Here is a 249,060-nt window from a genome sequence, read left to right as displayed (position 1 = left end):
CTCTGCATAAAAATCCTAGACTCCTTTCATAGCCTCCCATTTAAGTACTAACCAGAACTGATCCTGCCTAGCTTCTGAGATCTGACAATATCAGGCAAAGATGGACTATCCAGGTTAGGTTAGCCCTATAAATTAAGTTGGTATAATTATCCCCATTGTATGGATGGTCATATCACCCAATAAAGGTTTAACAAATTAAAGGTGGATGGATGGATGGATGGATGGATGATAGATAAACTCCCACTCATTCAGGAAACCCTTCCAGGGTCATCAAGAAACCCTGGTTGAGAAAGCCTCCTCTATAACTTCTGTTTCTCATAAGCTTTATGATATATCATAGAATCCATCTTGCAAAATTGTCATTTCCTTCAGGGGAGCTGGAGATCAATTGTAATTCTGGAAGAACTCCACGGCCCACTCCGAGATTTGAACCCTGGCTCGTCATGTCCTTGTCAAGACCGTCCAGTTGAGAACTGTGGCTGAGGAGCCCTGTGATGTGCTCCCAACTCCCATTGCTGCCATCCTCCCCAACTGCTGGGACTTGACCCTGGCAAGACGCTGAGCATCCTGCCAAGGAAAAAAAACAACCACCCCAGTGCACTCTATCATCCACATGTCTGAAACGGGCCTTATATAACACATGAAGAATAAACCAACCAATTAACAAAGGGCTGCATGAAATCACCCCCGGGAGGGGGAGGGAACCAAGCGGGGAAACGCAAGAGGAGGCTATTAATTACCCGTTTGCAAAAGGTAAAGGGTGGTGGTGGGGAGGAAATCTCTCTTACACATACGCCCACGCAGGAACACTCAAAACACTCTCACAAAACACCAGCCCACATGCGCTGACACATGCGAGCACAGAGGCCCAGCCACGGTCACACTCCTGACTCCACAGGAGGGGGAGCATTCATTAATGTGCGGTTGTGGCAATAAACAGAAAAGAAGGCCACTGACTTGCTTGGCAATGTTTGCTCACGTGTTCTGATTAAAGCTTGCTTTAACGAAAGAGCTCTGCGAGCAACAATGGAGGCTATGTAAGGAGCAGCCTTTGCTCCTCCTGATTTTAGGTGTGGGATTGATTTTGAAAGCTTTGTGTGCTTTCGATCCGTCCTTCCAAGGGCTTGCTAGTTGGGTCCACGGCAAGGAAGGTTCTGGCGGTCACCTTGTGACAGAGCTCCACGTGGCCCCGACACAGCACTATGCAGGCTTCCTTGTGAGGAAGGGCCATGTGATTCCAGGCAGGAAGCAAATGAGTTCTATTCTGAGATCCAGATAGAAGCGTCTGCGCCTAGCCCACAATGTCCCTGAATTGCCACTGCCAGAAACACAAAAGCTGAATGTTAATTTGAAGGCCCCAAATCGTTTCTCGATAATGATAACCTCTTTCTTCGGTAAACAAGACCCTCGCCAAGGCCCTTTTGATGGACTCCGCTGCTTTAGCATCACCGAGAGCTAACAGCAAAGTGATCTGAGAGCTCGGTGAGTTCAGATTTCCTTTCTGGTAAGCTGGGTAAACTCTTTAGTAGGCTCAAGCCTACTTCATGGAGTTGTCCTAAAGATGAAATAGAAGAGAGGCCAATTTATGCTCTCTGTCTTAATAAAATATTCTAGACTGTCTCTCCAGAGAACCTGTAGCACACCAAATTTTAAGAAAGACGAAAATCATAAAGCAGAATAAACATCATTGTTTATCATCTCCATATGGCGTGGTTTGCTAACAGTTGTAATCCAGCATTTTGTTATACGTATTTTGCAAACCGCCTTGAGTTCCAGTGGAAAAGGCAGATGGAAAATGAAGTCAATAAATCAATCTACATGAGAATTATTTTTTTTAAATCACGCTTATGCTCCAACTGCTAAAAGAGCATATTGCATAAGCAAGTTTTCAATAATGGTTTTTAAATCCACTTCCCAATCACATCAAAGCCGTTCTTTTCTGTGCAATAACAAACATACTTCTTCCCTAGCACTTGTGGTCACCATCTGTCATTTAATAAGTATTTTCTCTGACTCATTAGTGGGTTTCTAACATCACCATAAAACACGGCCATTTTATTCATGGTATTCAGTTTTCTCTCTGCTTACCAGGACCTTAAAAAATATCAGCACAGATGGTGGGTAAAGATAAAACAAGACTTATTAAGGAGTGCTGGTGATTTCCTGCAGTGATTCATTGGCGTTTTCATTAACAGTTTCTAGGAGTTGTACTCTGCAAGATTCACTTTCCATAGTTATGTCTAGTCACCTCATTCTACCCATCCTGCTTTTTTACTCTCTGAAGGAGTCTCAAGGTAGCTTACAGTTGCTTTCCCTTTCCTCTCCCCCCAACAGACACCCAGTGAGGTAGGTGAGGCTCAGAGAGCTCTGAGGGAACTGTGACTGGCCCAAGGTCACCCAGCAGGCTGCATGTGGAGGAGGATTGGGGAATCAAAACCGGTTCTCCAGATTAGAAGTGGCTCTCTTAACCACTACACCAAGCTGGCTCCTGTTAGAATTAGCAGAAGCCTGCTCTCACAGCAACAATGCATCAAAATAGCATCTCCATCCGGCCACCTTGATGTGTCTCTAAAGAACTTGGTTGACTTTAGGGTTTGGAATAAAACAACCTCTGGTTTGATGCAATTCCCCCCACCTGCCTCTACTGACGTGACTTTCAATCACTGACACAGGTAGTTTGGTTTCTCCTTGTGTTTTTGTAAACCACATTGAATTCCAGAGAATTGATTGGCTGTTTTGACAAAGAATTATCATTGGCTGTATTTGGTTGTGTGACACAGTCTACTGATGTAACAGAATTGATTTTTGCTATATATTCCCTGTCATAAGGAGTTCATAGTCTGAGGAAGAGTGCTTGCACTCGAAAGCTCACCCCCTGAATAAATCTTTGTTGGTCTTAAAGGTGCTACTGGACTCTGATTTTATTATGACTTTCAACAATGGCACAATGTTTGCATTCAAAAGAACAGCCTAGAAATAGTCTTTGATCCAGGGGAGATTCAGCAGCAGACTAGGAGGCGCTGGAAAGCTAGAGCCAATGGGAGAGAGCACACAGGGGCACCCAGAGCAGGTTCCCTGGCCTCCCGATGCAGAGATAAGCGGATGGGTACGTGTGGATGTGAGAGGTTGAGTGCCTTGCTCTCTGGGATTAGCACCCTGCCTTTTTCTTCGCTTTTGGACTGATCCGATGCAGTAAACAAGAGAGAAAATATAGAAACCATGTGATGGATTGTTCCATAGCCTCGCCTTGCTGCAGAGGTTGCTTCAACAGTTCTGGCTTTCCTGAGGCTTGGCGGGGAAATGTCAAAGAGGAGATAAGCGAGCTAAAAGAAGTCTATCTCTCCGGCTGCTGTGTTCTATCCTTAGTTTGACAGATAAACTTCACAGTATATTTTTAAACATGAAAAGTTTTTGTTTTTTTTAAATAAGGCTAGGTATGATCACGGCTTCTGTATCCAGAGATCCAAAGAGTCAATGTGGAATGGCCTTTTATGCACTGGTGGTTTCCTTTGCTTTTGCCCTGAATTCCCCTTGAGTGTATTTTTCTCTTCTTCACTCATTTTCACTTTGCAGGACTGTCAGGCTTTCTTTTTCCTTTTGCATAGGCTTTGCTCCCTTCAGAGCTCAGTTTGTTTTCTGTTCACTGTATCTTAGTTTTCAAGAGTACTGGTTTTTCCCTCTTTCTTGGCTCCCAAGGACCGTTTATGCACTGGAAGTTTCATGCCAGGCTGCAGGTTGGAGTTTTAGTTGTGGCAGGTTGCCCCATCTCTTCCTGCACTCACACGGGGGAGCATTTGGCCTGGTGCACCTCATCTGCCCTCGATTTGTGCTCCTGCACAAGAGCTGGGGCAGTGAAGTTCCCAGTGCATAAATGGTCAAGGTGAAGGCAATTCTCAAGGCTCTCCCTGCATGCACAGCTTAATTTTGATTAGCATTGAGCTGAAGCTGGTATCTTTTTAGTTTGCATCCTGTTTGCATCTTGTTCCTGGACTCTGCACATTTCTTCCTTCTCCAATTTTTCTCCTCCAAATTGCAGAGTATATCTCTGCGTACAAATGAGAAGAATGTATTGCCAAGTTTTTTTCCTTTTTCCTTTTTTGTGCTGCTGGTTGGTCTCTGCACATTGGTCATATTGTTACTTATTTTGCACCATCGGCCTTGCCCTTGTCTTTTTATATCTCGGGAAAGGAAAGCGGATGGAGACATTTTGTTTATTTATTATTTATTATTTAGATTTATTGGCCACCCTTCCCTAACATTGGCTTGGAGCAGCTAACACCAATAAAATACATATAGATTCCACAGTTGTTCTAAAAATTCTTCAGCGAAAAGCCCATCTACAGAAGGAACCATTTCAAAATGGTTAGACAATTTAATGGGTTTAAACTAAAAGTACAACAATATAGGCAAGATATCAGGAAAAAATTTTTTCACAATCAGAGTAGTTCAGCAGTGGAATAGGCTGCCTAAGGAGGTGGTGAGCTCCCCCTCACTGGCAGTCTTCAAGCAAAGGCTGGATACACACTTTTCTTGGATGCTTTAGGATGCTTTGTGCTGATCCTGCATTGAGCAGGGAGTTGGACTAGATGGCCTGTATGGCCCCTTCCAGCTCTATGATTCTATGATTCTAAAAGCTGCCTGTGGAGAAGGTGGCTGGAACGGATCGTGACCAATGGACATATAAACTGAAGGCATTTTCTCTTTGAGGATGGTGGTCTTGGATGCATCATCTCCGATTTTGCCAGGATTAAGGCTGAGAGGTCCATTGCCTGCCAAGGTCCTTTTGCATAGCAATCTTGGCTGCCATTCCTTCAGTCTTCTACATCCTGCCTGATTGCCTGCAAAGCTTTTCCAGCCTCCATCCATCACGAGACCATTCGGCTGTCCAGTTTACGGGCAGCTCCTGACAGTTGTTTCTGTTTACTCGAAGGGATTCCCTTAGGAATGACAAGACGCAGCAAGAGAACGGGAGCCAGGGCTTAAAATAAAACTCTCTTTAAAGCATCGCTATGAAGACAGCTTTCTCTCCTTGCCCTGCTCAGACAAGACAGCAAGTTTCGCGAAGGTGGAATAGGAGTCTGTCGGGTCCTATCTCAAACTCTGGCCCCTCTACTTGTTCCGTGTAGGGAACTATTTTTTAGCATCCAAAGTGAAAAGATGTCTTTCTATACTTTTCACTGTTCTGGCATATTTGTACCCCACTTGGACCAGAGTACACAATGCTGGCAGGGACTCATGGGCATTGTAGTCCATGGACATCTGGAGAGCCACAGTTTGGCCACCCCTGCTGACATCTGAAGTGGAGATCAGCTGCCCTTCTAAGGCAGCTCCAATTCTCACCTGGAGGTTGGTAACCGTGTTCCTTGAATGGGTTCATCTCCCCCCCCCCCCTTCCATGCCATCTAATCATAAATATTCTTTCCCTTTTTCACAGTGTCGATATCTTTAGCTTGATGTTAAATCCCATTTGGGATTTAAATCAATCTGCGGAAATTATTTGGCTTTTCGCCTGCTGAACGGATGCCAAGAAAACACTCTCCTTGATTGGGTTTTCCTTTTTGCCCGCGTGGGTGTAAAGAACATGTCATGAGAACTCCCCCTCCCCACCCCAAAAGTAAGCTGCCTCCAAGTTCTGATGAATGTCAGCTGGTGCATTCTGGGCTAGAGTACCAATAAGGATACAGCTAAAGAAGGTCCTCCTGCTTGTTGCCACCCTTCCCCCAGCAGCTAGTGGTCCCAGCGAGGGACATCAAATCAAATGTATTTAAGACAGCACTGCGGCCAGACAAAACAGATAGCAAAGAACACCCGTAATTCTGAGGGATCCCACTTGGGGACTGGCACTCCCAGTTCCCTCCCTATTAGTATTGCTAGTTTCCAGAGATTTCCCAGAATTAAAACCCAGCTCCAGGCTACAGAGATCAGTCATCTCCCCTCCCCCTGGAGGAAATGGTGGATTTGGAAGATGGGCTCTATAGCATTACATCTCCACCGAGCTCCACCCTCTTCAGGCTCCACTTCCATGTATTCAGGGATAGCCCAAGCCAGAGTTGGTGCCCCCCTCCCACAGTCCCTATTCTGATCGATCGAAGCTTCACAGGAAAGACAAGCAAGCATTGACAGTAGGCTGACTCATCGAGTCTCTAGCAAAGCTTTCCACCCCTTCTCAAGGCAGTCATCCTTTGAGCCTGGAGAGGGTCTTTGTCATTTCAAGATTTCCCCCTTCAGCAGCGGCAGGCGTCTCATCCCGCCCCTCACTGCCTGGCAGATGACTGCGCTTTGGGATGACACAAAATGAGGGTAAATTGCCCCCGTTTTGCGGTGCTCCGATTGACAGTCACAATTGTCTCACCTGTGTCTTGTGGCAGGCCCAGGTGTGAATCAGACGGAAACTGAAAGGGAAATGTTCTTGTCTGAATGAGCCAGGGTACATTGGAAGCGCGACGTCACAGGGGGATGAATCACTGGAGCCCTCGGAGGAATAAATTGTCGAGATCATCGAACCTGCAAATGGGCTGGAGGCAGAGATGCTGTTCTCCTTGGAAATAGCTGATCTATAGCTGATGAGGTCATGTCCTGCCTGTGTAACAAGCTAGAACAGCTTAGCAAAAGAATGGACAAAATGAAAAGGGGGGGGGGAACAGGGACATTAGAAAAGCCCTGCAGGATCAGACCAAAGCTCTGTCGACTTCAGCAGGTTGTTTGTGCCGGTGGCTGGCCAGGTGCTTCCAGGAAGCCACAAACAGGCCACAAAGACTCCCCCCCCCCATCGTTCTAGAATCTGCCCGGTATCCTGTCCGTAAACATGGAGGCATTTAAAAACATTCAGGCAAAGTAACCCTGCAATATTAACACGATGCATTAATTGAGGTCCTTCCCTGCCCAGAATCCCACCCCTCCTGGCCCCACCCCCAAAGTCTCCAGGTATTTTGCAACCCAGAGATGGCAACTGTGACCCATGGGCTCCACATCTGGGCTCCCTATCATCAGGTTGTTGGGACAAGAGACATTCAGAGGTGGTTTGCCATTGTCTGCCTAAGTGTAAATCTTTCTTGGTGGTCTCCCATCCAAGTTCTAACCCAGGCCGACCCTGCTTAGCTTCTGAAATGGGATGTCCCGGGCTAGCCTGGCACATTCAAGTTTAGGGCCAAGTATTAAGAACCAATGGGTCAAGTCTCACAAAGCAAACTTTCCTGTGTCTGCAGGAAGAAATTCTCCATCCATCCAAGGGGCTTCTGGTTTGCAATCAAAGCACCAGTCGCTTGATGCTGAGTGACTCCAGTGCAACTTAGGGACTGCAGCAGATGTCATAATTTCCAGTCTACATGCAGCTTGGGAACTGTGTTCATCAGAAATGAAGCCTGCTATCTGCTGTCGCTCACACAAACAGAAAAAAGGCACTCCGCTCATTGAGGATATTTCTGTTTCTGTTTGCTTCCAGCCAATAGCAAAAGCCCCGCACAGCCAAATTTGTTTTGCTGTTGTGGTTTGTTTTGCTTATTATGGTTATTATTAACTCCCATTAGAGGCATAATTGATCTTTGTTTTCCACGTTTGTTTCCAACATCGCGTAGAAAAGTGAAGAATGTAAAACAGATTGAGGTCTGGCTCGTGCATTGTCCTGATACAAAACTGGTGCTAAAAATATCCGGCTGCGTCCTTCCTCCAGTTTGTTTCCATTCCGAGGTTGCCTTCTGCTCCCTCTCTCTGTGCATCTGGCCCTCCTGGAAGGTAAATGAAAGGCAAGGAGAGCAAAAAACCTCCGACACAAGGCCTTTGAAGCCCCCAGCATGGCAGATCTCGGTGGAGTGCCAGATGCTCGGGAAAGAAAAGGATGGCCAGAGTTTCTCTGAGCATCCGAGGTAGAGTTCATCCTTTACAGATGGGCAGGCAGAAGACGAGAGGCTGTAGATCAGGGTTCCTCAAAGCTTCTGAACCTGCAGGCATTCTTGGACTCCTGACACTAGGTGCAGCTGCAGAATGGCTGCCACAAAATGGCTGCTGCAAGAGGCGGAGCTAGCCAAAAAATGGCTCCCATCGCTCACTTTCAGTCACAAGGCAACTTAAAAAAAAAACCTGCTGTAGATAACTGAAGATGCCGCCACTGAACTGAGGCACGCACAACCTGTGATCCACCATGTTCCTGCAGACTGGGAGTCAGGCATTGTGGTCTGCCAGAGGGCTGCATTAGTATTTGCACTCCCAGGCAGACGAGTGAAAGAAAGAAGTTTACCAGATGTAATATATGTGGCTGGCCGACCGCCTTCATTTGGCCAGCCACATCTTATGACGCAAGAAGCTGTTGTCTGCTGTGCCAGTGCAAAAGAAATATCCAGAACCACAGAATATTATCCACATAATACATTCATTAGGCCCAGCCAAATGACACCCAGCAGGGGGCTGGCTTTCGAGCTCCCCAGAACTCTCCTTGAGGTTGGATGTAAGAGTCGGAAAAGGAAGATGCTTCAGGGCATGGGGGAAAATCCTGGTTCATTCTGATGTGTCGTGCCATAGATGTGAGATGCCGAGCTAATACCAGCATCCACTGCCACCTGACTTTATATGCCAAGAGGGCATAAAATTCCAACCCTAAAATTGCATGAAAACACATGGAGGCTTGGAGAAAGGGAAGAGTTTTTTCCCTTTCCTGGTTTATTGGCATTAGGAACGGCTACATTACACCTGTCATTTCACTAAGTGCAGCTGATCCTGCAGGATTCTAGTTCTTTTAGCACAGCCTTTTTGAACCTTTTTGACTGTGGAGGAGCCCCCGAAATCAATTTTCAGGCTTTGAGGACCCTTGGAATTGATGTCAGTTGGTCATGCCTCCATGTCATGCCCCCTGGGTGTGACATGTCAGCGAATATCCCCATTCACACTCTTCACCATCCTTTTGCTGGATTTCTGGTCCCACTGGTGGACTTCCTGATGGCACCTGAATTCCGGTCACGGTGTGCCACAGAATGTTGGACTGGATAGGCCACCGTCCTGTTCCAACATGGCTTCTTTAATGTTCTTATGTGAATGCAGCTGCACTTAATAACTTTACCCTAAAGGAGGAGGATATTCGACGTCTGTGTCTTTGGTTTCATAATTTATTTACTGGACTTCCCCCCTTAATTACAGAATTAAAGATTTCGGGGGAGGGGGGGAGCCATTTACCTGCATCCTGTGGGATTTGCACATGCCGTTTAGAAATCACGTAATTACATCCACCATATAGATTGAATAGAGTGTATTAAAGGCTATAATTATAGGACCTTTTATTTTCTGTAGCCAGTTTGCAGAGGTCTATACATTCACCTACCACCAGGTTCCAGTCTTAAGTGCTTAACCAAAGAGGTTTTGCATTAACAACTACTGTGTTAAACCTTAGCTTTGGTGGTGGAAAGTCCCACAATCACAGCCATCTTATGGCAAGGGACTAATAAAGTTGATGTGCCATTGCTTGCCTCTGCTTAGAACTGTGGCCTTCCTCAGTGGTCTCCCATGCAAGTGCTAGAGAGCCAGCGTGGTGTAGTGGTTATGAGACTCTAATCTGGAGAACCCGGTTTGACTCCCCACTCCTCCTCCACATGCAACCATTTGGGGGACCTTTGTTCTTGCAGAGCAGTTCTCTTAGAGCTCTTTCAGCCCCACCTACCTCCCAGGATGTTTGCAAGCTGCTTTGGGACTTGTTTGGGTAGTGAAAGGCACGGTATAAATATTTATTTATAATTAAACTTATTTTCCACCCCATTATCTGAGACTCAGGGAGAATTACGTCATAAGCAGCTTTCAATGCACTTCAAAGCATCATAAATACACTTTAGAAGCAGATTTTCCTGTTCTGCAAAAGCACATTGAAAGTGCATTATCCAGTGTGTCAGAGATAGTCAGAGATGGGTTGTTGCCTGCCTTTGCATAGTGAACTAAGGGTTGATTGGAGGTCTTCCATCCACTTCATTCATTCATTCATTCATTCATTCATTCATTCATTCATTCATTCATTCATTCATTCATTCATTCGATTTATATACCACCCTCACTGTCTGTCATGCAGGAAGCTGGATTTGTGGTGGTGCATTTTAACCTCCTTGCTCTTTCCCGTCAACAGCAGGGTTTAACCCAAAGCTCTTTTCCAATATTTAGCCTGCTGTTTCAGCAATGAAGTTCTATATATTTAGGAAATTACTGGGGTGGGGATTAAGCCTGCTTTGAAGTATATGTTTTGTCACATATTGTACAGCCTAAAAAAGAGAGAAATAGAGATGCACGCACACCTATAACCACATGAAAACTGAACAAAGGGAAAGAGGGAACAGGGGAAGCAGCAGCAGGAAGCCAATGTGACACCACAGTTCTACCTCTGGCCGGACCTCCTTTGAAAACTGTCCCACTTGAGAAAGTATTTTGTGCTAGAGGCACCCGCACTGTAAATCTACTTGTTCGTCCATCAGAGTCTTCCTTTCCCCAGCTTCCATCCCTGTTCCCAGCCCGCCAGCAATCTTAATTTTTTAAAAAACTTTATTTAAAGGCAATGCACTAACAGTAGTCCGTAGCAATCTGGTCATTTTCCTTTTGAAAAGAAAATGGGATGCTGCTGTCCACCTGAAATTGACAGAGAGGGATTTCCTTGCAGAGGCCTGTGAAATTGACTAGCAAGCTTCTTTCTTTCTTTCTTTCTTTCTTTCTTTCTTTCTTTCTTTCTTTCTTTCTTTCTTTCTTTCTTTCTTTCTTTCTTTCTTTCTTTCTTTCTTTCTTTCTTTCTTTCTTTCTTCCCTTCCCTTCCCTTCCCTTCCCTTCCCTTCCCTTCCCTTCTCCTTCTCCTTCTCCTTCTCCTTCTCCTTCTCCTTCTCCTTCTCCTTCTCCTTCTCCTTCTCCTTCCTTCCTTCCTTCCTTCCTTCCTTCCTTCCTTCCTTCCTTCCTTCCTTCCTCCATCCAGGAGTGCTGCTAGGGCTCCATAAATGTCAGGAGGTGGCTAATGAAATCCGGCGACATGCACCGCTTGAGCCACTGTAACAACAGGGCTATGGCTTGCATTGATGTGTCCCTCCTTGGCCCAATATGCCTGACAGCTGTTCCGCCCGTGACGTCGGTGGCCGGACTCGTGAGCACAATGAAGCCAATTGAGTGGCAGATGGCATCTTTGCATTATTCTCCAATCCAAAGGCCCCAGGGGCTTGAGTCCACGTCAGGCGCGGCCTGCTCTTGCAGCAGAAAGGGGGAGGGGGGAGTGTCAGACCAATGAGGCCTGGCGTGGTTGGCTCATGGAAGCAGCATCCTTGTTCCTGGAATCATCCTTTTGCCAAAATGCTAAACTAGGCGTCTGCGCAACTGCCGTGCGGCTGTTCGGTTTACTTGGTGGCGGGAAGCGCTATTAAGTCAAGGCCAAGGATCAATGGGACATCTGCTGGGCTCCCTGTCCGAGCCCTTTGATTTACACCTGCATGGTTGTCCCCTGCCTTTTAGATATAGAAGATGCTTGGGTCGAACAAGCACCATTTGTTTTAATGAACGTGAGTGGATTTTAGATCATTTATGCTGTCTATAGCAGGGGTAGTCAAACTGCGGCCCTCCAGATGTCCATGGACTACAATTCCCAGGAGCCCCCTGCCAGCATTCGCTGGCAGGGGGCTCCTGGGAATTGTAGTCCATGGACATCTGGAGGGCCGCAGTTTGACTACCCCTGGTCTATAGGTTGTGTATTCTAAAGTTGTGAGCTGTGAGGATTGGCAGCATAAATGAACTAAATAATAATAATAATAATAATAATAATAATAATAATAATAATAATAATATTGCAGCTTATTTATGGCAACCCTTAGGGTTTTCAAGGCAAGAAGCAGTCAGAGCTGGTTTGCCATTGCCTGCCTCTATCTCCCAAGCAAATACAAAGTGCCGGCTGGTCAACGCCGTTGTCTTCCCCATAACCACCTATGGATATGAAAGCTGGACCCTGAAGATGGAAGACAGGAGGAGAATAGATGCTTTCGAATGATGGTGGTGGAGATGAATGCTGCGAATACGATGGACAGCCAAAGTCACCAGCGAGATAGTTTTGGAGAGGATCAAACCAACTATGTAATTGGAAGGGAAGATATTACGGCTAAAGCTCACTTACTTTGGACACATCATGTGATCAAACTCGCTGGAAAGATCATTAATGCTCGGCATGGTCAGCGGCAAAAGGAAACGTGGTCGCCAAAAGATCCGCTGGCTCGACACGATCAAAGCCATGAACCAACTAAAAGAAGCAGTCAGAGACAGGGGCGTATGGCAAAGACTTTCCTATAGAATCGACTAGGGTCGGACACAACTGAACGGATGACATCATCATCATCATCATCTCCCAAGCAATCCCATGTCAGCCACCATGATGGAAGAGCGGCAGGGCATATGAGCCACGAAAAGTGTTAGAAGTCAGAAGAGTCCAAGTCACCCGCTGAGTCTTTGCAGGGAGGGGGTGGAGACAGCAGTAAATAGCTCATTCAGAGCGGCTTTGTTAGCTCTCTGTTCAGCCAGAATTGCTTACGTCTGATTAGCAGCAAATTTCATTTTCCAGCCCAGTTGCAGTCACATTTAATCGCCGCAGCCGACGCACGCAATCGTGTTCAGAGCTGTTCGCCTGCCCTAAACCTTCATTCCCATCTCTTCCCTCCTGCAAAGCCCCCAAATAAGCAGCAGTCAGAGCACAGGGCTGTTGCCGATCCCAACATGTGCTTTATAACTGGCTTAAAAAACAAGACAAAACAGGGAATGAGAGAGTTGTTTAGCTGCAAAGCCCCACTGCAAGTCAGCTCTGGTTGAATGGAGGCTGATTTCAAAGGACGTAACTCAGGGAAATTATTCAGCTTGACCATTACAATGGTGATTGGCTCTATTTTTAGCCGAGGCGTCTTTCATTTGAGGAGAAAAGGGAGGCAGGATACAGTTGGCAGATTGCAAGCCAGCGTGTAAAAGGTTTTAAAAGTGTCAGGACACTGCGAAAGGAGCTTTGCTGCATTTTCTGGTTTCAGGCCCAACCCACAATGGAAGTCCCCTCAAAGTCTTGGTTGGGTTGCAGCCCAGGGTTTGTACAAATATATCACTTGAAGAAGAAGAAGAGTTGGTTCTTATATGCCGCTTTTCCCTCCCCAAAGGAGGCTCAAAGCGGCTTACAGTCGCCTTCCCATGTCTCTCCCCACAACAGACACCCTGTGGGGTGGGTGAGGCTGAGAGAGCGCTGATATCACTGCCCGGTCAGAACAGTTTTATCAGTGCTGTGGCGAGCCCAAGGTCACCCAGCTGGTTGCATGTGGGGGAGCGCAGGATCGAACCCGGCATGCCAGATTAGAAGTCCGCTCTCCTAACCACTACACCAAACTGGCTCTCAACTTGGGGAGTAGAGGCATAAGAGGAGGTGATGCAACTCAGTGGCAGAAAATCTGCTTTGCGTGCAAGGGATCCCAGGTTCAGTTCCCGGCATGATTGTGCCCTCCCTCAGGGGCAAAAGATCCCCTCTGTTTTTCTTTTCCTTCTGTGACTGAGCTTTTCCTAGTTGTCTGTTTTCTCCTTCTCTGAGGAATTCCCACCCTGTCATAGTATAATATTTTGGTTGTTTGCTCAGGCCAGGAAAGGAATGGGAGCTTCCTTTAATGTACACAAATTAAATGGCACTGAAGAAGTTTATATATTCCAAAATTCTATTTCACATAGAGGAGAAGGCTCAGGTGAAATCTAGAGTGAAACTTCTAAGGTAACTCAATATAGATAATTCTGAGGTAAAATCAGTACATGCATAGACTTTAGTAATTATATTTCAGGCTGAGGGTTTCTTAAATTGTTTGCTGTTATTTAAAATCTTTATGTTGACAGACTTTTGTTCCAGTGTTGTACCCAAACACTTCAGTACACTTTCTTTGAGTAATCTCTGACTCTTTTGGTTTCCAGAAAGCTGGTACAGTCTTTCCAGTACCCAATCTCCTTCTTTTGAAACACCACCAGCTGGGTGATGTTCAGCTTCTCATAGCACTGATAGAGCTGTTCTGACTGAGCAGTAATATCAGGGCTCTCTCAGCTTCATTTACATCACAGGGTGTCTGTTGTGGGGAGAGGAAAGAGAAGGTGATTGTAAGCTGCTTTGATACTCCTCTGGGATCTCTGCACTCTTCAGAGTTAACTCCCTGTTTGACTGGGTAAGGAATTTTCTTCTCTCTCTAAATGATCTATCCACTTCTCTTGGCCTGAGTGGGAATCTCCGTTTAACTACCCACTCATCCTTGCCAACATTCCCCATTTGTCCCACCTGTATTAAACTACTCTGAATGACAGTTGAATTCTGAAATTGTCAATACTGGACTTTTCTCAGCTAGGGCTGAAATCAGACTCAATCCTCCTCAGCATCCAATTCAGAACTCTTTCTCTGCTCAGCTTATTATTATTATTATTATTATTATTATTATTATTATTTATTATTTATTATTTATTATTTATTATTTATTATTTATTATTTATTATTTATTATTTATTATTTATTATTTATTATTTACTATTTACTATTTACTATTTATTATTTACTATTTACTATTTACTATTTACTATTTATTATTTACTATTTACTATTTATTAATCATTAATCATTAATCATTAATCATTATTATTGAATTTATATACTGCCCTCGTGTAATTTGATAACTCCCATATTTTGATGCTAACCAGTCAGATCTCTTGGAATAGCCTGTCACTCAAAGATCTCCAGCTCTGGGAAGAAATAATCCTTCCCAGTCTTTTATCTGTTTACACCATCCTTCTAAGCTTTTAAAAGTGCAGTATGTCACACCCAGCATCTCCAGTCAAAAGGATTAGGTAACAGATGATGTGAAAGAGCTCTGCCTGAGACCCTGGACAGCTGCTGCCAGTCAGAGATGGCAATACTGACCTTGACAGACCAACGACTGACTCTTAAGGCAGTTTTGTTTGTTCAACAGCTCCATGAACCAATTCACGCTTTCCATTTTGTAGATGTACAAAAAAAAAAAAGCCTCCCATTTCTTTATGCTATGTATATTTCTGATTCAATGCCCTGTTAAGGAAGGGCCTGAATCTAAAATGTTTTCCATCCATTTGGTATTTCAAAACAAAACAAAGTGGCAATTAGCCATTAAACAAATGACCTCAAGATAGAGTACAGCCCTTAACAGAGAAGAAATGTAAGCATAACATGTATTTTAAAACGTTTTTCCATTCTCAGAATGGCTGTAACACCTTATATAAGACAAATATTTGCTCTGGGCTCCCCCCAGCATGGAAAAATTTAAGCTGAATCCTTCAGAATTATTAACTTTTGTTTCCTTTTGCCCTGCCTGGACCACACAAGTGCTTTGGATAAGTAAAAGCTTCTTGCTTAGAGGGTCTCTCCCAAACTGCTTTGGGGCACGTCGGACGTCAGACAAGATAGTCTAGACACGTGGATGTGTAAAGAGCAGTCAAATTCCACCCAGTTTTTGGCAACCTCATAGGACTTTCAAGGCAAGAAACTAACAGGTTTTGCCTACCTCCATGCAACAGCTCTGGTATTCCTAAATGGTCTCCCATTCAAAAACTGACCATGACTGACCCTGCTTAGCTTCTGAGATCTGATAAGATTAGGCCTGCCTGGGCCATCAACCAGGCCAAAGATGGTCATAGGGGGACACACTTTTCTAGAGCGGATGTTACAGAATCTGGACTTTATTGGGAGAATTTTTTGAGTTGATCAACTCTCAAATGAGCCCCAGTGAAAAAGCTAACATGTAAAGGTGGAATTGGCTTTGTAACTCATAGCAGAATCCTTCTCCCTTTTGTGTTTTTTTTACTGTCATAGTGTTTTGTAGGCTACCAAAAAAGACCAACTGTAACATGAACTCTATTGCATTAACAAATATTCACATATATTATAGGGTCTATAGGCCAAAACAGCTCCTTTCTGAAAGGTACTTTCTGACAGTCAGGGGGATGTTTGAAGGTTAGGTGCGACCCGGACAAAGATGCTGCTACAATTGTTTTGTCACAAGCAAAATGCACACAGACGTCACATAAGCTAAATTTCTAAAAGCCACCCAGTTGGCACACTTCTGAATTTCTGCTGTGTGCAGAAGCATGAGAGCCATGTTGAAATGCAGCAGTATCCTTCCACATTTTATGATCAGGAGGACAAAAGTGGCCGGGCTTGAGTAATTGTGTCCCCTCTTGAGAAGTCAATGCTTCTTTAGATTTTTTTCATGAAGAACTAACAGAAAATACTGAAAAAGCAGGTGAGCCACGAAGGTCTAAAATGAGGTCAACAGCTACACTTGAAGGATTCATTTGGCGGAGGAGATGCAGGACGGGGTCTAAGTTGGACAACCTCTCTGCTCTCCTTTGAGAAAATCAATGTGGCTGTCGTGCCCTTGTGCCTTGGCTGAGTAGTCTTTTTACGGAAATGAGCCTCCTCCTGGAAAATCTTTGAAAGCCTCACGACTCACAGCTGGTATTTGGGAAGTGTGCCACAATGAGTGAGCCCGGGCACAGGCACTTGACAAATGAACCTGAACGGTAACCGGGAAGGAGTAACGCCTACGTGAATGCCTTGGCAGAGAACGAGGCAAGCAGCTTGAACTAAACGATTTGGGCATCTGGATTATCACAGCCATGTTAAAAGCCTGCCAAGGAGCCGGTCTTTTGCTTATCCATCCACAAAAACGATGCTCAGTCAGGTAACTGGTGTCTCGCTCAGAAAATTAGCAGCAGTCGTTGTGTCCCCGTTGTCTGAGGGGTGATAGGCAAACTCCTGCCCCTGGATTCCAACAGAATTCCTAGAGAATTGTCACATCATTTCCAGGGAGGACCAGAAGTGACCAGAAGTTGTTTATTTAAATATTATTATCCTGCCTTTCTGCCCAACGGGAACCCAAAACAGCTCCTGTATTTTATCCTTTCCATGAGAACCTTGTGAAGTTCATGGAACCAAAACAGAGTGGCTGGTCACCTAGCAAGGTTCCACGGTGAAGTGGGGAGTCAAATACGGGTTTCCCAGACCGTAGTTTGACACTGAGCGACTACGACCCTCTTTCCTAAGACCCATCCCTTTCAGTTCAGCTCAATTCTCCCTCGTGGGGTTATCGAGAGAAAAAAATGGAGACGAGAGAACTATGTTTACTGCTGAGGACAATGGAGGGAATAACAAATGCACTAGATAGAGGTAGTGAGCCTGGGGTGCAGTTTAAAGGATGCCTTAAAGGGTGTGGGTGGGGAGAGAGAAGTTCAGGAAAACATTGCCCTCTTCAGCCTAGGGATGGGCGTCCCCTCTAGCCTTGGTTTTCCCTGCTTCCCCCTTGCCCCTCCCCCTGGCTAAAAAATTAGCTTGGACACAACTGGAAATGTTGTAACCCCAAGCCCCGGAAGACTGGCTTTTTCCTTTCCACCGATTTTTTGAACAGTTTGGAACTGTGTTTAAGGCACCTGGTGTGGTTTTTATCTGGGAGCTGACTTCTTTGTGATGCAGGAAACCTGACATATGTGTCCCCATGAAAGGATTTTAACAGATTTTAACATCAGTATTCTAGTGTTTCCTTTCTTTTGCATACAGTTATAGATTACTGTCTAATCTGTGCAACAGATATTGAAAATGCTCAGCCTAACACCCAGTTAAAGTCAGAACATCTGAGCACAGAAGCTGCATCAGCACTTTATGTCCTCGGCACATACTGATAAGGACCTGAAGTTCTGGATCACAGAAAAGCTGCAAGCGCACTCTTCACAACAAATCTGATTTCTGACAAAAAGGGAATCCTTCTGGATCATCATGTTGAATACTCTGGTGCCTAGAGGTTTGAATGAAGAAACTGGTTGGCCAGGCATCTGCTTTACCTGGCGGCTTTTGGGACTGAGGAGTACAATTTGGCTGATGTAATTTTTCCTATCCCAGGTGTTGCTGATTACCTTTGTGTCATCATTTTTCACTCTTTCCGCTGTTGTGTCACCTTTTCCCCACCTTCTATCTTTTCTGTTTAGTCAGAGGTGTGGATGACCATAGCACTGATTATTTTCATACTGTACCCATTTGAGCTTTAGGGAATATTGTGGATAGGGCCTAAGCAGGTAAATATAGCCCGATTCAGTTACTGGCTGTTAATTACAAAATTTAGGAGACTTTTAAATTTACAGTTGTTTAGTTAGAGTCTTCATGGATGTTTTAAATCCACGGGCATATGAAATACTGCACTTTTTAACAAGTTGCCCATATTGCAAATTAAGGATATATATATATCACCACTTAGTCCACGAATGAACGTTTCAGTGTGAGCAAGGTAGTTATCTCATTTTCATACCTTTTCTTAAAATATTTATATTTTGAAATATAAAAATATATTATCAAACTTTGGTTACTTTAACAGACATATAGATAATTATTTTACCCCCTTTCATTTTAGGTCTGTTTTGTATATTATGGATTTTAGGTGTATTCTGCTTATAATGAGTTTTATAAACAAACAAACAAATTGGTTTAATGTATGGAGTGTTCTGTCTGAATTTGACCACTGAGGAATAATCGGTACCTTTTAACCTGTATTTATATGTTTGGACATTTGTCTATACACTTGGCACAGGAACATATGCAGAACCACATGAACGTGGTTTTTAAATGATATTTTAACACTTTTGAATATATAATTAAATGATATTCTTTACATTAGCACTGCACACTTAGTTATATACTATTTTCATTTTTTGTCTCAGCCTTTTAGGTTACCTTTTCAGCCTACTGCCCTGACAAAGTCCCATACCTATTCTAAAAGGAAAAATAAAAGAGGAAAATTGGACAGTTTCCTTGGAGTTTTATCAGATAAAACGGTGTTGCTGTTTTTTCTTTTTTTAAAGCAGGCGCTTAATATATTAAAATGGATGATCTACCACGTCTTGATGTCATACAGCCTCAAGCCTTGTGGGCTAAGAAGAATTGTGTCTTATTGTCGTTATTCCTCGTAAAAACCCTCACTTCAGCACATCACTAATCTGAATTATGTCAGCAATGAATTCATAGTCCCGCTCCAGAGAAAACGGTCTGCCCACTGCCTGTTAAGGAAAGAGACGGAAAAACCCCACAAAGAAAAAACGGCATCCATACAAATTTGATAATGAAATGCTTATTATCAGACTAAGCCTAGCAGCAAAGCAGTGTACCCTTGCTTTAATGAATGACACATCCATAGAACTGTGTAGCTTTGGGCTAAACAATGAGGGAAAGGGAAAAGTTCTGAATTTGCATTCTCACCCTATGTACTTCATCCTATAGGTTGGAGCACTGATCTATGCTGCTCAACTACGAACCTTTAAGCCAAGCTTTCTCAACCAGAGTTTTGTGAGTACAACCAAACCCCGCTCACACAACAAAGAGCTGTTGGAAGAGTGTTTAATTTAGTACGGCCTGATGTTCCCTGAAGTCTTGACTGAGTAGAGACTTAAAAGGTTAGATTGATCTGCTGAATGCAGAGAGGCTGTTTTGTTGTTGTTTTTTTAAACTTGAAGGGAGGGTGAGATTGAATCATCCAAACTGCTGCCATGCGATTTTACTGGCTATTGTGTCGCTACTAGAACGAGGTGTACTTTGGGAATGTTACGCTCCGGCTATGGGCTGTAACCAAGGGAACTAGGCAGAGCGGCAATCAAGCAGATTTGCAGGGCAAGCCCAGAAATTAATCATCAATAAAGAACAAAGCATCATCAATGTGACCTCAGCTCAGAGGAAGGAGTTTGACACCAGCCGTTGAGCCAGCAGGGAACAAATGGCACGAAATGGGGCCCTCCTGGAGAGCATACAATTTCAATAAGATACATGATTTGACCCTTAGGCAGAAGGGTCCTTCTTCCCCCTCAACCAAGGTATGGGTGAGCTAATTTAGTTCTGTTTTTTTCCCCCTCTGGTTTGGATGTTTGTTATGCCAATAAGGGTGTTTTGAGTCTTGGATGAGCTCAGGTAGGGGTGCCAACTCTCAAGTGGTAGCTCAGGGGATCTCCTGGGATTACAACTGGTTACTTCACCTGAAGAAAATGGCTACTTGGGAAGGTGGATTCTATGTCATTGTATCCCCATTTAAGTCCCTCTTCCCCCCAAGCACCAACCTTCTCAGGTTCCCCCCCTCAAATGCCAGATAGTTCCCAACTTAGAACTGGCAAACCTAGTGAGTTGAATACCTCTTATTGAAGGATCTTCCTTTATTTCAAATAGGATCTGCGTCCCCCACTCATAAGATCCTCTACTGGAAAGAACTAATAACATGTCCCCTCGTATGATACAAAGAGGCTCTTCCAGCCTTCTGTTTTCAATATTCATTTGGTGTCCCAATCCACAGTGTTTTACATAAAGACTACTCATGTACAATAAGCGTGAGCAAGGACATCTGCGTGCTCACCTGCTGAGTAGACTGTTGCCATTGAGCTGGGTCTCCTGGAAGGCAGAAATAAGCAGAAAAGGGCAAATCATAGGGTAAAAGTGACCTTTAATAAAAGCTTGATCTAAAAGTGGTGGTGGTGGTAAGTGCGGTCAAGTTGACACCAGCCCAAACTGTGGCTCTCCAGATGTCCATGGACTACAATCCCATGAGCTCATGGGAATTGCAGTCCATGAACATCTGGAGAGCCACAGCTTGGCCATCCCTATAGGTTTTCCAGGGAAGAGATAAACAGGTGTCTTTGAACTTGCCTGTCCTTGTGCAGCAAGCCTGGATTTCCTTGGTGGTTTCACCAACCAGATTCTAATCAGGGCCAACCGTGCTTCATTCCCAAGAACTGACAAGATCAGGCCATCCTGGGCCAGTTATTTAGTCTGGATAGAAGAGTGCTTTTCAGTGTAAACTGGTTTTGTTGCTCACTGAAATCTCCTAATGTGCTGCTTCCTTCACTGCACCCCAACGTGTTAAATCAGCCAGTGGCTGAGAATAAAGAGTTTCGCATCTGGCTACACAGTATTTAAATTTATGCATTTATACCCCACTTTTCTCTACAAAGGGAGACCAAAGTGACTTACAACAATGTTGTCTCTTACGATTGCCAGCTCTGGGTTGGGAAATACCGGGAGACTTTGGGGGTGGGCAGGATTTGGGGCAGGGAGGGGCCTCAGTGGAATATAATGGAATGGAGTTTACCCTCCAAGGCAGCCTTTTGCTCCATGGAACTGATCTCTGTTGCTTGGAGATGTTACAATTCCAGGGGCTCCCTATAATGTCTCCTCCACTATTTTATCCCCACAACCTCCCTGTTGGGTAGGCCAGCTCAAGAGAGAGCAACTGCCCCACGGTCACCCAGCAGGCTTCCACAGCAGAGCAGGGACTCAGGCTCCACAGGAAAGATGCACTATAAGTGGGAAAAACCTGGATCCATAATTATTACAAGACTAGTCTGCACAACCAAATGTCCTGTTAACTCTCTCTTATAGATTCGTCATGCGTTCTTTGTTTACAGAGCTCTGCAAATGGCAACTCCATTTCACACAGTAGTTTTAATATGTTCTGGACTAATTGCTGTAGGTGTGAAGCCTTCCATTCTTAGCTATCTAACTGTAAAGTTAGCATCGTTACTATTCTTGTTCAGAACCAGCACTGTGTGTCAGATATTCCCACACTAGACTAATATTTAGTAAGGTCATGGGGTTGGCTAGCCCTTATCTAACACATTCTCTGGAAACTTGGCAGAGCTATGTTTTGAAAAGGCCTCTGATACGTACAGCTGGTTACTGTTGTCAGGGTCCCTTCTCCCTTTTTTTTTCTGTGCAGTTTAGGCTAAAAGAAGAGAACAGTAATCAAGACCTGTATATAAACATGCACCTTTGCCAATGCAGCCTCTAATTTGGAGAACCAGCTTAGATTCCTTCCTCCTCCTCCATAGGCAGCCAGCTGGGTGACCTTGAGCCAGTCACGGTCCTCTCAGAGCTCTCAGCCCCACCTACCTTACAAGGTGTCTGTTGCGGCAAGAGGAAGGGTAGGTAATTGTAAGCCGCTTTGAGACTCTTTCTGGTAGTAAAAAGCAGAGTACAAAAAAAAAATCTTCAGTTTCTGCATTGCTACCCACTTTTCCCCTGAAGGGAAGCTTTCAGACAATGTTTAAAAGGAGTGGGGAAAGGGGCAGTCTGGCCTAAAAAGGAAAGCATTTCAGAAGTCCCAGTTTAGCTTGGGGAAGCAAAGGAGCCCCTTCACACAGCTAGCCCGTTGCTAAGCGACAAGGTCTACAAAGAAAGCTCAGTCTTGCAGAGGTAATGCCATATTAAGGTACCATATGGCCTGTCAGCCAACAGATATACCAACTCAAAGGTGGTTTAGAACTACAGAAAGAAAACAGGGAACACCTAGAAGGAAACTAGTGCGAAAGAAGTACCAAAAATGCCACACTGTGGCTACAAAACCAAGGCAAAAAACCTGTTCGAAAATGCCCGGTCTCTCAGCCCAGCCTACCTCATGGGGATAAATAGAGGAGGGAACAATGTAGTAAGCTACTTTGGATACTCCTTGGAGAGAATGTGGTGTCTAATTAACTAAACAGACACATACATTTAGATATCATATAGCCAGATGCTAAACTTATTCCCAGCCAACTGTCTATTTTGGTGGTTGTAGTGCAGAGAAGGAAGCACTTGGAGGTTGCCTAACAACTGCTGCCAGACATCCATTTTGTCATTTCCAGAGACAAGGGGGCAGAGGACATCCTAAGCAGCTGACTCACATCCACCAGGTGAATCCTAAACTCCTTGTGCACACCTCAGTTTTCGCCAGCCAGGTTGATAAATGTACATAGATGTGTGCTGGCACAAAGATGAGCACATAGTTTTTAAGTCAGTTAATTCAGAGAAGGATAGAGATCGCTACAGAAAGTCACAGGGGAGTCACGGTGTCCTTTGTACTCTATTATCTTCGGTGTCCGTGGACTGCTGATTGCCTTTCTATCTGCCTCGATTTGAAGCGCCAGTGTCAACGCTCCCAACCAAAATAAACTCCCCTGACCAACAAACGGGCTGAGATACTTTACGGACTTAGGGAAAGAGCTTTTAATAGCACCCTTTGATTTTAGATATATAAACGACTTGCTATTTTCGGCAGAGAGAGACTTTTGTGATCCTTGGCCTACAGACCGTTTTCACACACATCAGCTCTGTCACAGTTACTTCAGTCAAGAATGTGTTTACTGTAGCGTGGCAAACATCAGTCGTTCCAGACCATTTCAATAGGCAGGGGATGCAGTAGAAGAAGAAGAGGAACCCTACCCCCCGGCCTCTTCCCTGTTACCTCCGTCCTTTTGTTACTTTTAGAGGGAGAAAAGTGAAGTGGGAGGCTTCGGTTCTCTTCACCCCAGCGGTGTGAGGAAAGGAAGGAGACAGTTTGGTTCCCCTTGACCAAGTGCTCCATGTTTGTTAAAGAACAGACCTCACTGCCTCTTTTGACCATGAACTGATGGATCTATATTGACAAATATATGAAGATGCTTCACCCTTTTGCTTGCTTTGGTCCTCAGCTCCACTGAAATGAGATGCTAACTGGTGCCCCCCATTTCAAGGGCACGGCTGTCTTGTAGCTTGCTTACAGGGGCCACCACTCCCATTAGGACTCTATACAGCAGCTCAGACCCTTCCAGATGTTTCCCTCCATCAGGGAAGTAAAAACCGATACCCCAAAAATCTTGTTGCTCTTTAACATATTACTGGGCTTCAATCTAACTGTTCTGCCACAGACCCAACATAAGAGAAAACACCATAGTATCGCTGGCAAATACTATATAACAACAAAGAAGTCAAAAGTTCATTAAAAAGTTGTTTTCTCTTATTCAGCTTTGTCACAGCATCTTATTTCTGAAAAAAATACAAAATACCAAAAAAACCAGAACTGTCATAATATAAAGAGCAACCCCCCCCCCCCACACACACACACACAGGGGAGGGTAGTATATAAATGTGATATTTTTTTTAAAATAATCTATTCAAAATGCTTATCGGCAGAGACAAAGGTTTGTCAGCTATATGATGGTGTTTCATCTCAGAGCCAGCATGGTGTAGTGGCTAAGAGTGGCAGCTTCTAATCTGGCAAGCCAGGTTTGATTCCCTGCTCCTCCACAGGCAGCCAGCTGGGTGACCTTGGGCTAGTCCTGATAGTGCTGTCCTCACAGAGCAGTAACATCAGGGCTCTCTCAGCTCCACCTGTCTCACTGGGTGCCTGTTGTGGGAAGAAGAAGGGAAGGCAATTGTAAGCTGCTTTGTGCCTCCTCCGGGCAGTGAAAAACAACAACTCTTTTATATTGGTATTGAAGCCAATTCCTGTGGTGCCTATATTTAGTCACCTCTACTGCATATCCAGATAACTAACCTCTGAAATGAATTACACAGACCTTTAAGAGGTGTGGGGTTTCTCCATCGGTGTTAACAAGCCGTTCCTGGAAAAATTCTTTCTTTCCAGAACTGCCCCCAACCGTGGGAAGCCTGTCTGTCTTAATTCTGGTCACCCTGCCTATTTGTGTTTGAAGAGCATCTGCAGCACAAGAGCTGTCTGGCAAGAGACAGGCAGATCCGTAACTAGCTCTGGCAGGCCGCTGGGTTCAGCCTGAAGAGTTTGGAGTCACTGGGATAACATATGCACCTGTTAGCTGTCACGGAGTGTGCTGGAACCTCTCTTGCAAGCCAGATCACATGGCTTCCCCCTCAATCCTTGAACAAAGGAGAATTCCTCATCCGAGAAGCAGCATCAATAGATTTCCCAACCAAATGCTGCTACGGAGCTGATTACCAGGAAATTTTTGCCTTGGAGAAATGCTGCTTTCTGCCAGCATGTATAACTTGCTTGAGAAAGCTGACCTCTGGGGATTTAGCTGCCAGTGTTGTTATGGTGCAAAGAGAGCTCTCACCTACAAAAAGCTCCTACTAGAAGCAAAGCCTCTTTTAAAAAGTCTTCCAGGTGCCATCAGTCTCTTGTCTATGGTTCGTTTGCAAGCACTTGACAATTATTGCATTTTCCCGTCCAACGGGAAGGTGGGTCAGCCCACCGGGAAAGAGGACATTTTCCTGAGCACAGGCCAAGACGAGGTTGATCACAGTCACTGGTGCCAAGAAAAAGGGAGAAAACAATGTACTTATGAGCTTCTGGAACATAATGAGGCAACCTTGGTCCGGAAGGCCACATTTCACTTTTACATCAATAACAGAGCTGCCTAAAAAGTGAGCCACAAAGGAGCCACAGGAGGGGCAGATTCAGACCGGGGCCACGCTACTGGAGAGAGGGGGAGTTTCCAAAAATCAGCTTGCAGGGCCCAATGACCGCTCTGTTTGGGCTCCAAATGTGGTTGTGGAAATTCCGGGAGATTTGGGGGTGGAGCCTGGTGAGGGCGGTATTTGTGGAGGGGAGGGTAGCTTATCAGGGGGTAATGCCATGTTCTCTGGAGATCCATTTTAATTCCAGGAGAACTCCTAGCCCCACCTGGTGGCTCGCCATCCTCTTTGCTTTCCCACATGCCAACCCAGGCTGGATGTTCGGTCCCACAACTTGCGATGTGAAACTGAGCTTACTAGAATAGTGATCATGAGGATGAAGACACTGAAGGACTGTCTGTGAAGGGCTTGAAATATTTGCAAGTGTTGTGGTAAAGCATGATTGTGATTGCCCAAGAGGAAAGCCTGATCTCCCCCCCCCCAAAAAAAAACACACACACACACACACAAAACAAAACAAAACCCCAACAACAACACTCTGGAAAACAGTTTGGATTCAGCCAAAGGGAAAATGCATGGTTGAGTCACGGACCTAATGAATGTGAAACATCCCATTTGAATAATTTGGGAGAAAAGCAAAGAAAACTGTCCAAGCATGAGTCAGTTCTCCTTCTCATCTGAGAAGCCCTCAAGGAACATGCACAATATGGTCTGCTTTCACCCAATATCCAGATGGCGGGAAGAAGGGGAACAAGGACTGAAAACTCCACTGCACATTGGCCCTTTCTCTCCCATCCACGTCACGCAGGGTAGTTGGCACAAGGCCATGTGCAAGAGAGCAGGCATGCTTTCATGGGGGGGGGAGGGGGGCGGAAATCAAGAGCTGTATTTACAGAATGCTTAGCTCGCATGCAGATGGGCATTAAATCTGCCCCAGGCCCTTTCATGTAAAATTTCCTCTGCGGAAGCCACTCAAGACAGCTCATGTGGTGCAATGCAATCTGTCTTGGTGCTCAGCCTTCAAAAATATCCCAGGTTCGGATATCTGTGGGAGACCTCGTTCTCGGTCTTTTTGCTATTTAAAGTGAGGCTGGTAGTCGGAAGAACAAGAAGCTTCTCTGTGACTGGTGCATTCAGAGGAAGTTTGCTCACTGGAGCTTTTGTCCATCCATTTTTAATTGTTTGGGGTCCTCGTATGCAGTTTGCTGGATGGGCTGGTTCGATCCCATTTGTCCACGATGTGTCTTTCTGCACCAAAGTATGCCCTGCTCTGAACGGATCCTTATGAGCTGGAATCTCTTTGTTAGATGGGGCGCCAATTCTATATTTAGGCACCCCCACCCTTTCGCCAGCAATGGATGCATCTGGTCAGACAAACAAGGGCTTACTGTGCTCAAAAATAAATTATAATGCGACCTGTCAGCAAATACGAGATGACGGCGGCACTGAAAGAGGGCAATGAACACTCCTGGCTCATTTATGATTTACGCTCGAGGAGCGGAATGGAAATGACCTGGGCGGAAAAGGGGACGGAAATACCCATTCCTCCGAGTTTCCAACCAAACAGAAACGCAAGCTTTGTTTACATCAATGACGTGTCGGATTACTGGTTAAGTGGAAAGTCCGGACGAAGGGCTCGGGGAGCCACAAAACTGGAAACAGACGCAGGGAGAAAGAACAAGGCCGGGGCCGTATCAATTCATGTGGACACAGCACAATCCCCCCAGTGCAGGCTTGGTAACGTGATGAGGGGAGAGGAGCCGATCTGCTTCAGTGGAGCTTCCTGCTCCCCATCCAAAGGGCTAACTGCACTTGCTTCCTCTGTAGAAGCGATTATTGTTATTGTTGTTGTTGTTATTGTTATTTGGATTTATTACCCACCAGCTTTTGCAGCTGGATTTCCCCATGCAGAACAGGATAATCTACTACAAAAGTGCATTGAAAGTGCATTATCCAATGTGTGCAGAATTAGTCCTGTTCTCCTAAGTGAGATCTTGCTGCTCTTGACAGTTCTTGCCTGCCATCCCATCCTGTTGGACTGTGTGAACATACTTAGCTCAACCCTGAGAATTTTCACTCATTGCTGTGATGCCTGGAACTGAGGACCTTGAGGTGGCACCCTCTGTTGACCTGCACACCAATCCTTTTTGGGGAGGTTGTTTTCTTAAAAGCTTTGACTCCATATCTATCGCTACCTGCTTGCGATAGATTTCTTTGGGTTATCCTTATATTTTGGGGGCCAACCATGGTGGCCCCCCTTTCAAGGACAAAGGTGAGCTATATATCTTTGAAGCATGTATCAGTCCACTTATGCAGGAGAACAAGCCCAGATTTAAGGCCCAGATTTTATTCCTTTTCTTTGGCATTTCTAATTCTCTCTGGACTTGAGTATATAGCACTCCAGGGCCTTTTCCTGCCGTTTAAGAAGCTGAAAATGGTTCAATGGGATGGAAATGAAAGCCACTAATTTGGACGGGGTGTTATTTCTGACCTCTCTTTCAAACACAATTTCCCTTCTCTTCCCCCCTCCCCCTTCCATCGGCAGGATGAATAAAAGATGAGGAAGCCGGCTGTAGACGCCTGAAGTATTTATTACTAGCAGGCGACGAAAATGGCAAGGGAATGTTTATAGAAGCCTCTGGTGGAGAAACCACTTAAAAATTTATTATATTCACTAACTGGTCTAAAAAAAGGAAGTGAAGGTGAGCCATCCTCCCAGCCTCGCCTGGAACATGACCCTTGGGGCGATATTAAGGTCATTTTTAAGACAGGGCCTTCCCGTCATACATGGAGGCAGAAGAACAAAGCTACCACCTGCTGAGATGGGCCTACACAGAGCTTGTGACCTACCAGCTGTGTATGTGGGCGGTGAGATGCCTGACAACCCCCTCCATTTCTGCAGCCCCACACAAGCGGTAAGAGCAGGAGGTTTGTAGCCCAGTTGTGAGCTTGTCAACGCAGAGGTACATCCATTTGGGGTCGCATAAGATTGCAGCTTCGGACACAATCTGCATGTGGCTTCAGTCCATTCCACTTTCCTTCCAGTGTTGTCTTCCATTGACCTAACGCAGCTACCCAGGATGCAGTCTCCAAGGGGAGACCCCCACGAGAACCAAAAGCATCTTTTTATTATTTTTGCTGGCTGGTTGGCCACCTCCATACTGGCCTCTCCTCGTTGCTCTATCGATCCCCCTTCGTGTATGCCTTTAGCGTATTTACACCTTGCTTTTCTCCCCACCAATGGGATCCAACGTGGTCTACGTCAACTTCAATAACTTTCAGAGCAAAATCGGCCTCCACGCATGAGCCGCCAAGAGGACATGGGGCCTCTGAAATCTTTGAAAATTTGGGGGCTTCCTCATGTCTGTCCCAGAGGACGCACCATCTAACTGAACAAAAACGGTTCTCTCTGATACGTTGAAGGTCTAACTCATTGTTCTGAGTTAGATGGAGCGTGCCCAAGGTCGCAGCAACTTCTGCTAGCTGAGAGACAAAACCGCAATCATCCAAAGCAGTAATTTTCTCCAGGAGAATAAACCTCTGTTGTCTGGGAATCGATCATATTTCCAGAAGATCTCCAAGCCTCTTACTTTTTACAGTGTGCTCAGGGCCCTGCCTGGAGATCGGCTACCCTAGGCAGGCCCACACTGTAAAAAGTAAGAAGTAAAACCTAAGGGACAGTGAGGTCCTAGGTAGGGTTGCCAAACTCCACCTTGAGATCTCCTGCTAGTACCGTTGACGGTCCTGAAACAAACAGTACAAAAAACTGCTCTTTGCGATGGGTTAAAACGCACACACAAAGGAAATGCTGAAACAAAATCTGTAACGAAGGCTGTGTGCCTAAAATAAAGCAAAATATTTTTAAACAGGCAGCGCAGAGAACGTTGTGTTCCTTCGACAGACCTTATGTTCTCTATCTGCCAGTGAAAACTTCCCCTAATGGCTATTCCAGCTCTGAGCAAGGCCTAAAACCCTGGATGGGATATGACGGGGTAACAGCCAGCTGCTAGTCTCTGGAATTCTGTGGAGCGTTTTCTTCCTCGAGGCTTAAGAGAGGCCTAGCTTACTGTCCTTTGAGTACCCAGAGGGTTGACCAGCTCCAGGTTGGGAAATAATGGAGTGTTTGGGGAGGGAAGGGACTTCAAGAGGTATAGCCCCATAGAGTCCACCTTTTCTCCAGGAGAACCACTCTGTGGCCTCAAGATCAGTTGTGTAAGCCCCAAGGGGGACGCTGCCCATTGGGCCATGCGCCAATAAAAATACAATCGGAGAGGGAAAGCAGGTGGAACTTTATTGAAATAAAAGTGACCCCTGCAAAGACAGCTAGGGGATCTGCCCAAGACACCATCGCTTTCATAGTGTGTAATAAACCACTTTCAAGCGTGCACAATGCAATTTGTGATTATACCACCTCTGCCCGTTGGCCATGCATAGGACCATCTGCTACGAGTGCATTTCTGCATACCTTACCTGAGTACAAGCCCATCTCATCACAGAGACAGGAAAAATCACTGGCCACTATCTTAAGAAAACAGTGGATAGCATCAGGGTTAATTCGCCCACATTAGGCAAGAATAGATAATAGATGGATAATAATGTAATGTCATTTTTACTATGTGAGCCCCCACAGGAGGAGCCCTGGACCTGTTGTTGCCAATCTCCATGAGATGCCTGGAGATTTCCCAGAATTATAGCTGATCTACAGAGATTAGTTCCCCTGGAGAAAAATTGGACCTTTGGAAGGTGCAGTTTATGGTGTCATAACCTGCTGGTACGTCTGCTTTTCCAAAGCCATACCTTTCCCCAGGATGCACCCCCAAATCTCCAGGAAACCCTCAGCCTGGAGTTGGCAACCTTTCCCCTAAATCAAAAAATAATCTCCAAGTTTAAGAATAAGCAAAGTGTGACTCAGCCCCATTTGGCATCCCGGTTTCTCATTCATCCTGCCTTTGTGTGAACCTGCCTTATGAAAAAAGAAAAGAAACACTGCCCTCTTGTGGCTAGATTATTGTAAGGCAGCCTTTGCAGAAAACCAGTTCTTGCAGAGCTGAATTCTCTTGGGCATTTTGACAAATTGGGGCATGAACCCACTCCTCGGAGCAGAATAGCAAAGACAATGCCATCTGGCGTCTTCTATTTGGTCATCATACCGAAGAGGCAGTGGGGCACAGTGGTCAGAGTACTGGGCCTATTCTGCACACAATAGATAATGCACTTTCAATACACTTTGGAAGTAGATTTTCCTGTTCCGCACAGGAAAATCCAGCTGCCAAAGCACATTGAAAGTGCATTATCCTATGTGTGCGGAATGGGCCCTGGACCGAAACCAGAGAGAGCCAGGTTCCAACACCCAATGAAGCTCACTGGGGAACTTTAACCCAAGGAGCTGGACTCTCATCCTTGTTCACTTCACAGGGCTGCTGAGGGGATGAGACGGTGGGGAGAGACACACATGGCCCATGCTTCTTGGAGCAAAGACAAAATAAAAACATGCCATTAAGGCAGAAATAGAGACCAAGCCACTGAAAATGGAAAAAGCTCCTAAGCTTTTCATTTTCTTTTAAAAACTGGCACAGTGGTGGAAAATGCCATCCAGTCACAGCTGATTCATGGCTGCCCTGGAGCATTTTCATGGCAGGAAATATTCCGAGGTGGTTTGCCCTTGCCTGCCTCCAGGTACCAACCCTGGATGTGCTCTGTGGTCTCCCATCCAAGTACCGACCAGGACCGACCCTGCTTACAGGTGGAAATTTGAGAAGGTCAGGCTAGCCTGGCCCATTCAGGTCTGGGCACAAGCAGGCATAATAGGCCTCACTTTGGATATTTGCGGTGGGTGGGTGGCTCTTCCAAATTCGGACTGAAATAACTTTGTGCAACCCAGAGATGCAAGGTTCCAAAGCACCTTGATAAGACAATCCGTTTCTATGGGAGGAGCGTGGTGAGAACTGGTGGTGGTTTTGCATTACTTGCTTGACTTTCAAGACAGCCAGAGCAGGTAGGAAGCAAATATTCCAGCAGGTATTAAAGCTGCATCCTGTCCATCCGCCCCCGTATGAAATCACAGTTCTCTTACAGTTCTCTTGGCCCCACCTATTTCACAAGGTGTTTGTTGTGGGGAGAGGAAGAGCAGACAACTGTAAGCTGCTTTGAGACTCCTTCTGGTAGAGAAAAGTAGTATAGAAGAACCAACTCTTTTTCTTCAGTAATATCAGGGCTCTCTCAGCCTCACCTCCCTCACAGGGTGTCTGTTGTGGGGAGAAGAAAGGGAAGGCGATTGTAAGACGCTTCTGGTAGAGAAAAGTGGCATATAAGCACCGACTCTTCTTCTTTTACTTGTGGAGGGACTTCCATCTCTGCAAGTCTCCATGGTATGCCCCCATGGCTGCCATTTTCTTGGGGGTGGGGGCTGGATCTCAGTTGTAATTCTGAGAGAACTCCAGCCCCCACCTGGAAGTTGGCAACTCTGGTTTTAGGATCAGATCACAGGCAGGTTGAAAATAACTGACCTGTAAAATGCAAGCCTTTGGTGCAACCTAAAAATATTTTGATGGGCAGCCTCTTCAAGGGAGCCATAAGCAAAGTAATGTGACAGAGAAAAACCCTTGTGCTACAAGGCTGGGGGCCCCAACGGCTGTGATAGAAGACGGCCGCCTGGCTGAATCCAATTGTCTAGGACAGGGGTAGTCAACCTGTGGTCCTCCAGATGTTCATGAACTACAATTCCCATGAGCCCCTGCCAGCAAACGCTGGCAGGGGCTCATGGGAATTGTAGTCCATGGACATCTGGAGGACCACAGGTTGACTACCCCTGGTCTAGGATTCTGCTCAGCAACCAGAACACACCCAAGCCAGAAGTGATCCACAGCAGATATTCAGTTAGGTAGGGGGAGGAGGGAGTCTGTTGATTTGTTTGAACAGCATCCCAAGATGGCCGTCGGCTTTAGCTTAATTTCATTCAGAAATCAAATTCCGGGGATTACAGACAAATCTTCCAGGATTACTGAATTTACTCTCACTCGGTATTTCAACGTTTTCCAGAAAAATAACCATGCCGGCTGGGGTATGAAGAATTGCACAACTGGTTCCACATACTGAAGGGGAACTTCAGGCTTGCTGCATGGCAAACCACAACCGCAGCCAAGGGGACTTCCAAAAGATTACTGTACCCCGACAAGAGTCCCAGCTGTGCATACAGAAGCATTAGCTCAGCGGGGCAGGACAGGTTTTGCTGGAAGAACACCCAAAGTTCAAGCCTTGGCGTCTCCCATTAAATTTTCTCAATTAGCAGGTACTGTGGAGACCCATTTTGTCCTGTAAACCTACTGCCAGAGACAATAACAAGGTAGTAGGACCCGTGGTCCAACTCAGTATAACCCTGAAAAGAAAAAGGGAGAGAGTAAAATCTGTCTGTGCACCCTGAGGGCTTTTGGCAGACCAAATTTATTTAACTTTTTTCAAAAGCATGGCTTTCAGCTTAATCTGGCCTTTCATACGCCTCTATTCTTGAACCATTGTAAGAAGAGGACACCGGTTCTGAGTCTGCTGTTGTACAAGGGAGGCACAAAATACTGAGCAAAGCAGTCAAATGGATTTTGCAACACATCTGGCATATCCCATGTTAGGTCTTTATTTCTAAACAGAAGCTATTTACAAGGAAGTTAGAAAAAGCAGAACATAAACAGTGCCTTTGAGCACAGATATTTAACAATATATTCTCTTCGGGAAAGAATGCCATCCCATTTATTGTTCCCAACAAAGTAGCCTAATAATATGCCCAGAGAATTTCTGAATGGGAATGAAGTCCGCAAACAAGGGAAGAGGTTTTCCCCTGATAGCAGATATTGATTTACTGAAATAGCCACATTAGTATTGCTAAACCAGTTCAATATGTTAACCGCTGCTCTTTATTATAAAGTATTGTTACACTAAGACACACACACCCATGCCCCAAAAAAGTCATTTCCAGCAACCAAATGTAGCCCGGCCACTGGAAACAGCTTTTAAATAGCAGCACTGAAGACTTCGGCAGATTCTGCCTGCTCAGCACCAGGCGTGTCATTTGGGAGAGGGGGAAGGAGAATACAAATGCATCTCACAAGACAAGCAGCGAAGGAGAGGTGTCTAGACGCTGCCTCAGAGCAGCCTTGTTTCTGCCTTACATCTGAACAGCTGCTACCTAGAAGGGGTGGTGCACACAGCCAATGGGACCATTTCTATATCGGTTAAGCGCTTAGTGCTTGCTTTCAAAGTTCCCTTCTGCTAGAGAACAATACTAATTACCGTGCTCGCTAATCAATCAGGCACCCAGTGGCTGGCAATTAAAGTGCTGGTTTTAAGGAGAAAAACACAAGCACAAACCTTTTAAAACGGCAATTACCCAATTATCAAGCACAACGCAACCATAATTAACGCTAAAGATGCTTTGGAGATGTTGCATGTCATCCGTGCCGCAGACTCAGAAACGTTCCCCTCGTGCTGCTTCTATGTCTTCTGAATACAAATCAGAAGCCCTCCTTAAACTACTTGAGGAATCCACAATGGGGTGCTCATGGGTGCCACTGGCACACACCGATCACTTTCTTGGCACCCATGAAGTGTTTTTCCTTTTGCCCAGCTAGGCTTCTGATGGGCCATTTGGTTGCGTAGAATGTTTTCATAAAATGTTTTGGCAGCTTCTGCCAGCACAGCCCTTCGCTATTCGACTGAAGGTAAATGGTAGCAGCCATTTTGTGGCTCACTCCACTTTCCGTGGCAGCCATTTTGTGGGCATGCCAACCACTCTACGTCAGCATTACGAAGGTGAAATTAACCAGAATCAGGGTTATTAAAAATGACACTGTTTCCTATACTTCATGGTGGTTTGGCATAATCCTTGGGACCCCAAAACAATAATTAAAAAAACCATCACCCTAAATAAACATTCAGACCCAATAATATTTGCAGTATAATGTATGTACAATTCCATGCATAGGATTCTTTTTTAAAGTGTTGGTGGACAGACAAGCATCCCATCCCAGTTAATATATTTTGACACTGAGTCATAATGTAAGACTATTTATAGGCCTTAAGAGTCTCAATCGTTGCTGCGTGGCTGGCCTTTCATTTTCCTTCCTTCTTCTTGACCACTTCCCCCCCCACCCCCGAGACAACTAAGCCTGTAAGGATGGACCTTTATCGTACAGATTTCACATCAGCATCAAACTCATCCGTCGTTGCAGCTTCATGCCTTGCCCAATCTTGCCCGTCATGACTTGTTTTAACCCCACCAGGCTTTATTCCTGCAACCGTATTATCAGACGCGACCTTCAAACCCATCCCAAACTTGGACTGAATGGAAAATTCCCAGTGGTTGGCTGGGCATTTTCCATTGTAGGGTAGCTGTACTTTTCCCTGTGGCAGACTGAAATGCTAATCACGAGTGTCTTTTATGTTGTTAGCGATGGCTTTGAAGTAGGGCTGCAACTTTTATCTAGACAAAACACTCACTTGATATGAAGTGTGCTGCTAAGGACTCAGCAAAGGAGACAGTCATGACAAAAGCCCTAATAAGCTCCGTCAGTGAACAGCAATGCCTGCACCTTCCAGGCTGTATTTCCATACATACCATGGGCAAAAAACCCCACACTAGCAAGGATAAAGCATTACGTTTTTTTTACTTTTGGCACGAGCCAATGGCAGAAAATTGCCACTGGGCACGACTTCCAAATCCCCCCCCCCCACAGTCATGAACATTTGCTGGCAGGGGCTCATGGGATTTGTAGTCCATGGACATCTGGAGGGCCGCAGTTTGACTACCCCTGTTCTTTGTGGTCTCCCATCCAGGTACTAACCCTGCTCAGCTTCTGAGATCTGGCAAGATCTGGCCAGCCTGGGCTATCTAGGATGGAGGGTACAGAACAAATCCTAATTTGTAATGTCCTAACATGGGCAGCCTTGTGATCATCTGGGGGAAACGACATTCGCCTGGGAGATCCAGGTCAGGGCAAACCAACCAACCAACCTCTGGGTTGCTATTATCTCTGAGGGAGAAACGATCTGCCAAAGTTCCTGGCAAGCACAACTTGGCTAAAAAAAAACCCTTTGAAGCATTTTTTTTCTGTTCTTTTTAATGGCAAGATTCCATAGGCTTGAGAAGTTTTGAGGCACAGAGCCAGCGCCAGGCATAAATACGGCACAGCACAGGTAGTATCTGAAATCCCAGCTGGGTGGCATGAAGGTGTTCAAGCAGCCATTGAGTTCAGTGCCCTAACAGCTTCACAGTCAGAACGAAAAGAAAGCTAGCTCGTTTTCAGGCTTTAAACAGGCTACAGGAGAAAGTAGAAACCCATCGCATTTTCCTTTGAAATGGCTGTTTGGCATAAGAAAGCTTCCCTGGGGGAATCAACAGAAGAGCGAATCATCAGACATGCTACTGGAATGACACATCTGGGGTCATGGCACCCCCTCTCTGACTCGGCCCCCTTTCTGTGCACCTCTCAATGCAACGGGCGCAAGAATAGTTTGGTACTTGGTACTTTAAGACTAACTCAATGGGCAGTCTTTTGATGTACAACTTCTTACGAGCTCAGGCTTCAAATGAAAAGTGCTGCCAGTCACTCTGGACAAGACTGGGCTACTTTCGTTCAGCAACAATCCACCTCCGGTCCACACAGAGAGTATCTGCCACCAATTTCCACAGGGAAATCACAGCCAACTGCATCTTTGCCTCTCAATCTCTTTGTCACAAAACTGCTCCTCTCCCGTTCCCACCCCTGGGATGTCTGACGATGTTTTAGTCTAATAAATAATAATAAAAAAATTTAAACACTGATCCTTGCTTAGAAATCAGGCCACTGGAGATGTCAAGGGGAGTTCAACGCAGTGGCATTTCTAGGCATTTTTGCTAACGGCAAAAGAAAAATGCCTTCATGGTCTGCAGAATTAGCACAAGGAAGAGCCAGCAACCAGGCAGGTCTCTTATTTATCCTCTCGGTAGTAGCTGTCAACCGTGTCGGAGTTAAAATGGACCACGGTGACCGTGATGTCATCCCGATACATGCGAGCCAGGTCATCGGGAAGGGTCAACATGGCTCCCAGCTTCTCCGGATCGACCTCTCCATATTCGTTGTTCCCAAGGGCGTGTCGGATGAGGTGGGTGGCCACGTTCTCATCATAGGAGCGGATGCGCTTGGCTTTCCTGCGCAGCAGCAGGTTCTGCATGTAGCCCAGCTTGGCCGGCTTCTTAAAAGACAGCTGCATTCGATGCACGTTGGTTGCGAGGCGGTGCTCGGCCACGAGCCTGACTGCCTCTTCGTTGCTCAGCATGTCCCACAGGCCGTCCGAGGCAAGGACTAAAAATTTGTCCTGCCGCCTTATTTTGTGGTAGGTGACTTCTGGCTCCGCGGTTAAATAGGGAGGGGTGTGGTAGTTGGGAGGCACGAACTCATAAATGTTTAGTGCTTCCGCGAGGCCCCCATTTCCCAGCACGCTCTGTTGCAGCTCCTGGCTCCATTTGAACTGGACGTCACCAAAGGCCCGAGAAGGCATTAAGACGCCCAGCAGCCTGTCGTTCACGAAGAGGGTGCCGCCTTCGGATTTTGGGTGCTCCCTTCTTAGCCTCAGGACTTCCAGGTTGTTGAAGGCGTTGTGATCGCGCGTAAGAGGGAGGGCGGCCCACGAGCCGTCTTCATCCTGGACGCCGAGGACAGCCCTGCAGTCTCCGGTGTTGGCCACGTGCAAATGGACATTATCGATGTGTGCCACGCATGCCGTCGAGCCAGAAAAAGCCACCTGCAGGGCAATGTTCCTCATTAGCTCATTCTCCAAGGGCGCCTGGACCTCCAGCGAGAGGTCTGAGTCCAACCGTTTAAAGGCGTAGACCAAGGCTTCTTCCGTCGTGAAGCCTGATTCCATGTCCAGTAGGGCCTGCCAATAGACCCTGAGTTGTTCCAAGTACAAAGAAGCTACCTCTTGAAAGAACCTATCGTTCGGGTGCTTGTACCACTGCAGGATTGGCAGAACGGGCTTCATGGACTCCATGGCAGATTCCATTTCCTCCAGCCGCTGTCGAGGAAGGAGACAAATGGCTATATAAAAAAACAGCCTCTCGCTGACCGCCTGGGAGCAGGCATAGCCTGCGTGGCCGTCAAAGACCCCGAACATCATCCCCCGGGTCTGCAAGAACGCGGCTGTGCTTCGGCGGTCCTCGCTCGGGGCGTTGGCGGCCAACTGGTTACTCTCGAATTTCAGCACTGCACTGGGGTTTCTGCCATCAAATTCGGGTATGGTATGGGACAACTCACTTGCCCTTAATAGGTCATCTATCTGCGATGGCGTCAGGTGGAAGGAGAAGTCTTCCTCTTCTGTGGAGGTGTGCCTGAAAGCCTTGCTCAAGGTGAAAATGTCAACCGTGCCGCCGGCGGTGTTTGGCCATACAGAGGGGGAGAGACTTTTGGGAAACAAACTCTTCCGTGTAGCTTTCTTCTGGCTTGAAATGTACCTGGAATTCAAATGCCCTTTTCCGTGCAAAGCACAGATGCTGCTTCTGGCAGAGTTTATAATTCGGGAAGAGACGGGAACGGACATTGTAAGGATGTTTTGGAAACCTACGGGTTAAAAAAAAAGGTGTGGAATTAGCAGCCAAACAACAATTGTTCTTGTAATCCTTGGAACACAGGAGAGATATTAAACATTACGACATGGTTGGTGTGCTGTTGAGAAAACAGGCATTTTCCCATTATTTTTCTCCGACTTTTTAAAATGTTACGTCATGCAACTGCTATCAAGTCAAACCAACTTATGGCGACTCCAGCAAGAGGCTTTCAGGAACAGTGAGAAGCAGAGGTGGTTTGCTATCCCTTTCCTCTGCAAAGTCTTCCTTGGTCATCTCCTATCCAAGTACTGACCACACCAAGATCAGACAAAACTGGGCTAAACTAAGCTGCCTTCCCTCCCTATTTAACTTCGTGATGGGACTGGGAAATGCCATCTGTAGGGTTTTCAAGGCAAGAGATGTTCAGAGGGGGTTTGCTACTACCTGCCCTGTGTAGCAACCCTGGACTTCCTTGGAGGTCTCCTATCCAAAGGTGACCTTGGTGGTCTCCCATCTAAAGAGAGCCAGCTCGGCGTAATGGTTAAGAGGTTGGAAGCTGAACAGTGTTTACTGGACCTCTGTTCTTCTCCTGCTCTGAAAATCTCCTAAGGGGTCGCTGTGATTTGGTTGCAAATTGATGGCACTTTATTATCATGGCTATTTATTATGGATGGTCTGGCAACACACCAGCATTGCAAGAAATCTGCCCAATTAAATTTGTTGTTCTATTATCATGCATCCCTGATAACGATACCGCAACAATTTTATTCTCTCTGTCTCTCATGCAGATTCAGGCTGAATTCTTAATACAGAGACACTGAATTGATTTCACAAGCCCCAGGAAGGACATATGCTTTCAGATTTCAGCCATGAATTCCAGTCTAGGTCAGTCACGGAATGGTTTCTGGAGGGAGACAAAGATCTACGTTGACTCTCTTCAGGAATAGCTTCTGAAGTATTTAGTAGAATGAGGTCGCTCTAATCTTGACTGGCATTCTGTGACATTCTGTGCTCGCATGGGTTGGTGGCACCATTAAAACTCCTGCCACCTCTTCAACCTACTGAAATGGTCTCCCTCTTCAACTGTTCTTTTAAAGAGAACAAACGTAAACTTCCTTTGACATTCCTTAGAATGTCCGCTGTGCTGCAACTATTCAAATGCTTCCTTTTAAAAAATATTTTGAGGTTGGCGCTTTGTGAACATTTACCCATCTTGCTACGTGTGTGCCTAAAAACTCAAACTCTGGAGAGTGTACAGTGATTTTTCACTTGTGCTCACCAAAAAGGGAACATGAAAATAATTCATGCTTTCATTGCCATATACTTGTGTTTACTAAAAAAATGAACGTAAAAATAATTCATGTTTTTATCACTGTTTGCATTCCATCAGTTCAACGCAGGCTGGCAAGGCTTGTAATTCTGCAAGCCGGAACACACTGCGCCAAATCTGGGGAAGTGAAGGGGCAACTCACAACCATCCATCCATTCATTGTTCCTTCTCCGGCTCTCAGCAACGAGGCTGTTAGAAAGAGTGCCACACAAGAATCTAGGAGACCCAGGTTTGAATCCCTACCCTGCCATGGCTTGCTGGGTGACCTTGGGCTAGTCATACGTTCTCAGTCTAGCCTACCTCACAAGGTTGTTGTGAGGATAAAACGCAAGATAGGAGAATGATGTAAGCTGCTTTAGGTCCCCATTGGGGAGAAAGGCAGGGTACACACAAAGTAAACAAAAATGAAGTACACATACCTCCGGTTCAACAGCTTACAGCTTGTTCAGATTTTATATAAACTATTTATACAATTTTCAAAAGTGATCTCTTTTCAAATAGGCAAACCTACCTATTTTCATTCTTCTCTTGTGCCACGTTTTAAACACGTTTTAAACACTGCTGCAGTCTTTCCACTGAAATCTGTGGGACAACTCCAGCTATAAACCCCAGCCCTAAACATCCCTACAAGCATTTCCAGGGACTTCAATGTTTATGGAAGGTTGGTCTCCATACAAAAAGAGTTTACACAGGTATGAGAAAATTGTTTTTTCCAAATGTGCACTTACGGTCTAGTTACTGGAAACTTCTTGGTAATGGCTGCGCATTTGCCGAAAGCAGACCAGTTCTTAAATCTGCAAGATGGTGAAAAGAAAAAGTTTCCAGATAAATGACCAGTATATCCCACATGCCATTCACTAGGCAAACATTTCCAAATAATTTGCTAATCAAGCACAAGAAGTTGTACAATGGAGCTATTTTTATATTTCTTCTCAATGGAATTATTCTTGTATTTCTTCTTTGCTTAATCCCACCAGTTCAAAGCAGCTCATGTGGAATTGACACATCAAAATGCAGTTATCAGTAAAAAGTGCAATTAAACAGCTCCTCTCAAGATGAAAGCACCATTTCACTGGCTAGTTTTCATCAATAAAGTAGTTTATTGATGCGTAACAGCATGTAAACCTATTGTAATTTCAATCCATAATTCAAATTGTTTTCTCCATGTCTTGAAGTAACTGAAGGCAAAGTGATAATTCTGCACAAGCAAGGATTTTCAGCCCCTAACTTACTTTTCGCTGTTTTCTCCAGAGCAGCAAGATCAGATTCTGAATCGGCCCTTTGCCTCTCCTGCACGGCATGAACAGAGAAGAATGAAACGTTGCAGCAGTGGCTTTAGCGAAGGTGGAGTTAAGTCAACAGACGGTGTCTCTGAGCCAGGGGACAAGGTCTTCGTGAGCCCTGGAGCACAGCCAATCTCTTTTATCTCCTTTCAAGATTTACAGTGCAGTCCTAAGATGAATTACCCCTGGATAAACTCATTTATTTCAGGTATATAACTTTTCTTTAGGATAGCACCATTAACCCAAAATTACAAATCTGCATGCAAGTCTTACTGATGGAACCTGCCACTTTGCCTGAAGGTAGGTGTCATTAACAGTGCTTTTCACACCAGACGGTAACCTTTCCCTGTTTTCCTTTTGTGCTTCCGCCAGCTGTCTGTTTTATTTGTGCTAAGAAAGGCTGTTGCATTTTGTGTGTTATATGACTAACTAGCTTTTTCACTGCTCCCTTCCCCTGCATTTTCACCCCCACGGTCTCTTCCCTCCCTCTTTTCCACCTGCTGCCAAGATGGTTTCCTTCTGTTTGCAGAAACCAATCAAACCAAGTGATGAGAGTGATCTCAATTGAAATACTTTTAACTTGCTTTTCTCACAAGTTCTGAAAATAGTTTGCCTCCTGAGTCACCTCGAGAAGGTCACTGGAGAGATAGCACATAACATTTTCTGAACATACAACTATTTAAGTTACCTTGTTAACAGTCCATGATCCTGCTCTTTATTTTGGTATGCCACCAATCCTTCTTGAAAACCTAATACAAATCAAAATAGCTTTTTAAAGGGGAAGATAAAATGTAGCATTTATCAAATACAGTCAAATTGAAGCTGTCAAGCAGCAGACCTAAGCAGCACACGGTGAGGGTTTTTGCATGCTCAAAATAACTCCCAAGTTTGCAGGAAAATTTGCCACTGTGATCCATGTAATGGCCATCTCCAGACTAGACTTTTGTAACTTGATCTACACTGGGCTGCACTTGAAGATGATCCAGAATCTCCAACTGGTCCAGAACGCAGCAGCTTGAGATCTTACTATTAGTGGAGATTCAGTGAGGTTCAGTGGAGAGCAGAGATTACACCAGTGCTCTCCCAGCTGCACTAACTCTACATTGGAGACTGAATCAAATTCAAGGTTCTGACTTTAACATTTAAAGCTCTTAATGGTCTGGGACTCTTATATCTATGGGACTGCCTCTTCTGCTATTCCCCCCAAACAGCACTTTCAAAAGACCATTAGTCCCCCCCCAATTCTTGTTCCCTAATGAATGCTTTGCGCCCCCAGCCCACAAGTTTTTTGAGATTCCCCAATTTGGTGTCAATCTAAAACAACCCCAGTTGTTAATCCCTCAAAAATAAGAAGCTTTTCCATTCCTCTAACACCATGCAAATGAATACAAGACTGCATTTTGCCAAAGCCCTCCTTCCCCCATCTGCCTCAGCAGAGTATGCTTTGTGTCATATGATCAGCAGGGGGTCAGCCGAGGTAACATTAATTTAGAACTTGATAAAGCACAGCTGCCTGGGAGCAAATCCCTTTGTTGACTTTTTCTCAAGACGCTACTGCTAAAGAGCTGCCGGAAAGCTTGGCAGAGCCAGAAATGCCAGCCACGGTTTGCAAAAGGAAACGGGCAGGAGAAGGGAAAAGAAGAATTAAAAGGACAACACACGAGAGAATCCAACATTTACAGCAGGAACACAACTGACATCTAGTCAGCTGCTGCCACATTACAAAAATACAGATGGGTGTTGTATACCCATATAAAGAGCATAGAAACTGACCTATCAAGACTGCAGCTTACAAATGGAATAATCAGCAACCAAGAGGAACAATTTAGATCAGGAGTTGTCAATCTTTTCTTTAATGACACAGCCCCTTCTGAATAATGAGCAATATTCTGAGTTACTCCCCCCCATGCCTGGCACATTACCAAGTTTTGTTCTGTACTACATGTAGAACATGGGTTAGGAAGCATGCCAGAACTGGCGCTATCGGCTAGGTGGCATTAAGAAGAAAATTGTATGAAATAAACGTTTTGGAGAGGAGGAAGTTTGGAGCAGAACTTTTCTCAGTCTTTTCCTGGGTTTCCTACAGAATGCACGAGTTACTGGTACTTCATGAGCTACATGTCATAGCCCCCCACGCTTAAGATTTACCTGCTTCTGTTGAATTGTATCTAGGCGGTTTCCATAGAAATAGATACAATTCAACGCCTGAGTCACCAGGGAAAGTGGTATATAAATAAATATAAGAAAATGATAAATAAAATAAAAAATCTATTTCCTAACTTAAAACAGCAGGGTGGTCTCTCCTCTCTCTCCCCCCCCCGCAAGGAAAAGGCACGCGCGATACATTCCGCACACCTCGCAGAATGCGCTTTCTGCGCACTATATAGACCGCAGCACCCCCTGCTGGAAGCGCGGACCGAGCGGCTCAGCCCCGCCCCCAGGCCGCGACGCCATTGGCCACGGAGAGAGGCGTGAGGAAGACGCCGCGGCCGGGAGTGGGCGGAGCCGCGGCCTCTGCCGAGCATGCCGGCGGAGCGATCTCCCAAGGAGGGGCGCGTGGTGAAACCCTCTGGTCAAATCTCCGCCGGCGCCGAGGCTCAGTGGCCGCCGCCTTACTCGTCTAGCAAGCCCCGCTGGCCTGGCTGCGGCTGACTCCCGAGAAAGGCGCCCAGCATGGGCCGCGCCACACCTTCCCCTTAGAAATCCCTGCGCCGGCGCCCGTTTTCCTCCCCCGTTGCCGCCTCGGCTTACCCTCCGCTCCCCACGGCCGAGCCTCTCGCCGCCAGTCCTGGCCTGTTAGCCTGTCAGCCTTCCCGCCGCCCTCGCTTCACCTCGCCCTTCCCGCGGCTCCGCCTCGGGGGCCGGCGCTGGGCCGGACTCGGGTCTTTCCCGGCCGCCCGGAAGCCTGTGGGCCGCGGCGAGGAAAGCGGCTTTCGCTAAGGCGGCTTCTCTGGCTGCATCCGCGCAGGGCTGGCGTTGCCTTTCGTCGGCCGCCTGCCTCTCTCGCTGCGGCGCCAGGAGAAATCGACGTGGGAACACACAAGAGGATTTGAGTCCAAAGGGACCTTTTAGACCAGGGGTAGTCAAACTGCGGCCCTCCAGATGTCCATGGACTACAATTCCCAGGAGCCCCTGACAGCAAACGCTCATGGGAATTGTAGTCCATGGACATCTGGAGGGCCGCAGTTTGACTACCCCTGTTTTAGACCGACAAAGGTTTACTCAAGGTGTGAGCTCTCGTGGGTGTGCACGCCTCCTCAGACTATGGAGCAAAATCACAAGAGTACAGATATAAGGAGAGATGCTACTAATTTGCTCTGTACTCTTATGATTTTTGATTTGTTGTCTGAGGAAGTGTGCTTGCCCAGGAAAGCTCACACCTTGAATAAAACTTCGTTGGTCTTAAAGATGCCATTGGACTCAAATCTTGTTGTATTGCATCATTAAATTACTTTTCACAACTGGGAAAGTGTCTGCCATTAATCACTAACTTTACATTTTTACTGCCACAATGTTTTTGTAAAGGACAATGGAACCCATAGGATTGATTGGCTTTTCTAGCAATGAATTATCGTGCTGCATACTTGGACTTACGGTGCTGTTTACTAATTTGCTGCTAATTTATTTTCTACTTATATCTACTCTTATGATCCCTGTTCCATGGTCTGAGGAAGTGTGCATGCCCACAAAAGCTCACGCCTTGAATAACTCTTGTGTTGGTCTTAAAGGTGCCACTGGACCAACAAGGCTACCCATTTGAATCTCTACATACATGCAATAAAAGTAGGGACCGTCCATTAACAGTGCACTGCATTTACAGCAAAACCATGAGCAACAAAGTTTAATTATTTAGTTATGCTTGGCTTTTTTCTCTCCAATGGGCAGTTCACAGTGTCATCTCTCACAATAGAAAAGAGTCCAGGAGCACCTTACAGCCTAACAAAATTTGTGATGGGGGGAGTTGTGTGCGGCGCTGTCCAAATTGGCTGTTCCAGGCCGATGCAGCCAGTGCCACGCCCCCCCCCTTACTTACTACCTAGGAAATTTCCACAGAAATGTCTTTTTCCATTATATAATTCATCCAGATTAAGCCCAGTGTCCCGGGAATGAACTGCCAGAAGATCATTTATCCTTGTGTTTAGCCTCAAGTGACAGCACAGCTAGCTATAAAAAGCGCCTGTGATCCCAGCACAGAAACCGTGTATCGGGAAGCAATGATAGAAGAGCGATTCAGAGGAGGCATAACAGGATTATTTGTGTGTGTGAGTCAAAGCAGGGCCTCAGTACTACAAACAGAAATGTCTTGCATGAGTGAAAAAGCAATATCTGCACCAGCTTTGTCGTTTCTGCTCAAGGAAGAGCTGTGTGACGTGAAACAGGACAGAATTTTGAGTTAAACTCTGCAAACACATTTCTTAATCTGTTTTACCTATCCAGTACGTAGGGAAACTCACTCTGTTTAACAAAGGGCCGCAAAGTGGAGAAAACACCTGAGAAAAGTCCCAACCCTGAATAACCCCCCCCCCAAAAAAAAACCTGTGCTTAGCATCTTTTAGAATCAATATTTGCCCTGCTCCCTGGCCATCAGAAACACATTAAAAAGTTCTTGATAACCTTGCTAAACTCTAAAAGAAAGTTCATACCTATATGCTCCACTGTACACAGAAAATGCTGATGTTTCGAAAGAAGTGCTATTTGTTCTGCTCCAGCTGACCCTGAAAAGTTTTGCTCAGACAGTCAGTAAGAGAGGCTGCAAATTTTGGAGAAATGGGGTACAGTTCACTGGAAGAGAAGCAGTGGCTTGGCTTAAACCAAATCATAATTTAAGGCAAAGCAAGTATATTTTCAGCGACTCTTCCTTTGCCATTTCCTTCCCCCCCAGGAAAAGCCAGCTCTACAACTCTGAGGATCTCTAACAGAATTTTCAGTGACAAGTCCCAGGATTCTCTGAGGAAAACTATGCCCTTTGTTTGGTACAAAGTCATTATAACTAGTGTAGATTGGCATTTTTTTAGTGTCATGGTGTTTGTTTGTTCATTCGTTTTCTCTTTCTTTCAGCTGAGAAAGACCAACACAATTACTCTTCTAGAATTAAAGTTAGCGCAACTGTCAGCATGCACTCCAAATAATAGCCTGATTTAGAACATTTCACAATGTGAGTATTGGCAGATTTTCAGGAATGTGAAAGAGGCCTTGTGGATCACATTGACATTGTTGTGTGTTTCTCCCCTGATTTTTTTTTAGAGAGGATTAAACATTTCAAGACAGTAGAAAAGAGTAGGAATCCAATAGTACCTTAAAGATATCTGAAAAAGTGAGCTATGACTCTCAACACCTTTAGCCCTGCCACAAATTTGGTTAATTTGGTGTAGTAGTTTGATTCCCCACTCCTCCCCCACATGCAATCCGCTGGGTGACCTTGGGCTTGCCACAGTACTGACAAAGCTGTTCTGACCCAGCAGTAATCTCAGGGCTGTCTCAGCCTCACCCGCCTCACAGGGTGTCTGTTGTGGGGAGAGGAAAGGGAAGGTGATTGTAAGCCGCTTTGAGACTCCTTTGGGTATTCAACCTCATGCATTATGGGTAGGAAAAAGAAAATTTCCATTTGATTTCTTAAATGTCAAATACTGTGGTAGTGTCATTATCATAGTACTGGTTTACAGGCTGGGCCCTGTGTACACCATATTGGTTCTGTGTTAAGAAGCCCGGGGTCCTTAGGGCCTAAGTTGATCAGAAGCGAAGAGGACACATAAAACCTTTCACATTCATAAATATATTTTGGTAAATGGCATAAACAACTCCTGTATCTTTGATGACCCAATTACCAGCCTACGGTGGTAAGTGAACGTGTACAGAAATATTTCCAGCTGTGCAGGAGTTACAGCCAGTGCAATGTGCTTTTAAATAAATGCATGGATGTACTTTCTGTTCAGGCTGGGCCAAACAGATTGGCTCAAAATTCCAGGTGTGGCCAAACATCCTCTGGTTTTATCAGAGCAAACTCTAGCCTTTGAGCCCACAACATAAGCAGTACCCAGCACGTTCTGTAGCCTCAGCACATGCAAACACACTTCAAAGAGAGTAAATAGAGAAGGTATACAAAAAGTTAATTGAAAAGCCACTGGTCAGAACAGGTCTTTCGGTATGTTTGTACTGAACACACAGAAATTATGTTTGGGCCCTAGGTGGTTGGCATGTATTTATATTTTTATCCTTTTCCCATCTCTCCAGATCTGATATTCAGTCTTCATTTCAACCATGCAAGTTCCTTTTGGTCATATTCATGTTTCCCAACCATCATTTACAATAGGTTTGTGCCTTTCTTTCTCTTTCTGTTAGCCACACCTGATGCCAGCTGCACATGCAGTTTAGATATTCTTGGATTCTGGCGTTTGGCTAGGGACAATACCTACAGGCCCCAAATGAATGCCCAATTACTATTTGGATCTGCAGTCTATTTTACTGGGAACTTTGCTGCCCTAGCTCACGTGCAGGAGCACAAACCCGGGACGGACAAGGTGCACTGGGCCAAATACTCCTCTGTGTGGGAGCAGGAAGAGGTGGGGCAACCTGCCTTGCCTCAAACTCCAAGCCGCAGCACGGTGTGAAGCCTCCAGTGCGGAAATGGCAATAATGAATCCAGGCCTTCAGAGCCTGATATTGAGCTGTGAAATCTGAATGTCCCTTATTGACCGTTTATGCACTGGGAACTTCACTGCCACAGCTCCCATGCAGGAGCACAAATCAGGAGCAGATGAGGCACACTGGGCCAAATGCTCCTCCGTGTGGGTGCAGGAAGAGGTGGAGCAACCTGCCACAACTAAAACTCCAGCCTGCAGCCCGGCATGAAACCTCCAGTGCATAAACGGTCATTAGGAATAAACTTCTTCTTTGCCTTGATTGGATGGTTTGCCCTGCTCTGAATAGCCCAGACTAGCCCAATTTCATTCGATCTTGGAAGCGATGCATGGTTACTATGGGAATAGGAGACCAGCAAGGGAGTTTAGGGCTGCATTGCAAAGACATGCAATGGCAAATTAGCTCTTGCCCTGAAAATCCTACAGGGTCACCATAAGTCAATTGCCACTGGACAGGGGGAAAAGGAAGTTCTGCGTGGAGCCTGTGGGTGGTGTATCATGCAGACACAATTCAGATAGCATGCAGACATGAAGACATATCCAGTTTATGTCCAGTTCAAGTTATTAAACACTAATTTCACAACCATTCGGAGGCCAATGGTCGTGAAGACTGCTACATCTGTGTCTGCTCAGAGCCTTTGACAAATATTGGGAAAGAAGTTTAAAAGTTAAATTATTATTTTGTGGTGTTATTATTCAGCCTGAAGAAAATCATTCATTTTCATTGATATTTTGGGGAAATGACATAAATACAGTTAGGGGGGGGGACAGTGCATTTTAATCAGGGTAAAAATGAAATAGACAGGGAAATCCACAGAATTAGACATGGGTTGGCTTGATTCTCCACTTCAAAAGGGACTGGAGAGGAGAGAAGTTCTTCGTTTTTCCAGACTGCAAAGAAACTTGACCTCAGGAAACAAGCAGAGGGAAGGGCAGCTGGAACACCCATTGCCACCCACCAAATCACTCACCTGTCAAATATACAGGTTTTTAGCTAATCGGGATTTCACAGATTGAGCAAGAGCTGACTGCAGTTGGAGCAACATTAAAAAGGGACCGGCCTCCAAGGTAGTATGTCTGGAAATGCAAGTCCAGATATACAGGGAATGTTTACAATATGAGATCAGCTAGGAAGTGAAAGCTGGCTGCAATAACTTTGGTTCCGCTCCAGGATGACCTTGAATGCCTTCAGAGGGTGTTGCTGAAAACTCTCACCAGAAACATGTGATATGGGACCTGACCTTATCGTGCAACCAACCACTCTGGCTTGTCTTGCCACATTCCCTTGCCTATCTCCTCAACCTCTCTGTCACTGCAAAAGTCTCCTTGCTGTACTTTGTCATTTGCACCTGCCTACAGATCATCCACACCTAGCATGGGTCTCACATGATGCTGGTACTACAGAGAGATTGTGCCCAGCTCCTTTTTGAAACTACTGGTTGTCTCTCCGGGGTTCCACGATGGAAATATCCCAAATCTTTTTTTGGGGGGTGGGGGGGGATATCAAGAATTACAAGACTACCCTTACAGTTGTTGTCAAATCCAGCAACATTTTAAAGGCTCCGATCTGATGGTGCATGCTAGTCCTACCTCATCATATTTCAGAAGCTAAGCATCGTCAGTTCTGGTAAACACTCGGATGGGAGTCCAACAAGAAAATCCAGAGTTGAAAATCCCTATGGGGTAGCCATAAGTTGGCTGGGACTTCAGGGTGCTTTCCATGCCTCCCTCCCCAGCACCTTAAAGACCAACAAGATATCCACGGTATAAGACAAACTCTCTTCGTCTACTGGACCTGAATGTTGCTCTGCTACCGCAGACCAGCACAGCAACCCACTTGAGATGGGCCTAGCTGTGATTGTGTTGCCAGTTGGAGCACAATGAGCAAAAAGAGCCCTTTGAAATGGCTTCCATTCTGATCAAGATTTTTCCAGGCAGCAAGGCTGCTTCTCAAGGACCGTTTATGCACTGGGCACGTCACTGCCCCAGCTCTCATGCAGGAACACAAATAGGGAGCAGATTAGGTGCACTGGGCCAAATGCTCCCCCGTGTGGATGCAGGAAGAGGTGGGGCAACCTGCCACAACTAAAACCCCAGCCTGTAGCTCAGCATGAAACCTCCAGTGCATAAACGGTCAAGGAGGGAACAGAAGCAGAGCCAACAAGAAGTAACCAAGTGAATCGAGGCCACTAGGTGGCATTTGCAGACTAATTGTTTTGAAGTAGCGTTGTTTCGAGGGAGTATTGAAATGGCTTTGTTCGGAACAGATCATAATGTAGAGATGCCAGAAAAGCCCTGTTGGATAACACCAACAGTCTAGCCAGTCCTACTTCCTGTTTCATACAGTGGCAATCTAGCCCCTGCGGGGCCGAAGGCCAAAAAAGAGGGCAATGACCTTGGACTTGGTTCTGAGTGGGACTCCGGTCCCAGTGAGAGATGCAGAGGTTGTTGCATCAACTGGGAATAGGGACCACACTGTTATTAAGCTCAGCCTTCATGTCAACAGAAAGTTCCCCCTGAAGTCCAAACCCATAACATTTGATTTCAAAAGAGGGAGCCTTACAAAAACGAGGGATGTACTTAAAAGGAAGCTGAAAGGGAAGCACCAGGGAGTTCTTATTTAACTTGTACAGTTGTTTTTAAAACCTCTCTGTGTTTGTAATTTGTATCATTTTTCAAGTTTCTGTCTTGGATCTTTGTTTTTGTTAGTGGACTTCCGTTTTTGTGTCCTTCCGGTTTGATGAACCACCTTGGGTCTAAGAAGAAAAGGCAAGATGCACATCTTTTAAACAGAGAAATAGCTTTATTGCATTGTTTTATATTATTCATTTGTCATTCTTTTATTCATTCATTGATGCATTAATTCTAATTATTGTGTTCATTTATAATGATAGTTTAGAGCACACCTTCTCCCAAAATGTGGATATGAAGCAACTTACATCACTCCCTCTTCCGTTTTACCTTCCCAACAACCCTGTGAGGTAGGTTAGGCTAAGTCTGTGTGACTGGCCCAAGGTCATGCAATGAGCTTCCACAGCAGAGTGGGGGTTCAAACCTGGGTCTCCCCAATCCTAGCCTGATACTCCAACCATTAGAATTTCTGCGACCAAACAGTGGTTTTGAAACAGCATTGTTAGGATTCCCCAGCAGCTCAATTAGACAAAAATTCCCCAGTGAGTGTATTGGTAATGGAGTTTACATGAACCAGTATTGCCAGGTCTGAGTTGGAAAACACTGGGAGCCTTTGGGGTGGAGAGAGGAATGGTCAGGATTTGGGGTGCAAAGGGACCTCAGTGTTGTATAATGCTATGGATTCCACCCTCCAAAGCAGCCGTTTTCTCCAGGGAAACTGATCTCTTTAGTCTGGAGAGGACCTGTAATTCCAGGGGATCCCCAGGTCCCACCTGGATAATGGCATCCCTAACATGAACACACAAAGCTACCTTATACCGAATCAGGCCCTTGGGCCATCTCATATTGTCTAATCAGACTGGCACTGACTTTCCTGGATCTCACCTACTATCTTGTCCTTTTACCAGGAGATCAAACCTGGGACCCTTTGCATGCCTAGCAGATGCTCTGTCCATGAGCCATACCCCCTCCCTTGTTCACCGTTATGTTTCTTCCTCTTCTGTACCAAATTGAAAGCTACAGTCTAGGAGATGTTCTCAGAACCCAGCAAGTTCAGAATGGAACTGCCCAGTTGCATCAACACTTCTCCAGAACGCAGATGGAATTCAAGGAAAGAGGAACACTACTCCTCCCACGCCTTTGCTCATTCTTTCTGCAGAAAAATTAGGCAAGAACAGAATGGTATGACTGGGTCCATGCTCTAGATTCAGAGGAAGCTCAGCTAGGGCAGATACAGAGTTTGGGTCTCTCTCCGGGAAAAGGTTCAAAGTCAATTGTATAAGCAGTTTTAATCACCAAGAAGCAAGGACAATGCAGCCCAGCCAGACGCAATGAGCCGTGCTATGACTTGGTCAAGTAAAACCTCCTTTCCTTTTATAGCTACAGCGGTGGACGATGTGCAGGACTGTGAAAAGATTACTTTCACTGACTCATTCATTTTAATTAGAGAAACTGCAGGGCCTTCCATTCCCAAGTTACTTTCCACTTTCCATTGGTCTGTCTCATCGGATTGCTTATTGCATCTCTTATTGTTCTTGCCCCAGGGTCGCCCAGGTTTACACCAGTATAAATGGCTCCCTGGTGGCTCTGAATATTAGAAGCCAGGGTCATCCGCTGAAGCTGATGGGTAGGATATTTACGACAGCTAAAAACAAGGCCTCATTGGCCAAGCTCTATGTGGAAAGCCTAAGGGACTTAGGAATGTTCAGGCTGGAGAAGAGAAGGCTGAGAGGGGACATGATTGCTCTCTGTAAGTATTTGAAAAGTTGTCACTTAGAGGAGGGCAGGGAGTGGTTCCTGTTGGCAGCAGAGGATAGGACCTGCAGTAATAGGTTTAAACGAAGTGTATAACAATACTGGCTAGATATCAGAACACAAATTTCACAGAGTAACTCAGTGGAATTGGCTGCCTAAGGAGGTGGTGAGCTCCCCCTCCCTGGCAGTCTTCAAGCAGCAGCTGGACAGATACTTCTCATGGATGCTTGAGGCTGATCCTGCATTGAGCAGGGGGTTGGACTAGATTGCCTGTAAGGCCACTTGCAGCTCTATGTTTCTATGTTCCGCTTTACACAGTACATAACTAAACTGTGGAACTCACTGCCACAGCAGCAGCCAAGTTACAAAGGGAGTAGACAAATTCATGCAGGATGGTGCTATCAGTTAATACCAGCTAATAGTTATGATGGCTAGCCAACCCCTCCAGCACCAGGAGCAGTATGCCTCATTATATCAGTGGTTGGGGATTATATCAACCGTCATAGTCTCCCTGGAGGTAGCTGGCTGGAAGGTTGGACTAGATGTGCCTTTGATATGATCCAGCATGGCTAATTCTCATGTCCTCCCTTTACAAAAGTATGTGGGTCTCTTTCTCCTTCCCATATCTGAATCTGCCAAGGCCTATGCTATGAGGCCAGTAGAACGGCTGCTGTCGGAAACACCTAGTTATCCAGCAGGGCAGTCTGAGGCCGAGTTACACCCTTCAAAATCCACTGAAGTCAATCAACTTAAAAGGATGTTTAGGGCTGCGCAGCAAACCGTCTGGTTATGCAGTCCTGTACACACAGATTTAGGAATATGCTATATTGAACAGGGTGGGACGTGATTTCCAAGTAACTACGCATGGAGTTAGGTAGTAAGAATCTTGCCAGCCACACAATTTGACGTGCACAATTTGCAACATTTGCAATATGGTGGCCGCATTTGTTTACTCCCAGGGTTCAGAAGAAGAACTTCTGTTCAGAGCTTGGCTGGCTGGAAAGGTTGCTGCAGGAAGCTGTTGTTGTGACTCCCAGAGACCCTGCTAAAGGCAGCTTTTAGCTTCTGAGACCTCAACAATGCCTTTAAAAAAAGCTTCTTTCTGCCACCATGAGAGCTAGAAACTTTCCTGTAAGAAATGAAAGCTGAGGTTCTCTGGAAGACAAATGCTTTGCCTTGCAAGAGAGCATGGGTTAGCATGAGCACTGCATCTACCGCTCTGTAACTGGTGTCCTCATTTAATTGGCCCTTGGATCAAATGCTTTTAATGCCTAGTGGCCCCTTTGATCTGGAGAGCTAATCTGAAGCCCAATTATCCAGTTCTTGCAGGTACCAAAGCACTTTGGATTGTTTGAAGTCCACTCGCCGGGCTTCAGACCTTGAAAGACGCACGTACGACTCTCCCCTTAAGAGGCTGTGGGGGGCGAAAGTTATTCACCATGTGGATCTTTTCATCCTCCTCTGCGGTAAACAGAAGGGTTCGGAATTTCCCCATCTGTGAAGTCAGGCACAGTAGCATTATTGCTCTGGAAAAGCATCACAGACAACGGCCAGTTATTTGCAACGAGCAGATGGGCTCAAAGGAATTCCCTTTTCGGCATGGTGACCAGCCTCCCCAGGTTGAAATTTACTTGGTGTGGTGATCCATCCAGGGCTGGCCCAAGGGTTATTTGGCACCCTAGCCACACAATGCCCTGGGCACCCATCTAGTTCAACATCTTAATTATCTACAGTGGCTCTTATTGCAAACATCAAACAAAGGGATACAAGTCTCCGGGTTTACCTGTTTTTCAGATATCCTAATGGCGTCCTTCAGGACTATCCAAGTCACACTCTCACTAAGGGGAGGTGTTGTCAAGGATCCAGGATATGTCCAGTAATCTAGACAAGAAGGCAGAAGACTTCTTGGGCTGAAGCACTTAAATTGAGTCTTTGTTCCCTAAAGAAGAGATGAACAGGGATTAGGATGGGGGTGGGGGAGTAATGCAAACAGTACATTCAAAACTTCCTGGATTCTTCTTGTGTAGCCCAAACCAGAACGGTTGATCAGAATTGCTGGCTGAAATTGAGAAGCTCACAGCCCAAGTTTCACTGAAATTGACAAGCTTAAAGCTTATGGTGAACTTCAGTCACCATAACAGGGGCTGGCTGCCCTACTAACAATGTCATAGAATCATAGAGTTGGAAGGGGCCATACAGACCATCCACTCCCTTTGTAACTTGGCTGCTGCTGTGGCAGTGAGTTCCCCAGTTTAGTTATGTACTGTGTAAAGAGGAACATAGAAACATAGAGCTGCAAGTGGCCTTACAGGCAATCTAGTCCAACCCCCTGCTCTACGCAGGATCAGCCCTAAGCATCCTAAAGCATCCAAGAAAAGTGTGCATCCAGCCCTTGCTTGAAGACTGCCAGTGAGGGGGAGCTCACCACCTCCTTAGGCAGCCTATTCCACTGCTGAACTACTCTGACTGTGAAATTTTTTTCCTGATATCTAGCCTATATCGTTGTACTTGAAGTTTAAACCCATTACTGTGTGTCCTCTCCTCTGCAGCCAACAGAAACAGCATCCTGCCCTCCTCCAAGTGACAACCTTTCAAATACTTAAAGAGGGCTATCATGTCCCCTCTCAACCTCCTTTTCTCCAGGCTGAACATTCCCAAGTCCCTCAACCTATCTTCATAGGGCTTGGTCCCTTGGCCCCAGATCATCTTCGTCGCTCTCCTCTGTACCCTTTCAATGTCTGAAGGTAGAAATAAAAAAAGATGACTTTTTAAAAGTTTCAATGCAAGACTTACTTTATATTTAACCATGTACAAGGCATCAGTTAATCTGCTCAGACCGGTATGCTCTTTGCCAATCTAGGAATTTAAAATGACAAAAGGAGATGTATAAGAACATAGATTTTTTTGAGACGATGACCGTTGCAGCGGATTGGAGGTCAGTTTGTGCCCCCAAGGCGAACAGTAAAAGTACATAGCTACAGTTTACTCAAATATTTTGGTTTCATAGCTGGCTTGGGTAGCACAGGTGCCATGAGGCAAAGTTAGGATCCAAAAGGCTGCCGGTTCAAATCTCATCTCAGCCAGTTTTGGTGCCAGTTCACCAGGGGGTCAAAACAGGGCCACCAAATAGGATTGTCAAGGCAAGGGACAGAGGTGGTTTGATGTTGCCTGCTTCTGCACAGCGATCCCAGACATCCCTGGTGGTCTCCCCTCCAAATGCTAACCAGGACGGACTCTGCTTAGCTTCTGAGACCTTCTGAGATCAGGCTAGCCTGGGATGTCCAATGCAGGAAGTTCCCTTCTATAGCACATCCCCAGCCTACCTTCCAAGACTGTATTGGAGATTCCTGTGATGATGCAGACATGAAGCACTAAAAGGGCTATTTATATGCTTCGTTTTGTTAGGCATCCTATTTTCCCACAAATCCCACTTCCCAAACATGTACTTTGGATCTTAAGCAGTGGGCAATGTAACACCTCTCCATGCAGAAGTGACTACTCCTGTGGGTCTTACCTCTAAGAAAACGCCAACCACTGCTAAGCCATCCGGAGCCTCCACCGCCTCTCCAAAAGTTCTGTATTTCCCGGCGTTCCAGTGAACTAAGTGGAGCTGGTAAAGTGAGTTATACATCATTACTGTAAATGTTGCCTGACAAGGGCAAAGCTGATTACATTCTATAAGCAATAAAGGCAGCCAACGCTTGGCTCTGCGGAGAACTGTAAAGCTGCCAAACTTTCTGGGAAGCCGATGAAGCTCCGGAGGTCATTGCTCTGTTGAAACCGTTGGCAATGATATTAAACACAAAGGAAAACTCCTGTTTCAGACCCAGGCTCATCAACCCATCGTGGCAGAATTCAGTAGGGGTTTTGGACCAAAGCCTTGGGTCCATTCTGGAACAGCATGAAGGATGAGACCACTTCCTACAGAGTGGATTCATCACAGCATTCTTTAAAAAGGTAAAGGTATCCCCTGTGCAAGGACCGGGTCATGTCTGACCCTTGGGGTGACGCCCTCTAGCGTTTTCATGGCAGACTCAATACAGGGTGGTTTGCCAGTGCCTTCCCCAGTCATTACCGTTTACCCCCCAGCAAGCTGGGTATTTGCCCAGCAGGCCACCTGACTGGATGGGCAGATTAAAAAGCATCCTGTTCAACAGAGCTTCTGCCCAAAATGTCAGAGTTACTATTCTAGTTATATATAACCTGGCTCCCTGACATTATTGTATTTGGCAGCCATTTTTAATTGACTCCTGTGACAGCCATTTTGTGGCTGTTCCTACCATTCCGTGTCAGAATTCCAAAGGTGCTTGTAGGTTCAGAAAGGCTGGGGATCCCAGGATGAGTGAGTAATATATATTGGGGGGGGGGAGACTTTATTATTAACACTACATTATTTGATGTTAGTGCTGCAACTGATACACCTGAGCAATAGGGTGTCCTGCATAGTGCAGGGGGTTGGACTAGATGACCCATGAGGTCCCTTCCAACTATTATTCTGATTCTATGATTCAACCTGAAAAGTCCTTGTATAACATTCTTATTTAATAAATGACAATACTGGGAATACATCCCCAATAGAACAGTGTTATAAATACCCCCCATAGAGCTGTTTCACCCAGTATTGTTTCTAGAATGGAGTCACACTGTTATAGGACATATTAACATCCATGTAACAGCCAGCACCTGAATTTGGTCTTTTATTTCTTCCTCCTATTATAAGCACTGCAATCAGGGCTTATTTTTGAGATTTTCCTTTTGTACAGTGTTCAACCACCTGGAGGTGCTGCATCAATATACACAAACAAATCCATGCCATGCATCACCTTTGTACAACTACCAAGAAAAGTAAGCCGTCTCTTATGCTATAAGTGGTATTTTCAATGAGAGATTGCAACCCTATGGTTTCCTTTGTGACCACAGTGCAGAGGTTTAATCTATAAACACTCATAAGAGGTCAAAGGGCTGTGACTCACTTCGCAAGGAAAAGATCTGCCGTCAACGGTATGCTCTGATCCACAGCCCCGGCTTTTCCCCCAGTGAAAATGGAACTGTTTCAGTCTGTAAGGGTCTTCCAGGGGGCCTCCACTAATCACTGTGAGCAGGGAGAAAAGCAAAGGGTTAGTGTGAAATGGGGTGTTTGTTGTGGGGAGAGGAATGGGAAGGTGACTGCAAGCCGCTTTGAGCCTCCTTCGGGTAGTGAAAAGCGGCATATAAGAACCAACTCTTCTTCTTCTTCTTCATTGGCTGCTTGAAACATTCTAATGAATCACAATTGAGGACCCAGGAGCCAGGTCCTGGCATGAGCTCAAATGCATGAACTCTATTGCTTGGGCAAATATCCACATACATAACAGACACCTTTGAGCAGCAGTGTTGCTAAACTTTAGGGAGGAGGGCTTCATTCTGTTTATTTTTATTATATATTTTATATTTCTAGGCCACCCCCCCTCTAGCAGTAGACTTGGGGAATCCATGTCCCTGAAATCCTGTTGGATGCTAGGCATTCACAGAACTGTTCCTACTCACTACAAATCTTTGCAAGTTAGGCTGGTCTTAAGTGATCAAGCGGCTGCAACTCAACACCATACCTGATAATGCTCTAGTGATATCAGGAATGCCTCACCAACGTTTCTCAAGCTGTCACTGGAGACTGTAACCGTAGCCTTGAAGGTATCTTTCCACATTACGCTCTGTCAAGGGGGAACCTGTAGCAACGTGATGCCAGGGTTTGGGCATGGATCAAGGCAAGGTAGGATCTCCCCCCCTCCCACTGAAGGGGTCAATGTTATGATACAGGCAAAGCTTTCCAATTCTCTCTTGTGCCTCCTACTTTCTCAGAGGTCTGCCTGTTTCGAATTCAACTCTCTTCGCAAGTCAGTAGAAGAGATGGAGCAATAGCATACATATTAGACAAGCAGTTGGCACAATTTGTTTATATTTTGTGACAGTGTTGGACGATGCATTGGTCTAGGTGCTAGGGAGAGCCAGGTTTGAATCCTCACTCTGCCATGGATGTTTGCGGGGTGACCTGCGATCTCTCTCTCTTTCTCTCTCTCTCTCAGCCTAATGCATACTACAGGACTGTTGTGAAGATAAAATGAAGCACAGGAGAAGCACAGGCAATAAATTAATAAATAAGATGTCCTTGAATAGACAGTGTCATTTTAAAAGCTTTCTTCAGCTTGAAGGGCAAGAGCCAAGGGGGCATGTAGTTCTTAGCCTGGGGCCTTGCATGAACCGTTAGGAGAAGGAGGGTCTAAGAGAAGGAAGAAGAGACCTGAACTGGATTAGAGCTGGATTTTGTGTGTAATCTATGCAGTATTTGCTGCCTGACTGCTTTGAAAATGCCCTCAGTTTATGCCCCTTTGCTGAGTTCAAAAACCAGCAAGGCACAAAAGAAAAGTACCCTTGGGGGGGGGGGGAAGTGTGATAGTAACTGGCAACGCTTACCAGCCTTGTCGTCAATGTCCTTGAAGTCCACCGTGACTGAATGCCCATTGTTGGAGAGCGAGAGAGAGGTGCACAATTCATACGAAACGCGGAGTGGCTTCAAACAAGGGTCAAAAACGGCTTGCTTGGAGTCAATGTCAATTGGGGATTGACGGTTTCCTTGGGCAATGGGGAAGGACGTGTGCCACTCAGAGGGTCCTAGGAAAGAAAGAAAACCACCATTACTTCACTCACATATTCAGAACCACTGAAAAAACGTTTTTTGTTTGTTCCCATAAGTCTTTTGACTGTTGCCTCACTGTTAGGGGGGACAGTCATCTTTACACTGCTCTGCGGTATAAATAATTGGTTAAGGCTAAGGGGGGGGGGCCAAGTCCGGGATAGAAATCAGGGGATTGGCCCCGTGGCCTTGGACTGACAACAGAGGGGAGATCAAGGGATGACGTTTGGCCCCACATAAAGGGGATGCTCCACTCAGCCACTCGACCTGCCATGCAGCCCAGTGGCCAATCATAGTGAGGCCCTAGCGGAATGGCAGGATACCTGGCACAGTCCCATGCAATGAACAGCGGGAAACCACAACCCATTGGCTGCTTCCAGCCACCCAGGAACCACTTCTGACCCAGCATCCCCAGGTGTCCAGGTGAGTGGTGGCCACGTTTAGACTCCACCGCTGTTTAACCACCATGCCAAACTGGCTACAGATCTGGATCAGCTACAAAACTGGAGACTCTTTCAGCACAATAATGCTGGGTGTGTTATTGGAGATGATGACGATGATGCAGACATTTTTTTCTTTTAGGTGGTTTATTTCCTCTCTTACATTGTGTCTTTTATATTAGGACTGGCGGAGACTCTAAGGGAGTCTTGAGCAGTGTCCAGGCTCTTTCAGAGAGAGAAAGAATCCATGTTTGCAAAATCAGGTGCTGCAAAATCAGCTATGTTCTTTCCCTGATGCATTTACCCAGCGCTCAGTGTTTTGCCACTGAGGAGAAAACATTATCCCTTTCCCATTCTTCCCTATTAGTCATTGGCACCAAAAGCTCTGTAGCTTGCTGCCGCAAAGTGTGATGTGCAGCTAGTGTATAGGGCTTGTCAGATGCCTACTGAAAAGTTAACACATCTACAGCATTTTGAGAATCTTAGAAATGTTTTCATAACTTCCCCCTACTTTTGACCATCCTCCCATTGCACTGCTCAGTTGCAGGACTGCTCATACAAAAATAATTGGTGAAGACAGCAAGGTTCTCTGTCCCTCTCTTACAATTAATTGGTGTCCCTTTTTATTGTGTTTATTTTATTTGTATGTGTTGCTGCCCCCTCGGGTTCAGTTCTGGGGTATGGCACTTCCTTCCTGGTGCAAGACTCATTAAAAAGTCTGTCTCCCTTCAGCACGTGTGGGAGTGCATTAAGAGAAAAGGACGTTATTATTGGGAAAGGCCTTTCAAGGGGGCAAAGGTCACCTAGGTCACCAAGAAAATGCATCACTTCTTGCATTTCAGATGAAATGGCAAAAGTATCCTGAGTTGTGTTTGGTAGGCCATGCGGGGAAGGAAGGCAATGAAATTGGTGCAAGTTCCAAGCAATAATTCTAGACTTGCTTATATTGGCTAACCAGTTACCTGCCTGTTGGATTTATATGGCACGCTATCTCCAGGGGGTTTCTAAACAGATTAAGCAGAAGGGAAGAGAAAGGGAGGAGATGGAGGTGGAGGGGGGGGGGGTTGCAGAAAACCTACCGTCCTTCTGCCCGTATCCCCAGCACTTATGGCCGGTCATGATGCAGCCTGCTTCTTTCTCCTTAGCTGCCAGCTCTTTAATCCAAGCACAGCAGCTTACCTGACTTTATAATAGCAACCTTGTGGGACAGTGCCAGTCTCTTAAAGTGGCAGAAGCAATTCCCATTCCTATCCGGTTTGCACTGTCAGAAATGCTAGCTGAGTCCCATGGTAGATGGAGATTTGTGCATTTCCTTGCTGTAGCGATTAGAGTCCCTTTGATCCTCTATAAGTATCATAGCAAGGATTGTTTTGCTACATTTGCTTGTTTAGATATTTCTACCCCACCTTTAGGGTCGCCGAGGCACAGGTAAGGCTTAGTTTGTGATGATTCAGTGCATGTGATTACGGTGCCAGAGCTTTGAGTGAAATCTTGTTCAGGAACACCCTTACTGTGTATGTAGGCCTTACTTTTGAGAAGGACCTTGAGGGAACAAAGATGCTCACCCAAGAGCACAATTTGAAAATCACGTACTCTCAAAATCCCCTGAGTTTTTTGCATCTCCTGTTTCCAGGTATATTCCAGCTCCTGCTGCTTATCTCTTCCTCCTAGCCATAGGCTGGCTCAAACACTAGCCAGATGGTCTACCTTATCATCTGCAATCTTAGAGGGTAAATTTAAGAAGATACATAGAGAGGAGAGTCTTTGTCCCTGCAAGTCATGGGAGATACAAACCATCAATCATGTTTTCTTGAGGTGTCCCTTTTATATCTCTGCCAAAAGATTATCAGTCCTCTTCTGCAGGAGTCTATTTTTTATTCAGAAGCAGCTTGGCTCAGGAAATTTCTCTTTGGGATTAACCCCCAACTCACTAAAATGGCTGTGAAGTTCCGTGCAATTGCCATTAAACTATGTCAATTATATACAAAATCTTAAATGCTTTTAGACAAATTTAACTATTTTCTATTAATGTTATTAATTTTCATTAAATATTATTCTTCAATCAAGTAATTGATTTCCCCCCCTTGATAGCTGTTTTGTCCCCCCTTTTTACTACTTGAAGGAGTCTCAAGGTAGTTTACAATTCCTCCCCACAGAACAGACAGCCTGTGAAGTAGGTGAGGCTGAGAGAGCTCTGAGAGAACTGACTGGTCCAAGGTATGCCTAAATTTGGCCTTTCAAGATAAAATAGGAAGAGCTGTAGTTTGCTACTAGTAAAGTATATTTTAATTGCACAGATGAAAAACTTATGATTAATCGCAGAAAGAGTTTCCGATGGTCAAACAGCATTTGCTGGCAGGGGCTCATGGGAATTGTAGTCCATGGACATCTGGAGGACCACAGGTTGATTACCCCTGCCCTAGAAGACGAAATGCTCTCTGCTCAGGAACACTCTCTGCTCATGTTTCTGAAACAGAATCTTATCCTTGTACAGTCTCTCCCCTTAGGTTACACTGGAATTATTGATAGATACTCTCAAGGCCATGGTTAAGTTATTGATTCAGGGCTTGAAAGAAAAGTATTAAGTAACAAATCCATTTCTTGACTGCAAGCCTAATATTCTTGAAAGCATATATAAACAAGAACAAAAAGGATGCACTCTATCTTGAGCATATATTCCACTGGGTTTTCTTTCAACGCATTGGCCTTTGGTCTTTCCAACCAGTGGATTCAACTTTAACCTTGAGAAACCTGCATGGAACTCGCTAAGCTGCAACCGAGTGACATCATCAGTCAGGACAGGATGGGGGGAGGTCAGGGTGATGACCTCATATAGGTATCAAGGGCCGGGACCAAGATGTCCCACAATGAGAAACAAGCCAAGGGTGAGAAACAACCATCCTGGGGGAAGGCGATGCATTCCTGAGAGGGGTAACCTAACTGTCCAGCTGTGCCTCCCCAGCATATCTGAACACGGGCACAGGAATTGGGGCAACCAACCTCTCCCTGTGCAGGTGCATCACCAGCATCTCATAGTGTTTCCTGGCCATGTCTCTAATCCTTCCCTAGCCCTAACGCTCCCTCTAAGGGAGCCCTAACTCGAATCTACCCTGGTGCAAACAGTTCCCAGAAAGCTACATTGTCTAACAGAGAAACTGGCACAGTGGTCTGTTGGTCTGAAGCAGCAGAACAAAACAAAACCTGAGTCCAGTTTTTAAGTCCAACATTCATGGCGTGAGCTTTCGAGCGCATGCATCGTCCTGAGACAAAATAGAACAAGGATCATAAGAGTGTAGCTTGAAGGCAAGAGTAAATTAGTAGCAAATGAGCAAACTGTGCCATAACATCCAAATGATGTCTGAGAAAGTGTGCATGCACCGGAGAGCCTTGAGTAACTCTTTGCTGGTCTCAAAGGTGCCACTGGACTCACATTTTATTTTGCTCCTTCAGACCAACCGCTTGAAGCAGCAGAACAAAGCTGGGAGTCCAGGGGCACCTCTCAGACCAACGAAGTTCAGTCCTGGAGGAAACGTTTCCATGGAAACCGACACCCCGCAGTCAACGCTGCCGGCTTGAAAGACGTCCCCCACACTCGGACACCGTAGATATTGGGGATATTTCAAAGCCGAAGCTCAAAATCCCCTCCGCGTGGCTGGCTGCGCAGGCGCAATGGGCGCCGGCTCGGCGCTCGAGCTCCCCCTTCAGGATAAAGTGGGGAAGCGCAGGGGAAGGAGGGCATCATGGCGGCGGCGGCGGCCGGGCAGCAGGGCAGAGTCAGCCTGAAGGAACAGCGCTACGACCGGCAGCTCAGGTCGGCCTGGAGGGCGAGGGGGACGGGACGTGGCTGGGGGCTGGCGAGCAGGGAAATGTCCCCCGTGCTTTCCCGGGGGGGGGGGCTGCAGAGGCGGTGCCTGGCCCAGGCGGGGGGCTTGGCGGTTGCCTAGTGACGCCGCGGCCTCGCGGGGGCTCCTGGGACCTTCCTCGGCCCCCGGGCCTGGAGCCCTGCTGTTCCTTTGCACGCGCATTTCTGCGCCTAATAAACCCGCTGGCTTCTGTGGACTTGGCAGGAATGCGCCTTGGCCCGTTTTGGAGATGCAGAGGCCCGACGGTGGGCGTTGCAAGGCGATCATAAGACCCACAGGACCTTTTTATGTGTTTCCCTGTGAATTCGACCCTTCCATCCCTTCGAGAGCATTGGGAAAGAGCACCTTCTAGAATAAGGTGACCCGATTGTCCCACTTTTGGAGGGACATCTGGGGGTACCTGGCAAATTGTACTTATGTTGAAATTTTAAAAATATATAGGTAAAGGTAAAGGTGCAAGCACAGGGTCATGTCTGACCCTTGGAGTGATTCCCCCTAGCGTTTTCATGGCAGACTCAATACGGGGTGGTTTTCCAGTGCCTTCCCCAGTCATGACCGTTTACCCCCCAGCAAGCTGAACTGGACCTCTGTGTTTGTCTTGCAGATTATGGGGTGACCATGGACAAGAAGCTTTAGAACTTGCTCATGTTTGTTTGATCTGTGGAACTGCCACAGGACAAGAGATTCTCAAAAACCTAGTATTGCCAGGTATAAATATAAAGCAAAGCTTAAAAAAATTATGTAGTCTAGGAATTGAAATTTGATATAAGTACCACATTTGCTTTCCTCTTCAAGGAGTCGGATCATTTACAGTTGTCGATGGGAGTCAAGTGACAGGTGAAGATGTCGGAAATAGGTGTGTGTTTCGATGCAAGTTTGTAGTATTTTCATCAGCATGAAAATGATTAATTGCTGGTTAGATCCCAAACCATGGGAGTGGATTCAACAGGAGTCTTTTGGATTCTATTTTTTGGGCATATAAGTATTTAGCATATAGTGAATAAATAAAATCTTAAAATATAAAGAACCTGAAACTAATTAAAATGAGAGAAATGAATCTGTTATCCAGGTATTGTAATATTATTATTTAATGGGAAATAAAAGGTTTTTTCTCAAAATATATTGCTAGATTTCATTACTGGAATTTTTTTCAACTTAAATTAAATTTTAAATGAATGGCTTCTGTTTATACTTTTCAGCTTTTTCCTGCAAAGAAGCAATATTGGCCAGGTAAAGTCATTTTAAATGCAACTATTGAAAAACTGATTTTGCAGGACCATCTGACACAATACATGTTTTCTTTTTGTGATAAAGAACTGTGTATTTAACACAGGAAATCTGCTTGCAGATTTTGTAAGGATGATTGGAAGTCCCATGCAAATTCATGGGAAGACTTCATTCTAATTAATTCATTCCAAATTCAGAACTCACATGCATATGTGCAGGTTATCCTCTGGATCATTGGCCTTTTTTTTCTTATAATGTCAGAAACCAGAAAGAAATGAAGAAGCAGGAGGCATACTATACATTTTCTGAATTGTCATCACTTTTCACCACTTCCCACTGGCAGCAGAATCACTTTTGCTCTTTGTCTTTATTGCTCAACATTCTATGACAAATTAGCAGATCATCCAGTAGCCTAAGCTTTCAGATTGTCCAGAAGTAGTCCTGACCTGGATAGCACAGACACCTCTCATCAGTTGTTGGAAGCTAAGCAGGGTCAGCCTTGGCTAGTATTTGGATGGGAGACCTCAAAGACAATAAAGGCAGGCAATAGCAAACCACTTCCGAGCTTCCCTTGCCTGGCTGCCAGACAATTCCACAGATATAGGATCTCCTGACTATACCACACACACATCATACAATAAAGAATAAACAAATAAGTCACTGTCAGCCTTTTTTAAAAAGTCCTGTGACTTCATATCTCTCTGACCACATCAAAAGGATCTAAAACAGTGTTGACACGAAAGCCCCAAGGTTGGAATTCAAACATACTGCCTAGTTCTGTGCATAGGATTGCTACTGTAGATTTCTAACAAATCTGATTTTTTGTGTGTTTAACAGAATCGAGCCCAGTGCACCACAGAACTATTGCAAGAACTGAACAGTGATGTCTCAGGAAACTTTGTGGAAGAGGTTGGTGCCAGTCTTGTTCTGACTTGTTATTGTATTAAAGGAGTATAAAAGAATGGGTGATTCATGTATCTTTGTTAGTGACATGAAACAGGAGGATTGTAAATGTAGGAAAATTATTATTTATTTAATCATTTAATTTATATATCGCCCCTCACTGTGATGTCTTGGGGTGGTATACATGGAACAGTAGAACAAGAAAGCACGTAGAAAGCTCTGTCAGAACAGCTGTATCAGGACTGTGACTAGCCCAAGATCACCCAGCTGGCTGCATGCGGAGAAGTGGGGAATTATTACATTAGGCTCGCCAGGTTAGAAGCCACTGCTCTTAACCACTGCACCAAACTGTCTCTAAGCAGAAAATAATCTTGACCCATTCATTCTAATTTTTATTTTTTGTTTGTTTGCTGTGCAATCAAATATGTGTATCTTTTGCATTTCTTAAGAATCCAGATAAGCTTCTAGACAACGATCCTTCATTTTTCTGTCGGTTTACCGTCGTGATTGCAACTCAACTTCCAGAAAAGTAAGCAAGAGTTGAGCTGATACTTTTCATTGTCTGAAACTCTAGTTTGGTTTTGGGTGTTAATTCTTAATGCTTTCAACCCATGTATAGCTCTATATCTGTTCAGTGGAAAACATACATCTGCTTTGAAATTGCCTAGATAAAAGCTGAAGGGTGAGTTTGCCAGAAAGTGGTGGAAAACAGGGCTGCCTCGTCTCTTCTGCTAGGATTCACCCTTGTTTACTATGCCGGAAATGTAATAATTACGAGAAAGTTAAGCCGTACACATCCACGCATCACTTCACTTCTTTAAATTCTCTCGTGCATCAAACATTCAACAGAAATGTATGCTGCATTCTGCTATTAAGAATGCAGCCTTGCAGGTTTTTGAAACACTTGTTTTAGAACAGCCTTTCTCAACTTTTTTACTGTTGAGAAACCCATGAAATATTCTTCAGGCTTTGAGAAACCCCAGATGTGATTGGAAAGCTTAGCTGTGTACATGTCCACTTGTGGTCCCTCCCCTTCCCACCTCCTACAGGCCCATCAGTGGCCACTTTGGGAGGAGGTGGGTGGTTGCCTCTCACTCATTTAGGAAACCCTTCCAGGACCATCAAGAAACCCCAGGGTATCACAAAACCCTGGTTGAGAAAGCCTGTTTTAGAAAATGGAAGACTGAATCCCACAATGCCATCTGCATGCAGAAGAGTTTTGTCCTTTTTTTAAATTAGAGCATTGCACTAAAAAGTGAAAATGTAAAAGTTCTCCCACTTGGCACTCGAGTCAGTGGAAGTGTGAGAGCTGCTGTAGAACCTTCTGGTTATCGTGCAGCTCAAGTGTCAGCAGCCATTTGCCATCTGTCCTGGTTCCAACACATTCTCTCTCTTTTTTTTTTACAGTACGCTACTCCGGCTATCTGATGTTCTATGGAATTACAACATCCCATTGTTAGTTTGTAGGACTTATGGATTAGTAGGTTACATGCGAATAGTTATCAAGGAACATCAAGGTAAGAGATTAGCAAGAGATTGAAGGTTTCACCTGCTCTTAAGAAGCTCTTAAAACATTGAGCCTGCTTATAGGTTCACATGATGCATGCTTAGTTTTGATGAGGTGTACATGTGCCTGTATGTCTGCAGTTATTGGTGATGTCTTTTCTGTTTTTTTTCGTTTTTCAGGCTTTTGTATTGTATTTAAAGGATTTTTATGCCTGTTTTTAAGGGGTTTTGTGGGGGTTTTAGTCAAACATTGTAACTTGCCTCGAGCTCTTTGGAGAGAGGTGGGCAGTAAATTTAAATTTAAATATGATGATGATGATATCGATGTCAGCAAAATATTTCAGGAACAGATATGACATGGTAAGAACTAAAATACAACAGCCAAGATAGGATTAGCTTGGAAGATACAAGAGATCCTCTAGTTTCAAACTGTCCCTTATTGTGCGTTTTCTTAAAGACTTTTATAATGTTTATTGTTGTCACTTGAAATAAATGGTGTTGCTAGATTCAAGTGGGTTGTGTTATGTGACCAGAAAGCTGCACTGGTATACAGGTTCAAATAAAATCATTTCTTTGTAGTGTGTTCTCAGGTTTCTGAACTACAAAAATGGCTCAAAGCAGTTCACAGCACTTGACATACAATACAAAAAGGGTTTTGAGGGGAGGGTTCTCACCTGGATTTGGATCTAGGTACCATGGAAGCCTGACTGTGGCTTCCCTTTCCTCCGATGACTTCCACAGCAGCCATTAATATCTGGGGTGGGAGGAGGTGTTAATGCCTTTAACTAAAATGGAAAGGAAAGCTAAGGTTCTCGTAATGTTTTAACAGTGATAGAGTCTCATCCTGATAACGCCTTGGATGATTTGAGACTGGATAACCTGTTCCCAGAACTGCAGGAGCATATCCATTCTTACGATCTGGATCACATGGAAAAAAAGGTCAGTATGAGCTCTGACCACTGCCTTCCAAAAACAAAGTGTAAACATAGAAACATTCCATAGGCTTCACCACTATAGATCCTCATTTATTATATTTAAGGATTTCCTATGGTTGCTAGAGAAACCCAGTGTGCTTGTTCCCTGTAAATAATGTGTGAACTGTTCTTAAAAAAAAAAATTGCAGGGCAGATTCTTCGTGAAAGCTTCCTTTTCAACATGCTTCCTTGTATAGACATGGCAGACAGTCCAAGAAGGACTGGCTAATTGGAAAAATAGCTAAAAGAATCTGAGCATTATTGGCATTTCCAAAACCAGACCAGAATCAGCAGTCTTCAGCATTAACTGGGAGAATTGCATACAGACCCAGAGCCAAACAGTGAATTCATGTGAGATACCCATGACTGAATCTCTCAGTGTTTCCTTGTGTTTGCAGGACCACAGTCATACTCCATGGATTGTGATTGTCGCTAAATATCTAGAGAAATGGTATAACGAGGTAGGTAAAATTGTGACATTATTGCAATGTATTTTTTAATGGTTGCATCCCTCTGAAGAGAATGGGCCTTTACACACTTGCAGGACAAAGACTGCAGCTGGTAACGTGGTGGAAGAGTGCTGGGTAGATATGTGATGGACTGTGGTTTCTCCTCAAAGCTCACCCACATTAATTCCCAATAAGTGGGAAAGCTGTTTAGAATCTTCCTCCTTAGTGGTGCTTCTGTAAAAAAAATGCAGTGAGTTTTAAAAATGTGACCCTGCCATCTGGTAGAGTGGTACAGCCCATTCTACCTCCTCAGAAGGCCCAAGCTGGTTTAAATTTCATTGGGCTTGATGAAATGTATAGCACTTAACTGAGTTAGGTTGTTTCCCCAAAAGTAAACAAACACCATCTGTAGGTTTGAAAGGGATGACAGTTTGGCCTTATGCAGTGGGCCATAGGTTAATCTCTCAGGCACTGAATCTTGCAAGGTTCAGTTGAACCTCTCTCTCTCCACACAGGTGCACTAGCAGGTCTGCAGCAGCATGGGGGGTTGGGCAGTCTGTTTTCCTCCCTGAGCCCCCTCAAGAGACCTCCTTTTCCTTTGGGCTGCTCAGGTTACTCCTGGTTGGAGTGTAAGGAAATTGCATAGTGCAGGAAATGAGAGGGTCTGGATGGAGCCTAGGGGATATTCTTCGAAATTGCTCCTTTATGCAGGAACCCATATTCTTGTATTCGAATGGGGACAGGACTGGTTCTGCCCCACATTTTTGTCTTGTGCCCTTTGTCTGTCCTGTTTTGTCATCTCTGTTTAGTGATTTTAGGAAGCGTTCTCTTATCCTTGTTATTGGCCCAGTCCAAATTTCTGTTACTAGCGACTGTGCATTTGTGTTCAAGTATGTATCTTGCTGCTTGGTCTTCTTCAGGTAGCTTCTAATGACTGACTGTGTGTAGGTTTCAATTGGATCAAATAATAAGTTTCCCCCCCACCTTTCCCCCCCTTCAATTTAGAATGGTGGTCAGATACCCAGGAACTACAAAGAAAAGGAAGCATTCCGAGAGATGATTAGGCAAGGTAAGTGTGAAGGGGTTGCTTTTGACAGTGTATTGAAAGTTGCTGGTTTGTGTGGGATTTTCTGGTATTTTGGGTTTCCGTCTTTAAGTTTATATAGTGTAGGTGTCTACACTATATACATATGTTCATTTTAACATAAACTGCTTGGTCAAGAGGGGACTTGGTCGAGAGGAGGCGGTATATAAATCAAAACATAAATAAAAGCAGCATTCCTGGAATGAAGTTTAGCAAATCTGACATTTTAACGTGGAAGGAAATAAGGTAGAGTAAACAACATCTGTATTAAAATCCGATTGCTTCAGTTAGTAATCTGTTTCCTGTTAGGTATCTTGAAGAATGACAACGGAGTCCAAGAAGATGAAGAAAACTTTGAAGAAGCCATTAAAAATGTGAACACAGCTGTTGTTCCTACAAAGGTAGAGAAGAATCTCTTCCCCCTGATATTCTAGCAGCAGAAATACTGAACAAAACTCTTCTTGGGAAGATTGTCGGTGTGAGTTATTCCTGCGGTTTTATTGCAGATTCCAGTTTGTATCGAAGACATCTTGAATGACGACTCCTGCACCAGTCTCTCACAGCAGGTGATACATGCTTGCCTGGTTCTCCTCCAGCCTCCTTTTTCTGAGTAGGAAAAGTCCATCTGTTTGCATGTATTTTTTAATTTCTCCTCTTCCCTTTTTTTTCAGACACCATCTTTTTGGATTTTGGCCCGAGCTCTCAAAGAATTTGTGGCAAAAGAAGGTCAAGGAAACTTACCTGTCAGGGGTACAATTCCTGATATGATAGCTGATTCTGGTAAATTTATCAAATTGCAAAATGTGTAAGTGCTCTTTACACCTGTTTGGCTTTATGTTAGTGTTGGTAAAAGGCTTTCTGACGGTAAGGGAATTTTTTTTACAGGTGGATTCTGGTGCCTACACTGTGTGTAGGTTCATGCAGGTGACCCCTTTGAGGCTTTTCCCATCTGTTTGATATGACTGTTAACAAATCATTTCTAAAGTGCATTCTACAGAGTCACACCATTGGCCTTTCAGAGTCAGTCTTACCTACTCTGACTGGCAGCAGCTCTCCAGGTTCTGAAGTGGAGGCCTGTCGTATAACCTCCAGCCTGATTGGATGTGTCAGGGTGGAAGCTGGAACTTAAAGCCCCTCCTTTGCGTGCAGAATCACTGAACCTGCCAAGGGGCTGACTGGGGACAGAACCCAGAAAAAGATTTATACCCCAAGGCCAACAGCATATTGTTTGCTTAGAGTCACCGATTATTAAAACAGTTCTTTGAAGACCTTTCCATTTAAAGGGATTTGTGCTGGGGCACACTGACATGGCACAGCACAATGCACACTGGGGCTCTGAAATTGATCACGCAGAGCCAGTCAGACTGGCATAACTGGCACAACAGTTGGAGGTGGGAGGGACACAACTCTGTTAACACATAAAGTCTTTGGTGTTCCTTACAACAAACCTGTGACAGTAGGTTAGGCTGAGACACAATGACCGATCCATTGTCGTTCAGTATCCTGTCCCTTCCGTAACACCCTTCCTCTGTGCTTGAAGCCGGGTGAACACAGCTGTCTCTCTGGAATTGAGCATGAAATGTTTTTTTGGTTTCCTGATGCTTGTGTTACTGATGATATGTATTCAAGCTGGTAGAAGAGTACGGATTGCAGAGTAGTTTATTACATTTTTTATAAGAAATTGTTCTGATTTGTAGGCATATAAAGTAGTAAGGACATAGTTTGGGCCAAGTTTGTGGGTAAGAGGACTGTTAGCTGTTCCATGTGCCACTGCTAAAAAGCGTAACACTGCTGTGACTCTCCATATCCAAAGTGAGAATGAGCCACTGATTCTTAGAAAGTAGTGAAGGTAGTTATAAAGAACTTTTTCACCTTCCCTTTAAGGTACCGTGAGAAAGCAAAGAAAGATGCTGAAGCTGTGGGTAACTATGCTGCTAAGATGTTACAGTCAATAGGCAAGGTGAGCTCAGTGAAACCTTATTTATTTATTTTATTTATTTTTATTTATTTTATTTTATATAATTATGAGTTGAATCTCCCTGCCCTTTATTTACACAAAATAACAATTCCTGGGTAACAGTCCAATCCAAAGTGCCCTTCCTGTTTAACATCCCTGGGAATCAACAGGCCTTTTAACACTACAACTGTAATAATAATTTTATATTTTTATATTTTTAGCTCGCCCTGCACAATCCTCCTCCCTTTTTATTGTTACGACACACCTGAGACAGTAGTTAAGCTGAGACTCAATGACTGGTCCATTGTCATTCAGTATGAATTATGGGAAGTTGAGCTTTGAATCTCAGTCTTCCCAGGCACGGTTGGCCACTCTGCTGCAGCACAATGGCTCTTCCTCAGCAGCTTATTGCTTGCTGTTTATACCTGTTTGTGCTAATGCCAAATGAGACAGCAATGTCTGGACAACAACATTTTACTTTTGTCAGAAAGGTTACCACCTGATAGTTGCGTTTAATGATACTTTTATTTCATAGGCACCAGAATCCATTTCTCAGAGAGAATTGAAGTTACTTTGTAAGTATGCTGCATTGATACTTATTTTATATCTGTTCTAATTGATCGCCACTCCCAGACCATGGTGGCTTGTGGCGGTTTACAGTAAAATCATAAAACCCATATAAAACCCCACATAAAATACAGATACAATACTGGCAGCAAAAATCCAATCTGCATGCTCCCTCCTCCACCTGTCCATGTCCAACAGCACCCCTGCACCCCCCCTGGGGGGGGTAACTCCTGCCCAGATGTCCAGCATATTAGTTTTGTGTGCCTTTAGTAAATGTTAGTATGTATTCCAGCTTGCTTTGTAGACGCATACCCTGATGTAGGAGTTTCTTTCTAGCATGGGAAGTTCTGTGTACATGCAGTGTGTATTCTAAAAGCCTTGACCAGCTCTGCACTGTCCTGTTGTCAGCTATGATGCTGCCTTTCCAGCCTGTGATCAAAGCTGCTGGCATCATTCTTGTGAATGAAGGAAATTTCTCACCTAAAATTCCATGCATCAAACTTTGATGCAACGTGCCTCTTTTTCCCCTGAAGGGTGGAGACCAGTAGTAAATCCTACAGATTTCACAGGGAGTTGGAGTATTGAGCTGATAAGATAAAAACAAACAAACAAGAACTGGCCCTTAGAACGTTGATCTGTAAATCTGGAAAATGGAGTTAGTGACCGATGTGGGGGATTTCTTTATAAACCTGAAGGAATGGCAGTAGATTCACCTGTATTATAATAATTCATCTCTAAGAAACTAATCAAGTTTGTTTTGAAAACTGATACCTGTGTTATATGTCTGTGTGTCCCCACCTTTAGGCAGTAATTCAGCATTTCTTCGAGTAGTGCGGTGCCGGTCCCTTTCTGAAGAGTACAGTGTGCATACTTCAAACAAAGATGAGATAAGTAAGATGAGTTCACTTCACTAGCTGTATGTTTCTTTGATTGCAGCTTATTTGCCCATGTTGATATGAAAATAAAGGCCTACTCAGGTCAGGAAGAATAAAAAAGAAGCATAGAGCATTTTGTAGTTGCTTTCCTTATTTCTGCTATTATGTGAAGAATAGAATGAGTATTTTAGCTGCAGGGATTGAGCCAGACCTGTATTAATTTATAGCTTTCTGTAGGGATTCTGCAATAGTTGACATTGTGAATGGTTTCAGGATAGACCAACTTTAACCATAAATAGATGCTGCTGCAGTAGAAGTTCTAGAATTATTACACCGAGAAAACAACGTGGTTTGTGAATAATCTCAAAATATAGTTCCACTAATTTTTAGACTTCCTCTTGCAGCAGGAGATCTGAGGGAGTTGTATGTCTTTCTGCCCATTCTCTCCACAGTCCTTCTTTGTCCTTCCCCTTCTCTACCTGCTGTAGAACATACCTTTCTAGGGGTGCTGCATGGCAGGTCAGAGGAGGGGACAGGTAAAATGACTGTGGAAGGCTGACATCCCAGTTAAGAAGTAGCAGCTCTAAGTAATTATTATAGAACACATACAAAGCTGCCTCATACTGAATCTGTCCATTGATCCTTCATGGCCAGTATTGTCTGCTAAGACTGGCAGCAGCTTTCCAGGGTCTCACACAAAGGTCTTTCACATCGCCTACTACCTAGTCCTTTTAACTGGAGATTCCAGGGGTTGATCCTGGTACTTTCTGTGTGCCAAGCAGACACTGTGCCACTGAGTCATGGCTCAGGACAATAAGGTAACAATATTACCCTGGGTTCCACTTGATGTGAAGCTAATAAACTTGCAGTTTTCTTAGATGCAAAGTTCAAAGTTTTGGTTTGACTATACATAGCAAAATAGCAAAAATGCATTGTTAAAGCAGGCTGAATTGGTACTGATGCAGTGTTTTTCCTCAAATTGTTAAACATATTACAAATGGACCTTTTCCCTCCCTTAAGTTTCTCACATGGACAATCCAGATAGTGAGATGGTGCTTTACTTAATGTTACGTGCTGTGGATAGATTTTTTAAACACCACGGAAGATACCCAGGTGAGCTTATATTTTAATAATACTCAGTGTGCTGTACCATGTTCAGGGGGGGGGGTAGCCATTTAGTTTGTGTAGCACAAGCAACAAAGAGCCTTGTGGCACTTCAAAGACTCTTCAATTCACTGCTGAATAAGATTTAAAGCTCACATAAGCGGAAGCTACAATAAATCTGTCCTATTTTAAGAGACCACAAGATTGCCTTTTGTTTTTCTTCTCCACTGCATAAAAAAAAAACACTTTAATGCCAGCAAATTATTTGAGTGTGATATACAGGGGTTTGGACTAGATGACCCATGAGATCCCTTCCAGCTCTATTATTTTATGATTCTACATTTATTTAGCAATAATTATAGGAGGTAACAGTCTATATGTTGAATAATATTCAATGTTAAAAGTTTGTGCAAATCTTGTTTCTGCTTTTAAGCAAGAGGGAGGTAAGAGTTGTTATATGTCTGTATGTTTGACGTATTAAATTGTAAGGGTGTAATTGAGTTTGGTAGTAAAACTTCCAAATTGACCTTTTCTCTTGCAAGAGTATACTTTGGGTTTTTTTTGTTGTTGTTTTTACTGAAATGTTAGCTTTAACTACAGTTAATTTTTCTTCTCAGGGGTTTATAACTACCAAGTGGAAGATGATATTGGAAAACTGAAAAGTTGTCTCAATAGTTTTCTTCAAGAATATGGGTTACCTGTAACAGTGAAGGATGATTATATCCATGAGTTGTGAGTATTATATAAAAGGAAAAATACCTCTCTCCTCAGACTTATTTGTTACCTTTTATGACACTTTTCTTACCATGCATGGAGATGCAAAGCGGCTTAGCAGACAAAACATGAAACCAAAAAACCAACTTCACAAGTTGTATCGACATCATGTCCTCATCTCCTTCATAACCATAGCACAGGGGTAGTCAGACTGCGGCCCTCCAGATGTCCATGGACTACAATTCCCATGAGTCCCTGCCAGCAAATGCTGGCAGGGGCTCATGGGAATTGTAGTCCACAGACATCTGGAGGGCCGCAGTTTGACTACCCCTGCCATAGCATATTGCTTCAACAGCCTGCCTAAATAAGACAACCATAGAACTGGGCTGTGGTAGAACCATATGATTTTTTTCCTGCTCCAAAGAAGGACAGTATAACACATACAAGTAGGATCAATAAAACTGGATTTCAAAATTTAAGAACGATAATAAAAACAGCACAATACATCCAGTAAACACTGAAAAGGAGAAAAGGGGCTAAAACTTTTCAGACAAGTTAAAATGACAACCTATTCTGTTTGGGGAAAACTGTTCTCCCTGAACCATTTTGGCTGCAGCAGAAGACGCTGGGAGGACCTGAAATGGCACGCAGGTTTGCCCTGACGTATGAAGTTTGACGACTGCTCTTTCTCTTGTACAGTTGTCGCTATGGAGCTGCTGAGCCACATACCATTGCTGCGTTTTTGGGAGGTAAGAATCTTGTTGATCTACTGAGTGGATTGTTATTTTCACTATAATAAAGTAAGGAGATTAATATAGTTGTGGGTACTGTCTTTTTTACTGGTGTGATTTGATCATGAATGAATGAGTGCATGTTTCTGCTGTATAAACATAATGCCTTGTAGAATTAGGGCTACACGAAATACATATCTGGAACTAACATGTATACATGCATCTGCAAGGTATCTGCAAACCCAAAGAATTTCTGAAGCAGTTTCCAGTGTGTACATATTATTCAAACAGGAAATTATATATTTTACCATATGATGGTGAGATGTTTCATGAAGATTTTTTCATTAACTTCAGTTGAAGGATCAGCTTTGTGCAAAGGAGCTGCTTGGGGATGGAACAGCTTTCTTCACCTTTCCCCTTGCTGCTTCCTGAAATGGCAAAGCTGGTGGTTGGGGAACATTCTCAGACAAAAAGGGAGCAAAAGGATGGTGGTGAATCAAGCAGCATTTCCCATTCCCCTTCTTCTGCAAATACAGCTCCATCATCATATATTATAACTCCATTAATCCTGGATTTTTTATTTACTTCATTTATACCCCACTTTTCTCCACAGTGGGGAACCCAAGGCAGCTTTCCTCATTCTCCCCTTCTCCATTTTATCTTTGACAAACCCCTGTCTGATAGGTCAGGCTGAGAAAGAAAATCACTGGCTGGAGGTCACTTGAAAAGTTTCCATGGCAGTGTGATGATGCAGACCTGGGTCTCCCAGATCCTAGTCTGGCAGTCTAACTACTTCATGCTGGCTTTGGGATACTATGTTGGCCACTGATAAGACAGCAGTATAGCCAGGCAGGAACAGTATCAGTTACATTATTAAAATTTCAGCTGCTTCAAAAAATTTGTTCCATTTCTCTCTGTTTTTACAGGAGCTGCTGCGCAGGAGATTGTGAAAATCATTACGAAACAATTTGTAATTTTTAACAACACCTACATTTATAATGGCATGTCACAGACTTCAGCAACGTTCAAGCTGTAGCCTTAATGCATTGTGTGAAGATGCAATTACATTTTGTTCTGTCAAGTAATGCTTGTTGGATGTTTGCTGCCAACTTTGTTTCCCCCCCCCTTTATCATTAAAATATATTTTTAAATTGCACTAAGGACCATATCTTGAATTTTAATAAAATGGTCTGTTAACGTGGAAGACATTGTAAATGATAAGAGCAGTTTTGTCATTGTCAACATTTTCATATTCTAAGTAGAAGCACTTCTTGTTCTGCTCTTTTAGATGCTGGAGCTGGTTCTTAGCATGGACCATTTTTTCTGGCCTCATCACTCAGGGAAGTGTTTCTAAAGTCCTTTTTCAAATGAATTCCCAATTTCAAGCAATGTGTAGCAAATAATATGCGACATTCTCTTCAATTAGCAATAGCCGTTGGACAAGTGTGAAAAAGTATTAATGAGAGTGCACAGATATATTAATTCACCAAGCAGCTTGGAGTATTATTAATAAACATGCTCTTCAATGATGATTTAAAGATTTAAATGTCTGATATGAAGCCTCAGATACGGACTTTTAACTGTCATCACATTTGAAACATGCTCTGAGCGTACTCAGTAATACAGCCTTTTCAAGCCTTGGTTTGGTCATCTTGAACATTATGGCTCGGTTCTTGTGTGTTTTGTATCAAGAGTATAGTTAATGCTGTATTAGTCCTACAAACCCTCTGTGTTGTAGTTAAGAGTGTAGAGTGGAGCTGTCCCAGTGTCAGGTGTAGACTGGGATGGTTGCTGTTTCAATGGGTATTCCCTTTTGTTAGAGGAGGCTTTCTCAAGCAGTGTTTCGTGAAATGATGGGGTTTCTTGACACCACTGGAAGGGTTTCCTGAATGGATGGGAGTTAAATAATTTTAAATATATATATATATATATATATAATTTTAATCTGCTAAACATTTATCATTGGTATGATCATATATGGTCGTGTCAACCCCCTCTCAAAATGGCCAATGATGGGCCTTGAAGGGATGGGAAGGGGAGTGGCTCCAGGTGGGCGTATACACAGCTATGCTTCCCAACCATTTTCTGCTCCATCGTGCCACTTATGGGGTTTCTCAAAGCCTGAATGTTTCAGGGGTTTCTCAAGGGTAAAAAAAGCTATGAAAGACTGTGTTAGAGTGACATTATGCATGCATTATTGCTGTGGGATGACTGCAGCAGTCAGCAATTTTCATTAGTGAAACAACCACATAATTAATCAAGCTTTTTGTGTCCCCTCCCCTTGAATAATACACAGTCAGTAAATCACTTGCCTATAGTAGCAGTCCTAATAGACTAAACTAGGCCAGTCTTGTCAGAGCTTGAAAGCTAAGCAGCGTTGACTACGGAAGCCACCATGAACAACTGGGGCTGCTATGATGAGGTCAGAATCATATTGGTGAGGTGAGCCTGATCAGAATTGGGCCAGTCGGTAACAGCCTTGCATACCTCACAGGGTTATTATGAACAACGTTTGAATTCAGTGGTACCTTTAAGATCAACAAAGTTTTATACTGGGTGCAAGCTTTTGTGTGCACGTACCTTTCAGATTCAGATTATGAGAATGATTTGTGTTATTTATAGTCTGCCTGCCTCAATGTTATGTAAATCCATGCAAAGGATGAGACATCTAATAAGCAATGTAACAGAAATGGGAAGTACAGAAATTTCAAACAGCTGTCGTCTCAACAAAGCATAAGTATTACATGAGGTGTTACTATAAAACATGGTGTTACAGTGCCTTTCCCTAGCCAATCTGATGACCTAACCCCATTTCCTTTATGAAAATGCCCTGGTGACCATTTCTGTTTACATAATTTGTAAAATGCCAGCAGCCTTCTTGATCTACAAATGCATAAATAAATGTTGATTCTGAGGGGACCCCTTTGCAGACTGCATTAGAGTAGTCTAGTCTGGATGGGACCATGGCATAGATCCAAGTGGCCAGCTGGGTACGTAACCTGCCCTGAGCTCTTTAGAGGGAGGGTGGGATGTGTCTAGTGCATTTCTGGACTACTCTTCTCAATGAAGTTGCAGCTGGCTTCCAGTTCCTTATCAACTTAGCCTCCAAAAATGAGGATGCTTTAAAAGCTATGCAACCCCAAATAATCTTTGGACCAGCTTATGTGACACACAGACATCCCATTCGGTGGCCTCTCCCCTCCCTGCAAGGGTCATAAGACTGGCCTAAAGTCACCAGTCGAGCTTCATTCGAACCCAGCTCTTCCGAGACTGCGAGGGTAATCGCTTTTATAAATCAAAACGACACTCAGCTCTCGGAAGCCGGTTCCTAAATGGGGCAAAGGGCACAAGGGACGTGAGAGAACTCACAACCAGTCAGTTTTTGAGACCCCCCCCCCCCCCCGTTCTCCTTTGCACGGGAGAACCGCGCGGCACAATTTGCATTCATTTGTTCCTCGTTCTTGAAAGGATTCTGGGCGTTGCCGTTTGCTACGTGCATTGCGGGGGCGGGCGGAGACCTGTGGCCCTCCAGCTGCCCATGGACTACAATTCCCATGAGCCCCTGCCAGCAGAATGCTGGCAGGGGCTCGTGGGAATTGTAGTCCATGGGCAGCTGGAGGGCCACAGTTCTGCCCATCCCTGTTAGCTCTATAAAATCTGTCGTTAGGATAAAGCCGTTGAACGGCGATGGGGCGGGGCGAGCGATCAATGCCGCCACCTCAGCCGAGAAAACGCTGCAAAGACCCTGGAAGGGAGGGAGGGAGGGGGGGGGTCAACGGGAGAGGGGCCCCGCCGGCCTCCCCTTCGCCACTGGGCTAAACAAGCCCCCCTCTTCTCTCCAACGCTCCTTCTTTTGGGCGGGAAAATGGCCGGCCGGTGACGCCGCCTGAGGCGCAACCGGGCCCCCGCCTCAGGAATGCGGAGGCGGCGGTGAGAGGCTCCCTTCTGCGGCCGAAGGAGGCTTTCCTCCACGAACATCCGTGGATAGACCCCCTTGGGGGGATTTCTCCATCCTGAAATCACTGTAATCGATCTGTTCATAGTGTCAGCTGTTTTTATCCAGCAGAAATTTATAATGCTCTAGGTCAGTGGTTCTCAACCTTCCTAATGCTGGCCCATGAGACCCTTTAATACAGTTCCTTATGTTGTGGTGACCCCCAGCCATAAAATCATGCAAGGGTTCTTTCACAGAAATTAAACCGAAACTGACCAATGGCATGGAGATGCATTGTTCGTGATTGTATAGAAATTGGCTTTTCCCATGGTTTCACGGTTCAGTTCCACAGTTCAGTCCCACCATGCTCCAGACACAAACGCTTTATCTCGATCTACCCCACAAGGCTGTTGTGTGGATAGCAGCCCCCCCCCCCCGTCAAGCTACTTGCCCTGCCATGACCCCCGTGAAAGGGTCGTTCGACCCCCAGGTTGAGAACCACTGCTCTAGGTCCAATGCTGTCTGGGTGTCGTACATCTAAGGATAGATTCAAGTGGGTCGCTGCCTTGGTCTAAAGCAAAACAAAATTTGAGTCCAATTGCACCTTCAAAACCAACAAGATTTATTCAAGGCGTGAGCTTTCGAGTGCATACACTCGAAAGCTTCAGGTCTTGAATAAATCTTGTTGGTCTTAAAGGTGCTATTGGACTCTAGTTTTGTAATATATCTCCTAAGGCAGCCAACCTCCAAGTGGGATGGGAAATGTCCCAGGATTACACCTGCTCTTTACATGAAAAATCTGTGTCCCCTAGAAAAAGGATATTTGGGAGGGTGGACAGCATGGTGTTATACTCCCTCCCCTTGCTACCAATCTCCAGGAATTTCCCAAGCAGCAATTGGCAACCCAGCTACATTGTTTTCTCTTTCATTAAGATGGTGTTAGGTAGCTTAAGAACAAAATTTGAGTCCAGTAGCATCTTAGAAAACCAACAGAGTTTTCCAAGGTATAAGGATTTGTGAGTCAAAGTTCACATAAGCTGATACCCTACGGGGGGAGAATATCATTGAATTGTGTTCTCTTCCGTTTTTATTTTCACAACAACCCTTTGAGGTGGTGAAAGCTAAGAGAGTGACTGGCCAAATTAGTTTGATGAAGGAGTTTTGAATCTGTATCTCCCCAGGCTTAGTTCCATGCTTTACCTCTACACTGCAGAGGGTGAAATTACTATGAAAACCAGCTTTTACTAAATATGTTTTTCTTACATTTATTCTTTAAACTTTTGCTTCAATAATGAAAATGATACCTCCTTTTTGCAAAGATTACGATAGTGCAGTCAAGTTGCAAAATGGAAAACACCAGGAGCAGACAATGCGGTAAGGCTGATAAAATTCTTTGCAAATGCCTATATGTTTACTCTTTGTTCCCTCAGTCTGATCTTCTAACAAGAGCTGGGACAGACATCTCTTTCTGAAGAGAGATGTCTAATTTTCATAGTACTAAATATTGGGGATCACGCCTCAGGAGCAATTGATGCTATGGTTTTGCCAAGGCTTAATTTTGTTAATTTTCATTGGGAAAACAAGGCTGTAGAAGGCCATAACTGGAGAGAACCATTGTTTGAGTAGCATGTTGTCACTGTAGGCTATTTTGGGAGCCACAGATACTGAAAAGTGGGAAATAAACAAACATAGATACTAATAATGTTTGATAAAATTGTTATTTAAAAGCCTATTGTATTCTACTGTATATTTATAATTTATAATACAGTGGTTATAGATTCAACTATGCCAATCTTACATCTCCCATGCTGCGGATTTGAAGCCCTGACCTTTGACTTCCCCAATGCTCGTTCTTTGTCCCTCAGTAGCAGCATTTCAGGAGACATTTTGGCCATCAGGGGCAAGAGGAAGCAAGAAAGGTCAGCTTCACTGAGGGAAATATCCTGTCAGTGGAAATGTTTGTTGGGATCCAAAGCCCAGTATTTTCAAAACATGTCGATCTCTCAACTGCAGTAGGATGCTAATAGGTATTAATTAACTAGCCATTTAAAGAGACATAGGCCACCATTTTTATTTTATCTTTTTCCAAGATAGGGGAATATACATCATCATCTCCTTCATTTTATCTTCACAACAGCCCTTTTAGGTACATAAGGCAATATCTGGGAAAGCCCTTGGCTTCTATGCTCTATTCTAACCCTCCATAGTAATTGGTTGGTCATTTTGTGAGACCGGATGTTGATGGATCGCTGGTCCAAACTACTGGAGTTTGTCTTCAAGCTTTATGGAAGAGTAGGGATTTGACTAAGTGTTCCCCCAGATCCTAGTCCATCACTACAGTCTGCTGGCTGAATAAAAAATAAAATTATGTATAATTCTGAAATCTGTTTACTTTATCCTTACAGAGATGAAAACAGACCTGAATTTACTTCTTGAATGTCTTAAGTATCAGATGGACCAGCCCGCTTCTCAAAAGGAAGCCTTGGTTACTATTTATTCAGTTTGCCAACAAAACAGTATGATAAAGTTTTGTTTTACAGTCTTAGTTGTTGCTTCTTGTTTGTGTTTACAATTCATTTATTGTTAATGCAAGGCCTTGTTTATTCTTTTTGCAACAGGTGATGCAATTGATTATTTTCGAGAAATAGGTGGCCTGATGTTTGTAAATAACCTGATAAAGTCAAGTGTGCACAGCATAGTAAAGGAATCTGCCTTATTTACATTAGGGGGCTTAGCTGAGAACAGTGGTAAGTTATAAATATTCTAATACTATTATACCATAAAATCTTTAAGCAGCGATGGCTGCAGTCCTAAGCATGCTTACTAGATAGCCAGTCTCATTGAATTCAGTGGGGTTTACTTCTGAGAATACATAACTTGATTTTCTTAATATGCATCTTTTTGCAAAAAGACCAGTCATTTTATTGTATATAGCAGTTTACAACATACTTGGTTCAAGAATCTTTTCAGTTAGAGCCATGTTGTTACCTGAGGATTCCATGTCAGAGGGAATATTTTAAAAATAATTAAAAAACTATTTTTCTAGCCAGCTTTTCCCGATTGGCTCAGTATGGGTAACAACAGCAAAATGTAATTAACTCATTATCCGTGGCATGTGATACACAGTGATTGTTCAGGAATGTACGATGACAACAACTCAATATTTTCAGTTTCACCAGAAATGCATGAAAGGAGATGCTATACTGCTTCCTGACTTATAGGCTACTACTTATAGGTTTCTGGCATATCCCTTCTTTAACCACTTTCTGAGTTTGTTCGGATTTTTTTTAAGCTTTCATACCTCAGCTCAAATCATATACATGCAATTCTGCAGGCTTTGTTCAGAGATTGTTATATATATTTTAATCCTCATTACAAGCAATTGTATTTATAATGAAAGGTCTGGAAATTTAATATATTATTTACCCTGTATTTCTTTTTTAAGTTAATGTCAAGTCTGTATATTAGATTTTAAAAAGAAAATAGCAATTAGAAGGCTTTGTTGCATTAATGTAATAAAACCCAATATATATTGTTCAAAGGAATATTTGTGTTGTTTCAGTGTTCTGTCAAGAGATTCTGTGTACTTCTGGATTATTTGAAGACCTTAGCAGGTTTCTAACTCAGAAGAATTCCAGCGTGAATTTAAAAAGAATGTCGGTTTATGTCTTATTGGTACTTGTTTCAAATAACAGTAAGTCTTTCCCCCTACTTGTGCATAAATTACAGGTATTTACAAACAAACACAATTTAAATCACAACAGTTGCTACCTAAACTCTTAAGGTACAATCCTAAACATGTTTACTCTTAAGTAAATCTCATTGAGTTGAATGGGATTACAATTTTAAATGTTTTTAGGCCAGATTCATGTTGGTCTGAAGCAGCAGAACAAAGTTTGAGTCCAGTGACACCTTTAAAACCAGTAAAGTTTTATTCAAGGTATAAACTTTCATGTGCATGTACACTTGAATAAAATTGTTGATCTTAAAGGTGCCACTAGACTCAAACTTTGTGTTGCTAATATGTCAAGAGAACATAGCCTGTTTCATGTTCTCTACTTTTTAGACATGCATTTAAGATACTGTATACTTGGCTTCCGCTCTCTTTAAAATACACAGTCAGGATCATACAGAGGAATGTTCCTACTACATAATGTGTAAATGGTCCAAAAATTTCACAATTTGCTATCTAAAATATTTGAAATGCTTTGTTTTTTAACAAATTTGTTCCACACCGATATATGGTCATTTTACAGAGAGCGGGCAAACATATGTCAGAGAATCTGGTTGCCTTGATGTTCTGTTACAATTATTCAGGTAAGCAAACAAGCTAAGCAATTGCAGTTAAACTTGTACAATAATGCTTTAGAATGCCATTTTTACAATATTTGTCTTTCCCAATAGAACGATTCTTCCATTGTCTGAGCTGAACCTGTCGGATAATGGTATTAACCAGTGCTATCAACTCTGGTCTTCGGTATGCAGTACTCTCTGTGCATGTGTTAATAATCCCCAGAATGGTAATGCCACGTGCTTAATATTGGCTTTCATTAATGACAGAAAATATGAAAGAGACACCAGTTTTCAATTGAGATTTGTCATATTGTTTCATCACCTCCAGAGGACAATCAGAAAAGCTGCAGTTTGGTTTTTCCATATGCAAAAGACTACCTGCAACACTCCATAAAACCTGAGATAGTTCGCCCAATTTGTTCATTTATTGGGCTTACCATTGCCAATAATTGTAAGTCTTCACCTGTACAATTACATTATGTTTCATGGAACCAAGTTTTATTTAGTAAGACTGAAAAGGTCAAGTCCTTCAGTTTGGGATGGGATAACTTCTGTTGTCTCCAGTGTTCTTCATCTCCTGTAACTGAAGCATAGAAAAGCAGTGCCCTACCTTTGTGATGCTATCAGATTTTAGAAGTCATAATGAAATTGGGTACTGCTGGAAGGAGTGCCAAAGAATATGTGAATATGTAATGCTACCTTTTAGAAACGTCAGAACATCGGACCATTTAGATAGCTTTTGAGTAATCTAAGTGGCAGCTGTTCACAGAATGGTCTTTCCCAAACTTGTTACTTGAGATCCTTTAACTGAGACATCCATAACTACACTGGGAAGCTTCTACATTCACCGCTCTGAGACGTTGCAGTGAGGGGCGGTATATAAATCAGATGAATAAATAAATAAATTTAGCTGTTCTGTTATAATCATGGCATTTAGGGGTGAGCCTCTGGCTTTTTGATGGTTCACAGAAAGTTATACTACAATATCAAGTATCAGGTAAAAGTATTTCACTGGCACTACTAGTGCTAGGAGGCCACTTCAAGAGAAGACCTTGGCCTCTATGGCCTGTTGTTGTCCCCCCAATCCCCAGAGTAATTTTTTGGTTTTTATTCTCCTCCCCCCCCCCCAAAAAAAAAAGTGTTAAGAGAATGACAAAGTAATTTCCCTAGGAGTATCTTAGAAAATATATTTGACTGAGATGATGCCTTTAAGTTGCTGGCTTTAGGGAACTAAGGAGTGTGTCTGGTAACTCACATGTATTTATTTTTCTTCAAGTAAGATTACAGCAGTTTTTTGTTTCGATTGGCGGGTTAACCGTGTTGGATGAACTTCTTGCCAAACTGATATACAATTCATCAGGGAATTCTTCAAGCACGAAACTTGCAGTTGTGGTGACAAGGACCCTGGATGCCTGTATTGCTGATAATTGTAAGTGAACAGACCCAAATATCGTTAAATGCCCTACTAGTAAGTGTGAATATTATACATAACGTGCTGTCAGGTCACTTCCAATTTATGGCAACGCTATAAATTAATGACCTCCAAAACAATAACCTTGCTCAGGTCTTAAAACTGAGGGCCTTGGCTTCCTTTACTGAATCAATATTTATGCCATTAAGAGTAATCTGTATCTGTACTGACTCAATTTATCTCATGTTTGGTTTTCTACTTTTTCTGCTTCCTTCAACTTTTCCCAGAGTTATTGCCTTTCCCAGTAACTCTTGTGTTCTCAGAATGTGACCAAAATACAATTTTAGCTTCTAGAGAGTACAGGCTTGATTTGATCTAGAACTGACTTATTTGTCTTTTTGGTAGTCCATGGTATTCATAAAACTGTCATATATTTTTTCAAGTAAAGATAAACCCAGCAGTAGAATATATACATCCCTGTAAATGAAGGTACTCCCAGGTCATTAATTGATCGTGTAGTGAAGATTTGCTTTGGTTCTTTGGAACGTTTCCACACTGGGAACTTTGCTGCTCCAGCTCCCATGTGGGAGCACAAATCTGGGGCGGACGAGGTGCACCAGACCAAATGTTCCCCTGTGCAGGAGCAGGAAAAGGCAGGGCAAGCTGCCCTAGCTCAAACTCCAGCCTGCAACCTGGCACGGAGCCTCCACTGCAGAAATGGTCTTTCTTTCTCTTTTACCACTGCAAATTTCATTTGTATGACAGATTTTTGTAAGGACAGTTATAACATCTCCTAATTCCACCCCTTTTTGCATTTACGTTCTCCCCACATATTGTTAGAATTGAGCTTAATTGGAAGCAAATATTAACGTGTAGCTTCTTGTGGTATCTCACTGTGTTTCATGCTTAATGGGCTTTCTTTTCTCTCTCTAAATTATTTTCTATCACAAAGATGCAATTGGAGCTGCTGTGGCAAGATATAACATTGTGCCCAATCTACTGATGCTGCTTTCTTACAACAAGATGAATTCAGGAGAAAAATTCAGTATTATACTTACCCTTGGACACTGCACAGATAACTGTGGTAGGACTTACATTTATTTTATGTCCTTTAATTTCCCCCCTTTAAATTGAGCATATTAAATGCTGTATTCAGCTGCAAATTGGATAGGAATCTTGGTGTACAGCTGTTCCATCTTAACCATAAAAAAAATCTACTAAAGTTCCTGTTGCTGGCTGTGAACTTGTGAACCATAATTAGTTTTAATAATCTCTTATCTGAATGCGCAAAACAGGACATTTGAGGCTCTAAATAAAGGTCTATCCACAAGCCCAGGAAAAGACTTGTACACATCTCTTCCCTTCTCAAACATAAAGTGATTAAATGACACTTAGCAAAGGTAGCACGAGACTTTGAGAATGGGATTTGGCTGCTGACAAAATATACCTTGACAGTTATTTCTAATAAAAAGTCAATCCTTTGATGAACTCACCAGTTTTCTAAGGTCAAGTGAAGGAGGTCGTATTAGAGCATGCTACTGAATCTGTGTGAAGTGTTTAGATATGATTGACTGAAGCTGAAAGTGAGGATTGCAAAATTACTGTATTGTATTGCTTTTTCTTTCCCAAGCTTTAGTTATTTACATTATTTGTAGTTCGCCTCTCTCATTGAGAGTCAAGGTAGCTTACACAATGAAAATAAGTGCAATCAATAAAATAAAGCATCTAATAAACTAAGTGATTATAGAAATGTGGCAAAACGCATAAGTATTAAACATGATATGTTTAAATAAGGAAGAAAAGGTATTACATAAGGAAAAGAGCAATGTGGTTAGAATAAGACATATAGCAATACATTAATACATGCAATACATAATACATACTATGCAGAGTAATATAGTCTACAGCCTCTATTAAAACATCTTGCTGAACCTTTACATTATAACATCGCCCTAATATTTTATATAAATGTCCTCCAGAACAATTCTGTTTTGTGTAGTTTGTGGACTGCCAGAAGTGTGGGAGTCTTCCTGACCTCTTCAGGCAGGCCATAATGGTGTGAAGTACTTTTAATTAATATTACAGTCTGAACAGATGTTTTATTGGCACTAATGGTATTATGTTTTAGAGGAGAATCAGTATGTTCTGGTTAAGAACAACGGACTTCCACTTATGATTCAGGCCCTAACTGAATCACAGGATGAAGAACTAAGCAAGGCTGCCACCTTTGTGCTTCAAAACTGCAAACATATCAGTAAGATTGCTGTTTAAATTGTTTTAAAAATATTTTTAGGGCAGACTTGTACATATCTCTTACCCAGTGGCTTGTGATGACTAAGAACTGCCTTCAGTTGACCAGGCTGGGGAAGATTTTGAGGACTGGAAGGTTGTTGGCTCTTTCTCTCTCTGAGGCTGGGCCTCATCTTCTCCTAGCAAAGTGACATGATTTGCTGCTGCTCAAGTGCAAGATGAGCTCCAGTGACTTCTTGCACCTGGATGGCAGCATGAGAGGACAGGTATGGCTTTGTCACCTCTAGACTGGACCCAATGGCACTGTGCTTCAGGTAGTGGAGTACCCAGGGCCTAGGTATTTCCATTTGCCATTTCCTGAAAATACACCCACTGACAAATGTATTTACTCACAGATTATTATTCGTGTGTAAATCTAACATAACTAATCATAGTGAGTGGCTGTTAAAAGAAATAAGCGATGACAAATGGCTATGACAGGGGCAGGGAACATTCATTCATTCATTCATTCATTCATTCATTCATTCATTCATTCATTCATTCATTCATTCATTCATTCATTCATTCATTCATTCATTCAATATATCGCCCTCCCCTGAGGCTCAGGGCGGTTTACATCAAACATTAAATAACTGTACATCAAACTCACTTTTACATATTGAATAGAAACAAATGACAAAAATGCTAATGATAATAGTAACAGTGATATAATAATTTAACAGGATGATAATCCAACAGGGTCATGGTTACCCAAGTCAGGAGCGTGGAATGGGTGGGTCAGGGGGCCAAGAAGGCCAGAGGGGGGGACAAGTCTAATACTTGGCAGCTGACTTTGCTTCTGGCTTTTCTGGCCAGAAATCATATGAAGAGAGAACACATAGGAACCACATTTCAGAAGAATCATCTTTTGATAATAAAAAGAAACTAGGCCAAAATTTCCATGGAATGACAGTGTGCCTTTTTTAAGAGGTCTTCTTTATTTTATAATTGACAACACACAGTTCTCTGTTATTACTAATCCAAATTATAATTTTTAAATTCTTTTTCAAAAAGCTGAGAAGCTGTCAGTGAAACTAAATGAGGATTCATCAAATGTGAAGGCTGCAAGACATTTAGAGGAAAACCCACAGCGCCGAGAGGGGATTATTGAAGACTACAGAGTGAAAGCAAAACAGATTTTATGTCGCATCGAACAGCTTGAAAATGAACTTCAAGAGGTTTCTCATTTGTTTATTTGAAAGTGTAGCGACTGGATAATTCTGTGAAAATCTGAGGAAAAGGGTGGGATTGTGTACAAGAGAATCCTATATGAATTACAAAAGGGGGAATTGTACCCAGGGAAGCGGTGTTTATCTTGTCAGCTGGGTTGCTGCAGCCTTTATATCTCCACTTCCCTAACGCTGGGCATCCAGCTTATGCCATCTGCATTTACTACTCCAATGTGTTGTTGAATGGTAGTCAAAACATTTCTGCTGGTTTAATTAGAGTCAGTGTGGGTTTATAGGAGGACATATCTCTTAATGATTCGCCTAGTTATTATGGGATGTGAATTAACAAAAGAAACAACTGAAGTAATGAATGAATGAAGTAATGAATGAATGAATGGTGTGATATACCTACAATGACAAACCATGCCAGGGTCTCAAGGAAAGAACCCCACCTACCTGCAAGAATTACCCCCAAAAATGTTCGATCATAGTTTCACTGTGATCTTTCCTTGTACTCAGTGTTTGTCGTGATTTAATTCCCAATAATCACTCCAGTAAACTCCTTTAAAAACTCACCCATTTTTATCATAAAGAGTTGAGACATCAGAGGGAGACGCCCTTCTGTCTGCTGCAAATTGTGTCACTTTCTTGAACTGTGGATTTTTTCATAGCTGGAAAATATCTTTTAGGTTCAGCTGTTTTTATGCCACTGTTTTGTTGTATTGTATTTCAACTGGAATAGCATTTCCAAGCTTGTTATACTGAAGGAGTTTCTGTTGTTTTCAGCACGAGGGAAAAAATCAGCAAAGGAATACACATGAAGTGTTTTGTAATAAGTTCTGTGAGGAACACCAAAATGAAAAGCACAAGCCGTACCAGGATGACAACTTCAGAAAACAGCTGTACAGTGCAGAACAAAGCCACAGTAATTCTAGACATTTAAATGTGAGTGGAATAAACAAGATTGGAGCATATAGACCACACTCATTAACGCTGCAGAAATCCTTTGTATTTTATTTATTTGTATTGTTCTCTCAATTAGTTTACCAGGGGATTCTTGACAGTTTTATGTTTCAGTCCTAATACGTGTACTTCACTACAATTGGAACATGTAATGGTAGTATGTGGGTGCTACAATTTTTTTAACCCACTATATTTACCCTGCCCTGGATGGCCCAGGCTAGCCCTATCTTGGGAGCCAAGCAGGGTCAGCCCTGGTTAGTGCTTGGATGGAATTCCACCAAAGAAGTCCAGGGTTGCTACACAGAGGCAGGCAATGGCAACCCTCTCAACCCTGCTTTTGCCTTGAAAACCCTATGGGGTTACCATAAATTGGCTATGACTTGATGGTACTTCCCACCACCATATTTGCCCTGTCAGTCACTATTTCCTCATCAACTTAAATGCAATCTTGCTGCCACTTCTGTATTAATCTGTAGAGTAATTTTACAGTGCCATCTGTCCAACCACATTAAAAATAATCACACATTTTTCTTATCTTAGGGCATTAGGTTCATTGCCCTTCCCTTTTGTAGCCAATCTTTAACAAGAGCTTGTGAACATTATACTTCCGTCCTTAATCACAAAGTATACAAGACAGTTACAACCAGGTTTGAAACTGGACCAAGTTGGAAGCAAACATTTCACATGTCGGCTCTGTTTAACTCAAATGATGAAGTGTATCCTAATCCAGCCTTCTTAGTCTTTTAGTGTCCTGTTTATTTTGGCCTAGCCTTTCTAATCCTTCAATAAAAGTGTTTTTTATTTGTGTGTTTTGTTGGTCGTTTAATTGATTTCTTTTTAAATACAGGACAACATGAGAAGGCAGATATTTACTGATGGTTATATCAACATTTCTCCAGAAGATGTTATGCAGACTACATCAAATTTTAGAATAAATGCTGGTGACCAAAGATCTAGTAGAGACATGAGATGTACAAAGATGAGCCAACCACTGCTGAATTTGGTGTCTGATCAGTTGATTGCAACTAAAGTTATAAACTTGTCCTCCAAGAATGAACAGTTAAAGCCTGTCAGTTCGAATCCAATCAACACTTCACTCATTCAAAGTGAACACCGTAATCATCTTCACTCCGATGATAAAATGGAAACAGCCAGCACTAAAGGAGTCCATATTACAAATAAAAGCACTGCTTTTCAGTTTGGTAAATCTGATGTCCAAAAAAGGTACTGTTCTATCGATTTTCAACATAAAATTACTACTTTTTAATGGTAATTTTTAAATTGGATTTATCACATGGCATGTTAATAAACTATTAACTAGAAATCAGTAAGCTTTTTGTTACATTTTGGGGCACACAGTTGGTTGCAGTTTTGGAGAATAAGCTAGGCACATTCTGGGGAGGAATGGCAAAATTTTTCAAAGCTGCAGTTGTAAATGAGAAAGGGATATAGAATCTCATGTTTCATTGGGCTGCTTCATAATGCATGCAGTGCACACAGCTGCTGCTGGCACTTCATTCCTACAGCAAGCAGATAAAGGGTGAACAACATGCCCATACCTTTAAACATCAGTGTACATGTATCACAGAGCCCTGGTCTAATGATTCCCAGAGGAGTTTGTTTAAGGATAAAGGTTAATATTTATGCCCCACCTTTCCTTGAACTTAGATGGTTAAAAAAATGCATCTTTATTTTCACTAACCTCTAATTGAAATTTAGCATTTCCTTCATTTAGGGATGTATGCAACATCTCAGTAATGTTAGCGGTAGCTGTGACTTGTCACCAACAGAAATCATAGATAATTTCATATCACATCACAGTTGTTGCAGAGGTCTTGAAATATGGTTTACACTCATCCCTACATCAAAAGGGCTTGTAGACTTCACCAGACTGCCACAGTGGTTCATAGCACAAAAAAGGTTAAGAATTCCTGTCTTATTGGTTCAATTCATGTTTGCAATAGGAAACACCGTTGCAATTGAAATCACACCAGTTTAAACACAGGGAAGTTTCAAAGGCAGTTTGGGAGACGGCTGGATTCTACTGTCCAAAGAAAAAAAAGAGAAATTGCATGGATGATTTGATCCTTCAGAATTTTGCCATGAACTCTAAGCGGGCTAACTTTCTATCATGAATAGAGAGGAAATGAAAACCTAGCTTCTCGTTCCTAAACTGTTTTATGGCCTCTGGGCAGTTCCAATATGGGAGCTATGCAGGGTCAGCCACAAAAACTTCCTACATTTCAGTTTCAACACCCACCCACCCACTCACCCACAGCTAATCCTTTCTCCCACAATGCAATATGGGAAATGATGTTTGTTGAGTATGAAAGAACCAGACTTTACTTTTTAAATCTTTGTTTTAACTTTTAAAATCTTCCTTTTATCATTTCAGTGAATGTTTGTTCAAGCAACCAGATTTCATAGTTAAAAATGTGAGACAGCAAGTACCAAATACAGGTACAGGTAACCTAAAATACAAGTTCTTAATGCTTGGAGTGTTATTAGAAATAAAATTACTTAGGTATACTGGGCTTTGGAGTGAAAATAAAAGGGCCTATAGTGTGCAATCACGCCTTTCTGGCTTCTCTCTTTCTTCTGAGCCCCCTTGTAATCCCAACAAACTGCTTGTATATGCTACAAGACCTTCCAAAGCAGGAAGCAATGTGGTACAAAGAAAGGCAAGACGACCAGTAACCTCTATTCCTGCTTTCTGCTTGTTCTCTAGACATTGTGCTGCTCCAGGGTAACTGATGTGCCTTTGGACAATCACAATGTTACATAGAATATTCAGTTAAAAATTTTATTTTCTTAAATTTAATCTATTCTGACTTTTTAGAGAATAAGCTATTTAGAGTATAAACATACATTGTATATTTGAAATATAAGCAATGCAATGCACTTAGAAAGGTGTAATTCTGCTTAGAACAGTGCATACGGACTCCACATTTACATTAAATATAAAGATGAGCCCTATTTTGCTGCATCATTGTATTAAGGACTAAATGATGTACTTCAGAGCCTAGCCATAGTTTATAATTAAGTTTATTTTAGAGCATAATGTACAAGCTACTTTTTGTTATCTTTATATATATATTTATTTTGGTTTCTGTATCTAGAAAAGTACATTTGCAATATATATAAAATATAAAACAAAGCTGAATATTCCATATATTTCATACGATTCCTGTCATCTCCTTTTAGAACCATTTAAATTGAGTTCAAGCATAGCAACTTCAGGGATGAACCATGTTCTGAACAATTCTGTGGACTCTAAAGTATCAGAATTAAGGTGCTCAGGTACTGGGACATTTTTGCTCTTCTTTTTTTATTTATTTATGTCATTTATACCCCAGCTTTCACCCTAGACCCAAAGCCACTTACCTCAGTCTCTTCTCCTCTCCTCTATTTGATCTTCCCAACAACCTTGTGATCAGGCTAAGAGCGTGTGACTCACCTAAGGTCACCCAGTGAACTTCCATGGCAGAATGGGGATTTGAACCTGGGGCTTGATGATTCTGGTCTGACTTTCTCTACAAGACCACCCTGACTGTCACTATTATAATCCACTGTTTTGAAAAAGATATCCAAAAGAAACAAAGAAATTAGAAATTCTTGTCCTATTATAAAGCATGGACACAAATACATATGTACTTATCTTTGTCTACTGCCTTAGAAGCACCATATGAGCACAAGCACACACAGAACTAGGGCCTTGTGATTTTTTTCATGCTTTGTATCCTGGTTTTGAAATAGAAGCAGTCCTGTTCCTTTTAATTATTATCAAATGAGAGTGGCAAGAATTGTGAACACAAATAATAAACTTTAGTTGTTATATTAAAATTCTGTCTTTTAATTAGCAATTTAACACTAGGTTCCCTGAGGGGTTCTGAGTGATTTGTAGGATTTGCAGCTGGATAAAGTTGGAAAAGAAAAACAGAAGAGAAGTAGAAACAGCCTAAGGTACTTTGTTGAATGCCATTGTTACATTTACTTAAAATTTCTACAATATGCTATTTTTCCAGGTTGCATAACAACAGGACATTTGCTAAACAGCCGTAATTTCTGCAAGATTTTGCAGTCTTGTCAACATCTATGCGACCAGCACAAAGTTATTCTACACACTGAAATGAAATACAAAAGGGATCGAAAAAGATCTATCATCACCAGCACGGATTGTTCTGTGGACTATAATGGTAATTCTGAGAAAACACAGAAGAATAAAGCTGAAGTTAAGCCTTCAAAAAGTAAGTGCTTCCAATACGTCTAGTAAAAATCAGTGGGTCTTGAAAGTGTAGAAATTTGCCGGAATATTATAACCTTTTACAGATGCTGCCTGTGACATCTCTCCTCAAGTAAACACCACCTCAGGGACAGATTTTCAGAAAGTTATATTAGTTGTCCAGCTTTGCACAAAATGTCATACATATGGATTCACAGAAATGAAGAATAGTGCATATCTTTGTAAATGAAACTGTCAGCTTCACCCAGGGTCGTAGAGCTGGAGGCTTGTTTCTTTATTTTGGGTCCTAGAGTTCATTCTGAATTTTTGCATGAATAAGATAGTGATGACTTTGACAGCTTTGCCATCTACAGGGAGTACTGTACTAAAATAAATAATTATGTTGAAGAAAAAGCAGTATAAAAGTGCCAATAAGGGCAGAACACAGTTATAATGGCAACCTCCTGTTCTCTAAGCAACAATTACTAGAAATGCTGGTGAGAGTTTGCAAGATAAAATAAAATAAACAGGTATCCTTCCAATACCTATCGAGATTGGCCTGTAAATGCTATCCAGTCACTTTTTCCTTAGCTGGATTCTTGTGGTTTTGGAACCTAGGAAAAGAGGTTAGGAAGTGATTAGAGTTGCCTTTGTAGGTGATGTAAGTAGAGGAAAGGTGAAGATTCTCATCCAGCTCATCAATCCAGCCATGGAGATGCCCCCTTGCCTGACAGAGGAACAGAGAGTTTCCTCATATTTCCTGCCCTCTGTTTACGGGAAGTAAGCAAATAATGTATTAATCAAAGCAGCTGATCTTCAAGCAAAACATGATTCACTGTTGGAGGAGCAAGCAGAAATACAGCAGAAATACAACCTTGAAGATGAAGGCCTAGGCGAAAACCATATCTATTCATTGGATGAAGATGAGGTATGTTTGCATTCTAAACTCCATGAAGTCTGTTCCATTTTCCACTCTTAATATCTTAGTACAGTGCCTAACTGTCAGCATTTTATACTGTTAAATCATCTTCAAGTGGGGCATTGAGCAACAATAACATTCACAATTGTTATAGGATAGTGGCTTCTCTATTTACATCTGCTGACTTGCTTGTGAAAAGACTACCCAAAATGTGGCTTTGCAGGAGTATCGGTTTTAAATAGTCTAATAGTGTGGTGCTTCATATCCTGGGAAGAGAGAACTCTCAGCTTCTGAAGATATTCAGGGCCTCATCCTGCCAGACTTAAGCACAGTTAAATCTACTTGATGTCAACAGGAGAGACTAAGGCTAAGGTCAATAGTACTTTGAAGCAGGGGTAGTCAACCTGTAGTCCTCCAGATGTTCATGGACTACAATTCCCATGAGCCCCTTCCTCAGATACAACATCATGGAATGGAAGTATTTGCCTATAAAGTATTTACAGGCAAAACTTTGCCACTGGACTCAAAATTTGTTCCATAGTTATATGTTAGGATGAGAGTGATTGGCTCAAGGTTGCTCAGTACACTGTCATGGAAGAGCGGGAATATGAACATGGGTCTCCCGGATCCTAGTCTTACATTTTTGTCATGTCTTATGCATGTCAAGATTGCACTTTACCTCTCAAAGCACATGACTTGTTTTAATTAATATTGCAGGATACTGAAATTTGTTTAGCAGATATATCTGCAACAGCTTTTAAAAAAAGCAAACGGAGAACCAGGAAAGATTTTACATCAGAAGAAATAAACTATCTTTTGGATGGTGTCCAAAAAAAGGGGCATCATTGGAATTCAATTTTATGGGCCTACCCATTTCAGAAGGGACGGACAAATGTTGATCTTGCTAAGAAATACTGCAAGTTACAGGTACTGCTACTACAGATTAACTTTCTGCTAGTTTTCTATACAGTGGATCATAGGACTATATAGTGGTCCACTTACAGGACCATCCTGGTGTTCTGTATGCCAAGGGAATAGGAAAATTTAATATTGTACAACTATACTGGAATTTAAGAATGATCTCTTAATTAAAAAAAAATTATACCATTTCTAAAAGAGTTCACAAAGTTTAAAACAAACAGTCTCAAAACTTTAAAAAGAGAATAAAACAGTGCAGCAGAAGAAATCTTATTAATTCCCAAAGGCATGCTGAAACAAAACTGTTTTGTATTGGCCTTCAAGAAGAGAACAGGGAGGGGCTGGAACTCATTTCCCAAGGTAGAGACTCCCATTCTGCACCAGCTGCAGTTTCTGGTCCTCTTGTAAGATCACTCTGTTGCAGAGAGTGCAGCAGCAAAGCAACTGAAACAGATGACAGTGACTAATTCTGTTTATCTTCCAGAAATGAGTGAAACGGGCAAAGTCGATAAAAAGCCGCAGCCAATCACATAGGGATCCAAGTGTATAGGAAAGCTGTTTTTTGGGGGGAGGGAGGGGGCAGGGGAAAGTGCAGCCTTATGCAGAATAGATATTAACTGGTCCACTTACAGGACCATCCTGGTGTAGCTGTGCAGAGTAAAGCATTGTGAGTCAGCCAAATCTGTCAACTCTATCTGAATCGAGTTACATTTATTCTTCTTCATCCAGACTATTAGTGCCTTCAGGCATGCATTCAAGAATGCCACCATATCACCTGATTTTATGAAAAAGAATCTGCTAACCAGCCGAGTTAGCACCTGTTTAGCACCACTTTAGCGCACGGTTAGCACCAAGTTATCGCTGGGTTAGCTCCATTTAGTGCTGGGCTAGTGCTGGGTTAGCTCCAATTTAGCACCGGATTAACACCACTTTAGCTCCGGGTTTGCACCACTTTAGTGTCAAGTTAGCCCCACTTTAGCACTGGGTTAGGGCTGGGTTAGCGCCGAGCTAGTGGCAAGTTAGCAACACTTTAGCACCAGGTTAGCACCTCAGAAAATGGGTCACACTGGTCATGGCCAGAAGGGCAGCAGCATCCTGAGGATTGTCCCTCCCTGCAGAGCAGCAATTATTTAAAACTAAAACTTGGAGCATGGACCAGAGATACCCAGATGAGCATTCTGACTTTGAAAAGCTACAGTTTGAAAATAAACTCGCTTTAATGCCCAAGTGGACCATTAAGGCCTTGCTCAGTAAACATCTAGTACTAAAAGATGCAATCTTGGTATCACTTTCATCTGCGGCAGTCACATTTCTAAGTGCACACTGATGGTTCATTTAGTCTCTTATTCCCATGGGAAAAATACTAGATTTCTAGGTGCCGCATACAGCATGGCTGGCCGTTAACCTCCTCCCTCTTTTGACTGCTGGAACATGAGCATCCCAGGCAAATAATGCATATTTTTTGGCACGCATGTAAACAAGGTAAGGTACCTCTGGTCTAGACTAAGTAGGCATTTGTAAGAACTAGCCACTAATGACAAATTTACAGAGTATCTGGGATCATGAGTGACAACAGTATAGTATTTCTGTGTTTTAGTATGCTGAATTTTTCTTGACATTGCCTTTCATTCTTTCTCTCTTTTTCAGAGGAGTAAACAGAATAAAAACATCTGACATCTTTACACTACTTTGATTTCTGTGGGATAAATTGATTAAAGCCTTGTTATAAAAATTAATCATTCTTTGGACTTTTTTTCAGGGATTTGGTGGATTCTACTGTCTTACTGGGTTTTCTTCATTTTGTTTTCTCAATGCAATATTATCATTGAGATATGGTTTCCCCCCTAATCTCCTACTTTAGCAAAGCAGTCTTTAATTTATTTGATTTATTAAGCACATTCATATGCTGACCTTGGACACAAATAGGGCCATGAAGCTTAGTGCAGGGGTGTGACTCCCCAGATGTCTATGGACTACAACTACTATGAGCCTCCGCCATGAGCCCTGCTAATAGCTTCCAGATATACTGGGACAATGTAGCATGATTCCTATCTCAATGAACTCTTTTCTGGCCTTGGTTCCACAGGTCTGGCTTGGCCCTGGTTACTCAGGGGTACAGGACCTCTGGGCCCACCCCCTGTGTTTAAGTACCTGCAACAGGGAGGGCCAGATCTCACTCAGTAGGCAGAAATGTACCCTCTCTGCGTGTTGTGCTATCATCACACAGGCCGAATCCTCTGGCAATCCTATGCGGAGCTCCTCCAGGCAACTGCATGGCCAAAACCCCTTTTCAGCCCCTTCTCGTGTCGCAGTAGATGGTGGGGTGGGGTAGGTGGGGGGAAAGTATTGTAGTTCAGACGGCCTTCTGTGTGTTCAGCTTCTGAGCGTTGCTTTTCCCATGACGCCGCTTGTGCAAGCCCTTTTGCTCGTGCCACTTTCTGCTCCAGTTGCGGCCAAGGGCACGACGCCGAACTGGTTCCGCAGCTCAGCTCTCCTTCCACCGCGCCGCGTCTCACTTCCCACTACGGGGCGTCGCCAATAAAAACAGGCAATGCTCGCTCTCGCCGCTAGGGGCCCCTCTTCCGCACAAATCCTGGGCGGCGGCCCTGAAAATCTTGAACTCATCGTCCGGAATAGGGAGCCGGCTGATTAGGTGTCCGCGGCGACGCCTGATTGGAAAGGACGCCTCGCACTCTTGGCACACCGAATTTCCGCCTCGGAGAGGCCGTTGTGCTGCGACCGAAACGGACGCTGGATTGAGCAAGAAGCAGCGGCTGGGTTTTGGAAGGAGAAAAATGACTTTCGTTGGAGCGCCTGCTCCCCGGCAGAGCCAAGGGCGCGCGGGGTCCTCGGCCGAGCCGGTGGGGAAAAGGCGGGGTCCTTTTGGCGGGGCCTGGGCGGATGAGGTCACTCTTTGTGGCGGCGGCTGTTGGCAAGATGGCGCCGGTGCTGGCGGAGAAGAAGCTGCTGGGGCCGGACGGGCCCGCGCCTGCCGAGTTCCCCAGCGAGGAGGAGGAAGGCCAGAGCCTCTGGTGAGCCACCGCGCCGGCCCCCCGTGCAGCCGCGCCAGCATGGAGCCCCGGCGTCGCTGCCTCTCGAGGGGGCTGTGGGGCCAGCCATTGTCGGGGGGGGGGGGGGGCAGCAGGCGAGAGGCGCCCAGGCCGCCTGCAGAAGCCCCTGCGTGGTGGTGGGGGGAGTCGGGCCGGGCTCAGCCGCCTTCGGCCCCGGGCGGGGTTCAGGGAGCCGGCAGGCGAGGGATGGAGGGATGGGCTCTCCCGTCCTCCTTGCATCGCTCTTCCCCTTGCAGGGAGGGACGCGTCCTGCGGGCAGCCGCAGAGGCGGGATCCGCTTTGCCCGAGGGCGAGCATCCCCTTTCCTCTCTTCCCCTGAATGGAAGCCCCGGGGTATCGCAAGAAGCGCTCGTCCCCTCTGCTCCAGGGCCCTGGTTTTTAAAAACGCGATGCGCTCATTTGAGAGGCAGTGTCGTGGCAGGCTGCAGCCCGGAAGGCATCCTCCTGGGGGTCTCACTGGGAGTGGGGGCGCTTAAGATTGCACCTGCAGTGTTAGAGTAGGATTTGGGAGACCCAGTTTCAAATCGCCACACTGGGCGGTGAAGCACCCTGAGAAACCTTGGCCCTTTGATGCTCTCACAGTCATAACTCCTGCACAGGAATGTGATGTTAAAAAGGAAGGAAGCACAATATGCACCATCTGTGCCTGTTGGAGGGCGGGTGGTAATGCAAAAAATATGCTAAGAACACAATATTGATCTGTAGAGAAATTACGTTTTGAAAATGAACTGGAAGAATAAGGGGGTGGGGCTGTGGTTCAGGAGGAGGGTGCCCATCTTGCATGCTGAAGGCCCCAGGCTCAAGTAACAAGTGATGTGGAAGATGTCAGAGTGAGACCCTAGGCAGCCACTGCCTCTCTGAGGAGGCAGGACTCACCTTAATAGGCTGATGGTGTGACTCAGAATATGACAGTCTCATAGGTACAGGGTAGAGCTTTTGCTTTGCATGCGGGCGAGCCCTGGCATCTTCAGCTGAAATGATCAGGGAGTAGATACTGTGAAAGCTCTCCACTTGAGAAGAGTCGCCAGTCAGTCGGAGTAGACAGTACTGATCTTGATAGCCAATACTGATCTTGATAGCCGTGTGGCAGCCTTCTGTTGAAAGGGAGGGGCCGTGGCTCTGTGGTAGAGCATCTGTTTTGCAGGCATGCAGACTTAAGCTTCGATCTCCAGCTAAAATAACCAGGAAGCAGTGATGGGAAAGACCCTTGGTGAGCTGCTGCCGATCAGAATGTGATTTCCGTGATGGAAGGTTAGAGCAAAAAATAAGGTTGTCAGCAGGAAACGGATCAATTGTGAGTGCCTGAGGGTTTCAAATGATGGTAGTCTGGGAAACTAGGATAAGATGTATAAAAATCCTCGGTAACATTTCCTCTGGTCATGCTTCTCGGTTCAATTCAAGCAAATGTTCAGCTGCGGGTAGAATTGCTGCTGCTGCTGCTGTTCTGCCCAGCAATGGTATGCCTGTGTGAAATCTGAAGCGCTGTCCTTATCCTGTCTCCTGAAACTGAGAGATCTGTCATTGTCAGGAGTGTTGTGTGACTAGATGTGAGGAGCTGGGTCCTATTGTAAAAGTGAGGTTTTCCTCTTAGTGGAAACATGCTTTCAACCGATTGACGTTTAATGTGTTCTTTTGACTTAGCATTCCTTGCACCTGAACTGTTCTGAGGTTTCTTCCTCTCTTGCATCACAAGATGGGATAAAGTTGCAGGGGGTGGGGAGCAGGAATTGACTCTGAATTTGCATCACAGCAGTTTCTACACTGCTTGGGTTGTCCCTTTTGCGCTCCTCTTGTTTGCCGCTCTCATCACAGAAATATTTTTTGTGCTAAGTGATTAAACTTATCTTGTGAGCCTTTAGACTGCATCATGGTTGTCCACAATAATTACACAGGGAGGCATAGAAGGCTATTTCCAGAATTGAAGCTACTCATACCTCATCTGTGGGAAAGGGGTGGGGAGTGGATTTGTCTGTACAGAAAGTCAACACTAGCGCATCTCCCCTTTTGACATTACTTTCTCCGGGGGGGGGGGGAGTGTCTGAAGCCACTGCCCATGGCCTGGTTATCTCTAGGGAAAGTTTTATTGCTGTGGGCCAGGTGACATTGCAGCTCTCAGAACTACCTCCTGGGAGAAACCGTGTCTGACCACTAAAGACAAAGATAATTTGGGTATTCCTTATCAGCAATGATCATTGGTTTTATGCATATATATGGATCCTGAGTCAGAGTTGCAAATATTATTTTCCTGCTTCTAAACACAACATTTGAGTCCTTAGGTGCATTGGGTCTGCATTTGGCCATATAACTTGATAATGGATCTTTCAGTGCAATTTCTGTGTTCTAGAAGGTCCAGAATTTATGTCAAAGGCATCCAATTTTCAGAGGAATTAAGCAAGAAGAAATTAAAAGCTAATACGGCTTTCAAATGGTTAGGAATTTGTCTTTCACACAAAAATGCCTGTATGTGTCTTCCAACGTAAATTGGTTTACCATTAGTAATATGTCCAAAAACCTGTGAACAAGCTGCAAATCCCCTTTAGAATGGCTGGATATTGTTTTTCTTTAATACTGTTTTAAAAAACTGTTCAAAGCCATAGTTCTCACCCATTTAGCAAGGTGGTATGATGTGACGTTGAGAATCAAATCTTGCATTTCGAAGAATTTATTTCTGGCTTTCTGGTACTATACTTTTAAGTGTTAAGCTAGGTGCCTGTCCGAGTAGAATAGTTCTGAATGTGTACCAGTGCCATCTCAGCAAAGTAGTGCAGAAGAATTTAACAATGAAAATATCATCTTTCCTCACGGTAGCAGAATTTTGCGGAGGATCCGGTTTCCCAAAACACCTTCTAGGCAATAGAATGTCTACAGTCCTGCAGAGGCTTTTAAAATCCACCTAATTTAAGCTTCTGAGGTTTCTAAATGGAATGCAAAGCACTGGCTGGCCCTGTTCCAGCACTGGTGGTGCTCCTAACCATAGAAAGCCCAAAAACAGGGTGCGTTGATTTAAATCAAGCCTCCGGTGTTGTAATTCATGCCGCTTTAAAACAAGTATGCATAGTAAGTGCTTGCTATAAAAAAACAAATTTGATTGCAAGTGAACGTTGTTATCTAATTGGGAACTTTGTATCTTACAGTTTTACCTGCCTTGCAGCTGCTTAGATAAGCAGAGGGTAAGGAGGATAGTAAAATCAATGGATTTCTATTTGGCTCTCTGTAGACATTTGGAGGCAGACTATCACTTGTGTTAAAGACTTGAGTTCTTAGGACTTTGCAGAAAGAGCTGGTAGCTGTTGGGCAAAGTGGTGTTACTTCGTGAGATGAAAAGTAAATACGATTCTTGTTTGGCTAGGAGAGTCATTCCTATTCAGAGCATGATGGCTGAGCCGCAGATAGTTTTATAGGGCATTAAACTAAAGTATAAGAGGGTGGGGCCAGCAGCAGATCCTGCTGAGGTATATGGGAGGGTGTGTGCTTGGCTCTTCACACATCTTTGATGACTTGTCAGTCAGTTAGGGATGTACCATAATATGACTGTGATCTGAGTAGTGTCATATTCCCCCCTGCTGTGCTTTCATCTCATTTCAGTCCAGTAGAGTGAGCATAGGTATTAAGACTTTCATATTTGGATGTCACTGTAAAGCAGATTATTTTTAGTGAGCCTGAAATATTAAGAGGTAAACAGCTCAATTTGAAGTCAAATTTGGCTGTATGTAAGTTCTTTTTATACAGAAAAGGCATTTAGCTATTGCTTGGTTTCACCTTTTTTATACTTTGTCTCAGTCAAGTTAATAAGAATTTTTTTTTTCGTTTAGGTTTTCAATACTGAGTGAAGTTTCTACTCGATCGAGGTCTAAACTACCATCTGGCAAAAATATTCTTGTTTTCGGTAAGTATTAGTGAGTAGTAAGGAGATAGGAAAACTAAGATCTTGGGATGCTTTTCTTTTTTTATTGGAAAGCTTTCAAGTGATAGACCAGTCATATAACTTGCAAGAACCCATTGTGGATTCATGTTATAGCCTATTAACCTGGCTTTTGTTTTGGTAACCTATATCTTAAGCCTAACTTACTTCCATAAACGTATGTGGTCATTAAATGTTTTCAAAAGTAAGTTGAACGAGTGCCCTGCAAAGTAATTTTTTTATAAATGAGAATACGGCATTCTTTTTGTGGAGTAAAATGGAAGGTTAATCAGTTTTACTTTGAGTAACATTGGTTTTGACGCTGAAAATTGTGACTCAGAGATATTTATAATGAGGCTGCTGCTTTATTTTGCTGCCCTTTAAAAATGACAGAACAAATTAGATACTTTTCCAGCATCCACAGAAGATCATTTAAACCCTGCGTTGAAAGACGGGTCTGTTTCATGCCAGAGGTATGTTTTCTGATTATTATTTGCCCTGCAAATTTATTGGCAGGTGACGATGGTTCAGGCAAAACCACACTAATGACTAAAATTCAAGGAGCTGAACATGGCAAGAAGGGAAGAGGGCTGGAATACCTATACCTGAACATTCATGATGAGGACCGAGATGGTAAAGAATTTGTTTTTAATTGTATTACGTTTGTTGTGATTAAGCAGGCTGCCTCTGCCTAGCTTCATAGATGATGCTGAAGTCTCCTGTTTTTATGCTGTTTTTTCTTCTTATGAAGTTTGCCTTTTCCCGTCTAATGGGGAAGGGTGGCTAACAATGATTGGCTGGCCAGGTTTACCCAGTGAGATTTCTGGGCCAGCAGGGATTTGAACATTGGTCACACTGGCTCTTATGCCTGCCCATGTTATGCTTTTTGATCCTCTGTACGGTTTAACTGGAAGGAAGTCCAGTTGTATTCAGTGGGGCTTACTCCTAGGTATGGATCAGTCACAATTGGATGACTCTTTTCCCTACGTATGGATAAATGACTGCAGTTAGCAAGAGAGAGATTGTAGACCAGGGCTGGCCAAACTGGCTCTCCAGATGTCCATGGACTACAGCTACCATGAACCCCTGCCAGCATGGCCAAATGTTTGGCCACCTCTGGTGTAAACTGACTAATCTTTTCCTTGTCCTTACTTCCCTCAGTGTCACTAATTATGTCATCTATTGCTCTCACTTCTTTTCCCCCACCCCAACTCTACTGGTGCTCATGGTGATATTTGTAGGGTTCCCACCTCCTGTCATCTTCTCACTACATTCTGGTGAGGTGGAGTAGGCTGGGAGGGAGATTTAAACAGGGGATGCTAGTGGTCATAGAAAAGACTGGTGTTTCACTTGTGGTTTTTGCTGATGCTTCTTTGCTGTCCATTTATTTATTTATTTTTAGATTTATATACCAGCACTCACAAATTGTCTCATAGTGATTTACAATATAAAACAATAAAAATACCATACAAGCCCCTAAAATGCACTTAATACATTAAAATATGGCAATATTACCAGAGTTCTAAGCTCCCATCCTCTGTTCAGCATACGAGTCAAAAAACAAATCAGTTCTTAACCTCTGTGTAGCAAATTAGGCTGAAATGTTTCCTGTAGATGTAAAGTCTACTGGAATGTTTTGTTGCTTATTATAGAAATACATCCCTGCTGTTTTGAGCTTATAAGGCATGAGTATTAATCATAGTCCATGTGGAACATATGATGATTTTAGTTTTCTTTGTCCTGCTGATGGCTGGTTGAACTTTGGAGAAAAGGTAGCAAGCATGCGGAAAAGGATCTGCTAATACGAAGATACATTCCTTTTTCTTTTTTTAGATCAGACCCGCTGCAATGTCTGGATTCTTGATGGGGACTTGTACCATAAAGGGCTCCTAAAGTTTGCTGTTTCACCCGAATCGTTGCAAGAGACCCTGGTAATCTTTGTGGCGGACATGTCGAGACCATGGACTATTATGGAATCTTTACAAAAATGGGCCAGCGTCTTGCGAGAACATATTGATAAGTTGAAACTCCCCCCTGAAGAGATGAGAGAGATGGAACAGCAATGTAAGTACGGTGGTGAGGAAACTGTTGCCCCAGTGCTAGCAAAAACCCACTTTGCGGCCTGTGTGCGATTGTGCCTGGGAGGGATCGAGAAGATCAGAAAAGCAAGTCTTGATAAAGTAGACCAGCTTGTCCAGGAAGTGTAGCCAACTTTTCAATAAAACTTTAATGTGTTGTTACCTTAATAGAGGATTGGTTATTTAATGAGGAAGGATACTTTCCCATATATTTTCTTTATTTTATTTATTTATTTAGATTTGTATACCGCCCATTCCTTTGCAGCTCTGGGCGGTTTACACTGAACATTATATATTCTGTATGTGAGCAGATTAGATACATAGCGTCTCATTATGGCAGGATGTCTCTTGTTTCAAACTTAAGCAAATCGGTAACATTAACCGAACCCATATTTTGGGTAAGACAAAATATGACGGCTGGAGATACAGATTCTGAGCCAGTATGATGTAGTGGTTAAGAGAGCTGGGCATGGATCTGGGAGGCCTCAATTCGAATACCTGCTCTGCCCTGGAAACTCACAGAGTGATCTTGGCCAGGTATATATGGTTAGCCTTGTCTCACTTGCAGGTCTGCCTGGGAATAAAGTGGAAGAGAGAACTATGTAAGCTTTGTTGGTTCGGCATTGTGGAGACAGGTGGGATATAAATGAGGAAAATAAATGAATGCTTCAGTGGGCGAGGGATTTGTGGACAATACAAAATTTGGCATCCTTTTCTTTAAAAAAAAAGATCTGCTCCTTATTTTTGCACTAAGAGGACTGTGGACTTAGAAATGCATAGAAACTTTGGAGAGAGTATAGATATGTATTCATGGTCAAACAAATAAAATTTATCGTGGCAGGAAGACACTCTGGCTTCTTTCCAGTGTAAGAAGAGAATAACGTTGGTTGTTGCGAGACGGATCCGTGGAAGGTCTTGGGCTCCTGATGTCTTGGGAGTTGAAGATGTTTTGTTTTGACACCAACCACAGTAGTCATGTTTCTTTGCCCACAAATCTGGATTAAGCCAAGTTGCACATGTCAGCCCGAGGGCATCAAAGACTCATTCTCAAAATGTCACCTAAGAGCTGCTGAATGCAGCACCCGAGGGCTGTGCCAGGACCTGGACTAATTATTTACTTGGCTTGCAAAAAGTCTTCAGAAGCTGATGTTGCTAAGTGAATCTTGGAGATCTGTGGCAAGTGACCAAACCATAGCAGAGTTTGTGTTTGACATTCCTTTCCTGGCAAAGGCTCATTTGCTTATTGGCTGTGGTTCTAGCTGTTCTGTGTTTTCTATGGGGAAGGTGTTATCCCCTTCGTTCTGCCCACTGGCAAGTGCATATTCAGTTCCTTGTTATGTCTGACCTGCTGCTGGGACCACAGGAATCATTCCAGCCTTCCTTAACTTTTTTTACCGTTGGGAAGCCCCTGAAATATTCGTCAGGCTTCAAGAAACCCCAGAAAGTATATAAAAATTAACTCCCACCCATTCACACAACCCTTGGGTTTCACGAAACCCCGGTTGAGAAAGTTTGGCTTAGGGAATAGGGCCTTTGACCCTAAAAAAACCCTTTCAGAGGGCAGGGGAACTATATAGAACAATGTCCAATGCAGCATAGGAAGTGGAAAAGGGGGGTGGGTGGGAAAAGCTGGGGAAACCTTGTAGGCAGAAGGTACTTCTGCATGGCTTGCTAATACAGCCTTGCATTCATTACACTATTGACTTATTTTGAACTGTTGGGAAGAGAATTTTAACATTGCGCAGTGCACTAATTTATTCTGTTCTATTCATGAAATGTTTAAATAGTTTGTCAGTGCCCTTTGCTAAATGCTTTCTGGGTACATAACAGCTTGCTTCCTGGTATTTCTTGTGCTTCGTTGGAGGCAGCTCTTGCTACGTTTGACGTTAAATATTAGTGTAGCGCGCTAGTCTTTCCTGCAGAAAAACGGTCCGAAGCAGAGAATAAACCTACCAATACACAATCCTCAAGAAAAAACACAAGGGAATATACATTTGAGTTACGGTTTAGCCAACACTGAAAACAAATAACAGCGTTGTTTGACTTGAGCAAATATGAGGAACACCCTCTCCAGTTGTGTACCTGGTATTGATGAAGCAGGATGGTTATTCGGGCAATATCAGGCATTGCAGAGAAACTGGATAAAGGTGGGCCAGAATTGCCAGGGACATCTGATACGAGTGATGGCATTTTTAAGTAACTGATCTCTCCTTTGTGAGTGTCAGGCATACTTTCTTTAAAAACAGGCACTGGAAATAGACAGGCCATGGTACCTAAAGCCAGAGGCACTGAAATCAAGGGCAGATGGTGGAATATATGAAACCAATCCCTTTTTGCAGCATTAACTGCTAGTGTGGATTTCAAGGACAAAACATACAGAGTTCATCAGAAGAGCTTAAAAGTCATAAGCTATTTGTCAGTAGGTGTTCAACAGGTACTCTCTTGCGGCCTGGCATGGTCAGTGATCACATGAAGAAACTGAATAGTCTTTATAAAAACATCAGCAAACTGAACCGTGTTGACATAAAACTTTTGATCCAGCATTTGCATGAGGAGGGATTGTGCCTCAGTGGAAGAGCCTTCTTTGCATGCTGAAGGTCCCAAATTCAACACCAGCATCTCCAGCCAAAAGGACCAGATAGCAATTGATACGAAAGACCTCTGCCCGAAACTATGGAGAGTCTCTGGCAGTCTGAGTAGGCCATCGTGGGCCTTGCTGGCTCAGTGATCTAACTGGATGAGACAGCTTCATATTAGTAAATGGTAGTTCAGCTGAGGAGGTGATGGTGCCTAAGTGCATGTTCCCCTGCTGAGGCTCCTGGTATCTTCTGTCTCACCAGAATGTTCTTATCTCTAAAAGCTGACTTGCTCTTTGCTGTGGCTTTCCTGAAAGAGCCATGCTTTTGTGCTCCACCACCAGTGAGCACCACTGGGGAAAAACAATCACTTCTTTCTCTCCCTGATTCTTGACACTTCCCTCTTTTGCCATTAAATCCAATCTGGCAGGAGCAGCCTGCTGCTTTGAACACCTCGGGCATCAGCTCTTCTGTGGGGCTAAATTTAAAGTTAGGACAAAATACTTAATGACTTCCACAGCTCTATCATGTGGCTTTATCATGCCCACAAAGAGAATGTCCCATTCAGTGGCTAAGAACGCTCCCTTTCTTCTCCTGAGAAGTCTTGTTTCTGCTGGGAGGGGGGGATTGCGTCATTCCATACTTGCCGCGTGAGAGAAAGGACGAAAACTCAGTGCCTGCCTCTGGGCTTGGGCAAAATAGCCTTCCTATTTCTGCGACGGGGGAGTCCGAAGCATTTCAGGCAGCTCTCGTGGTGTCTGCGCGTGTGTACCAAAATGGGGACTGTGAAGTCAATGGCCGGAAAATGCCAGGAAGGCACAGCATCACCGGCGATGTCAAGGCCTGTCCCCCCCCCCCCGACCTCCAGCAGCCTCTTAGATTAACACAAGTTTACTGCAAGAGAAGCTTGCGGCAGGGGCTGCATGCTTTGCTGTCTCTAGGAGACTCCTTTCAGTAATGTCCTTTTAAATGGCCAAAGGGTTGCTGCCATTTGGGGGCTGGAACAATTTCTGGAACAATTGACACCAGGGGTAGTCAAACTGCGGCCCTCCAGATGTCCATGGACTACAATTCCCATGAGCCCCTGCCAGCGAATGATTTACACTGTTGCTGATCTAGTTGGGACAGCAGGGAAATTATTCATTAATTGGGGGGGGGGCAAGGAGACAGGAAAGCAGCTTTTTAGGTTGCTGCCTTCAAGACAAGCCTGTTTGGTTAGCCTTAGCTTTGGCTGCATCCACAGCTAGTATGGAGAAGGAACCTGGGAAATAGCTGATAAATCCACAGCAGATGTTTGGGGAGGGGTGATGAGGAGGCTGCTGGATTACTGCTAAATACTGGTAGTTTCCCAAGAGGGAAGTAGTAATGTGTGTTTTGTGTAGGCAGTCTAGCTATCCTGTAAAATTGCGTTCCCCGTAATGTAGGCACATACACAGAACATCCTCGAGGTTGTATTTGCTATAGATAGCTCCTTGGTACCCACAGAAAACTTAATGCGCTCTCCCCGGCTAAAAAATGCACCTAAACTGGTTTGTACTAGTAAGAGACAGATGACTTTGGAGGCCTGTACTTATGGACAAAGTCTCCTTGCCTCAATATTTATACAGTTTCCAATAAGAGAGAGAGGTGGGCTCTCAGTTGCTGTAAATTAGCCACATCCTGTGCTGGTTTTTCTTGTTTGTTTGCTTGCATTGTTTTCTAATTCTCTAATCCTGATCTCACGCTGTTTGCTGGTATCTTGTACTGATGGATGGATCTGTTTTACATTGAGTGATTTGCCTTGATTCTCAGTGAGAAAGGTGGGCTATTAATGAACAAATGAATTCTGTGAACAGAGACTAGGCCTGCATTCTTCCCTCATTCTAGTGGGAGAACTGTCAGAAGAATCCCTCGTAGAAGGGGCAGAACCTCTTGTGGGATTCTGTCAGCATCTCTTGTGAGGTTCTGCCAGTATCTTAGTCGAAAGTCTAGAGCAGGTATTCCCAACCAGGGCTCCGGGAAACCCTGGGACTCTGCAAGAACTCCCCAGGGGTTCTGCGGCCTTTCCCAGAAGTTCGGATGGAGCCTACTTTCCGTTGCTCTACAGGCCTAGTCATTTTCTCCGCAGTGGAAATGTTAAATGATTGATGGATGGATTGGCTGGCTCCTGCATCTTACTTTTACGTTGTCACCCCTTCTGGGATTCCTCAAAGCCTGAAAAATATTTCAGGGGGTCCTGCGTGGTCAGAAGATTGAAAAAGTCTGGTTTAGAGGGTTGCAGCAGCACTTGGGAGGGGTTGACCCAAAAGATGTTTTGCCTTCTGGTCTGAATTCTGCCCCACACTGAGATCCAGCGTGTCTCTTAGCTGCAGTCCAAGGGTGGGTACAGGCCCTTGGCTCTATCTCCTGCCTGTTTCAGTATAGGTGCCCACTGACCCTGGATGTTTTGTGGAGGCCTGCCCTTAAATAATAATACTCTTGCAAGCTTTCAGCAGTGTTTCGTACGTTTCCACTGTAGAAGAGGGTAAATATAGCTCCATGGAGCATGGTCATGTGGTACCTATTTAGCTCGGCCAGTCTACTGGCGTGGGCTCTTCTCTGCTAGATTTGGCTCTCTTGAAGATCATGGAGGAGGGGAAACAGCAGCAATGACACGGGGCAGTTTTCAGTTTCTGGACTCCCCACTGCTACTGCTTCTGCATTTGGGTCCTCTGTGTGTGGGCTCCAAGCTAGACACAGGGATTGAATGTTTAGTTTGCCTTGACCTGGTTGGCCTGGATAGCTAGAGCTCATCAGATCTTGAAAGCTAAGCAGGGCCATCCCTGGGTAGTTCTTGCATGGGAGAACCCCAGGGGATTTCCGGAGTTGCTCTGCAGAGGCTGCAAAGCTAAATCACCCCTGCTTGTCTCCTACTCTGAAAACCCTGTGGGATCACCATAAATTGGCTGCAACCTGATAGTTCTTTTAACCACATGTTTTAGTTCCTGTTATGTCTGGAAGCTGTAAAATGCAATAGACCAGAAGTCTCCAAGCAGGGGCAACACAAATGAAAACATCTTAAAAGTTGCATTTTGCTGGAGAACGGGGATCGCTATTTTGTGACAAGGATGTTCTTGGATGGTTTAGTAGAGATGGGCTCCCCAGCAGAAGCATACAGAAGATCCTCCTTGCAGCCATTTGAATAGGTGGTGGTTACAATAATCTGTCATTCATAATTTTAAATTCTAGGTTTGATTCTTTCTTCCTCTGATCTAAAAGTTTTGCTTATCACTCTAAGCAATTTTGTTATATCATTTTGCTTCCATAGTTGTGAAGGCGTTTCAGGAGTACGTAGAGCCTGAGGAAGGCTATCAGGGGTCACCACAGAGAAGAGGCCCATCGGGCCAAGATGACGAAAATGTTACTTTACCACTTGGGGACAACGTGCTGACCCACAACCTTGGAATTCCTGTGATAGTTGTTTGCACAAAGGTGAGCTTAATTGCAAGGATGTGTGTTGTGTGTGTGTTTTTAGCACACTGGAGTGTACATTTTTACCTGGGGAGGGACTCCCAAGTTTATGTGGGGATTGTACTATAGTGGGTATGATCACTGGCAGTCCTTGAGATTTCATTTTCTTCTGCAGCCAAGTCTAAGAATGTATTATCATAAATTGACACTCTTCCTTTAATTTTTTTCCTGCTGTCTCTCCTGGCCTTTCCTTTATCTTCCCTGTGTAGAATTTTAGAAGACTGTAAACTGGGGCAGGTTATGTTTTAATCACCGAGTGCTTCGCAAAGAACAGCTTAGAAGCTGTTGGGCAAATGAGTTTCTAAAGTCTGGTCTGCAGGCGCCGAGGATGAGGTGGTGCTGAAGTGGCAGAGATTACGATGGTAGGGTGAACAGGATCCCTTCAGAATACAGGTGGAGGGTCCCACTTTGGAATGTTCCCCCTCTGTTAAAAACTTGTAAATAGAAAACCTGAACAGCGAGCCAGATGGAGGGGCTCCTGTGAGCTAGCATGGAGTGTTAAGATACAAAGGTTTGTTCAGAACTGTAGTGAACTGCCCTCCCTGCAGTATAAAGTGTCAGAGTCCAATTTCTGACCTAATATTTCACTCTGTGTTCAATCCAGGCCTAGCCTACCCACAAAGAGTCTTGCACATTGATGACACATTGTTATGGCTGTGGTGGGGATGGAAGCAGCTTGCAAACAGTTATTTCCAACAATTTTAAAAAAATTGTTGATGTGCTATGAAAACTGGAAAGTCTTCAATTTCTAACAAATATATTTTGCTGCTCTTGAAAACATGGGCTACACAATTTCTAATTCTTTTGTTTGGCCTTACCTAATTTTTAGTGGCACATACAACATCTCTGTAGATTTCTTGTGATCGTAATAGACCTTTTCAGACTTTTGCCCTCCTCCATTTTAAAAGGATATGTATTTATTAAAGCTTGCGTTATGCAGCATCCTTTGGATTTTAACTAGCATGTCCAAACAGAGCAGGAAACACAATCCCTGACCCAATTCTTGATCTTAACTTTCATAAAAGTATTTCCAAATAAAATTGAATATAATGTATCTCGGTTTCTACTGTATATTCTTTTTAAAGTCAAAAACTGTGGTGCGAGGCAAACTGGAAGTAAGGCTTTCATGTTCCGAAGCACAGATGTGTGAATTAAATGCCCTTGAATTTTCTTCAAAGCAAAAGTATCAAGGAATATGTGACATCTGTGAAATTCAAATGAAGGCTTCTGTGTGATATTTTAAGGATAGATGATCTTGCTTGCCCAGCTTCGGGTTTTGTAGCATCTCTTAATGGTTTATGAAATGCATATATGTATATTTTCCTTAATGGTCTGAAACACTGGTTTTAAGCATACCCCACTCCCTTATATGTGTTCCACACACCTTTTGTGCATTGGGCTTCTGGAAATCTTAAGGTTTCTTTTGTGCTTCTTTTTCAGTGTGATGCAGTGAGTATATTAGAGAAGGAACATGACTACCGAGAAGAACAGTTTGACTTTATTCAGTCCCACATTCGCAGATTCTGCTTACAGTGTATCCTCTTCCTGCTTGAAAAGTGGCAGAACTGAAAAGTGGGGAAGCTGAATCACTTCCTCTCTTTGGCCTCACGTGGCACCCCAGGTTTCTGTGGTCTTTGGCAACTTGGGCTGCCCCCCCCCCTGTATTCCCCACCCCAGTCAGTCAGTAGCTTAATGTGTATGGAAGGAGAAAGTAAAGTCCGATATTTCCCTGGGCCTTGCAGTCTCTCCCTTTCCCTCTCTCTGGTCTTTGAAATTTTCTCCCTGTTGCGGCCTCCCCCCATGCCTGCTTTGAATTGCCCTTTATTAGATATTGAAATGTTTAATTTTGGAAACATTTTACACTGGGCCCACCCCATCATCATGCTTGAATTTACTGCTGAATTTGTGAAAAATGTACCCTTAAAAAAAAAGCGAGACAGTCGTTTTAAGAGAGGTATTTCAATTTTATTTTCGTCCTGTGCTCCTAAAGTTTTCCTTAAACCAAATAAATAGATGGCGCAGCCTTGATTTATACATCAGTTAAGGAGGAAAAGAACCTCGACTTGCTGTATAAATACATTGTACATAAAACATACAGTTTTCACTTTACCACACCTGCCTTAGTGGTAGAAAAGGACGCAGTTTTCATGTAAGTGAAAGGACTGGGTAAGGGGTGGTGCTGAAATGTTGTCTTATTACATTTATTTGCATGAAGGCTTGCAAACCCACTTCAACTGTGAATGGATATGAAAAATTCCTGTATATACAGCAAAAATAAGATCAGAAGATTTACATCCCAGTTATCTTTAAAAGAGACCTGTATTTTTCTCTGATGCGATGACAAAGGGAAAGCAAAATAGGGACTTCAGAAATACTGTATCTATGCCCAACATCCTGATGCTGTACTTCATTAAAAAGATTCACCTACCTGAATGTTACTATTTCTCCAGACCTGCTGGCTGGGACAATGAAAAGAAAATTGGCATTCTGCATGAAAACTTTACAACAGTGAAACCTGAAGACGCGTATGAAGACTTCATTGTAAAACCACCAGTAAGAAAGGTACAGTAGGCATAAAACCCGCTTGTTTTTGTCTCTGACCATAGGGCTGCTAGGCTTGGCTGGCATTGGCATACTCTGAGGAGGGGCAGCTGCTGGGGCCCAGGTCTTCCCCATGCTCAGGGGTACCCCAAAACCTGGAACTGGCCCTGCTGCTATGAGTTTTTGTTCCAGGTTCTTCCACGCCACAAACATTAGATAGTCAATTTGACTCTCTGAAGTGGCCTAATATCCTCATCCTCCAGGACTGCTGTCGCAGTTGCTTTGGCGGATGCCACGAGGCAGGCTCACTGAAGGCAGATGGTATTATTGCAGATTTTTAGAAAGCGTATGCCTCTTGATCTGTGATAGACATGTTTTGTAGGATTACGGGGTGGGGAAGGAACAGATCAATTATGCAGTTCAGTTTCTTGCCACACAACAGGACAACTCCAGAAACTCTTCTGTGCTGTATGCAGAATATGGGCAGAAGAGCTGCCCTGTTTTAGCCATGCCAAAGCATTGCGTAAAACAATTGTCTTCCAAAATTCTTGAACAGGCAGTAAGATTCCTGCTGAGGCTGATGGTGAAAAGATCTTGTAGTACTTATTCTGTCATGGATTGGCCAGGATTCTAAGAAGATGCTTGCCTACATCCTAGCAGTCCCATCCAGGAGGCAAACACACAGAAATCGAGAATTGGTGGATTAGCACACTGTTTAAAATATTGACATTTGAATACAAGTAGAATGGGGCATTATTCCCCTGGTGGGGAACATTTGGGCTGTATTGTGACACCTTTTCTACCCAGAGGAATGAACTGCGGCTGTGTGATTGTGTATACACACCCTTTCTCCTGGGTTCATAGTTTGGATACCTATTTCCTGTTTGCAAAAAGGACTTTTTTTCTCTCCTCAGCTAGTACATGATAAAGAACTTGCAGCCGAAGATGAACAAGTGTTTCTTATGAAGCAGCAGGTAAGAAAAATCAGAATTCATTGCATAAGTATTTCATAATTCAGAATTATACTGAACCTTGGACGCTTTCAAGTATCTGTTTTTCTGTTTTAATATTTCTGTTTTAATCATCTGAAGCAAAATACATGGGGAGTCAAATACAGCCCCTTCCCCTTAACTAATGAATCCTTTGGCAGAAGCGCAGGGCTGGGATTGCCATAGAGAGGGAGGGAAGCATGTGGGCCTCTGTTCCCAGTGCCTGACTCCAGCTCAGCTGAGGATCCCCTGGCTCTAGCCACTGCTAGGACAGTCAGGAGGTGGGGAAACAGACACCTCTTGGGCTTAGCATTCCCTCTCAATTTTTTAAATTCCAGTGTTAGACAGGACCAAAATATGACTTAGGTATAGCACGGGTGAACACGTACATCAAGCATTTAAAACTAGTTTAGTATCAGGTGAAAGGCTTCATCTTTTTCAAAAACCGTCTGGAACTTCTAGTTGTCCATGGAGACTGTAAAATATATATTGCATGGGAGATCATTGCCTGCTGTCGTGTCTGAGACCAGCATGGGGTCATGGTTAAGAGCAACTGGCCTCTGTTCTGGAAAACAGAGTTTGATTCCCTCCTCCTCCACAGGCAACCAGCTTGGGCTAGTCATAGTTCTTTTAGAGCTGTTCTTGCAGAGTAGTTCTATTACAGCTCTCTCAGCCCTACCTATCTCATAGAATGTCTGTAGTGGGGAAAGGAAGACAAGGATATTTGTAAGCTGCTTTGGGGACTCCTTCAGGTAGTGAAAACCAGGGTATAAAAGCAGCTCTTCTTCTTCCAGTTCCAGTTAGACCTGTTTTGAGATGGTGTGTAGACTTGCCAATGATCACCAGAGTCTGGTACTTGGGGCCTGTGGGGGTCTCTTCTGTGGCTTAAACTTAAGAATGTTTCCAGCCCAGTAAGGCAACTAATCCTTTTCCTGAGTCTCAGTGCCCTCTAGTGATATCATTTGGTAATAACTGACTAGGAATTCAGTGGTGAGGTTGAATTTTAAGTTCATAAAAGAGCATTTTTTGTTGTTCTTCAACTTTCTGAGAAAAAACATTAATTTCTTTTTCAGTCGTACCTTGCCAAGCAGCCAGCTACACCTACAAGGGCTTCTGTGAGTATTGTTGTTGTTATGTGCGAAGTCGTGTCCGACCCATCGCGACCCCATGGACAATGATCCTCCAGGCCTTCCTGTCCTCTACCATTCCCCGGAGTCCATTTAAGTTTGCACCTACTGCTTCAGTGACTCCATCCATCCACCTCATTCTCTGTCGTCCCCTTCTTCTTTTGCCCTCGATCTCTCCCAGCATTAGGTTCTTCTCCAGGGAGTCCTTCCTTCTCATGAGGTGGCCAAAATATTTGAGTTTCATCTTCAGGATCTGGCCTTCTAAAGAGCAGTCAGGTCTGATCTCCTCTAGGACTGACTGGTTTGTTCGCCTTGCAGTCCAAGGGACTCGCAAGAGTCTTCTCCAGCACCAGAGTTCAAAAGCCTCAATTCTTTGACGCTCAGCCTTCCTTATGGTCCAACTTTCGCAGCCATACATTGCAACTGGGAAGACCATAGCCTTGACTAAATGCACTTTTGTTGGCAGGGTGATGTCTCTGCTTTTTAGGATGCTGTCTAGATTTGCCATAGCTTTCCTCCCCAGGAGCAAGCGTCTTTTAATTTCTTTGCTGCAGTCCCCATCTGCAGTGATCTTGGAGCCCAGGAAAATAAAATCTGTCACTATCTCCATTTCTTCCCCTTCTATTTGCCAGGAATTGAGAGGGCCAGATGCCATGATCTTTGTTTTCTTGATGTTGAGTTTCAAGCCAACTTTGGCACTCTCCTCCTTCACCCGCATCAACAGGCTCTTTAGTTCCTCTTCACTTTCTGCCATTAGAGTGGTATCATCTGCATATCTGAGGTTGTTGATATTTCTCCCTGCAATCTTGATCCCAATTTGTGACTCCTCTAATCCCGCATTTCTCATGATGTGCTCTGCATACAAGTTAAATAGGCAAGGCGACAGTATACAGCCTTGCCGAACTCCTTTCTCAATTTTGAACCAGTCAGTGATTCCATGTTCAGTTCTCACTGTTGCTTCTTGACCTGCATATAAATTTCTCAAGAGACAAATAAGATGCTCTGGTATTCCCATCTCTTTAAGAACTTGCCACAATTTGTTGTGCTCCACACAATCAAAGGCTTTAGCATAGTCAATGAAGCAGAAGTAGACGTTCTTCTGGTACTCCCTAGCTTTCTCCATGATCCAGCGTATGTTGGCAATTTGATCTCTAGTTCCTCTGCCTCTTCGAAATCCTGCCTGTACTTCTGGAAGTTCTCGGTCCACATATTGCTGGAGCCTAGCTTGTAGGATTTTGAGCATAACTTTGCTAGCATGAGAAATTAGTGCGATGGTGCGGTAGTTTGAACATTCTTTGGCATTGCCCTTCTTTGGGATTGAGTATACGGATATGGAAAAGCCACTTCTAGATTAAAATGAAAGGCTGCCTCCTCCAGGGTCGGTTTGAATAAGACATCTTTAGGATGTGTATGTATAGGTAACTGTAATAGCCAAATGTAATTTCCAAATCTGAATGTGTGGGATTTCTCCCCTAAATAGATGCTTTGAAGTTAACTTGATTGCCTTTCCCCATTGGAAAAATTAGTGCCATGTCAGTGAAAATGGGGGGCTAGCTTAAGGTGTGAGGAGGCAAAGTGTCATGCTGAGTTGCGAGATTTGGAAACTTAAGATGGGAAAGAAAACGAGGCACAGCAGGAAGAGGATCCTGTTCTGAGCATACAGAAGCAAGCTCCAGATTGTTTGTTCAAAACTCTGAAATTTATTTTCCTTATAATTCATCAGACCCCATGTTAGCAGCCCCTTGCAAGCCCACGTACTTTGTTTTTTCCAAAGTGAGGGCTCTTGCTTCTTAATAGAGAAGAAAGTCACTTCATGTTCCCTTATCATGCTTCTTTCATCTAGGGAAGTTCACCAATGCCATGTGACAATCCCTGAGCAAATATTTCATGCATGATTGCAATTTTTGGGTGTGTGTGTGTGTTCTTGGCTGTAAACTTCTGTGTCACTCTACAGGAATCGCCTGCCAGAGGGCCTTCCGGATCACCGAGACCCCAGGGCAGACCTTGTCCTGCCAGCGTCCCCAGTGCCTCGCCCATAGCATCAGTTAAGAAACCAGATCCAACTATTAAAAGTATGCATCACACTTCAATATTTTGTCTCTTTGTTTAGCCTCCCTTGTTTCTAGAACTGCAGAGTTCATCAGCTGACGGGGCAAGTACAACTAAAAATGCCAGATATTTATTTGGGATCCTTGTCAGGGAGTGGGTGGGACTTGAGAATGCTTCGCTGCTTCTGCTCTGTCCTATTTATGTTCAAACTCAAATATGAGCCTTATTTTTCTCCTTTTGGTTAGATAATGCTGCCAGTGAAGGCGTGCTGGCCAGCTTCTTCAACAGTCTGTTGAGTAAAAAGACCGGCTCTCCTGGGAGTCCTGGAGCAGGAGGCGTGCAAAGTACAGCCAAAAAATCAGGTAGCGTTATCAAGGCCGAACATGCAATTTCTTCCGCGTGCATTTCTTTTGCTTGAAAGTTTTTGACATGAATAAATGCTTGGCCAAAGTAAGTGTTGTGTCCCTGATCTTACTTTGAATGTGATGCTGGAAGTGTGAAGGAAGCTTAGGGGTTTCTTCTGAAACCTGAGAGTGGGAGCGTTTTGAACTGTTGACACAAGTGCAAGTTTGAAGGGCACAAAGAATCACAGATGAGGAAAAATTGGAGGAGCTGGGAATAAAATTCTGCGTGCCAGATTGGAAGCCGCTGCTCGAAAGCCGATGCTTGGATGGGGAACCACCATTGAGAATGGCTGCTATACATGATCAGATTCACTGTTAGGTGGAGTGTTTTTTGCATATAGATAATTTCTCTCTGAGCCTCTTGTGGCGCAGAGTGGTAAGGCAGCCGCCTGAAAGCTTTGCCCATGAGGTTGGGAGTTCAATCCTAGCAGCCGGCTCAAGGTTGACTCAGCCTTCCATCCTTCCGAGGTCGGTAAAATGAGTACCCAGCTTGCTGGGGGGTAAACGGTCACGACTGGGGAAGGCACTGGCAAACCACCCCGTATTGAGTCTGCCATGAAAACGCTAGAGGGCGTCACCCCAAGGGTCAGACATGACTCGGTGCTTGCACAGGGGATACCTTTACCTTTACCTAATTTCTCTCTTGCTACTTTTTAGGGCAAAAAACTGTTTTGACGAACGTTCAAGAAGAACTGGATAGAATGACTCGCAAGCCAGACTCGATGGTAACGGCCAATTCCTCTCCGACAGAGAACGAAGCTTGATAGTGCTTAAACCCGCATATGTAAATGACCAAATAACTATGTACATTGATCTGATAAGACCAGGAGCTCTCTGCTGGGGCAGATGCTATTAAGTTTTCTTGGGGCAGGGAGAAATGAAACTTAACCTTCATTGACTTGTCCCAGAATATCAAGTGCACATTCAGGAAGATTTGCATATAAATTTCCTCTGTTTTAAGGTAACCATTTTAGAGTTTCAATAGGGCAATTCTCTTGATTTTTGGGGGGTGGTGAACAAGAGGCAGCAGCGGTTCTTATAGGAAGAGCACAGAGACGTGAGATGCGGAAATCTGGTTGAAATGGCACGCAGGAAGAAACGGAGTCCCCTTTCCCTGAATTTGCTGGAGTTGGCCATTGGCAACGTACTTGGAGAGAATGGTGTAGAGGAATGTTGGTGTCTAAAATGCTGCATTACAAAAAAGGAGAAATGTGAGACTCAATAGATGCAGAAATTTGGACAGACTGGAGGGAACAAAACCAGTGTTAATAAATCCTGTGTTTGAGTACATAGGTCAGATAATCACTGTTTTTTTAACAAAGCAAAAAGCCTTCATGATTGGAGAGTGCTTGAGGCTGAAACACTGAGCATCATGGGAATTACTGATATAAAATTGCTTTTTTTTTAGTTTTAACAAGGAGATGCATTTAAAAAAATAGGTGGGTGCCCTTTTTGTCTTAGCTGACACAGGGAGAATCTTGCTTAGACCAAGTGCCTGGCACAGAGTGAGATGTGTCCTTAGGAGGTGCTTGAATCTTTCGTGCACTGTAGTACAAACAGCCTCTGTTTGGCTTTATTTTAAAACGCGCTAATTTTGGACAGTTGTGTTTAGTTTTAAAACCCTATTTTTTTTCCCTGATAGCTTCTGCCTTGTGTATGTGTGTATTTTTTTCTCTCTAACTACCAACCACCTGATCTGTTAAAAGTAATGGGTGACATATCAGTTCCCCATAATGCAATATTTTGTGGAAGACATGGGGTTTTTTTCATAGTTAAAACTGCAGAACGAAAAAAAAAATCCTGAACTCTGCCTTAAGGTTTAGAAAACCTGTGGTGGTTTCTGGTAGACTTCCAAGTATCTTGTTCCAGTAAACAATAGATGTGTGTAGGCTCCCATCGATAAAGCATAGAGCTTAATGGCTTCATGACATCTATGCCTTTCCCCTTCAATGTCGCCTATTCAGTCTAGAAGGAAGGCTCATGATTATCCCTCGTTGCTCTTTGGATCGGTGCCCACCATGAACAGTGGTACTATGGAAGATTCCCACGGTTACTGAAATGGCGCTGAGTTTCTGTATGGAATAATTGACGGAGAAACACTACCTTACATTATGTTATCAAATGTGTTTGTATTCAACATACTGAAGGGAAGAAAAATACCCCCCTGTATGAATTATGCAGAGTTTACTTTTATTGATAATGGATTTGTGTGTAATGCAAGATCTTATTTCTGGATAGAACACCCCTAATATTTATATAAATATATATATATATATTGTTAAACATTGACAAATGGATTGACCACTAACACAGTACTGGATGTAATTGCAAACCGTGTGTTCCTGAAAAGAGGTCAGGTCTCCTTGTGTTTTTAAGTCTGTCTAACACTATCTAGAAAGCTAAGAGTATTTACTTGCATTAACGTAAAAAGCATGTTTACATGTGCCAGTTATTTTATTTTATTATTTTTTACATTTTTTATAAGTTTTGGAACCTCACATCCACAGTTGCCTAGATTTTTCAATGAAGTTGTGGCCAGAGAGTCTGGTTTACTGTTCTGCTGCCTCTTTCTATTTGGCACGTAAAGTGATGGATGCAAGTTAGAAGCGTAGCCCCGGGACCTCCTCAGATGACGAAATTTACCTCCCATCTTCGTGATGCTGCCGTGAGTCCGGGATTGAGGTTCTTTTCTCTGCCATGTGGAAGCGTGTAGCAAGGTCTCATGCGAGATTGCTGCTTGGAGGGGCCACAAAGTGGTGCTGGGGCAGCTGCTTTATGTGTAAAAGGTTCAACCTCTGCCATCTGCAGTTGAATGGATCTCACGGAGGAAGGCCATTCTCTGCCTGGGACCCTGGTGAGCCATTGTCATTCAGAGAAGACCATAGTGAACTAGATGGTCAAACTTGCTTATAAGGCAGCTTCATACATACGTAACATATATATGTATAACTTGCCATGACTGATATGGTGACTGAGGGCTAACTTTGGTTTTGTGGGAGGTTCCTTTCAGTTTGGGAAACGAAATCTCAGCAGTGAAAAGAGCAGGTTGGCTGATGGTATGCAGCTGGGATGCAAGCCTCACTCCGCAACTATGTTTTCTTTTCTTTTTTGTTATTAAAGCCGATACGCACTTTGTGTACAAGTGGCGCCTGAAGTTTTTTTATTTTTATAAAATGAACGTTAGATCTCCCGGAAATGAGCAAAAGCCAATAATTATACCACTTGCCAGTTCAAAATAGTGCTTGGACCTAAATGGAAGTTCAGTTTAACCCCTCCCCCTCAAAAAAACAAAACAAAAACCTATTTCCTTGTTGCAAGTGAATGCTCCTAGTTTTGCAAAGAAAGGAAACTGTAAGTAATGTGGGTATGTGATGGTTGCCACTTTGGAAAGCTACACAGTTAATCCCCCCCCCCCCCCCCGGTGTTCTCAAGCATTGGAACCAAAGGCCAAACTGCAAAACAGCCTTTATGTTTTTTTAAATACAATTAACTTTGTTTTCGGGATTACACTTCTTATGGTAGACTGTTAAAAAAATTTACACAGCTATATTTATATTTACAGTATAGTGACTGCATCTACTGTTCATGTTTAAACTAAAGAAATAATTCAACTTGAAGGCAAATACAAAGAATTAAGGATTGGCCCTCCATCAAAATGCTGTGGTTTATGCTGCTTGTTTTTCTTTTTTTTTTAAGTTTGCACTTTTTATTGGCATTTTAAAAATTTGTTAAACTGAACAGAACTTGTTGTATTTTATTTAATTTAATGACATTGAAAGTGACTGAACTTAACCATATCTATGCTGTAAATGAAAGAAGTTCACTCTCCTCTCTTACTAAGTTTATTGATGTTTTTAACTTCCTACGAGGACTGCAGATGTATTCACCACAGCCCTTAGTCCAGTTGTATGGCTTTAACCAGGTGCAGTCAATGTGGAATCTTGCTTTCTAGTGCTGGCAAAAACAAAAAAAAATAAAAAATGAGGACATGTCTTTAATTACTGGCTTCAATAAACACAAACCAAGACTGCTTTGCTGGTGTCTGTCCCTTTGTATTAAGTGAGGCAGTTCCAGAACTCTGACTTCGGCTTTAAAAAGGATATCTTGCCCTTGATAATGTAAGAATTGAACACTTTGGCTTTGTAGTGCTGCTCTTCTACAGTGCAAAAATTGCTTTCGTGGGGTCAGACCATTGGTAGAGCTATCTCTATGATCTATATCAGTGGTCCCCAACCTTTTTATCATTGGGGACCGGTCAATGCTTGACAATTTTACTGAGGCCCGGGGGGGGGGGGGGGAGATAGTCTTTTGCCAAGGGACGCCGCCACCTGAGCCCCTGTTCCACTTGCTTTCCCGCCAGTGCCCCTGACTTTCTGCCGCCCGCTGGGGGGTGCTGCCAGTGGTAGCTGCGCAGTGCCACCCCTAGGGCGAGCCCCAGCCATGGCGGCCACTGGCGAGCACCAAAGGTGAGCCGGCGGTAGAGTGGCACGGCAGCACCCGAAGCAGCAGTTGGGGAGGAGGACGAGGAGGAGCCGCGGCCCTGTACCGACTGATCCACGGACCGGGGGTTGGGGATCACTGATCTATATGTTATCAGTGGCAGCAGAATGTCACAGGGCTCACAGTTCTGCCTGCTGTGACTCTCCTTCATATCAGACATTCTCTTTCTTAATATTGACTGTTACTCTGCTATATAAAGTACTTTTTAAAATCTTCTGCCTTCTCATTGCTGGTTTGAGGGAAATCATAGCCACCTGATCCCACAAAACAGAGTCTGCAACACAGCGTCTGAAGTTGGTTAATTGCTGGCAGTGTAACGCTGTCCTGCTCTGTTTTGCCCACTGCTGCCACAGTTTTACAGGTTCTGATTATGCTGGTAATTACTATTTGTCCCAGCCTGAATTTTCTATAGCAAAGACCCAACTATCCTGGACTTGCAGAAGAGAAATGCTTTATAGTTTGTCTTTTGCTTAAAGGACAACAACCAATTTAGATATATATTTTAGCAGTTTTAACTGTCTGGGCAGCAGGAAGACTGCAGAATGAAATTTCCTGTGCAACTAGTACAAAGGCCCTTAATGCAAATACACAGTGCTTGGGGGGGAAGGAGAGAAAGGATTCTTTAGATCAGGCTGTCTTTTTGATCCCTCTCAACTTGACAGCACCCTTCTCAACTTCTGCTTTGCTTTCATCTCTTTCCATATTCGTCCTTCAGTGCTTTTGAAAAAAATAGCTGCTGCACCTTATTCCTTATTTATAAACTTATTAACTATGGATTTTCACACCCAGGTTTTAAAGGAGGCATTCATTAGGATTTGTGCTTTGACGTTATGTTTGTGATGAAAGAGGATGTATACTCCAGGTGGTTTTTAATGCACTCTCACCCCTGTAAGTGCTGTGTACTGTGTGCTACTCATTTGCGTCCGATTGAGGGAGCTAGAGAATATAGCTTGACAACGTATTTCCCTGCCATGAAAAATTTCAGGAAATAAATAAGATGTGGCTCAAGGCTGCTTTTTTATTCTTGCCTGATACTATCTCTATATGCAATATTTATAATTGCACAGTGAAAAAGAGAAAGGTAGCTTTAAGCTCATTGCAAATAATTTGTTCCTAATTATCATTGCTGGGCAGTGTGTTCAGCTCTTGGGACCATATATAATAAGCACAAAGCAGGTTTAGTAAACAGATGTTTTGATTAATTAAGCACATGCTTAATTAATTTGCAGAATTTAAGAGACCTGTCGATAGCATATCTATAGAGACATTATGCTTTTCTATTTCTGATCGTTTATCAACTGCAATTTTATCCTGCTTTTCCTCCAAGCTAGATGGTTTGTATGACTCTTCTTATAACCCTGTGTGTTCGGCTGAGAAAGTACCTAGATTCGAGTCCAGTAGCCCCTTAGAGACAGCAAATAATTCAGGGCATCTAAGCCTTCGAGAGCCAAAGCTCCCAACATCAGATATGATCGTTTGAGAGAGCGACTGAGTCAAGGTCACCCATGGAGCTTTATAGATTTGAATCTGAAATCTCCCAGGCCTGTGGCCAGCACACACATTATGCCACAAATTTTGGCTGTATGTAGTAGGAACGTCCCTCTTAAAAAAGGGATTAGCAATTTTCCACAGAGCACCTTCCTGGAACACAAAGTGAGGCTGGTGAGGGAGAGGGATGAAATACTGTACTTATCCATAGCAGTTTTTCCTCACCAGTGGACTGAAAAGTATCCTTGTGTGAGTTGTGCCGTCTCCTTGCTCTGTGGGCAAAGCATATATAATTCTTTCTAGCAGAGCCTTCCACTACCGTCAGGGGGCACTTTGCCACCTCCCCATGATGCATGTCTTGCCAAGCTTCTGATTAAGACAGAGCAACCTCTAGAAATAGCCATCATAGATTATGATCAGCTTCTCCCTGGAAGCCTGTAATTAAAGATACTGTAAGACTGAAGAACAGGTGGGGAAAGAACTTTAAGACAGTCTCTCTGTAGTTAGAGGGAGTTCTCCCATTCCTCTTCTGCCAATTGGGGCAGGGAATGATAGCTTTCAGTGGAGGGAAGTATCATTATACAGGATTCTGAAAAGCTCTGTTACCCAGGCCAGGAATAGCAGAGAGGAAAGAAATTATTGAGGGAATACCTTTTGGGGGATTCTTCTACTAAACTAAGCCTTAGCTGAGATGAAATTTGCCTGGTTTACAGTGGTTGATGACAAGGTGACTGCATTGGTAGGAGAGGTCTGCAGAAGTAGCAGCTGCTCTAGTAGAACGGTGGCAGAAAATGCTGAACATCTGAAGTCAGGGAAATACATCTTTTGATCAACCAGGTTATAGTTAATGATGAGCTGCGTTTTAAAAGATACACATTTTAGCCTGTATTTGGCTGTGTGAGCTTACAACATAGGAAAGCTAAAGCATCTAAAAGGAAAAGTAATTTGAGCTCTCTTTGGAGTCAAACCACAGGAAGTACTAGTTGTCCCACATATGAATATTTAATTTGAATGTTCAAATAGATGAGAATTGGTGATTTTGGCAAATACAGCAAAATCCAAGCATTTAGAAGTTTTTCCAAAGGAAAAAGCTGACTCCAGCCAAAGTTGAAACTTTAACCACTGGACATTGGAAGGAAAACTCGATGCCTTCAGCTTCACTTCTGTGCTATCCTTTGCTGTTGTTTCTCTCCTCATATAGTTAGCCAGGACTTAAAGACTGGTTCCTTAGCTGGTGGCAGCTGTTTCCCTCCTTCCCATGTGCATTCCCCTCCCCCAGAGTGGACTCCTTTTGTTGGCAGCAGGAGCACAGTAACCTATCTAAGGCTAGATCTCCAGTCAAAAGCCATAGGCTGAACTCTCGCATGACACCTGAAACTCTTTTCAATTGTTGGTGTGCATGGGTGAAAAACAGAGTGGCTGCCATAAATGTGTTTGGCCGTGTAGGTAGGTTGATTTATCATCACATTTCAGACTTCCTGTGCTTTTAAAAAATGGACATCTTATTTCAATCTTGAGAGCCATACTCCAAGTATCTATTTGGATGTGTAATTCCTGTTTCCATTTGATTCCAAAAAATGGTCGCTCAAGGGCATTGTTGTTGCATGGCTGCAATCGTAAATAAAAGAGCAATTGCTTTTACCACAATGAGAAAAGTAGTACTTAATACCCTCTTTTACTGGGTGAAAAATTAATATTTATTAATTTAATATTCATTAAAATAAATACATATTGTTTGTTGTGAAATGTCCATTGAAAGAGGTTTCTGATCATTTTTAACTGTTTTTTTTCAAATGTTTTAATTAAAAAAACATTAACTGGTTCTAGGCTATTTTGTTTGTGCCATTTGCCCTTAAAGGTCTTGCTGCAGCCCAACATGCCTACCCATTTGAATCTATGGTTTTACTGATTTTAGCTCTTTAAGGGTTTTCCCCCCCTTGGTATTTCAAGTATTTTTTGAGAAGTGTTGCTAGCAAGCCCCCCCCCCCCCCAAAAAAAAAAAACATTATCCCTGAAAATACATCATCTTTATTTCCAGGAACAATTCAAAATTCGGGTCTTGCTGTCTCCCTGTGAGCCTGCCCTTTCACTACAGGGCCCCATCAGAAACACTTTTTCGATTATCCTTGGAAGTGAAGGGATAGGACTTTTCACCTCAGTGTAGATTTGTCTGGCGGCTTCCTCCTTGCTCTTTAGACGGGCACCGGGAGAACCACAGTCTGGCCACCTCTCCTCGATGGTATACCACAAAGTTTCCGAAAAAAAACGAAGTCCTAGAGTGACCTCACATCCCGGGCGACCTCTCTTCCCTCCCCAAACTCCGCTCCCACACCCTAGGAATCAACTTAAGGTGGAGCCGGCAACCCTACCTCTCGGCGCTCGGTTTGTGGGTCCTCCAGGGCAACCGCGTCACTCAAGACTTAATGGGGGCCGGCCAGGCTCGTTCCGCGTGACCCGCGTGCAGGCGGGATTCAACAGGTAGCGCTCACCCCCTCCCCCCTCCCGGACTTCTGGGCTGCGTGGCGCAGGCCCTACTCGGAGTCGCCCCACTGGGAACCGAGCACTGGGACCCGAGCCCTTCCCGACGCCTCTTTCCCTGAGGGAAGCGCCTCAGCCGCCGCCTTCCCCCGCTTTGAGGCGGGCTTCCTCGGCCTCTCTCCCCTCCCTTTCCGCCGCCACCGCGCGAGAGGAGGAGGAGGAGGAGGAGGAGGAGCGGCCGGCCGAGGGGAGGGGAGGGGAGGCGAGGCGAGGCGGCGTCTCCGGTGGCCGGCGCCGGAGCCACCCGGTGAGGGGAGCGGAGAAGTGACGAGCAAGCGGAGCGGGCGGGCGAGACGTTCCCTCAGGCGGGCGACGCCTGCGCGAGGCGAGGCGGGAAGGCGGCCCTGAGGCGCGAAGGGGGCGGCCGCGTTTCCCTCCGCGCCAGGGCGGTCCGCTTCGCTAGCCTCGGTGGGGACCCGCGATGCCTTCTTCTTCTCCGCCGCCGCCGCCTCCTCCTCCTCGGCCGCCGCCGCTGCCCTGAAGCGCCGCTCGCAAGTTCCCGGGCGGCCCAGCCGCGGCCGGCGGAGCCGCCATGAGGAGCGGCGAGGACCTGGAGGGCTTCGACGGCGAGGCGTCCAGCACCTCCATGATCTCGGGCGCCAGCAGCCCCTACCAGCCCACCACCGAGCCCGTCAGCCAGCGCCACGGGCTGCGCGGCCTCCGCTGCGACCCCGACTACCTGCGGGGCACCCTGGGCAGGCTCAAGATCGCCCAGGTGGTGGGTACCGGCAAGGGGGGGGGGTGGCGGCACTGATTGGGTCGGGGTCTCTCCCTTCTGCTCCAGGGATCCATGCTGGGGGCTGCTGGGGGGGGGTCCGCCTTCCTTGTCATTTATTAGGGTCATTCGGTTCTTCGCCAGAGATCCAGCTTCTTTATCGTGTTGGGGGGGGGGGTCTTGCCCGTCTTCTCCAGAGATCCACCTTGGTTATCATCTAGGGGTCTTTTGGTTCTTCTCCAGAGATCCACCTTATGTTGGGATCTGTTGGTTATCCCCTCTCCTGGATTCTCCATTTCTACTCCAGGGAGCCGCCTTTATTATTAGGCCGGGGTCTTTCCCCTCTGCAGGGATCTATCTTGGTTCTCCTGTTGAGGTCTGAAGGATCACCTTGCCCCTGCAACCCATAGCCTGCTCTAGAGAATCCAGAGCATTTGGGGGCTGTCCCTGGGTTCAGGCTTTGACAATGCATTGGATCGCTTTTTCTCTGTGTAATTGTTTTGTCAGTGAATGTTGGCTGAGATCCTGCAGTAGAAGCAGCAGTTTCATGGGCAGCAAGCCTCCTTTATTTACTAGTAGGGTGTTGGCCTAGGACCTGGGAGGCCAGAGTTCAAATTCCATGAAACTCACTGGGTGAGCTTGGGCTATTCACACTTTCAGCAATACCTACTTTACAGGGTTGTTGTGAAGCTTAAATAGAGGAGGGGAGCACCATGTTGGTTGTTCTGGGCTCCTTGGATGAAGGGTTGAACTGACATGGTTTTGTGTGTGTGTGTGTGGGGGGGGGGAAGGCTACGGATTGCTTGAAGGGTGGGATTGAGCGTATATTGGGTAGTACTTTGGGTAAGTGAGACCCAACAGAGAGGAGAGAGGAAGAGGCAGGAGACCGACAGTCATGTTCCTATCCTGCCATATGTTGACTGGGTGACCTTGAGCCAGTCTTTTTCAGCCTAAAGTGGTTCACAGGGTTGTCAGGATAAAATGAGGAAGGGAGAATCCTGTAGGTCAGTGGTCCCCAACCTTTTTATCACCAGTCAATGCTTGACAATTTTAATGAGGCCCGGGGAAGGGTAGTCTTTTGCCGAGGAACATCACCGCCACCTGAGCCCCTGTTCCACTTGCTTTCTTGCCAGCGCCCCTGACTTCCTGCTGCCCGCTGGGGGGTGCTGCCAGCAGCAGCTGCGCAGTGCCAGGCCAAGGGGGAGCCCCGGCCATGGCGGCCACTGGAGAGCAGCAAAGGTGAGCTGGCGGCAGAGTGGCAGGGCAGCCCTCGAGACAGCAGCTGGGGAGGAGGACAAGGAGGAGCCGCGGCCCGGTACCGACTGATCCACAAACAGGTCCTGATCCGGGGGTTGGAGACCGCTGCTGTAGGTTTCTCTGAGGTACTTGCGGGAAGGATGGAACAACAGTGCATACTTAGCATGTGTTTGTGTGTGTAGTAGCAGGAATGGCTATGATACAACCTAGAAGATTCTTTGTATCAGTGGCTCCAAATATTATTGTGCTGTTTAGCTTAAACAGTTCTTGGGTTTAGAAGGGAGGTTCCCTGGGGAAGAATGGTGGAGTACTTAGCATTTATTTAATGCCTTGGAATAGTCAAAGTACTTTGTGTACATTTTCATGTTGTAAGTTTTCTAGCAACCTTGTAAGGTAAGCTAGTATTATTATCACTGTATTGTAGACGGGAGCATGGGGAGAAGTGAGAAGTAGCCAAAACTACCTGGTAAGTTTATGGCAGAAGGAAGATTTGAACAGCAGCTTCCTGAAATGCAGGCCAGCACTGCACTAAACTGGATCACATCTCTCTTCACTAGAGGATCTTTGACTTAAATATGGCTTTGCAGTTCCTCTGTTGTTGCTCCATCCTAGCCCCTCCCTCCAATACTACCCCTGTAGGATATTGACCTACCCCACCCACGACTTAGAATGTTTTTTTTCCTTTATGGTATTTTCCTTCCTAATCATACCCCCACCTTCTTGCAGAAAGTTTCTTAATCCTTTTGGGGAAGGATTAGATAAGGAGGTAGGGGAAGGACACTTTTAGATAAGATGACATTCTTCATGATTACTAGCATTCATTTAGCCTAGGAAGGTCACCTTTTAAGACTAAATTTAAAATTGCAGGTATGAGGTCACTTCTCTTCTGGTATCTATTTTGCATTGTCTATTTTTCATCTTGATTCAGTCAAGCCACATATATTTCTACCACCTTTCAGTCTGTTCAAAATATTTGCTGCGGTAATAGTTCTGTTAGCTACAAACATTCATGACCAATTAAACTAATTAGTCTCTTAAATTACTTTTTTGGGGGGAGGGAGTGTCTCTTTTGTTTTTGGATAGGTGGAGTAGGAAGAACTATGGTTTGTGATTGCTATTTTCAAATGAAGTTGCTTTATACAAAATCAGATTGTCGGTCCATTTAGCTCAGTATTGTATATTCTGACTAGTAGTGGCTTGTTATGGTGCTGGGCAGAGAGAGGTCTTTCCTAGTTCCTGATACTTGAGGCCTTCTAACTGGAGATTTCAGTGAGACACAAAAACCTTGTGTGTCTATTTAGAAGGGCTCTTGTCTCTGCATTCTTTAGGTGATTTTAATGTTAAGTGACTACAAGAAGAAAGGAATCGACTGTACTGCCAGCTTTATACTTGACCTGCAAACTGTATTTTTGTTTTAACTGTAAGGTGACTTATTGTAGGCACTGTGTGATGGTGAGTCACATGATCTCTCCCCTAGACAACAGGGAATTCTAATGTCAGATCAGCTGAGTTAATGAGGCTTGGGGGGAAAAGCCAGTCCAACTGGTACTAGCTTGTGATTGGACAGTTGTCAATCCATTCACAAGATCATTAGCAACATAGATTTTTAGGGCATTGTGAATTGTGATCGGAAAACAGTCGTGACTACCCTGCAATTTTCCAGCATAAAAAGTGCATAATATAGATGGGAATCTTAGAAATAGCTATGTGTCTCACTTTGCTACAATCAGTGGTTATTCTGTACAAAATACCTAATCTGACTAATATGTACTGCATACATTGTGTTAATGTTTCTCGTGGTTGCTGGCTTGTTTTTTTTCCTGGCTCTTCTGTGGTTGCATAGTGCCTGAGTTCTAATCTTTTAGTGTCATCTAAGATTTACACTTTAAGATATTAAAACAAAATCCCTGTAATGTTTTTTATTAAGAAGCATCACACAACTTTTGTTTCTGGATATTTCTATGAAACTTACCTGCCTCAATCTTTTGTCCAAGTTGACCATATTGTACCTACCAGACTCCTCTTGCTAGTTACAGCTTTTATAACAAAAGAAGGTGGGTGTATAGTGATACTAATTTTTTACTGGCTGTATTCTGGCTTCTTTGACTCCCTTTGTATTCGTCACTTAGGTGCCATTGTTCTTATCTCCAGTGTTTAAACACTGCTCTGCTTGCATTGTTTTTACCTTTTAAAAAAGGTAAATCAAGATCAGAGTTCCTGAGGAGGAGTGTAAAGTTTTACACATTTTGCACATTTAATTGGACAATTAATTTAGAGCTCTGCTCTCAGAAACAACTTATTATTAGACTTAGCAAGAATCATATGGCTTGAAAAAATCTGGGTGGTCATTTCTCTAGAAAATTAAGGTAGCAGGGTATGAAAAACTCTGTCACTGACTACTTTCATGTAGTCCTCACTGTTTGTTATCCTGTATTTCTGGAGAAGTGTAGGATCCCATGGAGGGATATGATTCTTCTACCACCGAAGTTTACTATGAATTGTGATCTGGTAGAAATGATACACTTAACTTGCATTGACGTGACCTACAAGTCAACATCTGAGGAAATATGCGTGCATACAAAACCGTGAATAAGACTTTGTTGATCTTAAAGTTGCCACTGGACTCAAAATTTGTTCTGCTGCTTCAGACCATCGTGACTACCCATATGAATGCAAATAAATCAGTGTGTTATCCTGATTTATTTAATCCGCTGTTTGGATTAATTGGAGACCATATGGCCAAAGTTCACTGTTGCTTTATTTTATATCCTTAATTGATACTCTGTTCCTCTCCCCAATGGGGATCCAAAGCAGTTTACGTTGTTCTCGTCTCCATTTTATCCTCACACCAACTGGCTCAAGGTCACCCAGCAAGCTTCCATGACAGATGTGGGATTCAAACCTGGGTCTCTTAGATCAGGTCTCCTCCCACCAAGTGGGGATTTATGACAACCCCTGTAGAGTTTTCAGGATGAGAGTTTTGGAGGTGGCTTGTCATTGCCTGCCTCTACATAGAGACCCTGGGCTACCTTGGTGGTCTCCCATCCAAATACTAGGTAGAACCAACTCTGATGAGTTTCTGAGATGACAAGATCAGGCTAGCCTGGGCTATCCAGATCAGGTCCTCAAATTGTATTCTGATACTCTAATAATTACACATTTCACACTGATGTTAAGAAATGCTTGGCTTTATGTGGTCTGGGGTTTTTAATGGCTTTTATATGGGATGTAACCTGCCTCGAGGCCATGGAGAGACATGGGGCAAAAAGCTAATAAATAAATAATTAAAAAGAGACTAGTTGGACTTAGTTCGCCCTCACGCCACTTCTAATCTGGCAAGCTGGGTTTGATTCCCCTCCCCCACATGCAGCCAGTTGGGTGACCTTGGGCTCACCACAGCACTGATAAAACTGTTCTGACCGAGCAGTGATATCAGGGCTCTCTCAGCCTCACCCACCTCACAGGGTGTCTGTTGTGGGGAGAGGAAAGGGAAGGAAATTGTAAGCCGCTTTGAGACTCCTTCTGGTAGAGAAAAGCGGCATATAAAAATAACTCTTCTTCAAGAACCCCATGAGCAATCATCTAGTATGTCAATACAAATGACTGGCTTATGTTCAAATTGCTTCTTTTAGAAAATGATAGTCTGGCACTTTTAGTCTGGAATCCGGCTGTTTGGCTTTATTGACGCGGCTTAAAGAATACCAGGTACAAAAACAAGTTTGCAGTTTATGACGATAGAGTAGGTCAACACAGGAAGCATAGGTAGATAATTTAGTCACAACAGACTATTTATCGGGGGCTGTAAGCCATTTGTGCGTATTCGGCATTAACTTTTACCATCTTTTCTAGGTTTGTTAAAAGAGACTTGTTTCAGCAGGTACTGAATAACTGCAAACTGAAGTTTGCACCTCTCATTCTTTCAGTATGGTAGGGACTTGTGGTATTCTGTAAACTGCAGAAGATATCTATTTCAGTCCTCCCCACTCTGAAAGACTATTATATGGCTGTCAATATTGTAATTTGGGGTATCCACTGGCACATAATTGGCAGGCAGTTCAAACCCTGTGGCGGGAAGCCTCACTGAAGTAGGAAGTCTGAAATGTGTTTCTAAAATATTTGCAGTGGAAAACTTGGACTTTGGGGGGCATAATTTAAAACACATTTTTGAGTGGCTTTGTTTCAACTCCGAGTAGAAGGTAATTTTTCTGATTACTTGGGGGAGGGATGGGACGGGACCCTTTAACTCTCTGAGTTCTAAAATGTTTGTTCACTTTGCAATCCATGGTTAATATTTGAGTTGCCCGGGAGTTTTATATGCTTCTCAGTATCCTCCTCTATGGTGTGTGATTTCTTTGAAGCATATTGTCATCTGTGGACAACAACAGGGACTGACTGTTTTGAATTGCTACCTACAGGTTGTCCTGGTACTTTCTACCAAATATTGAACATGTTGAAGTAATTTGCCAGAGACGTTTCTGTTGCTCTATCCTACTATTTTCTTTTTTCTCCCGTGCATGCAGTAAGCCATTTTGGCTGTCAAATGCATGTTATGCAAAGTTTTAATGACCATTTTTAAACCTCAGACAGGTGGAGTCCCTCTGTGGTCTTCTTGCTTTGATTTGGAAATTCGCATTCCACAAGCTTAGATTCCCTTTCTTTAAGGGAAATGTTTAAACTGGGAGCTGCTTAGGGAAAGGGACATACTGTGCTCGTGCTAATCGCAGGAGGTTTCTTATCTGTTCAGCAAATACTTCATTGCCTTACATTTCCTGTGGGAGCATGAGCAAAAAAGCCGCACGCCCCAATATTTATTTAAATTTTTCTTCGCCACCTTTCTACCCAAACAGGATCTCCAAGGTGATGAGGGTACAAACATATAAACTCACATACCATCCAAAAACCAGGGAGGATGCCAATAGCAGTTATTGGGGCGGGGGGGGGGAAGAGAATGTCACAACAAAATAAGTCTTTACCCACTGGCAAGAACACACTTCTGAATGAAACAAGAGACTTGCATTCTGTGTGGTTTGGAATGGCAGTGTTGAATTGGATTCTTTTTACTGTGGCTTATGCCTGGCTTCTGAGCCATTAGATTTAAAGGCATTAGCGGGCTGAGACAGCCCTTCCTGTTTTGTACTGGATCCCAGTTTGCAGTATTGAAAGCGGTTTGCATGACAAGCCCCCTTATGTTATTGTTTTCTTGATATTGTGTACGAAATGCGAAAATCTGGGGTTGGTTGTTGGGCATCTTTGAAGTTCCTTCAGAGGTTGTGAATCTGAGATTACCTTTGAATCAATAGATGTTACTTTACTTAGGGAGAGTGCTGCAAGGGCGTCAACTGCTTCTCCCTTCCCATCTCACAGCTTCATCTTTCTTCTTCCCAAGCACTTAATTCTTGTCATTCCTCCCTAGTTCCTCAGAGCTTCATTTAAAATTATCTAATGTGCAGTTAAATAGTTCATCCTGTTTGTCTATTTTGTATTTAGTTCCGTATTGAGATGCATGTTGGCACCTTAAAGACTCTCCGATTTATTATGCACATAAGCTTCCGTAGACTGTTTTTTGATGCGGTGCAGGTTAGTCCATGGGCAGTCATGCCACACAATGCACCACACACCAAAGTTTTAAAGATCTCACAGGGTCCTTGGATAATTTAGTGGAATGAGGTATGAAAAATAAATTTAAGCATTTGGATTTTATCCAACCTTTTTATCGTACAATGCGTCAGATTAAATTCACAAATAGCATGCTACAACAGGCTATCTGGTCTTTAAGCAGCTTTTTCTTTTTTCTTTTTACTCCCTTAGGCTAACCTTTTGGAACTTATTCCACTGGTGTCATGGTTGCCTTCTGTATTTAAATCCCTGTACATAACTGTGCCACATAGTTATTGTCTCTTTTTCTGTCACTCTCCGTCTTCTTACTGTGTTTCTCTCCAACGTTAGTCATTTTTGAAGATTGTTTAATTGTCTACCAGCTCTGTGAAAAATGGGCTTATTTATTGCCTTTGACTTTTGAGATCTGATGCTTCTGTGGCTTGGTAACAATGTAATTAAGGATCCGAAGCTTCAAGTGATGCCACATTACCCTGCAATGCCCCATGGATGCGTTTACCGTGTAACAGAGTTAATTATTCAGAGAACCGAATTTACCCACAGGAAGATGCTGCTTCTCTGGATTTCTATGTTGTTACACCCTTGAGAGAGGTGTGGCGTTGCACATTTATGCTTTTTCTGAAAAAGGAACTACACCCTAAGTCTTCACGCTGCAGCATGATTAAGTGCTAGAACTCAGGTTGTTTTCTGCTCCTCGGGGGAAGGAAATAAATAAAAGCCCAGGTCATTTTTCTCAGCTGGAGCAGTAGTAAAACAGTTGTCTGAGGCTATATCCACATATTACAGAACCTAAACAATTCCACAGGGCCTGCAAAAGGGAGCTCCTCCGCCAGGCATTTGGTTGAGGTTGACCAAACTACCGCTTCCAGTTGGCCCCCAAGCTCCCCCCCTACAACCAACACTAATCGGTTACCCACTGGGTCCAGTAAGAGTTGAGCTGAGGCTCTCGCAATTTCTATTTTATAATGTTATTGTTATGATCTTGTTATTATTACTGTTATTACTGTTACTGTTACCTGTTACCATATGTTGACTGTATCCTTTCCTGTTTTCTGTAAACCGCCCTGAGCCCTCGGGGAGGGCGGTATATAAATATAATAATAAATATAATAATAAATAAAAATAAATAAATTATTGGATGTTGCACTAAGACAATAATTTACAACACGGTCTTTGTAATTTACTTCATTTAGGGCCTACCTTCCTCACAGAGACTCAGGGCAGGTTACAAAGTATTTTTAAAACCCCAAAATAAAAACAATTCAGTCAGAGAACACAAGACCTCCAGTAACCATGCAGTAGGGCAGCGTAAACTGAAAACTGACTAAAGCAAGACCTACCATAACTCATTGGTGGATTACTTAGCAGAAAACAAGTTGATACATGCCATGTTGTAGGGGGTAGACCTACAATCGATTTTCATTTTGTGGATGAGACAATCCAGTTGTCAGTGCCTGCCAGAATACAATGATAGCATCGTATCCAACAATGCATGGAAGCAGCCCAAGTCTCCAATATTAGCCAGAGTTCACTAGAGTCTGTTCCAGCAGCTGGTGTCAAACCTCAGAAATGTAATCTCTTCTTGTTTAATGTTCAGCCTTGGAAATGAGCTCCCTGAAATTCTGAGTACAGGAAACTTTTTTCCCCCAAGCCTACCCATCCCCACTGGTGTCTTTTCTAGTCTTTATGAATTTTACTTGTTTGGTTATTTGAAGATGATTTATATGTGTGTCGCAGGTGATTGGGTAACTGGCTATTTGCAAAGTTTCCATTTCAGAGTGTAATGTTATAGAATATTAGGTAACAAATAAAGACAGTGAAAGTTTTTAATATCTCACTTTGCAAATTGCTACTTTGCTGGTTTCTGGGCAAATGGGAATGATTCAAAGTCTTCCTTTTGTGTATTTCATATTCAGTGGGAGTCTGGCTTTTTATAGAACTGGAAGCCATTGCACATTTTTAATTCATTGCTGAACAAGTTTCATGTTAAGTGGGAGGCCTGTGATTGGTAGTCCCAATGTATTTACGTTTTTTAAACAAAATCAGGGTTGCAGTGTGGGAGTGAAGTTTCCACTGTGCCATGTTGGTGATAGAAATATACTCTCCTTCCCATCTGCTATTAGCCCCAGAGAAATGCTTCTTTGAAGTTATCTCAGGCGGACGACTAAGAGAGGAAGAAAGAGCCAAGAGAGAGAGAGAGAGAACGGCCTAGAACAGCCGTTTTGGTGCTGTTACTTTCCAGGGCATGAGATTAAAGCAGATTTTAAATTACACAAAGAGAGCGAAAGAAAGAGTCAGGTTTTCGGGGAAAATCCACAAGATATAATATTTGTGGGCAGTTGGTTTTTTGGACTCGTTTGAACTTCAGAGTCCTGCATATTTGGAGTTACATTTCCTTAAAATGCATATTTGGAGTTACATTTCAGAAGTTTACCAATTTCAGATACTGCATAAACAAAGCTATGCATATTTGTTGTTTGTTGAACATATAATTTGATGCACTCATTTAATATGCAGGATAATATTTAATTCTATAAATCTGATGCATAAATAATTTTCTAATTGTTTAAGGGCCTTTCTGGACTGATTCATCCTTTTAATTTAACTTTGGAAAGTAGAGATTTTTTTTATATTAGAAGCATCTAGTGACACAAGAAGGCAAGTTTGCATTTATAAGTTCCCGTAATGTTAAATGGGATTTAAAAACAGACAGACAAAAACATTCAGGAAGCCTGATCACTACTTTGGTTCATCGTTGACCAAATAATTAGAATCATAGAGTTGGAAGGGACCTCCAGGGTCATCTTTCTATTTATTTTATTAATTAATAAGAATCTAGTCCAACCCCTGCACAGTGCAGGAACTCACAACTACCTGCCTACCCACAGTGACCCCAATTTTATGCTCCAATGATCCCTCGACGAAAAAATCTTCAGAATCCAGCCTGGTCTGGAGGAAATTCACCTACCATCCCAGAGCGGCAGTTAACAATTCCCTGGGTATGCAAGGGAGGGCCACAAGAGACAAACATTGACACATCTCTTCCTGCCCACCCAATCACAATCTGCCTAAGTTAATTATTTATTGTTCTCCCATTTTCACATTTTACTTTTTCTTCCCAAGTCACTTTAAGGTTAACACTGAAAATGGAAGGGGAATCCTGAAGCTATTAAACGGGTTTTTGTATATGCACATTTGCAAAGTTGACAGTATTCTCAGTATACTTTTTAAACATTCTGTTTTTCCAGTGTGTCTAGACTAGTTTTCCTTTTAAGGCACGGCGTCTAAAGGGGGCCATCAGATTGGGAACTGTAGATTCTTGGGATTGCAAATACTTTAAACTGTTAAAATTCTTGTTCTAATGGGTTCCTTCTAGGCCACACTATGCTCTCGATTATTCCCCTCATTAAAATTCTTCTCCCACTCTGTCTTTGGTAGTTGGATACTTGATATTTACGTATGACTAATCTTAAACAGGAATCTTTAAGAACAAAATGATAGCCTTTAGTTTAAAACGGAACTTGTATGCAAGCTTCTTTGTCTGTGAAAAAAATCTAAAAGCCTCAGATTAATTGGCAAATGTATCTACTTTTGTAAAACTGGAGTTCAAGTTCACTTTTTTTTAGCTTTCAGTTGATTTTCTAAGCAAACTATTCTGTTCTGTTGCATTTCAGCTAACCTGTTATGCATGATATACAGATGGAGTTTTGAGGTACTGCACACCTATGATGATGGTGGCTTCACAAGAGAATTTACCATTTGACAATTACGTGCTGGGGAAAGTGGCATCCTGTGATATCTTTTCCTCAAGGAAAATTGTCATGATCCATAAGCCATACTCACATGGCCAAGTGATACTTATCTTCTAGTGCAGAAAGAGCCTGTCAGAATTCAAACAACAAACTGCACCATCTATTATGTGTTTTAAACAAAGAACTGTTGGTAGAAGCACTGTATCTTGCTTGGGGAAGTGCATCTGGGCAGCACAGTATGCCTAACTGGTTTGTCTCTTGGTGTTAGTCCTATGTAGTGACTACTGTAGGGGCACTGAATTGCAATTATAATGCATGGCATGAGTCGGGGAGAATATCCATCCAATTCTGCCCAGTTCCATTGCTAGTCATTGTCTTCTTTTTTTTCTGTATTGGTTTGCGCAGCATACACAATATGTAAGTATTCATTTTGAAGTTGCAGTAGAAGGATGCCCTGATTGATGCCTTCCTCTGAGACAACCAGGATGGCTTTTGTGGAGTTCTCATTTTATACCCATCATGGAATGACCTGCTTAAGGCTTCCCAACGAGCTTCAAGTCAAAGCAGAGGTCTGAACCTACAATTGCCCATATGACCGTTTATGCACTGAGAACTTCACTGCCCCACCTCTCGTGCAGGAGCACAAATAGGGGGTGGATGAGACACAATGGGCCAAATGCTCCCCCATGTGGGTGCAGGAAGTGGTGGGGCAACCTGCCATGGCTAAAACTCCAGCCTGCAGCCTGGCATGAATCCTCTAGTGCATAAACGGTCTATGCGAGGCCAACTCTATACAATAATGGCAGTCTCTGATGTTGATGTTCTGTCTGAATTGCTTTTTATTGTTGTGGCTGGCTAAAGGAGGCTAGCTTTTTCATTCTTTGATAAGTGCCAGATAATAGTTCATTCTTTGATAAGGGCCAGAGACATGGCATCAATTCTACTTTCAGATAATCTCTCTCACCAATTCTGTTTTTGCCTGCATGATTTAAGTTACAGTTCATATATATCCACTGCTGGAGTTGATTCAGATAAAGGCACTTCCAGGTCAGTATAGCACCTCCCCCTCCTCACATCACATCAGAATTTACATGTAGTCCCTGGCAATCATCAGTATATCTGATGCCAGGAACAAATTTTATAATAAAAAGCACAATTTATTTTAAAAATAAAATCATTAGTAGGAAAACATAATTTGGTCAGACAGTAGCTGTGCTGACATATGTTAGTATAAAAGCCAGGAACATATGAAAAGTATTTCTTTGCACAGCTAAGACCCTAATTCCTGATCCAGGGAAAGCATATAATCAAAATTAACATAAATGGCACTTTCAAATAGCAGTTGAGTTTTAAAATACATTTTAAAAAATAGAACTCAGCCTATAAGTATTAGTTTGCCTCTGTCTATTAGTTCGCTTTATCATATAGAGTAGCAATCTCCAACCTGTGGGCTGCGGACCACATGTGGTCCGTCGACTAATTGGAGGTGGGCCGCGAAGGACGCCTTCTCTCTCCCCCCCCCTGGCCCTTTACTTCATCCCCCCCCGGCCCTTTACAACACACTTCGGGTGTCATTGTCTCCCATCACTCCCAGATGGGACTATCTCGTTGCAGAGAAACAAGCTCAGGGTTCCCATTGATTTGTCATTGTCATGAGTTAAAATTTCCATGAAAATAAAATGTTCCTTATGTTCATTGTTGTGGCGTGTCTGTATCTTATTTTGAAGGGATGTTTAAACTACCATAGCGATCAGAGAGCGTTAGGGCAGTGGTTGAGAGTAGAGGAGTAAACTACCCCCCCCCCCCCGAGGCCTCAGTAAAAGGCGTTGACTGGTCCCCGGTGAGTGGTCCCCGGCATTGAGTGGTCCCCGGTGATAAAAAGGTTGGGGACCACTGATATAGAGGGCTTTGATTAAAAGAATGGATTGCTAATTTTGATGCCGCTGAAAGGATAAGGCATGGGGTTGACCAACTTGTGTGCTATAGAGCCAGATTAAAATTAATCATAACCAATGGGTAATAGTTAATAGATCTATGAAACTGACAACTTATTGTACACAGCAGTTGCCTAGTGGCTCTTAGCGAATATATTATGGAAGTCTGGCATCATTAAAATAAAACATTGCTTAGATCTTTAAAGAACATAAATAAATGAACAAGAAATCTTAATGTGTAGCTACAAGATTGGAAAAACATACTGGTCATATAAATCTAAAGGATCACACAACAACTTTTATGATCCCAAATGGCCTGTGCTATTTACCATCTATTAGAAACTGCTGGGAGAATTTGCCTGAAGATCTGAGATGTCTCCAGCATGCAGATGACATCCAACTCTGCCTCTTTTTTTTCATCTGATCCAGGTGTAGCTGTGGAAGTCCTGAGTCAGTAATAGGCTAGATGAATGCCAATAAACCGAATCCTAACCTCGATGAGGTCATGTGAGCAGGTGGCTGTTTTGGAACCTGAAGATGATATTTAACCAGCTTTTTTTTTGGGGGGGGGGGTCTACTCTAAAGTTTAGCACTTAAATCCTGAGTGCTGCAAGATGCAGTGAGATGCCATCTCATTGCAGCTTTCTTTGCCCCCTGAAACCAAGTTCCTTCAGATCAGCAGGCCCAAAGGGATAGCATGGTTGCTGAGGTTTGGTTAATTGGGAGCCTGTGGCAGGAGGGGAGGATCAACATAAGTTGACCTCCCCTCTTCCAACTGATAGGAAAGCCATTCTGTTGGTAGAGCGGCTGCTATGGAATGGCATCCTAGGATCTCTGCCCTGGTTTACAGCTTGGTTGTGTGGAACCAGCATTCCACACAAGGGCTGAAATAATGTTTGTCACATGACTTGCCTTATGCCAGCTCTGGTTGTTGCTCCACTGTGTCTGCTTTATTTCATTTATTTATTTGAATTTCTAGACTGCCCTCTCCGCCAAAGCAGACTCAGGGTGGTGAACAACTTGCATAAAGACTGTGCAGTCAAAATCACAACTTTGCACTTTAAAAACATTTCCAAAACATTTCTAAAAGTTCTGCCCATGGATGTAGTATCCAAATCTAGGGTGGGGATGTGAATACAGAAGGGAGGCCAGTACAATGTTGTTGGTAGTTGTTATACTGGCTTCAACCATGGGCCTGGTAGAAGAACTGTATTTTGCAGGCTCTGTGGACCTCTATTCTAGTCTATTCTATTCTATTCATATAGAGGGAGCCCATCCACATTTTATCCAGTATCGTCATGATGTTCATTGGCTCCAGCCAAATGCCTGGCAGAAGAGCTCAGTTTTACATGCCCTGTGGAACTGTTAAGATATATGGCATAGATGTCTGCTTTTGAACAGTGCATATATTTTGCTGGTTGTACACATGGAGTAACTCATTGCATCATGGCTATTATGTTTAGTTTTCATTTTATTTGCCTTCCATTAAATGCCTCAATGTGTTGGCTGGTACAATTTTGTTGTCTGGAAATCTGCCCATTTCTTTGTTTGTGTCTGACAGATCAGACTCTTCTTTCTCTCTTCCTTTCTCTCTCTCCCAGTGCTGGGAATTATTACCCATTTTCAAGTAAGATTTTGGTTCTTGCTTGATGGGTGTCCATTCTTCTATTCTTCCATAGAGAGTTTCAATATGATTGGTTATTTCCTGTCATCTTGATCACATAGTGATTTTTGCTGTAAACTAGTGATGCCTGATATGTAGGATATATTTCAGAGAACACAGGACTAGCCTTCCGAGTTGCGTCAGGGTGGAATCGCATTGTGATCCATTGTAATCCATGTTGGGGTGGAATGTAATTTTAATCACAAAATGTGACTGGGTCATGCCCAAAGCCATAGCCAGTGTGTTTGATTCCCTTTCTAAATCTCTTGGTAAAGTCCATAAGTTGGATCCAGTGACTTTCCTCTGCTAAATTAGGAGTCTTTCTTGGATAGATGTTTTGCAGCCAGTGGCAGGAAACGATCGTATTCAGTCCCATGTTTGTTGTAACGCGGAGTTCCTCATCATACACGTAGGTGCTTTTTGGCAGTAGGGTGGTATCTTTAAAGGTCTTACAGGTATTAACTGCAATTAACTCCTTTTCTTGGCCCCTTGAGCATGCAGTAGGAAAATCCTCGGGCTCAGTTAAAAAGCGCCTTTTGTGCCTAAATGGAATGTGTAAATCCAGTCTCTTAGTGATCTGAGCTCAGATGAGAAATTAATTGTCCTTTTGCTCTGACAAACGTAGTTTCATCTTAGAGGAGCAGAGCCATATTGTAGCCATATTTTTGAAAACATTCATATTTGTGCCACCTGTTTTAGAGGTGGGAAATACATCTGCTTTACAAGGAAAGGGATCTACTAAGATTCAGACTCTGAGTTGCGCAAGAAAAAAGTAAGAATGCAAGAAAAATTGTTATATTTCACTAATATATAAAAGCAATTTTTTCCATCTCTATACTGTACATGAGTATTGTTTATACTGTCCAGTAATTTTAAGCCATCAGGAAGTGGATCCTGATGGTGTGACATTCTCACTAAAATACTGTGGGCATTTCTAAGGAGGAAAAATGTTGGCTATTCTGTGGTTTTTCCGAAATCATGTGTAATTATGTCATCGAACCACACAATAAGTCTTTTTGTGGGCCTTTTCAAATAAACAATAAAGCTTTAAAAAAAGCACATTCATAACAGAACCATTTTGTAGTTATTATGTTCCTTGAGTTATTGAAAAATAAAACACGACAAATTTTATCTTTAATAAGGAAAAAAAAACGTGGTAGCAGTCTTCCTACCAAACCTTCTGTTGAGGTTTAATAAGTCTTGAAACACATTCTGTTCATTTTCCTGAAATGCTGACAGTAGCAGTTAAGTCAGACTGCTTGCCAAACTTGAACTGGTACAGCTACAGTTCATTTACATAGCTCTAGGGCAGATGGCTTTTGGGTTTTATAGAAATAAAGTGGATGTCTAGATCCATTCAAAAATATGCGCTGCAGCATCTTTCTGCAGTTGGACAAGATATCAGTTGTCGGATCTGTAATGACTGTAAAGATTAATAAAACTGGCACTTGGGGATGCCAACTTCCAGGTGGCACTTGGGGGATCCTCTGGAATTACAGCTCATCTCCAGATTACAGAAATTAGTTCCTATGGAGAAAATGGATGCTTTGGAAAACAGATTTTTATGGCATTGAAGCCCCCTGAGGACTATGTCCTCCCCAGCTTCCATCCCCAAATCTCCAGCAGTTGCCCAAACTGGATCTGGCAACCTTACTCCCACATCCCCCGCTAATGACCATGGGAGACCTGGTATCCCTCCTATCACTACATATTAAATATTGGGTGGCCCCTGTGTGCTTTGGTACACAAGACATGCAAACAGTTTGTATTTTAGTTACATAAGTAATGTACTACCTTGTAAACTGAAGTTGCTGTGTACATTCTTGAATACTGGAACATTTCAGGATTATTCAGATCCATTTTTATTTCCTTCCCACATTCCTCCCTGTAGGTTTTGGCGCTGATTTCCTTCATCTGCATAGAGACCATCATGGAATGTTCCCCATGCGAAGGCCTTTATTTCTTTGAATTTGTCAGCTGTAGTGCATCCGTTGTTACTGGAGTTCTGTTGCTTATGTTCAGTCTGAATCTCCACACAAGAATACCACAGATCAACTGGAACATTACAGTAAGTTCTCATCCAAACCTTCACTTTATAAAAATAGCTGAATAAACATTTGAAGTTTAAACTTTAAGCTCTGCCTGCCTCATGCAGAAATCTGAGACACTTCATAAGTACTATTTGCACTAAGCGAAGTACTTGTGCCGCTTTATGTTCAGCATGGACCTCACCGGGGTAATAAGCTTTCTGAAATATTGTATGTTAAAGTATATAAAGCTGAAATAGTGTCTAAGAGCGATTCCGCACCCCCATCCCATGCATATAATGCTCGGCAGACTTTCCCACCAATATAAGACATTATTGTTCACAATTGAGGAAAGCACAGTTTGCAGTTTTCTAACAGTTCAGTATCAATCAGCAGTTTAAAAATTAAGTATGGATTGAGGGAACTACCCTGTAAATCAATGGGCCATCAATAGACACTATTCTGCGAACAGTGTAGTGTTTAAGAACTGAATTATCTGGGCATAGAAGCAGATTGACCCACAGGTTGGAGGAGTAGGAGGCCTTTAGTTGGCCCTACTTTTCTACTTTAACAGTAAAATGAAACACAACCAATCAACAGGGGAGGATAAAGTGGTGAAGAATTCTTCCTTTTCTAAATGTCTGCACAGGAGAACAGCTAGCAAGGAAGGATGGCAACACAGTGTTAAACAATAGATTCTAGTTAATTGGAAGTCAGTCTTGCAAGTTTGTGCAAAGTTCCCTTGGCTGAGTTTGGAGTATTTTGTCTAAAATAAGGCAATTTGGATTTGATTTGGATCATACTTTGATTTCATTGCTCATCCTCATCATCACTTCCTATCCTGCTGTGAGTCATATAACTCGGGATGGAACAAGACCTTAGAGATGATTTCTTAAGCTAGGGAATGTGGTAAGACCTAGAGTCTTTCCCAACTCCAATGTGACTCTTTCCTTCCCTGCCCTGTTTCTTCTCCCTGGAAACTGTAGTTTCTTCAAGCTCCTGGAGGAGGTGTATGCACGGGGACCCTGCTGAAAATACTTGTGGGTACCAAGACCCTTGGGAATTGTAGTTCCAAAGAGGTTCTGCATCCTTTCTGGGGGCTTCCACCCAACCAAGGGTATATGTGAGAGGCTAGCAGGTTTGAATGTCTTTTTACTGGAAAACCAGTGGTGTTTGCCCTCCTTCCCGGTGTGCAGTTTCAAAGACTAGTGTGAGGTCTTTATGCTGAGAACTTTTGAATGATTGAAAATGGCTTTAGTCAAGATGAACAATAGGCCAGCTATTTAGTGGCTGTTTGCTAGCCGTTGTCATAAATGACGGTGTGTTTTGGACTTTGCATCTTCTCTTTGCTTACTGTGTGTCATAAACTGACTGCTGCAGCATATGCAAAGAAATGCTGTTCTCCATGTTTTCTGTCACCCCTACTCCAGTTTTCATCCTAAACTGTGTGCCGTTCAAAATATTCTTCTGGAATGTAGCACATGGGAGGTATACTCAACAATACGTCCCTTTTGGTATATTGGAGGGAAAACTGAAAATTTTGTGATGGGGAGAGAGTCATTCTTCTGCATAAGATCATTGCCATAAGAAATGTTGGAGAGGTGAGAGGATAGTAGAAATTTCCGTTCTCCTTTTCTGATGCTTACCAAATGCACACAAGCTCTGCAAAGATGCTAGCAAGTAGCATAAAGGAATGTGACGGACATCTAAACATAGACTCCAGATGAGCTTAGACAGCCTTTAGTAAATATATTGTAGATACTGAATGCATTTGTAGCATGTCTAGCTTACTCCCCATGTGTAGGTCCTGCTTTAAATTGGGAACAGGACAATGGGAAATGTGTAGTTGCTACATTTTGGCCAACAAATGATTCACTTAAGTCATCAAAGTTTATTGTTACAGTTGTTTAGACCAAGTTATGCAAACAAAATCATAAGAGACCATAATGTTATGGTTATAAGGTTATATGTACAGTTAAGACATGTCTTAGACATTAAACTTAAAACTATCTTACTTCATGGCATCGTATTTTCATGGCAGCAGAACAAAATTTAGCAAGCTGAATTGTCACCTGGATGCTATCATTGCTTAACAGCCTGTATCTGAACATCTTGGGAACCTTTTAAGTAATGGATCAATCGGTTTGCCTCGAATATCCGCATAGGCAGAGCAGTGAAACAGTACGTGTTCTCTAGTTTCAAGCTGGCCACTACCACAAAAACACTGTCTCGGGGAGAAGGAGATATTTCGGCGGCCGTGCATAATGGGCCTAACAATGGCAGATTAGTGGCAGGGACCAGGACTTACCTAGTTTTATCTGGGGCCCAAAAAGTTGGAGTTTTGCTTAAGTCCGATTGATGCTGATTGTCCTTTATTCGCCACTTAACTAATATTACAGCTTGATCATAAGCTAATTTGGATAGAAAGAATGTAGAAAAGCCCAGACTTTGGACTTTACTCTTGACAGCCTCATCCTAAAATGATTGAAATTTGTCTTTCAGGATTAAGGAAACTAACAAATGATTCAACTAAAACTTATTGAAATACACTTTAGCGCTGGGGGAAGGGTTAGTAAAACAGAACGGAAAATACACGACCCTTACCCAGTTAACACCCAACCAGTGGTGGGGGCTGTTGCTGCCTAGTGCCAGGACACCACACAGAAGTGACATTGTTCCTTCCTGTCCAACAGGCTCACAGTACAAGTAAGGCTGGTTGAAGAAGAAAGGGAGAGCACAGAGGCTCACAGAGAAATAGCAAGCATGGTGATAGGAGATGGCTAACTGATCCCAGCTAGCATACAAAAGATGAGCAGATGAGCCATGCTGATGAGCCATGAGCATTTCTAATGTAACTCGTATTTACCTTTTCTGTCTAAGAGAATTCAGAATGTACCCGCACAGTGATTTTGGAGCCCGGAACTAAAGATGCTCCTGTTGGGGGCTGGGGATCTTCTGGAATTACAGCTCCTCTTCAGTTCCCTTTAGGAAAATGTATGATTTGGAGGGTGGACTCTGTGACATTGTACCCCACTGAGATCCTTGTCCTCCTAAGGTTGCATCCCCAAATCTTCAGGAATTTTCCAACCTGGAGCTTGAGCCCCCCCCCCCCCTTCTCCACTGTTGGCAGGGGGACCGGCCAACGCTACCCAGAACAATGGTGTAACAAGCTATCTTGGATAAGGGGTTTTTTTTGTGCTTGGAGTGCAGGAATTGTTGAAGTGCCCACAGGTATCCTTTTAGCACCAATCAATAAAATGCTTTTTCTTATCCCTTTGTTGCAGCTGTTGTATTTAGCTTTATCTTCCTCCCGTCCTTCTGCCAGCTTTTGTATGCTGGAACATAAAGGAAAGTTCCAACTAGGAAGCTAGAGATGCTTTGCCATTATATGCTGGGTTTGGCTCAATCTACTTGGCTCTTGGCTTTCATCTAACATAAACACAAGACCCATAATTGCCAAGTGTATAAGAAAATCATTGTGTCTATTCTGAGTTTTTAAATGATATTCCGTGAACTGCAATATCAGCTTGTTTTTTTTACCCTCTCTTACATATCGTAATGGAAAGTGTTGGCATCTGACCTTCTTGATGCCTAAAAATTAACTTAGGCCATGTGCCAAGCAGGCTTGCATTATATAAATGCCCCAGTTTCTAACACCAAAATGCACAGACATATTTTGTTCTGGAGTCATCAGCGCTTTAATTTTCTTTCTCTGGGTGGTAGGTGTGAGAGTTACCTTTAATCATTAAATAGGTTTGTGTGTGGGGGTACGTTTAGGCTCCTCCATCTTGTATGTGGAATGGAAATTGAGAAATCGAGAAAGACCCATTTCACCCATTTCAAGTCAGCAGAGTCCATTCCTGTTTGTTCCTATTTTTGTCTGGAAATGTCAGATGTTCAGGGATTTGGGATCTGCCTTTAAATGTTAGTTTCTGCTTGGATCTAAAACAGGAAATGCTTTGTAGAAAGCCTGCATGAGGAAATGATAAACAGCAAAGTGAACATACTGGAAACTGAAGGGGGGAAAAGAAAAGGGGGGGAAGAGGTTTATAAGGAGAGTTGTCCTAAAAGTGCTACTATAGAACAATCATCAGGGAAATTGAGCTACAGCAAGGGGCAGGGAGAAGCACAAAGTTGCACATTCATGATGTAAAAACTGGTACGGAGCCAAGAGGTCTAATGTGCTCTTTGACCAGTGGTGAATTACTACACTGAGAGGCCCAGAGGCCTGTGTCTGCTTGGCAGCTCTCCTCTTGCTGTCTGGAGGCAGGCTGTGGCTACTTAGTGGTGAGGGATCGAGTGCTGTTTTCAGGAATACTCTTTATTACCGTTGTGCAGGTTATAAGCTTTAAAAAAAAAAAAGATTAAAAACACCTTTTGGAGCAATGATTGGTTAGAGTAGAGCTGCAGTTAACCCCTCCCTTTCCCCGCCTGCCTTCCCAGAAGCTGCTGTGAGTTTATTCTGGCTGGCTGTGACGGCTTGGTCCCATGAGACTGTGGGGGAGCAGTGCCTGCTTTCATTGTCTCTCGTGCCACTATCGGTTGCATAACGTAAACCCTACCACCTCCTGCAAGCTAAGGGCAGACCCAGCAGTGGGCCTGACTTGGGACCAACTGCCAGCAATTTTAGATTCATTGTAGAGGTCTTGAGGACCATGTGAGTTCATTTCTTCCATGTGAGGCTTTAAAAATAAAATAAAGTGAGGATAACATTGGCAACCTGTGTTGGATTGTAGGGATGGTTTGTCACATTTCCTGGAAGCCGAGGAAGAAACCTAAGGCTTTGTTTAAGCAGTGGACATGAGAGAACAGAATAGATGGAGGCACTAGGCTCCTTAAGTATTTGAGCTATGAAGGCCACCAGCAGGTTGGGAATTTCATCACTGAGCAGAAAAAAACAACAGAGGCTGTTGAATACGGAGGATCAGTTTGTCAGGCAGGCAGCGGGTGGGTCACTTAAATCTGTGTTTTTATCAGGAAGGTGAGAAAGAAGGGGAAATGGCTGAATTCTTCTTGGGAGGGGGGGGCAGAGAAGAGATGATGTCCTCGTCCTAATTGTGAGAAGGGATTTGCATTCCACCCCACTTACACCACAATGGCCCCAAAGGAGTCCTCCAGGAAGATCCTTGAACTCATGCCCACTCAGCCAATGTGGCAGCTGCGTCACTCTTCCATGGCCTGATAGGACTCTAATGGACTTTTATTTTCAAAGGGAAATATAAGTTTGGTTGCTAAATTTATGTGTTAGATGGCAAAGGGCCACATGGCATTTTTCTCCTCCCACAAGATGAGAGGCAAGATTGCAACTGTTGTCTCAGCAGCTGAATTTTTAAGACACACTTTTCCAAGCGGCCTGTGGAGTTGTTTTCCTTTCCTCTCTTTATGTGCGGAATTTCATGTGGCTTTGGCATGACAGACAGGTTTTTCAGCAGAACACTGAGGCTCTGGTGATAGGTGGTTTAGACTGGAGAGGACTGAGCTGGCTCTTGGCAGTGCTTCCAACCTGGGGTGTTTGGGGGAGGCTCTCTTTCCTAACTGATCCCCAAGCTTCTCTTTGGCAGGATCAGTGTGGCTACTGGAGCTTGGAGATTATCTGAACAGCTGTAATGTGCAGTATCTTGCCTGAGACATCTCTGATTGAATCTTTCTGTCTGTGACTAGGGCAAGCTAGAGCTGAAGTTACACTTGCTGGTATCTCAGGACTTACATCTTTGTTTATTTATTTAACTTGAAATATTTGTACATCCTGCATTCTTCACATAGTAGCAATCAAGGCAGATTTCAAAAACTGTTAACAAAAAAACAGTGACAGCCATTAAAACAAAACCCTGCAATAAAACTATTTTAAAGCATTAAAATAATCAACAGACAAAGAGCATAAAGTAAACTAGTGCATTCTACCCTGTAATGAATTGCTTGAACAAACTGACTTGAAATAATACCTGTTGCCTTTCCCTCTTCTTTCTTTCTCCTCCTGTCCTCCCACCCATTATGAGATGGGTAGAGTTTCTTAGTTTGGCAGGAGCCCAGCAAATGCTTTAAGGAAGGGCAAGGAGGAAATGAAACAGTGGAGCAGGAAGGAGTTGGCGGGAAGGCCTGCCTGCTATTAGACATGCAAGTTTTAGAATTCTTTGCTGCTATATGAAGACTTGCTGCCATTTGCTTCTCTCTTCCTTTTGGTCTTTCTATAGAGGTCACTGTCACAGATGCTGTGGTGATATCCGGGTGAGGCTAGAAACACTCACTGCCTTTGGGCTGCCTTTGAAGACAATCCAACACAAATTGCAGCAGTTAGAATGCTCTACCAATTTTGCTTCTGGGCCCAATTCAAAGCACTGTTTTTGACGTTTAAAGCCCTTAACCATTTTTGGATCCAGAGTACCTGGGGGACTGTTTTCAGACAAATGCACCTGCCCAACGTTTGTGCTAAAATGAGGGCTCTTGAAGCAGGTGGACAATTACGCTGACACTTTGGAAGGAAGGCAGCAACTTGGGAATCTTTATTCATTTGCAGTGCAGAGATTATCATCTAGGTATCTGGCCAAAGACTGCCCTTTCTGTCATAATTTAGATACCCCTTTTCTTTCTATAAGACCAGCTGGTACAACTTCTGTTGTGCTTGGACAAGATAACCAACAGCAAGTAGCTTACAGTGATAACAGTTTTTCATTAAATTACTTATGAATGTGATGATGGATGATCACAGTTAAGACTGGCTTTGATTCTCATCCTAGAAGGCCCCGTTAACTGTTCTGTCTTGTGAACTATTTTCTGCAAGAAATTGCTGGCTTGAAGCTACTCTGATTTCAGATGAAATTCTTTCCTCCGTGTGATGTGGTTTTACTATGTCTAAAAATATCATAGGGATGTCTTCCCTGAGGCCTAGCTCAGAACAGCTCATCTTTTTCTAATTAGTCGATATTATTACATTGTATTTTGTTCATATTTCTCTGCTTAAAATAATTTTTAAAGAAGCATCTCTTTCTCTTTTTTTATCCTGTTTTCCATAGGGTGTAAGTATTCGAGCAGTCCCCAAAACCACCACATTGTTAACACATAGTGAAGAAGAAGCAGGGCCGTGGTTAGGGATTTGAAAAGCTTTCTGCGTGAGGTTGTACTCTGACCCGGGTATTGCTCCACTTATGCTGCATGCAGCCTGAATCGATCTTCCTGCACAAAATGGACAGGCATACGTCAGAATTGTTCAGCCAACTGGCTGAAAAATATGGCTTCCCAGATTGCACATTGCTTATAACTGACATATTGGCACCCCATCACGTTTTGGATCCTTTGTGGGAGTTGTTGGCAGTGTTCAAGTTCAAATTTATTGCTTAGCCAATTAACTATCACAATACACAATAATTAGAACACAAATTGTCAGACACAGGCAAATATTACCAGCATACTTGGCAGTTCCAAATATAATTAAAATAATTACATAAAACTGTAGTTATTGACGTGATGAATCAGTAGTAGTACAGTTGTCAATACCATCCTCGTAGATTAGATGCCCCATCAGGTAAGGAACATTTCCTGTCACAGTGTGTTGCTGCTGTTGCACATTTAGCTAGTTACAGGGAAGATACTTTTTTAAATGAAGGACGCAAAGAGGTGATGGATAATCCCCCCCCCCCCCATCTGAACCTAGAGAAATAACAAAATCTTGTTGGGCTTACTTCCCCAAACAGCAAATAATGTAAAATATCTTAGATTTGAAACATCCTCCAAGAGCATGATCAATCATAATTTGTAGGACAATACATGCCATTCAATAACATAGTATTTGTTCTTTGTAGTAGGCCTACCTGATTTTCAAGCAGCCATTAGAACCTAGAATAGCAGTGAGCGATTTCTTTTGGTCCAAGTGCCAAAAGAAATGTGATGCCTCCCTGTGAAAATGGCGGCATGCAGAGCGGGGTAGGGTTGGGTGGGAGATAAGGCTTGTACCTGGTGAAACATGATTGGAACAATCCAAGGTGTAGTGGTGATGGCAGCCTCTTGTGGATTTGTGTTGGACTTGACTGGTGGCTGTGCAGGTCTGGGAAGCAATGTTGTGTATTATCAGTATCTGTTACCTTCTTCTGTACTATTACCCCCAGCAATGCTGCCAGAGCCTCAGTCACTTGGGCAGAGATCTGACCCTGCATGCCCAGTAAAATGTATGTTGCACTGATATCAACAAACACGCCACGGGTTGCTTACTTCAACGTCCTAGAATATTGTATCAAAAGGAACTGTTGGTACCCTGGACATGGGGGGGGGGACCATTTTGATTCCCCCCACAATATAGTCGACTTAGTATGAACCTGAGTTCTAATGAAGTTGGAAAAGCCCACCCTGTGAGTCTTCCATTACAGATTGTAATTTTGGCTTCCGCTTGGCCACTTTCTTAATATCGAAGCCTGCTAAGTTAGAATCCTTTATGCTGGTGGGACCCAAGAAATCAGATTGTAATTTTGGCTTCCACTTGGACACTTTCTTAATATCGAAGCCTGCTAAGTTAGAATCCTTTATGCTGGTGGGACCCAAGAAATCAAATGTGACTCTGGCATTGAAAAAAATGAGGCAGAAAAGCCAGTAACAGTCTTTAAAATGCATCTTGACAAGGCTACCGCAAAAGTCTAGCCCATGCCCCGAACCTGAGAACCAGACATGGTGATGAGGCTTGGAGTGGAGGATGGTGATGGAAAAAAAGGAAAGGAAACAAAAAACACTGGCAAAATGGTTATCTTATATCTGTAACATCTGTATAGGCTATTTATTTTCATGATGATGTTGACAGTTCTATGTTTGTTCTTCATAATCTACTTATTGGCAAGCCAATAAAGTACAGGGCAAGTTTCCTTTACATCCGTAACCTCTCAAAATAGTCAGAAGGGTAATTATGCCCATAGCAATATGTTAATGACATGGTTTGGAATGCTGAGAGCTTGGAAGCATGTCAACTGGATTGCTAGGCAACAGTAAGTCTGCAAAACTAAACTGTATGAGTTTCTGAAAAGGATTTTTTTTTTTTTTGCTGTTTGCAGAGGGGGAAAAAACCCACCACATTTAAAGATGACCCTCCAGTGCGGGGAGAATGTGTGTTAATATATATAAATACAGAACTCATTTATGCAAATAAAATCAGTCTATATAGAACAGATGTCCTATATTATATAATGCAATAGATGCATGTGGTAGGCATATGAGTAACTTTTTGGCTTCCAGAAAGCTAGCAGGCAAAAAAAAAATCTATATATTCACCATCTAGTTGATTCAAATAACATTTTTGTGGCCGGAAGAAAGAACAGTGGTTTTGGTTGAGCAGATACGCTGCACTAAGGTTCATCACTTGGAATGGAAGAAGCATAGTTTTTTTTGTGTGTGTGTTTTAAAGTTACTAGTTTTGCTTTTTAAACTAGGATTTGTTTTGCTCTACAGTCCAATGCCACCAGAGGCTCAGAACTGTAATGCAGCTGTTACCTGTGTAGATCCAGTTGCTGCCTCTACATCAGAGGTTCTCAACCTGGGGGTCAGGACCCCTTTGGAGGTCGAACGACCCTTTCACAGGGGTCGCGGCAGGGCAAGCAGCTTGGCAGGGTGGGGGGGGGAGCTATCAATACAACAGCCTTGCGGGGTAGATTGAGATAGAGCGTTCGTCTGTCTGGAGCAGTGGAAAAGAGCGAGGTCGGCATGATGGGCCAAAAGACAGAACTGAACTGAGAAGCCCCGGAAGAATACCAATTTATATAGAATCCCGAACAATGGATCTTCATACCACTGGTCAGTTTCAGTTTAATTACTGTGAAAGAACCCTTGCATAATTTTATGGTTGGGAGTCACCACAACATGAGGAACTGTATTAATGGGTCACGGCATTAGGAAGGTTGAGAACCACTGCTCTACATAAAGAATGAAATGTGTCTAAGCTGGGAAATCCTATGTCTGTTTTACATGCTCCATCAGTATGAAATAAATTCCCTATTTCTGTCTTAATAGGATTTGGTCAATACTGGACTCTGCACTTTCTTCTTTTTCATTGCATCTGTAGTACTTGCTGCTCTAAACCATAAAAAAGGAGCAGAAATTGCAGCTGTGGTAAGACAAATTTGAATTTCTTTTCATTTTTTTGCATGGAAGATAAGGAATGAATTTATGTCCATTTTACGTTTTGTTCAAATTTCCCTTCCTGTAAAAATGAATCAGTAAACATACAGGAATTTTATGAAGCCCATAATCACACCTATGGACCTCCCCATTTAAAAGATACCAACAGGAGGCCAAATGCTGCACAGAGGAAAATTGGATCATACCTGATCAGCAGCAGGATTATTTCTGGCTTGTGCTCAAAGCACCCTCAAGCGCCATGAGGTGTGAATGCACCCTGTGTGGCCACCATTATCAGTGGAGCTACAAAGTCAGCAACAGAATTAAGCCCAGCAGTACAGCCACTATGTTACTGTGTATGTGTTCTAAAAAGTGCTGAATTATTTCTCAGTTAAAGGTGAGCCACTATCACTTCAATTACATTTTCTCTCCCCCTTTAGATATTTGGTTTCCTGGCAACTGCAGTCTATGCTGTGAATTCATTTTTAGCTGTTAAAAACTGGAGAATTAACAGCCGGCAGCAAAACACAAGGCAGACCAGTGATTACATGCGGGCACGGACAGAATCGAGAGAGGTAGACCACCGCCCAGAGATTCAGCGCCTGGATGGGTGAAAGAAGACCCCAAAGGAAGAAAAACAACAACAAAACAGTTCATAGAAGCCTGCAGACCTTTTACAATCCCCACCCCCTTTTATAGGAAATCAAGGAGGAGAATGTAGTGGCAGAGAACACTGGCATGTACAAAAAGAGGGGAGAAGATTGTCAGTTAGAAGCAGTCAGCTGGAGGGCTGCAAAAATGGACCTTTGCTGATGAAGATTTTTGTCTACAATCATGAAGAACAGTGATAAAGCTTTAGGGCGAACGACTGTGTGGTACGCAATTCTTTCTTGAGTTAATGAATCCATGGTTTCCACCATCCAGTAGAAATGTTAGCATCGACACTGGTCTGGGATTGTTCTTTCGAAACTATGAGTTTCCAATAAACAGATGTTTTCATTGGTGGGGAGGGGAGGGGAAAGAATCCAAAGGAGCAATAGCAATAACATGAAAACACAATGTGCATTTCCCTTAGCACAATTTCTTTTAGTTACTTAAACCCCTAAGGATTGCTTGTGTACCTACAACAGACAGCCCTGTTAGGTTTTTGACTGGGGATTTGGGATGATAGCAATGAAATAAGCTTTGGACTCCCCCGAAAGCTCAAAGCCTGTTCTGTTTGTGACCACATCTAGCTATGAAGTCTGATGCTGTCACATTCTGTTCCTTTATCCTTTTTCCTCTAGAGAGAGACCGTAGAGGTCCGTGTCCATTTCAGCTGGTGGAGCAAAACCAAGTAATGCAAAGTCGATTTTGAGTCCTTTCCATTGGTCAAGATACTTAGTGAAAGCTGTTTTTCCCCTCCTTTATTTTAACACTCCACTATAGAAAATTCTTATTGTGATATTATATGCATTGATGTGTTCTTGAAATTGAGTACTTATTTTGAGAGTTTGATTTGTGTGGCTGCAACCTTCAATTGTTCACATTAGGTCAATTTTTTTTCTGAATTAAAACATTTTTGAATAATTTGATTAGAGATATGTAAATTAACTTTAGGTATCAAAGCAAGTTTTTGAAATGTTTGAGAGATTTTCCTGGGTAAAAACGTATTCTTTGCTGGAGAGGTGGACAGAATCCATCCAGTTCACATGGATCGAACATGGTACTTCATGGAAAAATAACGTACTTGTTGTAGATAGGCAACTGGGTTTTATAGCCAGCAACTTCTGGCTCTTTGGCAATGTGTGTGGTTTGCTTGAATCCTACCCATAGGACAGTTACAAGGCTAATATGTTAAAAGGCTTGATCCAAAGTCGTTCTTTCATGAGAGGAAGGGTATTTTTTTTAAATCTCACTACCCATAAGCAGCAATATCCATTCTTCTCAGAATGTAAAAAATGTTTCCCCAACTAAAGTGTACCCGGAAGCTGTTTTCTCTCTCCATGTTCTGTTTTTGCATTCCCTTGACAAAGCCAGAAGGTAAAGCTTTGAGGATTCTCATTCGTGAATGCAGACCAGCATTGACAATGGTGGGACAGAAAGTTCCTCCTTTTTATGCTTGTTGACTGTGCCTGCAGTTGCTGGTGTCTTGTTTCCCTGAAATCCTGGTTCCTCAAACTTCACTTGGGCTTGTAAGATTCATTCCACCCTGTCTCCTTTGGTCTTCCTGTCACTTGAAGTCCATCTCTCCCCAAAGTCTGGGAATGACACTTATTCCTCATCTTTGTGCAGCGTTTGCCAGCCTAAGAATGTCTGGTTTTATTTATTTAAATTTTTTAATGGGCTTTTGGCTGTGGAGATAAGCTTGCGGGCATTTTCTGAGTGAAGCTACTAGTGATTGGACAGAAATCAGACCTTTGCATATAGGCCCTATGAACAGCACCAGGTAAGCCAAATAAGCAAACATATGTAAATGTGCCTGATTTGTGTAAAACGCTGGGGAATTTGTCTTCTGTTCACAGTCAAATATTTTTTTGTTGTTGATTTTAAGTCACGGATTATATTTAGTAAAATTCTTAGAGAGGCTTGGGAATAGCTTTCTAGGCCCTTTACAAAACGTGTGGAACTCCAGTAGCTTTGCTCCAGACTTAATGAAACATTACATTTCATTGCTTACTTACAAATTGTACCTTAACATTGAATGCCTAAGAGCTGCTAATGTTATAGTAGCTGCAAAAGGGAGCCACTTTATGGATTAAAACCTGCCCCTTGCCCGGATCAGTGAATGCCACAGTGCCCAAACACTAAGCTTCTGGCTTTAACGGGTAATGTTTTCATTTTTGATTGCAGAACCTATCTATATTGGAATATTTCTAGTTAAAACTGCTTATTGTAAATGTTAAGTTAAATCTGGCGACCTCTAGGTAGGACTTAGGTGGGTGTAGGGAAATATTTTAATAACCTTTCCAGAAGCTTTCAACAGCATATTTTAGAGTTCTTTCTGTGTTTCTGCTCCCATGCAGAGGTTAAGTGATGGAGAGGGCACTGCTTGTGTTGCTAATTTCCTGAAATAGTAAGAGTGTCTTCAGTTTGCTGTCTGGTTTTCAGAAAGGCTAGAAACGACCTGGCAATCATGTCTATGCTTCTGCATTGACCTTAATTTAATTTCCTTCTGAGCTGTTACAAATTAATTTAGAAACTCAATATGTGTAATTTCTAATCAGAGTGGACACTCACAATATACTCTTCCATATTTTTGACTGTATAGCAGCTTCCCTTGTTAATGTGAGAGAATAACATTTTGCTTCTCAGTGGCACGTCAGAGATAAACAGGCATGTGGGCAGAGATCATGGATATTTTCCTCCTGTAGCTAGTATGGCCAGTGATGATCATAATTTTAATGTTTTAAATTATTATTTTGTTTCATTGTCCAAATAGCTATATGAGAAAATCTGCTTCTAGAGCTTTTGGATGATATGTTATAGATTTTTAAGTTTCCTGAGATTTTAAACGAGTTTGGGACCAAAGATTAAGTCCAGGGTTTTGGACTGGAGACATATTCATAGTTTGAAAGGGACTGGTATGTTTGGCATGAGGATGGGCTTGAATATAAAAATAGACTTCTGGTATCTAGTGCATTTTTTGGAAATACAGTGCAATGAAATCTCCAAAGCATGCAGGGCCTGGACTGATTTCAAGGATTTTCTACTTGGAATTTTATTATTTTCACTGAAATGACATCCACTGTGAGCAGCCAGGCCTTTCCTTCAGGGGAGGGGTTGTGGCTCAGTGGAAGAGCTTTGGCTTTGCATGCAGAAGATCCCTGATTCTGTCCCTGGCTAGTTAAATTGACCAGGCAGTAGGTGATGTGAAAGATTCTGCCCAAGATCCTGGATAGCTGCTGCCAGTCTGAGTAGACAGTACTGGTCTTGATGGACCATTGGGCTGATTCAGTACAAGGCAGCTTTGTGTGTGCCTTTTATGATTTCACTCTGAATGGCTGCTCTCAGCAATCTTGAACAGAGAGAACTTTCTTAACAGCTGCTACTTGCCCGGGATTTGGGACTATTGGTAGAAGAAGAAGAGTTGTTTTTCTTATATACTCTGCTTTTGACTACTGGGTGGAGTCTCAAAGCAGCTTCCAATCACCTTCCTTTCCTCTCCCAACAACAGATACTGAGAACAGCACTATCAGGGTTGTGACGAGCCCTAGGTCACCCAGCTGGCTGCATGTGGGGGAGTGGGGTATCAAACCCAGCTTTCCAGATTAGAAGCCACCACTCTTAACCACTATGCCACCCTGGTACACAAAGCAAGTACTCTGCCACCAAGCCATGGCCTCTTCTTCCATCATAATGATGTGTGTGTGCATTAAACGCACAGGCTAGGCTCCAAAGAGCCATTCAGGTAGCTCTGTGTACCCAAAGTATGTTGGTTTTGCATTCAGCTCCCCAGTCTGCCTGGTGATCTAACCGCAGAGCAAGGATTCTCCAGTTCCCTGTCATCATTGCTGCAAATGCAGGGGTATTCACGCTGGCCATAGAGAATCCACACAGAAATTGTGTGTGTCCTTTCCTTTGCCATCTGCCATTTTCTCAGCTTTTTTCCTCTTGCTGTGCCACTGGAGGGCTTTTTGAAGACTTTCTTTTAATAATAAAAATAATAAAGCTAATAATGTCAACGGATCATTATTGTACTATAACACAACAGCAGTCATTGATTTTTTTCTGAAGTCCTTTGGTAACTCAGCCAGAAAAAGGGCATGGATGTGGGCAGGAGCTTTGAAACACACCTCTTCCCACTTGCTAACCTATCTGCACTATGTTCTTGATGGAAAGGTCATACCAAACCAGGAAGGAGAAAGAATGCTCCAAGGCCAGAGAAAGCTTGAAGACGGGGCAATTAGAGGAGGGCACTGCACTGATGCTCTCCCAAGCCCCCAGTAGGTATTTGGAAGTCAAGCCACAGCTAGAGAAGAGCGCAAAAAATAAAAAATCCAAAATCCCACAAGCAGTACTAGCAGAACAGTGAGACACTTCTATAGTTTTTGTCCAAAACTGAGTAGGTTAAAATTTAAGTACCTGAAATGACAAGGGCATCCAAATACGTTGGAGCTGCTACTAACACAATGTTACAAGGCTGACACAGAGCAGAGTAGAAATCCAAATAAATAAATAATACTTTAAAAAGTGTTTTGAATTATTAATCTTGTTGGCTTGGTGCTAAGCCGTTTGCTTCTGTGTAGGCTGGTGTGGTCCACGTAGTTGATCAGCAGCTTTCTCTCCTGATTAAGTACAATTCAAGTTATAACTCTCCACCCCTTTTTTTAATGACACCCGACTCCGGTTTCCTATTTCAGAGTAGGAGCGTGATCTGTGCAAATGTGAACTGGATACAGAACAATTAATAATCAAGCATCTCCCTTTAAAAAAAAAGGAAAGCCTTTTAAGACCAACTCGATCTTTACTGATACTCACACGTGGCAAGCAGTGGAACTGGTGACTGGTAGTAACTTTTTTCATTCTGTTGTAATCTGCTCCACTGGTTGTTGTGAGATCTAGTCCAACTGATAATGCTGATGTCTGCGTAGTGGTTGAAGCAGTGTTGTGTTACCCCCATGCTTTAACATTCCTGTTATAAAGGAGACATGTGACCCCCCCCCCCAAATCTGCTTTTCTTCTCTGCCTAATGGTCAAGATAAATCACCTGATTGCCTAGTAGGAGTGGCTCATCCCTGTCACCTCCGTCTTGCATAAAGGTAAAGGTATCCCCTGTGCAAGCACCGGGTCATGTCTGACCCTTGGGGTGACACCCTCTAGCGTTTTCTTGGCAGACTCAATACAGGTGGTTTGCCATTCCCTTTTCCAGTCAATACTGTTTTACCCCCAGCAAGCTGGGTGCTCATTTTACCGAACTCGGAAGGATGGAAGGCTGAGTCAACCTTGAGCCGGCTGCTGGGATTGAACTCCCAGCCTCATGGTCAGAGCTTCAGACAGCATGTTGGCTGCTTTACCACCCCGCGCCACAAGCTGTTGTTTATTTGGGAAGCCTAATGGAATTTATGGCCATAAGCAAATGATCCCCCTCATTTAACGCGTAATGTCATGGAACTGCCGATTGTGTGGCCATGGCTGTGTGCTTTTACCTCTTTCACAAGCCTGATTGAATTACTTTTAGTAGTTGATAACACCTAAATAATGATTCTCTCCCCCCCTTTCCATTGTTGTAGCTAACAGCATTATGTTAAATTAATCTGTAGAATGCCTCATTTTAACTTGGGAAACAATGAATTTTATGCATAGTTTGTACAATAATCTTGATTCTAGTATTTATATTGCAGAACTTTGCATTTTTAGTGTTGAGTTTATTTCTTCCCTTTCATGTATGATGGAGGCTGGGTTGTGATTTTTTTTTTGGTAATTAATTATGTAGAAGCAATTACCCAGGGCTATATTCGGGTCTTTGGACTTGTGGTTTCTGTGGCTAGGGCCGGTCCCTACAGCTGTAGTAATAACCTCTGGATAAAAAGCAAGATGGCAGCGGGAGATATGATTTTTTTTTTGACAGCTGGAGATGATTTTGTAGAATACAATGTATGTTATTATGTAGCTTCTTAACTAGCTTGATGCACCCAGTTCTCACAGACAAGGAAATACTCCTTGTAACTAGTTTATGCATTAACATTTTAGCCTGCATTTCATGGATCTCTACCCTGGAATAAGCCTCTTATTTTACATTCTTATATGACTGTTCAGAAGCAAGCGGGTTGGATCAGTCTCAGCAATGAAATCCCTGGCTTCTTTGACAAGTGAAGAGTGTCTTTTGTTAACAGTGCAAGCAGTTGTTGGGAGTGGTGCTAGTTTCTACTTTAGCCTCCCTTCTGAAGTTTTGGTTCTTGTGTGTGTCTTGGCTGGACCAGGAGACAGGGCTAATCAACATAACATGGATCACTGCATACTCTGCCTCATTGACTGTGTTGAGTGTTTGTGTGTGCAAATGACAAACTTCCTATTTCCCCTTCCCCTGGTCAAATCCGGCATGTTTCTCCCATGTTCCCTTCAGCTGCCTGGCCTCACGTACAAGACAGGAGTTACTGTGAGCTCTGCCAATAGGTCCTCTTTCAGTTGTCTTAGTTCTCTACCATGGGAGGGCCTCATCTCACCTGGAGCCTTACCTGGGGATGATTTCTGTTGTAGAGTGTGAGACCCTCCTTGCCTCAGACATTCCTGTAAATTGATACAGAGCCTGGTATTTCCAGGGCCAGGAAGACTCGGGCTATTATGTTCTGGGTTTTCTTTTTCTTTTTTAAATGTCCAGTGTTTGTATTTGGGAACTGAATGTGTCTTGGTACTTATTGGTTGCATATTGTGGGCACCCTTGTGCTTTCCTGCACGGCTGTGTGTGTGCACCTTTCTTTTTTGTCGAAAAGTGGCAGGTTTGCATATGGGATGGGAAAAATGTGTATCTTAATTTGTTGTTAGTAACTCTTTAAAATTACTCCCAATACATTTTTTCCCCCCAACCTGGAATAAATTATGCACTTAGATTGTCTTTTCCGGACAAAGTTTCTCCTCTTCTGCATTATTTGTGGATGGAACCTATTTGTATATATTGAAGTTTTATGTAACGGATATAATGCCAAGTATGAAACGGTAACCTATGTATTTATTACTCATTGTATTGTCCCACTTTGGATTTGAGACGTGGACTCTTGTACGGAAAGGCAAACGTTGTTCACAAAACCCAGTTTTCACTGGGTTTGTGTCTGTGTGTTTGGTACAGCGCCTTCTCAGTTGCATTTGGCTCCTCCACACGAATGTTATTTTTATATCCATGGATTGCTGTGTTCTTGTTTCTGTTAAAACACCAGCTTAATGGAGACTTCGAGCCTCTCACTGGCCTCTGCACTAAAATCCTCTCATGCTGTTGTGACAAAAAAAACTATGTTTAACAGCAGCAAGTATGCACCCTTTGATGAAAGACCCTGGTACACTGCCATGAAGTGTAACGTGTTGGATCCTGAGTAGGGTGTGTTAGATGTGGTGGCAAATGAGAGATCTCTAGTAAGCTGTTTTAGGGCTGGCCTCGGAGAGTGCTTTGCAAACAGGGATGTTAGCTGGATGAACAAATCACCTTTTCATTGCAAGTGGCCCAGATGTTGTTCATTCCTGCACACTCCTCAAAACTGAGTCTAGAATTCCAAGTCAGTTTCAAGGGACTGTAGTTCATTGCCCACTTCCCCCTCCATTAAGCAAACTGTGCTCCAAAAGATAGTTTTGCACAACCAGACAATTACAACTAGAAATAATGGGTAGGATCCAGTCTAACTTAATAATTTCCACCCATTTCCACTTCCTGCTGCAGACCCCCTCCCCCCCCCAATGTCATTCCTAAGGGCCCCCTATCCCCAAGGAGCATTTCATGGAGATTGGTGACCTTCCATTCTGCCATTGGAACATTTACTTGGAATTCATGGCACACTGGCCGTTTTGTATTTGTGACATTTCTTCTTCAAGGACGATATCTGTGACTTCGAAAAGCTTGTTGTTATGCGTGTTGGGAATGCAAACCTGTTTTTCAAATATAAGGTCATGTAGTATATATCTATATTTAAAAACAAAACAAAACTGTGTGAGACAACCGGAAGCTAAATGTTAACTGCTTGCTTAGGCTTTTCTGTTTAGGTAACTTGTCAAGGACGGGACTCTTAGGATGCCAGCCGAAACCCTTTTTTTTGGTTTATCCAGAACTCGTTTTTGCATTGGCCATTGCTCGGATTAGGTAGAATGAATCTAGTTCTCTTTTATTTTTTGTCAGCCTGCAGCTGCCCTTAATTATTCTAAATTTATTGTGTGCTGTGAAATAACTCAAACATTCCTATGAAGCCTAGAAGAGGGCTGGAGAATCCACAGCCTGGCTCCCGAAAGCCTGTCTTGTGGACTTCCGTGGATGTACTTCCAAATACCTGTGGTTACAATCATGTGCCTAAAGCTGCCATACCAAGCACACTTGGTTTGAAGGGGGTGGGTGGGGGAGAATGCCCTGCTGAAATGCTTGGGCCTTGTACTGTGAACAGAGAAGGAGGTTGCTGTTCTTTATTACCTACCACACTTAGTTTTTACAGTCGTTTTAGGCTAACAAAATCTACCACCAACGTGTTGTCATTACCGTGCAGAGATTTATTTTACTTTCTAGATAGGGCCTGCTTTTCCCTAGCACCCCAGAGTTTGCAGCCTCATCTGACACAGTAGATCAGGGGCCTCCATCATTCTTTTAGAATTCTGACACAGAGTAGTGGGTGCAACCACAAATGGCTTGCCATGGGAGCCACATGTACAGAGAAGAAGTCCAAGTGCAGAAGACGAGTAAAAATATTGGCAATCAACCCAACAGTGGTATCAGGAGTCCTACTGGGCAGACAACCCCACCCACTTTCTAAAGACACTTGGGAAGCCCCAGGACAAGCCCATGGGTACCATTTTGGGGACCTCTGTAACAGATATCAGGTGGGTTCATGTGTTATCCCAAGTAGCATGAGAAGCATTCATACACATTTGCCTGATGTCCTTGATTCCTCCTAACAGAGGCCTTTGGCCCGTCTACACATGCTGCAACGGTAGAAGTGATTGTACCCCTTCCCATTGTGTGTGTATGAGACAGTTGCATGCTCCTATCCATGAAAACCTCTCTACAGGTTGAAAAGGCATTTCTAACCCCCGACTGGTTTCCCAGCAGTGTAACAGATGGGGGACCATTTGAGCCAGTGCCATCTACAATACCCTGGCACATTCCAGCGTGAGGCCGCCTCGTTCCTCATTGTCCCTGTGCTCTTCAGAGGGATTCTCACAGCCTTTTGTAGCTAAGCTAGACAACCGGGAAGTGTTTGCTGTGTAAAGGCACCCTCCAGCTCCGGACAGGAGGAATCCTCTTTGTGCTGTGAACAACCTTTCAAACCAGTTCCACCACTACCTATGGCGACACATTGCTTTTATCTTCCATGCACTCCTTTGTATTTGCAATATTACTAAACACTTATACACTTCCAGATGAAGGATTGTAATATTTTTAAATTTTTATTTCTCGTGATACTGAAGGCAATCACTAAACCGCTGCTTGATTTTTTAAAAAGAGAAATTCATCTTAAGTGTTGTACTTTGTTTTACTTTGTATATTGGCACAAACTTTTTTCATACCTTGCTACTTAAAACGTCTGTCGTGCTAATTTTCCTGTTCTTTTTTGATATACTGAACTTTACAAAAGTTCAGATGGTACATGTCTGTTTTCATAGTCTTTTACAAAAAAATCTGTATTTTTGTATGTAAGGAAATTGTAGGTTTTTCTGAACACTAATCGATATAGTCTGGAATCATTGTAAAGGACTTGTTTAATAAATGGATAAGATTAAAAAAAAAACCCGGCACCATCTTTGTCATGAGTGAGTTATGATGAAAATTGTTTTAATCCACCTCAGAATATTAGTGGTTAGAATGCTGACCTTGGGGAGATCTAGGAGGAAAGTCCCCCTCAGCCATGAATACATGTGAAGCGTAAACTGAATCAGTGCATTGCTCCATCAAAGTCAGTATAAGTCTACTCAGACTGGCAGGAAGGCTCCAGAGCAGCCCTTTTCAACCTTTTGACAGTGAGGGAACCCCTGAAATATTTTCCGGGCTTTGAGGAACCCTGGAAGTGGTGACATGCCCCTTCAGAGAAGTGGACGTAGAAGTAAGATGCAGGAGCCAGCCAATCAATCAATCATTTGTATTTTCTGTTGTGGAGAAAGAGACTACACCTGTAGAGCAGCAGGGGAAGCAGGCTCCAGTGACCTCTAGTGATGTCAGTGGCCACCTGAACTGGGATAGGTCGTGAAAACCCTTGGGGAGCTTTTGCATAACCCCAGGAGGATTAACCAGAACCCTGGTTGGGAATCCCTGCTCAAGTGTGCCAGGTTGGAGGGCTTTCACATCACCTACGATGTGATCTTTTATCAGGAGATGCCTGGGACTGAACCTGGAACCTTCTGCATGCCTAGCAGATGCTCTACCACTGAGCCATGGTTCTTCACTGGATGACAAAGCTCACTGAATGACCTTGGCCAACCACTCTCTCCCTTGGATTTCAATACATTTAGAGTTCCAAACAAGAAGGAACGCTGGACTGTCTCCCTGAGGGGCCCCCTTTGAGGGAACTTTGTTTTAATAAGTTTAAAAACTTAGCACTAAAGACTCACGAAATGACTTCAATGTTTTGCCCACAAGTGGATGCTAATATCCTATACAAAACACCACTTCCACCCTGTTCTTCTAAGAAGCTGAGCGAGCTGAACACACATTGTCTGCCCATCATCATTCTTCTGTACAAAAACAGTTTCAAATTCAGACAGATTCAGCCTCTTGTCAGTGGTGTTTATTCCCGCATGAACAATGTGCCACTTAACATGCAATATATAAAAAGTTTAAAAAAAACATTCAATGTCCGAGGCGGACTAAAACAAAGAACAATTATAATATCACATTTTAAATGCCTGTAAAAAAGAGGTATAAATACAATACATTCATTTGGGGGCGTTCCAAAGGCCTGTTCCCGAGAAGGCGCCAGGATTTTTAATGATCTCATTCAAGTGCCAGCCTCTGTAGGGAAGCTCTTTCGCTCTCCCCTGAGATGCATTATTGAGCCAAGCTGTTCCTGAAAAGCACCTCCGTGTACTGCTAGGAGCCAGCTACTAGCAGCTCACTGAAACGTCAGGGATATATGTATGTTTTGCCCTATTTTGTATCTATAAAGATGTAGTATTTCATACACTGATTTAGCATACATGGTAAATGCTGTACATAATCCATACAATTGTCCCTAGCAGTCATCATCTACAGAAGAAAAAAAAATACTCTTTTTTTATATCTGTACTAAAGAGTTTGAATCTAAGGGGTAACTGATGTTGTCCAATGCAATATTTTTTTTTTTAAGTCCTTCATCAGAATGTAATTTGTTAATCTTTCTGAATGCATGCAGCCAATTGTCACAGCTGTTTTGCCGCTTATACAAAACTTCTCTAGCGGTAGCATTTTAAAAAAAAGCAATTATCTCTGTTTTGCTCAATTAGAGCAAAAATCTGTCTAGTTCATTTTCCCCACAATAGAAGAAGAAGAAGAAGAGTTGGTTCTTATATGCCGCTTTTCCCTACCCGAAGGAGGCTCAAAGCGGCTTACAGTTGCCTTCCCATTCCTCTCCCCACAACAGACACCGTGTGGGGTGGGTGAGGCTGAGAGAGCCCTGATATCACTGCCCGGTCAGAACAGCTTTATCAGTGTCGTGGCAAGCCCAAGGTCACCCAGCTGGCTGCATGTGGGGGAGTGCAGAATCGAACCCGGCATGCCAGATTATAAGTCCGCACTCCTAACCACTACACCAAACTGGCTCTCCAGATGCAAGCAGGCAAGGGTGATAGCTCTCCCTTGCTTTGGCAGATTCTCCATTGCTTAGCTTCTCTTATGGCTAGTTCAGAGATTCCCAACCAGGGGTCCATGGACCCCCCAAGGGTCCGCAAAAGCTCTGGAGGGTGTCTGTGGACTCAGCCACAAGCCAGAGAACTGGCTATGTCGATTGTTCCCCCTCCCGAGCATTAGTGAGTTCTCTCATGGTCTTTGCGCCTGGAAGGGGCAAAGTCTGCATACCTATTCCCACCCTAAATTGCCTCTCGTCTCTCTTCCCCAGTCCTTCTCAAACACAGTGGTGATGACACCTCTGGTGACATGTCACTTCCGGGATGGGTGGCAGGGAGGCGTGGCCTGAAAAAATATTTCAGGGACTCCACCATGGTTAAAAGGTTGAAAAAGGCTGGGTTAGTTAATTGGAGGACCTTGAAAGATTGTTGTGGGCCCCAACTATTAGAAAATGTCTTTCCAATCCAAGTCTTCTTCTCTGGGATATTATAGAAATCACTGAAGACTTGAGCAGGCCAATTTGGTCTCCTGACCTGGATGGCCTAGGGCCCTAGGCGATCTGGATCTGATCTCTGGGAGCTAAGCCGCCCTGCTTAGTACTTGGATGGGAGACCACCAAGAAAGAAGAAGAGCTGGGTTTTTTTGTACTCAGCTTTTCTCTACCCAAAGGGGTAAGTGAGGCCGAGAGAGCTCTGAGAGAACTGTGACTGGCCCACGGTTACCCAGCTGATTGCATGTGGAGAAGTGAGGAATCAAACCCAGCTCTCCCGATTAACCAGGACACCAAGCCAGCTCTCAGGGTCTCTGTTTGCCTCTTGCCTTGAAATCCCTACAAGGTTGCCTTAAGCCAGCTGCAACTTAATAACAATTATTTTTAGAGCCTGCCCTTCCCAGTTGGCTCAGGGTAACAACAGAATTTATGCCATTAATTTCACACGGCCCTTTCTAGGAAGCAAGAGCGTCAATGAGCAGCCACTGCGGATTGGGGTGATATACCAATCAGTATTTTTCTGCCAGCTTGGGCATTTCTACTCCTTGTCTGCAGCTGACCTGTTTTGCTGCCCTCCTCGCAGGCACCTGACCATGGCTGTTAGGACAGGCAACAGCTACTGCTGCACAGCTCTGCCTCCCCACAACAAGGACACAATTTGCACTCTAGGAACAACACGGCCTTTGAAAGGAAGCTCCCATCCTAATTTAGCACAGCTTCCTGTTCTTCCCCTTCTGCAAGGCGGACGATTTCACCATCAGGCTGGCCTTGTGAGTTCAAGATCCTGCCAGCCGATGCGCTTGTGGGTGCAGAATGATTTGGCACAAACCAGTCCTTGTCCACAGAAAGCAATTTCTGGGCAGCTTGTTTGCAACTGATAAGGGAACTTCCTCTAGTGCAGGGGTAGTCAACCTGTGGTCCTCCAGATGTTCATGGACTACAGTTCCCACGAGCCCCTGCCAGCGTTTGCTGGCAGGGGCTCGTGGGAATTGTAGTCCATGGACATCTGGAGGACCACACGTTGACTACCCCTGCTCTAGTGGTTTTGTTGCTTCTTTTTCTTGGGGGGGGGGCAGTTGATGCTGCTATACAGACTGCTGGGGTTGATGACATTTTGGATCGTCACGCCCGTGATCTGTGATTCCTCTTGTTGCTAGAAGTTCTAGGAATATAGCAGCGGACGGGCAGGGACCGGTCTGTCCTGGCTCATGGTTTCCAAAGCACTGAATGATTTGCATCGCTGTTAAGACCTAACTCTTCCTGAAACATTTGCAAGTTAGACCTTGAGCCAGCAAGAATGCCTTTTGTTGTGTCTGGCTCCTAGGCTATTTAGCAAAGCGTAAATCTGCTCTGTCCGGCTTTCTAAGGGGCGTATGGGTCTTTCCCGGCATCAATGCCACAGACTCTTTTAGTGGTTTGATCAAATATTCCACAAGGGATGTGCTTCTCCCCCAAACCCCTTTTGAAAACTGGATCGAAGCGTAAAGATGTTTCCTATAACTCAAATCATACTGTGCTTCTAAGCTTTGGAAGCAACATGGCACAGCATCGGATATACGTCAGCCTTGTAGGCAGGCTGCTGGAATTAGCATGAGAGCGGGTGTTAAGCGCCTGCCATGAGGCCGTCGTTTGAAACAGCTTTGAGAGAGTAAAGCCGAGAAGCAGCAGGGGGTTGCTCCTCCCCAGACTACCGCATCTCCCCCCCCCCAAATGCCCCCTGTTGCTTCCCGTCTCCCTATCTGGTTCCAAACACATGTCTGAATGGATTAAACATGCCACTGGCTCCCTGTCAGAGGAAAGCAACCGGGTGAAGCATTTGGGGGGTGGAGAAGCAGAAGCCACAGAAAAGGATAACATTGCTTCTCTGATTATCTTCTTCCGGCTGCTGTTCCTTTAAAAACAAACAACACCCCCCCCCCTAAAAAAAAGAGTGTCAGATCTGCTACTTGCATTGACAAGTCATGAACATTTAACCTCTAATTTATCTGTACTTGCTTTTCGCACCTACAGGAACAGCTGCCGCAAATGCAGATTCAGTGCTTCTATTTCCCTGTACCTTTCGCGATAACCTGCCCTAGAATGTTGTGTGCGTCTGTGTGTGTGTTTTTAAAAAAGGACTACAAACATTTACAAAAGGCTAAGTGTCGTGTGCTCTATACCTCGTGCCGTGCACACAGGGTGCAAACGTGCACACACCTAGCCATTGCTTGATATAATGAGACTGATTGTAAAAGATTACCTAGGTTCTACGTTCATCCACTGTGGTGCTGAATGAAGAAATATAGAAGAAAATCTTGGTTAGGCACATAACTCCAGCAGATCGCGCTCTTCCAAGGGAGTTCCTGCGAGACGGGAATGTTTGTGTTGCCCACGATTCCCTGATCTTGGCTCTGGCGAGGCTCTCCACAGTTACAGGAAGAAAGTTCAAACACACACACGTGGAAAGCTTACAAGAGAGCGCATCCTCGGCTCCTGCACCTCTGTGGCTTTGCGCTTCAGTCTGAATCCGAGTCGGAGTCATCCGCTAAAAAGAGAAAAGATATGGAGAATAAGGTGAAATGCAGCCTTGCTTTATTTGTTTACACTGAGGAAGCCTGGGCAGGATTTCAGCTTGCAAAGAGGCATCCTCGCACAAGCTGGGGTCGTCCTTTGCTGCGTGATTTGTCACGCCATCTGATTGGTCCCCGTCTGGCACCACAACCTGACTGGCCCCCTCTGAGCACTTCTGTTGGACTGTGGAAGGTACAGGCCAAGCCCTGTGTTCTATAAGAGAAGCAGAGAGACTGCAAGGCCTGAGCCAAGCTGCTAATGAGGTCCTTAGTTCAAATGGTTGCCATTCAGTTGGAAATGACTATGCTCGATCTGGATTGGACCATGGAGGTCTAACCCCTTCCCTTGTGTTGCCTTTCCTAACAGCTCCTGCCGTTCCTGTCTACCCCATTAAAAAGAAACCATAAGGAATGTAGGTTTCTGCCAGTATAACAAATGGCTCTGGGAAGTCATTAGCGTTTGAGAAAATCGTATTGGGGGGAGGAAAGAAGCCCCCTTTCCAACTAGGCAGCACCCCTAATCTGAGTCAGCTGCAATTTGTTGGTAATAACATTCTGGAATTCCATCTGTAGATCTCCCGGGATGTTATCCAGCTTGGCATGGTGGCCTCTCTTTCCTCTTTTGCTGCATGTGAGCATTCCAGTTTGAACAGAGAAACAAAACCGTCCGGCACTCCTGACACTAAAGTGCATGCATGTCATCTATTCTAAATGTAGGGACCCGGAGGTGGACAGTATACTCAGTCCTGTCCTGACGATTCCATGACACACATGTGCATGCATTGCTGAGGGGCTCGTCCTTGGGTGATGCCGGGGACGCTGCACAGCTGGTTTGATACCCACCTTCCGATCTACGCTGCTCAGGAGCGTCCGCCGAATCGCTTTGTTTGAGTGACGTCACCAGGCCGTTGAAGGTGATATAGAAATCGACAGCGTACACGATTGTCGCGATAAAGCCGAAGACCTGGGGAAGAAAAGACGGAGCTTCTGAAAGGACGAAGCGTACACCTTGCTGACCTGGAATACTTTTTCCTTCTAGCGTCAGCTACTCCAGACTCCATGCATTTCCCTGTTAACACCTGCACAGCCCTTAAAAAGGAGTTTTTTAGAACTGCAGCTATATGTTGCAAGACAACTAGGGCAGGCTTTGCCCTAATGGCCTTTGGAAGCAGCATGTTGGCCCCTTTCAACAGATCCTTCCACCCTCTTTCATCTAATCACAGAATCGTGCTGGAGATTTGTCCTGGGTCTCTGGGGCGGTTAACCCTTCCTCACCTGTGGTTTTCTGGCAGCTTCTCACCCTCACTCTTGAGCTGCTCTTTGCCATATGGGGGTGACTGGGGGGGGGGGAAGAAAACCAGGTTTCCAGAAGAAGCCATGGCTCAACGGTAGAGTATCTGTTTTTTGAGTAGAGGTCCCTATTTTGGTCTCTGGCAGACATCTTCAGTTAAAAGGCTTAGGTAAGGTCAAACAACTTTGTCAGGGACCCTGGAAAGCTGTGGCCAGCTAGAGACAATATAGGCTAATGATCTGACTGATGCGCCCAATGTGGCAGAAGCATTGGGGAGTCAGGAACAAATTATCTGGGATGAAAGAGGTTAAACCCCCCCCCCCACTTGTCTAATTTGAATCTGGTGCCTTCAGGGCTACTCTGACCCCATTTAAAAACTCTTGGGAGACCCATTTACTTTATCTTTGAGCATTTCATCCACTGTGCGGAATGCCTCTTGTGAAATTGCCAAATTGGCTCTCCAGATGTCTGTGGACTACAATTCCCCCTTCCCACTGGCAGGGACTCATGGGAATTGTAGTCCACAGCCATCTGGAGAGCCACTGTTTGGCTGCCCCTGCATCCTCCATTTACAGGACTGGCTGCCAAGCATCTAAGGATCCCAGGAGGATTTGCTCTGTGGCTGCTCTCTCCATTTCCAAGCAGAGGCCAGGATCAACCCACAGACTTACTCCAGCTGCCTTCGCTGCCCCGTCAGAGTATTTCGAGACCGCGGCGATCGAGATGGCGAAGTAGATGATGGCGGCCACGACGCAGCACAGGAAATACTGGAAAAGAAGCAAAAGGTCTGAAATCTGTTGGGAGGCGGCGACTGGCCAAATGGCATCAGGTGCACTATTTGTTTCTTTCATCCTTTTCTCAGCTCAAGAATGGCGAGGTTGATTGACAGCCCCTGCCAATCAGCTTTGTAGACGCTGGGGGTTGAAACTGCCATCAAGCTGCGGACAATTTACAGTAATCCTATGGGGTTTTCAAGGCAAGGGACAAACAGAGGCGGTGTGTCATTGCACAGCTACTTTGGACTTCCTTGGTGGTCTCCCATCTAAGTCCTCACCAGGGCCAACCCTTCTGAGAGTTGACGAGATCCAGCTAACTTGAGCTATCCAGGTCAGGGCATATTTACTTATTACTTACATAATCTTTATTCCTATTTTATTATCTTTCCTCGTGAAGGTAAGAAGAACTGTTGGAGGGGGACAACTTTGTTCAAAGTGTCCTGAGCATGGGCAATGGGTGTAAACAGCTGGCCTTGATGTAGAAGAAGAGCTAAATTTTTAATACTCTGCTTTTAATTATGGCTTACAAACACCTTCCCCTTCTCCCCACAGTAGACACCCTGTGAGGTAGGTGGGGCTGAGAGAGCTCTGAGAGAACTGCTCTGCAAGAACAACTCTGACTGGCAAGGTCACCCAGCTGGCTGCATGTGGAGGAGCGGGAAATCAAACCTGGCTCTCCAGATTAGAGGCTGCCGCTCAGGCTGGGTCTTATTATCAAAAGATGCAGCCAAGAGGTTCAGAGGGGCACAGATGAACATCAAAATGCAGCTGTGTTTCCACATCACCTGAACATGTGGAAGCATGCAAGCGAATCTTCCTTGCCGGACTGGGGCAGGGGGTTTTTTGGAAACTGGCTCGCTTGTTTGTATAGCAGCAGTCTGAACAGAGATCTTCCATGATACAGCCGTGTTTTATTGGCTACAGCACACGGTTAGGGAAGGCATCTTGAACAGATGGGAGGGCATCATCATACGTGCATCCCTCAGGGAACCGAAAGCCGTTGGAGGTCAGAAAAGAGGTCAGTAATGCGTGATATTCTGGGACTTGCCACATATGCTTTCAATAGGACCTCATGTTCAGAGATTTTCCTTTTTTAATAAAACCATCTTGGAGGGCCTCTGATATATGTTAGGACATTGGAACGGGAAGGCAGGCTAGTTAATTCATTTTATGTGAAATACAGAGGTAAGATCCCAGAAGGTTCTAAAAGAGATTGCTACTTTTCCAGAGTTGTGAGATACTGTCCTTGTTAAACAGATCCAGTGGCTGATGGAAAATAATGAACATGAACCAATCTTGGAGGAATTTGAACTGGGACTTGACTTTGTATCCTCCCTCCCAAGTTGTGTATTTTTTTGGAATAACAGCAGCATCTTGTGGCCAGTTTGAAGAATGCAAGATATCGTGGGGGTAATTTAGAGTGAGGCACATCTCCCCTCCCTGAAACGTTTCATAAAAATCTACAGGGTGCAACTGGGCCCTGACTCTTTCGTGTGTAGTGGTTGAGAATGGCAGCTTCCGATCTGGCGAGCCAGATTTAATTCCCTGCTCCTCCACGTGTGGTCTACTGGGTGATCTTGGGCTCGTCACAGCTCTGATAGTGCTGTTCTCCCAGAGCAGTCCTACCAGGGCTCTCTCAGTCCCACCCACCTCACAGGGTGTTTGGTGTGGGGAAAGGAAGGGAAGGCAATTGTCAGCTGCTTTGAGATTCCTTTGGGGAGTGAAATGCGGGGTATAAAAATCGACTCTTCTTTTTACATCCATGCTGCAAGTCGCAGGAAGGAGCGGAAATTGGAGGGAAAAAAAATTAAATCCAGAAAAAGGCAAGTTAAGAATTTAACTTTTGCCTCCCCCCCCAGCAATTCTTCAAGTTTTCACATCAGCTGCAACAGACTGCTAATTCAGCACTCTTAAAAAAAAAATGCAGGATATCATTGGCTGCTTCATGAGTAGGGGGTGTGCAGCAGCAGTCAGAAGCAGAGCAGGTGGCAACAGCAGCCCCCTCCCCTTCCCCCTTCTGCCACCCTCTCTTATCCCCATCATGCCCATACAAAAGTGATGGCAACCACAGGAGACCTTCTGGCTCAGGGCTAACACTATAGCACAGCCTTTCCCAACTTTTTTTACTGTTGAGAAAACCCTGAAACAACCGTAAGGCTTCGAGAAATTCCAGAAGTGCATGATCCTACAGAATATGGTTGGGAAGCGTAGCCTCCCCGCCCCCTCAGCCCATCGTTGGCTATTTTGGGAGGGGGAGAGCAGGTCGATGTGACTATATACAATAAGCGTTTAACAATTTAAAAATATATTAAAAATTAATTAGTTCCCACCCGTTTCGGAACCCCTTCCAGGGCTGCCAAGAAACCCCCGGGGTTCACAAAACCCTGGTTGAGAATACCTGCTATAGTTACAATTCAGCAGGGACACTGGGGAGGGGAAAGGTAGAGGGGGGCATAGTGCATGGCTGCGCATTACCCTGCATGATTCTGAAAGCATAGCTTGGCCCTAACGCTATCCCCGTCTTCATGGTCTCTTATGCGCAAAGCTTGACTCCGCAGTTAAAGAGGTAAGCCAGGCAAAAATGGGTTTTTGTTTTTAAAGAGGAAAGCCCTTGGAACATCTTAAGCTGTGCTCAGCGTGAGTGTGACAGCAGGCAGACATTCCCTTTAAATCCAGTTCCTTCATGCAGGGGACCAGCCCAGGGTGGAATCTCTGTACACAAGCCCTGGATCTCCCATTTTCCAAAGCCACTGCACTGCTGCCCAGCAATGATATATGTCCCAAGGTTTTTAGGTAGCTCCTCAAGGCCCTGCAAAAACTCACGTTCCCAGAGGCATGCACTTTAAAGGAGGGTACGCCCCAGGAAACGGGGCTCATCTTAGATCCCCGTACACTTTAAGAAGAGTTGGTTCTTATATACCACTTTTCTCTACCTGAAGGCGTCTCAAAGCGGTTTACAATCTCCTTCCCTTTCCTCTCCCCTGTGAGGGAGGTGAGGCTGAGAGAGCCCCTGATATCACTGCTTTAGCGCAAAGTTTGCTGGATCTCCCCAGTGCAGGGAGCCGTTCTCCGGCTTGGTTGAGTTGCATGCGCTTGCTTACCGCCAAAAGCCAGTAGGTTGCTTTGAACTTCTCATTCAGCTTTAAGGAATAGGCAAAGAAGAAACACAGGGCCAGCAGGAACGTGAGCAGCGGCACCGTCAAGAAAGAGGCGGCTTTGGAAGCAATGAAGCAGATGAAAATGATGAAGGACAGCACCTGCAACAGAAAGGAGAGCATGGCTGGCTGTGCAGAAGGTGCGTGTGGAGCGGGGCTTAAACCTCAGTGCTGTGAGTTTGGATCTGTGCCTCATCCACAAAGGTAACAGGTAAGTGTATACTTCTAAATGCTCTGTTACTCTGCAGCTCTACTTCTCTGGAAGGACTCATAACCAAAAGTCCCTCTTTGCTTCAGTCCCCAGCACTGATTTTGGCGGAGGTTAATTAACTGTGTGCAGTCAGGTGACCACTGACTCATGGCAACTGCAGTGCATTGAGTTTGTCAAGGCAGGAGAGGAGCAGAGGTGGTTTGCCTGCATTCCTCTCCATAGCAACCCTTGTTGGCCTTAGCAGCCCAGCATCCAAGAACTAACCTTTGCCAATCCAACTTGGCTTCCATCTCTGCTCAAATTGGGCTAGTAAACCCGCTTGATGGGGGCCAGAGGAGAAGAAACATGACTTTGTAATGAGCTACACCTCCTGCACGCCAAGTTCAACGATGTGCCAAATACCGACGGGTCCTGAATATCTACCCGGAATTTGGGCTCACCTGTCAGAGTACCTGTGTTCTTCTGCCATGCAAATACTCAGGGTATACAGAAAAAAAGCAAGAGTCCCGTTGCATCTTAGTGACTAACACAATTTATCATGGATTTGGCAAAGAGGGTGGATCTCTGTTTCTCTCCCCGCTGCTTGGGGTGGGGAAGAGGGTATTTCACTTTTCCACTTCCTGCTTGGTTTTGCTTAGAGAAGCAGGGCTGCCCCTGCGATTGCCAGAAGTTTAAAAGCTTGTAAAAATAAAACAGGGAAGTTACTGGCTCACAGAACAAACTTATCAGCTTGCTGGCCTGGGGGAGGGAGGAGAGAGGATATCGACAGAGTCAGAGATTGGAGAAGGTCACCCAGAGAAGTTTCTAATTGACCACGGCATAGATGGGGTTTGCAGCACCTCCCACAGCTCATCTCATTTTATTTTCTTCATTTAAAGCCCGCCTTGGAGAACCCCAAAGTGGCTTACGACATTCTCCTCTCCTCCATTTTTCCCGCACAACAACCAGACAAGGTAGGTTAGGCTGAAAGTGGGTGACTGGCCCAAGGTCACCCCGTGAGCTTCCTGGGTCTTGCAGGACCCCATCTGAAACCCCAATCACCGCACCACGCTGGCTGTCATGGCAGACACTGATTGACAAGTCAGACTCTGTACACGAGAAACTAAACTCACCAGTCTTGTAACAATTGCTGGTCTCTGTAATTTCGTAATCATTATTGCTTTTAAAGAGGGCTGCCAGCCAGGCAGAATATCCTCTGCCTTTAAATGAAATGTTAAAAGGCAAAAGATATCAGTTCCCTTTTTTTTGAGATGACTGGAAGAAGGAACAGATAACTGATTTAGCACTCACTGTTACACCTTTTTCATTTCCGATACAGACTCACCAAAACCTGAATGAAAAAATCCACGCCCACAGCTGCATCAGTTATAATTGCCCTCTCTGGCTAAAACCAGTCCTGCTCCATCAGTACATGCAAGCTTTCTTCATTACTTCATTACATTACATAAAGTTGACCACTTTAATTCTATGTCTTCCTCCCCACCATATCTGACCCCAATGTGGCGCTCTCCTTTCCCAGGGATTGATCAGCCTTCATTGGGTCACGGAAAGCAGTCTTCTGAGATCATGCAATATTTCCCCCAGGTGGAAGCTTCCGATACAGAAAGGAGACTGAAAAGAGAGAGAGAGAGAGAAAAAGTAGGAGCAAAGCCATGTTTCCTGCAGGTAGGAGGAACCCCCCCCCCCCCGCACAGGCCTCCTTTTTACTGTAAATTTGGGATATAGATTTTTTTTGGACAAGTTATGTTAGCTATAGAGATTTTTTGGAAGCACTATATAGTTTGTTCCCTGGCATCTTAAAGGAACTCAGTCCATGAATGTTAAAAAAACCCCTCTGACTCTGCCTGTAGCCCTAGAGCAGGGGTAGTCAAACCGTGGCCTTCCAGATGTCCATGGACTACAATTCCCTCCCAGTGTTTGCTGGCAGGGACTCATGGGGATTGTAGTCCATGGACATCTGGAGGGCCGCAGTTTGACCACCCCTTCCCTAGAGTGTTGTTTCCAGTCAGGGTGAAGGAATGCTTGCTTCAGATGTAATGGCAAGTCTTGATTTACCTTGGACATGAATGTATCTTGAAAATTGATCAGTCTCACGGGGAGACAACTCCCTACTTTCAGGTTCGTTGCAAGCCCTTATTTGCTAATATGTCTGAACAGGCAAACTAGGGTTTGTGTCTGCCCTGCAAAAAAACAGCGGCTTGCTGGTGCAAATAGAATGACGCTTCTGGGTTACTATCCACGTGAAGCATGTCGGAAAAAGAGACGGGGAGAGAAATGTGGGAAATGCTGAGATCAGGAGAAAATGTGAAGTTTTGATTATTTGGGGATGGAAAGGGGAAGTTCTAGAGTTACTCATCATCTTCGGTCATGATCTGGAAAGAAGAGAGGGCAGATGAGAGAGCAAACAAAGGGAAAAGGATGAATAACTAGAATAATCAGGTTGAAAGAAATAGCCAGGATAGGAAAGAGTGGAATGCAAAGGTTCACTGCTCTTTTAAGTCCAGCGCACTGAAAATGCCAAGTTACTGCTATTCGGTAGCTGTGGATTTATCAGGCAAAACTGTGAAGAGCTGTAGCTCCAGGACAGACCATTTGCTTTGTGTGCCAAATGTCCTGGGTTCAATCCAGGGCATCTCCAGTTCAGAGGAGCAGGTAGGAGGTGATGAAGACCCCTACCTGAGAGCCTGGAGAGTTGCCACTGCTGCCAGTCAGAGCAGACAACCCTGACAGACGAAGGGTCTGACTCAGCCGTATGCAGCTTCTTGTGCTCATGGTTTATCCAACTAAAGTTTGTGTGGCCATCTGCGTTTAGTTGGGAATATGTCAACCCAGGACCAATTGAAGCTGGTTTAATCTGTCCAACCCTCAGCCCTTTTCAACCTTTTGACTATAGAGAAGCCCCTGAAATAATTTTTCAGGCTCTGAGGAGTCTCAAAAGAGCTCAGCGGGCTGCACCTCCCTGCCATGCCCCTGGAAGTGACATGTCACCGGAAGTGACATCACCACCTCTTGAGGCCCAAGAGGGAGGAGTGACAGGAGGCGGTTTAAGGCGGGAGTAGGGGTGCAGGCTCCAGGCCCTCCCAGGCACAGAAACCACGAGAGAAGTCGCACATGCTCATGAAGGGGAGCAATGGAAGCCACCAGTTCCCTAGCTTGTGGTCGAGTTTGTTAAGGGAGACGAGGAAAGGCTACGGACCCCCTCCAGAGCTCTGCCGGAGATAGGGGACCCCCCTGAGCCGCAAGCCCGTGAGATAAAGTCAGAGGACAGGAAGAGGAGGAGCCAAGGCTGAGGGCAGGAAGTACAAGCAGACCTCCCACCATACTGAGCAGCCAAACCCATGTGCCAATTACGTGGAAGGACACCCCCTCCACGGAGGGACCTCGTCTGGCCAGTCCAGTTCGCCTCCCTGCCTGCATGAAAGGCAAGCGTGGTGATCTTGTTCTTTGCAACAAAAAAAGAGCTCCACTGCAGGGATCTATGACCCATCCACGGGTGCAACTCTTGGGCTGAATCCCACTGATCCATTTCAGCTAAGCCTGGGGACAGCCCTTGGTCACTCTGGTGAATGACTCACTGTCCTGAGAATGCCAGAGCCCCCCCCCCCCCTTCACCCTACTAGGGGACTGACAGATCCCATTGTGAGTGCAAATCAAACAACTCTCTGTTCTCAGTGGGGGGGGGGGGAGCTTATCTCTCCTCCTCGCAGAACCAGAAGGAGCCGCTTAGAGGACCTTTGGCCCCCTGGTGTGATCTTGCGACGCTTTGGGACAGAGGTTTTGCTCACGGGGACCGTGCAACCCTCCCTCCCCTATTCCAAAGAGATCTTGAAAAACAGCCCCCCACCCCACCCACCCCGTGCCAAAACACAGTGGTCTGAAAGTTGGGGCGGAAAAGAGAGTTTCGAGGGGCCCCGTTGTTCTTCCCAGAGTCTCCTCGGCGGCGGGGCTGCCAACGCGGCCCGATTGCCTTCCCGCCCCCTTCCCCAGCTGCAGTCCGCGCCGAGAAGCTCCTGGCTCCGCTTCCAGCGCTGCTTCATTCTCTGCGCGGCCGCCCCGACGCGGCCAACCCCTCAATCCTCCCCGCAGAGGGCTGGCCGAGCGTGCCCGGCCGCCCCTCTGCACGGCGGCGCCCCCCTTACCGCCTCGGCCAGCAGGAGCAGCCCCTTGCGGGACAGCAGGAACTCCCGGGAGGGCAGCAGGAGGCCGAGCCCCGACGGCGGCGCAGGCGGCCGGTCGGGATCTTCCGCGTCGGATCGGTCCATGGCCGGGAAGCGGAGCGGCTGGCCGCGGGCGAGGATCCGCCTCTCCTTCCTCCTCCTCCGTCGTGGATCCGGGAGCGCGCCGCTGAGCTTGCGAAAAGACCGACGGCGGCTCAAAAGGAGGGAAACGGAAATCCTGAGACTGCGGAAGCGGGGAGGGGAGCGGGGGGGGAGGGAAGGCGGGAGACGAGCCCGCGTCGCATCTGCGGGGCTGGAGACGGCTAGGAGGAGGTCCCGAGTGGGCAACGGGGGCGGGTCGCTCCTCTGAAAAGCGCTCCGGCGCGGAACAGCCTGGCAAAGTTGCAAGACCCCCGCCCACCCTGCAGACCCGCCGCCACCTTCGCCTCTTTCCCCGGCACGACTAGCCGCGTCGTGCAGGTGCAGCTGACTCTTACGGAGCAGACGTGACACGCGGAGTTTTGTTCCCGACCGATTTAACATCCCTTTGAACCAGCCTGCCTCGCTCTAGAGAGATGCCTCTATCAAGGTGCGCATGAAACTGGAGCCCCCCCCCCCGCCACGTTCTCAGTTACTGTAATCAAAAGGTATACTGCTTCAGTACATGGAGGTTCCATTCAGCCACAAGGATTAAAATGGCACACTGTCTTTGCCCATACACACAACACTCAGCAGTTTTTCTTTAGGTGAAGGCTTTTTAATGAAAATGTTCAACACAAACCCGTGCAGAAACCTGCAATCATTTGAAACTGGGAAAAGTTCTGAATCAACCTCGCTTAAAGCAGAAATTTAAAATTGGCTAAAACTGCTATTTTGCAACTTACAAACATTTACAGATATTAAATGATAACTGTACAGATATCTGGACCAAACAGGTATTCTATAAAGTATACAGGACCGTTTAAAAAAAATTAAAGACTGACCATACTGGCTAGTAAGTTGTGAACCAATCAGAAAAAGTGCACAAGAAAAAATCATAGAAAAATAAATAAAAATGTGGCCATGTTCCAACCAAGCCAAAGGTTATTACGGTTTCCTTGGTTTTAATGGAAGAGTTAAGCACAGATTTCGACTCCTCCTGTTAAAAAAAGTGGGACTTTAAAGTATTTGGCAGGATGGATCTTGCCTCAATGTTTAATTTTTTAAAAGAAAAACACATAGGAGATTGCAGCACAAAAAGCCTGTTACTTAACAGGCTTTCCAAGTTGTTAGCTGGTCATTCTAGTTCTGAGTAGTATTCCTTCTTGTCTCCTTGTTAAAGGTAATCATTTTCAAAAGGACTACAGCATCTGCTACAGAAAGGACAAACAGCATCAGACAAAATACCTGCAAATGAAAAGAAAGGGGTTCAGATTCCACAGGACTGATGGGCCTTACGTTGAGACTTTGGCTAGGTTATTATTGCTTTTTGTAGCAACTGCCACAGCTCAGTGATTTGGCTCTAGTTTATGAATCTTCCACTTAAATATTTTATTTGTAGCAAATGAGAAAATAAATTGTTTCCATGTCACCTTCCATAAGGTCATTTTCCATTGTCTCGCCTAGCGATCTCTTACACTTGAGCCTTGTGCCTCAGTCATGGCCAGGGCAACCAAGAGAAGGCTTTTCCAGCCTCCCAAAGATGGAGATTTTGGGGGGAAGGGTTGTCAACCCTTTGTTAAGAAATGGATATTTCCTAAATGGGAAGGAGTTAATTAAGTTTTAATTAATTTTTAAAATTTGCATCAGGTGACATGGTTATGTTGACCTACCCACCCCCTTCCAAAATGACCAGCGATGGGCTTGGAGGGAGTGAGAAGGGGAAGAGCCCTGGGTGGGTGAGTACACAACTATGCTTCCCAACCATATTCTGCATGATTGCACCACTTCTGGGATTTCTCGAAGCCTGAAGAACGTTTCAGGGGTTTCTCAACGTTAAAAAAAAAATAAAAAAAAATAAAGAATGGCTGCTCTAGTTCTTAGCACTGCAACTTTAATCAGTCACTCCTTTTTAAGTCCACGGAGTTCAATGGATATAGAACGGTCTTATTCATTTTAGGTATGCATTGGGAATGTGTATGTTTCCCCTTCATTTTTGGGGAAGAACTAAAGCAGAGCAGTTAGAAACACAGTTGAAAGTAGGGCAAAATCTCACCCTGCATGGTCGTCCCCACCTTCCTGAGACACCCCCTCCACCCCAAAATGATTTATTTATGTATATTATTTTCACTGAAGACTCTTGTACTTACTCCTCCGACTAACGTTCCAGTGTTGGTCTTGATTAGAGTTGCGCACAGACCCACAATGATGAGAAACAATGCCGCCACAAGACTGTTGAAAGCATCCTGGGAAACACAGCAAAAAATGTGCTTTAGTATCACCAGCTGGGTGGCCTTGGACTCACTACAGCACTGATAAAGCTGTTCTGAAGGAGCAGTAATATCAGGGCCCTCAGCCTCACCCACCTCACAGGGTGTCTGTTGCGGGGAATGGAAAGGGAAGGCGAATGTCAGCCGCTTTGAGATTCGTTCAGGTAGATAAAAGCGGCATGTAAGAACCAACTGTTCTTCTTCTTCTCTCCAAGACAGCCAAGGTACTAAAAATATCTATATTCAGATCAGTACGGATTTATAAAATCCTTACCCCAAGATGGACCTTAATCCAACCAACACCTAAGCTAAAACTAGTTCTGTAACGCTTGCAAATGCAAACATCAGTCAGGAACAGATGGCAAACTTTTCATCTTAATTATGACGTTGTACATTTTGCATATAGTTTAGATTGCAATCTTACATGTGCTCATTCGTTCAGTCTACAATACTAAGAAGTTGGTTGTATTTTTTAAAAAACAGCTGCATTTTAAACTGATTTCATGATAACATGCTATCCTCTGAAACACCTGAACCATCCCTTTTACATTTTTAGTTGTAGTCTTAAAGTAGTTGACTGAAGGATGTATGGTTGTAAGTCCAAAAACAATGGTGTACCTATTTTTGTCTGAACTGGTGACAAAATGTGTATTAGGAACTGGTGAAAATTGATACTTGCCGCTAATGGCCAAAAGAAAAAATGCAGTTTCTTTTGCAGTCCCAGCAGATATAGCAAAAAGAATAATGTGGTAATGACAAATTCCATGATTCCAAGCGTTACGAATGCTTCGTGACCTCTTACAGCTGCAAAGCTCACAAACGCCATAAAAGCTAAAAGCTGTCGGAATAAAAACAGAACAAGTTTTTGCTATCAGACTGGTACCATCACAGTCATGTGAAAATTCAGGACTGCCATATAACATCAACGTGGTGTAACAATTGAATGTTGGAGTAAGTATGCAAGGCCCAGGTTCAAAATCCCTATTGCCCTGCAGATTCCTGGATGACTGGCCACTCATTCTCCTTCAGGTTAGCCCACTTCACTGATAGAGTGCTTGCACTCAAAAGCTCCTACCCTGTTGGTCTTAAAGGTTCTACTGATTTTATTGTGCTACTGTTCAGTAGATTATATAGCTGCTGTTCAGAAGAAGAGGTTGCCAACCTCAAAGAAAACGTGCACCAGTATGTGAAAACAGCCATAAACGCCTTATGTTGCACTCAGGAAGGAAGCCTCTATTTTAACTGTGACAAGTGTCAGTGAGAACAGGAACATGTGGGCTCTACTGTCAGGAAGGGAAGACAGAAAGGTTTTAATATCCGCAGCTACAAAGTGTAAATGTCAGTGCTGTCAAATGTCGTAGGATTGGGTAACAGGATTGTGATGGGCTTTGGAGAGAAAGACAGCCCTAAAAAGCTAGGATTTGCCCTGCAGAAATCCATGCAACTGGGAAGGAAAGAGCTAAAACGGCCTGTTTGGAAACACTGCACGGTGACACAGAAAGGCACAGAGCAATGGGGGAGTGGCGGTGATGGGTTAGCTACTTATTCCCTTTAGGTTTTGCTTCTTAAAAACAGGACCTTTTGAATACTGGGGTACCCTAGATAGTCTGTGTTGGCATTCTGAGTAGGATATCTGTTAGTTAAATACACTCCCTCTCCTAAAGCAGCCTTTCTCAACTTTTTTACCATTGAGAAACCCCGGAAACCTTCTTCAGGCTTTGAGAAACCCAAGAAGTAGTGCAATCATGCAGAATATGATGGGGAAGCATAGCTGTGTACATGCCCACCCAGGGCCTCTCCCCTTACCACCCTCTCCAGGCCCACCTGTGGCCATTTTGAGAGGGGATGGGTGGGTCAACATGATCATATCACCTGATTGTCATATCACCTGTTAAACATTTAACAAATTTAATATATATATATTAAATTTAATTAATTCCCACACATTCCTGGCTGAGAAAGCCTGCCCTAAAGGGCAGCTTGGCTGTGTATTCTGCAGGGAATTTTCCTGGTGGGCTACTGCCCTGGTGGGCTGCTGGTGGCCAGGAGCTAGCAAAGCTGAGCCCCAGCTACTGTGTCAGTGATGCATGGCCCCCCTGACTGAGATCCTTCATTGGCAAGTTGCTCAGCTTAATTTGTCCCAGGACTGGTTACACTTTCCAATCCACTCCATATGTGAGACTGCAGGGATATATATATTGTGGGGGGGGGGGGTTATATAGGGATATATATGTATATGTATATGTGTATATGTATATGTATATATGTATATATATATATGTGTATATATATAGAGAGGGGGGTATAGAGAGAGAGCCCAAACAATGTTGACCCCTAGTCATCTTGCTGTTCATTGTCCCCAACCAAATGCCAGGCAGAAGAGCTCCGCCTTACAGACCCCATTTGTAATACTACTATACTAATATCTAGAAACCCAGAATCTAGGGAAAAACACACGACTAGCGCCTAGATAGAAAAAGACACGTCCCTCCAGAAACACCACCCCACCCTCTGCTCCCGGGCGCCCTGAAACGCCGCCAGAGGCCACGCACTCTGCACCAGCTCAGAGGCACTCTCCACTTGGCACAGCCGGGCGGGGCCTGACTCTCCCGCCCTCGCCTCCTACCATGCGGCCGAGCTTGAGGCCTCCCCTGAGGGAGCGCGGGAACTCCTTGTTCACGTCCAGCGGCATCCAGGTGGCCTCTGAGGGGGAAGAAGACGAAGGAGGCGGCGGCGGCAGTGGCGGCGGCTCGGCCCGAGCAGGCGGTGCCGGAAGGCGCGCCCGTTAGTCGCCTCACCGGCCCCGCGGAAGCCGCCCTGCTCGTCGTGGGCACGGAGGCCGCTCCCGCCGCGCTCTTGGACGGGGGAATGGCGGGAGGGGACTCGGGGAGGGCTGGCGGGGAGGCGTTGGCGCCTGCCGGGCCGAGCGGTTGTGGTCGAGGTTCCGCTTGCTTTGGGCCGCGGGAAAAGGGGCCAACGACGCGGCTTCCCTCGCAAGGGCGGCGGCGGCGGCGGCGGGGAGTTCCACGGCACGCGGCTTCAGCGGCCTGAGAGGGAGAGAGGCAGGGGCTGCAGCAGGGAGTGAGGGGCCCCCTCGGGGCCGACCGGGTTCCAGGCACGGCAGGTGAGCTTTCGTGGGCACGCACCTTGGCCCGCAAGGTGTGGAAGGGCGCGCGCCCAGGAAAGCTGGCGCCCACAACTGAGCGTGGCTCGCTTTATAGGGGCCGCTGGACGAGGTTTCTTTCAGTAGGAGCTTGTCAGGTAGGTAGGTAGGGAGATGGATAGACTATCCTGGGTTCTTGATTCGCTCCCAGTGGGCCCTTCTGCACATATCAGATAATGCACTGTCAATGCGCCTTAGCAATAGATTATCCTGTTCTGCACGCCAAAAGCACATTGAGACAGCGTTATCCAACATGTGCAGAATGGGTGGACACCTCCCTCCATTACACATGTATATTCTGCCTGACCTACCTCGGAGGGTTCTTGTTTTGAACGTAAGATGGAGGATGGCAGGACAGAACTCAGCTGCCTTGGGGGGTGTTTGTGGAGAGAAGAGGGATATAAAGCCCTGATAAGGACAGTTTTCCTTCTGCAAACCACCCTTCTGCCATTGGGGGAATCCAGTCGTACCATGGGGTTATCCCAACCCCACTACTTGTCTCCAATGTGGAGGTTAGAGTTGGTTCTTATATGCCGCTTTTCTCTACCAAAAGGAGTCTCAAAAGTGGCTTCCAATCGCCTTTCCTTTCCTCTCCCCACAACAAACACCCTGTGAGGTGGGTCAGGCTGAGAGAGCCCTGATATTACTGCTCAGTCAGAACAGTTTTATCAGTGCTGTGGCAAGCCAAATGTCACCCAGCTGGCTGCATGTGGGGGAGCGGGGAATCAATCCGAGCTCCTAACCACTACACCAAGCTGGAACCACTGAAATTGCAATATGGAGCTATTCATTCCTGACACAACACCCCTCTGAGGTTGCTCTGTGCGTGCATTTATGAGCATTGATTTGTATATAGGAAAATCCGGCCTTGGGCTGCAGTGTGCATTTAATCTGCAACAGACCTGTTTCCGCTTTCCACACAAGGCCACCACTAGTTTGAGAGGCCCGATCCCGTGCAGGCTTACTCGGAAGTAAGCGCCAGCATAATCAATCGGCTTTTGCACACAGGGGAAAGTGCCCGGGTTGGCAGCCCCAGTCGATGCGTTGTTGCATTTCCAAACCGGAGAATCTGGCTCTTTGAAAGGTGCAGGGGATGCTAAAGCGAGGCTGCATTCCCAAGCCCAGTTTGACGGGCGAGCATCTGCGCCTACCCGAGCGGCTCTCTTTCTGTCTCGGGTCTGCGCCTTTAAATTGGCCTCTCTCCCGGCACGGCTCGCGCACGCCGGTGCGGGGCGCTCGGATTGCGCACAGGAAGCAAAACGTTTGCAGCCGCAGGAAGGAAGGAAGCGAGCGAGCGAGCTAGCTCGGCCGGCGGCGCTTGCTTTTGCACCCTTGCAGCTCTCTTTGTGGAAGCCGCGACCGGACATGGGCCATGCAGCCGGGGCGTCCGCTCTTCTTCCGGCTCCTGCTGGGCTCTCGGGGCATCCGAAGGGCTCAGCCTGCTTTCGGTATCGGTAGCTGGAAGGCCAGGCCGAAAAGCCCTCCGCAGACAGGCAAGTGCGGCCTGTGCATGACCGATCCCCATGTGGACGCCTCCGCTGATATGTCCGGTAGCTGCTGCTTTATGATGTTTATATATCCAACCACCCTGAATGCAATCCCGGGGGGGCCCTTTTTCAGCCTGGTTCTAGAACAGGGGTAGTCAAACGGCGGCCCTCCAGATGTCCATGGACTACAATTCCCACGAGCCCCTGCCAGCTGGCAGGGGCTCATGAGAATTGTAGTCCATGGACATCTGGAGGACCGCCGTTTGACTACTCCGGTTCTAGAAGCTCCTTTCGCGGGTTTGACGAATGCGTCGTATTTATTGGTGCTCTCCATTGCGACTTGGGTTTGCCCGTTTACGGTACTGTAGTAATGTTTACCCTTGGTTCTTGATTCGCTCACAATTTGGAGTCTGGACTCCCCCCCCCTCCCCCGCCTCCCCGCATTACACATATAGTGTAAAATGTTAACTAGTGAATTTCCAGCCTCTCTGTGTATTTAAAAATACCCTGGCTGCCTTCTTTGAAACTTGCATATGTTATTTGCAAGGGTAAGACTGCTTTCAGCAATAACTGCTAAATAACTGCTAAAGTGTGCTGTTTCTAATATCTTAATTGTCTTCAAAATTGAGCCTGTGTGTGTATTCTCTTTGAAGACCTTTAGATGGACACTGCTTGGAAATCTTTTTATTTTCCAACACCAATTCAAATGCACAGAGTGCCTACACCTCTAGAATCTCTAGTTGCTCATGGTTGTTTAAAAACCAGGTTATTTTATGTTTTTCAAACATGTCATTCTGAGTGGTAATTCCATTGAAAAGTTCAGGAACTCTCTCCCCCCCCCCCCCCAAAATCCAGTTTACCTGGTTCTGTTTGAATATACCTTGACAATCCTCAAAGATGAAAATCTCTGTGTATGTTGAACATTTACAAACCAGCATTGAGGTTACAACGCTGTAAGAAGATTATACTATGTCCCTCTCTTCCTGTTTGGATCTTAGTTGGCAGCAGGGGATCTACTTGGGTTAGCGGCCTTCTCAGAAGGGCTGCAGATTAGAGGACTGTTGTTGATGTTGAAAGCTTCTGCCACAACCTACTTTGTCCTCAACTCTCACCTGTCCAGCTTGGGTATGGCTTTGTGATCAGCGGCTGGATGGGAACATTGGTTCTGTGTAGGGTTGCTGACAGCCTGGAGGGGAAAAAAAAGTCTTGTCCTTTTAATAGAAGGTTAATGGAATGTTATTTACTGGATGGTTTTCTATGCTATGAAGAGTTTTGAGTATACATTTCCAGACATTATTAAGGGGGTAGGATAGGATATATTCTCTCCCCACCCCAGCTGTGTCTTATCGCATTTTGGTGGCACCACAGTACTCAGATGTGATTCAACTTGTTTTTTTTTGGCTTTGAAAATCATGACACCCATGATTCTGAGTGGAAAAATCTTTCAGAGTGGCTTTGGTAACAAATATAGAATACTTCCTTTCAATGCAAAATATAAAGTGAGTGGCGTACAGCTGGAGAGTTAAATCAAAATGAAACTTATTTGCTAACTCGAATGAATGATTGTTACAGCTCAGATATACAATAATTTAACTCGCTTTTGCTTTATTGTTCTAAAGATAAACACCTGGCAAATGGAAGAGAGAAAAAGTCGGTTGTAAGTAAGCTATCTATTCACGTTAATAAATGCAAAGTTTATGGGATATGAAGTTGTTATTGGGTGTAATGTGCATGAGGTCTGTGCATGAGGCAGTTAGGTCCCTCCTGTGATCTGGAATGCTTCAGAGATACGGTCCAAGAATTTTACTGTAAGATACTGATAAAATATAATTTCAAGAGAGAGAAGGCGGAAAGAGCAATTAAATGCCTCATTTTAAACAAAATAACTCATTTTATGTATTATGTTCCCTTCTTGTAATTTACCAAACTGATTGTTCTAGAAAAATTTGATGATACTTGCTAATGTTTCAGAGTTACTAATTCAGATCATTCGAAGAGCTTTATAGCAAGAAGCTAAACTAACATAATACTGCCTAGAACAAATCTGTTATTTATAAACCAAAGAAACTAATAATTGCATTTCCTTTTGTCTCGCTTAAAGCCAATAATAATAAGTTTCTTTGTCGTCTCTGTGTAATTTACATATTGTAAATCTGATTATAAGTAATAGTAACTCCATCACATATTCACCAACATTTTGTAACCTCCAAATCCACTGTTCCCTCTCCTTAGGACCACATAGCATTTTTTGCTCCAAACACTCTGGGCAGAAGTAGGAATGATTGATCAAAACCTTTGTTTACCTCATGACTTCTAACAAAATCCCCAACTCTTAAAATTTTATACACTTCGATTCCTGAGGGGTGGGAAAACTTTGCCTTGGTATGAGTGGTCACGTAAGAGGAGTGAATGACCACTTTCCTGACCACACAGTCTGCCAACTCATTTTTAGCCTAATGTACAGATTCCTCATCTCATTTTGAAACCTTGGTATTATTTTTTCCTCCAGATCTGCATCGAAGGGAACATTGCAAGTGGGAAAACGACATGCCTGGATTATTTCGCCAAAAACTCTAACATTGAGGTGATTAGACTTGAAACTTCTCTCTGTGCCACATTTTTACCCAAAGTTTTCCTTTGGGGCCGTGATCTTGGGCCTTGCCTTCATCGAGGAGGTAATCCTATGAAGTTTTACAGCTCAGACATGGCCTTAGCCCCACAGTAAAAACTCATCTTCAGCCTGGCTTTGATTTTAAGCATGCTGGATCCAAATCTCCCATCACCTGAATCTGACTTTTTTTGTAATTCAATTGCCCTCTTTCCACAGTATCTGTATGAACCTGGAAGCTGCTGAGAGATATGGAATATGGAAGGCAGCTAGTTTAGCAGTTCCTTCCTAATCCCATCTCTTTCTTTTGCTTTAGGGAAAAGGTCTGATGGGCCCAATTCTAAGCCACTACTGGGATAGTTGGCCCAGTGTATAGAGTCTTATGTACAGTACTCTGGAATGCATTGGTATATGTGAGAATTCTCTGTTTGTAAGATGAAGAGATGGCTGTCAATGGCCTGTAGTTAGGGTTGCCAACTCCAGGTTGGGAAATACCTGGAGATTCTGGAGATGGAGTCTGAAGAAGGTGGAGGAGGGGCTTCAATGTGGTGGAATTCCATATAGCCCACCTTCCAAAGGGGCTATTTTTTCCAGGTAAATAGATGACTGTTGCCTGGAGATGAGTTGTAATAGTGGGAGGTCTCTGGCTACCACATAGAAGTTGGCAACCGTAGCTGTGGTAGGGTTCTGGAAGCACGACATGTTTGCAAGCGTTCCAAAGTTTGAAACGTTTAAGAACTGCTGTGGTATGTCATAATTTGCACTGTGATCTTAAATAGGTTCTTTTGCCTGAGAGTATAAGAACTGCTTGCTGGACCAGAGATACCCAGATGAGCATTCTGTACAAAACCCACAGCAACTACTGGAGCAGGCTGTGATCCATTGGTGGACTACTGGCCAGTCTTTTATCAGTGCAAGCAGTGCTGTGTTCTTAATTCTGTTTGCATGTCGTTTCTCCAGGGTAGGGTTGAATTTCCTGGATGGTTTTATGTAGACCAAATAAATTAGGCTTTATTATAGTTCTTGAAAATCCATCTGTATGGGGTGAGGGAAAGCAGATGCATTGAATTACTTTTTCTTTTTGAACTCAGGTGTTGACTGAACCGGTGTCTAAATGGAGGAATGTGCATGGTTATAACCCCCTGGTGAGTTACAAGGATGGATCCCTCACTGTCATGTGCCTTTTTACCTAACCTGGATTGTGATGATTTAAAATGCATAAAAAGCACCTGCTGTCTGATGTGGCTTTGATCACTGTATTAGAAAGAACATTCATTAGATTACGTCAGGCTTTCTCAACTGGGGTTTCATGAAACCCTGGGTTTTCACAATGGCCCTGGAAAGGTTTCTCCAATTGGGTGGGAGTTAATTAATTTTTAAATATATTTTTTTACATTACAAAAATTGTATCAGGCGATAGGACCATATATATTCATGTCGACCTGCTTCCCCCCGCCCAAAATAGCCAATAATGGGCCTGGAGGGGGTGGGAAGGAGAGGGACCCTGACCATGAGTCCGGAGAGGTGAGCTGTGGGGGATGGGGGTGGGGAGCAGCATAGGCTTGCCCTAGACTTGTTTCTGACCCAGTGCCGACATCACTTTTGGGGGTTTCTTGAAGCCTGAGGAATGTTTTAGGGGTTTGAAAAATGTTGAGAAAGGCTGCATTACACACACTCCCACATCCCGTCTTGATGGGTTGTGCTAGCTCATCAAAAAGATTGTGATAATGTTGTTTTCCTTGCCTGTAGGGCTTAATGTACCAAGATGCATCGCGGTGGGGCATAACGTTGCAGACTTATGTGCAGCTTACCATGCTGGACCAGCACACAAGGCCGATGGTAAGTCAGAAGGTTTTGCTGCTGACAATACTGAAGTTCACCTCCCCAAAGACCACAAAGCCTTTGTCCAATTGCCTCTGCTCACATTCAAGCTGTATTACTGTTGGCACCCCCTGGGTTGACATTCTTATTTAAGTTCCACCGGAGTAGCACCTTTCCCCTTTCTAGCCTGACTTTGTCAGTGCCTGGAAGCTATGCAAGGTTGGCCGTGGTTAGTCCTTGGGTAGAGATGACCAAGGAAGACTGGATTTGCTATACACAGGAAGGCAACAGCTAATCACCTCTACTCATCTCCTGCCTTGGAGACACCATAGTCCTGGGGTCACCCCGAGTTGGTTGAGACTTGGCAGCATGCTTATTTTTACTTGGCTTTGCAAAATGCCATGTGCAGTGATGGGGCTACATAAAGTAGTAGTAAGCTGTTGGCATGTGGGAGAGAAGTCGGTAGCTTTTAAAAAATTGCTTGATCATCCTGGTAGTTCATATTGCCAAGAGATCTTTTTTGTCTTATTTCATCCTGGCCCTGTGTCAAGCCTTTGATGCCCTAAATACATGTTAATGTTTTCCTCGTGCCCTTCCTTCCCCTTCTCTGTGACTCAACGTGAACTGTGAGTTTTGTGCTGGGAACAGCCCTGATTTAAATCAGGATAATGATGCATGAGATGAAGGGGGCTTAATTTCCTGCCCCCGTGCAATTGTCCTGCCCTGAAATCGCCTTAGGGAGTGTTCTTTGTCCCATATGGAGCTCCTGGTGGGGCAAATAGGAACCAGGTGCAGATGATCCTTGTAGTTGCTTAGAACTGCTTCATGGTGCAGAATCAGTGTCTCTTTTACATTTATTTCAGGACAAAGTTCTTTGGTTTGTTGGGCTTACCCAGTTTTGTTTACATGCAACTATAATTCATTCAAGCGCAGACTAGAAGTTGTTCTTTTTACCATCCAATTGTAAAGATGCACATTTGCTTCCCCAGTCTTTGAAGGGAGACACATCAGATCCTGCAAAAAAGTTTTTTTCCCCCTCCAGTGGATCTGAAGAAAAGTAAAATTACTGAACATCTTTTGTCTGTTAATTTTCAGATTTCTCCCATAAGAATGATGGAGAGATCAATTCTCAGCGCAAAGTACATCTTTGTAGAAAACCTGTATCGGAGGTATGGGATCCAGCATCTTGTCAGTTTTATCTGTGTTCATTTTAAGGGGAAAACCTTGTGCTCCCTGAACTCGCTTTTGGTCTATTCTGCATTTCCAATTGGAAAATACTACTGTATTAGTTTATCCAACTTAATCCATTGTATTGTGTCAGATTATAAGCATTCATACATCGACAGGATACAAGGTAAGTACTATACTGAAAAAGACCCGTGTAGGCATTACAATGTGAACTCTGTGGCTTATATAACTTGTCAAAAAGGTCAAGACACGTCTCTTGCATTGGCTTTCTGGAGTCTTCTAGAGTAGACGAGCCTGTTTCTAATATGTCTTCCTCGGTACAGTTTCAGAGCTCTTTCAGTACACTCAGATCTGTTGCCAAGAGAAGTCTCAGAATTCGGGAGCTGTTTAAAAATCGTGTTTGACTCCTGTATGTCCATTGAAACTGTACTGAGGAAGACATATTCGAAACAGGCTTGTTTTGCTCTCCTCTTGAGGTTGCCCTTTCTACAGTGATGGATCAGCAATCGCTAGAAGATTAACGAAAGCAAGCTTAAGAGACTTGTCCTGACCTTTTTGATAAGTTATTCAAGTGACACTGTATTGCCTACATGGGTCTTTTTTAGTGCAAATTATAAGCATTGGCAGGAAACCGCAACTAATTAAAATTTTTGATGGAAATCAAGTGCATCGTTTTTGTGAGCTGCATCAAGGAGTTGAAGAGGAGAGGTGGCGAATAAATAATTCGGAATGAATAAATTACAACGTTCAAATGTCATGAGCCCAGACACATCGGATGATTTTAGGGGTGGATGGGCAGACCTGAGCATCTCATTTGGGGCTAACGCACTTAAAATGAGGTTTCTTGTTGAAGGAACCACATTACTCTGTTGTATCCTGATATTTGCCACATATGCATGGCATGAAAACTGCCCATTGCATGTAATAAAGCTATTGCTAGTTGCCCACACCGCCCTCTCTGATAATCAGTTCTCCCTTTCCATCCTTAGTTCTGGAGCACTTACTATCTTCTTTTGAAAATGGGGGAAAAGTTATTTCTAAACCACAAGGTGGCAGCTGAGTAACACAGTCATGTTGGGCCATACTATATTGAAAGGTTTAGATTTGAGTATGAAAGCATTGATCTCAAAAGTTTCCCTGTTCATCAAAGTCTGTGTAGAAAACAAGATATATCTAATAGCTTTGGAATTGCTTTCTCATTTGGAGCTGAAGCTGTCAATTTTGGCCTCCCTCCCCCTTTGTATCAGATAGTATGTGCATATATTGAAAATCTTAGAGGCTGTGGATTTTCCCCCCTATTGATTGACTTGAGAGTTAGAAGCCTGCCTCTTTTGCCTTTAAATGTTTCATTGTAGAACTGACATAATTGATATGCGAGATTTGTTGGATTCAATACAGCAGGCTGCAGGGTTGTTGATATTATAAGTTCCAAAGCCTTTTTAAAGACAATCTGTAACAACCCTTATCAATTTGAAGATGAGGGAAGTCTTTAGAATGCAAGATAGAAGTTTTCTGTTTGTAAATTGTCTTAAGGCACCCAGTTGCAGGAACTTCTGTTTATGCATCGTACCAATACATCATGTAACTATTAAATGAAGCGACATAAAAGCTCCTTCAAGCCAGTGAGTAGACAGTCCAGGCAAAAGATTGTAACCAGCCATATTGGCGTGTGCAAAATCCAGAACAGTCCCTATAATAACTTTTGATTTGGTGCAACCAAAAGAACACAGAATTAGTTTTGGCTTTGTTGGGGTACAGGGTTTGAGTAGAGGTCAGAGGGTGGATTCTGGAAGGATGTAGGCAAACACATGGGTATAGCTTCAGCAGGGTTTGCTTAAAAGCATTTTTACAGAACTTGTCACAACTGTGCAAATTCTCTGATTCTCTCCCCCCTCCCTTTTTTTTCATTGCAGCGGGAAAATGCCTGGGGTGGATTATGCAGTTCTGACAGAATGGTTTGAGTGGATCATCAAGAATTTGGATGTTTCAGTGGACTTAATAGGTAAAAAGCATACTTTGTGGTAGTTAAAAAAAATAACAGGTATTCTGCCAGGTTGAGGCCAGGAAATACCATCATGCAGATGCCTGCCTCCCTGCTCAAGAACCCACTAGCCTTCACTGATTAAACATCAGCCAACCTTTCAGTCATTTAAAATGATAAAGTAGGCAGTTTTAATAATGCTTTTAATAATTTTTGAACGTAATTATTTAATTGTTAAATAATTATATATGTACTAGGCCGAAAGCCTGTTGCATGTAAGAATGCAACGGGTGCTAGCAGCGGGCATCCCCTGATGGCACCGTTTGCCACCCTACCTGGTCGTCCCGCTAGCAGCTGGGCTGATGGCTCTGCAGCTGGCTGACCTGCGCTTGCTGACGGCCAGGTTGAGCGGCAGGCAAGCCAGGGTGCTGCAGGAGTGCCTTCCTTGGTGGACAGGCAGCATCAGGGCACAAGGCTGCCTGAGCACCTCAAGGCTGGCTTCTGGGGGCGGGCGCTCCAGGGGCCGGCCTAATCTGGGTGTGCCCAGCTCTGCAGGGCGCACCCGGATTGGCCTGTGCAGCTGGAAGTGGAGGCTTGTCATCAGCTCCTAAAAGGGACATCCTCTTTGATAAATGATATCCGGGATGGGTGTTTCTAAACCGCTATCAATATACTTTCTTTCTGAATCTTCCCAAGACCATGTGGAATAAAAACCATGCTAGGTACATCTTGTTTTTATGGCAGTTTATCTGCAGACCTCTCCCAAGACATGTTACGAAAGGCTGAAAAGAAGGTGCAGAGAAGAGGAAAAGGTCATTCCGATGGTGAGTTGGAAGTCTTTGGACGTAGTTTGGGATTAATTCTTGTCTTTGGCTTTGAAAGCTGATGAGACAAGAAGTCAGCCAGGGTGGGGAGACGGCGCTTATAGAGCTGCACAAAGCATGACCAAAGGTGTGCATTCTCTGGGCAAAAGAGAGCCTGAATGAGCCACTCTCTTTCAACATCAGCGTTGTGCCTTTCTGCCTGAAGATGTGGGAAGTCCCCAGGAATGGATGGTCACAAATTGCCCGTCCTTTGGGAAGGAAAGGGGGGGGGTTCTTGTTCCAAGGCACGTTTACTCCTTATATCTGCAGGGATGCTGCATATTCATGAAATAGCAATTTAATTTTTGAGCTTTTAATGGAGCAATAAAATTTGCGGTTGGATGGGAAGGTGGGGACAGGGGCGACCTGTGTAGACCTTTCTCTTTTCATTCTGTCTTTCATGTTCCTGAAGGTTTCCAGGCCCCCACCTGGAAGTTGGCAATCTAGCTGGCAGCATATGGAGGAGGAGTCTGGAATCAAACCCTCCTCTTGAGATTAGAGTCTGCTACTCTTTAGCTTCTTCACCACACTGGATCTTGAGCAGGGGGTAGCAGGGGCCAGAACCCAGGAAGATCACAGTGCAGGTTTATGTGTTAGTGCCGTTGTATTCCTGGGTGCAACGTTATGGCTTAAACTGCACTCTAAAACAAACTGTTGGACGTCCACTACAAAAGCAACCTTTAAAAAGCTTCTTTTCTCTCCTTCCACCCCTTTCTGGAATACAGCAATATTTGGAAGCTATTCATCAACTCTATGAAGAGTGGCTCATTAAGCAAACACGGTTTAAAGTTCCTTGTCCTGTGCTTGTAAGTATATATTCTTGATGGGTCTGTTTCCGTTCGGCAGTGGTGGAGGAACGTTTTAAGCTGCCTTTAGTGGGACATCTTTAGCAATCGTTGTGAAAAGCCCATCCTCTTTCCCCCAGTGGTTGGTTGAGTTCGATTCTCTTCCTGCCAGCCCAGACAGAATGGCTGTTCGGTGCTCCCTTGGCATTTGGTGACATTTGGCATTTGCAGAGGATAGGAGGTCCTGAGGATGTCACAACCACAGTGCAGCTTGGGCTTAAGGCTTCCGAATTTTGGTAGGCTCCTATACCAGTACAGGGTGCACTGTGATCACGATCAGTTGTCTAGATTCGGAAGCCATTCTTGATACGTCACCTGTGATGATGGCTGTAGGCATGTCAAGTGCTGCCAAGTTGCAGCTGACTTACAGTGACCATCTGGGGTTTTCTAGGCAAGAGATGTTCAGGATTGGTTTGCCTTTGGGAACCTCTGCATAACAACGCTGGCTTTCCTTAGTGGTCTCCCATCCAAATGTTGACCAGGACCAACCCTGCTTAGCTTCTGAAATCTGACAAGATTGGGCTAGCCTGGGCTGTCAAGGTCAAGGCATGATATTAATAAAGGTCAAGGTAAAGGTTTCCCCTGTGCAAGCACCGCGTCATGTCTGATCCTTGGGGTGACGCCCTCTAGCGTTTTCATGGCAGACTCAATACGGGGTGGTTTGCCAGTGCCTTCCCCAGTCATCACCGTTTACCCCCCAGCAAGCTGGGTACTCATTTTACCGACCTCGGAAGGATGGAAGGCTGAGTCAACCTTGAGCCGGCTGCTGCGATCGAACTCATGGTCAGAGCTTCAGTCAGCATGTCGGCTGCCTTACCACCCTGCACCACAAGAGGCTCATATGATATTAATATAATTGCTTATTTAATACTTTCGGATTCAAGGATCTCAGGGAAGCATGCATTCTCCCCTTCTCTTTCTTACCCTGACAGCAACCCTGTGAGGTAGCTTAGTCTGAAAGAGGCCAAGGTTACTCAAAAACCTTCCATATCCCAGTGGGTTCTCTCCTAGATCTTAATCCAGCACTCTGCCCTGACTCTCGTGTATTTTTAAACACAGCTACTCCAGACATTTAGGTAAACTTACCAAAGACTTGTTCTAATATTTGGTTTCTTGATTTGAAGGTGCTTCATGCTGACCAAGATACACGGGCTATGATTGAGAAGTATGAACAAAACCGGGACCGAATCTTAACCACCTGTGACGTGCGGCAGTGCTTATAGGAAGGCGTACATGTTACTGTGTTGTTTGTTTGCAGAACCCAGTAAACACTGCATATATGCCGGGTCTTCTGTCACCTCCTCTTAACAGTCTATGTGCCTCTTCTCTGGTGGGGTTTTCTAACTTGAAGGCTCTTCAGTGAGGTGCTGTTGGAGGAGACTTGAGACGCCCCAGTGCTTGGATGCAAGGCCTTGAAAATGTCTCGAGAACGCAGCCTAGAACCAGAAGAGGAACTGGGCCTGACCCCAGAATTCCCCTTTCCTACCAAAAGAACTCCCCACCTTGAGTCCCCGTGTTGTCTCCCAAAACTCTCCCAAGTAACAAGAGGTTTTAAGAATGAAGACCTTCCAAAGGGAAAATGAAGCCTGCTAGCTAGGTGGATATTTCTGTCTACTTCCTTCTGAGATCTGTTTTAGGCAGTTCTTCCACTCTGCTTCCAAACCGGTTTATGAACAGGGCAGTTGAAAGAACAGCTCTGAGGGTCATTCCATTGGGTGACTTCTTTGTAGGGTGTGTTGTGCTCTTTTTGAATAATTATGAATGCTGTAATATTTAACATATTTTAATGTGTATAGTAACATTAATCCTGAATGAGAGACGAGAAACTTCAATCTCTTTAATTTTTGTTATGTTCTGATGACATATTATCCTAATATGCTGGTGTGACTTTGCTGTTTCAAGGGCAGCTTTCTGAGAGGTTCTTTCTGAAATACATGTGCATTCAAAATCCTATTTATTTAATCTGGAAGGGGACAGTATAAGTGTGTATAGTTTTTTTGAAGGCTTGAAAACTAGCTGGTATATGAACAGATAAATGGTGATGTGTTTTTATTCAGAATTGTCTGCTGTTCTCTTGCCACTCGGGAATTTTGGAATTACACAAAACATGAATGAAAATAAATGTACTGTGTCAACAGTTTCCCTAGTCACCTGAACAGAATTCTGTTCCTCATCCTGGAGTTCTATATTAAGGCTTGTCTAAACTTTGTATACAAATTACAGGAATTGCTTTATTTAAAGCCACCTTTCTACCCAAAGAGAGCACTTTCCTTACAGGAAAACAGGTGAAAAAAACCCTCCCTGAAATGGGTTCACACTGAGATATGGCATAATAGTTGCTCAGAACATATCTGCACATATTGCCCTCTTGTTACAAGGTTGGCATACCTGTGGCAACAGTCCCATCCTGCTGTTTATCACTGAGTATAACTCTTGGTGTCAGTTGACCATCAGACAGTGATCTCTACTTGTGATTATGTCTGTTGTATTCTTGGCAGGGGCATGGAAATGCAGAGTAGTTAGGCTTGTATTTCCATTTGGCCTGATTGCAAAACCATAGACATGTATGTATTTACATCCTAGACTGCCCCCTAGACTTGTTCGTATCACCTGTGGCTTGTTGGCCTATCTCAACTAACTGTATGAGCCTTTCAGAGTGATAGCAGTCCCCCAGCCTTTTAGCAACTCAATTCACTGCCCACTTGAGAGCCGTGTAGGAACAGAGGAAAACCATAGTATTGCTGTAGAAATAGTCTCAAGGATTGATGTTTTTAATGCAGGTGTTCTGCAACCTTGTTAAGCCTGTGGGCAATTCTAGAATTCTGAGAGCAGGAAATGCTTGCCGCTACCATGTGACTGCCACGGAGGGCCTGAGGCCTAGGCCAAACGGCCCTCTTGAGCCCCTTCTCTGATTGGTCCTCCTGGTGCCACTTGACTCTGGGGGGGGGGGGAGTGCATGGAACTGTTTTTTTAGGATTTTGCTTTTTATTGACATTCCAGCCACTGTCTCCAAAATGTGCTTGAACTGAAATAATCTCTTGGGAGTGTAAATAATTGCACTCCCAAATGTGTGCGTGAGAGAGGCAGGGGAGTTGTTGCTTGACTTCGTATGATGTATTGATTCTAGAGCAGGTGATCTTAAGCAGTGTAACTGTTTCGAGCATCCATGAAAATCACTTGGTATTTAGTGAGATGCGGTTTGACAGGGTGAAGCAGGCAGGAAACAAGATCTTGAAGACATCCCAACATGGCTTCTCTGTCACCACTCCATTAAATTTCTGCTGTTGTGTAAAGGCCGCTTGTGGCTCACTCTCTTGAGCAGAGATTCTCAGATTAAATCGAGCCGTTTTTAAACTGTTTGTGCTTAATTTATACTCACTGGAGAAATCTACGATTTCCAAGTTACCGCACATCATTACTCCCATTTTAGTAGCAGGGGCTAAGTTTACGAGAGACTGCCAGAAAGTAATCTGCAGGAGGAAGTGTTTGTATGGCTTGATCTGAAAACACCCCCCACCCTCAGCTGGAATACGGGATGGATAAAACTCAGCTATGTATCAGAGGACCTTTATAATTAGTTTAATAGCCTGTTGCTTTGTGTCTTAATTTTTCGGTAGCTCAGAAGAGCTGTGGTGTTGCCCTGATTTTTCATTGGGTTTAAAGGGCTGCAGCAGTTATTCAGCATACGGCTTCACAGCAAAATAAACATCTGTGCAGCTTTGCAACAGCATATTTCCCCCAGTGGTTGCATAGGGAAATTCACCTAGGACTTGAGAGGGTCCCTTTAAAGGAAAAAGTGATCTATGCATATAGTTCCAATGGCTTCAAGAAATCCACATGGCGTATTTTAATCATTCCTAGAATATTGCCTGTTTTCAAGTGACTGCATTATCTTGTTTGTGTCAGACCAAAATTGCTCAACTTAGTCATAGCGACAGTAGCCCAGTCGCCAGAGGTCATTCACTGCACATGTTGGTCTTTGTGTGTTTTCTTATTGTGCGACTAGGTTCTGAGAGTGAGTCCACAAATGCATGTCCCCAATGGTACAGTTTTCCATTGGAAAACCACTGATGCTGGGGCATGGTTTTAGCTGAGTGCTCCCGTTTTGCATCCAAACATGCATTCATCTGGTTGTGTCACTTTTGTGTCACTTTTGATATCCATAGATTACCAACTCCCCCCCCCCTCTCCCAAAAAGCCTGCTTCCCTACTTGCTCTCCCTTGCTAGCATGGTATAGTGGTTAAGAGCAGACTTCTAATCTGGCAATCCGGGTTTGATTCCTCAATCCTCTGCATGCAGCCAGCTGGGTGACCTCAGGCTCATCACAGCCCTGATTGTGTTCTCACAGAGCAGTCTCTCTCAGAGCTCTCAGCCTCAGCTACCTCACAAGGTGGCTGTTGCAGGGGGAAGAAGGTGATTGTAAGCGACTTTGAAACTCCTCCAGGCAGTGAATACCCAGCTCTTCTACTACTTGGGAACAGTAGGCATAAATGGTACAAAAGGATTTTTTCAGATAACACACGTGGGTGGAAAAGCCAAGAAAAACAATGGGACTCAGGCTGGTGTTTTCCTAAGTTTTAACGGTGTTTTAGTCTTATTTTGACATTAGCAATTGTTAGCAATAGCCAGCTTCAGTGTTGTGCTTTACACAATCCTTATGAAAATCCTTCCCCCCTCCTGTTTTGCAGATGCCTGAGATATGCTTGCCCTTTGCCACCTTCCTTCTCTAAGTGGTGCATTTGTTAGGCCCCAGCAGCTTCCAGCCTCTAATCCAGGTATTTTCGCTTCCTCAAACCATTGCTGCTTGCTGCTGTTCCATCACCAAGCGTTACCTTTAAAATATTGAGGGAGGGGGGAGAGAACGACTGGCAGCCCAGTCCATTTGGAATAAATGCAAGAAAACCTGTTTCTTTTGCAAACTTTATTCTGGAAAACTTTTTTTGGGGTGGCAAACTGATACAGAAATATTTCAGAAATTTCTTTTCCCGCAAGGGTTCTCACTTGCGTTTTACACAAAGGCTGGAGCCCTGTGGAGCTTATAAATACGGCTGCCAATTGAAGTTTCATTCCATATGCCTGGGAGCCATAGGGCAGGGGTTGAAAGCTTTGAACTTGCAGGCTCTTAACAGATTTTAATAGGACTTTGCAGGCTCAGTATGTGTGCAGAGAACCAATCAAAATGGATTGTAAGTGTGCTGTGATAAAGTGGTATGCCTGAAAAAGAAGTCGGGAGAGTATGGCTGCAGTTGAGAAGTGTTCAAAAGTGTTATTTGTATCCAACCTCAGAAAGACTCAAGTTCTCTGCTGCCCTCAGGAAATAAAATTCCAAGAGGTTCAGCGAAAGTCCTCTCAAGACCCCTGAAGTACCCTTATGTTACATAAACCTTTGGTTGGATATAGACCACTGTCTGATTATTTTTTTATACACTAAATTTACCAGAATGTCCTTTCTGTAATCTTCACATGGGGCACTTCCATCAAAGGCTCAGGAGGGAAGAAACTCTTTTTATGTCACCATTCAGAATCAACATACTAATAATATTTAAAGAATGTAAAAATTATAGGCAGCAGAGGACCCTGTGGCTATGCAGTTCTGTTCCATACCATACAAGTCACATTTTCTTAAGTATTTCATAGAAGAACAGTGACTTGGTATGTTTGTGTGAAGTGATGACCAAAAGAGAAGAGCAAGCAAAAACAAATTGACATCCTTGTCCTAACCTCAGATTTGAAAGATGACTAAAGTGTTTGCTTAACTTAGGGCAGGGGTGGCCAAGCTGCGGCTCTCCAGATATTAATGGACTACAATCCCCATAAGCCCCTGCCACTGTGGCCAACTGGCAGGGATTCATGGGAATTGTAGTCCAAGAACATCTGGAAAGACAGTTTGGCCACCCCTGACTTGGGCCAAAAAATTCCAAGAAACTAGGCAAACTAGGCTCAGAACTCCCCTTAGCTGGGATATTCTGTGGGAACTGATACCATGCTGACCCCCAAACTGAACCAAGGTGGGCTTTCCCATGCCCTCTAGTTTCTGTAGCTCTCCAAACTTCTTCCAGTCTTCTGTCAGGACCCCATCTTGTAACCAACATGGCGCTAAAGGTGGGAAGCGAGCTGAAGTAACTGCAGAATGAATGGGAGATTGGAAGCTGAAAGAGCCGCTCACATTCCCCTTTCTAGTGGCCACTCTGAGGTTGGCACAAGACACGGGTTGGGGAAGGAATGACAGCTGTGTGCAGCCCTTTGGCACATCTCCGCCATACCCGCTTCTGTTGGCTAGTGAAGGTTCCGAAGGACTTCGTCAGGAGGCGTATTAAATCTACTGCTTAGTCTTTGCTTATGACGACATAACCTTCCGGGCTGGTTTCGTTCACTTTTACCACGCAAGTCGGAAAGCAGACTTCCTCTGTGAAGGACGCCTGCAGAGATCGTCCTTCAAGGTCACCCCTGCCCTGCAGATCCGGAATGCTATGAGGGAACTGAAACTCACTACTGCTGGGAAGGATGCCACAGTTTGGACCGGGTGGCTCCCCCATGTACCTGTAGCGCTCAGGCACTCTGTGTGACCTGGAAGCACCCACAAAAAGTCCATCAGACATCGAACCAGTGGTGGGATAAGCAATCTCGCTGGTGTTAGGAAACTGATCCGATGAGTAGAGATCAGTGGTGAAATCCCCTCTATCCCCTCTAGGTGTATCTGCGAATTTCACTCTTGAGGGTCCAAATTCCTGAGGGCTCACGGATTCTGCTTCTGCGGTTTCTTCTATCGGATAAATGAGTTCTCCCTCACCGTGTTCCTCGGCCTTTAGTGGACGAGAGGTATGAGACTCCTCTTTTCTGGATAAACTCATCACCATCCGCAATTTATTGCCGTGCTGTGCGACACTCTCTCCTTTCAATTCTTTGGGCTGGTCCGTTGGACATGGCCCGCAAACAGACAGGCACTTCATGGCATCTCTGATATTGGATTCAATTGCCTCTTGGGAGGATTCCTGGGCCTGGTAGTCACAAGGGGCTTCCCTGCCTTCTAAGGCAGCGTCATTCAGAATGGCCAAGGCCTGTGGGCCACTGGCATTGGGAGACAGAGCAGTTTGCGAGCGTGCTGTGTTTGGTGGTGGCCCCAGGGTGGTCCCCGTGGGTCCAGTGGCCCAGCTCTTATCCTCTAATGCTTTCAGGGGGAGGCTGGCACGCTGGAGAGGTTTTTGCCCGATTGCAATGTCGCTGTATTCCGTCAAGAAGTCCTCACTGTCTGAGCTTCTGACGCAAGACGGTGTTGAGGCACCTCTTCGGCTCTGACTTGAGCTTTGCTTGCTGCTGAATTCAGAAGGAGCTTCTGGTGCCTTGACTGCAGTGGCTGTGAGACTCAAGTCCCCTCTGAGCTCAGTGTTTTTAGTTTTCTCAAAAGCCAATTGGTCGTTTGTCAAGTGTACCTGCGGAGAACAGATGTACCTTGGCCTCTTATTCCCTCCTCTGTTCGACATGGGCTCCTTCCCATGAGAGGGCTGATGCTTTCCACCCCCCTCTCCTTCTGGATGCCAGTGCTTCTGGGCTCTCTTCTGTAAGACGTCCCTCAGGTCGCTGTCCCGTACCTCCTTTGTGGCTTCCAGGAGGTCTTCGCATTCGATTCTTGCAAGAAATATTTCAAACGCAGCCTGTTCGGCTTCTTCCTCTTTCAGCTTCCTGACGAGGGAAAATTCCGTTGCTGTCGTTGCGACGTAGCCTAATTTCTCTAGCAGTTCTTCCACGATGCATGCCGGTAGAACGGACTGCACACAGTAGACAAAGTTTCCTGTAAAAGTCTGGGGAAAGGGAAAGAGGGGGGGGGGGAGAGAAGGGAAGCATCATCAGGAAACGGCAGGATGGGAAAAGCCCAGGACACCCTTTTGCAGCCTCAGAGAGAAGCTGCTATCTTGAACTGTTCCTGGTGCGCTTTTACGTTAAAAGGTAAAGGTATCCCCTGTGCAAGACCAGGCCATGTCTGACCCTTGGGGTGACGCCCTGTAGCGTTTTCATGGCAGACTCAATACAGGGTGGTTTGCCAGTGCCTTCCCCAGTCATTACCGTTTACCCCCCAGCAAGCAAGCTGGGTACTCATTTTACCGACCTTGGAAGGATGGAAGGCTGAGTCAACCTTGAGCCGGCTGCTTGGATTGAACTCCCAGCCTCATGGGCAGACAGCTTCAGACAGCATTTCTGCTGCCTTACCACCCTGCGCCACAAGAGGCTCTATAAAACAGGCTTTTATGTTGCAAGTTTATCAATTTTAATATACTTGGACGTTATCCTTTTTTGTAAGCCAGGAATCCAAGCAATCAAGGGCAATCATTGTCGCTAAGTGGTCTGTAGTCCAGTTGCTAAATTCACCTATTTTGGAGTTAATTGGATATCCCCCCCCCCAAGTTAGGGTGAATCTACGGCACAAGAATCTTTGCAACATTTTGAGAAGCCACACAAACGGGGCATAAGCAGAACACCAGAGTGCTGTACAAGCCTCTGAACAGGATACAAATACGGGGCAGCCTAGGAAATGGTTGAAGAAATGGAGCAATCCATTCTTCCCCGGTTCTGTCTCTCAAATGGGGAAAATTGCCCTTGACTTCTAACTTGTCCTGTGATTTGTCTAAGTGTGTCTTTTTACGTCCTGTGGAATGTGATGCAGACTCATCTCTGAAGCAGACGCGGGTCCGGTCGGTGCCTAGTTGGGAGTCTTCCTGGGACCCCCATATTTGCTGCCTCAAGTTTAACCAAGGGAAGGACTACTGGAGATAAATATAGCTAAATAAATGAGGGTGTAACAAGTCTCCAGAGAGTAACCACATGACAACAAGGTCTAGTAATTCAGCCTTCAGGCAGTGCTCCTCAATATAAAGTCACACCCATCTACCTGTTTTCCATGAAGATAGATTCAGTTTGAGTCCAGTGGCACCTCTATGAGCAACAAGGTTTAATCCTGGGGATAGGCTTTGAGATGCATGCACAGTGATGAACCTGAGGAAGTGTGCATGCACACAAAAGGTTATTCCCAGGTGTGTTGATCCTGAACTCAAACTTCGTTCCATTTGCCTGCTGTAATTGTTCAAAGAGCCTTGTTTTATAAATGCAAATAGGAAAAATCACGGGGACTATAATTTTAAGAAATGACAAGACAGAAACTGGCTGTGCCCTAGATCTTCCAGGCAGGATTTACCTTCTAAATGTTAATTTGGCAACCTGTTTAGGCAGCCCAGGGCCAAGGCTGTTCTAGTAAATTGAAAAACATTTCCATACGTTGCTCTCTTTTGCACCCATTTCCTGCCAACACAAAGTGGCAAGCACAGGGAAGGAGCGGAATACATGCTTTGGATGGAGAAGGCCCTACGTTCAATCCTGTTTACCAGCAGTTGGGGCTCGGAGAGACCACCAAGGACCACTGTGGTTCAAAATGGACAGCCCAGCTTCCTAGGTAGGAGACCACAGAAGTTTCCAGAAAGTCAGGAGAGCAGAGCTGTCCCAAGTTCTCCTTGGAGAAAAATACATAGTGCCATTCTGAATTGTTTTAGTGCTAGTGAAGTGATGGACTAGTCTAGGGGTGGCCTCACTGTGGCTCTCCAGTTGATGGAGAGTTGATGGAGAGCCAGCAGGAGCTCATGGTAATTGTAGTTGATGGACAGCTGGACAGAGTTGATGGAGAGCCAGCAGGAGCTCATGGTAATTGTAGTTGATGGACAGCTGGAGAGCCAGTTTGGCTGCCCTAGACTAGGATCTGACAGGCTAGGCTTCAAATCTCCACTCCACCACAAAGTTGACTAGGTCACCAGGGGCTGATCTCTTGCCCAGCCTACTTTACAGGGTGGTTGTGATGAGAATAGGGAGGAGTAGATTGCAGCCCAAGTCCCACTGGAATTTGCTTCCAAGTAAACATGCTTTGGCTAAACTTTCACTTAAATGCATTACCATGTGTCAGCATTCACACAGCATCCTTTTCTTTAAATGCATTTTTTAAAAAAGCTTTTAGTGCACTGTGTTCATGTTTCTAACTTCGGCCTGCAGGCTGTTATTTGCCTTTCGGGAGGTGCAAAGTGTAAAAGGGCGGGGGGGGGTGCTGGTGTTGGAGAGATTGCCCTGATGCCCTGCGACCTGGTTTCGATTCTCCCTAGAAGCTTGCTGGACGACCTTGGGCGGAGCGCGCTGCTGGAAGAACCTCCCGGCCCAAGGCGAGGTGGTGAGGAAGTAAAGCGGAGTATAAATGCCCAAATCAATCCACCCGTCGGGCTACACGGAAGACCCTCTGCCCTTACCTTCAGGGACTTGATTTCTTTCCTCCAAGGGGAGAGGAAGAGGTTCACGCAAAGCAGCTCCAGGAACTCGAAGGCGCGGATGAGCCGTCGGAAGACGAGCCCGCCCGGTTGCCGCTGCGCCGCCAGGCACCTCTCGGCGATGCCGTACACGTTGAACTGGCGGAAGCCCTCCGACGGGCGCGAGGCGGACTCCAGGCAGCGCCGGGCGGGCGCCTTGACGGCCGCTTCGTTGCAGCTGCAAACTTTCCCCTCCGTCCAGTTGGCCCGGTAGAAGGCCAAGTAGTCCAGGAAGACCACCCGCAGCGCCGCCCGAGGGGGCCTCCTCATCCCGCCCCCCAACCCTTGAATGCAAAAAGAAATACTCGCCCCGCACTTGCGGGACTCCGCGGCGCGAGGAAGTCGCCGTCCACCGGGCTTCGCCTATTGGCTGGGAGAGCCCGCCCCTCCTGCCGCGGAGGCTCTCATTGGCCAGGTCGTCGCTCGGCCGCCTTGGCCATGGCCGCCTTGGCCGTCACTCAAAGCTCAAGGGCTCGGTTCCTCTTTGATCCAGGAAGTGGGGAGCAGCGCCTTAGAACGAAAGAGAAAGCGGGCGGGGTGCCGTTGCCAATTCCCAGGTGCGGCCTGGAGATAGCCTGGTGTGGCACTTTATTCGCCATCCCCGTGGAAAAAAGCTTCTTAGCTTTTCAATAAAACTGAAGACTCAGGGGAACCAAGAGCTTGTGTTGGGTCTAAACATCAACATGAATAAAGTTCACGCAGAGAAGCTTGTGTAAAATGTCTTCTTTTAGTCTGAAAAACTTTTGGGAAAGGACAGAGTTTCCGGCGTGGCTTTCTTGTTTCGAATTCTTCAGACAAGATGTAATAATATTGGAGCCTTTACCAATATACAGAATCACAGGAGTCTTACTTGCTGCAGCATGCGCCTGTGCTCCAGTAGTAGGGAAAAGTTAAAGGAAACTATTTTAATAATAAATTTAAAAAACTCAATAAAATTATTTCATAAAATGACACGCCTCCCTCATAGCCAATGATAGGCCTGGAGGGGTGTGGCCCTGGGTGGGCGTGTCCAGAGCTCTGCTTCCCAACCATATTCTGCATGATTGCGCCACTTCTGGGGTTTCTTGAAGCCTGAAGAATGTTTCAGGGGTTTCTCAATGATAAAAAAGTTGAGAAACGCTGGGCTAGAGCAGGGGAAGTCAACCTGTGGCCCTCCAGATGTCCATGGACTACAATTCCCATGAGCCCCTGCCAGCATTTGCTGTCCATGGACATCTGGAGGACCACAGGTTGACTACCCCTGGGCTAGAGGGTTGGATCTAGCAATTAAAACAACAACAACAAATTCCTCACTACAGCCCAGAGCACACCCATCCAGGGTTGCCAACTCTGGGTTAGAAAATGCCTGGAGGTTTTAGAGTTGGAGTCTAGGGAAGGTGGGGCCTCAATGATTTATAATGCTATGGAGTCCATTCTCCAAAGCAGCCATTCTCTCTAGGGGAACTGATATCTGTCATCTGAATATTGTAATGCCGTGTGAGACCTCCAGGCAGTACCTGGAGACAACCTTACCTGTGTGATCCTCAGCATGGACTCTTTTTGTGGGGAACCCTATCTGCTCTTTTCCAACTTAGGTTTCATCCAAACTTAGATACGGGTGCTCTTTTAAGGGCCCGTTTGAAAAGGGTCATTTAAATTTTTATTATTAAAATCAGGGGTAGTCAAACTGCGGCCCTCCAGAAGTCCATGAACTATAATTCGCATGAGCCCCTGCCAGCAAACGTGGTAAAGAGGGGGAGGGGGATACACCTCTTATAAAGAACATTCAAGTCTATATCACCTGGCTATGAAGACAGACAAGGCAAGGGGGAGAATCAGAACTGAAAAGCTGAGGTTAGAAATTGGGATGTTTTTGTTTGTGAGAACAGAGTCCCAGACTATTAGCAATCACAACAGAAAACCTACATGCTGCCGGTGAATGTTTTACCACAGAAATCCTTCAGCTCCTGGATTTTCCTCTGTGCACAATGTGGGTCCCTTCTGATTTTCGTTCTGCCTCTTCACTTCTTTCCACCTGCATCCGTCATCTGTGTGACCTATTTTGCTTTTAAGCGTGAGCTGATTAATGCAGTTCTTTCATGGTGCTGTATCATTAATCCCCACACCTGGATCCTGCCATTAAGCACAGGGAACAGCTTGAGCAATGCACACCCACGTAAGTCTGTACTCAAGTTTTGCTTCTAGGGATGACAGCCTCCAGGTGGGACCTGTGGATCCCTAAAGCTGCAGCTCATCTGCAGAGTTCCCCTGGAGAAAATGGATGCTTTGGGGGGTGGACTCTATAGCATTGTACCCCTCGGAGATCCCTGTCCTCCCCAGACTGCGTCCCCAAATCTCCAGGAGTCTTCCAGCTAGGCTCTGGAAATGCTATACCCCTCGTCCCCTGCCTGTGGTGGAGATGAATTTCACAACCCTTGTCAATTCTACCTAGTAGAATCACTTCCTCTGAAGTGAAATCCTTCCCCATAAACCAAGAAACTGTGCTACAGTCAGGGCTGGTTTATCTATGTAGCACATCCTACAGGCCCTGCGTTTCCATGAGTCTGGTGCTTCCCCCACCCATGGATCAGGGCCATAGCCTCTCTCTTCCCCCCCTTTCCCTCTTTAAGGACACTTAAAGTGACATCTCTTTCTACTGGGGGGTGGATGGACTCTGCCTCCTAGTTTGGCTGTTCCCATCACAAATGCAGTCTTCTAGGGCCCTACGAATCCTTAAACTGGCTTCTTTTACAGACATGCACACACAAAAACACACAGGAAATCTCAACAAATGGGGACAATAATTGCACAATGACTAGATTGGGATTCATTTCCATAACAACGGGGGGGGGGGGAGAATTGCAATAACCTGGCTCCTTGAACAAGCAATTGTTTATTTTTTATTTTCTTTTTTAAATTTATTTTCATATTTATTTTCGCTCTCCATTTGAACTCGCAGCGGTTCACCATAAAACAATAAAAACCAGTATAACCCCCTAAAAGCCCCTTTAAAACATTGAACATTAAAAGATGGCGATACAGAGTTATAAGCCCCCCCCCCATGTTTTCCCTCTGTCCGATTGGGGGCCAAGATATCTCTCTCGTGGGAGCGAGGGTCCTGATTCAATCGATGCTAAGGGATCCGTCGATAGTAACTTCAAGACCCACCATGGCCTCAGCCATATGCCTATATGGAAAAGAATGGGATCCCCAGTGTTTTATGGAATTTTGAGACCAAGTGGAAGGTACCACCATAGAATGGCTTCTATGAGAGGTCAGGTGGGACCGATCACAAAACGGCTGCCACGGCAGTGGTCACTAATCACGTACTGTTGGGAAATTCTAAGCCAAGTGTCTTCCTATGATGGAGACATCTATTTCTGAATGGGCACTCCCAATTGCCAACAATCTCCTGGGAAAACTGGACTTCCATTTCCATTTTAAGAGAACGGTGGAATCGGAAAATAGCTGATGTAATCGTATCTGCCTTTGCCACTGATGGCAATTCTGCCACAATAGGCCAGTATGGAACCACTTCAGATAACTATAAATTCACATTTCCCACTTGCTAGCTGGGTTATAGGGAACCCACCCACGCCCTGCACTGTGCAACTGAGCCACAAGTTTCCAAGTGCCAGTCGACTGGAAAGAACCCACCCCTCACCCCCCATCAAGAAACACAGTTTGGTCCACACACGATAAAATCAACCAACCGCTGTGATTTGTGTATTATATTCTTTACTAAACGTTCCCCCCCCCCCCAGCAACGTCTTTAAAATGAGAAAGGGGGAAAAGAATAAAACAGACATGACGTTTATTACAAAGCATTACACTGTTCAAAAGGGGAGAAAAATCTTGATTGCTGGAACGAATGGCGTAGATCCTGATTTCTGAGCAATGTGATATTGTTATTTGTCGGGCGATTAAAGAAAACAATCTGCAGTGAAAATATTCAGATTGCACGGTGGGTAATAGGAGGTTTTGAAGGGATCTTATTGCTGGCAGGGGCTCATGGGAATTGTAGTCCATGAACATCTGGAGGTCACACAGGTTGACTACCCCTGCATTACTGTGGGCCGGTTTTTCTATTGTAGTTCCATTCCAAGCAATTTGTTTGATTTGGTGTGAACCCTCCCAGTGGAGGCTGGAATTCCTTCAGAATGAGAACTGATCCGCCCCCTCCCCCAGTGGAGAAAACAGCTGCTTTGGAAGGTGGACCTTTATGGCCCTCTGAGATCTCTCCTTTGCCCAAATCCTCTTCCCTCAAGTCTCTAGGAGTTTCCCAAGCTAAAGCTGCAATCCTAATATAAGGAGATGTTGATAAACATATGTTCACTCCATCATGTGACAGAGATTACCAGCAGGACATGGATGCTGTGACTGGTTGATCTGGTTCTCTTCAGCCCTGGATCAAAACTTCCCAGTTCTTAAGAAATGCGCAGACTATTTCAGACTCTTAAGTGTACCCAAATGCAAGAATGTTTTTCTTCTAACATACGATGACCATTTGTGTATGTGAACAAACTACCACAGGTGGACCAACCACTGTAGCCAGCACACTTTTATCTTGTGTCTTTTCCAAAGGCAATGCTTTTCAGCAGGGTGGGTTCAAGACCATGGGGAAATAATTCTTCTGCCAGCAGAAAAATAGTTCCTGTGCATGAACTATTGGTAACTGATCAAGGAAGAGGTCTTGATATCATGGGGGAATAGTCTAATGCAGGGGTAGTCAAACTGCGGCCCTCCAGATGTCCATGGACTACAATTCCCAGGAGCCCCTGCCAGCATTCGCTGGCAGGGGCTCCTGGGAATTGTAGTCCATGGACATCTGGAGGGCCGCAGTTTGACTACCCCTGGTCTAATGAAAACCATGCATGGCAGCCGTGAAAAAAAGGCCGATTCCATGCTAGTGATTATTAGGAAAGGGACTGAAAATGAAATGGACCTTCTTGTAATGCCTTTGTATAGCTGCATAGATGGGTCATACTTCAGAGTTCTTCATACAAATCAAGTTGTCTCACCTCAAAAAAGGACGGACAGAACTGTGGCTCAGTGGTAGAGCAGCTGCTTGGCATGCAGAAGGTCCCCAGTTCAAACCCTGGTATCTCCAGTTAACAGGATTGGATTCATAAGTGATGTGAAAGATCTCTGCTTGGAGACCCTGAAGAGATGTTGCCAGATAGAGCAGACAATAGGCAACAGATGGAATTTGTGAATCATAGAATCATAGAGTTCGAAGGGGCAGAGGTCATCTAGTCCAACTCCTGCTCACTGCTGTCCCTTGCTAAGGGCTGTGGTCAAAACCACTAACTTCATCAGTGGATTAAACACATTTATGGAAGATAGGTATACCAAAGTTTGTTAGTGGTGATGGCTGTCTAAAACCTCCATATTTAGGAGCAGTGTACCTTCTGATGCCAGTTGCTACAGGCTTGTCCCTGCCATGGGCTTTTCATCTGCTTGGTCACTGTGTGAAACAGGATGCTGGAATAGAGAGCCCATTGGTCTAATCTAGAAGATCTAATTATGGAACTTCTATTCTGAACAAACCTCTAATGTCCTAGGTAGGAATCAGAATTTTAAAAACTTGATCTCTTAAGAGTAAAAATGCCATTATTGATACCAGTTGTAAAATGGATGGGTCTTTAGAAAATCGCACATAGATGAAAATGATCATCCTTTTGAGAATTCAATGGGTGTCTTATAATTTGGCTTTCAGTAACAGCATATTATTTACTATAATCATCATCCCCTTAAGAAGTAATTACATACTTGTCCTTCAGAAGGGATGTTAAACTAGGCCTTTTCCGTACACATTTGGCAGCTGCGTATGCAAACTGCAAGCTATTTTGTACAGAAAGCAAAATACATTAATAAACCGGGCAACAGTTGTATTTACTACTTGACTGAAACCAGTAGAAGAGACTGTGATGCTTTTATTGTACCTCGTTAAAAATGTGTCTTCCTGTTAAGAAATTCCCAGTTGGTATAGCCCAAAAGGATATCTTCCAAAGCTGATGCGTTCATTTGTTTACATTTCAAGCATTAAATAAAAGTTTAGAATGAATAATAAACATGGTAAAATTTTTGAATGACACAGAAATCTTCAGCTGGCAGGGAAGCAAATTCTGAGTAACATGAAAGCTGGCACACTTGTGACACCAAAGGCCACTGGCCTAAGAAAAGATATCAACCCATTTTTATTGACTTTCTCCTCAGTGGTAATAGGGTTATTAAATTAAACAATAAAACAGTGCCAGGATTATAAATGGTGGCATGAGTTAAGAACAGTTTAGAACCCTCAATCAAAACAGATCCTGCTTTTGAAAAACAAAAACACATTCTCAATAGAAACAGGAAGAATGAAAAGGAAATAGATCTTGGGGGGAGGGTGGGGTGAAAGGACATTTACATGGGATCTGCTAATTGTCCGATCTCCATTATCTGGCTTTGGTTTCTCCTTACCTCTTGGCAACCTCCTCACGTTTTCTTCCTTTGTGAAATTCTGTCTATATTGAGTTGCCTACTGAAGAGTTCCTTATTGTCTGCCCTGAAACATTTGTGTGTCACAAAGGATGGTGGGGAACAGTATGCACTGCATGGTTGGCTTATGCAGGATGCAATTTAGGTCTGCTAAGACTCCTTGGGATTCCTTACAGCCGAGGTAGTCAACCTGTGGTCCTCCAGATGTTCATAGACTACAATTCCCAGGAGCCCCTGCCTTACAGCACATTTTAAACCAGGCTTTCTCAACCAGGGTTTTGTGAAACCAGGTGGTTTCTTGATGGGCCTGGGAGGGGTTCCTGAGTGGGTGGGAGTTACTTAATGTGTGTGTGTGTTAAATATATTTAAATTTGTTAAACATTTATTGAGCGACATGACCAATATATGGTCATGTCAAACCCCCTCCCAAAATGGCCAGTAATGGGCCTGGAGGTGAGAGGTATATGCCCGGGTGGGCATATACACAGCTATGCTTCCCATGCATATTCTGCAGGACTGTGTCACTTCTGGGGTTTCTTGAAGCCCAAAGAATGTTTCAGGGAGTTGTCTATGGTAAAAAAGTTGAGAAAGGCTGCTTTAAACTGTAAACCTGTGAACATCTTTGGGATTTTGAGAAAGGGCTCCCGGGTGAAGGCAAGGCCCATCACAAAATGGCATGTAACAATAAAAACAAATAGTACCTGTGAAAATCCAGTGTGGTAAAATAATTTTATTTGCAAGGGTTTTTAACAGGGTTTATCCTGAAGGCTGACCTAGATAGCTTGCTCTCGCCTGATCTCAGAAGCTAAGCAGGGTCGACCCAGGTTAGTATTCGGATGGGAGACCACCAAGGACTACCAGCTTCGCCACCCAGAGGCAGGCAATGGCAAACCACCCCAAAACATCTCTTGTCTGGAAAACCCTATGGAGCAGGGATAAACAACCTGTGGTCCTCCAGATGTCCATGGACTACAATTCCCATGAGCCCCTGCCAAGGGGCTCATGGGAATTGTAGTCCATGGACATCTGTAGTCCATGGACATCTGGAGGACCACAGGTTGACTACCCCTGCTATGGAGGACCAATAAGTCTGCTATGACCTCCACTTCCTCCAGCACTACCGCCATGCTGCAGCCATTTTCTTGGGAGGGGGTTAGTGAAGTCTGATTGCATTTTGTATGCTTTTAATTTCCGCAATTGTAAACCATCTTGAATCACAAGGGAAAGGCAGGATACAAATATTTTAACCATTTTAACGAATAAATAAAATCAAATGGAACTTACTGGGTGACTCTGGGCTAGATACTCTCTCTCAGCTTAACCAAGCTCACAAGGCTCTCGGGAGAATCAGATGGAAGGAATCACGTACAACATTTCGATATTACTCATTGGAGAAGGGGTGGGACTGAAATAGACAGAAATATCCCTAAACTGAAGATATAGGCTTGATCTCCGGTATATGGAATGATTTTTTTTAGTCTACAGTTTCGAGTGTGGGCTTGGATTTAAATCCAAGTTAAGGCAGTTATTAATTGACAGGGAAATTCTATTTCTAACCTCCAGTCTGTAAAATGGGAATAATTCCGATGCACCATTTTTTTAATCAGGAAAAACATGCATGCCAACGTTTATACAAACCTGGAGCTGAGGCATACATCTAAATGAATACATTTTTTGAATGCTGCAAACAATATAATCCTTTCTCGTTGCTAAGTGATCAAGCATCAAAAAAATATGGAAGCAGGCCCCCTCTTACCTTCCTTCCTTTTTGTTCTAAGACGTGCAAAGTACCATATCAGAACTGACAACCAGGTTTGTCCTGACAATGTCAATCTAGCCTAAGCGCAGTTTAGCCCAAGGTGCTTTCAAATGTCACAGAGAGGCCAAAACGTTCCATCCTGGCCTTTTCTTTCAGTATTTTACATTTTGGGAAACAATTCCAAACCCAAAGATGGGTGTGCTGGTAATTTTTCAAAATGTTCTGGTTAAAAAATAACAACAATCCCACCCACCACCCCAAAATAAACCTCACCCCCAACACAATCCCATTCCAGCCCTGTTAAAAATAGAAAAGAGTTTTGTAGAGTACCCCGATGGGTTAATCTTGTCCTGTGTTCTTGCTCTTTCTTCCGCTAAAAGGATCCCTTCAGAAATCCCCATTTCCTTTTACATTATTCTGTTGCAAACGTTCTGATAGTCCTCTCTAGAATTTTTCACTACTTCCAGTGGGACTAAAGGAATAGGGATATTTTGCTCGCCTACAATTGTCTCGTATGGAGGGGCGGCCTCCAACGTAAACGAAGAAGACGAGGAAATGGAAGAGATGGGCTGTGGAGGGTCTTGCAGTCCAAACCTGCTCTCAGCAGCCTGTTCGGTGGTCCCATGAGCGGCTTCCTCTTCCAAAGGAATGTTTATCACCAAGTCACTCCTTCCGTAAGGGTCTGTCAGGGAGTAAGGCGGAGGATCGTCTGTAGGGACATAAATTTGGGCTGCTCCTGGTCCGACACACTCTTCGTAACTGAAAACAAAGCAAGATTCCAGAATGTCAATTTTCTGATGACGAAGTCTAGGCTTTGGGTTTCGGGATGGATTTTATGCTGCAGGGCCAGATTAGAATCCTGATAGAGGTGGCTCCTTGCACCCCAAACAGATGGCCTGAAATTCTGAGACTCACCCAACAGTGGGCAAACGTGGCCCCCGGAAACAATTTAAGCGTGTGAAGTAGTTGACAAAGGGCCATCAGCTGTCATCTGGACACTTTCACTTGGTGTCTCGCCCTTTTAAAAAATACCCTCTCCTGTCAAATCACTCCGACACGCTTGCAGGCAGCTGAGAGCTACGAGAAGGCTATTAATTCACCTTAAAGGACCTTTATGGATATCGCCCCCATCTAGTTCGGGTTGTCAGGACAAATTGACTGCATGGGTTCTATTGGGCTGCGGGGTAAGTGTCGCAAGATGGTAGCAAAAAAAAAAAAAAGAAAAGAAAAAAGAAAAGAAAAGTAAAAATCAAACCACGCAAATGAGGATGGCGGCAATTTCCTTAAATCTAGCGTGAGAACCGATTAGGACTGCAGATAATCAAATTGAGTCCTAAATGAGATTTCTGCAGCTCATACATCAAAGCAATTAAATTATTAACACCCCTAAGGCATCTTTCATAAATTAATTTCCCAATTAGGATTTTATATAAATAGTGATTCTGCCCTGGGTATCCTTCAGAAGGAAGGAAAAATACAGAGGCATCTTGCAGGCTGCCGAATGACAACGTGGACTCCGGAGGGCCAAACCTCCCATGATAATAATGGTGCTCTGGATTCTGTTGGATGCTTTGCTCGGGCCTAAACAGCCTGTGATACTGAACTTCTGAGGCTGGAGGTCTGGCCATGCAATCAGTAACGGAGGCAATGGGGAAAGTGTGGGTCTGAGTCATGGGGCTCGTGAAGTGGGGGAGAGTCAGACTTGCCAAAGACTGAAGCTGCCCTGCTTTAGGACACATAGGCCTCTTATACATGGATGTTTTCCCTCGTTCACCGTGCATGCCCATTGAGTTTTCTTTGTCATTCTGCATTTGACTTTTCTCACTCAGTGTTGGTTTGCGGTTTCCTCGGGTTCTCTGAGAGTGCTTTTGTGCTGATTTTCCCCTTGTTTTGCTTCCAAGTTGAAGGTAATTCAAAAGGAAACAGATACCCTCAGATTCCCCCTTCCTTGCCCTTTTGCTGCCCCAGCCCAGTTCATGGTCATTCTGTCCATTCTGCCACCCTCAATCGGTGTATAATTGTCAGTTCTCCTTCATTTTAATTTTTTAAAGTGAATCACAAAGAGAAAACCAAACAGATTTGCAAGGGAGGGCAGGAAATTGCCATCCCTACGCAGGGCATCGGCAAAATTAGGCCCCCAATTTTTTTTTCCAGTTTAGTGGCCCCAGAACACTTAGCCACAGTGATCCATGCAATGGTCACCTCTACACCTTCTGCAACTTGTTTTATGCAGGCCTGCCCTTATCCTTGATCCAGAAACTACAGCTGGTCCAGAATGCAGTAGCTATCCAGGGTTCTCAGAGCAACACCATGGAGGTCCCACATCCGGCTTATCCTCCAACAACTGCAGTGGCTACCAGTCAAATTCCGGATCAAGCTTAAGGTTCTGGTAATCACCTTCAAGGCCCTACATGGTCAGGGCCCAGGGTCCCTGGGGGACTGCCTCTCTGCCTACACCCCTCAAAGAGCTCTGCGCTCTGCCACCTCCAACTGGCCAGTGACCCTCGGCCCCAAGGAAGCCCACTTGACCTCAACCAGGGCCAGAGCCTTCTCTGTCTTGGCCCCCACCTGGTGTAATGAGCTCTCGGAAGAGGTCAGGGCCCTAACGGAACTAAAACAGTTCCACAGGGCCTGCAAAAGGGAGCTTCTCCACCAGACTTGGTTGAGGTCGACTGGAACCAACAACACCCACCGGGCCCCTGAATCTTCCATGCACCTGAATTAAACAACCATGGGCCTTTTTAATTGTTATTCTATCAAACTGTTATTCTCTTGTTATTACTATTATCATTACCATTCTCTTAATTATTTTCGATATAAAAACTAAGTTCTATGTATAGTTCCTTTACATTTCATGTGAGCCGCCCTGAGTCTCAGGGAAGGGCGGTATTCAAATGCAATAAATAAATAAAACAAAATCAATTCCAAGAAAGTTCTCCAGAGCTTCTGCCAGAGGACTCTTCTGCCATACAAATTGTAGCCCTGGCTTGTATTGCGTGAAAAACAAAGTCCACTGAAGAATTCAAACTATCAAGAGTAGGTATCAAACGAGCCCTTCTTCCGGGACTCCTACTGAAAAGACATTTGTTCGCATCCATAGTTCATAATTGATCACAGCGATGACTTAATTTTGCTGTGGCTCTTTTAATAAAATTGTTCAGCCCTTTCATATTTTTCTGTGCATAAGAAAATGTAGTGGGGAACACAAGCATCCAAAATCCCACAAACTGTAAAGACCCCCTTAAGCCACAGGGGATTAGGAACTACACATTCAAGTTGCCACCCACAGAAACAATTACAAAAATAATTTCTTGCTCGTCTCTCCTACCTATTCTTCTGACACAATGCTCTCCCTCCAAGGGAGGGCTTTGCGAAATTATTCCTGCAGAGGAACACATGTGGAAAAAGGTGTATCAGAATTAAAACTCGAAATGGTTTTGACTTTAGGTGCGAGGATAAAAATCCCAAGGCGCTATCATTACTCTTTCCGTAAAATTGCACGTGGTTCGGCAATTCCAGGGAGATGAAAATCCAGACGTACAATCTCGGGTTGCCTTGCTTTGAGATCGCATGCACAACTGATGTGGGTGTGGGTGTGGGGGCAACAGCCGTAGCACAGTTCATCTCAGGGCCTGCTCTAGACGCGGAACAGAATGAGGGGAGGAGGGAGCAGAATTCCCTCTGTTTCCCTTCTCCATTTGCTTCTAGGCCCAATCTTATTGCTTCTTCTTTAAACCTGAACACAGCCATACTTGTTATCCAGAACGTACATCAGCCTGACAGACAGCATACGAACAGGCACATTAAAAACATTTCACCCTGCTCTGGATCTCAGAAACGAAGCAGGGTCAGCCCTGGCTGGGAACTGGATGAGATAACAGAATAAAAGTCCAGGGTCACTATGCAGAGGAAGGAAATGGCAAAGCTACCTCTGTTAATCCATGCCTCAAAAAGCCTACAGGCTGCGACTTGAGGGCACTTTACACACAAAATGTACCTTCCGCTTTCAGGCAACACCATCCAGGTGACCTTGAGACTGTTTGACCTTGGAGTTACACAAAGAGAAGCCAAGTAATGTGTGTGGGGGAAAGCCGGCCTCAATTATTGTGGTCTCCTGCACTGCTCAATGAGTCTCATTCCTCAGCCTTCTTAACCCCGTTCTTCTATCTGAGAGCTGGACCAGAGAGGCCATCTATTATCCTGACATGCTGCTGTAACTACTTGCGCTTGGTAGAAGAGCAACAAATGGAAATCTGTAAAACGAAGCAGGCAGCAGCCTTCTACAGTCCCTAAGGGGGGGGGGGATCGTTACAGTTGATTCACTGAAGAGGTACCAGCTGGTCAAGATGCCTGAGAGATTGGATGCAAAGCGAATTCTCAAGTCCTCAAAGTCCTGCGGGGAATTCGGCCTCTCCAAAAATAACCTACCTGGCTAAAGAGGTACTGCTTCTCCATCCCTTCTCAATGTTTGATGGCTTAAGGGTTGTTTCCCTCCCCCAGCTCAGTCCTTATTTCAACACCATACCATCTTTCCTCAACTTCCAAAAATAAATGAATAAGCCTCAACTTCAAAATAAGGAAAGGAAACAATCATTCATCACAGCTGCCAATTTCCAAAAGCATCTGGAAGGCAGCAGGGGAGTTCACAATCAGAAACTGAATAATTACTGGGGTTCCTCTTCAGAGAAAGTAAAGGGAGGAGAAGAAGAAGAAGAAGAAGAAGAAGAGGAAGAAGAGTTGGTACTTATATGCCACTTTCTCTACCCGAAGGAGGCTCAAAGTGGCTTACAGTCACCTTCCCTGTCCTCTCCCCACGACAGACACCCTGTGAAGGGTTCTCCAAATGGCTGCAATTCCATGGAATTTCTCTCTTTCTTTCTTTCAAATAAGCATAAACACCTATGCTATACCTGTCAAGCGCACAGGAAACTCACAACAAAACTTATTCAAAAGAAAAATAGTTTTATTGATTAGCACTACACGCAATGGACTGAAAAAGTCAAATCTGACTAGAAGCCAGATTTGCCTCAGCTTATCAATACATTTCTCCCGCCCAAAACTTGACAGTTCCCAAGGGGGGGAGGTGAGTGAGAAAAGACATATGTGAAAGCAAAACAGGATTCCAAACTCCCATCCTTGAAAGAGGTGACAAACAACCCTTTCCGCCCATAACAAGATAAGGTTAACATAACATCACTATTCTATTTTATTGCTTACAAACTACAAGGCCGGGACTAGCAGGCACCGGGCCCCATCTAGTAATATAACTGACATGGAGGAACTCAGGCTAATTTATGACAGAGATTCTACAATCCTGACATCCCTCCGCATTAAAACTAACTTCACTCCCCCACCTAGCCGGCATCAACCGGGCGAGGACAATCAGGGAATGCTCGATGGAAAGCCCGGAGAAGGCGGGGTGCCTTCACATTCCCAGCCTCAACCCACTCTTTATCCCCAGAGGGGAAATCCTTCCAATCGACCAAATATTGAAGGCGACCCTTATGCAATCGAGAGTCTAAGATTTGGTTGACTTCATAGTGGGTGTCCTTATCGATGTAAATTGGGACAGGCATAGATGGAGGAGGGTGCCACTCGTCCGGGGCTGGAGCTCTTCGCAGCAGGCTGGAATGAAAAACCGGATGCACATTCCTATAAGTTTTTGGCAAAGCTAGCTCCACAGTCACATTATTTATCAGTTTCACCACTTTAAATGGCCCCACATACTTTGGGCCAAGTTTCTTAGACTTCTGCTGACACCTTAAGTTCTTAGTAGACAGGTAGGCTAGGTCACCCACTTTCCAATTAGGAGCAGGTACCCTCTTTTTATCAGCTTGAGCCTTATAGGCATGTTTGGCTTCTTTGAGGCTAGCAACGATCTCTGGCCAGCCCATACTGATGGATGCTGCCCATTTGTTTATGTCAGGAACCTCCGCGGAGCTAAGTCCCCAGGTGGGGGCTGACATTAAATCAGTTCCGTACACCACCTTGAAAGGCGATACCCCAGTTGAGGAGTGGACTCCATTGTTATAGGCGAACTCAGCAAGTGGCAGCAAGGAAACCCAGTCATCCTGCTGGTGATTGATGAAACAGCGTAAATACTGTTCCAGGATTTGGTTTACTCTTTCGGTCTGGCCATTTGACTCCGGGTGATAGCCTGAGGTGAGGGCTTGCTCCACACCTAATAGTTTAAGAAGCTCCCTCCAGAACTTGGAAACGAACTGGGGGCCCCGATCCGTCAAAACACGTGTCGGGATCCCGTGCAGACGTACCACGTGTTTAATAAATAGAGAGGCCAGTTTTGGTGCTGAGGGCACGCCCGTACAGGGGATGAAATGAGCCTGTTTGGAAAAAGCATCCACTACTACCCATATGACAGTGTTCCCTTGGCTGGGGGGAAGGTCTGTAATAAAGTCCATAGTCACATCAGTCCATGGACGTGAGGGGGTGGGCTGTGGTTGCAAAAGTCCCTTCTTCTTTCCCCCAATTGGTTTCGAGGCAATACAAATGGGACACCCCTGCACATATTTCTCCACATCTTTACGTAAGGATGGCCACCAATACTGTCTCCTGACCAGGTGCAGAGTTTTCACAAAACCAAAATGTCCAGCGGTTTTTGCATCGTGGCAAAGTTTCAAAACTTTTCCCCGGGCCACGGCAGGCACAAAGAGTCTTTCGCCTTTGAAAAAGAGCCCCCCCTTCTCAGACAGATCAGGGCGGAGGGAGCAAAACTCTGGGTCAGTTGACAACTCCTTTTGGACCCAGCCCCCTGGGATGGGCGTATCAGTCTTTGTGTGGCTGCGCGTCACAGCGGCCATCCCCAGTTGGGCGGGGGTAAAGACGGTATCTACCAATGGGTCCCGTTTGCTATTGTACTGAGGCAGGCGCGATAGTGCATCCGCCAAAAAATTCAGTTTGCCAGGAAGATGCTTTAGGGAGAAGTTGAAACGAGCAAAAAACTCCGCCCATCTCATTTGCTTGGCCGAAAGCGAGCGGGGCTGCTTGAGTGCCTGAAGGTTTTTATGATCTGTCCAGATGACAAACGGGATCGCTGACCCCTCCAGCCAATGCCGCCAAGTGGAAAGGGCCAATTTCACTGCAGCCGCCTCTTTTTCCCAAATTGCCCAATTTCTTTCCGCAGCTGAAAATTTTTTTGATAAATAGGCCAGGGGGTGCAATTTCCCGTCCCCCCCCTCTTGGAGGATCACGGCCCCCATTGCTACGTCCGAAGAATCTACTTGTACTGTAAATTGCTTAGAGGGGTCGGCATGGGCCAACACAGGTTCAGACGTAAATAACAATTTTAGCTTGTCAAATGCCTCCTGACAGGAGGGAGTCCAAGGGAGAGGCGCCCCAGGTCGGCTAGCTGTCTTCCCCCCTTTGGTTTTTAATAAGTCAGTGAGGGGCAGCGCAACCTTGGCAAAGTTGGGAATGAAGGTCCTGTAAAAATTGGCGAATCCTAGGAAACTTTGTAATTGCCTCCTAGTGCGGGGAGGTTCCCACACCAGCAAATCACGCACTTTGCCAGGGTCCATCTCGATCCCCGCCTGGGAGACCCGGAACCCCAAAAACTCCACTGCATCGCGGTGGAACTCACATTTTGACAGTTTAGCAAACAAGTGGTGCTTCCGCAAGCGGCGGAGCACTTCGCGGACCAGCTTAGCATGACTCTCAACATTCTCTGAATACACAAGAATATCATCAATGTAAACCAACACCCCTTGGTACAATAAATCATGCATAATTTCATTAATCATATTCATGAACACGCCCGGAGCGCCGGCGAGGCCGAACGGCATTACGGTGTATTCAAACTGCCCCAGGGGCGTATTAAAAGCCGTTAAATATTCATGCCCCTTCTTGATTCGAACTCGGTAATAGGCTTCCCTTAAGTCCAGTTTCGTGAACACGCGCGCCTTCCCCAAGTGGCCCAATAAGTCTTTTATCAGGGGAAGCGGGTAGGCGTTGCAGGTGGAGACCGCGTTCAACCCGCGGTAGTCGGTACACAACCGCAGCGAACCGTCCTTCTTTTTTACGAAAAGGACCGGGGCTGCCAAGGAAGATGTGGCTGGTCTAATAAAACCCCTTGCTAGGTTTTTATCCAGAAATTCTCTAAGCTCTGCCATCTCCCGCGGGCTCATGGAATAAAGTTTGGCTTTGGGGAGAGGCTCTCCTTTCTTTAATTCGATGGCACAGTCAGTTTTGCGGTGGGGGGGGAGCTGGTTGCACTCCACCTCCGCGAACACATCACCAAAGTCCCGATATTCAGGAGGGAGCGCGTCCACCCCTACTCCCAAAGCAGCCACCACCCCGGATCCCGTAGGACCCTGCTGCCGCGTGTGCTGCTCGCAGGCGGCGGAGGTAAATTCCACAGTCCCTTCCTTCCACTTCACAAGGGGATCGTGTTCCCTCAGCCAATCCAACCCCAACACGCAAGGGAAGGCCGAGTGAGGGGCCACCAAAGGTTGGATTTGCTCCCAATGTTTTTCTATGTCCAAGTCCATGGGGCGAGTTTTTGCCGTAGCTTCCCCTCCGGGAGCGCATTTCCCATCTAACTGGGTGATTGGCAAGGGTTCCTTCAGTGCCACCTTCCCCACCCCCAAAGTCTCGGCCAGTGCCGGGCTCACTAGGGATTGGGTGCACCCCGAGTCCACGATACAGCGGATTCCCACCGTCTTTCCCGACCTGGGGTTAGAAAGGTTGGCCGGTAGGAGTAGCAAGGGGGAATCACTCACCACGCGTTTGCCCCTGTTGGCGGCCTGCTGGCGGGGCGCCTTTACAGCAGACCGTCCTCGTTTCCCGACTGCTCCTCAGCTTGATCCTCGTCCTCCAGCCCGCTTCCCTCCTCCGAGTCGTCCACTGCCGGTACGGCAGCCACTGGTACCAGGAGGGATTTGGCGCTTTTCTTCGTGGTGGTTTTCTTGGCAGGCGGGGCTTTCGATGGGGCGCCGCTCGCAGCTTTCGGGGTTGATGCCGCTTTCGTTGGGCAGTGTGCGAGGAAGTGCCCGGCTTGGCCACATCCCAAGCACAGCCCTTTCTCCATGCGCCGAGTGCGCTCCGCCGGTTCCAATTTGGTTCGGGGCTTGGTCTTCACCGGGGTGGAAGTCTTCACCATGGTTTTCCCGGCCAGTGCTTGCACCATTGAGGCCCGCTCCAAGCGGTTTTCCATTTCTCCGGCCAGCTGGACCCACCCTTCGACAGTGAGTGGGTCTTCCAGGAGGAGGCACTTGTCAGCCAGAGTGGGATTGAGGCCCCCCACAAACGCCAGCACACGTTGGGGCTCCGTCCAGTCCGGCACAGAGGAAGCCAACTCCTTAAATTCCCTGGCGTACTCAACCACTGACAATTTTCCTTGCCGGTGAGCCCGGAGTTTCTTCTCCGCAGTCTCCCGTTCAAACGGTTCCACGTACATCTGGCGCAGGGCCCTCATGAAATGGTTGTAGTCGCGGGTAGCTTGGGGGTGGTAACGGTACAAATCCACGAACCATTTGGCGGCTTTGCCCTCCAGGGCTTGCCCCACGAAACGCACTCGTTCGGCGTCGTCTTGGAAAGTGAACCCCATGTCCATCATGTAGGCTTGGAGGTGCACCAGGAACGTGGGGAAGTCGGAGGGGTCCCCAGAAAACTTTGCCTTGAACTTATAGGTGTTCCGCATTTCTACTCCACGGAGGTGGGCAGGTAGGCGCCCTGGGCCCCAGTCCGCCGGTGCTGGGGCCGGGGCCGGGGGTCTTGCACCCCGGCCAATGCCTCGCCCTCTCCCAGCCGCCGCTCTCGCCCGTTCCGCTGCCTGCGCCGCTGCTGCCGCCCGCGCGGCCGCTCGCGCTGCCTCACGCGCCGCCGCTGCTGCCGCCGCCTCGGCTCCCGCGACGTCCGCCGCTGCCCGTGCCGCTGCCGCCGCCGCTGCGTCCTCGCCTCCGTCCGCGCCGTCTCCACCAGCACCGTCGCCGCCGGCGCCGCCTTCGTCCTCTCGTTCCTCACCTTCGTCTTCTCTCTCCCTCTGCGCTCTTGCGCGTGCTTCCGCCTCTGCTTCGATTTCTAGCTGAGCCCGGGCTCTGGCCAGCGCCTCAGCCGCCTCCGTCGTTGCTTGCGCGGCCGCCATGCCGTGTTCCTGCAGTGCAAACCCACCGCTCTCTCTCCGCGCACTGGTATCGTGTGCAGCCCCACCGAGCACGTCCTTAAGCAGGCGTTGTGTTCGGCGTCTCTCCTCCGGATCCAGCCGACCCGAGAGGTCCTGCAGCCAGTTAGTCACCCTGTCCAGCTTGTACTGCAAGTCCTGTGTCTCACCCACAGGCTCCAGCGCGTAGCTAGGCAGTCCCAGGTGCTCCGGCCACCGTTCATCCCCAGTAGGGCGGTCGTATTTTGACAATCGCCTGCGCTGGGTGATGTGACGTTCCAAAAATTCCTCGGGCCCCGGGGTTGCCCCCGAGACAGCCCGCATCATGGCCGAGCTGGGCGGCCCCGCACCAGCACCTTCGGCCTGGGAGAGGTCCCAATCCAGGCCCTCTCCCGGTTCAGAAAAAGTATGTCCCTCGCCCTGCATTTTGCAGGTGAAAGGAGTTGTGAGATTTGACTTGATGTCAAGCGCACAGGAAACTCACAACAAAACTTATTCAAAAGAAAAATAGTTTTATTGATTAGCACTACACGCAATGGACTGAAAAAGTCAAATCTGACTAGAAGCCAGATTTGCCTCAGCTTATCAATACATTTCTCCCGCCCAAAACTTGACAGTTCCCAAGGGGGGGAGGTGAGTGAGAAAAGACATATGTGAAAGCAAAACAGGATTCCAAACTCCCATCCTTGAAAGAGGTGACAAACAACCCTTTCCGCCCATAACAAGATAAGGTTAACATAACATCACTATTCTATTTTATTGCTTACAAACTACAAGGCCGGGACTAGCAGGCGCCGGGCCCCATCTAGTAATATAACTGACATGGAGGAACTCAGGCTAATTTATGACAGAGATTCTACAATCCTGACAATACCTTGATTGATGGGACACAACACCGAGGTCTGCTCCCATGTTCCAGAATGTCATCCATCTGCGATATAAATACGAGAAAGTATTCAAAACGTGCTTACCGTGGAGGGGAGTCCGGATGCATGATGTTGACCTGAGACAGGGTCTCTACATAACTGAAATCCAACGCTGGTGGGAACTCATCAATGCAACTGGATCTTAGTTCTCCAACTGAGCCGCCATAGGAGAAGCCATCCGGAGCTAGAAGGAAAACACCAATAGTCAGTAGGATCCCTAAACTCTGCACCTTGGAGAGGCAGGGGATGGACCCCAACTGGTCTCTTTCTTTCTTCTCCTTTTTCTCCCTGAAACCTCCCCTGAAAATCGATCTGCTCCACTAATGTAGAAAAGGCAGTTGTTTGGGCCTGCTTTAACTGCTCAGCTGAAAAGATTGGGGTTGGGACAGAAACATAACAGAAGGCAGGGTTTTGTACAGGTCACCCCTCCGTTCCTTCTGCTGTAAAAAATGGACACCTTCCCTCCTGCTTCTAGGGATTAACACATGTGGCCATTTTTGTTTCTTTTTGGTTCCATATATTGTCACTTGTTTCTCTCCACCTTGTTACTGCAGTGGTCACTGATTCTTTAATTTCATCTTTGATACCATTTCGACATATTTAATATTAAAAATTATTTAAGAATTACAAATATAATTTTAAAAAGTACACATTTTAAACAAACAAACACCCCCCCTGAAGATAAGGCCTCTAAGGCTCCCATTGTTCTCAAAATCAAAATGGCGAAATTCAGTTCCAAATGGCTGCCTTGTGGAATTTTGTCTCAATTGGAGATCCAGGCGATTCATGTCAGATCTAGATCTAAACTTCTGGATCTGAGAACTGGGTTTTTGTACCCTGCTTCTTACTTTCTGAAGGAGCTCCAACTGGCTTACAATCCCTTTCCCTTCCTCTCCCCATGATAAACACCCTGTGATGTAGGTGCGGCTGAGAGACCTCTGAGAGAACTGTGACTGGCCCATGGTCACCCAGCTGGCTGCAGGTGGAAGAGGAGTGGGGAATCAAACCCCGTTCTCCAGATTAGAGGACACCATTCTTTTACTACTACTCCAAGATGGCTCTTTAACCATGGCACCAATCTATTCCTCTCACATCATCTTGGAATGAGGAGCCGTGGAATAACGAAGCAAAAGCCATTTGAAAGGCTGGCATGCGCTTCTCCCACACTCTCTGGAAGTCAAGACTGCCAAGGGGTGTCTTACTGTAACAGGGATCCCTCCTCAAATGGGGATGTCGTAACCGTCTATCTTTTCGCAGGCTGCCGACGAAGATGGTCACGCAGGAGAGAAAGAGCACCACCCCGATCACCATACCGGCAACCATGACAGAAGAGCCCATCAAATTCGTGTCGCCGCTGTGTTCGGTGTAGTGGGAAAGTTTGCTGACAGCACCGCTCTGGTTCAAGTGGATGTCTACACAGTACGGAAACAGGGAGGGGGAAAAGACATTTTACATGATATTCACCTCATGGATACTGGCTCCAAATGGCTCCTGTTCTTTATTCCAAGAGCTATCGCCTGCCTTCTCCACGACCTAACCACTGTTCAAGGCAGCGTTGGAGAGGCAAGCCAACTTGTAATGGAGACATTAAGACCATAAAACTGTCCAGCGGAAAGAAATCGCAATGATAATAAATCGCCCAACAGCGTAAGAACTCTTACTGCTTTATTCAATGACCAAGGCCCATATTAATAACACGTGCAGGTTTTGCAGCCCCAAAGTTCCTGATAGCATGATGTAGCCGAAAGTGGAGGATATTTCTGCACACCGCTCTATTCAACCAAGTCCCCAGCACGTTGTCAAAATGAAACAAACTGCATTCCAGTGTTGCATGGAGCCGACACAGTTCCTCCCTTCTTTCCCCACCTTTCCTTTTTTTTGAATCTTTATGAGATGAGCTTTATTTCTGAGAGGACTTCTCTTTCCCTGCCTGGAAACTCAGACCTGGGTTTTCTGCCCAACACGCAATTCAGGAAAGATGAGTCCGGGAGGGGGTAAGAACCAGATGACGGGGCCCTCCATCTTGGTATATGAAAAGGCAAACGACCATGACCGATGAAGATTTTGTCGATCCTGACTTCTGACCCTTTCCTATTCAGAGCTGATTTGCTACGGTCCAGAGTGACAAATTGGATTCCGTGCTCTCGGCTGAACTGTGAAATAAATGCTGCTGGGATGCTGTGCTTACGGAGGCTGCTATCGGCCTGTCTATTCCTGCCACATGGGGATCTGCAAAACGAATCGAAAACTTGGATCCCAAAGCTTGCCTGGGGAGAAAAAAGCTTCAATTTAGCAAGAAATGGTGTAAGAAAGATAGGATGGAATTTAACTCTGGCAGTACCATGACTCAGGGGTGCAGCTTCACGCCGTCCTTAACGACTCATCGAGTCATTTGGCTGGCCACTGAAAGAAACAGGGTGCCGGATGAATGGACTGATCCAGAAGGGATCTTAGTAATAGGTGTGACGTGGGAAAATAGTCATCAGGTATGCCTGCAAGGAACATTGATCTTTATCCTGTTCTTCCTTCGAGGAGCTCAGGACATGCAACAGAAATGAAAATATAACCATATCCTGGCCCAGTAGAGCTAAATTTGAGTCCAGTAGAGACTAACACCTCCTCCCCAGTATGTGTAATGGGTGGGGAAATTCAGTTTTACTGTGTCTGAAGAAGTGTGCCCAAATCTGATGCCTTGAATAAGAATTTGTTGGTCTTAAAGGGGCCACTGGACTCCAACTTCCTGCTGCTTCAGGCCAACATAGCTATCCACCTGAATGTATCCCAACATTAGTCAGTTAAACTTTATTTCGGTCGTTCAGACCAAGTTATACAAAGTCAGTACATAGGAGACCAAAAGAAGATGGTCATTCAATATAACACAATTGAAAACAAATCGTAAAATAGAACTTAAAACAATGTTAGTTTGGAGCATTGGATTTTTATGGCAGCAGCACAGAACTTAGGTAGCTGAGTTGTGACTTAGGGGAACTCATCACTTAGCAATCTGCCCCAGCATAGTTGGTTAAGATCAGGGCTTGGTCACCTTTTATCCTTAACAAGCCAAAGTATTATAAAATTAAGAGCAATGGATGACCAAAGTATCAGCAGAAGAAAGAAGAGCTGTTTTTCATACCTCCCTTTTCATTACCCAAAGGAGTCACAAAGTGACTTGTAATCGTCTTCCCTTTCTCTCCCTGCAATAGACACCTTATGGAGTGAGCTCTGAGTGGAGTGAGCTCTGAGAGAACTGTAACTGACCCAAGGTCACCCCGCTGGTTTTATGTGGAAGAGTAGAGTCTACTGCTCTTAACACAATGACCATCTGCACAACTGAAACTGCGCATATAAAAAGAAAGCTGCTTGACAGATCTTGGCACCTCCTTCAAGGATTGCAGCCCCAAATTCCGACAAAATCCAATCACTCTCTCAGTAATCATAAATATCATAAATAAATAAAGGTTTCTACAGATGAAGGCATCTGTAAGTGGTAAGGCAGCAACATGCTATCTGAAGCTCTGCCCATGAGGTTGGGAGTTCTATCCCAGCAGCCGGCTCAAGGTTGACTCAGCCTTCCATCCTTCCGAGGTCGGTAAAATGAGTATCCAGCTTACTTGCTGGGGGGTAAATGGTAATGACTGGGGAAGGCCCCCCCATATTGAGTCTGCCATGAAAACGCTAGAGGGCGTCACCCCAAGGGTCAGACATGACCCGGTGCTTGCACAGGGGATACCTTTACCTTTTTACAGATGGAGGCACAGACGGGAATTTGGAGTGTTACTTGGCCACACAAACCATGAGTGACCTTGTCCCAGGCAGAAGTGGCCAATCCCTTCCCTTGAGATAGCCAACTCTGCCTTTTATTTATTATCTTTTCTCCCCAGCTATCAGGTAATGATTTGCTTCATGTGCGCTGACATCCTTATTAAAGAGCCAGAAAGAGTAAGATTGGATCACCAGCGGCCTGCAAATTGAGGCTGTCAGAAGCCAGGCCCACGTCCGCTGGAGAAGGGGCTCCGGGAATAAATCTCTTCAGGGGCCGGTGGCTTCAGGGCATTATGTTGATGTCACAGCAGTTTGCGGAGGTGCTGGTTCAAATTAACAAGGGGAAAAATCCCCCCATCTCCCCAACCCAGGGTCTCTTTTATCAACATGATAAATGCCACTGTGGCAAAACAAATCACTCCTGCGGGAAAACGACACAGGCTATATGAAGCCGTTCCGGATACCCCCCCCCCCCATTCCAGTAGAAAATAATTTTGAACTGATGCAGCTTCATCTGCAGGACCAGGCTGTCATATTTCTTCCCAAAAACTACTTCAGGCCTTGGGGAAAAAGCATGAGACAAATTGCGCAGCGTATAATTGTCTTGAATGCCCAGAATTGGTTTTATCGATTGAAATCAGCCTTGCGCAGTGATGATCTCTAGTTAATGAATTGGGTCCTAGTTATTTATTATTATCCTCCTCGTTATTATTAGTTTACTACAGAGGGAAGCATTGCCCTGTCTCCATTCCATCACCATTCCGCGGATATTCTGCACACAGGTGTTCCAGCCTTTTGACATTACACGCCTATCTTTTGAACTGCCCTTCCCCTCCATATTTATTTGACTTTTTGACACATTTCAATTTCATTTATTTTCATTTACTGTACTCCTTTTTCACTGGGAGTAAAGGTAGACTACAAGTAGGACAGAACTATTCAGTCAGTCAGTCAGTCAACTGGTAACAAAATACAAATAACATCTGAATGACAATAATGTTTGAATCTATACTTTACTATTTAATATTAACAAAAATAAATGAGGTTTGTCTTGATCTGTCATGTTGGACTGTGGACTGTAGATAGATTTCTTTGAGAAATTCTTGAGCATCCCAGTTTATTACACTTACCTCTTGCCATCCTGTCAGTGCGGAATTCAAGATGTACGTACGTGGATTTCCCATCCAGTGATAGTCTATTGGTAGAACAGGCTCTGTCCCTTGTGCAAGCCTGGGTTAATTGGAGCCATGTTGGGAGGGTACTTAGAAGAAGAAGAGTTGGTTCTTATATGCCACTTTTCTCTACCTGAAGGAGGCTCAAAGCAGCTTACAATGGCCTTCCCTTTCCTCTCCCCACAACAGACACCCTGTGAGGTGGGTGAGGCTGAGAGAGCCCTGATATCACTGCTCAGTCAGAACAGTTTTATCAGTGCTGTGGCGAGCCCAAGGTCACCCAGCTGGTTGCATGTGGGGGAGTGCAGAATCGAACCCGGCATGCCAGATTAGAAGTCCGCACTCCTAACCACTACACCAAACTGGCTCTCAACTTTGGGCAAAGCTGGACCTTCCACAAGGGATTAGTTTAGCATTGCTGGTTGTTCAAGAGAAAGAATATAAAACTGTTCTTTTGGTACTCAGATGGAGAAAAATGAAAGACTGCTAAGGATGCCTAAAGTCAACCTTATTTTAAAATGTCAACACCTGTGTACATATCAACAGAAGAATTCACCAAGGCCAAGTTCTGGATAGGCCTCTAGCACAACAGAAGTCTCAAAGGCCAAATTCTGGATAGGCCTCTACCACTACATAAATTTCATGTCCACGTTCTAGATAGGCCTCTACCACTACAGAAATTGCTTTGCCAGGAGGTGTTGGCGGGAGATGGAATCCACCCGTAGACCAGCTGCTTTTCTGTGATGGCGGTGATGTGCTACAAGTAAAATTTCCCCTTCATCTTTCTCAGCAGGCTAAATTTATCTCTAATCTAATGCACACTTTATTTGGGGTGGAGAAAAGGTCCATGTTATCATGCATTAGATTAACCCTGAAATTCAGCTACTAGAGAGGAAACAAATCTACCCAAACGGTAGAAGTTACAACAGCGGCAAAATAACGTGACACAGGACGGGTAATGTATTAATTTATGACCCCTGTCAAACTGACGGCTGGCTGCATTACTTATGGCCTCATTTCCTGAGGAATGGCATTTTTACTATTCTGCGGTGTACAAGATGAAATATCATCGGCCTGCAACAAGAGCCCTGTAATTCCTCTCACACTGCCCTCCTACTATCTATTTAAAAAGAGAGAGGGAGATTATTCACCATTTATTGGGCTCTACAGAGAGGGGTAAATACTTGGCTCTCTGCTATGATGCTCTCATGTTGGGCTTGCTGTGTGTGCAGCTGGAGGCTTCCTAGCCCCCCCTCCCCAAATAAAATCAAATCAGGACTGCCAAAAGAGCAGGAGAGCCTTGGCAATCTGCCTTGGAAATGAAGCATAATCCCATAATTTGGATTCTGGATCAGAAAGACGTTATTGGATTCTAGGAGAGATGAGAGGGGGAATGGATGGAATATTCCCTACAGCTACTGGATCCCACAGCAGGCCCACCAACCTCCTTCAAGAGGTTACCACGCTTGCCTCAAGGGTTCTTTTGTTTGTGTGGCTTTCTATCAGCGCACATATGCCCGGCACATAAAAACAGAGTTTAAAAGGTAAAGGTATCCCCTGTGCAAGCACCGAGTCATGTCTGACCCTTGGGGTGATGCCCTCTATCGTTTTCATAGCAGACTCAATACGTGGTGGTTTGCCAGTGCCTTCCCCAGTCATTACCATTTACCCCCCAGCAAGCAAGCTGGGTACTAATTTAACCAACCTTGGAAGGATGGAAGGCTGAGTCAACCTTGAGCCGGCTGCTGGGATCGAACTCCCAGCCTCATGGGCAGACAGCTTCAGACAGCATTTCTGCTGCCTTACCACTCTGCGCCACAAGAGGCTCTTAAACTCTTAAACAGAGTTTAAAGATGCTCAAATAACACCCATCTGAATGCCAGGCTATGAACCCCCTGTACTCAACCCAAACCCTCTTCCATTTCTGCAAACGTCCCAGCCAAGTGTTCGAAAATGTTTAGCAAGCATTTGTGAGCATTCGACAGGAAGTATGCAAAAGCCACGCCCTCTGTGCACATGAGCCCACCCCTTTCCTTGCTGGCTCACCTCCCCAAGCACAAACATTTCTGTAAACGGTGAAAACTAACCTGCTGTGAGGGGAGCAGCTTTTTACTCCTCCAATCTTTTCCACTACAATCCCCTGACAGCAGAGATGGGAACTGTAACCTTCTCCATCCATCCATATCTCACAGCTTTTTGCAGCTAAATATATCTCACAGGAAGAAGGAGGTGTGCCAAACAAAACAAAAAAAGATGCTTCCAGGAAGAAACATATTTTGCTAGATGCAATTTTAATTCTATACCAACACTAAGTGCCAAGGGGGCACCTACAGATCAAAGAGCTGGCTGTTAGTAAGAGCCTACAGCACCCGAGGCAGCTGCTGAGATGACCTCCCAGTCAAATTACACAAGTGAAGGCTTCTTGCTGCTTGCTGGGGTTTTCCCCCTGGGGCCACGATGCTTGCTGGCTCCCCCCTCCCTTGCTTCTGGCACCAGGGTGTTGCTAAAGGCAGAGGCCTATTTTTGTAGCTGCCGAGTCGGGTGTGACGGCTGATGCTTGCTTGCTTTCTCTCCTGGGGTGAGCTGCAGTCGCTCCAGGGGGAGCACGCAAGGAGAACAAGACTTGGTCCACTTGCAGGAAGTGTAGGGGCTGGATTGGGACTCCACAGACCGCAGATACATACATGTGCACGCACACCCTTGTTCACAGGCTGTGGACTGGGATGTGTTACCAAGCCAACCTAAATCTCGAAGGAGGATTATTTTCTGCTTTCTCTTGAACTTGGCTTCATTATCGTTAAATATAGAGGCACCTCTGTCTCAGAAGCAAACCTGCCAGTGCAACCTACAAGTTGAAATAAGACCTGCTCATTCAAGGCAGGGGGAAAAAGATAGCGAGATGCAACGGGCTTTCGGCCAAGTCAAGTGCTGTGGCCACGATATGAATTGGGTCCATGAACGTCTGGAAATTAAGTTCCCAAGAGGAACTCTCAGCACACTTTGGACAGAAATATCTCTGGAAGCTTAGAGCTTTTTGTAACACGTGAATCAGTTCTTAGCAAATTGGAAAGCTAACCAGCCTCTCCCTTTGGGAGATGCCAGGGTCCCCCCCCTGGCACCATACCAAATTTGGTGGCGAAGTAAAAGGGGCATTATCCAGAGACGCTACCAATCAAGGAGAGTGAAATGCAAAAGATCCTGATGTTGAAAGAGACTTAACGTTAAACTTGTGTTGGATCCAAAATGTATGTTATTAAACATGGGACGAGATAATGCCTTCCCCAAGCTCCACCCCAAATTTTCCCAGTTCGGTGTGGGCAGTGCTACCGGTGGTGCAGGCACTCTCTTTCCCCCTTGACGGAGCTGAAATTTCCTTCTGCGTGAGTTCTAGTTTTCTCTTTTTCACTGTGCAGCTGGCCTTGACCTTTGGAAGAAGCCCTGTCACAGTTTCCATTAGCTAAGCGGTGGCTTGTGATGAATTTTGCATGGGTTAAACAAAAAACAAAACAAAAAAAACCCCCCACATAAAACATAAAAGGAAAAAGCAAGATAAGCCTGAAAAGAATGTTTTATGACAGAGAAGAGGGCGGTCTATTTCCTCTCCCCGTCAAGAAGATTTTTGTCCTGCTTTCTGCACACTAACCTTGCTCCCGATCCTTTGTTTATAGCAGAGTTCCATAAAAATTGCAAACCCCGTTTGGTATTGCTTTAATAGTTTAGGTATTTCTTTCTTCCTCAAGCTTCAGAGGTTAACGCTTCCTGCCCGCTCTCATCACTTATTAATTTTCATCACCACGCTCCTCTAATAACCCTCTGTTTTTTTTTTTTACGTGATCGGAATGCAGCGAAACTGTTTTGCGTCTGATCGTGGCTCTGACCCAACAGGAAGTTCTGTTGGCCAAACGCCAATGAAAGGAACTAGCCTTGCACAAGAGCAGGGGTAGTCAAAGTGCGGCCCTCCAGATGTCCATGGACTACAATTCCCAGGAGCCCCTGCCAGCATTCGCTGGCAGGGGGCTCCTGGGAATTGTAGTCCATGGACATCTGGAGGGCCGCACTTTGACTACCCCTGCACAAGATCACATTATTCTTCTCCATGCCAGCCAAACCAACTCTTTTACATCCCCAGCCCATAATGATTCTGGAGCCCGACAAAGATAACTGGGATGAGCAGCCAACACCCCACCTCATTCCAGTTTGCCAAAGGACAAGAAGCTGGTTTTGGTCAACAGCTGGCCTCAGAATGACCCTTGGTTGCTTTACGTCCATAAGCCAGGAAATCCACATGAAGTTGTCTTCATGGGGCCAACCCACCCAGTCAATATTGGCTACTCTGAGTGACAGCAGCACTCCAGGAGCTCCTGAAGACAGACGGCCTTCCCACCTGGAGTCTTTTGCTGCAGGTGCCAAGGCATGAACTTTGGAACTTCCGCATACAAAACAGGTGCCGGGTCTGTATGCCAATGTCAGCCTATCCCGCCATCTTGAAATTTTCTCTTTAAGCCAAAGCCCTGAGTCCTTTTGGAGAATGGAAGGGCAAAAGTCTAAAAATGAATAAACAAAAAAAAATGCATAGACAGGGATTCCAAAGTCCAGGTGCTCCGTTGTCTTTAAGGATCTGTATTTCATTTCCTTCTTAAATTTGGGCTTTGGGATGACGTCTTGAGGTTCTGTGATGCATTTCAACTTTGCATCCTGCATATGAGCAAACAAACCGGTCTTTTCCTTGCAAGGCTGGAGCCTCGGTCTAAACGATCAGCAATTCAAAACCCATTACTAATTTGCATTGCTATTACAAACAAACCCTGTCTTTTCCTGCTGACTTGTACCGGTTTGCTGAAATTTTATGCAAGACCAGGGTGGAATTAAACTTATTGTCTCCTTCTAAATGATATTTTTCCTTCCCCCTGGCTGTTTCCTGAGCGCAAACAACAGTAAATGGAGATAAGGACATGTGTATGAACAATGAAAAGCAGGCTGTTAAATTACCAGCAAGAAAAGCAAACGTAATGTATTCTACCCTCATCAGAGCCTTGGCACGAAACAGATCAGATAGAGTTTAAAGTTGTCACTTGACAAAATACCCTCTCAAGCAAGTAACAATTTCTTATTAAAAATGGCAGAATCGCCTTTGGGTAAAATGCATTCATGTGTCAATTCTACCTTTTTGAGGGTTCCCCCCCCCCACATGATTCTGATAAATAGCAAGCTTTCGTTCAATTGTTGCTGCAGGAAATTTGAGTTTTACTCCCTGGCCTTGGGATAAGATAGTTACCAGCAATTCCCTTGTAGGAAAGTTTCACAGTTGCAGGGTGACAGATGGGCCAAGCAATCCGGGGGCTTTGGAACTAACCTCCCCCTATATTTTCCTCTATAGGATTCTATACCTTCATAACAACTTGAATTGGTCAGTTCTCCTGTCTCTCTCTTTTGAACTGACTCTCAACTGCTCTCAACGTTCTGTGTCTCCCACAGCATGCTCAATCCTCATCATGCCTCTGACCACCTCCCACACATGTTCTTTGGGTTAATTCACAAAGTCACATTTCCCTCTACAGGAGGGATTCTAAAGAGCCTGTAGAAACTGTCTGTTCTTGTCTGCGGCTGACCCAGTTTTTCTGCTTTAGTGGTGAAGATTTGTAGCTCTTTGCTAATAATCCCACAAAAAGAGCTGTCCATGGTGCTGAAGATAGACATGTCTAAGGTTGTATTTGGTATTATTCAATAGCAATTTCTCCAACACACACACACACACACACACACACACACACACACACACACAGATCTATGTCAGTGTAGACATCATTAATATTCACATTACAAACCACACAGAGGGCCTCAATTCTGTTTCTGTCACTGGTTGATAACCTTTCATTTGGAGTCTTCCTGATGGACTCGCAGCTACCTGTAATTTTGTTTGCTTTAGAGGATTATACAATTTAGCTTTCCAGGAGAGATGTCCTAAAATTGGAGATAGCTATTGACCATTGTATAGTGGGACTTTGTTTATGGGGAGGGGGTGGGTCAACATACCCTCTAACCGCTAGGTGACACAATCTAATTTGGTTTCTTTTGCTCATGAACCCACAGGAGAAGGAAATCCACGAGTATTTTAGAGCACTTTATGTTGATTGTCCTTTTTGTGTAATGTTTTTAAAGCCAAAAGGAAGACACCAACTTTAAGTATCATCTATGTTGCTACCGTTCTGGTTGCTGTATCTGCTGTATACTGCAAAAATGGAAAAAGTGCAGAAGAGAGCAACTAGATTAAAGTGTTGGAAAACCCTCCCTATAATGTTAGGCAGAAGAGTCTGGGGCTTTTTAGTTTAGAAAAAGACAACTAAGGTGCGTGTTGGGGGGAACACATGCTAGAAGGACAGGACATTCTGCATGGGATGGAGAAAGTGGAACCAGAAAACTTTTCCTCCCTTGCCCACAAAGCCAGAATATGGGAACACCCAATCAAGTCAATATGTACAGGACAGGCAAAAGAAAACACATCTTCCCCCAATGAGTAATTAAATTGTGGGATTCATTGCCAGTGGGTGTAGGGATTGCCACTAAAGTAGATTTTTTTAAGGGATTAAAGAGATTCATGGAGGAGTCCATCAATGACTACTAGCCAGGATAACTAAAGGGAGCCTCCAAATCCAGGATAGTAATCTCCCCCTGGATTATCAGAGCTAGCGGACAATATCAGGGCCTCTATGCCCTCTTTGTTGGCTCCCCAAGGCAACTGTTCAGCCACCCCGTGAAAAAGGATGCTTGGCCACATGACCACATCTGATCTAGCAGGACTCTCCTTTAGTTCTTAACACTGGCCCCATCATCCTATTAACCGGTTGTTTCAATTACATTTCCACTTCTGCAATGTCACATTCTGAGTCATTTCCCGCTAACCCCTTGAGCAGCAGCCACAAGGGACAAAGACGCTTTTCTAGGAAGACACGGCCGGGTCTGGTGCTGTCGGATGCCAGAACAAAACCCTCTCCATCATTTCCTTTCCTCTGGTCATTAAGTGAACGCAGGATATTAAGTCAGGCATTAATGACCCAGAAGAGTGAAGGTGACTTGTAACTAAGTCACTTCCTATTCATTCTGTCATTACTCAGGTGTAGAGATGTTCTGCCAAGTACTTCTTCATCTGAAGGTGGGAAAAAGCCCTTCATCTATGAGAAAGCCCAGACTTTCCCTCTTGAGCTGTATGGAGACTGAGGGACAGGGAAATGATCCATTCTTTGAGACCTTCTCTGACAATTGCATTCTCAGACCTACCTTCTAGGAGAGAGACAGACACACACCTCTTCTGTCTTTTATCATTGTCAAAATAGCACAATAACCCTGGTGAAGCCTGTCTGTTCAGTGGCCAGCCAATCACCTTCTGTCCCCCACCCTTGACCACTCCCTCCTCCTTCTATTTCCCTCTGAGGCTCGGAGGCTGCAGATCCCTGCTGCGTGAGAGCTGCCCCTGCTGGTGAATTCCCTTCCCTGGGCCTACAGCCTACAGTCTTTCCAGGTCCTGGGGGGAGGAAGAGGCCATCCGCAGAGTTCTTCCACTCAATCCAGCACCCGTTGTACTCCTGAATGCAATGGGCTTTGTCCCTAGTTTTTTTTAATAAAATGGCAACTGGAGTTACCAAAAGACTTTGTGGGCATCTGCACTGTCTCCTTTCTTTAGCCCTTTGCCCCCTTCCAGCCTGTCTTTGGGCCAAAAGGGGAGAGAGTCAGTCATCAGCCACACCCTTCTCCTTTTGCCAACTCCTGCCTTGCCCTGTCCTACCTGGAGTGGTTCAACCGGAGCCTCCTCATCAGCCCTTATCCTGGCCATTTTAAGGACTCCATGGCCAAAAGCAGGTGCCCTCTCTGGTCTGGTCCTTCAACTCCTTGCAAGAAGGCAAGTTGTTTGCTAGTTTGCTAACTTTCTGTGGTTGTTTGCTAATTTCCCCCCATTATTTCCCCCAATAAGTAAGAAATGAGGGAATGAGATGATGCTGGACCACAACACAGTTTGGCAGTCCAAAATGTGCATTGCATTATTCAGACCATGCATCTTGGTGAAAGCAGGAAATACCTGGCTTGCTCAAATCAAAGACACATTTTCACCCCTCTGAAGCTTGTACAGAGACTTCAGGTTTTCACAGCCTTCTATGCTTTAGCTCTTAACAAATGGCTCTCCTCACCCACTATAGGAATTCAAGAGCTTGGCACAGCTATGGAATGGTTGTGATGATTTTCCGTGAGTAGATCTGGGGTTTACATCCTTCAATTTTCTCTCATACCTTCCTTATTTCACGGTTGTTAAGCGATCAGAGCACTCAGGTGACAATGCTGCTTGCTACGTTCTGCACCACTGCCATGAAAATATGATGTCTTGAAGCCAGGCACTTTTAAGTTTTATCTCAATGACATGTCTCAACTGTACTATATATTTTGGTAGGCTTTCTTAACTAGGGTTTCTTGAAGACCTGGGAAGAGTTTCCCGGAGTTAATTAATTTTTAATATATTTTTAAAATTTGTTAACCATTTCTCAAGTGATATGACCCTGTCTTGTTGACCCACTCCCTTCTCCCAAAATGGCCAAAGATGGTCCTGGAGAGGGTGGGAAGGGGAGGGGCACTGGAGGAGCATGTATACAGGAATGCTTCCCAACAATTATTAGAATCATAGAATTGGAAGGGACCTCCTGGGTCATCTAGTCAAACTCCCTGCACTATGCAGGACACTCACAATTGTGCCACTTCTGGGGTTTCTTGAAGCCTGAAGAATATTTCAGGGGGTTCTCAATGGCCAAAATTTGAGAAAGGCTGCCTGATGGCCTTATGATCATACAGCTATGATCTCTTACGAATTTGTATGCATCAGTGGTCTGAATGACTTTAACAATAAACACTGGCTTTGACTCCAGAATCATAGAATCATAGAGTTGGAAGGGACCTCCTGGGTCATCTAGTCCAACCCCCTGTACTATGCAGGACACTCACAACCCTCCACTGTAACCTGCCACCCCATTAAGCCACCCACTTAAGATTCCTATTCATTAACTTCATTTATAGGCCTTACTCCCCAAGGGGAGCCAAAAAAACTGCCCGGTGAAACCTCCACGCCTGGATCTCTCAGCTGGGCACTCTACCGCCACACACACCAGCTTCAGAGGTTGCCCCACACGGCCGATTTCAACCAGTCCCACCGGTGATGGAGCCCCTAGAGACATGAACCGCAGCCAAGAGGAAGGGCTCCGGGAACACACGCCCGCTTCCTGGTCTGCAGGGCTGCTGCAAAGGACGCCGAAAGGGTCACTCACTTGAACATGTTATCTGGATGGACATGTAGCCCGTGCCACAGTCCTTCTTGTAGTGGCAAGGCAGCCAGTTGAAATGGCAACGCCCGTCGCCACACTGCAGCTCTTCTTTCTTACAAGGCAAGATGCTGGGATGATCTGGGTGGGAGAAAGAGAGGGGGAGGGGAAAGGACAGAGAGAGAGACAGAGACAGAGATATGAAATAACCTGAAAAGCATAAGAAAATCTCAGGGCTAAGCAGACAAGAATGGCTGTTTGAAGCCGGGTAAAGGCTGGCGGTCTTCAAGCAGCGGCTGGACGGATACTTATCAAGGATGCTAAAGGGGATACTGCATTGCGAAAGGGGTTGAGCTAGATGGCCTTTGTGGCTCCTTCCAGGCTGATGATTCTATGATGCGCATGTCGGCCGCTGGATGCCAGCCTGTTTTGGTTTAACTACCCCTGTCCTAAGCCATCTGAGATTCCCCTGTCCCCTCCCCCCTGAAACGGCAGGAAGACAACTCAAAAGTAAGCAGGAGAGATGAGGATAATGCAGGGAACCCTTGAGCAAAGAGTTACGTGGACTTGTGTTTCATTTCACCAGGGAATAAAGGCTAAGGGGTGAAGCGAAAGATGACCCAGAGAAGGCAGGTTAAGAGGAGGGCTTTGCTTCCACGAAAGGCTGAAGACGTGTCCCAGCCGAGCACCGCTTGTCAACAAATGCCGCTTTATTTATTTATGAATTTGTATACCGCCGCTCTCAATTTGACTCACAGCAGTTCACGGCAAAAAGATAAAAAAAACAGTATAACCCCTTAAAAAACCCTTGACCATTAACATTCAAAGATGTCGGTGCAAGAGTTCTAGCTCCCACCCCCTGTCCAACTTGCAGTCAAAAGCCCTCTCACTGGGAGCAAGGGTCCCGATCTAACCAACGCTAAGGGATTCCCCCCTTGGCAACTCCGAAACCTCAGCAAGGCCTCAACCATTCATCTGGCGCAGGGGTAGTCAAACTGCGGCCCTCCAGATGTCCATGGACTACAATTCCCAGAAGCCCCTGCCAGCATTTGCTGGGAATTGTAGTCCATGGACATCTGGAGGGCCGCAGTTTGACTACCCCTGATCTGGCGGAAGTGCTCTGTCCCGTAGCTCTTCCGGGAGCTCATTCCACCAGGTTATGCATTCGATAGCTCCATGCTGATTGCAAACCCTAACACCCCCCTCCCTCCCGTTCCCTTGGCCCCCCCTTCTCACCTCTCCATTTGCTGCCAATCACCCTTGCACCAAACAGCCCCCCTCCCCCTGCACAAGAACACAGAACTGCACGTTGCTGAGCCCCCGCCAAGCAATATATTTTCACACCGACTCGCCCAGCCGACATTTAAGACACCTCTGAGCGGAACAGCGCCACGGCTCAGTACAAAAGAGCGCAAACGCTCGGGCCCTTTAGGAATCCAGGCAGACTGGAAGCATGAGGAGGATTGTAAAAAATGTTCTCTGCCAAGGACACGGCACTCTGGGGGGCCTACGGCACTTGTGCTCTCAGCAGATCTGTCCCTGGGATGGATTCCGCTATTCCAGAACAAGCTGGTCTTGGTGGACTGGAGGCTGGCTGCAGACCCTGGAAGGATTCTTTGTTTTCTGGAATCCACTTCTGCAAGTGAGCCTAGATTCCAGTGGGTTGCTGTGTTGGTCCAAAGCTGCAGGACAGATTCCAGGGGCACCTCCAAGACCAACCAAGTTTTATTCAAGGGATGAGCGTTCGTGCTCAGACATGCATCCTCGGACATAGGTTCTCAGTCCATGTCCTTCGCCTCCCAATTGCATTAATAAAAACAACAAGGAAGAAAAGCAAGGAACAAGGCAAGGAGGCAGATCGGAAAGAAAATGACCAGATCAACAGCAAACAGGGTATAGAATCATAGCGTGGGAAGGATCCATAGAGGCCATCTAGTCCAACCCCCTGCTCAATGCAAGATCAGCTGAAAGCGTCCAGGATAGGTATCTGTCCAGCTGCTACCAACAGGAACTTCTCCCTGCCCTCCGCCAAAAGATAACCTTTCAAATACTTAAAGGCAGTAATCATATCCCCTCTTAACGGCCTTAAGCAGAAAGCCTTCCTGTTTAGACTGAAGCATTGTCCGCTTTTGGATTCCTGGTTACCGATTTGCTTGGTCAGCTCTGCTGCAGCTGTAAGGGCTAGAAATTGGGCTTTTTCTAAAGCCAAAAGCCGAGACTTAAAACCAAAAGCTGAATTTGCAGCTAAATCGGACATTTCTTGTTTAGTCTCGTGTCTTCAGGGAACCACGGCTAATGTGCAGCCCCGGCTCCTGTTTTGATGCTCCTGATGCCAGTGTTGAGTGTCAAGTTGGAGGAAATCCAGCCGGTAGACGTGCTCCAGCCTGCATCTTCCTTTCCCTGCATCTGGGGTGAGAAAGTGACTGCTTGTTAGCAGGGGTGATGGGATTCATACCTTTGGTGGAAATTCATTCAGTGAGAAAAAGGGAAAGGAGGGGGCCCATTCCCATCTGAGACAGGGAGCAGGCAAACGGGAAATGTGGGCTGCTTCATGCAGCGTTTCCTCTTTGCCTGGTGGGCTGCAAATGCATTTGCTGCTTCCTTGAAATGCTCAATATTCACGCTGGCTTGATGTCTACTGCATTGTTCCCCCAATCCCTTGCATTCCAGGCTGGACTGCGGGGGGCTCTGGAGAACTGCTGGGATTCCTGGTTTTTAACACTTCAGAAGGCTACTATTTTGCTTCCTTGTCCCGATTTGCACCCATTGCTGTGTAATCTAAGTTCACCATGCCTTCTGGCCTTGATTTAAAAAATGTTGCAGGCTGCATTGATTTTATCTAGTTCATTTGTACTCTACTGGGGACCTTACATTGTTCTCCTCTCTTCTGTTTTATCCTCACAACAACCCTGTGAGGTAGAGTTGGGAGTTTTCGTATCATGTCTTAAGCATCTTCCTTTCCCATCTACCTTTCCTCCCCTCTAATATCCAGCTTGATAAAGAGCTTTGGGGAGCCCAGTAACTTCTGCTATTTTGACTGGTCTTAACGATGATGTATGACATTAGTGTTCTTTCAGATCACTTTTGCATCTCTAAAAAAAGCAATTCTATGTTTTCCCCCCTGAACTACACAGTACTTCTGTATTCGTAAGAAGACAGTTAAATGCCCATTCCCAGAGACCAAACAATACAGCAATTAGCATCCAATACATTACTTCTGAATTTGCAAGCAGTTCACCTCTATTCTGGTAGCACATATTGCTTATATATTTGTAAGAGGACAGGACTGGAACTTTTTGGCATGTTGTTATTCACTGGTCTACGTGTGTGTGTTTTGAAACCACACAAAGCTCCAAACCCCCAGGGACTGTGTGTGCTTGTGTAGCCTAGGTCCCTATGCCACCATATCTATGTTTCTGGCCTTCTAACTGGCCTTTCAGGAGATAATGTTCTCCTACAACTGTGACAGACCAGCCATGTTGGTCTGAAGTAGGAGGAGAACCAAGTTCGAGTTCAGAGGTATCTCTAAGACCATCAACCTTCTTTTCAAGGTACACATTTTTGTGTGCTTGTTGAACAAAATGTTGTTGGTCTTAAAGGTGCCACCAGACTCAAGATGTTTCTTCTTGCCAAAATATTGTCCTCTTGAACAACTTCACCCTTAGTCAAGAAATACATAACTGGGAGGAGGATGCTTCCAAAGGAGAAATTGCCAGTCCGAGCTAAAAGAAAAGAAAAAAGGAATGACATGACTCAGAGCAAATTCTAATGAGTGTGCTGGGAAAGCAGCCACGCTTGGCGAGACGCAACTGCCTTTTGTGCCAAGATGCTCAACTCCAGGCAAATGGCGCACAAGCCCTCCTTGACGCAAGCATGACGCAATGGAATCAGAAGCCATCCGCTAACGACCTCGAATTCATTGGGTACGGGAAGGACATGGCATTTTAGTTTGGTCCTGGACGCTTTTTATCTGCTTGGTGTAGTGGTTGAGGTGGCCTCTAATTTGGAGAACTGGGTTTGATTCCCTGCTCCTCCTCCACAGGCAGCCAGCTTGGTGACCTTGAACCAATCACAGTTCTCTCTGAGCTCTCTCAGCCTCACCTACCTCCCTGGGTGTCCATTGCGGGGAGAGAAAGCCATTTTGGGACTCCTTCGGATAGCCAAAAGTGGGGTATGAAAACCCGCTCTTCTCCATTTCCAGCTCTGAATCTTGAGTCTTCCAAGAAGAAGATCAGCTTTGTGGATTTAGGACAGACTTGGTTTTGAAGGCCCCATGGAAACTGATCTACTGATCTTCTGTAAGGCATCTCCCACGGGATGTGCTGGAGGTCACTGGAAGGAGGCTCAGACGGTCCCAGTTCCTGGGACCTCTAGTTAAAGGCACTGAGAAAGACCCTTATGGGCCAGAGACCCACTCTTGGGCTGCATTAATACTTTGCTGGATACGCATGATTGTTGAGCGGTTGGAATAAGTCACCAGCAGGCAGTCTTGACCACGTTAGAAAAACATTAAAGGTGAATGACATTCTGAAAATCTTATGTGGAGCGGACCACAGCTCACTGGCAGACAGTCTGTCTGCATGCAAAAGGTCCCAAGTGCAATTGCCGGCAACTCCAGTTAAAAGAACAAAGTTGAAGGTGATGCTGGAGATGTTGGCTTGAGACCATGGTGAGCTGCTGCCAGCTGAGCGGGAGCTCCCCAGGATCTCAAGCAGCATTCTTCCACATGGCCTACAACCTTGTCCTTCTTAGCAAGGGACCGAACCTGGGACCTTCTGCATGCCAAAGAGATGCTCTTCCAGCGAGCAATGGCCCCTCTCCAAGTATTCTGACTTGGTCAAAGAAAGACTCCTCAAGGGGGTGCCAAAGTCAGGAGTGGCATTCTTTGCAGGAAGGCTCCCTTCTGGGATTGCACAGGCCCAGCTGGGTCCAAACACAGAAGCCAGGCTGCCCGAGACACGTGGACCTTCGTAACTTTAAGGCTCACTGCCTTCAAAACAAGGGAACATGTCAGAAATCTGTCCTGCTCTGATCTGGATGGGGCTCAGTAGGCAAGGACTTGGTTTGCATGCAGAAAGTCCAAGGCTGAATCCCCATCATCGCCCAGTTACAGGGAGACATCCGGCAGATGTTAGGTAAGCCCTTTCCCTGCCTCTGCATCCCGAACTATTGTGGTATAGTGGTTACAGCACAGTCCCTAACATCTGGGGGCACCTTTGCAATTTTGAGAGAGGGTACTGAGTGCCACCTCAAAATGGCTTCCACAGGGAGACCCAGGTTCGAACCCCCAGTCTTCCATGGTAGTGCAATTAAGTAATATGGGCCAATTACTCTCTCTGGATTGGTTGTCTGTCCAGGGCTGCTATTAACACAAACCGCTTGGCTGGGCTGAAACTGGGAACGCTTTTTCTTCTCCACCCCTTATCACAGCAGAGGGAAGAATAGGAGCTTTTCAATGTTGTGCTCTTTGGAGCACACAGACCCCAATCCTCTCAAAAGCATCAGCAGTCAAGTATTGTATCGCAACAGATCTATATTTGGGTCAATAACAGCCCCGTTGACGTTTGCTGTTCAGGCCGGGCAGCCAAGAGTTCAAACAAACCCGATCCAAGTGCCACTAAATTTCTACGTAAAACTCCAATCACGTTTTCCTTCAAGGACAATGGAAGGAAGCCACCTAAGCAGGCTTTGGTCAGCAGGTAACCCAAATGTCCACCCCCCCTGTAGTGAACTGCAGTTGCCAGATTCTGCATTAACGGCACACATGTGCACACGAAAGAGTCCTTCTAGCATCACGATTTTTACTGGCTTCAAATTACAATGTGTAAAGGTAGCAATCATCACCAGCACCACAATACACCTAAGGAGCAGGCATACCACTTTAGGAGATTAAATATAACAGGTCCCTGTGGGAAGCATGCAGTCCAAAATGAGAACAAAATAATGAGGCGAAAGAAATGCCAGTGGAAATAAGTTGTCCCAACTTAGATCTGGGCATGAATGCTCCGATACGCACGTGGATCTCCAGCACCAAAGTTCCAGCGTGTGCGTGGATCTCCATCCCGTTCCCAGACAAAATAATAAAACAAATGGCACAGTCCATTTCACTGGAACCCACAACGTTCTTTTGCACCCACAGCTAAACCCTGCCTCCAAATGGGATACTGGAATAGTATTCAGCATCAGCATGTGCAAAGAGGTCCAAGGTCCTTGCTCAAGCCACTCAAAATTAATACCCATTATGCTAAAGACTAAGAATAACTGTTTATGTAGTGCTGTGATTTTGGAAACCTCAAGGAGAGGTTCCCTAGATGTTATCCTCTTCTACATTTGGGTTTGTGCAGAACGTCAAACGTTCTCCTGACCGGTTAAGAAGAACACCATGGTGTCAGGTCAGCAGCCAAACTAACCTGATGCCCCAGGAGGTCCTTTGCTCAGAGAAGAGCCCATCTGACCCTCCCATTTGGTGCCATTCTGCAACTGGTATTCAGAGGTGCATTGCTTCTGAATACAACGGCTCTATTGAGCAACTTGGCTTATGCCCTTTGAGAACCCTCATTTGGGTTTATATTGGATTTTGAATCGTCTTTTAAGCTGAAAAACAGTTTTGGAGAAACAGGAGGAAGATGTATGGTCACCAGAACAGTCAGCCAATGCTCTTCAGAATCCCCTGGGCTTCAATTTGGTAGAACTTATTCCGCTTGAAGTCTGCCCTCAAGAGATGATCTGACTTGTGGCCGAAACACAGGGAGAGAGTTTTGCAGAACACAAAGGACCCGTCTCACCTATGTCTAGCTGCTTCCAAACATTTGGGCAACCTCGGCAATCATATTATTTAAATATCTGAAAGGCTGTCACTAGGAGGACGGCAGGAAGCAGTTCCTGTTGGCAGCAGAGGAGAGGACCTGCAGTCATGGCTTCAAACTATGTGGAGAACAGTATCGGAGAGATATCAGGAAAAAAAATCATCGTTGTAGTAGTTCAGCAATGGAACAGGTTGCCTAAGGAGGTGGTGAGCTCCCCCTCGCTGGCAGACTTCAAGCAGCAGCTGGACAGATACTTATCCTGGATGCTTTAAGCCGATTCTGCACTGAGCAGAGGTTATGGACTAGCCGGCCTGCATGGCCCCTTCCAACTCTATGATTTTTTAAATGCCCAAAGGCATTTGCTTCTTCTTCCTGTTGCAGATCTCTCTCCCTTTTGGCGGATTTTCAAGAGAGCAGCCCTTTCCCGCTGATCGCTAACCATCCAGCCCCCCCTCCCCTCGTGAGATGCAAACACAAGCAGTTTACTTACATAGGCCGGAATAATTGGTCCCTGTTCCAATGTGGATGGAGCCCCCGAGGATGAGAGTAAAGTGGAAGAAAAGGACTAAAGTGGGGAGGGTGGGGGGAAGGAAGAGAAAAAAACAAGAAAAGGGAAAGAGGTTGTTAACAGCCATTTGGATAGATTCAAATGAGCAGCCGTGTCGGTCTGAAGTAGCACAATAAAACCAGAGTCCAGTAGTGCCTTTAAGACCAACAAAGGTTTATTCAACGCGTGAGCTTTCGAGTGCTTGCACTCGAAAGCTCACGCCTTGAATAAATCTTTGTTGGTCTTAAAGGCGCTACTGGACTCTGGTTTTATTAACAGCCATTTGTTTGGGTTTGCAGGGCAGATGCCATTTAGCGAAACAGGTCGTTCCTGCAACACTCCCCCTCAGTTTATTAGTCGGCTTTTGTGAATCCATTACCCATCCACTTTGATGTGCGGAAATAAAATGCATCCGCTCGCTGATTGACAGGAGTTCCCGGAAAACATCTTGTTCGGGAGGTGGCTCATCTCAAAGGTGCAATCCGTTAGGCCTGCATGGAAACCCGGCTTTTGCTGAAGTCACTGGAACGGGCTCTTGCAAATGGCAAAATCCAATCACCGCTCACTAACTTCATTAAGGATGGAGGATGGCAAATTAATTGTCTTTCTTTGCATAGCCGCTCAGGCTGATGTCCTCTCTGAAACCAGAACTTCTCAACACATGCGTGTGAAAATTAAGCGCTCCCCTGGCACGCTGCAGAGTGGACCTCCTTTTGACCCATCCCAGTGGTTCTCAATCTTCCTAATGCCGCGACCCTTTAATACAGTTCCTCATGTTGTGGTGACCCCCAACCATAAAATTATGCAAGGGTTCTTTCACAGAAATTAAACCAAAACTGACCCATGGCATGAAGACCCATTGTTCATGATTGTATATAATTCCCCCCCCCCAGGGTTTCTCAGTTCAGCTCGGCCTCTTATCCCACCATGCTGATCTTGCTCTTTTCCACTGCTCCAGACAGATGAATGTTCTAGCTTGATCTACCCCGCAAGGCTGTTGTGTGGATGGTGCCCCTCCCCCCAGCCAAGCTGCTTGCCCTGCCGCGATGCCTGTGAAAGGGCCATTTGACCCCCAAAGGGGTCCGGACCTCCAGGTTAAGAACCACTCACCTATCTGCTTGCAATCCGTTTTGGCAAACAAAACTGTACGCAAAACACAACATCCTGTGGCTGGCTGGACAAGAGGCAAGGAAATGCAACCTTGCGTTGGACAGGATCCCACCAAGGTTTGCACCCTACTCTGTCCAGAGGGCCATAATGAAGCACATGCACAACCCTCTGGGACTCGAACGTGCTTAAATAAGGCTGAACCATACCCAGTGCTTTGTTCTTTTAATTCTGCAGCATTTCAGGCACCCTGAAGAGGCTGCATCAAGTCCCCCCCCCCCTCCCAAGAAATCAATCCAATTCAGGCCCAGGTTTGGAAACATCAAGGGAAGAAGAGAGGACAGCAGCACGCTCCTTCTGTTACCAGCTTGCACGGTTACAAAACACCCAGCCGTGACTAACGGGTAAATATTTCCCGTCGTTCTTTCTCCTTCCACCAAATAAAGTTAAAGTGAGAAACAGACTCCAATCTGCTGCCTGGTGGCAAGATGCGCATCTCCCTGTGCCAGAGATGGAGCACTGAGCGAGAGCACGCGCATGAGAAACACACTCAGCCCTGGGATGCAGCCTGTACGTGCAAGGTACACGCTCCAAAAGTTTCTCGAGGGGGAAGCCTCCCACTACCCATGAAACCAGGGCTTCTCTGCTACCCCTCCCCCCCGTTTTGCCCCACCGATGTGCCCCCCTGCCTTTCCCCCAGCCCTCCCCGGCCCTTTCCGCACACCGGTGGGCAATCGACACAGCTGCGGGCTGCACACCTCGGATTTCAACCCGCCGCCCTCTCTTCAACCCCTGCGACCAGATCGCCTCCGTGTAATCCAAGGGGTCCAACAGGTTAAATCCACCCACCTCTCAATATCCCCCCCCTCCTGGAAATCGCACGGCGAACAGAAAGGCATAGCTTACAGAGGAATTAAACCGGATCAAAAGCGTGAGCAAACGCTGGCAGGGGCTGATGGGAATTGCAGTCCATGAACATCTGGAGGACCACAGGTTGACTACCCCTGGGCGTGGGAATGGCCCTCCGCTTTCCGTCCCGGATTAACGAGGTCGCGGATCCAGCTGCGGGGAAGGGAAGGGACAGCTGGATGCCCGACCGGAGTTGGGAGGGCCAGCCCCGCCGCCGCCGCCGCCGCCGCCACCCTTCCCTTCCCCCCGCCTCGCTCCCCTTACCGGAGCACACCCGGGCGGCCGTTCCCTCCATGCGCTCCGGCGGCGGCGGCGGCGGCTGGCGAGGGGCTCCTCCTTCCCGAGAGGCTCATTGGGCTGGCCGAGCGGCCGTCTTCTGCAGCGCAGCGGCGAGCCGGAGAGACCCTCCGCCCGCCGAGCGCGGCGCCTGGCCTGGCCTGCCTTGCCTTGGCTGGAGCGGCAGCGGCGCCTTCGGGCTGGCGATGCGCAACGGCGGCGCCCCTGCCTGCCGCGGGCTCCGGGCCAGGCGGCCTGGCTCGAACGGCTGCAGGGCTGGGCAGCGCTGGACGGCAATCCGGGCCTGCCTGTCTGTCTGTCGCGAAGGGAGATGATGGAGGAGGAGGAGGAGGAGGAGGAGGAGGAGGGAGGGGGGGGGCTTCCGTTGCTCTGCTTTGCCCAGACAAAGAGGCGCTTTGCAGCCGCCCTCCTCCTCCTCCTCCTCCTCCGCCCCCTCTCTTCCCGTGCCCGGGCTACGATCCCATGCGCGCTTTTCCTCTATGAAACCGGCGGCCACGGAACACCGGAAAGATGAACGGAGCGGAGTCGAGCGCTGGCTTTCCCCGGCGTGGCTTCACCGTCATGGGAGTCCGGTTGGAGTTTCCTGCTGCAGAGTGGAGGGACTGCCGGATTGCCCAGCTGGGATTTCCCAGGAGTAAACGCTGTTGAGCAGGGGTAGTCAACCTGTGGTCCTCCAGATGTTCATGGACTACAATTCCCATGAGCCCCTGCCTGCAAACGCTGTCAGGGGCTCCTGGGAATTGTAGTCCATGAACATCTGGAGGACCCCAGGTTGACTTGAGGACTCATTCAAGAGTGCAAGCACCCAAAAGCTCACGCCTTGAATAAATTTTTGTTGGTCTTAAAGGTACCAGTGGGCTCTGATTTTGTGCTGTTGAGGACCGGTGTGGTGTGGTGGGGGTGCCATCTAGTCAATGGCCCTATTGGGGTGATATTTTGATCCACACTCTGGAACCATGCTTAGAATCAGATGCACCCTGTTGCATGATTTCATTTTTTTTTAAATTGTGAACTTTAAAAAGGTGTTTTCATTTTTTTTGGAATGTAATCAGTTACCCCAATGACAAGTAATTAACCCCCTTTTCATTAAATTTCAATTTAACGAAGCCAGGTTGGTGTAGTGGTTAATAGCGATGGCCTCTAATCTGAAGAGCCAGGTTTGATTCCTCACTCCTCCATATACAACCAGCTGGGTGGCCTTGCACCAGTCACAGTCCTGTTAGAGCTGTTCTTATGCAGCAGTTCTCTCAGAGTTCTCTCAGTCTCACCTACCTCACAGAATGTCTGTAGTGGGAAGAGGAAGGGAACTGTAAGCCGCTTTGAGACTCCTTTGGGTAGTGAAAAGTGGGTATAGAAGCTAACTCTTCTGTTTTACTTTGGCCATTTGATCCTGTTTGAGTGGAACCCTAAGTTGGCTTGCATTAGCCCAGGAACAAAGAATTTGGCCCCAGGGGCTTAACTAGTTCAAGAATTCTTTAAAGTGGCAAAAGGTAAAGGTAAAGGTATCCCCTGTGCACCCTTGGGGTGACGCCCTCCAGCGTTTTCATGGCAGACTCAATACGGGGTGGTTTGCCAGTGCCTTCCCCAGTCATTACCGTTTACCCCCCAGCAAGCTGGGTACTCATTTTACCGACCTCGGAAGGATGGAAGGCTGAGTCAACCTTGAGCCGGCTGCTGGGATTGAACTCCCAACCTCATGGGCAGACAGCTTCAGGCAGCATATCGCTGCCTTACCACTCTGCGCCACAAGAGGCTCATAAAGTGGCAAAAGATATGGTTTAATTTATGGAAGGGCTAA

The 249,060-nt window shown here is 44.8% G+C and overlaps 11 protein-coding genes and 1 long non-coding RNA gene across 25 annotated transcripts; 6 read left to right on the top strand and 6 right to left on the bottom strand.

The window, feature by feature from the left end:
* Positions 1–32,629: 32,629 nt before the first annotated feature.
* PDP2 (pyruvate dehydrogenase phosphatase catalytic subunit 2) lies at positions 32,630–41,092 on the bottom strand. The gene is made up of 4 exons (XM_077309950.1): positions 41,032–41,092; positions 40,293–40,350; positions 39,789–39,854; positions 32,630–37,743 (listed from the first exon to the last, which is right to left on the bottom strand). Exon 4 carries the CDS (start codon positions 37,721–37,723, stop codon positions 36,116–36,118), a length of 1,608 nt encoding a protein of 535 aa, XP_077166065.1. The 5' UTR covers positions 37,724–37,743; positions 39,789–39,854; positions 40,293–40,350; positions 41,032–41,092; the 3' UTR covers positions 32,630–36,115.
* Positions 40,312–49,776, top strand: LOC143823544 (uncharacterized). The gene is made up of 4 exons (XR_013226501.1): positions 40,312–40,643; positions 45,402–45,498; positions 46,575–46,653; positions 49,691–49,776. It is a non-coding gene; the product is annotated as an uncharacterized LOC143823544 (long non-coding RNA).
* CA7 (carbonic anhydrase 7) lies at positions 49,751–62,066 on the bottom strand. Of its 3 annotated transcripts, none has more exons than XM_077309959.1 (7): positions 61,974–62,066; positions 57,818–58,015; positions 56,341–56,459; positions 54,882–54,977; positions 54,161–54,223; positions 53,151–53,306; positions 49,751–52,893 (listed from the first exon to the last, which is right to left on the bottom strand). In XM_077309959.1, exons 1-7 carry the CDS (start codon positions 62,014–62,016, stop codon positions 52,819–52,821), a joined length of 750 nt encoding a protein of 249 aa, XP_077166074.1. In that variant the 5' UTR covers positions 62,017–62,066; the 3' UTR covers positions 49,751–52,818. The 3 variants fall into 3 exon arrangements, with proteins under 3 accessions (XP_077166074.1, XP_077166072.1, XP_077166073.1); XM_077309957.1 differs by having other exon boundaries at positions 49,766–52,862; XM_077309958.1 differs by lacking the exon at positions 61,974–62,066 and adding an exon at positions 59,557–59,620 and having other exon boundaries at positions 49,770–52,862.
* Positions 62,067–62,137: 71 nt separating this feature from the next.
* NAE1 (NEDD8 activating enzyme E1 subunit 1) lies at positions 62,138–75,587 on the top strand. 2 transcript variants are annotated; one of them, XM_077309948.1, is made up of 20 exons: positions 62,138–62,288; positions 62,945–63,048; positions 63,136–63,196; positions 63,540–63,570; positions 64,405–64,476; positions 64,920–64,999; positions 65,878–65,987; positions 66,806–66,915; positions 67,349–67,411; positions 68,405–68,468; positions 68,793–68,884; positions 68,990–69,049; positions 69,155–69,288; positions 70,368–70,443; positions 70,976–71,015; positions 71,812–71,898; positions 72,903–72,995; positions 73,604–73,718; positions 74,400–74,449; positions 75,358–75,587. In XM_077309948.1, the coding sequence occupies exons 1-20, from the start codon at positions 62,218–62,220 to the stop codon at positions 75,465–75,467; spliced, it is 1,623 nt and encodes a 540-aa protein (XP_077166063.1). In that variant the 5' UTR covers positions 62,138–62,217; the 3' UTR covers positions 75,468–75,587. The 2 variants fall into 2 exon arrangements, with proteins under 2 accessions (XP_077166063.1, XP_077166064.1); XM_077309949.1 differs by lacking the exon at positions 62,138–62,288 and adding an exon at positions 62,450–62,698.
* Positions 75,588–78,166: 2,579 nt separating this feature from the next.
* Positions 78,167–96,285, top strand: TERB1 (telomere repeat binding bouquet formation protein 1). 4 transcript variants are annotated; one of them, XM_077309945.1, is made up of 20 exons: positions 78,167–78,361; positions 79,685–79,739; positions 80,771–80,881; positions 80,984–81,112; positions 81,928–82,059; positions 82,622–82,682; positions 82,770–82,885; positions 82,987–83,109; positions 83,935–84,087; positions 85,022–85,153; positions 86,198–86,323; positions 87,373–87,536; positions 88,314–88,472; positions 89,338–89,714; positions 90,886–90,950; positions 91,695–91,790; positions 92,516–92,737; positions 93,519–93,640; positions 94,349–94,558; positions 96,197–96,285. In XM_077309945.1, the coding sequence occupies exons 2-20, from the start codon at positions 79,712–79,714 to the stop codon at positions 96,221–96,223; spliced, it is 2,553 nt and encodes an 850-aa protein (XP_077166060.1). In that variant the 5' UTR covers positions 78,167–78,361; positions 79,685–79,711; the 3' UTR covers positions 96,224–96,285. The 4 variants fall into 4 exon arrangements, with proteins under 4 accessions (XP_077166060.1, XP_077166059.1, XP_077166057.1 ...); XM_077309944.1 differs by having other exon boundaries at positions 78,167–78,455; XM_077309942.1 differs by having other exon boundaries at positions 78,167–78,515.
* A 1,139-nt stretch (positions 96,286–97,424) lies between these two features.
* DYNC1LI2 (dynein cytoplasmic 1 light intermediate chain 2) lies at positions 97,425–120,804 on the top strand. The gene is made up of 13 exons (XM_077309951.1): positions 97,425–97,581; positions 101,433–101,506; positions 102,038–102,154; positions 103,355–103,585; positions 109,462–109,625; positions 111,105–111,198; positions 111,678–111,813; positions 112,115–112,226; positions 113,120–113,179; positions 114,268–114,309; positions 116,276–116,393; positions 116,616–116,732; positions 117,432–120,804. Exons 1-13 carry the CDS (start codon positions 97,451–97,453, stop codon positions 117,536–117,538), a joined length of 1,503 nt encoding a protein of 500 aa, XP_077166066.1. The 5' UTR covers positions 97,425–97,450; the 3' UTR covers positions 117,539–120,804.
* Positions 120,805–125,508: 4,704 nt separating this feature from the next.
* On the top strand, positions 125,509–162,750 carry CMTM4 (CKLF like MARVEL transmembrane domain containing 4). The gene is made up of 4 exons (XM_077309960.1): positions 125,509–126,018; positions 142,129–142,305; positions 152,246–152,344; positions 152,794–162,750. The coding sequence occupies exons 1-4, from the start codon at positions 125,833–125,835 to the stop codon at positions 152,965–152,967; spliced, it is 636 nt and encodes a 211-aa protein (XP_077166075.1). The 5' UTR covers positions 125,509–125,832; the 3' UTR covers positions 152,968–162,750.
* A 971-nt stretch (positions 162,751–163,721) lies between these two features.
* Positions 163,722–177,964, bottom strand: CMTM3 (CKLF like MARVEL transmembrane domain containing 3). The gene is made up of 5 exons (XM_077309953.1): positions 177,389–177,964; positions 172,985–173,140; positions 169,779–169,874; positions 168,660–168,780; positions 163,722–167,791 (listed from the first exon to the last, which is right to left on the bottom strand). Exons 1-5 carry the CDS (start codon positions 177,947–177,949, stop codon positions 167,763–167,765), a joined length of 963 nt encoding a protein of 320 aa, XP_077166068.1. The 5' UTR covers positions 177,950–177,964; the 3' UTR covers positions 163,722–167,762.
* Positions 177,965–178,128: 164 nt separating this feature from the next.
* LOC143823543 (chemokine-like factor) lies at positions 178,129–183,005 on the bottom strand. The gene is made up of 4 exons (XM_077309962.1): positions 182,441–183,005; positions 180,494–180,652; positions 179,695–179,790; positions 178,129–178,792 (listed from the first exon to the last, which is right to left on the bottom strand). Exons 1-4 carry the CDS (start codon positions 182,504–182,506, stop codon positions 178,688–178,690), a joined length of 426 nt encoding a protein of 141 aa, XP_077166077.1. The 5' UTR covers positions 182,507–183,005; the 3' UTR covers positions 178,129–178,687.
* A 1,200-nt stretch (positions 183,006–184,205) lies between these two features.
* Positions 184,206–195,910, top strand: TK2 (thymidine kinase 2). Of its 3 annotated transcripts, none has more exons than XM_077309954.1 (10): positions 184,206–184,527; positions 186,084–186,121; positions 186,974–187,048; positions 188,164–188,217; positions 188,822–188,911; positions 189,989–190,062; positions 191,995–192,083; positions 192,807–192,886; positions 193,651–193,731; positions 194,895–195,910. In XM_077309954.1, the coding sequence occupies exons 1-10, from the start codon at positions 184,350–184,352 to the stop codon at positions 194,991–194,993; spliced, it is 858 nt and encodes a 285-aa protein (XP_077166069.1). In that variant the 5' UTR covers positions 184,206–184,349; the 3' UTR covers positions 194,994–195,910. The 3 variants fall into 3 exon arrangements, with proteins under 3 accessions (XP_077166069.1, XP_077166070.1, XP_077166071.1); XM_077309955.1 differs by having other exon boundaries at positions 184,211–184,470; XM_077309956.1 differs by having other exon boundaries at positions 184,427–184,470; positions 186,084–186,125.
* Positions 195,911–198,677: 2,767 nt separating this feature from the next.
* Positions 198,678–204,483, bottom strand: LOC143823535 (uncharacterized). The gene is made up of 2 exons (XM_077309947.1): positions 204,049–204,483; positions 198,678–201,570 (listed from the first exon to the last, which is right to left on the bottom strand). Exons 1-2 carry the CDS (start codon positions 204,373–204,375, stop codon positions 200,098–200,100), a joined length of 1,800 nt encoding a protein of 599 aa, XP_077166062.1. The 5' UTR covers positions 204,376–204,483; the 3' UTR covers positions 198,678–200,097.
* A 6,795-nt stretch (positions 204,484–211,278) lies between these two features.
* On the bottom strand, positions 211,279–247,896 carry BEAN1 (brain expressed associated with NEDD4 1). Of its 6 annotated transcripts, none has more exons than XR_013226504.1 (7): positions 247,230–247,872; positions 244,893–244,967; positions 237,603–237,737; positions 224,569–224,778; positions 223,412–223,550; positions 211,634–213,085; positions 211,279–211,511 (listed from the first exon to the last, which is right to left on the bottom strand). XR_013226504.1 is itself a non-coding variant. In XM_077310002.1 (7 exons), the coding sequence occupies exons 4-7, from the start codon at positions 237,625–237,627 to the stop codon at positions 212,734–212,736; spliced, it is 726 nt and encodes a 241-aa protein (XP_077166117.1). In that variant the 5' UTR covers positions 237,628–237,737; positions 244,893–244,967; positions 246,963–247,118; positions 247,230–247,866; the 3' UTR covers positions 211,279–212,733. The 6 variants fall into 6 exon arrangements, 5 of the variants coding, with proteins under 5 accessions (XP_077166117.1, XP_077166113.1, XP_077166115.1 ...); XM_077310002.1 differs by adding an exon at positions 246,963–247,118 and having other exon boundaries at positions 211,279–213,085; positions 247,230–247,866; XM_077309998.1 differs by having other exon boundaries at positions 211,279–213,085.
* Between the last annotated feature and the right edge of the window lie 1,164 nt (positions 247,897–249,060).

Source organism: Paroedura picta, chromosome 14 (assembly GCF_049243985.1).
Source record: "Paroedura picta isolate Pp20150507F chromosome 14, Ppicta_v3.0, whole genome shotgun sequence".
Taxonomy (NCBI): Eukaryota; Metazoa; Chordata; class Lepidosauria; order Squamata; family Gekkonidae; genus Paroedura; species Paroedura picta.
The sequence above is the reverse complement of the archived record's forward strand: the minus strand, read 5'-3'. Positions and strand labels throughout refer to the sequence as shown.

Bases quoted from the DNA above. Each gene is read 5' to 3' on its own strand.
- TK2 (XM_077309954.1), top strand. From the start codon at position 184,350: ATGCAGCCGGGGCGTCCGCTCTTCTTCCGGCTCCTGCTGGGCTCTCGG. The intron at 186,122-186,973 runs GTAAGTAAGCTA...TTTTTCCTCCAG, and splicing joins GAAGAGAGAAAAAGTCGGTT to ATCTGCATCGAAGGGAACAT. The intron at 193,732-194,894 runs GTAAGTATATAT...CTTGATTTGAAG, and splicing joins AAGTTCCTTGTCCTGTGCTT to GTGCTTCATGCTGACCAAGA.
- DYNC1LI2 (XM_077309951.1), top strand. From the start codon at position 97,451: ATGAGGTCACTCTTTGTGGCGGCGGCTGTTGGCAAGATGGCGCCGGTG. The intron at 103,586-109,461 runs GTAAGTACGGTG...TTGCTTCCATAG, and splicing joins GAGAGAGATGGAACAGCAAT to TTGTGAAGGCGTTTCAGGAG. The intron at 111,199-111,677 runs GTATCCTCTTCC...CCAAATAAATAG, and splicing joins TCGCAGATTCTGCTTACAGT to ATGGCGCAGCCTTGATTTAT.
- LOC143823543 (XM_077309962.1), bottom strand. From the start codon at position 182,506: ATGCCGCTGGACGTGAACAAGGAGTTCCCGCGCTCCCTCAGGGGAGGC. The intron at 180,653-182,440 runs GTAGGAGGCGAG...TTATTCCGACAG, and splicing joins GCCTCAAGCTCGGCCGCATG to CTTTTAGCTTTTATGGCGTT. The intron at 179,791-180,493 runs GCAAGTATCAAT...TGTGTTTCCCAG, and splicing joins TTTTCTTTTGGCCATTAGCG to GATGCTTTCAACAGTCTTGT.
- BEAN1 (XM_077309998.1), bottom strand. From the start codon at position 247,260: ATGGAGGGAACGGCCGCCCGGGTGTGCTCCG. The intron at 224,779-237,602 runs GTGAGTGACCCT...CGTACTGTGTAG, and splicing joins CATCCAGATAACATGTTCAA to ACATCCACTTGAACCAGAGC. The intron at 223,551-224,568 runs GTAAGACACCCC...TTTTCCTTCTAG, and splicing joins GAGGAGGGATCCCTGTTACA to CTCCGGATGGCTTCTCCTAT.
- CMTM3 (XM_077309953.1), bottom strand. From the start codon at position 177,949: ATGTTAAATCGGTCGGGAACAAAACTCCGCGTGTCACGTCTGCTCCGT. The intron at 169,875-172,984 runs GTAAGCAAGCGC...CTTCTTTTCCAG, and splicing joins CAACCTACTGGCTTTTGGCG to TATTTCCTGTGCTGCGTCGT. The intron at 168,781-169,778 runs GTAAGTCTGTGG...TTTCTTCCCCAG, and splicing joins GGGCAGCGAAGGCAGCTGGA to GTCTTCGGCTTTATCGCGAC.
- LOC143823535 (XM_077309947.1), bottom strand. From the start codon at position 204,375: ATGAGGAGGCCCCCTCGGGCGGCGCTGCGGGTGGTCTTCCTGGACTAC. The intron at 201,571-204,048 runs GTAAGGGCAGAG...CCCTTTCCCCAG, and splicing joins AAGAAATCAAGTCCCTGAAG to ACTTTTACAGGAAACTTTGT.
- CMTM4 (XM_077309960.1), top strand. From the start codon at position 125,833: ATGAGGAGCGGCGAGGACCTGGAGGGCTTCGACGGCGAGGCGTCCAGC. The intron at 126,019-142,128 runs GTGGGTACCGGC...TCCTCCCTGTAG, and splicing joins GGCTCAAGATCGCCCAGGTG to GTTTTGGCGCTGATTTCCTT. The intron at 142,306-152,245 runs GTAAGTTCTCAT...CTGTCTTAATAG, and splicing joins AGATCAACTGGAACATTACA to GATTTGGTCAATACTGGACT.
- TERB1 (XM_077309945.1), top strand. From the start codon at position 79,712: ATGGAAAACACCAGGAGCAGACAATGCG. The intron at 82,886-82,986 runs GTAATGCCACGT...CATCACCTCCAG, and splicing joins TGTTAATAATCCCCAGAATG to AGGACAATCAGAAAAGCTGC. The intron at 86,324-87,372 runs GTAAGATTGCTG...TTTTTCAAAAAG, and splicing joins TCAAAACTGCAAACATATCA to CTGAGAAGCTGTCAGTGAAA.
- CA7 (XM_077309957.1), bottom strand. From the start codon at position 62,016: ATGGAAACGTTTCCTCCAGGACTGAACTTCGTTGGTCTGAGAG. The intron at 54,978-56,340 runs GTGAGTCACAGC...TCACTTTACCAG, and splicing joins GCAGATCTTTTCCTTGCGAA to CTCCACTTAGTTCACTGGAA. The intron at 53,307-54,160 runs GTAAGTCTTGCA...TCTCTTCTTTAG, and splicing joins TGTACATGGTTAAATATAAA to GGAACAAAGACTCAATTTAA.
- NAE1 (XM_077309948.1), top strand. From the start codon at position 62,218: ATGGCGGCGGCGGCGGCCGGGCAGCAGGGCAGAGTCAGCCTGAAGGAA. The intron at 63,197-63,539 runs GTGTGTGTTTCG...TATACTTTTCAG, and splicing joins GGTGAAGATGTCGGAAATAG to CTTTTTCCTGCAAAGAAGCA. The intron at 69,050-69,154 runs GTGATACATGCT...CTTTTTTTTCAG, and splicing joins GCACCAGTCTCTCACAGCAG to ACACCATCTTTTTGGATTTT.
- PDP2 (XM_077309950.1), bottom strand. From the start codon at position 37,723: ATGTCCGTTCCCGTCTCTTCCCGAATTATAAACTCTGCCAGAAGCAGC.